At 41.8% G+C, this 250,149-nt stretch overlaps 7 protein-coding genes across 13 annotated transcripts; 5 read left to right on the forward strand and 2 right to left on the reverse strand.

Moving 5' to 3' along the window:
- The first annotated feature begins 14,211 nt into the window (after nucleotides 1-14,211).
- Nucleotides 14,212-101,666, forward strand: MCUB (mitochondrial calcium uniporter dominant negative subunit beta). 4 transcript variants are annotated; one of them, XM_074949993.1, is made up of 8 exons: nucleotides 14,212-14,363; nucleotides 88,907-88,982; nucleotides 89,456-89,626; nucleotides 96,159-96,263; nucleotides 96,747-96,907; nucleotides 98,815-99,018; nucleotides 100,317-100,433; nucleotides 101,455-101,666. In XM_074949993.1, exons 1-8 carry the CDS (start codon nucleotides 14,250-14,252, stop codon nucleotides 101,530-101,532), a joined length of 1,026 nt encoding a protein of 341 aa, XP_074806094.1. In that variant the 5' UTR covers nucleotides 14,212-14,249; the 3' UTR covers nucleotides 101,533-101,666. The 4 variants fall into 4 exon arrangements, with proteins under 4 accessions (XP_074806094.1, XP_074806096.1, XP_074806095.1 ...); XM_074949995.1 differs by lacking the exon at nucleotides 14,212-14,363 and adding an exon at nucleotides 17,825-17,845 and having other exon boundaries at nucleotides 101,455-101,662; XM_074949994.1 differs by lacking the exon at nucleotides 14,212-14,363 and adding an exon at nucleotides 61,167-61,190 and having other exon boundaries at nucleotides 101,455-101,662.
- On the forward strand, nucleotides 70,714-72,243 carry LOC141986050 (uncharacterized). Its single transcript, XM_074950217.1, has 2 exons — nucleotides 70,714-71,122; nucleotides 71,702-72,243. Exons 1-2 carry the CDS (start codon nucleotides 70,714-70,716, stop codon nucleotides 72,241-72,243), a joined length of 951 nt encoding a protein of 316 aa, XP_074806318.1.
- A 1,478-nt stretch (nucleotides 101,667-103,144) lies between the features above and the next one.
- Nucleotides 103,145-142,413, reverse strand: PLA2G12A (phospholipase A2 group XIIA). Of its 3 annotated transcripts, XM_074950740.1 has the most exons (10): nucleotides 142,130-142,413; nucleotides 139,832-139,908; nucleotides 137,763-137,928; nucleotides 118,000-118,041; nucleotides 116,941-116,983; nucleotides 111,296-111,442; nucleotides 108,955-109,031; nucleotides 108,289-108,464; nucleotides 105,665-105,824; nucleotides 103,145-104,322 (listed from the first exon to the last, which is right to left on the reverse strand). In XM_074950740.1, exons 1-10 carry the CDS (start codon nucleotides 142,317-142,319, stop codon nucleotides 104,084-104,086), a joined length of 1,317 nt encoding a protein of 438 aa, XP_074806841.1. In that variant the 5' UTR covers nucleotides 142,320-142,413; the 3' UTR covers nucleotides 103,145-104,083. The 3 variants fall into 3 exon arrangements, with proteins under 3 accessions (XP_074806841.1, XP_074806839.1, XP_074806840.1); XM_074950738.1 differs by lacking the exons at nucleotides 137,763-137,928; nucleotides 139,832-139,908; nucleotides 142,130-142,413 and adding an exon at nucleotides 125,302-125,441 and having other exon boundaries at nucleotides 103,156-104,322; XM_074950739.1 differs by lacking the exons at nucleotides 103,145-104,322; nucleotides 105,665-105,824; nucleotides 108,289-108,464; ... (2 more) ...; nucleotides 116,941-116,983; nucleotides 118,000-118,041 and adding an exon at nucleotides 131,346-132,369.
- Nucleotides 142,414-149,083: 6,670 nt separating this feature from the next.
- Nucleotides 149,084-178,860, reverse strand: CFI (complement factor I). 2 transcript variants are annotated; one of them, XM_074950736.1, is made up of 15 exons: nucleotides 178,698-178,860; nucleotides 176,931-177,219; nucleotides 176,089-176,242; nucleotides 170,296-170,471; nucleotides 169,084-169,191; nucleotides 166,950-167,066; nucleotides 165,102-165,125; nucleotides 164,885-164,914; nucleotides 163,469-163,504; nucleotides 160,194-160,232; nucleotides 158,057-158,160; nucleotides 155,525-155,631; nucleotides 152,973-153,250; nucleotides 151,120-151,221; nucleotides 149,084-149,530 (listed from the first exon to the last, which is right to left on the reverse strand). In XM_074950736.1, the coding sequence occupies exons 1-15, from the start codon at nucleotides 178,758-178,760 to the stop codon at nucleotides 149,313-149,315; spliced, it is 1,845 nt and encodes a 614-aa protein (XP_074806837.1). In that variant the 5' UTR covers nucleotides 178,761-178,860; the 3' UTR covers nucleotides 149,084-149,312. The 2 variants fall into 2 exon arrangements, with proteins under 2 accessions (XP_074806837.1, XP_074806838.1); XM_074950737.1 differs by lacking the exon at nucleotides 165,102-165,125 and having other exon boundaries at nucleotides 178,698-178,857.
- Nucleotides 178,861-185,034: 6,174 nt separating this feature from the next.
- Nucleotides 185,035-195,099, forward strand: GAR1 (GAR1 ribonucleoprotein). Its single transcript, XM_074949998.1, has 7 exons — nucleotides 185,035-185,255; nucleotides 187,888-188,079; nucleotides 188,164-188,318; nucleotides 191,660-191,719; nucleotides 192,408-192,531; nucleotides 193,506-193,580; nucleotides 193,948-195,099. Exons 2-7 carry the CDS (start codon nucleotides 187,899-187,901, stop codon nucleotides 193,959-193,961), a joined length of 609 nt encoding a protein of 202 aa, XP_074806099.1. The 5' UTR covers nucleotides 185,035-185,255; nucleotides 187,888-187,898; the 3' UTR covers nucleotides 193,962-195,099.
- A 4,978-nt stretch (nucleotides 195,100-200,077) lies between these two features.
- RRH (retinal pigment epithelium-derived rhodopsin homolog) lies at nucleotides 200,078-209,664 on the forward strand. Its single transcript, XM_074949999.1, has 7 exons — nucleotides 200,078-200,280; nucleotides 204,054-204,244; nucleotides 205,818-205,917; nucleotides 206,728-206,881; nucleotides 207,266-207,434; nucleotides 207,542-207,720; nucleotides 209,186-209,664. The coding sequence occupies exons 1-7, from the start codon at nucleotides 200,142-200,144 to the stop codon at nucleotides 209,286-209,288; spliced, it is 1,035 nt and encodes a 344-aa protein (XP_074806100.1). The 5' UTR covers nucleotides 200,078-200,141; the 3' UTR covers nucleotides 209,289-209,664.
- A 1,591-nt stretch (nucleotides 209,665-211,255) lies between these two features.
- Nucleotides 211,256-227,847, forward strand: LRIT3 (leucine rich repeat, Ig-like and transmembrane domains 3). Its single transcript, XM_074950000.1, has 4 exons — nucleotides 211,256-211,371; nucleotides 212,708-213,183; nucleotides 223,792-224,097; nucleotides 226,533-227,847. Exons 1-4 carry the CDS (start codon nucleotides 211,256-211,258, stop codon nucleotides 227,597-227,599), a joined length of 1,965 nt encoding a protein of 654 aa, XP_074806101.1. The 3' UTR covers nucleotides 227,600-227,847.
- The last annotated feature ends 22,302 nt before the right edge of the window (nucleotides 227,848-250,149 follow it).

A 250,149-nucleotide genomic window follows, 5' to 3' on the forward strand; every position in this document is an offset into this window, starting at 1 on the left:
GCCGCTCCATTGTAGTCCAGGAAGGAAAGTTCATATTTATCAATCAAACTTTGGCCTCATAGCAAAAGAACCATGATCCACTAAGGGAATATGTGAGCATAGCCTGCAAGAATGAATCATTGTTGACAGTGGTAGGACATTCATTATATGGTATGTCTGTTTCAACAAAATTATAAAGCAAGTGTCTATTGTAGTTCCATTTTCTCCATTCCTTTGTCTATTATGTGCTCAGTTAACTGAAATTTTCTTATTCTAGAATAAAAATGACTGTTTGAATACCTCTTTTTGAGGGCAGTGGCAAAAACAAAGACTTCTGGTTTTTTTGTAAAAATTGAAAAGGAAGGAAGGGCAGATTATCTCAAGTTCCAGTTTCTCCCTAAAGTGTTCGCCTAAGTTGCACTTTATTAATGATGCATCAAGTTTGAGTGCATCCAGGCTTATCTCACCACACACACACCTGCTTTTCCCTAGTTCTGTAATGCCCTTTAGTACTGCTATTAGAATAGCTGCATTGTACTCGTAGTATAGGCACTCACCTTCTGATAATACGGTAGCTCCACAAAGCATTGAGACATATTAGAATATATTTTAATGTTGCTGTAAATATTAAAACAATCTTTTTGTTGTATGCTTGCTGTTGACTGGCCAGAGTATAATAGAAATGGAGGCTACACATACTCTTTTTTTGTGATATATTTTCTGTGTATTCCTTTCATTTACACATTGTTTTAAGTGTATTTTGAAGCTGAAGTCGGAACGATTTTTAAAATACAGATTTGAATTCAATATTGCCTCCTTCCTCCAAAATGTAACTAATCCATGCACAAACAGCTTAAAAAATAGAGACATTTACTCCTGCAGGAGGATAGCACAACCATAATGTAATTATATGGTTGAAGTAAAGGAAACTAAAGTGAAGATGGAAAAGAGTGGGATGGGATAGGCAAAACAAAGGTAAAGTGTAGGTGGGAGAGAGAAGGAAGGATATGTTTTCAAAATTTTGACTTTCAGTATTTTAGAAAAAAATCATTGCTTTTATTAGATGTGTCCAAGAAAAGTCTCTTATAAGAAGTGCATTTTAGAGGGCCATGTCTATTCAGGTACAGTAATTTGTGATATATTTCCAGTGTCTATAGTATCTTCTTAGCAATGAATAAACCTGAGCATTTTAAATCTCCCTTTGAGCTGTGTGTGGGAGAGGCTCAATACACAAGCTAATATTTCCATGTTTACCTTTAAAAATGTGGTGTTTAAGCAAATATAGTTTCCCAATATGCTTTCACCTGAGCACAGTCCCAAAACGTGCATACGTTCCTGTAGATTTCAAGCACTGCCAGGAACAATTTGTGTCCAGAATTTTAAAATGTTAATTGAAGGTTGGCGTCCTTTACGGTTTTTCCAGTTGAACAGATAACACTGCAAACTGTTTCCTTTATAGCATAGTAGGTGGTATCTTATTCTTGCTCATAACAATATTGTATTATGAGGAGTTGTGTCAAGGTCTGATTATCAGGCTTCCGAGGTAAGATACTAAATGTGTTTTGGAAGGGTTATTTTTAAATCCAATTTGACATTGGATTCTTTGAGATGTTAGAAATGAGCTCACTAATCCTAGCAAACAGCTTTAATTGCAGCTGGTCCTCTCTTCTGCATCCAGATTGTTTTTATTTTGCAGCTGTAGAAAAAACAAAATTTGTTACAAGCATAAATCAAATGTTTAGTATCCTTTGCTCTTCCAATAGTTCTAGAACATTTTTCACTATTTTTCTTTTTGTAATTTCAGATGTTCACATGATCCACATAAAAGTTTACATTTTTGTGAAGCTTATTCCAAATTTTCAGAGTATGATATAGTACTGGATTTTGTGGAGCTGATGATTATCTCAAACTGGTGTAAATACATCGATTTAAGCAAAGTTGCTTCTTATTTACTGAAGCATAAGTGAGATCGGAATTAGTTCCTTCATTTTCAAGTCCATGTTAGAGTATATTTTATCTAAGTACCATTCACCTTTGCAGAATTGCTGCCAAATTGAATAAACACTTAAGTATGTGCTTAACTTCACTGGCCTGAGTAATTTCTGTTTGAAGTCAATAGGACTACTCATGCTAATAAAGTTAAGCATGTGTGTGTTGCAGGACAGGGGCTTTAACAGGTATTCCATCTACATCTAGGACACAAGAGCCTCACCTATTTGCCAGATTCTTCAACTCTGTACTAGATTAAATTATATCCTTTTTCAATATGTCTGTTAGCAATTTGAATCCCCTATTTTGTAAACAAAGGAGAGAAAGTAAGTTTCATGTAAAACAAGGTATAATTTGGGATACAGTAAACTTCTTAATTGTTCGATTTATGCAACATGGAGCAGGAAGTGAAGGGGTGGCATATTACTAATTTCAATATTATTTGCATATATCCCTAAAACTGAGATTAAGTAGATCCTAGTGGCAGAGTATCTCCCTTTATATCTTGTATGACTGTACCACAAATGTAATTAATCATAATTTTCAGAATTCAACTTGATCCATAAATATAATTTTTTAATTCAATTTGCTTTCCAGGTGTTAAAAAATGTAGGCTGTAGTTTGAAGTAGAAAGGAACAAGCGGCAGTCAAAAAGGCAAACGGGATGTTAGGAATCATTAAAAAAGGGATAGAGAATATCTTACTGCCCTTATATAAGTCCATGGTACGGCCATATCTTGAATACTGCGTACAGATGTCGTCCCCGCATCTCAAAAAAGATATACTGGCATTAGAAAAGGTTCAGAAAAGGGCAATTAAAATTACTAGGGGTTTGGAATGGGTCCCATATGAGGAGAGATTAAAGAGGCTAGGACTTTTCAGCTTGGAAAAGAGGAAACTAAGGGGGGATATGATAGAGGTATTTAAAATCATGAGTGGTGTGGAGGAAGTGAATAAGGAAAAGTTATTTACTTGTTCCCATAATATAAGAACTAGGGGCCACCAAATGAAATTAGTGGGTAACAGGTTTGAAACAAATAAAAGAAAGTTCTTCACTCAGCCCACAGTCAACCTGTGGAACTCCTTGCCTGAGGACGTTTTGAAGGCTAGGACTATAACAGGGTTTAAAAGAGAACTGGATAAATTCATGGAGGTTAAGTCCATTAATGGCTCTTAGCCAGGATGGGCAAGGAATGGTGTCCCTAGCCTCTGTTTGTCAGAGAGTGGAGATGTGTGGCAGGAGAGAAATTGCTTGATTGTTACCTGTTACGTTCACTCCCTCTGGGGCACCTGGCATTGGCCCCTGTCAGTAGACAGGATACTGGGCTGGATGGACCTTTGGTCTGACCCAGTATGGCCATTCTTATGTTCTTAAAATTTATCATAAATCCTAAGCACATATGAAGAAATACTTGAATGAAAAATGTATTGCTTTGTTCAATATATGAAGCAACCAGTTTTGCTGGTTTAAAAATGTATTTTCGAGCTTTCACATAGTATTTCCCCATCTACCACTAACTCCTCAAAGGAGGAACTCAGATTATTTACCTATATTTACCTGATTTTCGTAACTAAGGCAAAATGTAACCAATGTATATCTCAACTTCAGCATCACACTAGTGAAATCCTAAATAGACAGAGGTTATGTCACAACATATTTTAGCTCCAGTAGGTTAAATCTCAATTTATACATATGGCTTTTGCAGTAAAAGCATATAGAGATCAAACTGCTCAGAACAAAAATGTCCAGCCATAATTTTAGGTTATTAAATATCTACTTGCACCCATCTTTGGCAGTCTCTATAACTTTGAAGAATAGATAGATGGCTAGTGTCAATTTTTGCCTTTCTAATTGTACTTTCACTGTGTCGTTGGTGGAGAGGAATCTGGATAATGCGGTCAGGAATATTAGGATTAACTGAAAATTTAAATAAAGCTTTTGGACTGTTTGAGCATATTTTTGATACCTTTTTACAATGTATTGATGGTTTTCCATATACTGTATATAAAAAAAACCCCTCAAATTCACTGTGGCTAGTGAATTCTTACACATTAGTGATGTGTAAACTCCACAAGCAGCATGAACATCCAGATGATAAAGTTATAGGTGCTTCTCAAACTCAAATCTCCTTGAAAGGCTTTGGTTCCCTTTTTTACCTCCAGGTCCTTTTTTTTTTTTTTTTTTTTTTTTGCCCCTTTCTCCCCGGGCTTTAATCATTAATATCAAAGGCCAATACTTCTGGATGCCTCTCTTAGTTATGTCACTGAAGATTTGAGTAATCTGGGACCTTTAAGGATATGGATGTAGGAGTGGGAAGAACATCTCCAGACAGCTCCGAAACTGACTGTCTATTTTATTCTTCCTGTGATATTTCACCCCTTTAAAATATCTGTTGCACATTATATCTTGAGTTCACATTCGTTACTTTGCAGATTCATGTACTGCCCTAGTTTATCATATTGGGTGACCACTGTCATAGAGACACCAATGCATACAAAATTTGAATTGCATATTTAAGCTAGGTTTCAGAGTAGCAGCTGTGTTAGTCTCTATCCGCAGAAAGAAAAGGAGTACTTGTGGCACCTTTGAGACTAACAAATTTATTTGAGCATAAGCTTTCGTGAGCTACAGCTCACTTCATCGGATGCATGCATCCGATGAATTGAGCTGTAGTTCTTGAAAGCTTATGCTCAAATACATTTGTTAGTCTCTAAGGTGCCACAAGTACTCCTTTTCTTATATTTAAGCTAATCATTCTCCCATTCAAATAAACATGGCAGAAGAATTCAAGAGAGCAGGAAGTGGACTCAGTAACAGCAGGGGATTGAATGTCTCAATTCTATTTCTTCCTCTGGCATTGAGTTGATGTGTGAGAGTTGAGAAGTCCATCTAATAGCTCTAGTTTAACTATTTACAACAGTAGAATGTCTCCTTACCTAAGAGAGAGTCACCAAAACAGTATCAAAGGGGCTTCTGTAGTACCACACTGGTGAACAAGAACCCAAACACAGTCCCCTTTAGGCATTCCAGTCCTTGGCTCCTATCTAGGCAAAAAGGTCTAATATGGTGTTTGGTTTATTGAAAACTCAAATCACCACATGTGAGGTTCTTTTCCCCCATGTCACTGTGTGTGTCTCAGATCTTACCCAAATATCACGCTGTCAGCCAATCCTTAGTAAATTAACTAAAGGTTTATTAATAAAAGAAGAGTTATTGAATAGTTAAGATTATATACATTACAAATGCTTGCTATGGCCTTCTATCAATGGCAGTGATGGATGAGTCTGCTGGCTTGCAAAAATCTCTCTGAATCATCCCAAAAGGTTAGAATCTAAATGCAGCTTAGATATAAAGTCTGTTAGTCTTTCCATGCTTTTCCAAATAACTACTTGGAAGATCTCAGTCCCACAGCTTAAACTTTCCCTGTTTAAAGTTTACAGACTAGAGATGCAGGATCAGGCCCGACATTTCACTTTTATAGCTGAAGCAGGTTTCAGAGTAGCTGCTGTGTTTGTCTGTATCCGCAAAAAGAAAAGGAGTACTTGTGGCACCTTAGAGACTAATACATTTATTTGAGCATAAGCTTTCGTGAGCTACAGCATCTGATGAAGTGAGCTGTAGCTCACTAAAGCTTATGCTCAAATAAATTTGTTAGTCTCTAAGGTGCCACAAGTCCTCCTTTTCTTATAGCTGAAGCAGGCAGTTAAGTGTTTTGAGCACAGCATGTGACAGGATTCTTCTCTGAGCACACACAAACCCACCACTTTGAAGTTAACATTCAATTTCCTATCCATGCACAGGAAATCTAGTTACTTATTTGCATAAGGCAATTAGGCATTAAAACAGAGTTAAGCTGTAGATAATATCCACTGAATGCATCCGATGAAGTGAGCTGTAGCTCCCGAAAGCTTATGCTCAAATAAATTGGTTAGTCTCTGAGGTGCCACTAGTACTCCTTTTCTTTTTGCGAATACAGACTAACTCAGCTGCTACTCTGAAACCTGGAGATAATATTAGTTTCCTGCAGTATCTCACCTCTTTGATCTTAAGGTTAACTGAACACAATTAAGACATGGAATGGATTTAGCATCTAAAAGCTAATTTGGTTACACTGGTAAACTAACAGGATATAGGTAAACACAGACAAATACACTTAGCAACTATTGTTTATTCTTATTAATAAAAAGTGAATGAGTTGGGGATTGCTAGCTTAATTAACATTTCTTTGATACCCATACATAAGTGGATTGTTTTGATTACAATTGCAATACCTCTTGTTAAATTGTTCTGGTCATATACAAGTTAGCTGGTTTAGCAGCACCACAATAATATTTAGTGGAAGAGAGAGAAAGCTGGCCAGGGTGGAGAGGATCTGGCATGCACACGATTAACCCTTTTTATAGGGCAATAATTTACAGCATGGCAGATGGCAATTTCATTCTGCTCTACAGATGGTGGGAAAGCATAATAAAAATTCACTTGTCTTTTTGTCTCAAAATTTTGTTGAAAAACCTACTTGAAAAATCTAATTTTGAAAAATGTTGGTAGCTCTAATAACTTATTTCTAAATTAATTTTCTGCAGCCATGTTAAAGAACACTGAACCTCAGTGAGGACTATCTTCATGGCAAGTTGAAAACACACTTCCTTTTGGAGCCCTACAAGCTCTAATCTTCCACTAAAGAACATGGACTAAAAATAAATATTGTCAAACCAAGCAAAGCCGAATCTTCAAATATAGTGGAATAAAATGTGTATTAAACAGCTATTTTTGATACATTCTATTGCCTGTATACTTTGTTTATATCAGGGATCTCAAACTCAAATCACCACAAGGGCCACATGAGGACTAGTATGTTGGCCCGAGGGCCGCATCACTGAAACCTTTTCATACAATGATACAAAAGTATAGTAAAAAAATAAGAGTAATATAGTATGCTATTAAAAGTCAATGTATTAACTTTTTAAAAACTGTAATGCAAAGAGGGGGTTTAATAAAATATAAACACCTGTAACTATTCCTTATGCGGTCAGTAACACTGATAATGATCTACACTAACAGTCTATCAACATAGCTGTAATGGCAGGAACTTTTTAATGTAACTATGCATACAAAATACATTGCCACTTTTAACAAACATTCTTTCCAACTATTCACAGCAAAGAACCATACATGCTGAACTTCATACCTCAGGCTGCTCATCTAGTCCATGAGGCCCTGCCTCTTTCCACCCCTTCCTCACCCCCATTCCAACATCTTCCCCAAATCCCCTCCCCAGCCCCACCTCTTCTCCACCTCCTCCCTGAGCGTGCCGCGTCCCTGCTCCTCCCTCCTGGAAAGTCCTAAGCGTGCTGGGAGGTAGGTGGAGGAGCGGGGATGCGGTGCGCTCGGGAGGAGAGAGGGCTGGGGGTGAGGGGAGCTTGGCTGCTGGTGGAGTTGGTGCCTATGGTGGGCTGCACATCCCTGACCCGTGTTTGAGACCCCTGGTCTATATAGTGAGTATTTAGGGCGTGATCCTACCATCACTATCAAGTGTAGTGGTTACTACTGACTTCACAAAAGTAAGCACCGTATCCACTAGTACATTTGCCATATGACTTCAATAGGCCTATTTTCAATGCACAAAGTTAAGCATGTTCATAAAGGTAATTTTTTGGAAAGTTTAAGTGCTCTTAAATAAAGATTCAGAATGAAAGTCTGAACTGTCATAACTGGAGCATCTCCAACACACTGTGATGATAGATTGTGTGAGATCCAGAGCTGTTTTTTTTCTCAGTAAGTGGATTCCTCAGGTTCCATTCTCAGACCACACCCAGATCATATAGTATTGTAGGACCATATGAATTGCCATTCTGGATTTAAACTCTAGGTCCATCTAGTTCAGTGACCTGTCTCTGACAGTGGCCTGTACCAGATATTTCAGAGAAAGGTATAAGAATGCAGCTGTAAGCAGATGTGGGATAATCTGCCCTATATTAGGTCTCATCCTGGTTTCTAATAGTCAGAGTCTTAAACCCTGAAGCATGAACTTTCATAGCCCTTCCACAATTTTTGTTAATGACTCTGGATATTCTTGTTATCCAAATTAATGTCCAATCCCTTATTGAACCTTGCTAAATTCTTGATTTTAATGATTTCCTGGGGCAGTGAGTTCCACAGTATAATTGCATGCTGTGTGCAAAAGAATTTGGTTTTGTTGGTTTTCAATTTCATTAAATGCCCCCTTCTTCTTTTGTATGAGTCAGGAAAAACAGGAGTTCCCAATCTACCATCTCTAGACTATTTCTTATTTTATATACTTTTATCATGTCCCCTCTTTTCATCTCCTTTCTAAGATGATGATCCACATTTTTCAGTTTCTCTTCATACGTGTTTTTCAATACTTTTGATCATTTTCATCACCCTTCTCTGGGCCTCCTCTAGTTCTGCAATGTCCTTTTTCAGATGGGGTGACCAGTATTGCACGTGGAATTTCAGATGAGGCCACACCACTGATTTCTAAAAGACATTAACTCTGTATTATTTGCTATCTTCTTTGCTTTTGTTGACCACAGCTGGATATCTAGTAGTGGTCCTCCTTGAGCTGTCTACAGTGACACCCTAATGCCTTTGAGTATACCTTTGCAGGGAGAAAATGTTCCAACATGAGTGTTTTCCTGGTGGAGTTGGTAACTATCCTAGCTAAACAAAGTACTAAAAGCCTATTTTATAGAAGTTGTTCTTGTCCTTGTTGAGACAAATGGTTAAGAACCTCAGGACTTGCCATGAGAAATAATACAAAGTTAGATGTAGCTCTTGAACTGTTTGCCCCTAAAGGACAGAAAGGAGAAAAAAAAAAAAAAAGCAGAAGGGTGACTTGGTGTTATCAAACACACTTTGTGCCAGTTGCAAACAGTGCTGTCTGCCAAAGATAAACCTACTTTACTGGTGCCTCTCAACAACAGAAATTGGCCAAGATTTTCACCATGGCTTTCGTCCTTCCTTTCACAAATATTGTGCAAAATACAACATGCAGCTATAGTCTTAGGCCTGTTATTTTTCTTGCAGGTTACAACCTATTCCGAAAACATTCTACCGTTCTTTCAAACTGCTGGATGCAAACCTCTTCCCTCCCCCCCTCCCCCATTCTGCAACTCTTGAGGCTATAGTTAAACAGTAGCTCCTTTCTGTCCATGGGGCCTGTGAACAGCTTCATTAACCAGTTCTTTAGAGCAATCCTTTAGAAAATGCTGGTTTCCCGAGACCAGAAATGACACTGAATGGTGAAGTTGCTCCAGGAACAGCTCCTGTAGCAGCAGTTGCTCATTATCGTTATTCTGCTTCTTCTGCCATTGCTGAAGTTCCCGCTGCTGCCACTGCCACATCATCTGCTTGACTTTGAGATACAGCACAAGCAGCCTCTGGGTATTCACGGGTGCCAGCATAGCAGCATGAAGCACTGTTTGGGTCCATACTGGTTTAAACCCTCTGTACAGACAAGCCCTGGTAGTTTTGTTTGCCCATTGTGAAAATACACTAATTGCTTTTTGAAAATCTAGGCCTCTGACACTGAAGCTGCTTCTTCAAATTTTAGCCACAAGGATTATTTGGATCAAATTACAGCAGTAAGCAAAGCAGAGGCCTGTTTTAGGTGTGAGTGAAACAGTTCGTAATCAGTCGAGTAGTGTCCTACCTCTAAAATGCCATTGTGACACTTTGGGGGCTCACACAGATCAACAGGCGTTCTGTCACAGCCTGCCCCATAACCCTTGGTGCTTCTGCACTGTGTGGCTTCAGCTCACCAGCAGCATGCTCACAGCACAATGGCCTGATTCTGGCTTCCACCAGCCTGGCTACTCCTTGCAGGGTAACACCAACACCCTTCCAGTTCTGAGTCTCCCCCAAACCATCTGTCCTCCACTGTCCAGTCCCTCTCCATGGATACTCACAGAAGTTATTCAGTTTGCTGCCTCCAAAGAGACAGAGCACACATCAGCCTGTTAGTTTAGCTGGGGACTTCACCCTTCATTTTATTACACAGCTTTGAGAAGGTTTTGTAATAAAACAAGAATAAGTCTATTAACAAAGCACAGATATTTAAGTGACAAGTAAAAATAGAAGACAGAGATATGGTTACAAGTACACACAACAAAACAAAACATGCTTGCTAATGCCTAAAACTTAACTTTGGCAAGTTATCTTTATCTAAGGAGGTTTCTCCCCTATAGTCAGTTCCAGCTACTCTTTGTTTTCAAGCCAAGATGATCCACTCTGCATGAGCTCATAGGGTTCTGCTCCCTCTTTGTCCCCTAGGTGATAGATGCCAAAATGGCTTTCTGTTTCACCTTATATTTTCCAAAGTGTATCTGTTTCAAGAGCCACTAAGGCTTCCTGGGGGTGCAGGCTCCATCCTCATTTGTGATGGTTAAGTGGTCTTTCTTCCTCCTACTCCACTTGTTTATCTTGATGCCTTTGTTTACATTCCATGTAGATGTACTTTTCATTGTCGTCGGAGATATTACCTAATTCAGTTTACATTGGACACACAGGAAAACAGGCACAATAGCATTCCTTTGTCTAGGACTGGCTGGGATTATGCATTGTTTGCAAAACACCTTTTAAGAATGTATTTCCAGCAGACATCTATAGTTCTTTATACACTGCCTGTACATATATCACACAATATTAATGACCAGCATGTTACCAGTTTGCAGATGATAGCTTGAGAAGCACTGACGTAAGGTATCTGATGTGGGGGACCAGCAATTTTTTTCCCCAATGTGTGCGCAGACTGGCAGCCGATGGCTTGCGGACCACCACTTTGAGTAGCACTACCTTACATCACACCTTTTAGCTCTTAAATACAGATTATGACAACAGTGTGTTGGGGCAATGCGTGCATCAGGCCTGATGTGAGGGACTGTATGTTGTGGGGCGCCCTCTGCCCGTTGGCAGTCAGGGACTCCCTAGGTCATAATTGTACTACTGGGCATGATAATCACATTCTACAGCGGGGAAAGCGTGGGAAAGAAAGAAAGCAGCTCCCATCTCTGGGATGGAATCTTTGCCACTGACTCGGCAACACAATCTGGAATGGCATAGTGCCCAATTAAAAGATTTGGGGGACTGTTGATTTTAATATCCTGTCAATAGCTGCAAAAGAAGGGGGTGGGATGCCCCCACATGAGGTGGCGATGCTTTTCTACACAAGTGCTTCCAGGTGAACATCCACCCTAAGAAAACACTTGGCTGGGTGATAAGGACTTGTTTTCATTTTTAGTTTGGATGGAGCTGAATAGCTGCTCTTTTCAAGAGCCACTTCTTCCTTTCTGGTGACCTCTTCACTTACTGAAAATGTATTGTGGTGGATCCACCCAACTGGAGCCCACACCTTACATACATCTACCTTTTGTAAGGGGACTGTTGCCTCCTTACTAACATTCAGTGGGGGTGTTTTAGTTGCTAGCTCCCAGTACTAAAAGGGGGAAGGGTCGATGGGGAATCAGGACCCTGAGACTGACAGTCCCTAGGAACAATGGGGAGAGGCCAGTGCTCCAGGTCAGCCTGAACGACAGGGCGGGCAGACTAATCAAGGAGTCAGGAGGCCAGGGAGGTCCTGTCCTCCGTGTGGGCTAGAATTGCCTGGGTCAGACAGAGTGGGGCAGACCCAAGGAGAGAGCAGGGACCCAAGCTGAGCTGGGGAGCAGAGCTGTGCCAGATCCAGAGGGACCAGAAAAGCAGCCCAGAGAGAGCAGACCCTGTCCTGGGAGCAGAGCTGCAGCCCCAAAGCCAGAGGCACAGCCCAGAGAGAGCAGACTTGCCCTGGGAGGAGAGCTGCAGCAACCAGAGCTAGAGGGGCCAGAAAAGCAGCCCACGAAGCAGGTCAGTGCTGGGAGCAGAGTCACAGAAGCAGCCTGCAGAGCAGACCTGTCCTGGGAGCAGAGCTGTAGCAACCAGAGCCAGAGGGGCCAGAGAAGCAGCCCAGGGAGCTGGAGGCAGAGTGGAGCTGGAGCTGAGGCAGAGTGGAGCTGGAGCTGGAGCCAGGTGTTGTGAGCAGCTGGGTAGAGCGAGGGGGGACTCTGGGCAGTGGACCCAGCACAGGGAGATGCCTCAGCCAGGAGGCTCTGCAGGCCAGACTCGGAGGGGGATTGGTAACCCTGACAGGGCGGGGGCAATGCTGGGAAGAACGGCCCTGCCACCTAGAGCCTGAGAGCCTGTGGCCACCACCAGAGCGAGTGTCCAACCTGCAGCATCCCTGCAGCACAGCCAGGGCCTGAGAAGGCGGCCTGGGACTTACAAGGAACAGACTGTGAACTGCCCGGACATTCCAGAGACACTGTTTGTGATGTTCCCTGCCACAGAACGGGTTGATGTGTTTCCTTTAACCTTTCCCATTTTCCCTTATTCTTTTTAAAATTAATTGTTGATTAAAGAACTTGCATTTGCTTCAAATTGTATGTAATGATCAGTGGGTCAGAGACTAGAGTGCAGCGAGAGAACCCCGGAGTGGGGACACCCTAGCCCCTGTCCTAGGTGACCACAGTGGGGTTGAGCCCAAGAATCCTGGGCCCAGCCTTGTTGGGATTACGAGGACTCTGCCAGACAGGAGAGTGGAAGGGGAGTTCTCAAGGGCAGAGAGGCCACTGGGTAAAGGATGTGGGAGCGAAGCTAGCCCACTTCACCGGGGTAGTGCAGAAGCCAGGAAAGTTCCCCACAATAGCAGGACTATTCCCCCACTTACACTACACTAGATCCTCAAACAATTCCCAGCAGAAATTGCCATACTATTAATCTAACAATGCCATTCAGCCCCTCCTCCTTGCCAGCGCTCTCCTTTCTTTGCCCTCTAGCAAGGCGGACTGCACAGGGTGACAATAGCAGGGAGGGACGAAGGGCTCCAAAAGTCAGGGAGGGGTCTCCTGAGGCACGCACAGCTTGTGCCTCAATGAGGAGCCCGAGAAATGTGTAGACCCTGGCCCGTGAGCGCTGGGTGTGGGCGAGACAGGGCTGGCCCCTGCAGGTGGTCTGCGGAGCCTCTGCCCCAAGGGCTCCTGCAGCCTGTTCCCCCAGTTCTCAACGTTACTCAAATGCAGTCACCAGGAGGCCTTTTGTGCAGCCATAGACCTCCTATGTGGTGACTGGGGAGAGGGGAAAGCATCGGCCCCTCTCACTCACTTCCTCTTGCTCAGGGATGCGCCACCCTGCACCACCTCTGGAGACAGGTGGGGCACAGCGCTGAAGGAGCAAGGTGAGTTCTTGACCTATAGCGGGGGCACAATGGGGCTCAAGCTTCCACCCTGGAGTGGTTGGGTGCTGGGCTCAGGTGGCAGGACTCAGGGAGCCTGGCTGCGCAGACCAGGGCTTCAGCCATGGGGTTTGGGGCACCAACACCCAGCTCCAGCTGTGATGTTTCAGGTACTGACCCCCAGCTCTGGCCAGGCCCACGGGGCTTCAGGCTCCAACCTCCAGCCCTGGCTGCTGGACCCAGGGGCTAGACCCAGGTGCTGGCCCCCCAACCCCCAGCCTTGGGTGCTAACCTGGGCTCCAGCCGGTGCTGACCCTGGGCACTAAGCCACAGCCCCTGGCTGTGGCCACAGAACCTGACCCCCAGCCACACAGCTGCCGACCCTGGCTCGGGCCGCAGGACTCATCACCCACCCTCATTGCTCCTGGTCCCCGCTACCTCCCCTGGCTCTGCATCTGGCCCCCCATCACCCCTGGCCCTCGCTGATCCCCCCTCCAAGGCTTAATTTGCCCTGGGGCTTGTTGCAAAACATTAACCAATATGCAAATATCGCTTTCCACAGCATTATTTTTATTATTGACTCTGCCAACCACCACCACCACCACACCCTACAATAATAAGCGACCGGGATTTGGATGCGTACACGTACCTTTACAATTACTTTTCCTAAAGTCAATCAAGTATTTTAGGGGAAACGGTCGGTGCGGCCACCAGCCACCGCACTCGGAGGCCACCGAAAAATTGTGTTGCGAGACCCGCGCCCCCTTTAGGCTGCCTGTGCGGAGGGAGAGTTTTGCCCCGCGGCTCGGTGCCTGGGGGCCGCCCGCAGCCGCTTCCGTGGCCCCACCAGCGGCCGCCCGGGGACTGGCTTTTTGTCGGCCAAACCAAAACCTGGGATCCGGAGGCAGCGCCCTCGCCTTTAACTCGCCGGCCCTTCAGCAGCACGAGCCCGCGGAGCCGCCGAGTCTCGGGGCCGGGCTGCGGGACGCCGCCGGGTGCAGCCGCCGCGCCTCATGAGCCTGCCCTAGGGGCGCCCCAGGCGGCGGGCGAAGCGGGATGCTACCGCGGGCAGGGCAGCTGCTCCGGAGCGGCAGGGGGAGATGGCAGCAGCCCCTGGCCGCCGCGAGACGCGGCCGCTCCCTGCCGGCCGGGCCCCTGCCGGCTCCCCAGGTGAGGCGCGGCGGGCGGCGCGGGGAAAGTTTGCCTGGGGCAACTGCGGCGCTCGGGCCGCGCTCCCCTCCCCTGCCCGCCGCCGGGCTCCCGGGGCTACTCGTGCCCCTCGCCGCGCCGGTGGGCCGGGGCCGGGCGCCGTTGTCCCCGGGGAGCAGAGCGTACGTGGGGGGGGTCCTAGGTCTGCGACCCCCCGGCGCGGACCCCCGTCCCCGGCCACAGGGGGCGGCGGAAAGTTCCTCCGGGGCTGAACCGCGCGCTCCAGCCGCTGGAGGTGCAGCCCCGGAGGATGGGCCAGGCTGGGGGAGCGGGAGTTCAGCCCCGGATCTGGCCGCTCCGGTTTGTGTGCGGGGCTAACGGGGCTCCAGCTGGAGGGGAGGACAGTGAAACAAGCGAGGTTGTAAGGGACTCATTGAAACTCACACCCCGCCAAATCCTTCCCCGGGAGAGAGGCTACAAGCGCCTGCTTTGAACAGGACCCCGGGGTGGGGCGGCGCTCCTGGCGGCTCAGCCGCACCTGAGGCAAAGGCATTTGGCAGCAGCGTTCCGTGCTTTGCTACGGGGAAGTCTGCCTTGCTGGGAGCGCGCTGCTTTTTGTTGGAGCGGAACTTTAACAGGCTCAAGCGAAGTGGATAGCGCTCCAAGCCTGCCAGAGGAAGAACATCGGTCTTGTAAAAGCTCAAGTCAGGAAGCCGTCCATCAGCGCAGTCTTTATAATTTTTCTACTTCCTTCAGCGTTGTTGCCCTGCTCCCTGATAGGTTGATGATGAATCATCAGTGCAATCTGTAGGAATAACAGTTGATTTGGCACAACTGTGTTATTTGTCTGTTGATAAATATCCTTGGAGAGAGAGAGAGAGGTGTGGTGAGGAGCATGCTGAAGAAGGGGAAAGTCTGAACTTAAAAAAGAAATCCTGTAAATAATTCCAGTTTTATAAATAAAAGAAAAGGAGTACTTGTGGCACCTTTCACGAAAGCTTATGCTCAAATAAATTGGTTAGTCTCTCAGGTGCCACAAGTACTCCTTTTCTTTTTGCGAATACAGACTAACACGGCTGTTACTCTGAAACGAGTTTTATAAATCAGCAAAAGACAAGATGTCTAAGGTTAAAATGGCCTGACCATGGTTCTTAAAAGCATATTGGCAGGGTTTGCCTTAAGGCTTTTTTTGTTGCTGTAATTACTAGTACAAACCCAGTAGATTACTGAAACTGAAGTTTTTTTACCGTCATATTTAATTCTCCCCGTTTGTTTACTGTTTCAACCTAAAGCCAGAGTAGACCATAAAACTACACTATTTGTGGAAATTACAGTCACCTTGTTCAGTTTCTGTTCATAATCCTTACCAATTTCTGGCTCATAAACACTAAGATAGTACAGGTTTCAGAGTAGCAGCCGTGTTAGTCTGTATTCGCAAAAAGAAAAGGAGTACTTGTGGCACCTTAGAGACTAACAAATTTATTTGAGCATAAGCTTTCATGAGCTACAGCTCATTTCATTTGATGCATCCGATGAAGTGAGCTGTAGCTCACAAAAGCTTATGCTCAAATAAATTTGTTAGTCTCTAAGGTGCCACAAGTACTCCTTTTCTTTTTAAGATAGTGCAGTTGTTTCTGAATTTTCAGCACTTCAGGGGAGTGTTAATAATATTGTAAAATCTTGAAGATATTTCTCAATATTTCTCAAAATGATTTTTTTCCTTTTTTACACAAAAAATATACAAGTTAGCCATGCTGACAATGCAGCTTTAACTCAAATACTGTCTCTTGTATTTTCTATACTCAAATTAGGAAGGGTGCATTGACAGTGTTTCATTTTGATTAGGACCAGTTCAGATGGAATATTGTATTCAGCTTTTAAATATAATCATCTTTTAAAGGTGGACTGAGAACTGCTAAAAGATTGAGCAAAGAGTGACCTGGTAGTCTAGGTTTGATTGTTGCAGCCTGACCTATTTATAGATGCAAGGGTCCTGCTGTGAGGATCTGACTGCAGCATCTGGAATGTCAGAATTCCCTCCCTGCTTACTTTGTCTTGGGAAGCAGGCTATTTCTCTGTGACGGGCAGGTTGAAAGAACGGCTTTTTGGGTCAGTAGTGATGATGCGAGGAAACCTCTGTGTGTGTGTGTGTGTATATATATATATATATATATATATATATATATAGGGGAATAGTATTGGGGAAACTAATAAACAGAAGCATACAGCTTGCTAGTTATATACCTTATGTTTTGCTTTTGCGTTCTTTGTCTACTACTGTTTACATTGCCTGTTGAGGCTGTCGGTAGTTCTTTGGGGTAGGGGCCATCTTATGCTATGTGTTTATACAGTACCTAGCACAATGAGGCCTCTATCTTCACTTGGGCATCTAGGAGCTACTGTAATATAAACGGTAATGGGAGCAGTGCTATGTGGGAGATCAGGTTTGGGAATGCTGCTTTCTGGATGAGGACAGTTGCGAAGGTAGCACCCGCAGCCCCAGGTGACTGTTATGGATGTCTGAGTGCTGCTGACAGGCTTTGAAGGGAGTTCAGCTCTTCACCAGGGAACTTATGGCTGTAGTAGAATGAGGCTTTGAGATTAGGAAGTTTAATGGAGACCAGGGTGAGAGAGAAGGGAGCCTTTGAACCCTACGATGAACACTAAAGGCCATTGATGGTTCCAGATATATGAAGGTATCTGTATTGTGGATTTCATTTTTCTGGTAGTCTAGGTTTGATTGTTTGATTGTTGCAGCCTGACCTATTTATAGATGCAAGGGTCCTGCTGTGAGGATCTGACTGCAGCATCTGGAATGTCAGAATTCCCTCCCTGCTTACTTTGTCTTGGGAAGCAGGCTATTTCTCTGTGACGGGCAGGTTGAAAGAACGGCTTTTTGGGTCAGTAGTGATGATGCGAGGAAACCTCTGTGTGTGTGTGTGTATATATATATATATATATATATATATATATATATATATATATATATATATAGGGGAATAGTATTGGGGAAACTAATAAACAGAAGCATACAGCTTGCTAGTTATATACCTTATGTTTTGCTTTTGCGTTCTTTGTCTACTACTGTTTACATTGCCTGTTGAGGCTGTCGGTAGTTCTTTGGGGTAGGGGCCATCTTATGCTATGTGTTTATACAGTACCTAGCACAATGAGGCCTCTATCTTCACTTGGGCATCTAGGAGCTACTGTAATATAAACGGTAATGGGAGCAGTGCTATGTGGGAGATCAGGTTTGGGAATGCTGCTTTCTGGATGAGGACAGTTGCGAAGGTAGCACCCGCAGCCCCAGGTGACTGTTATGGATGTCTGAGTGCTGCTGACAGGCTTTGAAGGGAGTTCAGCTCTTCACCAGGGAACTTATGGCTGTAGTAGAATGAGGCTTTGAGATTAGGAAGTTTAATGGAGACCAGGGTGAGAGAGAAGGGAGCCTTTGAACCCTACGATGAACACTAAAGGCCATTGATGGTTCCAGATATATGAAGGTATCTGTATTGTGGATTTCATTTTTCTTCTATTTGAGGTGAACTAGTAGCTAGGAAGTGCCATGTCCAATTACATGATGTGACTTCTGCTCCTGATTTCCCTGCCCTAAGGTAGTAGCATTCTAGGTGTCCCCTCTTTTCTTTCTCTTCTAATCTTGAAGCTGTTGGGGAAATCCATTTGGGTCACCCTTTTGAGGGCTGTGGTGCCCCATTGCTTTATTCTCAAAGGGCATTAAACTTGTAAAAATTAGTCAATTAAATCACCTCCCAAAAAAGTATAGTTTTTAGGTACCACACCTATTCCAGAGTCCCCCTGTCAATTAAGTGCATTCAACTGGTTATTTTAAAATGGCTTTTCTTTGTCATGTGTGGGAAAATCCATAGAAAAAAAGTTGAAACTGACTGTCTCAACAGGGAAACAATTAAATGACTGTGCACAAAGTGCTGTTAAATGCACTAACTAAACAAACTGAAGGCTAGAAACTTGTAATTATTAATTACTTTCATTTGTAGTAACCTTAAATGTTACCTGTAAAATGAGAAAATTAAAAAAATCACTCTTCTGTCTCAGTATTTTAAGTTAGTATCCCTTTAAGAAATCTCTTTTAAAAACCCAAGCCACTGTCTGTGCAAAAAGGGTCAAAATGCTATTTTTAAAAGAAAGGTCTGTTGAAAAGTACAGTTCTGTAGACAACATAGCCCAAGGTAACTATGTGACTGTGTACTAATAATCTGGAAGAAAGGAGACAAATGTAGTTGACAAGTTCCACTGTCAGGATGTTTTTAAATTTTGGCTATTAAAGAGTCTATCAATTTCTTTTAAAAAGTTTGCTCTGATGAAGCTTGGCAAAATGTTGGCGCTCAACTCTCAACCTATTCAAGGACAAAATGTGTGACTGGGACACATGACAGACACAAATTCATAGAGGAAGTGTAAAAATTATGTTTGGTTTATTTAATTAACATATGCAAAGTTTCCCTTAACTGAATTTTCCTGATGCAGTGTTCATAAAGTCAGTTGAAAGCATTGAACAGAATGAACACTGGCTTTAAACTGGGACTAAAATGGATGACACTCTGTAATGAGGTACAGGAAAGCAGTATGGTCTCTGGCCATGTCTTCACTCGGAAGGAAGGTGTATTTGCTAATGTGTGCTGGTGGAGTTAAACCCTGGGAAGGAGCTTTTCCTTCCCAGGGTTTACCTTCACTAGCTAACACATATTAAAAGTACAACTTGCTTTGTCTGTGTTTTTGAAAGTCTAATGTTGTCAAAGCAATGTATACTCCAACACATACTAAAGTAGTGGAGTTAAAGACTAGGCTGCTTGCTATGCTTAAATTCTATTAGCTTAGCACATGTTAAAGGCAGTGTACCTTGCCTACATGTAACACGGTCTAACAACACAGCTTTTTATCCTAGTCTACACAAGGCCTGACTGCAACTTGTATTGCTTCCTTCTAGAAATACTGGAGGAGAGAAGTATAGAAATGACAGAAATATACAAAAATAATATAATGGTTGTTGCTCCCTTCCCCCATTCTTCCTCCCTCAGTCCCTGAAAGCTGTACCCTCCTCTTCCCCCACCCACCCAAAAATAACCCCAAACCTGGGATAAAACTCTGCCCTCACATGCCTGCCTTTCCTTTGAAATTCACTGGAAGCTGTACACATGTCGAGAACTTTGATCCTAATTTAGACCCTTATTCTGCAGTCTAACTTGTGTTCTGTGGAGTGCAGAGGCTAGCTGAAGTGCAGAGGCTAGCTCATGCAAATCAGATTACAGGGTTATGGTCTTAATTTAATTTTAATTTAATTTAACTTCTGCAGGCTGTTTAGTGGAATGTTCTGAAGTGAAACATTGTTAGAAGAACAGAGGGATCTTAGTTTTTATTGAGGCTGGTCTACACTTAAAATTTCGATCAATCTAGCTATGTCACTCACAGGTATGAAAAATTCACACCTTTGAGCATTCTAGTTAAACCCACTTAATCCCCAGTGTAGGTACACCTAGGTTGATGGGAGAGTTCTTCAATCAACCTAGCTACAATTCCTTGGGGAGGTGGTTAACCCACATTGACGGAAAAACCTTTTCCATTAACACGGCAAGTGTCTATGTTAAGGGACTTAACGGTAGCATAGCTGCAGCTGTGCTACTGTGGGGCCTGTAGTGTAGACATGCCCTTAAAAGTGCAGCTACTGTGTTTTCTTATAGAAATAAAATTTCATGCCTGGTCAAATTTTCTTCATGACTTGTATATTCAGAAGAGTTTAAATTCACCCCTCTTGCACAAAGCCTCTGATAGAATGAGCCCAGTTCACAGGTGCATAATCTGTTGCCTGTTCAGTTTGGGGCTTTACTGCAGCTCCTTCATACTGACTGTTCCTCCATGTGCCCATTTTGCAGGTGTTTCCCACCAGTGTTCTCACCTTACTCTGATATCTGTGACTCTGCCTACAATGGCATATTATTCAGAGGCACTTCTGAAGTTACTTCCCCAGTGCGTACTGCAAGACTGCAGTGGTGCAGATCCTTGCAGGTTCCTCTGTGATTGAGTGAATTTCATACTAAAAGGGAAGCTATATATTTGTAATGTTCCTTGTCTCCATTTTTAATGGGAAATTGTGTTCTGCCATGTAGTATTTTGTCGGGCTGTAGGTTCTGAACTGAGTGGGATCTTAGCCACAGGACTCCAGATGCTTCAGTGGGCGTTGTACAGCAAAAGCCCTGTGCTGTTCTTTGAAAATATGCTTTGATTATTTTGACTTTATTATGTCATAACTGCCAAACCGCCAAAAATGTGGTTTTAGAGAATGCAGTTGAACTGGTTTAGTAACTTGCACCTCTTGAAAATGTTCCCCTCTATTTAAATAAGGATTAAAGTAGAAGTGTTTGTAGAAGCATCAGGCAAAGAGTGTTAAGTTCCTTTTGAAAACTGACTACTAACTGGATTGCCTGGTGATAAAAATGCAGGTTTAATTTTCAGTAGTTGAGAAAGTTAGTTCCGATATAAAGTATGCACGCATGAGGATATATAATCATAATTTAGGAAACTGCATTGAAAGAAGGTAAAATTATAGTCATATATTTAGTATCTCTTCCTTAAATCTACTTACCTCTGCGTCCAAAAAAAAATGTTTAATCTCCTAATTCACAGCTCATACAATACGGGTTTTGAAATAATACAATTCAATAAAATGTGATATATGGCTTGATCTTGAAAGTTGCTCAACACATTTTGGGATTAGTCTTCTATTTTGTATAGCATCTTTCTTACAAACTTTATCCAAAATGCTTTGTGGAAAAAATATTTAATTCTCTAACTGTATGAAATAACTGCTCTCTCCCCAGCTAGTAAGAGAGAGGGGCAAGGGAGAGCTATTTTCAGCTAAGATATCAAATGAGATTGAGAGTTGATGAGTTAGGAAGCCATTCCAAAGGGCTGGAGGAGAAGAGGAAGTGGAGGCAGAAGACTCTTTCATGGTGAGGTTATAAGTGAGGACAGAGAGGAGACCAGTGCTCTAACTGGGTCTGATGGAAAATAGATGGAGATGAGGACCATGGGTGAAATTGTGGCTCCTTGCAGTCAATGGGGTTTTTGCCATTGACTTCAGTACAGCCAGGATTTTATCTCATGAGTTCAGTGACAGATGTTGTCATTGGGCTATAATTTAAAGGTGCTTTTGTTTTTGTTTTTGTTTGTTTGTTTTTTTAACAGACATTTCCATGCCTTGGTTGGAAGCCAAAATACTGTAGCACTAAGAACCTGAACGTGATAACAAAAGTGAAATTGACTTCCCTGACTGCATAATTATTGAAAAATAAACAGGGCATACATAGTAACAAGCCAACTGTCTTTTTTACAATTTTCCCTCTAAAAATCTAAAATATTATTAGCAAGATAGGTAAATGTGTTTACAGCATTTGTTTTGTAGTGTTTGTTTAATGTTAAATCACAAGTTGTAAGTCTGCAGCACATTTCATTCAGATGAAGCATTTGTTTCCATAAGAATCATATACACCTCTTGTAATAATTGACAGGGTACTTGCACTGAAAATTGTCCCAACAAATCAACCTGAGGAATTTTGATTGTCTAGTAAAGGTGACTGAAGGCTCATTCAATTTAACACTTTTTAATTATTAATTTTTAACTAACTTTTTCAGTTACCATTTCTCCATATGTGGTGTTATGTCCGTGGGATGCCATTGTTCTGTGTATTTTTAAAAAGAAGTATTTGGATCCTGGCTCTGGAGAGGAAGGATTATCCAGTGGTTATGGCACTTGCCCAGGGTTTAGGAGAACAGAGTTCAGTTCTCTGGTCTGTCACAAACTTTGTATTACCTTGGGCAAGTCTCTTAGTCTTCCTGTGCCTTAATTTCCCCATCTGTAAAATGAGTATGACAGTACTTCCACTTCACAGAAGGGTTGGGCAGATAAATATTTTATTTTGAGGCACTCAGATAGTATGGTGATGGGGCCATATAATTACCTAAGATAGCTTGACCTTGTAAATAAACTTTTTGGTTAACAAATCAGCCATTCTGGCACCAAGTGAACCATAGTATAATGCCTAAAAGGACAACTGGATATAGTTTGTTTGTAAAAGCAGGGAATCATGTCTGTTGTTGTGCTCTCAGAAGGCAGTGCCTCTGATTGTCAGCATTCCAGCTGAGTGGTTTTCAGACAAAATTAACTAATCTGCTGATGGTACTGTTCACAGGAATCCAGTTTGGAGTCATTACTAAGCCTTCTGACTAATCCTTATAGAAAAAGCTGCTTCGTTTTGTATTATTGAATCTTGTATGGCTCAAACCTCTCTCCCCGGGGAAAGCGTTTGCTTTGTAAGGAGGAGGTTTTGCAAACTATGAAGCATTTGTTTGATCATATTTCTGGCAGGCTATATAAAATAAAGTTTGTGACCCACAAACACTGTTGTCATAAAGTTTATGAAAGTCTTAGTGTTTTTTAAAATTATGATTATTTTACAGAGACAAGGTGAGTGAGGGTAATATATTTTTTTTTTTTTGACCAACTTCTGTCGGTGAGAGAGACAAGCTTTTGAGCCACAGAGAGCTCTTTTATTGTTTGTTTGGTTTATTTGTATTAGATTATTTTACAGATAGCCAATTCTTTCATTTCCCTATGATCATTATTAAATATTGTTCTTACTTCTCTGACACAAGTGCATTGGTTGCATTGGTCTCTTGAAATAAAAGGTTTCCCTTAGCAAAATCCCAGTGGAGAGAAGATCTCTAAACTCAGAAGTCAACCTAAAACACTATTATTGCTGTTCATACATAGCACTGAGCCAGAAAATATTCCCAGGGTTACCGACCTTCCAGGATTGGCCTGGAATCTCCAGGAATTAAAGATTAATCTTTAATTAAAGATTGTCATGTGATGAAATCTCCAGGAATACATCCAACCCTACGGTACTAACATAAGCCTGAGTTTGCAAATTATCCCAGTTAGCGTCTCTTTAACCATGAATGCTGAATCTCTGTAGGCCTGGGATTTGTTACTTCTTCCAGCCATTTGCAGACATAACTAAACTATGGGCCATCTGTACTGGGGATGTTCTTACTGTTGCAGATGCACAAGTGTGGATGTACTGCACCTGTACAAAATGGGGATTACATTCATGTGGCTTCCCTTGGTTTGAATCCAGCATAAGCTGTGCACATCCTGTTTCAAAACTCAGCTCAAAATCATCCACGCTGGTTTCAGATCAGAAGAAGCCACTTGAGTACAATCCCCATTTTGCACAGGTGCAATACATCCACCCTGAAAGTCTGCAGTCAGGAAGCTACATTGGTACAAATATTCCAAGTGTAGACAGGGCCTTATTTTTAATAGGAAACAGCAAGAATGTGGATAAGGAGGGAAGTACCATAATCTAGACTCTAAGTATCAATTTAGCTGTCAGTAGGACAAGAGTGTGCAAAAGTAGAAATTTTTCAAAATTTGAGTCTATTCATGTTTTGTTAGTTCAAAATGTTTCCTTTTTTGGTGAAGGTTTATTTAAAAATGGTCTTATGTTTGAGGAACAACTATTTACACTGTGAAAATGTGATTTCCTGTGAGCCTACAGTGAAATATACGGTCCCCAGGAAATTTCTGCAGTGTGAGAACAGGCGAAACGAAGTTGCAGACATTTTTGTGAAAGAATATTCCAGTTCTGCTTTATGTTCTAAGAGGCCTAGGCAGGTAACCCTGTTGCTGAGGGGAGAGTCTTTCTGATTGCAGATTGCAGCTGGTTAGAAAATCTTTGTTTTGTTTATCTGCAGGCAGCAGGAAAAGATGTTTTGCTTCTCAGTTGCCAATGATACTCGCATCCTGTTTATAAACATAGCTCAAAGTCACCCATGCTGTGATGCCTGCAGCTAGTAAGCTGTTGACCGGTTTCACAGAGTGAATTTTCCAATCCTTCCCTCTTCTTCTCGCCAGCTGTCCGCATTTACTCTCAAATTACTGTCATGCTTCCAGTGTTATGAATACCACATTTTAAAATTCAGTTGTGTATCAGATCCTGAGCAAACACCCAAAATGTGTAAAAATATCCAAAGGGCTATTTGAAATTTAATCAGTCTTGTTTTCTTTTCCCCTTCTCCCTGCACTTCACTGTCAAGTTTTATAGTGGATTCTGTCAAAGCAACATCCCCAGAACAGTGCATGCAGCAGCCTGAGAGTAATGAATCATCACTTAGCCTCTGCCTTGCAGTTGAATATTCTCAATAAATTGCAGTTTTGTACAGTTTAACCCTCTCTTATTCCTCTGTTTCTAAACATCAGGCCAAACCCTACCTGCTCAGGCCACTCTGAACCATGGGACTATGGGGAATTCCCTGACTGTGAGGGAGTCTGTATAATCACTCTATGTGGCCCATTGGCATAGGAAGTTTACTGGTGGTGGGAAGGGTCTGTGGGTAGAGTGCTGCAGTGAACTCTAGCCAGTTCAATGACCGGGGAGCTGTAGTAAGTATCATAGGTTAGAGCAGCCCTGAAGCTATTCTAATTTATGCCAGGGACTGAACTGGTCACCAGTGTGCTTGGAGGTCAGGGAATTCTTTATGGCTTAAAGCCCCACCCATTGAGGTTTGGAATGATTGTCTCTTTGTCAGACCCAACAATTAGGAAGAATAGATATTGGTATATAAAATTACTTCTCTACACAAAAACCTTGTTCTAGGTACGAGAGGCTAAAAAGCCAGTAAAACACACACAACCCCAATAAAGTATTTATTTATGGAGAATTTAGGCACTTGTCATGACTTTTTAGAAAATAAATGTTCACAGATGCTTTTAAAAAAAGCCATCGTGCATTCCTCACTCTTGTTTCAGGGAACATGCCTGCCTCAGCAGGTTCATTGTGTTGGCCTTCAATGTTGCATCCATGCCAATATATCATAAGGGAATTGGGACTGGATGTTCCTCATTGTTTCAGCTGGCAGTTGGGATATTGCTGCGTTCTTTGAGATAAACATTTGCTCACTGGAAAGACACCTGTTGTACAGGGCAATTAAAACTCTGTTTCCCTTCTTCAACATATATTTACATCCACAACTCCTCACTGTCTCCACTCTGAGTGTAGATTCTGGAATCAAAACCAGTGAGTTGCAAGGAAGTATTCTTGTGCGTATGCATGTAGTTATCTGCAAAATACCATATTTTATGTCTGGTCATGTTTTAAGAGTTTTGTAATAGGCAGCTTTATTCAACAGTTGAGGCTGACATCTGCTGTAGATCGTAACAGTATTGTTTAAAAGAAGCTAACATTTCTTATACCATAGAATTATAGAAGTGTAGGGGTGGAAGGGACCTAATTGCAGGAAAGCGATTAATTTGGGAATGTAAAACAATCTTCTCTGCTTCCAGAGAAGATTAGAATTCTTGTGATCACACATTGTGTCACTAAAAAAGAACAAATATTTAAAAACCTTTCTTTATCCATTAGTAGTAAGATCTTATATTTTTAAAACTTTAAAAAGCTCTCCTTACCACTTAGGCTGTTTAATTTTTGCATTTTGGTGGTTTATACTGAATGAGAAGTGAAACAACATTCCATTTGTGTAGTTAGTTTCTTCATCTTCTGTTCATGAAATGTGTAAACCAAACTAACTATTGATTTATACACACACACAAAAAAGCCCAAACACCTTATGGAAAATTTTTCACAAAACAAAGTTCCTCTTGGCTTCTAATTCCAAACCTGATTCCTTCTAGGACCTTGAACAAGGCACTTAACATTTCTCGCTCTCTCGCTCTCTGTAACCTGAGGATGATACTTTACAGGGCAGTGAGAATCAATCAGTAAAATGTCTTGAGTGCTTTGAAGGCTTACCACAAAGCACAGTATAATTGCTAAGTTTTAAGTGACTCATACAAAATAATTGCTTGTTTTACTAACTCTTCGGTCCACACCTTTTCTCCTTTTTGTGCACTTTCAGTTTTTCTTTAACCTTCAAACATTTGATCCAAAATGATGTTTTTCTATGAGTTTACTGATTCTCTTTGTGTTCAAGACTGTGTAATCAGATTTTCCAAGACAACAACCAGTCTGCTATGATAACTCTGCTGACATCATCCCAAGGAACAATAAACAGTGCATCTGCCCTCAATGATAAGCGGTGCACCTGCCCTCAACATCTAGTTACATTTTAAACCTTGATTCTCTTACCTTGAATAGAAATAGGCTAGTGAAATATAATTGTGTAGAGCATTAAGTGTAGTGGAATGTTGCTAATTCACCTTTTCTATAACAGCATGCCTGCGAATCCACAGTAAAGATGAGTTTTGCTCTTCATGGAAAGAGTGGTCACTAAATTCTGCTGTGGCCAGTGGTGGGGAATTGATTATGCTCCTTGAAATCCAATTGAGGACTGAAATTTTACTCCTTTGGGCCTGCCCCTGCTGCAACGTTGGCTAAGTTCTGAAGCAGGGCTCCTTATATTAATTCCTCCTCCTGACTAGTTTCTCTTCTCGGCCTTACGGTAAGGATGAGGGAACATGGCTCCCTGTTCACTAGGTGGCTATGCTTACTGTCTCAATATTGAACAAGAATCTGGTGATCACCTTGATGTGGGAGGGCAGGGAGACCTTTGATAAGGTTGCCATTGCCCATCTCCCTGGTCACTAACTTATTCCCTGCAGCCAAGCCTGTCTGGAAAGCGCAATGAGCATTAAACCTGGTCATTAGTTGTATGCTTGAGGTAGGAGATGGATAGACCTGGGAGCTCCCCCTCACCCCCACCCCAGTCATATAATAGTTCTTTTACTGAATTAATTAACAGTATTAATCAGCGATATACTTGTATCCACAAGGGGTCCTTTGGGATCTGGATCTCCTCAACTGAGACTTTATTTCTGTTATAGGATAATAACAGGAGCTTAAAAAATAATCCCTTATGTCAGGGGTCTCAAACTCCTCAAGTGCTCCCAACGGACCAATAATGTCACTCATGCCGCCCAGAACCCGTCCCCCAAAACTCTTCCCCCCACCTGCTTAAGGCTCTGGGAGGGAGTTTGGGTGGGAGAGGAGGTCTGGGGTAGGGGACTCCGGTGCAGGCTCTGGGAGGGAGTTTGAGTCAGAAGGGGTGAGAGATTGGGCTCTGGGAGGGAGTTTGGGTGGGGGAGGGGGTCTGGCTTGCAGGCTCTGGGATGGAGTTTGGGTGCAGGCTCTGGGCTGGGGGTGCAGGCTTGAGAAGGGGAGGGGTGCAGGCTCTGGGAGGGAGTTTCGGGGTGGGACGGGGTGTTTGGGAAGGGGGTGCAGGCTCTGGGAGGGAGTTTGGGGTCTGGGGGTGTGTGGGGAGGGGTGCAGGCTCTGGGAGGGAGTTTGGGGTTGGGAGGTGTGGTGCTTACGTGGGGCTCCAAGGTGGGGTGGGCCAGGGGGCCTCCGCGCACTGCTGCACCCAGGCACTGCCCCTGCAGCTTCCCATTGGCCGCAGGGGTGCTTGGGACAGGGGCAGCGTGCGGAGGCACAGTCCTGCCCTGCTGCAGGGAGGGGCTGACAGATACGTGGAGTGAGCAGGCAGGTGCTGCTCAGCTCCGCTGCGCTGCTGGGGCTCCGGGCCATTTTAAATTGCCGGGGGAGCGCCTGGGGGCGGCAGATAGGGCCAAGGGAGAGACCCGGTCCCAAAACTGTTGGAGCCCCGCGGGCCACATTGGGGAGCCACGTAGCAATTTATCAATGCACACCCCTTTGTGTTTTTATATTGTAGTGGGTTAGTGATATGTAATTTGTAGCTTCATCATTGTGAGGAGAGATGGCTTAAAATGGAACACTTGATCTGAGGTCCTGCTGAATTTTGGGAAAGTTCAGATCCAGGCTGCAGGTCAGGCCCATCTCTAGTGAACTAAATATCTCTTGTTAGGATGACTTTATTTGCCATAACTGTGTATGTAAAGAAGGGAGTGAAAGTTAAGACTGAAAATTAGTTGGCTGTCTGCCTTTGCAATCTACAAAGTAATTCTCTTTAATCCAGGAAGGACTGGCAGCAGAACTGTAGCATCTCATACCTAGTGAGCAAGGAACAAGAGTGCTCTGGTGGCCATGACGAATAAGTGGGTAAACACACAACCCCTGTGCTGTGTGTAATGATTAGGAGGTTCTGTCTGCCACTGTCGCTTCTGAGAGAGCATTTAACATTATTTTCTCTGTCAGATGGTTCTTTAACCTTATTACGCTACTCATTGAATTTCTCTGCTACTGTATAGGCTTGTTTAGGATGCTGAAACAAAAAGCCTCTAGACTGCAAACAAAATATATTTTAAAAGATGCATTTATCATGGATAAGCACAGAATATACATCTTTAAAAAGATAAAACCGATTTGTGTACCCTAGACAGTGGTAAGACTGTCAATTGCAATTTGTTTTTACTTAGAATAAACAATTCAAATGCAGTTATCCGTCCTTACATTCACTGTCAAGTTTTTTAAACCAGAATTATTTGACAAGCTTCACATTGTAATCTGGTGCTAAAGGAATGCAAATTGGTTCCCTGCAAGAAATATTTCTTACTTTACCTGCAAAACAGGTAGCAATTACATTCCATGAATATCTCCCCATTGCTGGAGGAAGATGTGATGGGGACCCATGAGGCTGCTTTATGATCAGCCTCATGAGGTGTCTTTAAATGGAAGTCCTGAATGTTTGTCACAACAGAGGGGAAATCTTATTGTTTCCTTCTTGAACATTAAATTAATTACATCACAGAAAAATCATTTTAGCCAGAGATACTCACTGCACCATGAAAGGATGATTACAGTTCCCTGTCTGTGTAATACAGGTATCCATTCTGACTAGAATGCCCAGGTACTGCTTACGGAGCAAAATGTATGGATAATTAGCTTTTCTTCCTCCAGGAAATTTTCATTTGTTCCTTCTTCATAGTTCATATGAAATATTCACAGTTTGATATGCTGTGTTTAATTTTTTTGAACCAGTCTCCTTCCTGCCCGAGGTAATGGATTGCAGTGTTGGAGCTACTGGAGAATCTGACCATGCTTCATTATGTTTAGTCACGGGGGAGAAGGGACATATTGTAGGAAACTTGGATCCAACATCTTTAAAATTATATTGAAAGAGCAGGGGTCCCATGCCTTCTGTAAATTAATTTGTATATTGTGGAAATGCATAGAGGCTAACCAGGTCAGGGCCCCATTGTGCTAGGTGCTGTACAAATATAGCAAGTGACAGTCCCTGCCCCAGAGACCAAAGTTAGAACTATAGTAATGTTTTGGTGATGATTAATGATGCCTCAAACTTACATTTTAAGTAGGCTTTATGGAAAGTATTTCTTAAAGTAATTTTGATGGATAATATTGTGTTTCTAAGCATTCTTTTCAATTTTTATCAGCTTAAATTTTCACAGTTGTGGAAAATTATAGAGGGCATCTGACAATTGTAAGAAAGTAGACATTGAAATTCAAAAAGGCTATATAACCATTTAAACACAAATTGTCAACATCACATGTCAAAATATACAAGGTAAATATCCTTAGATCAAACTCTAATAGGTTGTCAAGCAGCATTTTTCTTACTTTGCCTGTCTGTAAATTTCAGTTGTTGATAGAAATACTTTTGATCAGTTTGTGTGTATCCAGTGAAATTGAAGTTTACCGACATTTACCGATTTACAATTTAATCCCTCCAAGCCTAATTATAAGCTTCCCTCAAAGCTGTAATTAAGGGGTGGGGGATTCAGTCATACCCTTGTAATGAAACAGTGGGTGTTTGATGCTGAATGGGAATTCTGATGGCGCTGCGACTACAGTTAAAGGCTAAACTGGTTGCCTTTAGGGTAGTAATCTTGGAGCAGAATGTATTAGATCTTGCTCTGGGTTGGGGTTTACAACGGAAATTACTTACAACAAATGAGGATGGATTAAAACTGTCTAAAAGTCTTTGAAGAGATGGTAAACCAACAGCATAACTACAGGGAAGTGCAGTAACCTCCTAAGGTATAATCTAAGCACAAAGTAGTCCTCGTCTTGCATTGGCTGTAAAGAAAATCTGAAGTCAGCTTTTGCATAAATCCTAGCACAGTAATGTAAATGCCATTAAAAAAGAGACGTCATGAAAATGCTATTTCAGAATCAGTATATTATAGTCTCTTGCAGCAAGTAAAGTCCATTTATTTTTGTCTGAATACTGGAGACGACATAGCAGAATTTTCAGAAACCTTCTTGATCCGTTGCTAACTTTGAAAACTAAGCAGCTGACCTCCCATCACCATCCTTCCACTGGCATAGCTTTCTTGATCTTATTTCCATCTCTGTGCCTGGTGTGACCAAAGTATATAAGTTTGTGCCTTTTGATTTCCAAGAGGAGTGTCAGCTTCTCTCCAATAATATTTCTAATGTAAGCATCCATTGTCTTTTCTTTCCAGGAGATCCATAAAGTCTTTGCCAGCACCACATCTCAAAGACTTCAATTTTCTTACAATAGTTTCCCAGGATTTACATCTATAAGTCACTGTAGAAAAAAAAATTAAGCTTTTCACCAGTTGAACTGTTTGACATTTTGAGATGCCAGTTTTTCCACACTTCCATAAGGGAGGCCTTTGATGAGTGAGTCATCCCTAGTCATCTTTGGAGTTGTTCAGGCAGCCTCCATGGTTGGATACATATGATCCCAGATAATTAATCTACTGCCTCTGCAGTTTGACCGTTAATTATGATGTCTGCTTGCATCCTGTTGTTTATCATGTCAGTGTACGCACATTTCGTTTTTGCCACATTCAGGAATAGTCCCTATTCCTCATTAACTATTTTTACAGACTCCAACATTTGTTTCATTGCGTCAAAGACTGTTGTATCATCAGTATATCTGAGGTCAATTAAGAAGTGTCCAGCAATGGAAATCCCAGCTTCTTTTTTATCAGCACCTTCCAGGGCTTCTCTCATAATTGTGCGTCCATATTGAAAATGTTGGTGACAGAATGCATCCTTATCTCGCACCCTGCCCAATAGAAAACCACTCACTGTTACCAGCTGCTGTTTGCACTATGATCTGTTGTTGACAGTAGAGACTTGCAATGAGTTCAGTGAGATGCTTTGGAATCCCGATGTCTGCCAGTATCCTCCAGAGATGGTTGTCAGAAGATATCAAATGCTTTGGAGTAGTCAATGACCCACATAATCAGTGCGTGTTTATACTCCCTGCACTTCTCAACTTCATGCAGTCCTGAATTATGTAGAGCAGCACTTCACTTATGTGCAATATCAGGGAGATGGTACGATAGTTACTGCATTCAGTTTTATCCCCTAGAGCAGAAAGATTCCTTTCATCCAGTTGTCTGGCCAATTTCTAGTCATCCATACATTGTTGCACATTTTCCACATGAGATCAATACTGGAGTCACCAAATGCTCTTAGCAATTCTGCTGGTATGTTGTTTAGCCCTGGTGATTTCCCAGGCTTCATTTTCATAATAACACACACCACTTGCAGGATTGATGACTCTGGCTCCCTACTCTCTTCTGTCATCCTGTATTGCAACAATGATAGGATAAATATTCTATGAAACTTGAAAAATTAGAATTATTGGCTTCACTGTTGAAATACAGTCATGCACGAGGCTAGTGTTTCTGAATTGATGGAGCACTTGAAGTTTGGGTGACCGTCCAAGTAGATTTTTTTTGTTGTTACGCAGAGAAAATAATTGAAATTGTAAAGAGGACATTGTCTTCATCTATGGGATAAATGTCATGCTTCTGACTTCAGATGCTCTAATGGATTAGATATCTGTGAAATGTGGTGTAATCAGATTATCTTAATTTCATTGTGGATCAACTTTAATTGATTGCAGTTTTCCAGGGCTTCTTAAAACTGGGAGATTCTGATATATCACAAGTGAGAAATTCTCATTGCAATTAAAAATTATTAGTGTTTGGGTGCTGTCAAGGTTCCTCCCCCACTCTGAACTCTAGGGTACAGATGTGGGGACCTGCATGAAAAACCTCCTAAGCTTATCTTTACCAGTTTAGGTCAAAACTTCCCCAAGGTACAAAATATTCCACCTTTTGTCCTTGGATTGGCCGCTACCACCACCAAACAAATACTGGTTACTGGGGAAGAGCTGTTTGGACACGTCTTTCCCCCCAAAATACTTCCCAAAACCTTGCACCCCACTTTCTGGACAAGGTTTGGTAAAAAGCCTCACCAATTTGCCTAGGTGACTACAGACCCAGACCCTTGGATCCTAAGAACAATGAACAATCCTCCCAACACTTGCACCCCCCCTTTCCTGGGAAATGTTGGATAAAAAGCCTCACCAATTTGCATAGGTGACCACAGACCCAAACCCTTGGATCTGAGAACCATGAAAAAGCATTCAGTTTTCTTACAAGAAGACTTTTAATAAAAATAGAAGTAATTAGAAATAAGAAATCCCCCCCTGTAAAATCAGGATGGTAGATACTTTACAGGGTAATTAGATTCAAAACATAGAGAACCCCTCTAGGCAAAACCTTAAGTTACAAAAAAGATACACAGACAGAAATAGTTATTCTATTCAGCACAATTCTTTTCTCAGCCATTTAAAGAAATCATAATCTAACACGTACCTAGCTAGATTACTTACTAAAAGTTCTAAGACTCCATTCCTGGTCTATCCCCGGCAAAGACAGAATATAGACAGACCCACAGACCCTTTGTTTCTCTCCCTCCTCCCAGCTTTTGAAAGTATCTTGTCTCCTCATTGGTCAGGTGCCAGCGAGGTTACCTTTAGCTTCTTAACCCTTTACAGGTGAGAGGAGATTTCCTCTGGCCAGGAGGGATTTTAAAGGGGTTTACCCTTCCCTTTATATTTATGACAGGTGCTCACAGTGAGCTCAGAATTGAACAGAACAGAGAGGAGGCAAGGGCTCTATCTTCAAACAATGGTGGCTGCTGTTCATCCTAAAATTTCAAAGCTTTGTACAAAGGCAGTAAGTATTATCCCCATATTAAAAGTTGGGTAAACTGAGGCACCGACATGTGATCTTGAGTAAATCACTGTCATATGTCAGCATTGGGACTAGAATTCAAGTCTTCTGACTCACAATTCTGTGCTCTGACCACTAGCTCACACTGAAATTTGTGCTCTAATTACACTAGAACAGGGATTGGCAACCTTTGGCACGCAGCCCGCCAGGGTAATCCCCTGGCGGGCCGGGCCGGTTTGTTTACCTGCTGTGTCTGCAGGTTTGGCCAGGCTCCAGGCCAATGGGGGCTGTGGGAAGCAGCGGCCAGCACATCCCTTGGCCTGCGCCGCTTCCCGCAGCCCCCATTGGCCTGAAACGGTGAACTGCGGCCAGTGGGAGCCATGATTGGCTGAACCTGCGGACAGGACAGGTAAACAAAGCAGCTCAGCCGCTAGGGGGCTTACCCTGGCGGGCTGCGGGCCAAAGGTTGCTGATCCCTGCACTAGAAGAATGATAGCCCCAAGCAGCCATCTTCTGATTGTACTTTCTTGCTCAGGTAACCTGATCCCAGCCTATGCTTAGTGGTGGTTGTTTTTTTTTTTTTTGGTTTGTTTTTTTCCCCCAACTATTTCTTGAAACCATGTAGCTCTCTCCATTTGGTCTCACAAAAGCAGAGGACTTCTTGGGGATGCATTTTCATCAGGCTACAAAGTTCTGAAATGGATGAACTAGCAGTTTTGGATAGATTCCGCTTGTCTTTGGTTTCACTGGGTAAAGAATTACTGCAAAGCTGATTATAGTTCATTTAAACTGAGAAAAGAGAGCCCCAAATAAACAGCCTCAAATAAAGGATTTTTGCCAGATCACGTTCCAAGTCCCCTGGCATCACAGCGGTACTGTTGACCTGGGATCCTTATCTAATCAGAACCATTTCTCAGCCAGTACAGTAGCTTTCAAAGCTAAGGCAATTTCCTGTAATGCAGATAATGTTGCCTTGTAAACTTTGGGATAGTCCCTATTTTAATTCACAGCCAAGGCTTTTAATTCTGCTGAGAGATGTGAAGCAGTTTTCCTGTTGTTCAAGTGATGAAATTCTCTCCTATACATGTAGTTATATTATTTTTAACATTCCCATTTTGGGATTGACAGAATAATATCCAGCAGGATAAGAAACAGTACTTTGTTCAGCATTTAGATGTGCATTTTTTATGCAAAGACCTCTTTACTCTATTTGGGGTTTTACATTATGTACTACACTTGAATGTTCTATGGTCTGTAACATTGGCTTTAATAATACATGTCAAAGTAGGACAATGTCAAGATTCATCCAAATCATTCAGAAAAGAATTACAGATGCCTTTTTAAATTATCACATAATCTGAATATGTGAAATTTCAGGTTGTACCCTGAAGTGCACTTGCAAATAAATTTATAACGTAATCAAGCATTTAGCAGAGATGGAATACATTATTTAAAGCCCCTCTGCATAGTCCAGGCCACAAAATTGACATATCTTTTTCAGAGCCTGATCTTTCCTTAGAATGGTAACCCAGACTTCTCCTCATGCCAGTGGAATTTAATGCATGTTTCCTATCATAGATTAGGCCCTGGTATGATTTTAATCTGGGGAGACTTTCTCAGTCTTGCCTGTCCTCAGCATTCAAATATCATAAGTCGGCCCCAAAAATCATGTGTCTGAATCGTGAGATTTAAAAAAAAATGCATTGTGACTACCATTTATTTTCCTTCTGGGTTTTGAGCATTTAGGGTTCATATTTTCAAGCTTTTCTCTGCAACCACGAGGGCTGGAAACGTAACTTTTTTTTTTAATGGAAGCTCAGATTGTCATGTAGTCAGACGACTCCAGGAGTTGGGGCTTTAAGACAATATCTTGAGACTCATGATAAAATTATGAGAGTTGGCAACCTTGCAAATATCCTCAAAGTTCTGAGAGAAGCCAGCAGTGGCTGACTGGATCCTGGTCAGTATGCTCTGCTACCACACCAGGCCAGTCTACCTTGCAAATTTGTGACCAAATAGGAGGTTTTAATATTCCAAGGCAGAAATATCCCATAATAAAAATATTCTGAGAAATGCTGGGAATGAACAACCAGGGAAGGTTAAAACTGCAAATATCCTTAAACTTGCTTCCAGCTTTAATAAACTAGATTCGGGGGGGGGAAACGTTTTCTCTGCTTCTCATTGTTTCTCTTCTAGTCAGGCTCAGTCAGGACTGAATGGCAGTCACTATGTATCCGTTGCTGGGCCGGTGCAAGGATGTTTCGCACCCTAGGCGAAACTTCTACCTTGCACCCGCTCCACCCCCCTGCCCTGAGGCGCCCCCGCTGCGGCAGCTCCCTGCCGCCGCCCCCCCCTCCCCTCGGCCCGGGGAGCTGTGCTTCAGCTCCCCACCCCAGCTCACCTCTGCTCCTCCCCAAGCACGCCGCCGCCGCTGCTCCACTTCTCCCGCCTCCCAGGCCTGTGGCGCCAATCAGCTGTTTGGCGCCGCAAGCCTGGGAGGGAGCGAAGCAGAGCGGGGTGGCGTGCTCAGGGGAGGAGGCAGAGCAGAGGTGAGCTGGGGCGGGGAGCGGTTCCCCTGTGCGGCACTGGCCCCCCGGTTACTTGCTGCAGGAGGCCCTTCCCACGCCCCTCTGCCCCAGCTCACCTCTCCTCCACCGCCTCCCAGGAGCACGCTTTTGGCCGCCCCCAACCACTTGGTGCCCTAGGCGACCGCCTAGTTCGGCTAGTGGTTGCACCAGCCCTGATCAGTTGGCAGCTGGTTTCAGACAGGGTGGATTTGATTTAAATTGATTTAAATCATGATTTAAATCACTAGTCAGGAAGACTCGATTTAATCATGGGTTTCTACATAAAAGTGCATTCTTGTTGGGTGTTATAACCTTTAATACATATTCTTCACAGGTAGAGGAACTTCATTAAAATATTCCCAAACTGGGTCTCTCTTATGGCCTGCTGCCGTTATAGGTTTTCCCTTCTAGTGAGAGAATGGTATGATATATCTCAAATCAATGACGGCTACACTCAGAAAGACCTCAAGACTTCTGGAATATGCTGCTCAAACAGTTTCACTTTTGTTTCTACTGCCTGCCCCTCCCTTCTCACATTTGTCTCCGGACTTCTTCTTCTTATGCAGATCTATTCCGCCCCCAACAGTCTTCTATTCATTGAACTTTTTGAAACTTTGCACTTTTAGAGAGACATAAGGGATTGACTCTTTGTACACAAATTTGCAGAGACACAATAGGGTTGAAGTCTGTTATTTCTCACCTCTGTATATTTATCTATTTAAAACCATTTTTGCTGTTAACAAGCATGTTATCTTTGGAGACATAAATTCACAGTTTGAGAACTGCAAAACTAAGCATCTCTGATGGTATCTTCTAGACTACAAGGAGTCCGGTGGCACTTTAAAGACTAACAGATTTATTTGAGCATAAGCTTTCGTGGCTAAAAACCCCACTTCTTCAGATGTTTTTGTCGATACAGACGAACACAGCTACCCCCTGATACTTATCTTCTAGACTGAGCCCCATTGGGTAGATAGAAAGATTAACCTAAATAATCTATACAGAAGCCCCTGGAACACCATAAGATTGGGTCCCTAATTCATGAACTATTGGAACTCATTTACAAAACTTTTCTTAAACATTACATGAATATTTTGTCTCATACTATAGAATTAGAATTTATAATCCCTATTCCATGATGAGATATCTTTGAGCTATAATGTATCTTAATTAAAATGATCTTTAGATAGGTTTTTTCCCTCAAAAAGCATTTTATCAAAAAATCCAATTTTTTTATTTTATTTTATTTTTTTCTTAAACAATCATTGATTTTTATCCACCATGGAGGCAACACTTCTTCTGGCACGTTTAAAGAGTTGATGAAAAACAAAGTTGAAGGATATTAGGGATTCAAAGTTGGCTCAAAATTTTAGATTTTGTTGGTAAAAAGATTTTACAGACCTTAAATCCCTTGAATTGTCATTACATTCTAGCTATTTACCGAGCAATGCAGAGTGAGTCTTTGGGTATGTCAGGTGTGATTTCAGTTTGAATAGATATACTTGAGCTAGCTTTAATCCTGTTATTTTGGGTAACAGTGTCAGTATAGGCGAGGCAGCATAGACTTCAAAGTGTGCTACCTTCCTGAATAAGTATCCAGGGTTCAAGGCAGGCCTATACAGCTCACGCTGAATCCTGTGCTGCCACAGTTACACTGTTATTGTTACTTGCACTAGCTAGCTTAAAGCTGTTGTGCCTACGTGTGCTGCAGTCACTCCCAAGCTTGCAGTGTAGACATACCTTGTGTGTCAGCCCTGGTCTACACTAGGACTTTAGGTCGAATATAGCAGCGTTAAATCGATGTAAACCTGCACCTGTCTACACGATGAAGCCCTTTATTTCGACTTAAAGGGCTCTTAAAATTGATTTCCTTACTCCACCCCTGACAAGTGGATTAGCGCTTAAATCGGCCTTGCCGGGTCGAATTTGGGGTACTATGGACACAATTCGACGGTATTGGCCTCCAGGAGCTATCCCAGAGTGGTCCATTGTGACTGCTCTGGACAGCACTCTCAACTCAGATGCACTGGCCAGGTAGACAGGAAAAGAACCGCGAACTTTTGAATCTCATTTCCTGTTTGGCCAGCCTGGCAAGCTGCAGGTGACCATGCAGAGCTCATCAGCAGAGGTGACCATGATGGAGTCCCAGAATCACAAAAGAGCTCCAGCATGGACCGAACGGGAGGTACGGGATCTGATCGCTGTATGGGGAGAGGAATCCGTGCTATCAGAACTCCATTCCAGTTTTCGAAATGCCAAAACCTTTGTCAAAATCTCCCAGGGCATGAAGGACAGAGGCCATAACAGGGACCCGAAGCAGTGCCGCGTGAAACTTAAGGAGCTGAGGCAAGCCTACCAGAAAACCAGAGAGGCGAACGGCCGCTCCGGGTCAGAGCCCCGAACATGCTGCTTCTGTGATGAGCTGCATGCCATTTTAGAGGGTTCAGCCACCACTACCCCAGCCATGTTGTTTGACTCCTTCAATGGAGATGGAGGCAACACGGAAGCAGGTTTTGGGAACGAAGAAGAAGATGATGATGATGATGATGATGAGGTTGTAGATAGCTCACAGCAAGCAAGCGGAGAAACCGGTTTTCCCGACAGCCAGGAACTGTTTCTCACTCTGGACCTGGAGCCAGTACCCCCCAAACCCACCCAAGGCTGCCTCCTGGACCCGGCAGGTGGAGAAGGGACCTCCGGTGAGTGTATCTTTTAAAATACTGTACATGGGTTAAAAGCAAGCATGTGAAAGGATTAATTTGCCCTGGCATTCACAACTCTCCTGGATGTATTCCCAAAGCCTTTGCAAAAGGTTTCTGGGGAGGGCAGCCTTATTGCGTCCTCCATGGTAGGACACTTTACCACTCCAGGCCAGTAACACGTACTCGGGAATCATTGTACAACAAAGCATTGCAGTGTATGTTTGCTGGCGTTCAAACAACATCCGTTCTTTATCTCTCTGTGTTATCCTCAGGAGAGTGAGATATCATTCATGGTCACCTGGTTGAAATAGGGTGCTTTTCTTCAGGGGACACTCAGAGGAGCCCGTTCCTGCTGGGCTGTTTGCCTATGGCTGAACAGAAATGTTCCCCGCTGTTAGCCACGGGGGGGGGGGAGGGTTGAGGGGGTAGCCACGCGGTGGGGGGAGGCAAAATGCGACCTTGTAATGAAAGCACATGTGCTATGTACGTAATGTTAACAGCAAGGTTTACCCTGAAAGAGTGTAGCCACTGTTTTATAAAATGTGTCTTTTTAAATACCGCTGTCCCTTTTTTTTTTCTCCACCAGCTGCATGTGTTTCAATGAACACAGGATCTTCTCCTTCCCAGAGGCCAGTGAAGATTAGAAAGGGAAAAAAAACCGCACTCGTGATGAAATGTTCTCTGAGCTCATGCTGTCCTCCCACACTGACAGAGCACAGACGAATGCGTGGAGCAAATAATGTCAGAGTGCAGAGAGTAAGTGGCAGGCTGAAGACAGGGCTGAAGCTCAAATGTGGCGGCAGCGTGATGAGAGGAGGCAGGATTCAATGCTGAGGCTGCTGGAGGATCAAACCGGTATGCTCCAGTGTATGGTTGAGCTGCAGCAAAGGCAGCTGGAGCACAGACTGCCACTACAGCCCCTGTGTAACCAACCGCCCTCCTCCCCAAGTTCCATAGCCTCCACACCCAGACGCCCAAGAACGTGGTGGGGGGGCCTCCGGCCAACCAGCCACTCCACCACAGAGGATTGCCCAAAAAACAGAAGGTTGGCATTCCATAAATTTTAAAGTTGTAAACTTTTAAAGTGCTGTGTGGCATTTTCCTTCCCTCCTCCACCACCCCTCCTGGGCTACCTTGGTAGTCATCCCCCTATTTGTGTGATGAATGAATAAAGAATGTATGAATGTGAAGCAACAATGACTTTATTGCCTCTGCAAGCGGTGATCAAAGGGAGGTGGGGAGGGTGGTTAGCTTACAGGGAAGTAGAGTGAACCAAGGGGCAGGGGGTTTCATCAAGCAGAAACAAACAGAACTTTCACACTGTAGCCTGGCCAGTCATGAAACTGGTTTTCAAAGCTTCTCTGATGCGTACCATGCCCTCCTGTGCTCTCCTAACCGCCCTGGGGTCTGGCTGCACATAATCAGCAGCCAGGCGATTTGCCTCAACCTCCCACCCCGCCATAAACGTCTCCCCGTTACTCTCACAGATATTGTGGAGCGCACAGCAAGCAGTAATAACAGTGGGAATATTGGTTTCGCTGAGGTCTAAGTGAGTCAGTAAACTGTGCCAGCGCGCCTTTAAACGTCCAAATGCACATTCTACCACCATTCTGCACTTGCTCAGCCTGTAGTTGAACAGCTCCTGACTACCGTCCAGGCTGCCTGTGTACGGCTTCATGAGCCATGGCATTAAGGGGTAGGCTGGGTCCCCAAGGATAACTATAGGCATTTCAACATCCCCAACAGTTATTTTCTGGTCTGGGAATAAAGTCCCTTCCTGCAGCTTTTGAAACAGACCAGAGTTCCTGAAAATGCGAGCGTCATGTACCTTTCTGGGCCATCCAATGTTGGTGAAACGTCCCTTGTGATCCACCAGAGCTTGCAGCACTATTGAAAAGTACCCCTTGCGGTTTATGTACTCGCCGGCTTGGTGCTCCGGTGCCGAGATAGGGATATGGGTTCCGTCTATGGCCCCACCACAGTTAGGGAATCCCATTGCAGCAAAGCCATCCACTATGACCTGCACATTTCCCAGGGTCACTACCCTTGATATCAGCAGATCTTTGATTGCGTGGGCTACTTGCATCACAGCAGCCCCCACAGTAGATTTGCCCACTCCAAATTGATTCCCAACTGACAGGTAGCTATCTGGCGTTGCAAGCTTCCACAGGGCTATCGCCACTCGCTTCTCAACTGTGAGGGCTGCTCTCATCTTGGTATTCATGCGCTTCAGGGCAGGGGAAAGCAAGTCACAAAGTTCCATGAAAGTGCCCTTACGCATGCGAAAGTTTCGCAGCCACTGGGAATCGTCCCAGACCTGCAACACTATGCGGTCCCACCAGTCTGTGCTTGTTTCCCGAGCCCAGAATCGGCGTTCCACACCATGAACCTGCCCCATTAGCACCATGATGCATGCATTGGCAGGGCCCATGCTTTCAGAGAAATCTGTGTCCATGTCCTGATCACTCACGTGACCGCGCTGACGTCGCCTCCTCGCCCGGTATCGCTCTGCCAGGTTCTGGTGCTGCATATACTGTTGGATAATGCATGTGATGTTTAATGTGCTCCTAATTCCCAAAGTGAGCTGAGCGGCCTCCATGCTTGCCTTGGTATGGCGTCTGCACAGAAAAAAGGCGCGGAACGATTGTCTGCTGTTGCTCTGACGGAGGGAGGGGCGACTGACGACACGGCTTACAGGGTTGGCTTCAGGGAGCTAAAATCAACAAAGGGGGTGGCTTTACATCAAGGAGTATTTCAGGCAGGACTTCATGGAGGGTTCCAATAAGAAATGGTGCACCTAAGTTATTGTTCTTATTGGAACAAGGAGGTTAGTCTGGCCTCTGATTGACACATGGCTAGATTTACCTCGCTGCACCTTCTCTGTGAGTGACTGCAGTGTGACCTAGAGGAATGAGTCCCCTAGACGGGGGAGAGGGGGGAAGCAAATGAGTAGAAAACAAATCTGGTCTATTTCTTGTTTTGATCCACTCCATCTATCTTTTACATCTTTGGCTGGCAGCAGACGGTGCAGAAGGACTGCATGCCATCCACATCTCATGGCTGCTCGGCAGAAGATGGTACAATAGGACAGCTAGCCATCCTCATCTCTTGCCTGCCCGGCAGAAGATGATGCAGTAGGACTGCTAGCAATCCGTATCACCTGCCTGCTCACCATAAGATGGTTCAATAGGACTGACTGCAGGACTAAAGAGAGTGACTTGATCAAGTTACTCCAAATTTAGTCCCTGCGCCCATGTCTGCCCAGGCGCTCCTGGCCGACGTGGCCAGGAGCACCTCGGACATGACGATGACGGCTACCAGTCCTATTGCACCGTCTGCTGCCACAAGGCAATGGGTTGCTGCTACTGTGTAGCAAAGCAGTACAGCGTCTGCCAGCACCCAGGAGACATACGGTGACAGTGAGCTGAGCGGGCTCCATGCTTGCCGTTGTATGGCGTCTGCACAGGTAACTCAGGAAAAAGGGCGCAAAACGATTGTCTGCCCTTGCTTTCACGGAGGGAGGGAGGGAACAGGGGCCTGATGATATGTACCCGGAACCACCCGCGACAATGTTTTAGCCCCATCAGGCATTGGGATCTCAACCCAGAATTCCAATGGGCAGCGGAGACTGCGGGAACTGTGGGATAGCTACCCACAGTGCAACGCTCCGGAAGTCGACTCTAGCCTCGGTACTGTGGAAGCACTCCGCCGAGCTAATGCACTTAGAGCATTTTCTGTGGGGACACACACACTCGAATATATAAAACCGATTTCTAAAAAACCGACTTCTATAAATTCAACCTAATTTCGTAGTGTAGACATACCCTCAGTGCAGGTTCCAATATTGGAGGTTGTTTGTTTTAAATTAAGAATGCATCCTCATACTTTTGTGTTATTGAAATAAAGCCTTTCAGAACGTCACAGTATCTTGATTCAGCTGTCATACCCATGGGTGAATTAGGGGGCAGGAGGGGTGCTGCCCTGTACATTAATGGGAAAAGCTTACTTGAGAGACAGAACCCACCTCTCGCACCCCTCCCCAAGGAACTCTGACCCAACCTGTGATTCATCTGTGCACCAACCTGGCCTAATAGCTTATTTGATTTGTTGTTGGGTGGGGCTTTGATGTTGTGGAAAATGTTATTGACTAACCATCTATACAGTCTAATAATTAATGCTAAACCAGTGTTGAGTTATAAGAGCAACACAGAGGTACAGAAAATTGCATTTCTTTCTTCCCCATCACTGACACTGTTGAAACTAAATCTAATAAATATAACCATTGTACTTGAACTGAACCCTGACATTTATGGTGTTCAGAATTCTGCAGGGCTTGCTTAGTGCTTGATCTGCAGATTACTTTCAAACCAAATTGTATTTGTCTTCAATAATTATGGGAGTGGGGGAAAAGAAGATGTATGAACTTTTATGGACGGATTCTGTTCAGCTTTCTGAAGGGCATTCATCTGGCCATGTTGCAGAGAATCTTCTTCTGAAGCATCAAGTAATAGATAATCAGATTTGCTCCAATGTAGAGAGACGCATCTTTGCTTTGAAAAGTCTGAGATTTTCTTCCCTTCCCTGCTCTTCGAGAAGGATTATTAAAAATAAAAAGTAGCTCCTCCTCCACTATGAATATGAAAAGTCATCCGTTCAGTTCCATTTCCCAGCAAAGCACAAGATTTCCTAATTTGTGAAGTTCAGACTCATAAGCAGGGAGTATAGAACAAATGTGAGTGATTCCTTGTAAGAACAAACTACAGCTGTGACTGAAGTTCACTTTGGGTTAGTCCATTTGTCATAAACCATTAGTAGTGTTATCTAGTCATAGGAGTATAGGAGGAAAAAATAGTAATGCACAGAGTATTTGTCACCTATCTCACTGTGAGCTGAAAGGCTGAATGTAGTGGGAAACCGCGTCAGTGGAAGGTCAAAATATTATGATGAAAATCTATTAAATCAAGGAAGAAGATGGATCAAGCCATGAAATATGTAGGCATGATTCTAATTGCTAAATATTTTCCATACATAGCTCTTCAGGTGATATTTTTCTTTTTCTGTCAGTATTGCGGTAGTGCAGATAATAAGCTTTTCAGGGATGTAATGGAATACTTTGGGGAAATGACTAAAGTAGATCCCCAAGCTGCAAAAGAAATGCTGTGCCTTGAAAGACTGGAAAATGAACATTTTGTTCTCTTAAAAATTAGAATAATTTTTTGTGAACAGAGTGCTTGGGAAGGGTGCAGCATTGGCAGCTTTGGAGAATGAAGTTCTCTCTTTACCTACAGAACAGGGAACTGACAGAGCAAGCTCCCCTAACAGTACAACCAATGTGCTTCAAGCCTGACTTGTAAAGATGTTTGTGGGATGAGGAGGGGGCACAAAGTAGCTAACATGTTTACCTAACATCATCTCTCACTTTGCTTTTTTTTTTGTTGTTGTTGCTTGTCTCTTTTCCATCCAGTCCATTTTATATTGTACATGCTTTGCCCTAAAAAGATGGTCTTCCTTATGTGTTTGTGCAGTGCCTAGTGCAATGGGATCATGATCCTCTTGTGTGGAGCTACACACAACACAGAATGAAATGGTCATAAAATGGTGAAACATGGTTATTCCAGGTATGCGTATTGGCATTGGCAAAACATGCTGACATTGAACAAAGGAGAGTGATCTGGTCACTGACTACTCAATAAGGGTTAAGTTCTCCATTCCCTACTAAAATAATGAAACAGATATTGAGAGAAGAGAACTGTATAACACCTGAAAGATAACAGAACCACGAAAGAGACCAGTTTGGGTGTATATAATAGATCTTGTCTGATAAATTTAGTAGTAGTATTATTTGTCATTGGTATTACAGTACAGGAGCTCAGTTGGGGTCCCCTGGTGCTAGATGCAGTAATACAGGCATACTCGGTTGATTGCTTCTCCTCTCCCCCATAGAAATAGAAAATTAGTGGGTGAAAGGAAAGTGGTAGATATTGGGATTTTAGCAGGCTTTTTAATATAGCAAAATTCTATCCTCAGTGGGAGGTGACGCCTGGAAAGCAGTAATACTGAAAGGCTTAGTGATGAGAAAATTTTGCCATGAACGTACAATGTGATAGGGTTGCAGAAAAGACTGGTGTGATTCTTGTGTTGCATGAGCAAAGGCATTGCTTTGGGGGACAAGAAAGTAATCGACCCCCCGCTGGTGTGATAGTACCAGAAATATTGCATTTGGTTCTAGGAACCTTATTGCCATAAAGATATTGATAGGGGAGTTCAGAGAAGAACAGTATAGATGGTTAGAGGCTGGAGGTATTAATTTATTAGGAAAGATTTAATTCTTAAACATTCATAGCTTGACTAAGCAATGAGTAAGGGGGAGCATAAATTACAGATATTTGAAAAGTATAAACACCTGAGATGGAGAGGGACTATTAAAGGGTATATGATCAGGAATAATGGGATGAAATCAAGAGTTGGAAAGTTCAGATTGATTATCATGGGACTGAGTGTCTTCCTGAGACGTAATGAACTGTAAAATAGTCCCTTGACGGAAGGGAAGGGATCCCTGTCCATGTTTATCACATTAACTGGACAAAACATTAGTAAATATATAATAGGGAAAAATCCTGCACTGGCAGGAAGATGGAGTAGATATGTTATGTAATCCATTTACCGTTCTGTGATTGACAGCAATCTAGGTGACTCAGGACTGGTGTTAGGGGCAAGCAACACAAACAGCTGCCAGGAGCCTCATACTTTTTACAGTCATGTGCTGACTCAGCAGACACTCCCCCGCCCCCGCCACCAGTTGTCACGGAGTCCCGGGCGATGCTCTGGAACTGCTCCCCATGAAGCCAGTCAGGACTCTGGGGAAGTCTCCTTTCTGTGGGCAGCCTTCTTCGGGACACACAGCTCACATGGCTTCCACCTTCCTGGGTCTGACCTCGGAGCATTCAGCATCCTCTGCCCCTCTGCACGCTTCCCACAGCGAGTCCGCCCAGGCGGGGTCCTGGGGAAGCCAGAGGGTCCTGCACCCCAACTCCGCAGTCAGACGTGACTCTCAGCCAGCCAGTAAAACAGAGGTTTATTAGATGACAGGAACATGGTCTAAAACAGAGCTTGTAGGTACAGAGAACAGGGCCCCTCAGCTGGGTCCATTTTGGGGAGCAGTGAGCCAGACAATCACGTCTGCACTTCACTCCATGTCCCCAGACAGCCCCAAAGGGCCTTCTCTCACCTCCTTTCTGTTCTTCCATCATCAAATTAGAGGGAGAGGAGATTCTCCACCCAACTTCCCCTCTGTCAATTGGACTGCAGCTAAAGGAGAAAAGTCATCCCCAGATCCCTCCTTTAGCAGTGAGTGATCATTACATTTCTCCTTCCCCTTCAGCACCCTGGGACCCTACAAATCCTAGTACTGGCCCAGAAGTTACTTCTTCTTACCAATGTAATCAGCAAGCATTATGAAATCATGTATGTTAAAGGGCCTTGCCTGGCTGAGAGGCATCTACAGGCAGAGTTGGGATGCCTACAATTGGTATAAATGTTGTTCTCTAGCTGTTGCTTCCATTCTCTGAACCTAACAAAGGGGTTTCAGGTTATATACAAAGATTCTCTGCATTTGATCCTTTCACTCTTAATTTCATACAAAACAGAATCCAAGTGCGACAGAGAAATTTAAGCAGCATAGTTTATTAAACCCACACATTATATTGTTACCCCTTTTTGACTTGAGTGGTTTTTGGGGTCTAATCAGTTGCTTCATTAGGAGAAATTGATAATGGAATCATTTTTGATGCAATCCTGTTTATTTACAAAGAATGTACAAAATCTTCTTTCCCTGGACACAAGAGGAATCAAACAGGAGATTTGTTTCTTCACTCTCAGTTCCAAGCCTCTTTCAGCTAGCACACTGCCCAAAAGCACTCTCTTAGGCCACAGCTATGCTACAGGGCGGATGTAGGCAGGCTGTGCTTGCATAGCACCCTATTGTAGATGCAGCCTATGCCCATTGGAGGAGTAGTTCTACTTAAATAGTAACACCACCTCCCCATATGATGTTAGCTATGCTGACAGAAGCATTCTGCTCTCATTCTACACCTGGGATTTGTTGGCATAACTGTGTCAGCTAGGGGGAGTGTCACAGTCCTAGCTGACCTAGTTATGCTGGCAAAATTTTGTAGTGTAGTCTAAGCCTTAGCTTTTTTCTCAGGGTTATCGTACCAGGGCTTGTGCAGCTGTGTCTGGGGCTTCTTTGCTCCTTCTCTGTAATCTGCTGTGCATGTGTTGGCTGCTTCTCTTACGTACAGACATGCACAGCTCCACCAATCCATGCCCCAGCCTCTTTGTGCTATATCAGTCTCCAGACCCCTTAGGCCACACTGGGGATTCTACTCCAGCCTTGCCATCTACCTGTGTCTTGAGTGGTGGCTCCTAATGTTTCAGCAATGTGGCTCCATAAAGGTATTTGGTTGTTTCTTACATTTATCCTGAATGAAGGGTGGAGGTTATACCCACTAGCTTCAGTGAGGTTTTGCCGAACCCACCCCTCAAGCATAACAGTATTGTCTTCCTCAAATAACTCTGTTTCTTCTAAATAGCCATTGCATCTACTTCTTAACAGAGAGGTATAACTTCACTTCTGTGATTATTTAATGCTTAGAACTACTTCTGTGCCAGAGTTCATACAGATTGAGAAGAGATTTGCAATTAAAGATGTAAAGTGAACACTGTGTTTTGAGAGATGCACAGTGAACGGACTAGACTTTGGGCTAGTAAGAGAACTTGCCTCTAGATTTCTAACAGGAATGAAATAATTCATTAATTGCCACAAAATTGATTTTCCCAAGTCTGCTACCCAGCCACTCCCAACTCATCGGACAAGGCCAAAAATGTTCATTTAAGTAGCTCCAGCCTGTTCTGAATATGCTGCATGGTGAAAAGTGTAGGATTAAAACATTAAGGTTTTAAAATTTAAAAATAGGTGACTGACATTTTGTTAAATTAATTCAGTGGGTTGGAATGGAATATTTATCTCACTCACTGGGAGCAATTTTGTCTGCTAGGCTGAAACATAGGATGGTAAAATGAGGGAACACAAACTGCTGTTCAATTCATATGAGAGGAAGGTTTGTCCAAGGGTTGATAGTCTGGCTCTTGGGAGATGTGGGTCCAGTTTCCTGGTACTCCACAAGCTTCCTTTGTGACATTAGGCTAGTCACTTAATCTCTCCCTCAGTTCTCCATCTGTAAAATGGGGATAATAGTTCTTCCCTACCTCTCCAGGTGGTGTGGGGATTAAAGATTGTGAGATGCTCACATATCACAGTAATGGGGGCCATATAATTTCCTAAAATAGATTTGCTTTAAGAAGTCAAAGATCCCCCCACATTCTTACAAAGTCCACTAAAAATCTTTTGGAAGGTTCATTAATTACTTTGTTGATCAATGCTAAATTCAAAATATGTTATGTACTAGAATAAGATGCTGTTTTAATACAATACTTGTGAATCCAGCTATTGATGATAATACCGGAGAGAATTAAAATGTAAGTTCTAATACAGTTTTAATTTTTAGGAGCTTCAGAAGCTGAAGTCTTAGGTATAACTACCATGCGGGGTAAGGTTGTCACAGCACAGTTGAACTGCAAAGAACACAAGGCTGGGGTGCTGTGCAAATGTCTTAGAGCTCCCCATACTGCCACTCAATTCCAGTTTTGCTCTATGCAGGCCAAAGGGGGCTGAAAATGCAGTCCAGGGTTTGTGTCATTAGGGGTGGCAATATCCCCTTTTCTGTCTTCCGCTGCTCGCCCACTTCTGGTTTAAAAGAGCCCTTGTGGCAGCTCCACACCCCTCAGGGCTCACCCTGACATTAGGTAGTGCTCCTTCAGTTGGTTATTATGCCTGCAACATGGTACAAAGAGGCTGCACCACCATGTAGGTCATCAAAATCCAATCATTGCATAAAGGACTTCTGATGCCTTTGCCAGTTTAATTGTTCAGTTAGTTCTTACACCTTCCCAAACCCAAGGAGGCCCTATAAAAACATGTTTTGATTTAATATTTGTTTCCAATGGAGCTGACTCATGTAAAGGGTACGCTTTTAAAATGTCACATTTTAATGCGGTTTGTGAAGTAAGGACTTAAAGTCCACTGATTTACTTATTGCAATATAAATCTAGACTTTTTGAACCTTTACTTGTATAAAATGTGTGTGATCACATACTGCAGTCTGGTTACACTGTAACACATCCTTCACATCCCCTAAACTGGTAAATGCTGTCGGTAGCCGGTTTTTATTGTAAGTGGCAAATGTCACAAATTTTAAGTCCATTTCAGAGTGAAGCTATCCAAACAACCCCCTCTGACAATGAGAAAGGAATAAATATATAGACAATGGCATGCAGCTTCGGGGCTTAAACATTCCCCTACAGAAATTGCAGCACCCTTAGTATTTTGTGTCACTTCACATAAAAGCATAACTGGAATTTCTGTTTCTCATTTGTATGTGTGGGCATTTACAAATTGCAAAAGCTATCATTGGATGGTGGTTAGTAGTAGAATCTTGGCTCTCCCCACAAAAAAAAAAGATAGGAATAGGGAACAGATGAATGAAAAGCTATTTTAAAAAGTGGTTCCAAAAATTTATGGTGCTTTGCCTGATGACAGTATAGCACCAAAACCCCTTGCAAACCACATTCTCTCGGAGAGTGGCATAAACTTAGCATATGAAAGCTTTCAAATGAGACTGTGTTGTGCTCACAGTGTAAGCCATAAATAGAAACTCCACTGCTTTGGTCAGTTATTTCCTACTTGTGGTCTCCTTAATGGGTGGAGACTTCACGGAGCAGAGAACATAAAGGAAGGGGAGCTATCTTAATCCTCAGCTGCAGTTAAACATAGGGAACAGTATGAAAGAGAAAAGATGGGAAGAAGACATGAAATGGTCTCAGTTTCTGATCCAAATGTGTGAGAAACTTTAAATGTTATGAAGGAAAATGGTTATTATTTAAATGCGTATTGTTGTAGTAGTGTATTGTCCTTTCTCTTTTCCTGCAAAGGGACAGAGGGAGTGACCCCTGACCTGGCCTCCAGAGGCAGAGAGAGAGTGCTGCCTATGTTGCTGGGGCTGTTTACCAGCTGGGGGCTTTTCCCTTCGTATTGCAATGGTCCTAGCTAACTCCTGTGTGTGACCCTGCCATCCCTCACTTTCATTTTCTGTATGGTCCTGGGCTAAAACTGTTTTTTGTTTTTTTTTTTTGTTTTGTTTTGTTTTAAAGAAAGCAAAGCAAAGGAGAGAGAGGCCTCAGCATGGGTGTTGGGTGTTATAGGCTGGGGGAGGCTGAGCCTCCCCAAACAGCCAGGTGTGGCCTCGCCCATGCTCCGCCCTCAGTCCCCTTCCTGCTTCTTCCTCTGAGAGTCTGCGGCTCTTCCCATGTGCTGAGGCCCAAGCTCGGGCTGGTGCTGGGGCCACGCCTCCTGACATTCCAGGGCCAGGGCAGAGAGAGCAAAGCGCTGGGGCTGCCCTACCCATCCTCCCAGTGCTCCAGGGCTGGGGGTGCTCTGGGGCTGGGGACGCTAGCCTGGGGCAGGGACCCATGGCTGTGGTGGGGGGCCCTGGGCTCAGGCGGGAGACGAAAGGAGAAGGGCCTCGGTCAGAAGGGGAGGGGCTGGAGCCTAGCCTTCCCGAGCCAGCGGTTCACATGCTGGCCATGGGCCTCAGGGAGCTACATGCATCCATTTTCCTTCTGCTCTGCTACTGCAGAGTGTTTCTGATGTGAATGGAGCAGATTTGGAGTAAAGAGGTAGAGAAGGCATCAGAAACCCTGAGCTTTCTGCAATGAAGAAAACCTTCAAAACTGTAGTTTTTCTTCTTTATGCAGTCTGAGAAAAGCTTCCAGGCCCTTGAAAACTGTCTGTTTTCTTTTCTCAGTGAAGTGACAAGGCAGAGAAATGTAAGCGTATGGCACATTGGAACATTTAAAATTCTGCATCTAGTTTACTGTCTTTTCTTCCTGTCATTAACTTATGTTGTTGCTTATTTGTTACTACACTGACTAACTGTGGTGGGTTGCAGTGGGGCAGTGTTGTGATACATGCTAGGTCTTCCTTTTTACATAGCTGGTCAGTGTGCTGATGAGAGATCAAATAACTAAAAAAATCAAACAAACTGTGATTACAATATCACTGTTCTTTCGGCAGACGCTGAAGATTATCTGGGTGATGTTTTATAGCAGCTGAGGATACAATCAAAATGGTGCCATGCCAGTGTTCACCAGCTCAGAATCTGGCCCTATGTGCACAACAGTTATAATATGAGTTTACATAATAAATAATATATAGGTCAAAATTTACCCCACCCCCCACCAAAAAAAAAAAAAAAGGCTATATGGCTCAATACTTTTCAGAGATAGGATAACTGTGTAGGAAAAGAGATGACCCAGATACAGGGAAGGGAATTTCAGAACATCTTGCACGTTGGAGAAAAAAGCTACTCTTCACCACTAACAAAATACAAGCCTCTAGGTTCAGCTGGTCAAAAATGAGCCCCCAAGATGTGAACTCTTAGGTTGCTTGTGGGCTAAACCAAACAGCAGCTAGGATTACCACTGTGCAACAGACACAGTGCAATAGAAAACTATTTAAATTTAATAGGAAAGCAATCAAGGAATAAAAAACCGTCAAAGAGCTGGCCTGGTAGTGATACATGAGGGATTCAAGTTTGGGACTCAAGCTCTCTCCCTGACCAGCAAATACTGGAAGTACCATGTGGGCAGAGCACATTTGGAAGCTTGGAGAGAGGCAATCCATTGTGTTTCTTTTGACTGACCCTCACTTGCCAGCATAAGAGTCAGATTGGCCTGGAAGGAGTTGCATCTAGTCCAATCTGGCAAAGACTTACTTGAAGCTGAGCATCTGCATAAGTCTTTACAGGAGTGGGACTCTATTTAGCTATGAAGATGGGATGGCCTGGTATGGGAGGATGAGCTGGAGGGACTTGCATGATCATAGAAGTTTAGGGCTGGAAAGGACCTCAGTAGGTCATCTAGTCCAGTCCCCTGAACTCAAGCCCGGACTAAGTATTTTATTTCAGTTTAAGGAAAACAAGGAAGAAAGAACAAATATGAAGTCTCCATGAAAGAATGAACACCGTGGCTCACTCGTTCTGGTCTGCATCTACGCTCAGTCCAGGTGCTAGCTGCCTCACAGTTGCTTCTGCAGCTGCAGTCAGGGAGGTCATTCTACTTTATCACACTCTTTCTCCCTATACAACCCCCAAAAAGGAAAAAATAGGGAAGGAGTGTTTTTTCCCGCAAGGAGTTTAGGAAATCATATTGGAAGGGTGAGAAGATAGAAGAAATTACCCAAGTAACGCCTCGCAATAGGAGTGGTGGGAACTGGGTGACTCTCAATTTGCCCTAGGTTTTGTTCACTGGCTATATGCTGGTTATTCATTTCAGTTCCTCCCTTTTGCACTTTCACTGGGCTAAATGTAAAACTTGATGGCTAACAATATATCTTTTTACACCTTATTAATGAGACAACGTTTTGACATTGCTTGCCTTTACTAGTAGTACTGATTAGCTGAGTCCCCTGAAGACAGTAAATGGATTAATTTCTTTCAAATCTTTGACTCTTGCATTTACTGTTACTTTTATGACATTAATCACAGAACCGAGATGAGCAAGGACTTTGCTTTCAGCTGAATTCCTTTTGTTGCACGATGCTAGAGAGCTATTACTGGTTACTTGGAAATTGCCCATCTCTGCAGCCAGTAGACTTTCAAAAAAGGAATTCAGCTGCTCATCGGTTGACAAAGGCTGGAGTCTAGCTGAGATTTTTTTTTTTTAATTTATTTATTTATTTATTTTGGTGAGGAACTATGCAATCATATATAATGGAGAACAGTAGTGTGGAGTAGCAGGGGGAATATTTATCCTTTTCCCTCAATCCACTCTCTAAGCAAGCTGTTCTCTTTAAAAACACAAAAACAAAAACAAAAAAGCAAAAGAAAAAAAACAAAAATCTCACCTTTAAAACTTATTCTTCTCTCTTTAGTTTACATTTGACTGTCAGCAGAGTCTTAAAACTTGATGTACGAAAGATACTGCATAGAAACATACATATTAATCCATTTAAATTCAAAGTTTGAAAATCACAAGGTTGGAATTGAAGGAACCTGATCGAGCTGCCCAGGTATTAGTCTTCATCCTCTCTGAGTTTATTCATGTCCAGTCTATGGATTTAAAGACAGGTTAACTGGTAGATCACAAAAGGTAATTATAAATGGAGAATTGCATCCAGCTGGGGTGTTTCTAGTAAGGTCCTGCAGAGATCTGTTCTTGGCCAAATGCGATTCAATATTTTCATCAATGATCTTGAAGAAAATATAAAATGATTACCAGTAAAATTTGCAGAAGACTCAAAATTAGTAGAGTGGTAAGTAATGATTAGGCAGGTCAGTTATACAAACTGAGCTGGATCACTTGATACTGCTGCTAATAACAATATCCAGCTCTGATCTGTTTTTCATCAGTAAATCTCAAAGTTCTTTGCAAAGGAGGTCATTAGTGTTAGAGAGCTTATTGTTTCACTCTCCCACTTCCCTGGTCCTTCTCGCATGAACAGAGAGCAACAATACCCGAAGTCAAAAGCTGCAAACAATTTGATTTTTATTGGGGTGAACTTCCAGCAAGCTTAAATCCAAGTTCCATTTTCCTTATTTTTGAATCCCAATTTACTTCCTGTTTGCCCGTAATTTATATAGTCTATACCTTAACCAATCATTCTACTGAAATTTACCTAACCAATTATATCCCACCACCTTAATTAATTTACACACAGCAAAATTAATTATACAGCAGACAGAAACAATCACAGAACCAGACAGAGACCATTCAAATAAATAATAGTAAAGGGGGAACTATAATGACAAAACGATTCAGAAGTGAGGATTTCACAACTACATCTATAAAAGACATAGGGGTTTCCCAGCTGTGTCTATTGATAAGTGAGTTGTTACCAAACAGAAAACTATCAAACTAAATTTCCTTTTACATCTTCTAGGCTCTTCCCTTTCTCTGGAGGTGATAGATCGGATCACCTTTCTAACAGCCCCAGATTGCCTTATTTCAAGGTGAGGATGTTACCGTATACTTCCCAGCTTATGGCTGCCTCTGCTGCTTGGCCAAAGACATTAGCCTAAGAACAGGGCCTCAGACTGTCACAGTGAGAGAAGGCCCTTACACAGATCCTTTCTTTTATACTTCTATAACTAGCTAAATGATAAACCTATACCTAAATCCTTAAAGTATGGGCCTTTACAGACAGGCCTGAATATCTATATCCTAACACTACCCCCCCCCCCTTTTTTTTTTTCTTTTGGGATCCTCCTGCCCAGGTATCCCTGGAAAAGCAAAGGACATATGGTGACACACGTCCTGGTAGGACCAGGCATCAAGGTGGAAGGTGTTGATGCTCCATCTGTCCCACTGCCTCTTGTGTAGTACCGTGCCCTGCACCTTCTCTTGTACGGGCATACCACACCTATTCCAATTAGTGTTCCAGACTTCCCGTTATAGTGGGCCCGAGAAAGTTGGGTCTAGGTTGTCTAGCACACTGCAGGGTGGGGAGGGCTTACTACATTATTTATAGGTTATAATTAGTGGCTGTTCTCCAGGGGGTTGTGCCCCCCTTGATTGTTTTTATATGCAACGTAACACACAAATACAATTAACAATACACCAGCTGCTATGATAATCCACAGCAACACTGAGAGTCCTGACCACTGCAATGTGGTTTAACATCCGAGCCACCACCGAACACTGCCTTTCCTCCTTCGACAGGGTCAAGATCTTAATGTGTCCAGTTGCAACAAGCTGCCCCTACAGGTTTTGCATGCTTTTGTCCATATTATATCCATTGAATGTCCACAGAGAAATGGGTTATTGTCGAAACCAACTTAACCACTTGGTATGGAATCAGGCCGTATTCCCTGGTTCAATTATTGACAGCAATAAGATTTACAGATCCATTTGTGCACCAAAGTCCAGATAGCAGTGTTTAGATGTGTGCAGTTTGGTTATGGGCTGGTGTAATTGTGCCCACTAGTAATATGTACGTTCCCAGCAAAACACCGCATACACAGTACACCCAATTGTCCACCCGCTCGCCATAGGCCATTGGCTGTGCTCCTCTGTGGCCATCAGGGAGGGGAACATACAAACATCTTCTCTGGATTTACCCCATTTTATACACCCCTCTATTGAATCCCAATGAGCAAATCCCCTTCTCATTATTCCCAAAGGACTTGTGGGGACCACCTTTGTTGCCGTTCCATTCCATTTCCAGGTACCATGGTAGCTATTATACAGGTGCTGGCCTCCTAGTTGAGCATTTTGCATTCCCATACACATCTCCCCCCAAGGTCAGCCTTTTGAAGCCATCCCCCACCCATGTCATGAGGTTTTGTGTTTATTGAAACCCAAGAATGCTAGCAACAAGACAAACACCACAGACAAACAACACAAAACATAGATCCATGGTATTATAGCTTATTCTTCCGCTGGCGCCAGCTTGCTTGTAGAGTGTCTGAAAAAGAAAAGAAAAACAATTTTCACACACCCCCCAGTGGGGACAGATGATTGCTTAATAATAATAATACCACTTTCTTTTACAAATCATCTTGCTAATTACAGGAAAAACAGAAGAACTACCTCCAGGCTGTCCTTTTTTTGTTCTATAGTTAGGCTAGTGAATTACCCCACTCACTGGTTATTTATGAAATTTATGAGGTGGTGTACCTCTGTTTCCCCTCTTGTACAACAGACCAGGTTAGCTCTAGTTTACATGGATGGGAAAAATGAGGCACAAAGAGATGACCTGCCCAGAGTCACCCAGCGGGCTAGTAGCAGAGCTGAGAATAGAACCCAAGTCTTCTGCGTGCCAGTCCAGTACTCTGTCAAGATGGGCTTGCTTTAGCAAAATGCTTTTTAATACAGCCAAATGCAAGGATAGGAGCAAAAAAATGTAGGTCACACTTACAAGATAGGGACTGACTGCATCTTGGAATGCAGTGACACTGAAAAGGGTTTACAGGTCAGGATAGATTATCAGTTGAAAGTGAACTCACAGTATGATGCTGTAAACAGAAGAGGGAATGCAAACCTTGGATATCCAATCAGGGAAAAATCACACAGGGAATCTCAAGTAGGAGTAGTACCTCTCTATAGGAACTAGTGAGACTGTGGCTATGTCTACACTTGCAGAGTTTTTGCGCTGTCAGTTTCACTGGTGGTAGGGAACCGGTAAAAGAAAAGCGCTGGTTTGTGTTCTCACTTACTTCCACAGGCATCAGATCGTGTTTACATTTGCAGCACTTACATCGCAGATGAGAGCGGCGCATTGAGGGCAGCTATCCCACCGTGCAGCTCTCTCTATTTGAGGATAGGTCTTTTGGGAAGTGAGGTGTGATCACGGGGCATCCTGGGTCCACTGATCAGCTCCAGTAGCTCAGCATTGCTCCAAGCAGGAGACTGTTTTCTCCCTGGAGCAGCCATTGTCACCTGGCCAGATGATAAGTGAGCATTTGCCAAGAATACAGGAAGGGGGGTTTCAAAGTTCCCAGGGCTTTACAGGGGCAGGGGCAGATGTCTGTCTACCTGGCAGCAGAGCTGCTAGCCAGCATGGTCATCTAGGCACTGTGCGATATCCTCCGGAGGCTAAAAGCTGTGTAAACAGGAAGAACATGTCTTCACTTGGACATCACTGAAAAAGTATCACCGATAAGAACTGTACGCCTCTCATGGAGGTGGTTTTCTGTTTGCGGAAAAACTTCTGAGTTTCACTGCAAAAAGTCATTGGCAAGCGTAGACGCTCCCATGGCTTTTGCACAAAAAAAGGGTCTTTTTGCGCTTTAAATGGCAAGTGTAGACATGCCCTGTTACTGGAATAGTTTGTCAAGTTCTACTATGTTTACATTTAGAAGAGGATGCTAAAAAAATGGAAAGGGTTCAGAAAACAACTACAAGAATGAAACAAGGTCTGGAAAACCTACCCTTTAGTGATAAACATAAGATGTTCGATCTACTTAACTTTCTCTTGGATAAACTAAGAGGTGACTTGATCATGCTTTTTAAGTCCCTACATGGGGGAAGAGATTTCTGGTAGTAAATGGGTCTTTAATCTAGCAGACAAAGGCATAATGAGATCCAGTGGTTGCAAGCTGACGTTAGATAAAATCAGACGAGAAATAAGAAGATGCTCATTTTTAAGTGACAATGTAACAATTAGTGCCATTTACATAGGGATGTGGTAGATTCTCCAGCTTGAAGTCTTTAAATCAAGACTGGATGTCTTTCAAAACAAGATGTTTTAGCTCAAACTGAGGTTATGGACTTAATGGAGAAATTACTGGGTGAGTTCTTTGGCCTGTGCGATGCAGGAGGTCAGTCTAGATCAGTAGTTCTCAAACTGTAGGTTGAAAACCCAAAGTGGGTCATGACCCCCATTTTAATGGGGGTTGCCAGGGCTGGCGTTCGACTTGCTGACTGAAGCTGAAGCCTGAGGTGTGCAGTACCCTCCCCCCCGCACGCATTGGGCTGAAGCTCTGGGGCTTCAACTTTGCCTCCCCCCCACAACCCCCCCACCTGAGGTGGTGGGGCTTGGGTGGGCTCAGGCTTCGATTTCCCCCCTCCTGGGGTCGTGTAGTCATAATTTTTGTTGTCAGAAAGGGGTTTCGGTGCAATGAAGTTTGAGAACCCCTGATCTAGATGATCACAATGGTCCCTTCTGGTCTTAAAATCTAATCTATTTCTGATGTGATTTGTTGATCTGTATCTTGTTACGCAGTGATGTAGGACAGTGAAAAACTGAACTGACAGATTAGTAAATAAGCTTTAAGTAAATAAGCTTTTGGCAGAGTAAATCTTGTGATAAATAGCTGACTAGGTCTCATTCATGTGTACAACTCAAGCAATTGTATATTCCAATCTTCTCTGTATCCTACCTTTCACATTTAGTTTATCGCTGTGGTATATAAAAGAATTCTCTGTCAAAACATTTTTAGGTGTGAATAAAGTAAGAGCATTTAACTAGCAGTTTTATTTTAACATGATAATTAGCACTGACAAAACTTCCATGGGGAAATCAGATGTGTTAAACTCTGTTGAAAATACCATATTGTTTACTGGTATATAAAGCCTCACCCCAGAAATATTGGTCCCAATGTGTACCTCTGGAAATGTGCCATGTATTGATCATGTTTGCTTCCTAGTGCTAATTAGTGGGGAATTGTTCTGCAGATGAGCTGAAATTTAATAGGCCATCCTTTTTGTTTTTGTTAAGGGGTGGAGGAAATGGGGAAAAAAAACAACTCTTCCAACAACCCTTTTGTGACAGACAACAAAACAGTCTGTGCTTTCCTGAGTTTCAGCTCAGGTACCTCCAAGCAATCTTGTTCTAAAGCAGTTCAAGTATAGTGGTGCTCTTGGCTGTAAACATATAAACAAAAATAATATATTGTGACAGTTCTTGTACCATTCTTCTTGTGCAGTAAAATGGGGAAATAAACATGTCTACTGTAGAGGTAGGCATTTCATACCTACACTAACTTAAAAAAAAATCTACTTATTGTTTTCATGACTTCTGTATTTTTGCTTGTCTTCTGATCAAATCACTGTATTTTGAACACAATTTTTCTCACCACAGGCACTAGTTTAAATTTTTTTATTTTGTATGGATTATTGTTTTCAAGAAGTCTCTGTTCCATGCTGACATCATTAAAAAGTTTTTGCACCATTGTTCACATGAATTGTAATTTAAATTTACCCAGATTTCTTGTGATCACCTTTTGGAAATAACTGCATGTTATTAAATCCTAGTTTAATTGACCTATATTTGACTCCATGTGGGTGGACCCCTTCACTCACCCCCAGTCAGTTACAGGCTTGGGGCCTAAGTGTGTGGTGCAGTTCAATTGTTTACCTAAATTGCTTCTCGCCATGCTGGAAAACTTACTTCTGGGAAGGTCCATGCTATGGTTGTATGCAGTGTTGTTGTAGCCATGTCAGTCCCTGAAGAGCCCTATGTAAGCTTGTCTCTCTCACCAACAGAAGTTGGTGCAATAAAATATATTACCACCCCCAATTTTTCTCTCCTGCTATGATTGGCAGAACCTAAGTGTGACATCTTCCTTCACCCACCTCCCTGTTGTCCCTCATCCCCTCCCAAAAAAACATACACCAACATATGAATAAACCCTTGTATGACCTAGGAGTTCTCCATCTGCATCTTTTCTGACTGGAGTTGGATCAGATTGGGAAAAGATTTTCCATAAGGTTGCAGGATAACAAAAAGGTGATTATTTCATTCTGAATTCCTTCTAAGATGGAGAAGTAATGTTGCGTGCAGGGAGCATTTTATAAACCCAGATTTCATATTTTTATGAAAAATTGATGTACAATATTTACACTGAGAAACCTATGTTCTACATTTGTAATAACATCTTTGTTCTTATACTGTGGTTGGATTGTTCTTATGAAAAATGTTCAAAAAATGACAGATGAAAGAGTGTTCCAGAATGGGGACTGCAGTAGTCTTAAATCCCAGTATTTAGGCAACATGGCATGGCTACAGCCTGACCCAGAATCTGAAACTGGAGTGTTAGTAACACTGCAGCGTTCACTTTGATTTTAACTTGACTGTAGCCGGTATTTGAGAGGGCAGAATCTTTTTTCTGTATTATGGAAAGTGTGTGTGTGTGTGTGTGTGTGTGTGTGTGTGTGTGTGTGTACACGCATATTTGAGAGGAAGGAAGAGAACGACTGACGTGGGAGCTTGTCACTTGTGCATACTCTGCAATGTCTCCACACTGATTAGAGTTTAAGGTCACTGTTCTTCTGATATTCAGCTATCTCAATGTGATTGGCCCTAGGTTCCTGAGAGATCACCTCTCCTTCAGTAACCTCGGCCTCTCCCAGCAACGATCTTCTGTCACAATGAAACTGTCAACCAATAGGGAAGGCTTGTGAGCAGTGAAGACCGCTTTCACAGGGACTGGGCCTAAACTGTAGAACTCACACCATGAAGAGACAAGAATGAGCCTAGCTCTCACTGCATTCAGCACTAAATGCCAGTATTTCTTTTATGTGTTCTACACACTCAGATGCCCACTAGCTGGTGGAGGGGATAGCAAGAGAGATTACGTCTGTTGTGAATTTGAGGGGAGAATGATCCCAGAGGAAATTTTTGTGTTAAAATGTGGTCTATTCAATGTTTGTTTTTTTTAAACTTCTGGTTTGAACTGAATACACTTCAATGCATGGCCTGCTTTTGTTTTTAATGTATCACACAGCATCGTGCACACTGCCAGGTATAAACATATTTATTGTTTTTCACTCAATCACTGTAACTGGCAATTTTGGGTTAAAAGGGACTATAGTGGGAGTGGCTAGTCAGACTGAGATCTGTCCCTCAGTATCACACTGGTGTACAAATTCTAATAAAAGGAATCTGGGTTATTAAATACTTGAGCTTTTATTAATTATCCATGGCAACAAGGGGTTGTTAGCTGTGTAATTAAACACTTTTTAATCCTTTTAGCAAAAGCCCAACCTTGTTGTGGTTATAATCTGATATGAGATGATGGCAGTGATGAGCTGCTATTTCTCCCTAATAAGTGGAAAAGATGATATGGGAAAGGTTATCTTGACTACAGCAGTGCCTACACATGTAATCTTAATGTTATGGCTCATTCACTTCTTGGAGAATAACTGTGCTTGAAAATAGTTTTCCTGTGTTTTGGAAATGTGTGTTTAAATTGTGCCCATTATTTCTAATTACAGGGCATGTTGTAATTTCGAAGTGTGTGTCCGTAGGTATATTTAAAAGGACACTGTCAATTTCAGTCGCTTTCTTTTAAAGATGTTATCCATGTAAAACTAGCTTCCCAATACTTTTTTGTTTTGCATTTTGCTCAGCCTGGGCTGTAAGTTTACATTTGTCTGTTTTATCTCACTTCTGGTCAGGGTCAGACTCTGGTACTCAGACACAGCGTTCACTGGTTTGAGTTTCCAATGCTACAAGTGTCTCCCCACACCTAAAAAAAAAAAAAACTTATTGATATGAAATAGAAAAAATATTTTGTAAAAGACACCCTTTTCTTTCAAATAATTTTAGATGAAAATCTGAGGTTGCATTTTCTTTAAAGTTCCTTTAAATATTTGCATATGATAAAAATCTATTTTACATTTCAGTCTCAAATGTTTTTCGAACATAGGATTTTAAATTGATCTCACTGCAAATTCTGTCTTTGGTCTGCAGCCTTCTTGGGTTTATCTGTAGATTTAAGCTTTGGCCTCTTCTATGCAATGTATGTGGAAAAGAGCTTTTTTTTTTTTCAGTATAACCAGTTTAATCTGCATGCAGATACCTAGTTAACTAATAAAGGTAGTAAGGAGGAACAAAGCTCTGTGGTAATAATTTTTCTATTTTTATAATGTGACAGGCTTTTAAAGAATTGAGCTGCTGGTTGTTTGCCTGCTGATTTATGGGCCTCTCTAGTACAAAGCTGCTGAGAGAAGAGTTTTTGGACGTGTTTTTCAAGGCATCATTCATATTCAGCCAGCATCATTATCTTATTTTCCCTGTGAGATGTGCATTGTGGGTAATATGGAATGCTCTTACAATGAAGTTAATTACAATGATAGTTAATGCTCTTGGAAATCAAGGTGAAATAACCTTTGTATTTCCAAGATGTTTTTACAGTGGATTGAGTGCTTGTGAATAGAGTGACAAATCTAGAGATTTGAAGCCCTTTTAACAGCAGAGATGTAGTATGGCAACAGCCTTGCAGTCTCTTCCTCTCTCTGTAATGGAAGTTAGTGAGCAGAGTAACGAGTAGAAACAGCAACTGGGAAAGCACTTGGGAGGAGTGCGGGGGCTGGGAGGTGAGTTGTATATGAGCGGTTCAGTAAAGCAGTCCTTTGACTAGCCTTTGTCTAAACTTGTTATATTGTATAACATCTAGAGATAATGCACTCATACCATTCCATGAATGGTCCTAGTTCTGAGCTGGAGAGTTTCTGTTTCCTAGTTTCTGCCGGTGAGAGGGTAATTGATGTTTCATGCTTATTCCATCTTCTGGGCTTAGATACCAAGGTGAAAAGCACCTCAAATAACTAAGTGTGATTCTTTGTTGAGATTGCCAGCTGTGGTGGTGGTTTTAGTGAGATGGACTCCTGCATACTATGAACTAGATTCAGACTTTTGTGTGTGAGGGAGGTTTTTTTCTTATTATAGGAGCCTTAAAATGAAGGAGGCGGAGGCAGCTTAACTTTTATTTTACCATGAGAGCTTGGTTTCAGTGCACTAGCTATTACAAACTGTCTCTAATTCTAGTGTCTGTGGGCAGATAGCTAACAAATGAGCTGGTTTCCCATGTGGCTGATGCAGAGCATTGCATGTCTAGTTATGTATAAATTATGATTTAAAGGGAAACACCACATCCCCTAACAAAGGGTAATGTTTCCAGAAAGGGCCATTCTTTGAATATGTGCATTGCTTCTATTTATTATGTTTCTCCGTATCCTTTCTGGCTTTGTCATGATATAATCACCTGTTTATGGAAGAAAGGGAATCATCAACGTTCAAGTCAATAAATGTCTTGCAGAGTGTGCCTGCTATACTATAAAGGTCTCATCTCCAAGTACTGGCATATTGCACTCTGAATCCCAATTGGTTTCAAGTCCATTACAGGATGTTTCTATGGCAGAATGCTTCATGAACTAACACACACATACTTAGGCACTTAAAGGGTTCTCTCCCACCCCCGTCCCGGAGGTTATATTGTATATATTCACAATCTGTATTTATCAAGAAATTTGCCCTGCAAATCCTGCCAGCAACATGAAGCCTGGAGGAAGTGCCTGCTAGCAGGGCGGAACAGGCTTCTGAGTGAGGTAATCCTAACATGGACATTGAGTGAGATGCAGAAATGACCTAAGGTGTGGGCTGACTACGAATCCCAGTAGTAGTCAGGCTTGAGGAAGAAGGCTTTGATTTGACTTCATGATGTCTAATTGTTCAGTTTTTGTGGTTAATAAAGTCAGCGCCCGCAAAAGAGGTTGAGTTTTGACCCTACACAGGGAGAACCTACTAAGTTTTGGAGCATGCAAGGAAAGTCCCTCTATTAGCAGGAGGTGCTTCCGTGTATCATAATGTCGAGTAGAACCCATAGATTAAAAAAAAAAATACTCTAGGCGCCCACAAACGCAGGTGTGCACCTGCTTTATTGGGAGGTCTTCCACCTTTGGACAGGGTATGGGTCGGAGGGTTGTGGCCTTGCCCTCACTCCATCCCCCAACCCTCTTTGTGTAGCTAGTGTGGGCAGAGGTGCTAGCAGGGAGCACCGTATGAATTCTCCAGTGCCTTCAGTGTGTGGGGAATAAGTGGAGAGGCTCCATGCCCTGGTAATTTGGATCCCAAATAAGCAGCAGATTAAAAAACATGTAGGTGAGAGAGTATATATGGCGCGCGCGCGCTCTCTCTCTCTCTTTTTTTAGAAGTCAGTAATGGATTTTGCTGTCTTAAATTTGTGTGTGTGGTTCTCTTTTTGCAAAGATGATAATTTTATATTAAGCAACTTTATTTAGTAAGTGTCGCATCTTTTTAGCTACTGGCGAGCTGCTCAGATCGCTAACAATATCTATAATTTTCAACTGTGGTAAATCCTCAACTTGTATTTCCTTTTTTGTATTTTTTTTCACTTTACAAGGCCAAGTGACCTCGTGATTTGCTGCAAGAAAATCATTGTCTATGACAGGCACTCTGTTATTGACATGAAGTCACATTTCATCTGCCTGCTGGATGTTCTGAGCTTTGCCTACCCTTTCAACCTTCTCTGCTTGAAGCTCTCTATCTCCATTTCTTGTTAGTTCCATCTTTGACTTGTCTTTTTGCTCAGAGAGACTATCCTGGAAAGAATGTATTTAGCATTTGCGACACTGTCAGAACCAAATTCATTCCAAAACCTCTATGTGACACCTATTCTCAAATTCAGTCCTGCATCCAAAAGGTCACATAGGAATGTTTTCCCCAGAATTTCTCTTTAAGCCAGAAATTGTCTCTGCTGGATCTCTTAAGATGGATACGGAACATCGTGTTTGGGGGCAGAACAATTAGTGATGTTACCATTACTTCCATGGTGAGATAACGGAGTGGGTAGAAGAGCTGTCTAGAAACAGACTTTTTTGGCAATCCGAGCATATTAACGAAGAGTTTGGGGTTTTTATTTTTAACTTCTGCCATGCTGTAAAAAAGTGTTTTTGCCATCCATTAATTAGTACCATGGCCATACTTCACAAAAAAGGCATATATATGCACTCTCATTAATATTCCACATAAGGGAACGCCTTTGCTTCTGATTTGCATAAGCACGTGAGCAGATACTGCTTTAACTCTTTTGGAGGTCTTGTTAAGCTTTTGTGTTTCAGTGCTCCTATTCTGCTTTTCTTCTGCCAGTTGCAGTGTCTGCCTGGAAATTTTAATGTCCCTTGTAATATCAGGAAGATTTTACCCGTTCTCTAGCCTTTCGGTGTCCTTTTAATTACTTACCTGATCTATCCAGGGGATTGTCTTGACTTGGAGAAGTGGTTGAGGTTAGGTTGAGCTTAGCTTTTGTGCTACTTAAGATTAATCTCCACTCAACTTTTCCCCAGCATAGATGCCGGGTAACTCCTTTATCTGGTCAAGTTCTAGCCTATGCTCTCGTTAGGAAAAAGGCTGAGTTTATATCCGCTTTAGCTAGCACATTAGCTAAGTCCAAACTAAACGGATCCACTTTTCCTAGTCAAGTGTTTATACCAGGCTCATTGCCATGTCATCTGCATGCCTTTCAGTTATCAGTTTGCGTTCTGTTTATTTTTAAAAAAATAATATTGCATCTTTGCAGTCTACGCATTCTGCCTTCCTCTAATATCTGCAGTCTACATAAACTAGAAACGTGGAATAGCCACCAAGCACCATGTCTCCCAGGAATAAGCAAATTGTCCAGATACTTGAACATCTAGGATAGTGGTGTATGGGTAGCGAGACTGCGCTGTGGGTAGCGATGATGCGCTGTGGGTAGGATTTTGCATTAGGGGACATGATGTTAAGCGTAGTGTCATGGTATTTGTGAAGAAAGTGTCAGAGTGGTTCTAAGAACCCTGGTATTTCATCATCTGAATTGCATTCATAATGGTATAGTATCACCGGGTTTTTTATAGTTTAATTATCTGGGAGGAGGGAGTTGGGAGTTTTTTAGAGAAGACAAACTGTTAAAATGTAACTCGTTCAATGAATGAATATTTATTGAACCTAAACATGGTGGTGTCTATTGTCCTGTGTGCTTACTAGGCCAATTTGTGCTCTTCTATATTGCTTTCAGTGGAGCAAATCAGGATTTAAACTCCCTATCTGAGAGCAGAATTTGGTCCACTCTTTCTAGATCTGTGCAGCTGTGTGTGTTTTTAGTGATTACTTTGAAAATATCAGTGTGTAACTTTTGTTCCAAACAGTTTAACTTTTTTCCCAAGCCTTTTTGTTCAAACTTGACATGACACATGCAGTCCTCTTGAGGAACATATATCACTACTGTTTGAACTTTAAAAATACAGTTATCATTTCCAGATAGAATAATAAATAACCTTATTGGTTTAGCAACCAATAATGAAGATGTCAAGAAAAAAACAACCCAATAACTCTGGGGGGGAAATCACCTCATATAATCCTCAAATAACTCTGGGTCTTATATTAAAACAACATAGCGAGTACTCCTAAAAATTAATTTAAAAAATTACAGCATAGGGAAGCATCAGATACATTGATTTTAGTATCTAGCAAAATGCCACAGCATATTAAAACATTCTACAGTAAAAGAGGAAAGATAGATACTGTGTAAGATTATCTTCTAGAACCCCGTCACTCTGCCTTCCATTCACATGATTCAGATGTGGTCCAGAGGAAGCTTTAAATTAATCAAAATGAAAAAAGAAAGTTATTTTCCGCAGCCAGTCTAAGTTGTGCAGGAAACAGTGTGCATGTAGTTCAATCAATTCATTAAAAATTCAGACTTCAATTAAATCAGCAATTACTATCACTGAATCTGATTAGCTCTAGCTATATGAGGAAAATGTAAACTTCTTTTTACTTAAATAATGATAAATTTCCGTTATTTGTCCATATTTCAGGCACTAATGTATACTCTAGGCCCCTTTGAGATAACTTCAAAGAACAGTCCTATTAAAACAGCAGCTATTGCACCAGCAAAACAATTTCTCCCAACAATTCTCCCTTTTCCAAGTAAATAGATAGGCCTGGCAGTATGTCTGGAAGATCATTAGATTTGGGCTACTTCAGATCAAGGGGAGAGGGGATTAAATTGTCTAGAATATTTATAAACCCCTGAAAATAGAGGCTGAGAATGAAGCTGCCTTCTGAAGTGTAATGTTACTGTTGCTATTGTAATGTCTATAAACCTGACTTGTTGCACTGGTTTCCAAGGAGTGCAGTGAAGCAAGAGGCTCTTAAACCTGTTGATTATTATTGGGTTTGCTGTGGCTTCTGTGCCCTCATCTCTCAAAGCAGTTCTGTTCGTCTTCGAGTGATAGTCCCTATTGTATTCCACTGAGGCATATGTGCCATGCACCTGGAGCCAGTGCTTTTGAAAGTAGTACTGTTCAGCGGTCTGCATGTGTGCCCTGCGCCGCCTCGTGGTCTTGCCTGAGGTGAGATAGGGTGCGGCAGACCACTGGAGTCTCTAGTTTCTTATCACCGCCGCATGGCCCGAGTCGGAGCTTCTACTCCTATCATCGTGGTGATGCACTTTTCAAAACTATCCTTGTAGCTTAGATTTTTTTATTTGTTCTGCATTTTCTTTTTGTTCAATTCTTTCTTTCGTACCTAATTTAGGACTTGGGATGTTGCTTCGACGGTGTTTCCTGCTAAACTTCCCACCCATCCCCACGTGGTATCCAGGCCTGGGTAATGGATTATGCCAAAGATGCTGGGGTTCAAAACCTGTGCTTCCTGCCCTCACTTTTTCCATCAGCTACGAGCATCAGCGTTGTTTGTACTGCTTGGGGGAAGCCCACATTGCGGCCAGGTGCAGTATCTGCCTCTCCTTTCCTGCCTGTACTCAGGAGAACCAGACTTTCCATCTCAGGAAACACTTTATGGAGGCTGTCAGGGGTCCAGCATCAGATCCTGGCCAGGGAACCCGCCCTGTACATTGTCCTGCACAGGCAAAGAATGTCCTCTTGCTGTAGAACCTCCATCAGGCTCCGCCAGTACCAGTGCTAAGGACCCTGCGCTAGGGCCTAGCCATGAACCAAGGAAGCATGCACATAAGCATGGCGCTAAGTCTTTCTCCAAGTCTAAACACGACTCGGCACTCTCTACTACTTCTGACTATGAAGGAACCACACATTTCAAGTCTCACAAGACCAAGAAATGGCTGCACCGATTGCTGGATCCATTAGTACCAATTACGGACCGGCAACTCCACCAGCATCTTGGGAACCATTGGTGTCCAGACAGATGCAGTTCCCAATACCAACTCCTCCAGCAGAATGGATACCACTGACCCCTCGGACACTTAGAAGTGCCTTGGGTCCCCATGAGTTATTCTCACTCTAGGGACTATGGTCTCCACAACCCCTAATCTGATCACCAAGTCAAAGGCACCCTTCTCCAGCTGTTCCTGCCACCTCCCATTCCTGCAGTTCTGATGGCACTGCCATTTAGTGAGGTTTCTGGCTCCTGTGATTCTGACTATACAGATGTCCGGTGGTCCACTGCTCCCATTCCAGAAGCACAACTATCATAAGGTGCCAACAGCACAATGGCAGTTTGCCACCTTGCCTTTTTGGCAAAGTTGGTATCTGGCACCGCTGTCACAGGCTGTGCAACAGCAGGGTCAACAGGGCTGGCCATACTGGAATGGCCCCAATATTTACTCTCCAAACAAACCTGCTCAGTTCAGGAGGACTCCACCACTTCACCATCACAACCCTCGTCAGGTAGGCATTCCAATGTAGTGCTGGACGACGCAGCAATTAGCCAAATGGATCAGGAGAAGCATCCCTCATCTTGTCCAGATCCAGCTGCCTCTTCAATCCCCTCGTCCCATCAGATGACCAGTTTGAGGATTTGCTGTGGAGAATAGCCAATACCCTAGACCAGTAGTTCTCAACCTTTCCAGAGTACTGTACCCCTGCCAGGAGTCTGGAAAGGTTGAGAACCCCAAGTTTCACCTCACTTGAAAATGAGTTGCTTACAAAATCAGACCTAAAAATACAAAAGTGCCACAGCACACTATTACTGAAAAATTGCTTACTTCCTCATTTTTACCATATAATTATAAAATAAATCAATTGGAATATAAGTGCAATATAGTGCATGATTCTGCGATGCACCCTTCATTTGGAGCAGCAGTCTTCTGTTCCACAATCTCCTCACAACATCCTTCCACATAGGTACTGCTTGTTAATCACCCACAGTGGAATACAGTAGGGACCATCGCTCAAAGAAGAAAATGAGGTTACTTACCTGTAACTGAAAGTTCTTTGAGATGTGTGGTCCCAATATGCATTCCAGTCCCACCCTCCAGAAATTCCCCTCTGCTGCAGAGTCAACAGCCCTGTGGTAGAGAAGGAACTGGAGATGCCAGTAGCCCGCAGCACCCTTTATCGCCTTGGGTGAGACCACGAGGTGGCACAGGGCATATGTGCGGACTGCCAAACAGTACTACTTTCAAAAGCTCTGGCTCCAGGCGCATGATGCTTGCACATATAACCCCTCAGTGGAATACAGATAGGAACCACGCATCTCGAAGAACCTTCACTTACAGGAAAGTAATCTCGTTTTCTTCTTTCTCTAGTCTGGTTTGTTTTCTTGGCATTTTTGTTTGTCCCCATTCATCAGCTGCTAGGTTTTGATAAATTCCAGGCTTGTACTGAGGTTTTAAATAGGCTAATCTTGTTATGTTTTTATCCTCTGAGTCTAAATTTAAAATATAGCATGTCTTCACTCCCCCCCCCCCAATTTTGTTCCAAAGCATGTGCTCAGTTTGCATCTTACTTCCAATCAAGCTTTCCTTAAAATTTTCTACCCCTCTTTTTTTCTCTCTGTCAGCCAACAAACATTTGTTGCTTTGGCTCTTTGTGGTTTCCTTCCAGCCCTCTTTGGATCCTTTTTCTAATAAACAGCTAAGATCTGTATATTATCAGAGTTCAAAAAAGTATTAGACACTTCTGTGACCCACAAGAACATTCACAGTAACATTTAAAAGGATTTTAAATCTTGATGCTTCAGGGCATAAGCTAACCACTAACTTTCCCCACAGGTAGGTTATTCTGTAACTTTCCATTGTAAGAGTTGCTGAACCGTACCTCTGTATATTGGTACTGGCCACTGTCAGAGACTGAGTATTGGACTAGATTGATCATTGACCTGATCCAGTGTGGCAGGTCCTGTGTCCTACATCACTTGTTAAAGGGACAAAAAGAAAATTGTGTTTTCTCCTTTGGAAGGGCTTCTGCCTGCAGCTGGCCTAACGGCAGGCCTTATAAAAAACAAAGCAGTAGAGGAGTACTAGTCACTCAGGAAATGACAGTTGTGTGGTGTTCATTAAATTCCAGATTTAAAGTACTTCTGTGAGACAAGTGATGCCTGGAAATGCAGATACACTAGGAAAAAGGGAGAAGTGTCTTTAGAAGCCAGACATTCTGATGTCTTTTCTTCTGTAATTTACCTTTGGACCACATCAGATGGTGGTGATTTTTGGTGCTGTGTCCCTTGAAAGATGCATCACAGAATCTGTCCCTCATGTTTTACTTGTCAGCTCACCTTGTGTGAGTGGGTAGGTAGAATTTTACACTTTGTCTTATGTTTCCCACTGGGATTACTTACTTCCCTTCCTTACTGTAAGCTAAAGGTGGGATCTGAAGAGCAATGAAGCAGGAAGGGTTGGAGTCCACAGCTGCTGATGGTTTGGAAAGCTGGGCTTGATAGGAGTGAAATGGAAGCTTGCACAACGGAAGCTTGCACAGTTAACAATTCTGTGTGACTAAGAAGTATTCTATTTTTGGCGTGCATGGTACTGTTTGTACAATGCTAATGATAAAGCAGAAGTTCAACTGTTGTGAAGTGCATTTTATTAGATTACAATTAAAATTCATGGCCCTTTTTCTTTTAGTGTCATGGAGTTACAATAAATTAATTTTTGATGCCTTATTAAATGAGAGAGATAATGGGGAAGAGAAGATTATGGTCCTGATACATTAGGATGCTGGGATTACTTGTCCTTAATGTTAGGCATATGCCTATGTATCTTGTTGAATTATGTTTAAGTAAAGCTGACATGCAGTATGTATCTGATAGAAGATGAAGATGATTGTTTGCGCTGAGGGTGATGGGTGGATGTGGCTTTGTAGAAGAGAAAAATAAGTTGCTCGTAGTACACCTCACTAATGAATGACTATGCCATCATATGGTTTTGGTGGTCCCAAGGGGGTTATCTTCAGATGATCTGTGACTGCAGCAGGAGATGAAAAGCTGAATGATAACTGTCATTGAAGAGAGTAGCTCCACTGGTGATAACCACTGCCTTAGCCCTGGTCTACACTAGGACTTTAGGTCGAATTTAGCAGCATTAAATCGATGTAAACCTGCACCCGTCCACACGATGAAGCCCTTTATTTCGACTTAAAGGGCTCTTAAAATCGATTTCCTTACTCCACCCCTGACAAGCGGATTAGCGCTTAAATCGGCCTTGCCGGGTCGAATTTGGGGTACTGTGGACACAATTCGACGGTATTGGCCTCCGGGAGCTATCCCAGAGTGCTCCATTTTGACCGCTCTGGACAGCACTCTCAACTCAGATGCACTGGCCAGGTAGACAGGAAAAGAACCGCGAACTTTTGAATCTCATTTCCTGTTTGGCCAGCGTGGCAAGCTGCAGGTGACCATGCAGAGCTCATCAGCAGAGGTGACCATGATGGAGTCTCAGAATCGCAAAAGAGCTCCAGCATGGACCGAACGGGAGGTATGGGATCTGATCGCTGTATGGGGAGAGGAATCCGTGCTATCAGAACTCCGTTCCAGTTTTCGAAATGCCAAAACCTTTGTCAAGATCTCCCAGGGCATGAAGGACAGAGGCCATAACAGGGACCCGAAGCAGTGCCGCGTGAAACTGAAGGAGCTGAGGCAAGCCTACCAGAAAACCAGAGAGGCGAACGGCCGCTCCGGGTCAGAGCCCCAAACGTGCCGCTTCTATGATGAGCTGCATGCCATTTTAGGGGGTTCAGCCACCACTACCCCAGCCGTGTTGTTTGACTCCTTCAATGGAGATGGAGGCAATACGGAAGCAGGTTTTGGGGACGAAGAAGATGATGATGATGATGATGAGGTTGTAGATAGCTCACAGCAAGCAAGCGGAGAAACCGGTTTTCCCGACAGCCAGGAACTGTTTCTCACCCTGGACCTGGAGCCAGTACCCCCTGAACCCACCCAAGGCTGCCTCCTGGACCCAGCAGGCGGAGAAGGGACCTCCGGTGAGTGTACCTTTTAAAATACTATACATGGTTTAAAAGCAAGCATGTGAAAGGATTACTCTGCCCTGGCATTCGCGGCTCTCCTGGATATACTCCCAAAGCCTTTGCAAAAGGTTTCTGGGGAGGGCAGACTTATTGCGTCCTTCATGGTAGGACACTATACCACTCCAGGCCAGTAACACGTACTCGGGAATCATTGTACAACAAAGCATTGCAGTGTATGTTTGCTGGCGTTCAAGCAACATCCGTTCATGTGTTATCCTCAGGAGAGTGAGATATAATCCATGGTCACCTGGTTGAAATAGGGTGCTTTTCTTCAGGGGACACTCAGAGGAGCCCATTCCTGCTGGGCTGTTTGCCTGCGGCTGAACAGAAATGTTCCCCGCTGTTAGCCACAGGGAGGGGGGAGGGTTGAGGGGGTAGCCACGCGGTGGGGGGAGGCAAAATGCGACCTTGTAACGAAAGCACATGTGCTATGTATGTAATGTTAACAGCAAGGTTTACCCTGAAAGAGTGTAGCCAGTGTTTTATAAAATGTGTCTTTTTAAATACCGCTGTCCCTTTTCTTTTCTCCACCAGCTGCATGTGTTTCAATGATCACAGGATCTTCTCCTTCCCAGAGGCTAGTGAAGATTAGAAAGAAAAAAAAACGCACTCGAGATGAAATGTTCTCCGAGCTCATGCTGTCCTCCCACACTGACAGAGCACAGACGAATGCGTGGAGGCAAATAATGTCAGACTGCAGGAAAGCACAAAATGACCAGGAGGAGAGGTGGCGGGCTGAAGAGAGTAAGTGGCGGGCTGAAGAGAGTAAGTGGCGGGCTGAAGAGAGGGCTGAAGCTCGAATGTGGCGACAGCGTGATGAGAGGAGGCAGGATTCAATGCTGAGGCTGCTGGAGGACCAAACCAGTATGCTCCAGTGTATGGTTGAGCTGCAGCAAAGGCAGCTGGAGCACAGACTGCCACTACAGCCCCTGTGTAACCAACCGCCCTCCTCCCCAAGTTCCATAGCCTCCACACCCAGATGCCCAAGAACGCGGTGGGGGGGCCACCGGCCAACCAGCCACTCCACCACAGAGGATTGCCCCAAAAAAAGAAGGCTGTCATTCAATAAATTTTAAAGTTGTAAACTTTTAAAGTGCTGTGTGGCATTTTCCTTCCCTCCTCCACCACCCCTCCTGGGCTACCTTGGTAGTCATCCCCCTATTTGTGTGATGAATGAATAAAGAATGCATGAATGTGAAGCAACAATGACTTTATTGCCTCTGCAAGCGGTGATCAAAGGGAGGGGGGGAGGGTGGTTAGCTTACAAGGAAGTAGAGTGAACCAAGGGGCGGGGGGTTTCATCAAGGAGAAACAAACAGAACTTTCACACCGTAGCCTGGCCAGTCATGAAACTGGTTTTCAAAGCCTCTCTGATGCGTACCGCACCCTCCTGTGCTCTTCTAACCGCCCTGGTGTCTGGCTGCGCATAACCAGCAGCCAGGCGATTTGCCTCAACCTCCCACCCCGCCATAAACGTCTCCCCCTTACTCTCACAGATATTGTGGAGCACACAGCAAGCAGTAATAACAGTGGGAATATTGGTTTCGCTGAGGTCTAACCGAGTCAGTAAACTGCGCCAGCGCGCCTTTAAACGTCCAAATGCAAATTCTACCACCATTCTGCACTTGCTCAGCCTGTAGTTGAACAGCTCCTGACTGCTGTCCAGGCTGCCTGTGTACGGCTTCATGAGCCATGGCATTAAGGGGTAGGCTGGGTCCCCAAGGATACATATAGGCATTTCAACATCACCAACAGTTATTTTCTGGTCTGGGAATAAAGTCCCTTCTTGAAGCTTTTGAAACAGACCAGAGTTCCTGAAGATGCGAGCGTCATGTACCTTTCCCGGCCATCCCACGTTGATGTTGGTGAAACGTCCCTTGTGATCCACCAGAGCTTGCAGCACTATTGAAAAGTACCCCTTGCGGTTTATGTACTCGCCGGCTTGGTGCTCCGGTGCCAAGATAGGGATATGGGTTCCGTCTATGGCCCCACCACAGTTAGGGAATCCCATTGCAGCAAAGCCATCCACTATGACCTGCACATTTCCCAAGGTCACTACCCTTGATATCAGCAGACCTTTGATTGCGTGGGCTACTTGCATCACAGCAGCCCCCACAGTAGATTTGCCCACTCCAAATTGATTCCCAACTGACCGGTAGCTGTCTGGCGTTGCAAGCTTCCACAGGGCTATCGCCACTCGTTTCTCAACTGTGAGGGCTGCTCTCATCTTGGTATTCATGCGCTTCAGGGCAGGGGAAAGCAAGTCACAAAGTTCCATGAAAGTGCCCTTACGCATGCGAAAGTTTCGCAGCCACTGGGAATCGTCCCAGACCCGCAACACTATGCGGTCCCACCAGTCTGTGCTTGTTTCCCGAGCCCAGAATCGGCGTTCCACAGCATGAACCTGCCCCATTAGCACCATTATGCATGCATTGGCAGGGCCCAGGCTTTCAGAGAAATCTGTGTCCATGTCCTGATCACTCACGTGACCGCGCTGACGTCGCCTCCTCGCCCGGTAGCGCTTTGCCAGGTTCTGGTGCTGCATATACTGCTGGATAATGCGTGTGGTGTTTAATGTGCTCCTAATTGCCAAAGTGAGCTGAGCGGACTCCATGCTTGCCTTGGTATGGCGTCCGCACAGAAAAAAGGCGCGGAATGATTGTCTGCCGTTGCTCTGACGGAGGGAGGGGCGACTGACGACACGGCTTACAGGGTTGGCTTCAGGAGGCTAAAATCCACAAAGGGGGTGGCTTTACATCAAGGAGTAGTTCAGGCAGGACTTCACGGAGGGTTCCAATAAGAAATGGTGCACCTAAGTTATTGTTCTTATTGGAACAAGGAGGTTAGCCTGGCCTCTGATTGATACATGGCTAGATCTACCTCACTGCACCTTCTCTGTGAGTGACTGCAGTGTGACCTAGAGGAATGAGTCCCCTAGACAGGGCAGAAGGCAAATGAGTAGAAAACAAATCTGGTCTATTTCTTGTTTTGATCCACTCCATCTATCTTTTACATCTTTGGCTGGCAGCAGACGATGCAGAAGGACTGCAAGCCATCCACATCTCATGGCTGCTCGGCAGAAGATGGCACAGTACGACTGCTAGCCATCCTCATCTCTTGCCTGCCCGGCAGAAGATGGCACAGTACGATTGCTAGCCATCGTCATCTCTTGCCTGCCCGGCAGAAGATGGTACAATACGATTGCTAGCCATCGTCATCTCTTGCCTGCCCGGCAGAAGATGGTACAATACGACTGCTAGCCATCGTCATCTCTTGCCTGCCCGGCAGAAGATGGTACAATACGACTGCTAGCAATCCGTATTGCCTGCCTGCTCACCATTAGACGGTTCAATACGACTGACTGCAGGACTAAAGAGAATGACCTGGTCAAGTCACCAAAAATTTAGTCCCTGCGCCCATGTCTGCCCAGGCGTTCCTGATCACACAGGCGACCAGGAGTACCTCGGACATGACGAGGACGGCTACCAGTCGTATTGTACCGTCTGCTGCCACAAGGCAATGGGTTGCTGCTACTGTGTAGCAATGCCGTGCCACGTCTGCCAGCACCCAGGAGACATACGGTGACGGTTACCTGAGCGGGCTCCATGCTTGCGGTGGTATGGCGTCCGCACAGGTAACTCAGGAAAAAAGGCGCAAAACAATTGTCTGCCCTTGCTTTCACGGAGGGAGGGAGGGAAGGGGGGGACTGACGATATGTACCCAGAACCACCCGCGACAATGTTTCAGCCCCATCAGGCATTGGGATCTCAACCCAGAATTCCAATGGGCAGCGGAGACTGCGGGAACTGTGGGATAGCTACCCACAGTGCAACGCTCCGGAAGTCAACTCTAGCCTCGGTACTGTGGAAGCACTCCGCCGAGTTAATGCACTTAATGCACTTCTGTGGGGACACACACACTCAAATATATAAAACCGATTTCTAAAAAACCGACTTCTATAAATTCGACCTTATTCCGTAGTGTAGACATACCCATAGTTCCTGATGCTTCTGCACTTCCTAGTGCCTGGTCTGCTCTCTGTGGGTGGCAGTGCATGTTGTGTGTGACTGATTAAGACCCCTCCCCACCCCTCCTGGCAGGATGGGCTTTTGTCCATGTTTTTTCTCTTCTGGTACTTTTATTTCTTGATTGTCTCTTCTATCAGTTCTGTTGCCCTTCACTGTTTAACTCTTCTTCACTGTCTGTACATTACCTCTCCTTGTTCACCACTCCTTCTATTCTTTGTGTGCCTCCTACCACCAAAAACAAACCCAAAGCAAAACCCTAGAAGGGGCCTCAGACATCCACCTGTCCACTCTTCATCATGTGTCTGGAGTGTCAGTGATTCCTTTCATGCTGTCAGGAGTCAAGTGGAATCACTATTGTCCCGCTGTCCATGTGCAACAAATAAAAACACTCCAGGGCTGCTGCAGTTCCTTCTCCCACAACATGGATCAGACACACTGGGAGCATTGACCTTGCTGCCTGCCCCATTGACATGACGACCCTGAAGGAAGTGATTCTGAAGCAGAGTAAAAAAAGCGTTCAACCGAAACCTACATTTGTTTCCAAGATCCATGTTTCCATGGAGAAGGAGCCCTGCATCCGGGATACATGTTCTTATATCACATTCTAACTGGGCCAGCCCTTGAAGATAATGCACTGATATATTAGATTCTACACATCACTTATCAAAACTTGTCGTAAAATGTTCTGGAAATATGAAGTTTGAAAAAATATATAAGCGTAAATGATAGAGCTCTGCAAAGAACTTTTTTGGTTTGCTGGCCAGTCAAAAAAAATAAAAATTAAAACAACGTTGTGGGTGGCAGTCGGTCCAAAATGCAGATATTCTGAACAAATTTCAGTGAACCAAAAAGTGTAAAATTCATTTTGGGTTGAATAAAATTTGAACGTTTAGTTCCATTTTTATGGGTTTTTTTAAAAAACTTTTTGAATTTTTTTAATACAATTTAAATAACGAAACAAAATGTCACTTTTAATTGAAAAACCAGTTTGATTTGCTACTCAGAATTGTTTTACTATCTTCCTCAATACACTTCAGAGATCTGAGAAGCTCTTCAGAAGAAAAATGAGTGAGTTAGGTAGAACGTCAGTAAAGCAACAGACAACATTGGATGAACAGGTTAAGCTGATGGTTTGCACTCGTATTTTTCTTTTCTGTTAACTCATCTCTGCTGAAATACAAGCAAAGGCAAAAATGATAGCTTTACCTTATCAGACAGTCTTAAGAACTTTGCTATTGCTAGAGATGAGCTGAATTATTTTTTTAATAGGGATGGAGCCAATTAACATGTCTTATGCCAAGCTCTTTCCCAACCATTTGCAGAGGGAGGGGCAGCCGGGCTGATTATCTAATAGGACATACTCTAAACCTGTTTTTAAGAAGAAAGTCTCTTTTCATTAGTTTTAAAGTCAAAGATTGCAACAGCTTTTCTCTGGTCAGGGTCCTTGTCCATAGAAGCAGACCTCAAGAACAGAGCTCTGTTCTGTGGAACAACTTGAATACTTCCTGTCTGTTAAATTCATTTTTAGACTGTTCAAAGACAGTTGGTGCAGTTCTCAGATGTAGACTTTACCTCCTGATTAGAAGCAAGTATATTTTCTTGCTATAATCCTTTCCTGTCACTGTCTGACTCATCCTGATTTGAGCCTCCCTCTGGATCACAGAATAAAATAGATTGTAAAGATTGTATAGATTCTTTGTAGTTTGAGGACTGTAAACGTCTGACTGTAAGCTTTCTTGAAAGTGGATGACACTGCCAGCTCTCTGAAACCTTAAATCCTTCAGAAGCTACTTTCGTTGTTCCTTCCTCTCCCTATGGGAAAGAAGAGAGGGATGGGGAATCTAGCAGGAGGAAAAGAGTGATGGAAGGTTCAAAGTTGGACACTAGAGGTTTTGTCTTTGACTTAAATGGTGACAAGGTTTCACCCATGGGGAGGGAGGCGGTGGGGAGAGAAGGATCAAGGAGAGACGCATTGGAGCATGAAGAAGAGAGACAATAGAGAAGAAGTGCAATAGACAATGGAGAAAGGATAAGATTGAAAACCATTTTTAAATTCATGGTCATAAACTGTGATATGATGTAGTCCCCCAAAAAGATGGGAATAATATATCCATCAGCTGAACTGCATTGTGGCTTTACTGTGCAGGTTGGAAAGGAGAATATTTAACTTCATGCTTAAATATATTTTCTTAAATCAGTGTGAAGTACGGTATAGTTTCTTCCTTGACCTGTGCGAGTGTGACTTATGTGTACACATTCAGATGTACCCAACGTGTGTAACAATATTTATTCTGTTCGCCCCCCTTTTCGTACTTGCTTGACAGTCTTCTTGCTTTGAAAAGGAAAGCTGGGGGAGGGGTACCTGTAGTTTCTAAATAGTTTTATGCTTCCTGGAGGATCTTGTGCTTAGAAGCTCTCTTCTGCTGTTCAGTTTTTTTCTGTCTCCCACCAGTGCTTTCAGAGATGCTCATTTGCAGAGTAGAGGCACTGTTTCTGGAGTAGTGCTCTTGGAGAGGGGATGTTGCCTCACAATTTTCAGCCTACATTAGTGTTACTGTTTTCAGCATCTCTTGTTATGACACAGTGAATTGATATTGATGAGTACCGGTGCCTCCAAAATATCCCAAACTGAACATCTGAAGTTGTAACTGAAGCTGTAATATACGTAGACACACGTTAATAGTAGAAATGGAGAAATCAATTAAATTTGAGAAGAGGGGTTGGTGCGGGGATGAGAAACCAGCAAAAGAAAACTGATGAAGAGAAAATGAAGAGCAAGAAGGGGTATGTTAATCTTGCTTCAGGATAATGGACCAAACACATCAGTGGTGTAACAGCATTGCAGAGAGTGGATAAATTTGGCCCATTGTTTATTTCTGTGATTGCTTAAAATTTACTGAGCATTTTACTCTAACGGCTGTTTTGTGTAAACTATGTGGGAATTGTTAGAAAAACTGTGTGAACTCTGATTTATTTATATATTTATTTATAAATATTTATTTATTTGGTGGATTACAAAGCTCTGATTGATTAAGATACATGTGGCTCCCATTTGCAGAAAGGTTGCCTACTCCATTAATTTTGGAAGTCCGGTGGCACCTTAAAGACTAACAGATTTATTTGGGCATAAGCTTTTGTGGGTAAAATCCCACTTCTTCAGATGCATGAAGTGAAAATTACAGATACAGGCATCAATATATATTGGCACATGAAGAGAAGGGAGTTACCTTACAAGTGGAGAACCAACGTTGAAGGCCAATTTAGTCAGGGTGGATGTAGTCCACTCCCAATAATTCAAGAGGAGGTGCAATACCAAGAGAGGGAAAACTGCTTTTGTAGTGAGCCAGCCACTACCAGTCCCTATTCAAGCCTAAATTGATGGTGTTAAGTTTGCAAATGAATTGTAGCTCAGCAGTTTCTCTTTGAAGTCTGTTTTTGAAGCTTTTTTGTTGAAGGATGGCTACTTTTAAATCTGTTATTGAGTGTCCAGGGAGATTGAAGTGTTCTCCTACTGGCTTTTTTATGTTACCATTCCTGATGTCTGATTTGTGTCCATTTATCCTTTTACGTAGAGACTGTCCAGTTTGTCCAATGTACATGGCAGAGGGGCATTGCTGGCACATGATGGCATATATCACATTAGTAGATGTGCAAGTGAATGAGTCTCTGATGGTGTGTCTGGGTCCTATGATAGTGTCACTAGAGTAGAAGAAGTGGGGTTTTTACCCACAAAAGCTTATGCCCAGATAAATCTGTTAAGTATTTAAGGTGCACTGGACACCTCATTGTTTTTATGTTCAAGTTGTTTGGTTATGTTCACAGTTGTATGAGTCCCATTTAAAGGGATCACTACATGTTAAAAATCATACACAGTATTTTTAAGAGGCACATTCACTTACCTGTGAGTAACATCTTAAATGGTTAAAAAATAAAATAAAATAATTACTAATCTAATTTACTGTTCCCCATATATGCAGTTTTTCTTTTTTGCACTTCGCATAGTTTGGTGATTTAGACTAGTGAGTTTCACCGTTTTGCTCTTCCAGCCCCACAAGAGGCCCTCTACAGGACCGAGGATGGGAAGAGTGATGTTCTGGAGGTGGCTGATCCTCTTCACCTCTTTTCATGTAGGGAAGAGGGGTTCATTTGCAGAGATGTGTGGATCTGAGGGGCATAATCTGACCTTATCACAGTGTAAATCTGCTAAGGACATTCCTGTACTTCAGGAATGGAAACTGAATTCTGAAGCAAGTTTAGAAATGTTCTGTGCTCTTGAAAGGCTGTATTTGGCCTCTTGGTAAATTATCTGGGACTTTGACATCTTGATATGCTTGATTAATGCTGTTGTTTTAGCCACTGATTTTATTTATCTGGATACTTAAATTCAGTGTTTAACCATCTGCAGAAGGCTGTGCAGGAGGAGGATATTAAAGATTCTTAGTGATCATTAATTAACTGTTATGAAGAATTGAAGCCCCCTAAGAAAAACTATGAATCTCTTGTGTCATTCACTTCCAGAGATGTAAAGCATGAGGTGTTTTGCCCAAGGGCCAGAAGAGTACTATATTGCGGTGGGTACATCAAAATTGCTGCAGTGTCTACAGTAATAGTACCAGTTGGAATTGCTGATGGAAGTTCCAAGAGCCCTTTTGTTACTTTGTAACCTTCATTTACACCTGCAAAAAGAGGTTACAAAAATTGTAGCTCTTTGATAAATTGTGAGATTGAACCTTAGATATGTACAGTGCAGTTGAATCCTCCATAGTACTGTTCAGAACAGCACAATAAAGTATTCCATTTGGGAGAAGATACAGTAGAACCTCAGTGTTACAAACACCAGAGTTATAAACCACCAGTCAACCACACATCTAACTTGGAACTGGAAGTACACACTCAGGCAGCAGCACAGACCAAAAAAAAAAAGGCAAATACAGTTCAGTACTGTGCTTAACGTAAACTACAAAAAAAAAAAAGCAAGCAGCATATTTCTTCTGCATAGTAAAGTTTCAAAGCTGTAGTAAGTCTATGTTCAGCTGTAAACTTTTGAAAGAACCATAAAATTTTGTTGAGAGTTAATATTTCAGAGTTATGAACAACCTCCATTCCTGAGGCGTTCATAACACTGAGGTTCTACTGGATTTGCTTACTAATTCCTATTGTGATTCAGAAGATGTTGTTTAGAAAGGTAAGAGAATTTGTCAGCAATGACTTCCTTAGGAAAGAGAAAAGGGCTGTTTCTGATACTTGGAGCACTGGGCATTTATCTTCTCTGGGGTGAAATTGTAACTATATACAACAGTATTATTTCAGAGAGTGAATGATTTTTTTTTAAAAAAAAGAATGAATTGTCCTCTAGCTGATAGATTGCTCAAATTTACCAGCCTCCTGAACAAGAATTGTAATTTGTATAAAAAATGTCTTATTCCATGGTGATTTAAATCAATTCTAGGAACTGCAGAGAACAATGAAAATTCTGGTCAATAAAAGCAGGAAGAAATTATTGAAATGTTAATAAAAGGGTTGCCATGCAAAACAGGGAGGCATTTCCATAGCTCAAATGAACAGTTATATAAAATGATTGTTAGGGTGGTCATTAGGGCTCATCATATCTTGCTCCCTTATACATATGTTTTCTTACTAACAAAAAACTAACATTAGAAAAAATATAAAATAGGTCTAGTGAACAACTTTCAAATTGTAACTTCACTTGTACTTGTTATAAACTTTGTCTGAAAGACTGATTCATTTTGGGATAAGGTATCTAATGATTTTGGATGATTTTTATTTTTATTTTTTAAACCTTCATTTAATTTCTGGAGTACAGGCTCGGTCACAAATCATGGCTATTGGCTCTTCAATCTTGTCATTCCGCATGAATTGCTTTCCAGATTTGTTTCTCTTAGAGGAGAAAATTGCAATTAATATCACATGCACGCACACATCTCTCCAGTCCCTTACTCCCAATAACGTGTCGCTGTGTGTTGGGGATGCTAAAACATGTAAGTAAAATATTGAGAACTTTCTCATAAATAGCTGGCTATATTTATATTAATCTCATTTTATATTTTTACATATTAATATTTTAAACCTAGAAGAAGCATTGTTATACTTAGCTAATCCAATGTTAAGGAGTATAGAAACCCCTCACATAGTATGCCTGTTGTTGTTGTTTGCTGGGATAGATGAATGTCTAGGAAGGTCTGTAATCAGTTGACTTCTCAGTCCCAGTGAATTAACTTCACTGGGCTGTTTGCAATTGAGCACTGAGGCAATGTACCTTTATAGTGGAGGGAAACTGCAGAACTTTCTCCTGCACTTCATCCCATTGAGATGGGGATGGCTCCTCCTTCCATAGAACAGGCCATGGGCTGCCAATGAACCCCACAGACCCTCTGGAATCCAGGAGAATCCTGGGTTGATCTGGAAGAAGCCTGGGTCTTCCATGCAAAATCCATGTGGGACTGCACTGGCTTTGGGGCCCCAGCATTAACCTTCCCCACTCACCACCCCGATTGTGGCTGTTCTTAAAGGGGAGCTCTGCAACACCAAGGAGCCAGCAGAAAAGGTAATAACTCAGGCTGATGTTGCTGCTTCTTAGCAATCACTGTGGAGACAATATGGCGGGCAGGGAATGGGATGTGTGTGCACCCAATGAACATGGACTGATGCATGCCTGCTCTGGACACAACCCCTGACTCAGCAGACCAAATAGCATTACAGAGGCAGGTGACTCTTCTCCCCTCCCCTCTTCCTCCACAGGCTGGATGAGATCCATATACAGAGAGTCATGCTAGGGACGCGACTTGGCGCTGAGTGGTTACAGTTTGAAGGACAGGACACATAATTCACCTTTCGGCTGTCCAGTCCCTCGTTTCTCAAATGTTTTTTCTGGGTTTTCTTCCTCCTTGCTTCTCAAGCAGATGTTTTAAGAGAATTGCACTGATATTAAATGAGAACCATGGGTGACAATTGAGAACACCTGAGATATTGTAGTAATAGGGGCGCACCTGCTCATATGAAGAAGGAAGAGCTCTAACACTATATTACTGTTGAAAGGCTCACAGCAAGATCTATTTTAAATGGAGTGCTTTTTACTGCAGTGTAATTTAAATGGTTCTAAAATGCTTACGTTTAGCAATGCATTGTGTTGTACTGAAAGAGGAAAGTAGAATAATAAATTATCATTGCCTTTGGGAAGAAGAGAAATGTGAATATAGGCTGCCTAGCATGTACCATATAGACTATAGCCATGTGTTGGGGCAGTTAATTTCTCTAAAGGCTGCACATTTGACTCTCGGAATTATTGATAAAATCCCATATCCAAAGAATACAAATACATTAATAGGATTATGCTATTGATGCTCTGGATTAGGAAAATATATATTGAGTAAAGCTGGTTGAAAAATTTACGATGGAGCATTTTTCTATCAAAAATGCAGTTTCAAAGAAAAGAAACATTTATTTGGAATATATGGACTCCCACAACTTTTTCAGTGGGGAAAAAGTGCAAAGTGAATCATTTCAACTTTCTCATTCATTTTGATGTTTCATTTCATTTCATTTTGACTCTTACATTGAAATTAAATATCATATATAAACATTAAAATTAATGTTTTAATATATAAATTAAACAGAATGACTCTAAATGATAAAATTGAAATAAAGTTTGACTTTATTGAAATGATACATTTATCTAAATGAAACAATTTGAAACATTTTGTTTTGATCATGTGAGTAGTGGCAAATCAAAACTCTTTTTTTAAACAGGAAATTTCAAACTTCAGCTGTACATTAAGATTCAGATTTTTTTTTTTTTTAATTTCAGAATTTCCTGTGGAATGGAAATCCTGGTTCCTGGGCAGCTCTAATATTGAGTGTGTAGTGTTTTAGGGAGATAAAGCCTTAATGAGGCATGATTTCAGCTTACCTACATGTAAACTGGTCAAATGTAGATCTGGAGACCAGCTTTAGAGAAGCAATTTCTGAACAACTTAAATAGTTGATTCTTGGAACAACTAATTCTGGAGCACACAGGAGGACAGGCTCCTCTCACCATAGCATTAAGTAACACAAAGGAGCTGGCTCAAGAAAATAGTGGCTCAACTATAATTAAGTAATAGTGACCACGTTACAAGTAAACTCAACGTTCTCAGAGAAGGATTTGTACACAAAAGTATTGCTATAACATTAACATCAAATGGAGCTTTACAATAAATTAAATTAGAAAACTTATCAAAGATATTTTACAGTCAAGAACAAGGCAGTTAAAACCCAGGCGGGTGGCTGTTTAAGGACACCATCACTGAGTCACAGAAGGCGTTCAGACTCCTAAATGAAAAAGAAAGTAAGATGACAAGTCAAAACCGGTATTGTTAAACAGCCAGGCATCAAGTGGTAATTTTAGCCAATCAGGTATGTTTTAATAAATGGAAATTCAGCCCAAGTGAAGTAAACAATGTCAGCTAAAATGTAACATGAAACGGGGGAATTAATCTGAAGAACAATTAACCTAAAATGTTATTAACACACAAATTATTTAAGGATATTGGAAGTAGGAAGTCTATGGGAAATTCAGTGGGTCTGTTGGGCCACCAGGTAGGTAAAGGGGAATAATTGAGGAAGATGATACCAGAAAATGTAGAGAAGCTAAATGATTTCTTTGCATCAGTCTTCATTTAAGAGGATACTGGAGAGAGGCTTACCAAAGGCCACCCTTTTCAGGTAATAAAGATGGGAAACTGACAGATTGAGATGTGAAAAGAGGAGGTCTAGAACAAGTTGCTAATTAATATATCAACAAGTAAGCAGGTCCAAACCGCAAACACCTAAGAGTTCTGAAGGAACTTAATGAAGTGGCTGGACTGCTAACAAAAATGTGTTGTTTTTCATTAATATCAGCTTTTTGACTCTTAAATATTTTGAGTCTTTGCTTGTTTTTACTACAATGTGTGGTGATTTCTTGGCTCCTTAAAAACAGTGACAAATTAAATGCAATATAGTTTGAAAAGATGCTCTCTTTTATGTACCAATGTGACCTTTCAGAACTGCAATCACTACAGCCCAGTGCTTTATGCTGGGGGGATAGGTTAATGGCCATAGACTCATACTTGAAATCACATCTGGAACCCTAGATTTAAATCCTGAGCAAAGCAAGGATGTTAACTCAGCCCTTTGTTTTCCCTTACAGAGAAACTGGGCTTTGCACAGAAACAATCACTTGGCTTGATTTGAATTGTGTTCCTTTTTTGATGTACTTATGTCTTTCTGTACTGCAGCTATGTGCACTGTGCAGATGACTAATGATTAGTCTCCATTTACAAATAAAACTTTCTTGATTAATCTGCTCCATGACTGTCTTGTTGAGTAAGTATCATCACTGTCTACTGGTTGTTTCCCTCCCAGGCTTATCTATTATGTTTTTTGTACATTAAACAGCATTGTGCATAAATGGAGACAGTTGCTTAACCAATATTCCCAGTCCCTCTGAACTTGGTTGCATTGCTACATATTGTTTGTTAAAACATGGTTTTCAGCATCAGCAGCAAGCCTTTGTCATATGTTTATATTCTGATCAAATATGACTTATCCATAAGGGTAGTCACAAAACAAACCCTAGGGCAAATCTACTAGTGACCTCTTTCCATTGAGTAGATACCAGTTATAACCACTCACTGTTACTCCTTTTTCTGCTATTTTCTCATTTAACAAACCATTTTATCCCCTAAAGCATGACTTCACTCTTAGCCAGTAACCTCTCCTGCTATCTTACTGTCTAAAGCTAATAAAGCCTCTTGAGTTACCTCCATTTATTTTTCTCTTTGTGTGTAAGTATTATCATGTTTGATTATAAACAGGTTGTTTTTCAGGAAGGAAAGAAAAAGATATAATCAAGGGTTTTGTTTGTTTGCACTGGGGAGAAGCACAGGAATAAGTCTTTGCAGAAAGAGAAACCATATAAAATATGTACTGTGAGGCTATTCCTTTTGTTTCACTCAAACATTACTTCATTAATAGATGCAGATTATATCCATTTTATCTTACAGACAGAATTTCATTTCAATCTTTATAAATACAGTATACAAAGACTTTTTTCCAGTGGGTTACAAACAATATACACAATCTTCTAAAGAATACACCCATATGTTCTAAAAGAACTCATTCCAAGTAAGGCATCTATAAAGTGAATTAGTATTTTCCAACTGATAATTATTGAGTAGGTTGTCCACTGTCTAAACAAAATTGATGCCAAAAAATCTGCAACAAAAGAAATAAAGCTGCACCTTCATGCAGACAGTGTGGTACGATGTCCAGGACAGGGTGAACCGCAGGTAATTCGTTAATGAGCAGAAGCAGAAGTAATTGCTCATCATATATCATACAAAGAGGCATGTCTTAAGTAGCTCCCAGGGAGACAAGCCTGATACATTGTGATTATTATATACTAGATTACCGAGGACATATTAGTCTGTTTGTTTTGTCTTGCTTTGAAACGCTTTTCTGAAAAACTGGGATATGAATTGCTTAATTTTTTTTCTACTGTTGTGCCACATGCTGTATGTGTGGCATGCGGTGCATGTCTTCTACTAGGTGGAACCAGAACTGCTTAACTGTGTCACAGGTCCTAATTTGCTAATAGAGAGTCTCCTTTTGCTCAGATGGAAGGAGTTTGTGCTTTTGGAGCAGGGAGAGATGATTTCAGTTCATGCTACTGCTATGAAGGTCTGGATTGTTCTGCAGCAATCATGGACTGGCTAGCAGCCACAGATTTTCTTTTTTAAAACAATAATTTTAAGGTATTTTTGTATTTAATGTCAGGTTCCTGCCCACTGTCTAGACTCAGTGTCACAAGCAACTGAGAATTTCCCAACCTGAAAACCTCTCACTTTTTAAAACCCAGTTTGCAGGAGGGGCAGATATAAAAAACAAAACTCCTATCCAAACCCTGCAAACCACCACCCATAAATGAAACACACAACACATACTATGGAATCACTCTTTATAAACTTATTCTTTTTGCTACCCTACAGGGTGCTTATTATCCAAAAAGGAAAAGCTCACAATTCAGTTAAATACAAGAACATCATAATCAGGTCCCCAAGCTACTACCTGCAGGTGGGTCCCTCATACTTTTGTAATGCCCCCTTGATACATTTCATAAAGGGTTTAGCTTGCAGGCACTGAAAGCAGAAATATATCTGCCTCAGGCAAAGCGTGTTGCAAGCCTTCCAGGGGGTTACTCCTTTATCTGGTAAACTGACCCCAAACTGTGCAGTTTCCTCCTTCCCTGTCAAGTCTCAACTTTGCTTAGTCCATATCCACACTGTTTTTTGTAACTTTCAGTTAAGGGGGCCAGGGTTTGGTTTTTTTCTTTTCTAAACAGGCATAGTTATACTGGCCCAATCTTGAGTATAGTTGTAGTGGTACTGGCATAAAGGAGACTATAGTTTATTTCCCTTCCCATATGGCAGTGGTTCTCAACTCTGGTCAACCGCTTGTTCAGGGAAAGCCCCTGGCGCACCCTGCCAGTTTGTTTACCTGCTGCGTCTGCAGGTTCGGCCAGTCGTGGCTCCCACTGGCCGCGGTTGGCCACTCCTGGCCAATTGGGGCTGCAGAAAGCGGTGCGGGCTGAGGGGATATGCTGGCCGCCCTTCCCACAGCCCCCATTGGCCTGGAGCAGCCAACCATGGCCAGTGGGAGCCACGATTGGCCGAACCTGCAGACGCAGCACGTAAACAAACCAGCCCGGCGCACCAGGGGCTTTCACTGAACGAGCGGTGGACCAGAGTTGAGAACCACTGCCATATGGGAATAGCTATGCCAGTATTAAGAACCTTTATACCAATCTAACTGGATCCACCTGAGGGGAGGAGTTGTACTGCTTTGACTATACCGATATAGGTAAAGCACCTTTTGTGTGTAGACAAGCCTTGAGTGAGACATATTATCGTTATTTACCGGTATTTCAGGGGGTGGACATTTTTAGTGACCTTGTTCAGGTTAAAACACCTGCTGTGATTACTCTGTGTGTCCATTCCAAAAGGTAACTGTCATCAGGGTCCTAGTGGGGGCCAGCTGTGGTCACTCAGGGTGAACTGCAAAGAATGGGATAGACAATCCACAAAAAGCTGGTGGATATTTCAATACTTAGATTTACCAAACCAGTATAAAACAGCTTCTTTATTACCTTACTGGTTACTCAGAAGTTCAAACAACACAGTTCCCTTAAAGTGATCCAGCCTCAGGCCACCATCCAGGTTCCTAAGTCAAATAAGATTTCTGAAAATCTTATTTCATCATATAAAAGAAAAGGTTCTATCAATCCCAAAGGATCGGACACATTACCTCCCAGGTTAATGAATATTCCAGATCTTACCCAAATACATGGTACAGCCGATTCTTAGTAACTAAATTAAAATTTATTAAACAGAAGAGAGAGAGTATGGTTAAAAGATCAATATACATACAGACATGAGTTCAATTCACTGAGCTTCAGATTCATGGCAGAGATGATGAGCTTTGTAGCTGCAAAGAGTTCTTTCAGAAATAGTTCATAGGTTATACTCCAATGTCCAGATATCATATTCAGGGCCTACCAGCATAATTGGAACCTCAGTCTTGTGACACAAATGTCCCTGATGAAACTTAAGCAGATCTGAGATGACAGAATCAGGACCCAAAGATCTTTTATATAATTTCATGTCTTTTGACAAGTTGGAGTTCCTCAGGGAACAAAAAGTAATTTAGGATGACTTTGAAGGCGGTCCATCACCGGTACTTTAGCTATAGAATTAACATAAGGCAATTTGCTTGTTCCACCACCATTCACAGTACATTTCAAAGAGAGATGAATACAGAGATCTCCTGTGTTTACAATTCATTTAAATGCTAGGATGTTCTTTTGATCTCTGAATTATGAGAATAGCATAGACAGGGGCTGTTGATTACATTGTGGACCATACTCATACGTATGTAAATACATAAAAACACAACCATTACCTCCCCACATGTCTTTTGAGGGTTATTTATTTTGCAGGATTTAACCCTTTCTGGCCATGCATCACAGTAACACAGTGGGGCTTTTTACATATTTGTAGGTCTCTTTCAGTGGGGTATGTGGTGATGATGATTGATGATGATATCAAGTTGTTGCACTAGCAGTTGAATTGCACTGTAGTGCAAGCAGTAATCATTTTTGAAATCTGATGTAAAATGATGAAATACAGTGAGTAACCTTGGACCACAGCTGCTTGCATTTTTCCATTTAGTGATTTACTTATCTAGAATATAATCTTTTTTTTAAATGTACCTAGTAAGCTATTTTTCATTCAACACAGACAAATACTATTGTAAAAGATAGGTTGCATGACCTTCTCCAAGCAGTTGTGTGCATAGTGAGTGGTGATATTCTCTCCTACAAGCCATGACAGTGTAGAAACATTTCAAGTTATTTACAATATACTGCCTAACACTAAAGAAGTGCTGCTCTGCTTCTGAGCCGTGCTTTCATCTTAAGATATTAGTAGCATACTGGTTGAAATATTAGGACAAATAGGAATGGTCCTGCCCAGCAAGAGAGTCTCTAAAGCCTTTTGTATTTAGGGAGATGATTTTTCAGATTTTAAGTAGATTACCATATTGGGCTGGAGACTGCCTCTCACCAAGGAAACATTCAATCCCAACCCTTTCTTAAAGCCAAAATCTCTTGTTGCAGATGCTGTGTCTGAGGCAAACTGGAAATCTGAAGCACTATAAAGCAGTATGCTATAGCACACTGGTGCCATCTGATGGTAAGTTTTCTCTTTTCAAATCAACTGAACTTCCAGTTCCAGCCTTCTGAAAATGACATGTTTAGAAACACTGAATGTGCATGACTTCAGTTGCGTAGCAGCAAGTATCTCTCATTCAGCCATGGTGAGGGATTACTGCACAGAACTGGGAGTCGGAGATTGGGTATCTATTCTGAGCCCTGTCATTGACTTCTTGAGTGACTTTGAGCAGTTCACGTACCCTTTTGTTGCTTGGGTTGCCCCAGGATTAAAATGGGAAGGATACTTGCTTCACAGTCGTGTGGCGGGTCTTAATTATTATTGATAATGATTGAGTGTTCCAGAAGTTAAAGTATGAAGCATTATGTTGTAGTTAAGTACAGTACATTGAACAAATGCAGATTGTCAGTGTCTTTCTATATTAAACATCTCTGTTTTTAAAAGCAAGTGTGAATTTAAAACATTACAATATGGCTTTATTTCCTTTTTTTTAGAAGTAACTGTCAATTACAGATATGGCCTTCCTGTGTTAACCCTTATGTTACCTTCAAGAAAAGAGCGCTGTCAGTTTACCGTCAAGCCAATGTTAACAACGGTGGGGACCTTCCTGCAGGATATACAGAAAGAAGATAAAGGAATTCAGAGGGCAGAAGTCTTTACAACAGGTATTTACAAACTCTGCTGCCTGTTTAAAATAACCTGAACTTATCCTTTCTTAAATAGGTTGTAAAGAGTAATTGTCTTGGGCAGTATTCTTTTTCTCAGTCATTGATCAGATTCTATAGAACTAAAGAGGATGGGTGGTTCTTAATTGTTAGTACTCCCTTAAGAGCATCATAAATTAATGATGTTTCATGGGTTAATTTCAGTATCTCCCTAGAAAAGCCTGATTAAAAATACAGAATTTGGACCTGTCAATTTAACCTTTTTATGATCTGGTACTTTTCTTTGATACTGTCTTCAAAAAGCTCATCTTTTTTACAGTGATTTTTTAATGCTTCTGGCTTTCCCAATATTTCTCCTACCACTAGTCTTAAAGGCCCCTGCACTGGGTTGAGAGAGAGTCTCTCTCTCTCTCTATGTGACTAGTTGTGTCTGTCAGTGTTTCTGTGAGTATGATGTAGAGGTTGGGAGACAACTTGAGAATAACAATAGGTGAGGATTTATTTAGCTGAAGGCATAGATTTTCTTTTCTTGGTAAGAAATCTGTCTTCTGTTGTTCTGCAACCAAAACCAAGTGAGTTCCATTGTTCTGGAAACAAGACCCACTGTGGAACAGAGATCTCAATTTTTATCATTCCCTGAATGACAGAAATTCCTAAGGACTTGCTCAAAGATGGGTATATGGCCCTTAAATAAGCAATTTGAGATTATCCTAGAGGCTTGTTGTGAGAGACTTTTTGAGTGGGTTAGTGACTTTGTTTTACAAACTTAAAATCCCGTAATTAAGAAAATATTGCCATTGGCCTGCTGCTTTTATTTCCTTCCACCCCATACATACTTTCCCTTGGTGACCTCTCATTCTTCCGTTGTTTGTTACTCCAAAATCATCATCTTCACCACAATCTCTTCTACCCATCCGGTCTCCTTCTGTCTGTCAGCATCTCTTTCTGGATAGCCCAGCTCACAATGGGGAAAACTGAGGTTCTTGTATATCTTTCTCTGTTAACAATTTCACTACAATCCCTGTTTCCTAGGCTCACAGCCTCAGTGTTGTATTTGACCTTCTTTTCTCCTTCCCCCTATGTCCTGTTTGTTGCAAAATCCGATTTGTTCGTCCTGTATGTTTCTACTGCTGTGACTACCTTGATTCCCACCTCACACTCCTACAATCAATTCAAAATGTTGCTGCCAAAACTATCTTCCTTATCAGCCACTCTGACCAGGTCGTGTCGCTCTTTGAATTACTTCATTGCCTACTCTTGGCCTTTCCAGCAGGTTGAAACTTCTCATCTTCACCTTCAAGGCTTTGCCCAACACTGTGCTTTGTCACGACTCTGCTATCACCTCATGTTACGTATAGCTCTTTTTTCAGTCCAGGTGCTCCTGCCTTAAACCATTCCCTATTTTTGTGCCTTCTTCCATGCTGGCCCTCACACCAGGAAGTTCTACAACTCCCTCTCTTGCTGTGTGCCAAGCTGCTTCTTTCAGACACCTCTTTAAAACACACTTCTGCCATGAAGCCTGTCAACTGCAGTTCTCCAGTCTCAGAAACATAAAGTGTGGAGCGACCTCGACTCTCCCTCAGTTGTCTCTTACCGCCCATGGCAATGAGGCAAAACCTGGCAATTGTCCAACATGATGGTTCTTAGCTTTGACTAAACCGTCCCAAAAATCTTCTACAAACATTCAGAACTCTTCTGATTCTTCAACATACGACTGCCATGATCTATATTGACCTGTCTGGACTGAGTATTGATGGTTAGACTGTTTCCCACCCCACGGCAATGAGGCAAAACCTGGCAATTGTCCAACATGATGGTTCTTAGCTTTGACTAAAACGTCCCAAAAATCTTCTACAAACATTCAGAACTCTTCTGATTCTTCAACATACGACTGCCATGATCTATACTGACATGTCTGGACTGAGTATTGATGGTTAGACTGTTTCCCACCCCACCTCCTTCCTGGTACAGACCCTCTCTATAGGCTACTTAACATGGTGGACTCAACCTGTGGCTTCAAGCCCTGTCTGTCCTGTGATGGTCTCATTCCCCTGAAAGATAGACACAAATGTCTCTTCTGTTTAGGAGAGTCATGTATGCTGAGCGAGTATTTGGTGCACCTGTCATTCTCCACAAGAATATGTAAGTCACAGGACACAAGGTTGAAGCTCGATCTTCTGGAGCCACCTATGAAGGTCTCATGAGACCCTGAGGAGACAAGCTCTAGAGTCCTTTTAACAGGCACAGCAGCCTTACCTAGCGCCCTGTCTAATAAGCAAGCGATTCCAAAGACTGGCGCACTGAAGAGGGTGCTAATAAAGGACTGGGCATGGAAACTGACCCCAGCATCACTGGCACCGAGGCAGCCCTAAAAACTCAGTACTGATCGGGGGCACTCTAAGCAAAACTCATTGTCCTGAAGATAGACCACATACGTCCTTTAGAAACAAAACCACCAAGCCCCATAGAACATTGAGCTGCTGATAAAGAGTGACAGACTCTTCCAGGCACCTGACTCTGGTGTCGATGCCTACTCTGGATGATCCTCCCCTGGGAGAACCTGAACCATCACTTGGGCACTTTGAAAATGTTGCTATGTATCTTTATTTCTCTACCAATGTTTTAATTCAACAAAACATACATCATGGTAACAAAGACTGCTATTGACACAACACTCCCTTTAATGCAAAACCACTTGATAAATTATTAGAATGTGCATCTTCTGTAGTTTTTAACTGTGAATGAGCCATTTTATTTTTCACATCCGTATAATACAAAACCAGGCAGACTTAGGAAAATATACCTTTGGGCTGAAATTTTGTGCTTATGCGCCAGAGGTGATTTTTTTAGCAGGGAACTTTTTTTAAATAATCTGCTGAAAATAGAAATTAATGATGAGGGAGCCTTTTCAACCAGGACTACCCTGTCGTTACTGTGTGTGCTCATGCTATAAGAACACTGTTATCTCTGAAGTAGTATATTACCACTTACAAACTTTTACAGTCATAAGCAGAAACTTAGATTTTCTTCTTTCCAGAGTAGAAGAGCATATCATACTTGAACTACAAAATAGGCTCTTAATATCCTTTTTGTAATTGATTTTCATCTCTTAAAACATTTTTATCCTCTGAATTCATAAGGCATGTAGGTGATTTAATGAAGGCAATAGTCTGTCTATTTGAGCATGTGGATAAAATACAGGCATTGCAAAAGTTATATTCTGTAATACTTTCTTATATTCTCTGCAAGCAAGAAAACAAATTGCCCTCAGAACTGTCTGGACTAGGACTTATGTGAGTTTTCACAATAGATTATGCGGTAATATGGGGCTATCCCCAATCTTTGCAAACAACTAAGTCACGGCACGATCCTGCAGAAAGTGCATCTGTGAGCACAGGTACCCCAGTACAAAGTCTTATTGATGTTAGTGGAGTCTACATGGAGTATTTACACTTAAAAGTATAACTGTCTGCTGAATCCCATCCCTATGTACTAAGCTGAAAAAGTTTAACGTTAACCACGCATTCTTAGCTTCAGTTTAAGCTTCAGTTATTTTGTTGATATAGTACACAATGCTATTTCAATAAGAAATTGCATGGCCACATATTTTGCAGATGTCCCTACCAATTCTAGAGGAAATATGGCTAACTTCACCAAGGATGGAAACATCTCATCTGATAAAGTATCTGGCTTGAATTTATTTAACAGTTGTGACATAGTTAATCTTCGACACCACATACCTTCAAATGCCAAGTAATTGTAACAATGTAGAATAACTTTTATATTTACTTTATCAGGAAATGACTATTATACTGACAAGTGTTAGCCAAACACTATGGATTACTACATTTTAAAATGTGACACTCTCTATATTTTTTTTAAACAAGAAATGAATATCCCAGGAAGTTTTGATTTAAATGCAGATATTTCTCCTGTTTTTGCTAGTAGATAAAATGAAAGTAGAAAGATCTAACCTAACACTATATATTAGAAAAAGATAAGATAACCTGAACTGGCTTGTTTACTTTACTTTACTTTTTTTTCTATGGATATCATTCTAGCACTGTATAAATTTAGAGAAAGAAAAGCTTTTTGTTGACATCTCTGTACCTGCAGTATGATAAATGGGAAGGAAAATTGCCTTGTACAGAAAATTGTTATGTTTTTCAGGCTTCCAATGCTTTTCTGTTTTTCCTCCAGTTAACAAGCATTAGACAGGTTAATAAAGCTCAATATTGCATCAAATATGAAAAAGAAATCCTATCTGGAGCTTTCAAACAAGTGCTCCTTTTTGAAGTATTGTTGTCTTAAATGTCATTTTAATGAGACTGCTGAAGCTCATTTACATGTAAATTATTAAGGTGACATTTGTAAAATGTTGAAAAACTGAGCGGATGTGCACAATTTAAATTTTTTGGATGAAAGTGATAGTGCTCCCAGTTTGTCACCTGACCCACACAGAGTGGGTAGGGAGAACCAGCTGGTGTGTTAGCTTCTTGAGCTCATTAATAGAAATCTCAGCAGCTACTGCCAAATGGGTCCAGACAGCAGAGAAAGTGCAGGTGTGGAGTTATCTACAGTGTGCTTCTATAACAGGCACATGGAGACAGATGGAAAGTCTGGGACTGTAGCATGGCAGCATAAAACCTCCAGGATGCTCAGTCAGGAATCATACTTATATTTTCCCACTCGTATAGCACGTCTCAGCCAAGAGTCTCAAAATTATTAATAGGAAAATGGAGGTAAGATCAAACAGTTAGTCACTGGCAGAGATAGAAACAGAGCCCAGATTTCCTGTTTCTCAGACCTCTTCTACATCTCCTGGGCAGTCTGTCCATTTCAGGTGCTGAGTCTCCAGTTCAGCAAAGTACTTAAACGTTTCCTTAAAACCATTAGGAGTGGACTTAAGCTTCTGATTAAGTATTTTCCTAAATTGGGGTCATCAGTACAACAAGCAAACTTACGTCAACAGTTTGCACCATAGATTTATGGAAGCAAATGGGATTGAGGTGGGGAGGAACAACAAAACAGTCCTACACTCCAGTGATTATTATATATACCATTCATGTGTCAATATTTTCAGTGCTTCACTGTTTTAGAAAAGTCCTCTGTCTGCACCTGTCTTTCAGTCCTTCCTGTTTTGTTCCCTTGTCTGCAATCTTAAATAGTTGTTCAGATTCATGTGAACTATTAATCTTTTTTTTTTTTTTAACCCTTATTTTTCATTGTTGGTGGGCCAATAAGTACTTCCACAAGTCTATGGACAAAAGGATGAGAATGAGTTTGAACTCTCTTCGACAGAGGCCAGTGCACTGTCTCCTTTCTGCCTCCTTACCTCCCTTAATAAGACTATTCATTATACACACCCCTTGCTCCCAATCAAAGCTAAAGCCTGCTTTAAAAAATGTATTAAAAGTACAAGCACTAAATTTTCCCATCTGTACTGACTGATTAGGAAAATCTGGAGAACAAGAATGCCAAAATTCTCTACTCCCAGCTAGAAGAACTCATCCAGGGAAAGGAAATCTGTAACCGAGTGAGGTTTGTTTAGTTTCCAACAAATCTTATTCAGGGTTCAACCAAAATTGTGTGTGAGAATGAGGACTGAAAATATAGGACTTCTATAGCCATGCTGAAGAGGCTGTCAACTTTAATAGTAAAAAGTTGGCATGGAAAGGAGATACATCTTCACCTTTCTTCCTCCAGTGATTGATACTCTGTTTTCAAACAAAATAAATCCCAACTAAAGAGAAATGGAACCACAGTAGTGATACTATAATTAAGGTTGTAAATAACTTTGCATCATAATCCTTGAGTTCTTGTGTGGAATTTCTAAGGTCTTGTCTTATGTTGTAGTATCCTCCATCCAAAACATTGCAAACATTAATGTTAGCCTCTCAATGCTTCTGAGAGCTTAACAGAACCATCTCCGACTAAGAGAAAACAGAGAGACAGAAAGAGAAACTTTGACTTACCTGCGTCCCTCAATAAGTTTGGTGGAGCTAGATCTCCTGAGGCAGAGCCCTGTGTTGTAACCGCAAGACCAATTCTCTAGAAAGTGAATCTGATCTAACTAGTTTAATTTTCCAGACTAAGCCAAATGCAAAAAGAAATGGTTAAAAGTAACCAAGACTTAGTTTTAGGTAAAATGGAGAATTTTAAGGTCTTGACACAGGTAAAGAGAGTCTTTAAATAGAGCTTTCTCTTTACAGTGTCTCTCCTTGGAACTGAAATAAAAGGGAGGCTGCTAACAATAGTGAGTTATGCCAGACAGATCAAATGAAATGCGGGCACATGCTAAATATTTCAGATGATGCTTCTTGGCTTAATACTGTTAAGAAACGTATTTGTTAAAAGCACTTTGTTGTTGTACTTGCATACTGGCCACTTCCAAACTTAATGTAATGTTTATTAAAAGACACAGTTTTATCTGGTGTTACTTTTGGAAACCGCTGACATAGAGGTTTTTCTTTTTTTTTTAATAAAGTAAATTTTGTGTTAAGGATTTAAGCCTTCCTGTTTTCTCCTGCAGATGGTAGCAAGATCCCTGCTACAGCATTGATGGAAGTTTTGTTGATGAATGACTTCAAACTTGTAATCAACAACACCACTTATAGTGTACAAGTCCCTGTAAAAGGTAAGAACCACAGCTGTGTTGAAGTCTTAATAAATCTGATTATCCAGTTACATCTGTTCCAAGGCATATTTTTGTCTTTTTTTAAAAAAAAAAAATCATGGCAGTCCCCACAAAAAATAAGTCTGGCTTCATCTCCCCTTTGAGCCTCAGTTTGTGGCCTCATGTAAACACTCTCTGTAAACAGTGACAGTGTTTTCTTCAAAGAGCATTGCTTGATACATCTTACCAGTCATGACAGCCACGTTTGCAGCTGGTAACCGTGTTGGTCCCAGGATATTAGAAAGACAAGGTGGGAGAGGTAATATCTTTTACTGGACCAACTTCTGTTGGTGAGAGAGAAGCTTTCGAGGATACACAGAGGTCTTCTGGAGGTCACTGTGTAAGCTTGAAAACTTGTCTCTTTTACCAACAGAAGTTGGTCCCATAAAAGATATTACCTCACCCACCCTGTCTCTCTTGTGACAACCATAATCTTTTTTTCAGAGAAGTGGAGTAGAGAGCATGCTACTGAAGCAGAAGATATCAAATCCTTGGTTCATAGACTGTTCATCGCCCTTCATTTAGAAGACCACCAGTTAAGGAGAGAGAGAGAACTGCTTCAGAAACTGGACCACCTAAGGGAACAGCTAGTACCCCTTGAGCAGGTTGGGAAGGTGTTTTTTTTTTTTTTTATATATAATATATATATATATATAAAAATTCTCTTAACTAATTTCCATGACGTGACAACTCCAGCATGAATGAATGGGCCAAGCCCCCCTCATTTGTCAGACAGGTACGGTGATGGCCAGTTCATATGCAGGATTATTTTCAACCCAGTTCCTCTTCCTCCTCCTGTTTTTTGGCATAGCCTATTGAGAATTTCTAGAACTGGAGAAAAACTATGGTGAGCTGGCACTACCCTGGACTGCCTGGTTACTTTGTCTGAACCTGGTTGGGTGTCCGGAGTGATGTTGCCATATCACAGAAAAATAATTAGTTAATTAAAAAACAGTGTTGTTTTTCTGTGATGATGCTATCACCAGGTCAGCCAGTTGGATCTGACTAATGATGACCGTAACTTAGGAAAGGGGCAAACATGGTGAATCTAAGACAGGCCAAGCTAAAGTGACATGAAGGGATGAATAGGGAGGAGGAGACCAGTAAGAGCCTGATGGGGTGGGAACAGACCTCACACTGAAGGCAGCAATCTCAGAGCTGCTGTGAAAGCGCCTCTCTGAAAAATCAGGCAGCATCAGCTGATGTATGCAAATCCAATTGGTAGAGTCCCAAAGGTGTGGATGGAGGGCCAGATGGAGGCCTCGCAGATTCCCTTTGTATTCCATGCAGGGAGTGAACTCAAAGCCTTTCTGGGAAGGGAAGGCCTGCAAGTGATACTCCTGGGGGAATTTTGTGCATGCACAGAATACATGTGTCCCACAGAATTTTATTTTTTTCCGCAGAAAATACATTCTGCCCCAGAAGTGTTGCAGTTCCGCCTTTTGACCACAAGAGGCCACTATGGTGCCAGAAAAGCCAACAGCATGAACGCAGCGGGTTGTTCTGTGCCATAAAAGGCCTCTGGTGGGCAAAAGGCGGAACTGCAGCACTTCTGGGGCAGAATGTATTTTCTGTGGGGGGAAAAAAATTCTGCGTGCAAGCAGTGGCACAGCACCTGGCCTGTGGAGCCAGGTTAGGACAGAGGGGGCACATGGGGCTGCTGGGGGGGGTCACAGACTGGGGTTCAGAATGGCTAGTGGGGGGGGACAGACTGGGTTGTGGGCTCAGGAGCTAGTGGGGTGACAGCACTGAGCAGGGGTTGAATGGGAGTGGGGTGCATGGCCACATGGAAACAAGGGAGGGGGGCTGCAGGGACCCATTGGGATGGGGGTGGGTGGGAACAGGGGCAGATGTGCGTGACTGAATGGGAGAGGCTTGGGATCAGCCAGGGTCTGCATGAAGGAGGCCTACCCAACTCCCTAACAATCCTGCCCCTTCCCCCACCCCCCAAAAAACCCAACCCTGTTCCATATTACTTCTACCGACACCCAACAACTCTCCAGGTTCACTCCAGGCTCCTTCCCTCTCCCTCAGCTCCTCTATTACTCCTGACACTCACAAGCCTTTGCACTGCTTCTGATGGGTGCAGGAAATACAGTTCTGTATTGTAATTTAAATTAATTACTCAAAATTCTGTATTAATATGCCCCATAAGGAATCTATTTGTCAAAAAGAAAAAATTACCAGAATCTTTTTTTGGTCTGCATTGTTACAGACATACTTGCCAACAGATATTTTGAAATAAATTACCAAAATAATTTAAACTGGCATGATTATATTGTGTTGTGTTACTTTGACAGATAAAATATGCAGAATTTTAAAATATTGTGTGCAGAATTTTTTTTTTGACAGAATTTTTAATTTTTTGGCACAGGAGTAAAGTGAGTAGGAGTCTTGAAGGCAGGCTCTGATCCAGGAGGAAAGTACATACTGGGATGTGTTCTCTCCCTGGTGTCAGAGAAATGTATGAAATTAATATCCGCATGTTGAATGAATAACGTTTTTGTCCTAGATGAAAGCCAAAATTGCAACAAGTGCAGATGCAAAGACCAATAGGCTCCTGTGGACTGGCTTAGCACTACTGTCCACTCAAGGTGGAGCACTGGCCTGGCTCACGTGGTGGGTCTATTCGTGGGATATAATGGAGCCAGTGACGTATTTTATCACTTACGGGAGTGCCCTGGCATTCTACGCTTACTTTGTACTTACTAAACAGGTAAGTCCCATTATATAAACATGTCTGAAGTCATCTTACACTGATTTTCATAATAAATTAGCCTATGTATTTAAACATCAAAGTTTGTGTGCATGTGTGTTCTGTAGAACTGCACTTAGGCTGGAACTTTTGTTTTTAATGCAGCTCAGGGATAAACTGCTCATCTGAACTGCACTTAAAAATCCTGATTGCAATTAGTGACCAGGTGGATACCATCTGATTCTGAAAATGAAAACTATCCTCTTTCATTCAGTTCTTTGTATGTGGCCCGGATGGTAACTGTATCTCAATGTCTCCACATAGAGAGTGGAAGTACTAAAGCAGGGCTGGTCAAGGAATGCAACCTATTAGAGGGCCAGGAAGGCAAACCCATCAGTTTTCTTTCTGTGTTTGATGGAGTTCAGATGACACTTGATGCATGCATGGAAATTTTTCAGCTGTTTTTCCTGGACTACCTTTAGTTTATTTCCTTGAGTAAGATGCGGATTTTTCTTAAGTGGCCTAACTTCCTTTCTTGCTCTTGGATGTGCAAAGGAGAAGTCACAAGTTGGAGCGAGGCATGTTTAGAGGAGGGGGAAGAGTTCCTGAACACCAAAAACCCAGAACGTGGACAAAGTGCAGAATGTGGAAATGGCCATCAATTCCTGTACAATATAAAGGAACTTACATTTTTGCCCATTAAATGTTTGGGATCCTACAATGTACTATAAAGCACATAGTTGGATAGTTACTTGTATTCCTTTTCATGCTGAATATTCAATAATGCCCTCCTCCATTTTTATTTTGTTTGGTATGGACATAGTTGGTGAATATCCAATACTTGCACATATGGAACCTATAGTACATATGAAACATCAGGTGGGGAAGGATGCTGGGTTTTGGAGCTCAGCTAGTTTGTTGAGGGCTGGGTTTGTGAGTGAGTTCTGCTCCTCTTGCTTTCTGCTGACTTTCAGGAGGGTTGAGGTAATTCTGTTTGGATAAATTGATAAATACTAATGGCCTGATTTTCAGATGCTACCCTTGTCTGGGATTTTCAAAGGAGCCTAAAGGCGTCAAGAACCCAACTTCCTTAGTCTCCTCTGACAATCTCACCTATTGACTCCAATGGGAGCTGTGAGTGCTCTGCAATTCTGAAAATAAGGTCATTTATTTGTCATGGTTTAGATTTCTTCTAATTACTGTAAGGTTTTTTATGTATGTTAGTTTGATTTAACTCCATCTGTAGAAATGTCTTTGCACTCCTAACCCTCTGCCTGCCCAAAAAACCCAAACATTTGTGTCCTTTTTCTATCTGTCAGGATTATGTTTACCCAGATGTTAAAGACAGACAATTCCTCCACTACTTCTACCGGAAATCCAGAAGCCAACATTTTGATGTGGAACAGTATAACAAGCTAAAAGAGGCACTGGCAGAGGTATTTTCATAAGTCTCTTAGTGTACTGTAAGTGAATGATGCTGTGGTCTCACCATTTAAGTCTTTTCAGTAAATCATGAGGTAATTGGAAAGTGGCTTTTAGATTTTATTTATTTATTTATGCATTTTAATTTTGTATGCTAAAAATATGCATATGTAACAGATTACCTGGAGTTCCTTTAAAAGCTGGAAGGAAGGACTTAAGAATGGAAATTTGCAGCACTGCTCAGGCAGCCTGTGGAGGCTGGGGGAGAGTGTGAAAACAAGTCACTCACTTGTGTTGCTCAGTAGTGATAAACTGGTTTCTCTCTAGTCTCCATCTTCCATAGTGGCAGTGATATGGAACTGGGAAAAATCTTCACTGCTCTATGAGAAATACAGAGTCCTCCGGTCCACAATAAATAAAAAGGACCCTGATTTATAGCCTATTAAGTAAATGGAAATTCTCCCTTGACTTTATTGGGCTTTTGATCAAGAACCCTTAATGAATAGATGGAGTTAAATTTTTTAAAAAATAATTGGGTAGGATTCAAACTAGTTCCCTTTATCAAGGCTGGGGCTTTAAAATATTTTCACTATCTGACACTAGTCTGGAGTGTGAATTTTGCAATTTATGCTAGAGCATATAAAATAATTCAGTTCTGCTGTTGTATGAAATGGGCTTTATAAATTTTCCTAGGCTTTGGACTGAAGGTGATACATTCAGTTGCTTGGAAGGAGGATGTTTGTGCATCTGTAGGGCTGCAGTTCCCGTTGGTCGGTCTGTTGACTGACAGATTAACTCACTAATGGCAGGAATTGTTTTTGGATGGTAATCCTTAGAGTGATATGACCAGGAGTTTACACTTGTGATTATTGTGGGAAATCTGCGCCATAAGGTTAGTGTCTTCCCAGAAGTGAAAGACCTGGCTACAGGGAAAGAATATCAAGAGTATGAAAGGAAGGTACAAATTAGGGGTGACTGAAAGGGACAAATATGGACACAGAATGTCCTCCATTTAATTCTCTCTTGCGTTTACAGGTTGAAGAGTCCCTGAGACGCCTGCATCAGCCCCTACATCTGCAACTTCCAATACAGGAAATTAACGACAAAGACTAATTTTTTTTTCATAACTGAATTGTCATTTCCAAAACCGATTCCAATATTTAGTTTCTGTGTTGCAAACTGAATATTTTTGACCACTATAGTTCTGAACATTACTAGAAATGTTGATTAAAACTATTATATCATTAGATTTTTAAAAAATAATTCCTGAAATAAAGAAATCTTTCAAAATATGCATTCAGATCTTGGAATAAAATTGTCTCGCCATTTTAGTAAATTGATGTGGGCATAAGAGTCAGAGTGGTGTTCTAGTGTACTGAAGCATTTTACTATTTTTGGGGGGACTATTAATAACAGCAGAGAATAGCAACAAAAATTTGATATGTCATAGAAAGATTTCTGGTATTTATGGTCAAATGTATTTTTATACTTTAACAGGTCTCCTGTCTAATGTTCCAATTCAGGAAAGTCCATGTTTAAAATTAGGCATGTGTATAAGTGCTTTCCTGAACAGAGATGAACTTTAAATCATGTGGTTAAGTCATCCTGAATCAGAGCCAAAAAGATGGTTCTCTTTTTGTGATACTAACTCTATTTTTATACTTCTGCAGCATCTTCCATACAGAACCTCTTGCCACTTATGAAAGTGGATAAGTATTATCCACATTTTACAGATGGGGAAACTAAACCATATAAAGTTTAAATGAGTAGCTTAAGGCCCCAAGCTGAGGGACCCAGGATTATGGAAACAGTTTCTTGGATCTCTCTCCATGGCTCTAACTTCTGGCAGTTGTGCTGTCTTAACTGACAAAATCAGAGCACAAAAACTTTGAACCACACACTAAGATCCTCTGCACTATTTGATTTTAAGTTACACCGCAAGAATACATTTTTAGAAAGATAACTATTAGAATGAACATACAGGGTTAGTTTCCATCTAATATCAAATGGGGGGGGGGGCTGGCTCAGTTTCATTTTAGAGAAATACATTTGTTAGATGCTTTGATCATTTATCCTAATCAAGTTGTATGTGATTTATATACTGAATTAATAAAATCAATGATAAAACTAGTCCATCTTAGGTCAGTATATACTATACATTAAGTCTCAGGCGTCTATATAATATGGTACACCGGACCCTCGCTAGAATGCGGGATTTGGGATCCATGCACTGTACCGCGTTATAGCAGGGACCATGTTAAAATGAATTCCAATTAACGTAATTAAATTTGGGAACCATGGCTGTGACCACGTTATATGTGTTACCTCAAATCTAAAACAACAAACAATTTTGGACACCAAGTCAGTCACCTGTAGTTTTCTTAATTCAGGCTGTATTGTGTATTAATTTTTACAGCATGACATGTATGCTCATCTTCAGGGGGCTGAAGAACATATTTGTACATAGCTCTCCTGACTAGTATAAACTCAGGGTGCTAGTACAGTAATAGATTAAAGTTTGGCATGCAGTGTTCAGGGTACTATAAATTTAAATACACATTTTATTTAAAGATGTTGTTTTCCCATATTCAAAGATTGTGTGAAAATATTTGACCAAGCAATGAAGACTTCCAAATTTCTAAAAGGATATTTAAAATAATGCAGAATAAATTTATCGGGTAAAAGATTTGGCAACCTGAGTTTACTATTCTTGATGAAGTAAAAGGCAGAAAGATCAGTGGTTTTGGTTTGTTTGGTTTTTTGATTGATGGTAGGTCTCTTGGATTGTGAACTGACTATAGTTATTGTGTAAATTAGAGAGATAATAAATGGAACCCCATGCTGTCATTTTTCTAACTACAGCAGTTCTTTAAAGTTAAGTGAAGAGAAGGTATTGATCTAGTAAGGAAGAACCCAAATACAGCAGTGCTGCTTAGATGTTTGTTTCCTCCCCTAAAATTAAAGGCAAAATATCACACATGCTTGGAGCCTAGTGAAACACACACTGCACATTTTAATGTGTTGTAGGTGTTACATATTTTTTAAGATACAGAAAAATTACAAACATACCATAGCTGCACTCCCTATAAATTAATGTCAGTGCAGGAAAAAAACAGCTTTTATAGTCTAATGCAGTTTTAAAAGTTTTGTGAAAAAAGTGTCAAAATGCTATAATGCAGTTAGAAAGTAGACAAGGTATCATTCAAGTGCAAGTCAGAACATTTTAAAAAATTGGTTAAAAAGTGCTTTCTCTCTTAGGACTTATATGACCCTTATTACCACGGGATCTGAGCACCTTGCAATTTTTATTACATAGAAATCAATGTTACAATTATTTCTCCCAAAATTCCCTGAGACTGCTGTTGCTGCAGTGCTGATTTATTAGAACAAAGCAATAATTTCTAATATAGAAAGGTTTTTAAAAAGTATTTAAATTATGGTTCCTGAAATTTGATCCCAGCATTTTTGTAAATAGTCCTGTTGAGGAAAATGCATGATGTGAATAACTGTGTAGTTCTCTAGCTACACTGAAAATCATGTTATAAACTACTGAACAAGAGAACAACCCTTCACTCAGTGATCTAGACTACAAGATTAAGTGATGAAGATATTTTCCATTTTTTGGAGTGAATCTGAATAAGATGCCATTCTCAGATGGGCATATCTACTTTGATTTTTGATGGAAGTGCAATTTTTTAGTCAGCATTGAGGCAAAACAAGGAATCTGCTTCTTTCCTATTGCATTAATGTCTCTGCAGATATCCACTTTGCGATGAGATACTTTCCTGTTAACCAGAGTGAGAAGTTCTGTGAACTCCAAGGAAGAACCATACTTTCTTATCATCTCACACAAGTCTTGAATATACCAGGTGCCATTTAGAGTTTCACGATGAGAATAGTAACCTATTGGGAAATAAGAGCATAGGACTCCATTTAACCTTAAATGAAGACTAGAAGCCACAGTTAATAACTTACAATATCACAATTTTCTTCTTGCCAGTCATGTTCATGGACTGCAGATAAGTTTTAGATATACGTCTCTGCGCTATTTATGCTGTCTTGGGTACTCAGATGTTAGAGATAAAAACAGTTCTTTGGCAAGTTTGCATAATCAAATTTAACCTGGGATTAATAAGTACGGCCACACTGAGTCAGACCAATGGTCGATCTAGCCCAGTACCTTGTCTTCCAATAGTTGCCACTGCCAGATGCTTCACAGGGAATGAACAAAACATGGCAAGTGAGTGATCGATGCCATCATCCACTCCCAGGTTCTTGCAATTAAAGGCTTAGGACACCCAGAGCATGGGGTTGCATCCCTGATCATCTTGGCTAATAGCCATTGATGGATCTACTCTCCGTGAACTTATTTAATTCTTTTTTGAACATATTATAGTTTTGGCTTTCACACCACCCCCTGGCAACGAGTTCCACAGGTTGACTGTGTGTTGTGTGAAGTAGTACTTCCTTTTGTTTGTTTTAAACCTGCTGCCTCTTAATTTCATCAGGTGAGCCCCATGGTTCTTGTGTCATGTGAAGAGATAAATACTTTTTCTCCGTACCATTCTGATTTTATAGACCTCTATCATAGCCCCCCTCCTTATTGTCTCTTGTCCAAGTTGAAAAGTCCCAGTCTTTTAATCTCTCCTCATAACTTATAATGGGTGCAACTCCATTTCTGACAACGGAGTTGCATGTTCGTGATTAATTTTGCCATTTGACTTTATACAATATTTTGCAAAAAGATTTTGTATTAATATTTGTATAGCTTTCCAACATCAGGTAATGTTAAGTTGAATGCAATATTGATTCAGTAGCAGAAACAATTCTGTAAATTCACCCACTGGTGAATTACAGGAGAGTCTTCAGGATTGGGAATATGATGGTTTGGGAAGGGCACCCACCTGTGTGAGGAGGTTTAAGAAATCACATCCAAATGACATGAGACTAGAAGTGTAGAAGAATATTTCCTCCTGACAGGTAGCTCAGTGATAGGGATGTGATCAGTATGCTTCGAGGTGCAAAGTCATTTAAAAATTGCAAGTTAGATGGCATATTTTCATTTATTCTTAAGTCTTTACCCCATGTGCAGGAGACACCACTACTAATGCAGACACGCAAAGTGGCGAGTTTAAGGAACTTGAATTCTTGTTTTGATTGTGTGACGAAGAAACTCTGCAAGCCTACTATATTTAGTAAAACAGGAGTTAGATGCTAGAAACTTAAGTGCAAAATAACAACATACCTTCTGCAACCGAGTAGCACATCAGAAAGTCTGCACCAGCAGGTAAAGTATATATAGCCGCAGCATCCACTTCAGTTTCGTTGACCTTGGACTGGTCTACAATACTGTCCACTGCATCCGGAACAATGACTGGGTCATCGTGTTTATCCCCTCTACATGCCTAGCAGGAGAAAAAGCTGCTGAATCCTCTCATCTGCCAAGTACAGTTAGCCCTCACCGAACAAAATTCTAAAAGCAGAAGTGCTTCCTGTTTGTTTAGGTGGTCTTAATTTATGTAACTAAGTTCAGAAAGAACGACCTTTTGTCCTACTTGTACGTCCCCGAGGCTTTCATTGGTAAAGCAAGCTGTTTAATAGTGCCGGGCACCAACTTAGAAATATCAAAGCATAGCAAACCCCATACTGACCTATTCTCTACTTTTGGAAGGAGAAGAGGGAGTAGCTTTACAGATCAATTCAAGGAGGGTGTTCTGTGTGTAAGTAGCAGCTTGAAAAGAAGTGTGGGAATACCCTTGTGAGAGACGCAGGTGCATGAGGCTGGCATTGTCAGTGAAGCAGAGTGGGGGACTCAATAAGATGCAAGTTTCAAGGGGTTCAGTACTACTTTGACTAATGACTTGGTTTGCATTGTAAATTAAAGCAAGGGTGGAACTGATTTTAGGTTATGTCTCTAGTTTTTGTTTTATGCGTGAGTCTACATTAGTAGGAGCCCCTAAATAATTAATTTTCCAGTTGAGATACTGAACTTCTCCCCTGCTTGCTGCTCTTTACTTCTATACAATCCAAAGTGGATTTACTCTCAGTATAAGATGCTGGATTAACAGCAGGTTTAATTCTGCAGGGACTCTGTGTCTGAATGAGGTTTCACCCCTAGAGGAGAGGAGCTATAAAGTGGTTCATCCAGGGGATGGCAGCTTTAAATTGCAGCCAGGTCTGCACAGGATTGTTGCAAATGGAGGCCACTCGTTTCCTGAAGGTTCTGGCCACTGTCACTCATCTTGAGTTATGCGGCCAATTTGAGACCCCACTGGAGCAAGAAAGAATTCCTTTGCTAAAAGGCCAGGAGAGGCCAACATAGTGCAGGACTAATCAAGCTCCAAATATAGGGTTTTTTTTTCACAAAAATGTTAAGCACAGGTCATGCAGTACAAACTCCCCACAGCATCAGGCCAAGGGACCTCATCCTTGACTGGGAGGGAACCATCTGATGGGGCAAAGATGTAGTTCATGGAATTTGCCCATACAGTCTTTAGCCTTCCTAAGTCTGGCATCTAGGTTCCAGTTGTGGTCACCTAAAAATATGAGCTGAGGCCACTGACTCTCTTCCCCCCAAAAATGATGGCAATGGTGTGTCTGCTGCTGGACAATTGTTGGCCATCTATCCTACACGGTCTTGATTTGAGCTGGCTTTCATGTATCAGTATAATTTTACCATTGTGACTCATTGGCAGCTTCATTACACAATTATTTCCTGTTTTAGTTAGCATAGCAAAAAATCCAATTTAACTGATACTCAAATGCTTTTGTACATTGGCTAAGATTTTCCAACCCAGGCTACATAATTGTAACTCACAGACTACTTGATGCCAACTGGCAGAGGGCATAGAGAGACAGGGATCCCCTGGGTTCACTTTAAGATGTCACGTAGGGTCTCTGATTAAAGCTGTGTCACACTGGATGTCAGTCATTGCCAGATGTGTTTTTTATATATAAATATGTATATTATAATGCTGAAAAATATGTTTTTAGGCCTTATAGCTAAAAGCAGCATGTCTTGAAACAAGTGGCTCCTGTCTGGAGAAGTTTTTCTCCTTGGTGGACCATTGTGTGTTTTACAATAAAAGTCTATTAGTATATTGAGTTAAATGCTAATGAAGAGCTTGAAGAGAATTCAGAAGAGGTGAAGATCAAAGTTCTCATCTGATATATCTGGGAGTGCAGAGAGAGACCCTAGCATCCTTCAATACATGAAGACAAGCTGCAGTCTTGATCTTATGAAAGTGGGATTTCAGCCAGCTTGGTTGAAAAACGCTGGGAAAAGGCACTGGGGTAAGCTATCATGTAGAAGGCCGGGAAATGTCCCATGAGTTACGTTTAGGCTCGACAAAGTGTGTTATGACCGTTTCATATGTAACCATTTATTTTCAATAGTCTTAATTTCTATTATTTGAATCTCTGTTCTTTGATGATCTTATTCTTGTTTTCACTTTAAACATTTCTAACTGCTGTGTGTTAAGCAGAGTGGTGATCCTAGTTGACCTGAGTAAGCTGCTTTGGGAGTAGCGAATCTGAGTAGCATGCAGTGGAATGGGCTGAGCACTCCAGAGGGATGCTCAGAGGACTATGGAGTTGGAATGTGCCTATCATTAACCTGCAGAGAGAGAGAGAGAGAGAGTTATGACTTTGGAGGCCTGAGAGGTAGTGCGTGTGTTGCCAAAGGCTGATGGAGACAAGAAGCTGATCCACAGACAAAACTTCCTCTCACTAAGGGCAGGTAGTAGCAAGCTGCCTCTTGGAAGTGTCATAACCACCGCCTTTTCCACATGAAAAGAAGTTATCACAAAAAAAACTGTCCTCTGTACCACTGGGGAAAAAAGTACACAAATTCAAGAACAGAGATCTTACCTGAATTATAAATATTTTAGGCTTTCCTACTAGACTCGGGCAGTTGTCTCCTCTGAACATGTCTGTCACTGTCTGAACTTTTATTTTAGCATCATAGGCGTAAACGTGATTATCTTCACCATGGCTCAGGAACACACACACAAAGCAGTCAGCATCACTGTGGTTGTCCATTGACACTAAAATAGTGGAACTGTGTTTAGATGATTACGCAAGCTTACAGTATTTATTAAACACCCCACCATTAGTCCACTCAAGACCACATTTAGCCATTTAATCTCAAATCAGTCCTATTTGAGATATGCTGAGCCAGAGTCTCAGCTGCTGTAAATCAGCATAGCTCTGCTGAAGTCTGGAACTACACTGATCCATACAAGCTGAGGCTCCAGTCTACTGGAATTTAGAGAGATGCTTAGTAAACATTACTTCTGTTGGTCATAGATGCATCTTGGGAATTCCAACGCTTGCAATATAATACAACTGAAGATACCACTGGTATAAAATTACATATTTTCTGTTCCTTAGTCTTTTTATGTTATGGGACTTCATCACAGAAGGGAAACAATTCAGGTTACAGTGAACTTGTCTTAAGAATGTATTTCTCTATCACTGTTATCTAGAACTTCTCCTGCAAGCAGACTAAGACATACCCACTACATGGTCTCCTACCTTCATAAATGTTCCGCATAACCTCTTCTGCTTTAAGGTCATCAAAGCATCTGACTTCAAATCCAAGCTCTGTCAAACTATCATTAAACACACATGTTTTAATAAGTATCCTTTTTGAGTTATGCTAAAAATATCACCACTTTTGTTGCTCCCTTTAGAACTTTGTACCTTTTCCTTGAGAGAATAGATATTCATGTTAGTTTATGTAATGGTACCCAAACCTGATCCCCAGAGGTGTCTTAAAGATGCACAGGACAAAAAAAAAAGTCATTTATAAAGTGAAGGCATTCTCATGAAATAGGAATTCTGTTAAGAGCAACAGAAAACACAAATAATGGAGGTACTCCCTCAGGGACCTGTCTGAAAACCAACCAATATGCGAAATAAAGTAGAACTTCCATTTTTGCCAAAATGCTATTTCATTTTCAGGCAACTATGAGCCAAATTGGACAATTTTGGACTTTTTTTTGAAGGGTTATAATACTATCAAATCAGAAATTTAATATAAACAGAATATAAAAACTTAATCATGCCCTGAAATATGCTGATGCTGGGCTATGCCACCTCCCTGTATTAAGCTTTTGGTTCGGTTAATACGTGCAGCCACTTCCCTTGTGAGCTCTGTGCTAATCTACTACACTTGTAACTGGTTACTTTATAAACATCAGGTCAATGCTAGCCTAGCCTGGGTGCTTTACCCATTTTTACTCATTTCCTCAATCCATGATGTGCTGTTTTTGCATAGTTCCATAGGCTAAAACAAAATTCATTATGGAACTGCATTTCTTGTGAATGGAATAGTGGGTTTGCTATCACTTCTTTTGAGGGACATGTGTTTCTAATTACTATATCTAATATTGTATGCAGTGTAGCTAAAGTTGTGTCAGTCCCAGGATATTAGAGAGACGATGAGGTAATATTTTTTTATTGGACCAACTTCTATTTAGTGAGAGAGACAAGCTTTCAAGCCACACAGAGCTTTTCTTCAAGTCTGGGGATGACCTGAAGAAGCGCTCTGTGTGGCTTGAAAGCTTGTCTCTCTCACTAAATAGAAGTTGGTCCAATCAAAAACATCAACTACCATGTCTCTCTATATCTAATATTGTCAGTGACGGCAGAGTCTGAAATTTGTTGGTACTCCACAGCGGACGACAACTAGTGCTAGGAGACAAGGGTGTTTTCTATAAGTCACATATCCCTTCCTCTTTGCATATCTAAATTGTTGTAAAATAGCATGTGGCTAAGCTTAGACTATACTGGCTCCTTGAGTTAGCCACATAAACATACGGATGTACAGCACAATTGTGCCTGGAACAGAGCTGTCCTGCTTCCCTAAAGCTGCTTTTTTGGTAACTACCAGTTGCCTGTTTTGCATCTGCGAGCAGCTAGAACTACGTGCACTTGCTAGGTGAATAGGAATAAAGGCTTCTTAACTTCCTTAACTTTTCAGTCGGTTTCTGAAATTGTATCATACAGCACATCTGTTTACCCTACAAACCTGACCTTGAACTACTCTGCTATTGGACGGCATAAGTTATTAAACAGATTTGAACTTCACATCACTTACTCAAACTGGTTACTGGTTTAGTGAATCACAGGAAGTGCAAGATGTGAATCAACAAAAGTCAATTTATCTCCTACCGTAAGCAGCACAATTATAAGAATCTCATGTTTAGAACTTCTATCTCAACAGTAGACACTTGCGTCCAACCATCACTTGGCTTGAATGCATTAGAGATATTAGATGAACTAATGTTGCCAAACAATATTAAATGGGCACAATCAGCTTGAAATCTAGTCAATTACAAAAAATGAGTTGAAAGTAATTTCAGGTACTCTACCTTTCCCCCAGCACTTCCTACCGGTTTGTGACGTTACAATCAAGTTTATCTTTTTTCTGTATTAACCAATGAAAATATTTGTGTTCTATTTTCCCCCTCATGATATTGAGACAGAAAAATATATTGTTTGCTTAGTTACACAATACTAAAAAGCCTTTAAAAATTAAGTATCTTAAAAATTAAGATCACTACTTAGACTGCTGAGGTACAGGCAGCCATCAGGGTAAGGGTAAGGAAGACTATTTTCTCAGGGCCTGATCCTGTCCCCATTGACATCAATGGGAGTTCTGCCTATTATTTCAAAGGGAGCAGAAGCAAGCATTTAACTCTTTTTATCATGGGGTACTGTGCAAAATCTTTCAGTCACAATTATGTCAATGAAATCAGTTATTTTACAGCTGCTTATATAACCTTCATGAAAAATCACTTTGAATTGCATATTTTTATTTAACTTATCTAAAAATAGCATCCTGCTGTAAAGCAGCCAAATATCATCTTACCTGCGTTTCAGATTGTCTCTGTCTGCAAGTGTGCCACGTCTATCTGGCAGTGTTAAGTGCCAGAAAAACTGCTCATGATTGAAGATTAAAGCAATCCCTCTTCGCCTGTGGTTCATTTTGTATTGTGCTTCTGGATCAAATGGTTGGCTGTTACAAAGAGAGAACATGCCTTTCAATTAACAAATAAATAATTATTAGTTCACCTACGTATGTTCAGAGGCCAAGATTTTCAAGAGTGATGAGAGATGTTGGGTACCCAAAGCCCTAGTCACATTTGAAAACCTGGGGCACATTAAATGAGTCATTCAAAAATCTCATTAAAGAACTGGCTGCAGTAGATAAAGGCCAGTAAGTTCTGAGTTTAAAAAGCTGTTTCTGTAACTTTAATTGTTTGCTTGGATTATCTGTTGAATTCCAGGACAGATGACTGCCAGTGCAATAACTAGGCACATTATGATAAATTAAAGTGGAGTCTGGACTCAGTACTGATTCTCTATGTTTCACAGTTGAGCCAGACTTCTTATTTTAAAAGTTATAGAGCAGACACCTTTCGATAATGTAAGTGTGCACTAGTTGGAATTTTGTTTGAAGTTACTGTTTACTGAATCACATGCAACATGAACATGGCAATTTTAAATAGTCACATAACTTTCTGAAGACAACATTGCGATGTAAGTTTCTTATGCTGGTGGGACAGAGCGAGATTTTCGTCCATGCTCACCCGAGACAAATAACTCAAGCAAGATGAAATCAAAATGTCCTTAATACCAGTGACTAAGTTACAAGTCTGTAATATTCAACATTTCTGCTCTTAGAATCACCGTGCTCAGTAGTCAAAAATCAGGACGGGGAAAAAAGGTAGAGAAAGATGGGGCATTTTTCTTCCCCTTAATTATTCAACCTACACCAGTAGGAAAACTGTGTCGGGTATAACCAGCGATAGTCTCCAAATCACTTGAGCAGCAACGGTGTGGACTTCTAAAAGATAAATTTACACACTAGGCCACAGTTTAAAAAAAAATGAATATCAGCCATAAATATTTGGTGCATACAACTTATCTGAATCTACTGAAGAAAGAAATTATCTTATGGAATGAAACAGTGATTCCTGTCTAACTTGAGATACATACTAAAAAGCTATTTCCAAACACCCACTAGGAAGCATATGCAATGTTTTAAACAACTTCTCCCATGAAATCAGGACAAAAGTAAACATTCCACCTGAGAAGACCTGAAACCAAATACTTACCTGTCAAAAATAGCTAGCATGACTAGAGCCAGTTGTAGGGCAGTGTGACCCGACCTGGGCTATCACACTTGGCACCCTAGAACTGACCATGCGTGTTTTCAGTAAACAAAGACATAGCTGGAGGCTGCTTCTCAGCCGCTATTCCCTATATTGCTGCCTCTATGTGCCAGAAGGAGCAACTTTCTCTCACACTTTGTCCCCACCATTTGTAGTATATGTATTTGTAATATGTCAAATATTGTATGTGCATTTGTCTAACTAGCCCATAATCCATATATGTATAAATATATATATATATGCGCTAATTGTTCTGATAAGCAGAACAAACTTGCAATGAAATGCTGTGGACTGTTCTAAACATATAACCAGGGCCATTTGGGTCCTGGATCTTATCTAACAGGAAAAAAGATGATGAGGGGAAAAGTTAATTGATGGGTGGGCTAATGGTTGGAGAAGGGGTGTTGAATGAAGTCTGTGAAAATGGCTGGTATGAGGACATATGGAATTCTTGCATGTCATCTCAATAGCTGTAGAACTGGCTCTGGGCATAGTTTCCCCTGTATTTCTTCTTTATTAATCACTTACACACTGCCCCCATGAATGGTACGACCTTCCTGAGCTCATCTGCAAAGTCTCTACCCTGTCCACATTTAAGTCCCTCTGAAAGACCCACTTCTGCTGTAGTGTTTATAGTAAATCAAGTTGATTCATAAAAAAGCAACAACTTTGTTTATAGATTCAGGCTTTAAGGCCAGAAAGGACCATCATGATAATCTAGTCTGACCTCCTGCACATCGCAGACCCCAGAATCTCATCCACACACTCATGTAGTAAGCCCATAACCTCTGGCTGAGTTACTCAAATTTTGATTTAAAGACTTCAAGTTACAGCAAATCCACCATTTATTCTAGTTCAAACCAGACCCCAAATATGATGATCAGTTAGACCCTGACCATGTGGGCAAGACCCACCAGACACACACTTTGGAAAGAATTATCTGTAGTAACTCAGAGTTCTTCCCCTCTAATGTCCTATCTCTGGCCATTGGAGATATTGACTAATAGCAGTCATGGAAGGGCCACATGCCATTTGTGCGCAATCTTATCATACTATCAACTCTATAAACTTATTAAGCTGTCTTGAAACAAGTTACGTTTCTTGTCCCCCCACTACTCTCCTTGGAAGGCTGTTCCAGCACCGAATTTTTCTAATGGTTAGAAGTGGTCACTTCTATCTTTAGCTTGTAGTATCCTCAGAGCAGAGACCTGCCCCCCCCCTCCCAGCTGCGACATGTTTGGAAAGGGCTTAATATAGAGTGGACATTAATATAATATAAATTTTGTTCCTTTATTGTATATATTTTTCAGACAATTTGTTTCCCTGCATGTGCAATATGTGCCTGTTGTTCACATATTGTATTTCTTAGTTCCCTTTCCTCCTCCATAAAGTTATATCTGGAATGTACCTTTTACTTTAATCCTTTTAAAATACAAATACTCTATTTAAAAAAATTAATGCACTAACCTAATTTCAAATGACTGCTCAATTCCAAAAGAATTGTGTTGTGGTGACATCCACGCAGTTCCATACTGGTTGTGTCTCCTATCCCTGTTACACTTGACATGCATCACCTGTTTTTCATAGGCTGGGGGCAGAGCCACCTCTAGGAACAAAGAGACCTTCCAAAACAGGTAATGGGGGAAGTGGCAGCAGTGGGGTGGGTGGGTGGGTGTGTGTGTGTGTTCGCACACATGCATATTAAGAACTGGGTGTAATTTTTCAGCTGAAACTTTTTTCACTGAAAAAATGCAGCTTTGGATTGACCAAAATATTTTGGCAAATTAATGCTGACTTTGTGAACTGCTTCAGTTGAAAAAAAATGTGGAAATGTAGAAATGGTTCATTTTGACATTTACAAAATGTTTTGATTCTTCAGCTAGATTCAGAAGGGGAATTAGAGGCCTAACTCCAACATTTAGGCACCACTCACAGCACTGACGAGGAGCTAGTCCCTTTATGCCCAATAGCCAGGCAACTCACATGGGGTGTGGGAGACCAGGACTGAATGCCCCCTGCTTTGAACACAGGTCTCCCCATTCCCAAGAGAGTGCCCTAACCAGCTGGCTATTGGATATTCTGAAGTAGGCTCCCTCAGTCACTCTTGTTGAAGCTGTTCCACTTTGCATAAATAAATATTTATTGGGCTAGAGAGAGGTGGTGAATGCCCTACCAGACTAGAGAGTCATTATCATTCTCTCTGTCCCAGTGACTATACCTATTTATACAAAGCAGAAGGGCTTCAACAGGAGAGCTTGAGAGAGACCCCCACCAGAATATCCCATAGCTCAGTCGTAAGAGCACTCTCCAGAGAGGTGGGAGATTCCTGTTCAATTTTTTTCTCCTCCACCCTCTCAAGGCAGAGAGGGTGGAATTAAACCTGGGTCTCCCACATCCTGAGCGAGTGCTCTAACCAGTCACTGGGCTGAACATTGTAAGAGTAGCAGCACCACCTCCTCATCCTCCAGCTGGATTTTAAGTGGGGCCTGATCTGGTAGGCATGCTCTGAGTATTTCTACTACGTTGACCCCACCAGCAAGAGAGGTTGGGGAATGACTGTCTTCCCCTGGTTGGAGGATCATGCTGGTACTTTGGCATCTGGATGCCTGGAGTAAGGCAGCAGTGTGCACGCTCAGAGACAGAAACGTACTGCACCAACAGACCTTTACAGCAAAAGTTAGGCACCAAGTAAATTTAGGTGCCTACAAGGTTAGGCAGCAGCTGAGCAGGGGGTTTGTGGATCACAGCAGCACCTCAACCAGGAACTTGGGCACCTAAATCCCTTTGTGGATCTGGGCCCTAAACACACCCCTTTCCTCTGCATTTCACTCCTGGCTAGCTTAGGTAGCTCCTAAATCAGCTTGCTGGCTCCAGTGGATCCCATTCTTAGGAATCTAACTCTCCCCATGCATTGTGTGGGAAATCCGGGTACCTAACTTCGGACCATGAATTCTACTCGATAGCAGGTTGCCAAGGAGGTTAGTGTTGCAATGCCTACGTTCACTTCATGAATCTAGCCTAGGGGTCGGCAACCTTTGAGAAGTGGCATGCCAAGTCTTCATTAATTTAAGCTTTTGCGTGCCAGTAATTTTACATTTACAGGGGCTCCCCAATGGAACCCCAGACTGGCAGTGGGCTGAGCAGGGCTGGCAGCCAGGACCCCGGCTGGCAGGGGGCCGGTCACTGGAACCTCAGATCAGCAGTGAGGTGAGCGGGGGCGGTGGCTGGTATCCCAGGCTGGCAGCAGGCTGAGCGGGGCTGATGGCCGGGACCCTGGCTGGCAAGGGGCTGGTGGACGGAACCGCAGACCATCAGTGAGCTAAGTGGGGTGGTGGACAGAACCCCAGACCGGCAGCGGCTCACCCACTGCCGGTCTGGGGTTCCGCTGGCTCCTGCCAGCCGGGGTCCCGGCTGCTGGTCCCACTCAGCCTGCTGCCAGCTGGGGGTTCTGTTCACCCAGGCCGGCAGCGGGCTGAGTGGGGCCGGGGGCAGGGACCCTGGTTGGCAAGGGGCCAGAACTCCAGACCGTCAGCGGGCTGAGCAGGGTGGCGGACAGAACCCCAGACCAGCAGCGGCTCACCCGCTGCCGGTCTGGGGTTCCGCTGGCTCCTGCCAGCCGGGGTGCCGGCCACTAGCCCCACTCAGCCTGCTGCCAGCCGGGGGTTCTGTTCACCCAGGCCAGCAGCGGGCTGAGTGGGGCCTGGGGCCGGGACTCTGGCTGGCAGCAGCATGCCAGTAAAAATCAAGGGGCCGGAGGCCAGAACTCCAGACTGTCAGCGGGCTGAGCAAGGCCGCCGGCGGGCTGAGCGGCTCAGCCAGCCGCTGGTCTGGGGTTCTGTCCGGTGGCTCCTCCCAGCCGGGGTCCCGGTCACCGGCCCCGCTCAGCCCGCTGCTGGCCTGGGGTTCCGTTCACCCAGGCAAGCAGCGGGCTGAGTGGGGCTGGCGGCCGGGACTCCAGCTGGCAGCAGTGTGCCAGTAAAAATCGGCTCGCGTGCCGCCTTTGGCACGCATGCCGTAGGTTGCCAACCCCTGATCTAGCCCACGTCTCCTTCCTACTGTATGTATTTGTTCACTGTCAAGCACTGAGGAACTCCGATTCTTACTAGGGCCTCTGGATGGTGCCATAATAAAATAATAAGGAACACTACTACTTCAGTGATATGTAGGAGTTTGATACACATGTTCTGTAATGTTACGGGGCCTTCTTGGGTACTCAGCTTGGGCTCTTACCAAAGATTTAAAAAACTCCAAGTCATAAATGTTTTGAGTTTCACATTCACATCTCTCTCTCTCTTCCATTACCATCTTTAGTCGTTTTGATTAAAATATAGGCCTTTACCTTCTCTCAAGGGCATCTGTTTCTGTGACGTTTTGGTCTCCATCTATAATAAAAAGAGAGCCAAAGGGTATTTGAATTACTAACCCAGTTGTTAAAAGAAAATTTGATCTCTTAGGCAGTGGGAGATTTTCAAATTTAAACTTAAATCAGGGCTTGAGTCATGCTACAACACCCCAGAATGCCATTCCAGCACTTTATTTGGTGGGGTTCCGTTACTACCACGTCTGAGTGATAGTTCTGGAAATCCATTCCAGCATTTCTTTTTTAAGGACTCATATGTAGAGCATGTGCAACAATCTGTAAAGTACACTTGATAACATAAACAAGGAGTTCATGCACAGGCCAGATAATTAGGCATGAAATCATCTGATTTGCATTAACGCTTATTGGGGTGCACAATCATATGGGTTTACTTTTGGAGGCCATTCTTAAACATGTGACCCTCAAAGACCAGATTTTTAAAATTGCAAAAATGCAGATGCATAAATTGTATATCAGCAATCATGGACACTGCATATGCAAATGACAAGCTCTCCGTCTGGTTATTTTAACACACAGCCTCTGTAATTTCATGCAAAAACTGTGCATGCTTTTGTATACACTATTTAATTTCTAGCACATAGTGGCACTTCTTTTAAATACATGATGCAATCAGCCTGAAACTAAGCATTTTCTTTGAGGCTAGCTCAACAATTTAGTAAGTGATGTAGGTATTGGGACATCCAACTAGCAGAAAAATTCTAAAACATGCAAACAACTCACACCCTTTCTTCTGCTAAAATGCATAGAATACGTACATCAGCCGTGTTAGTACACCCAAAACTCCTACTGAAATTAACAACACTATTGAGTGTACAAGGAATACAGAGCTGGACCTACTGTTCTAAAGATGTTAAAGATAAAGCTGTCAACTATGTCCTGCTCCCATCTTCTCCCACCTATACGTTAGTGTCTCCATAGATCTGAAGATATCTTACAATCCATATTACCAAAAGTGTGACAGCCCACAATACTCTTTTTAACCTTGCCATTTTATGAAAATAATACACTTTACTGTACCTTTGGTATTTAAAGCAGGCCCACTATCCACCTGGATTTGCCCTGCAATTGAAAACACCACACCAATGTCACTGTCATAACATACAATGTATCAGCTGCAAAAAAGAAAATGTGAGCACATTTTTATACTACACAACTCACACCCTTTGTTTCTGTAATAAATCAAATGAATGGAGTCATAACATTGAGCTATGACGGACCACATTTGTTAATGTTGTGATTATTTTTTGCCCTTTGTAGCCCCATCAGTACCCTACCATTGAAATCAAGTCATGAAGGCCTTGTCTACATTAGCACTTCTCCTATTATTGGTCTCGCACAGGTATAGCTCCACTGGTGACAGCAATGGTGGAAATGCTAGTGTAGACCAGTTGCCAGTGTTTTTACCATCATGTTGTCTAACTGTCAAGGTTAGATGGAACAGTGTAGAAAACACCTGTAGCCTGTCTACACTAGCAAGTCCACTGCGGCTACCACCAGAAGAACTGCACCAAGGGTGCTAGACTAATGATGGGAGAAGTGCTGAAAAGTATTAGCATAGACACAGCTAAACTTAGCAGTAATGACATCGTTCAGAATCTTAAACAAAAGAACTATTACAGAGAGTGTGTGTGTATGAGACTCACAATAGTTTTTGCCTGCAAACCTGGAGTTAAGGCTGATAAAGTATCACTTCAGCCAAAGTACACCCAACCCTTGAAAATATGATTGTTTCCCCTAAAAACTGTCTTTCCTTAGCTTGGAAATTCCAAGTTAAGTTTCCACTTAATTGCCAACCTCTCCCAAAAAACATACCTAAGTATGCAAATACATAGTTAAGGTCTCTGTGATCGGGGTATTAGGTCTATCTCAGTGTTGACAAGGAAAAGTTAACCTTCCTCTTTAGGAAGGGCCACCGCTACATGTGCATAATGATGGGCTATGCAGAGTAGTGCAAGCTGTGGGGAATTAATGAATTCCAGAAAAGGGAAAGAAAGAATCAGGCAGGGGGCTTGACACAAATAAGCTTTAAGGGAGAATAGCTGAGCCAAAGGAATTGTCTTATGCTGAAGTAAGCCATGTTGTGTGTTGAGTTTTATCTGACTGAGGTAAGATACCCTTTGTTTGCTGGGTCTCAGGCTAAAGAAAAATAAAGAGGACTTCTTGCTTGCTCTTAATTTCATTTCTGTTTAATCAGTTTCTAGTCATTTTTACTTTGAGTTTCACTTGCTCAATTAGAAAAACTCTACAGTATTTGGATTGCAAACACTGCTGGGAACTGTTCATTTGGGTTGTTTTTTTTAAAGTTTCTAAATGTTTAATTAATGAAAATGTTCTGTTGGTCACAAGTCTTGTAAAGCTGGTATTTTTCAAAGGAACATCAGGGAGTTAGAGGGGTACGCAACTTCCATTGGATTCAGACGGATCTGGGAACCTAAATTTCTGTTGGCTCCTTTGAAAATCCCATACTAAAAGTTTCTTTTTTACAATATCTAAAATTTGCTCCAAATGAAGTGACAATATACCTTTCAAAACTCACTGATACTCAAATCTGTGTATTCCTTATTGGTTAACTCTAAGTGAATCCTTGGATTCACTCATCAATGACTGCAATCACACAGTAATGGTATATTTACTGAGGCCTAGATTGTTTTCTCCTATGGGAATTGCTGGTGCTACCAAGTTGCTTGAAGTCCTAGTCACACCTAAGACCTGGTGGCATTCTCAAACGATCTCTTAAAGGGAACCAAGCCAGTAGATATTCTCAGAGAATGCCTCCCAGTTAGGGCCCTGCACAAAAGACAGCCAGGGACAAGCAGTGGTGGGGTATTTCTAGCTCAGTCTATCCCATGTTCCGGTGGTTAGGGCACTCATCTGGGACGTGGGAAGATCTTGTTTGCAAAGCAAGCAGGGAATTGAAAGGAGGAACTCAGGCCTCCTATATCACCAGGCCACAGAAACAGAGTGACTCTACAGCCTAGTGCTTTGGCCATCACCTGGGAAGTGGGAGAATCAGGTTCAAGGCCCTGCTCCAAAAAATATTTAAGGTGTAACCGCTCCAAAGGAAAGACTGGGAGAGGAACACCCACCCCACAAATACCCAGGTGGCAAGATACTTACCTCGGATGTGCAGACCTCGATTCAAGTATTTGTGCCACATCAGACAGAGGATGGATTTGAACTTGGGTTTCCCACATCCTAGCTAAGTGCCCTAACTATGGGTCTACTGAGTAGATTAACAAGCATGTACTTTTGGATGTATTTTGTGCAGGGCCTGAACCAGTATGCATGCTCTGAGACCATCAACTGGATCAGTCCCCCCACTGGAAAGGTAGGGATAAGGGGGAATGGTTAGTTTGAGAATCTCACTGGGGCTTAAGAATGAGCTGGGGTGGCATCAAGCCTCAAGCAGCTTTGCACATGTCTATTGCTGGAAACTTAGGCATTTAGGGGACTTTAGACAGCAACTGCACAGTGGTTTAGAGAACATTGGTGGTGCCTAAATATTGGATTTAGACCCATAAGTCTTTGTGAATCTAACCCTCTGACTTGCCTAAGGTCTGTGGCAGAATAGGGAATTAAACCCAGCTCCCTCAAATCACAGGTTAGCACCCTAACAACTAGACCATCTGTCTTCATACCTGAAACTGAATCAATGATAGTACTCAGTCCTTGCGCAAATCAGACCCCAAAAGAACACAGTTAGTGACCACCTGTAAAAATATTAATTCTCTTCTACTGACCAAGTACATGGTCATTGGAAGAGCTAGAACTAAAACTTGTGATCTCCGAGTGCCCAACCCAATGCACCTTTCCTTAGGACAAAATACTGCTACAAAGTTTTGCATAGCTCCATGAATGACATTTCTTGCCAGTGAGAAATGGTAACTTATTTCGTGTTATGGGTGCCCTGTAGCAGCGGGTAGGGCATTATAGGAGTCTGTCCTTTTGCACCTCACAGAATCAGGAGATTGTGAGATGCAGGAGTGACTGGGAAACTTGGAGAAGCTAGTGATAACCAGCGGCAGACAGGGGGAATAGAACCCAGGGGGTTTTGGGGGTGAGGAGTGGAAGAGGCAGGAAAACCTGAGGCAGTTTCCTTCATTTTGTATCAGCTTCCCATTATCCTACCTTCTGCCTCTGACACACTTCATTCCTTTCCACTCACACACAAAAGGAAACTTCACAATAATGCGAAAACTGCAGAATATCGGTAGTTAAAATAATCACTATTAGATATTATGTGGATAGTCAAAATGTTGTTCGAAAATAGAACGTAACTTAGGAACTCTATACACTATGGCCTCAATCCTTCAAGGAGCTTGGCAAAGATGCACCTCTGTGGAGCTCCTTGCAGGGAAGAGGCTAAGTAGGAACGTGTACCTAATGAAAGTAGTTTCAGTTAGTGAAGAAAAACAGATGACTGGCTTGAAGGGAACAACCTGGGATGTTATAGTTAATGATTCTTAACATGTGGGTGGTGACTGCTCAAGGGTATGAGTTGAATGCCAGAGGTTGTCTACTGCAACACAAGCTAACTATTCATCTGAAGCAGACTCACTTACAACATGGCCCTCCTCTAACACCAGGAATGCCTTTTCCCTCTTTCCTATGGGCACGGGCACAAGCATAAATCAACGTGTCAGGAGCTGAGGAGATATCTGAGCCATTAGCAATTATCTCTGAAAAGTCATGGAAGATGGGAGACATTCCAGAAGACTGGAAAAGGGCAAATATAGTGCCCATCTATAAAAAGGGAAATAAGGGTAACCCAGGGAATTACAGACCAGTCAGCTTAATTTCTGTACCCGGAAAGATAATGGAGCAAATAATTAAGCACTCAATTTGCAAACACCTAGAAGATAATAAGGTGATAAATAACAGTCAGCATGGATTTGTCAACAACAAATTGTGTAAACCAACCTGATAGCTTTCTTTGACAGAGTAACAAGCCTTGTGGATGGGGGGGAAGCAGTAAATGTGGTATATCTTGACTTTAGAAAGGCTTTTGATACTGTCTCGCATGACCTTCTCATAAACAAACTAGGGAAATACAACCTAGTTGAAGCTACTATAAGGTGGGTGCATAACTGGTTGGAAAATCGTTCCCAGAGAGTAATCGGTGGTTCACGGTCATGCTGGAAGGGCATAATGCGTGGGGTCCCGCAGGGATTGGTTCTGGGTCCGGATCTGTTCAATATCTTCATCAATGATTTAGATAAAGGCATAGAGAGTACACTTATAAAGTTTGCGGACGATACCAAGCTGGGAGAGGTTGCAAGTGCATTGGAGGATAGGATTAAAATTCAAAATGATCTGGACAAACTGGAGAAATGGTCTGAAGTAAATAGGATGAAATTCAATAAAAATAAATGCAAGGTACTCAACTTAGGAAGAAACAATCAGTTGCACACATACAAAATGGGAAATGACTGCCTAGGAAGGAGGACTGCAGAAAGGGATCTGGGGGTCATAGTCGATCACAAGCTAAATATGAGTCAACAGTGTAATTCTGTTGCAAAAAAAGCAAACATCAGTCTGGGATGTATTAACAGGAGTATTTTAAGCAAGACATGAGAAGTAATTCTTCCGCTCTACTCCACGCTGATTAGGCCTCAACTGGAGTATTGTGTCCAGTTCTGGGTGCCACATTTCAGGAAAGATGTGGACAAATTGGAGAAAGTCCAGAGAAGAGCAACAAAAATTATTAAAGGTACAAACATGACCTATGAGGGAAGGTTGAAAAAATTGGGTTTGTTTAGTCTGGAGAAGAGAAGACTGAGAGAGGACATGATAACAGTTTTCAAGTACATAAAAGGTTGTTACAAGGAGGAAGGAGAAAAATTGTTCTTCTTAACCTCTGAGGATAGGACAAGAAGCAATGGACTTAAATTGCAGCAAGGGTGGTTTAAGTTGACCATTAGGGAAAACGTCCTAACTGGAATAAATTGCCTAGGGAGGTTATGGAATCTCCATCACTGTGGATTTTTAAGAGAAGGTTGGACAAACACCTGTCAGGATGGTCTAGATAATACTTAGTCCTGCCTTGACTGCTGGGGACTGGACTAGATGTCCTCTCGAGATCCCTTCCAGTTCTATGATTCTATGAAATATTTGTAGCCTTATGACAGGGTTTGGTTGCTAGAGCACACAGCCAGCTGTGTATCTGCAGTAAGTGTACCTGCAATGGCAATAAGCAGGTTGCGTAGGTAGAGGGCAATGTATCAGAAAGCATGGGAACAAATTTCAAAGTGCTAGCTACACCCTCTTTAATCTCATTCTGAACCAGCTGCAGTGCCAATGCTGCCCTTTAGCCTATGTTACCGTATGCCACAGGGTGCACGGAGGACTAGGCAACCACACCCCAATCCACCCAAACTTTGTTTTAAAAGGAGGGGTGCTCCTAAAATACATACAATGTTAAATAAAAAACCATCATTATTGTGTACCCACTCAGTTAGTTGCAAACTAAGGGCTTGTCTACATGGGAAAGTTATTCTGGAATAAGATAAGGTGTGAATTAAAACAGATATAGTTATACTGGTATCATTCCCCAAGTGAACACTCTTAGGGTATATCTACACTATGGACCTTACAGCAGCACATCTGTACCACTACAGCCGTGCCACTGTAAGGTCTCCCGTGTAGCCGCTCTTTGTTGGCAGGTGAGAGCTCTCCTGAGGGCATAATTAAACCACTCCCAACAAGCAGCGTTAACTATGTCGGCAGGAGAGACTCTCCTGCCAACACAGCGCTGTCCACATCAGCACTTTTGCCTGTGAAACTTATGTCGGTTGGGGGTGTGTGTTTTTTTTACACCCCTGATCAACAAAAGTTTTACCAGCAAAAGTGGTAGCATAAACAAAGCCTTACTCTGGTATAAGAGTGTCTTTTTTCAGTTTAGTCTTTTTTTCGCCTCTTGGCTCTTTGAGCTAAGATCATACGTTGCTCGGAAAGGTGGTTAAGCTAAACTGGAAAAGACACTCTTACACTGAAATAAGTTTGTCCACATGGGGTTATACAGCTGTAACAATGACATAACTGGTAAATATTTTGAAGTTTGAAGGGATTTTGTTTGATTGGGGTTTTTTGTTTGTTTGGGTGGGTGGCGGGGGTGGTTTGCAAACAATCTTTTTGTGCAGTCTACTACTAATACCAGTTCTCAAAAGATGGTTGGGGAAGAGGTCTGGGAGCATAGTCATTGCAGTGTTCTACTCCTTTTTAATTGATTTTTGGTTAATACTTATGCATGTGTTAAACACTGTTTTACATGCACAGGGTACTATAGGAGATGCTATAAATTTTAAAAATAACACTGTTCTTTAGAAGAGAAATAAAATAACTTTTAAAAGCACGGTTAAATCACCTTTATAAATAACTACAGGTGTCATACTTTGCAAACCTGCTTTATTTTAAGAAAACACTAGTTCAACGGAGAGTAAACTACTACCCATCCTATTAATTTAATGTGCAATGTATGCATGGGAAGAATTTACCTCTGGCTCCTTTGACCAATATCAATAAGTAGTGGATAGCGGGCATTTTATGCATCCTGTTCAAAACCCTGCCAACCAAAGGTGGCAGCTGTTTATGAATCACTGGTTTGCCTGGCACTGCAAGAATAGGTGCAGTGTAACCAGTGTTTAATTCGTGCCTGGGCTTGCCAGGGCTAAGCCCTGGCACCCCTAGGCTTGGCAGTTCATAGCCCCAGCACCTCTCCCTTGCGACATCAGTTATGAAAGTAAAACAAAATTGCTTGAGCCCAGGGCACCTCTTTCATTACAGATTAAGCACTGAGTGTAGCAAAGAACAGCAGATCCCTGCCCTGAGGGGCTGCCACCCCCAGGCACAATAACCCACAGCAGGGCAGCGGCCGCCTTGGGGACCCTGGGCAGCAGCTGTGTGTGTTGCTGGGGAGGCAGGAGCCCCAGGCTGAGAGCCGGAGACAAAGGGCAGGCCGGGCTCCCGCCGCTCTCGCCTTTCACTTTCCCTTCTCAAGGGCAAGGAGACGTGGCCGATGGTCGCACGCCCCCCCAGGCCAGACACCCCCAGCTCTGCAGAGAGAGGCAGTAAAGGGAGCCCCCTCCCCATGGGGGAACTATGGGGTTTAGGTTCCTTTTCCCCTGCCCGGGAGGGGGCAGACCCTCCCCGCAGCGCCCCCAGAGACGATGTCTCAGCCGCCCCCCAACCGCAGAGCCCAGGGGAAACAGCGCAGCCCTGGCCCTCCCGCCGCCCCCGCAGGGCGCCGGCTCCGGCGCCGCACGCTCGCCTCTGGGTGCCCCGCAGGGCTCGGAGCCCGCGGGCCGGGCTTGCCTGCCCTACCGGGGTTGCCGCCGATGCGCTGCTGCTTGGAGCTCGCCATGGCCCCAGAGAAAGGCTCCTTTCCCAGCCGAAGCTTAACAGACGCCGCAGCCTTGCCCGGCTCGTCGTCTTCCTCCGCCGCTTCCTGCACCACCCGCCCCCGGCCCGCCTCCCTCCTTCAGTGGCCGCCGCCCCTTCCCGCGCCAGGCAACCCCGGGCGGCTCCCGGCAGGCGGATGGGATCCCGGGGGGCGCGCCCCGGCCGGGCTCTCCCCAGCCCCGGTGTGGTCAGCGGGGTTGTACAGTCCACTCGGCTGTCGTCCTCCAGCTGGGTGGGGAGAAAACCAGCAATAATCCAACCACGTCCTCCCTGCAGTAACTGGGGTTTTGGTTTTATATCATTGGCCAGAACCAAACCCCAGATCCAAACCCCACCAGCAACTGGGGGATTTCAGGGGGCAGGAGCCAGCTGGAAATTTCAGACCTGGCCCCTATATTTTTAATTAGTGTACTGAACCGAGACCCCATGGATCAGCCCTCTGACCCCATGCTGATCTGAGTGTCCCTAAATTCTGGATCAACTTTCCCTTACGGTTCTTGTTAACTATCGGTCTCCTGCCAGTATTTAGCCTTAGATGGAGTTTACCACAGCTTTGGGCTGCATTCCCAAGCAACTGGACTCCAAGACCCAGTCCCAGCATGCTGGGGGCTGCTACCCGCCTCACACCGTCCATAGGCACCTCTTAAATTCAAGAGGGCATGAAACCATTAAGAGGTGCCCGTGGACAGTATGAGGCTTGTAGTGGCCCCTGCGTGCCGGGACCAGGTCTTCTTAGAGTCGGGTTGCATGGGAATGAAGCCCAACGCTGGTGGTAAACTCCATCTAAGCCTAAAGTCTGGCCCTTGCCTATGAAGCATTACACTTAGGGGTCTCGAACATATGGCTTGGCATGCAAAATTGAGTCAATGGCAGCTGGGTCATTAGAACTGTGTAGGGACAATTGCGTGCCTCACTGCTGCACAGTTTTAAAAATTAGGTCCTGAATAAGCCACCAAATAGTGCTGAGCGCAACAGCTGCCTTACTTAAAATCTGCACCTTAGGTCACTTGGAGGAAATCCCAGAGTAATGTGCACATCTAAGTATTTTGTCTTTTAAAATATCTTTTTTCATTTAAAAATATGGAACTTGCTGTTCTGACCAAGTTATTCCCCTTGTGAACCCTTTCACTGGATTCCTGTTTCTTACTGCATCAAATTCAAGCTTCTTGTCTTTATTGTGAAGTCTTTTCTGTTATTCCCCATTTTATTCTCTCCTTCTTGGTCTCTTCTTATTGCTCCTGCCTTACTCTATCCGCTGTGCTTGTCCTGGTTTCCCATTTCAGACAATTGTCAGCTTCCTCCTTCCTCCAATTCCTCCTTACCACTCACATCTTTCAGGAAACTTTCCTATCCTGTTCTAACCTGCAATAATCTCTCCACAATGTCTTTTTTTTTTCTTAACCTTAATTCCTGTCTTATGTCTGGTCTTTTTTCTTTATTTTCACTTACAGTGTAAATACTTTAGGGCAGGAAACATGTTTCAATCTGTTGGTAGGTTGTTGTGTAAATGTTTGACACTATAATAATTACTATTAATCTATACACCTATTCATTTTGTAAAGAAAAGCTCCATGTGAAACCAGTAGCATATATTTATCACAAGTGCTGTGGCTATAGTTTTTTACTCCCTACACTTGTATCACAACATGTTTGCCAAATCCCAAAGTACATATAAAAATGGATAGAACTAGGGCCTGAGGGTTGGAAAACAAGAGAGATTAAAAACTATAAATTAGGGAAATAGAGGAGGATTCCATAAAGAATAAAGAGCAGATTAAAGTTCTTTCCTTCACTCTAAAATAGTCCAGTTACACTAACCAAAATTACTACATTTAGAATAAATGGACCTAATAGCTAATAGTTCACCAAACCCCCCCCCCTCACCAAAAAGCCCATCTCTTTTGTTTTTGCACATTAAATCCTAATGGTAACTCAATAGTAATTTCAGTGATATGGTTAAAACTTCACACTTGAAGGATTAGGAGGAGCTACTTTGTCAGGAGTGAAATTAATCCAAGTGTAACCACATAGTTAGCTAGTGAGTGAGTTATTTTACTCTTCTGTTATACTGTAGACCCATAAATGTTGACAGATTGTAAACTGCTTAAGTTTCAGGAATCAGCTGCAGGCAAGTTCTTTGCTCTGTTCTGGTGTCTTTTAAGACAAATTGGAGGATTGGGCCAAAAGAAATCTGATGAGGTTCAATAAGGATAAGTGCAGGGTCCTGCACTTAGGATGGAAGAATCCAATGCACCGCTACAGACTAGGGACCGAATGGCTAGGCAGCAGTTCTGCGGAAAAGGACCTAGGGGTGACAGTGGACGAGAAGCTGGATATGAGTCAACAGTGTGCCCTTGTTGCCAAGAAGGCCAATGGCATTTTGGGATGTATAAGTAGGGGCATAGCGAGCAGATCGAGGGATGTGATCGTTCCCCTCTATTCGACACTGGTGAGGCCTCATCTGGAGTACTGTGTCCAGTTTTGGGCCCCACACTACAAGAAGGATGTGGATAAATTGGAGAGAGTCCAGCGAAGGGCAACAAAAATGATTAGGGGTCTAGAGCACATGACTTATGAAGAGAGGCTGAGGGAGCTGGGATTGTTTAGTCTGCAGAAGAGAAGAATGAGGGGGGATTTGATAGCTGCTTTCAACTACCTGAAAGGGGGTTCCAAAGAGGATGGCTCTAGACTGTTCTCAATGGTAGCAGATGACAGAACGAGGAGTAATGGTCTCAAGTTGCAATGGGGGAGGTTTAGATTGGATATTAGGAAAAACTTTTTCACTAAGAGGGTGGTGAAACACTGGAATGCGTTACCTAGGGAGGTGGTAGAATCTCCTTCCTTAGAGGTTTTTAAGGTCAGGCTTGACAAAGCCCTGGCTGGGATGATTTAACTGGGAATTGGTCCTGCTTCGAGCAGGGGGTTGGACTAGATGACCTTCTGGGGTCCCTTCCAACCCTGATATTCTATGATTCTATGATTCTAAGAGTGATACCTCTAATATATAATAGAAACGTTTCAGAAGTCAGTGGGTAGCTGAACAAAACTGTCTATATTAAAAGAAAACATTCTTTTGAGTTTGTCATGGGATGTGCATATGGCGTTGGACTGGTATCAATTACACTCTCCTATGCTAACATAACATGGCTAAAAATAGCAGTGTAGACACAGCAGCATGGCTACACTAGCACAGTGGTGACCCTGGGTATGTACTTGTGTTGCTAGCCTGCACTAACCCCCCGTCCCCACATCTATGCTGCTACTTTTAGCAGTTTGTGTGGTATGTCTTTGGGAACAGTGAATCTGAAAGTTCTGTGACTGTTCAAGGGAATGGGCTGAGAGCTCCAGAGGGATACTCAGAGAAAGGGAAACAATAGTATGCTGAAACCTACAGCTCCCCAAAGCAGCCTTTTGTTCACCAAGGTTTAAAGTCGTTTTAACAGCCATATTCATAGTTTTGAGATGCCTCAGGAAACTGGAGTTTGGCTTAATGTAAAATGAAAAACTATGTCTTACCAGAATCACTGAATGAAATAGGCATGAGCTTAAAATATGTCATATTATATAGACTTTTTTTGGATTTTGCTTTTCTTACTGTGTTTAATAGGCAGCATGTTTAAAACAAACAAAAGGAAGTACTTCTTCACATGACACAGTCATCCTGTGGAACTTGTTGCCCTGTGATGTTGTGAAGGCAAAAGCATAACTGGGTTCAAAAAAGAAGTAGATAAATTCATGAAGGACAGGTCGGTCCATCAGTGGCTATTAGTCAAGATGGCCAGAGATGCATCCCCATGCTCTGGGTGTCACCAAACCGCCAACTGCGAGAAGCTGAGACTGGACAACAGGGAAAAGCTTTGTTTGATCTAGGCAAGTATGTGTTGTGGAACAGTTTGCCCTGGTATGGTTTGTGGTTGGTTTGGTGTTTTTGTTTTTGTAGTCTTACTGCAAGTGTCTCAGAACTACAATTACATCTAGCAGATTAATATACCACTTGCTGCTTTTCTGATCTCCCAGAGGGGAGAATGGGCCTTCTTTTGTTCAAAGCATTCCAGCCCAATCTACAGAAAATGGTTTTCTGTGGATTGTGGAACATGTCCTAGCCAGTGTTGGTACAGAATTTGGACTAGATCCTTGGCTCTTAGGACATCTTGTGGGTATGTTTAAATAAATGTTGCAGCAGACTACACTGCTTAGGAGAGCACATTAATGAGTTAAATTCCATTAGGGAACAAGAGGGATTTTACAACTATGTTAAGTGATTAGATGTTGGTCTAACTGATGCAGGCACAAAGAGGTAACCTTTGTGTGCAGAAGGGGTTATTGTATAATGCATTTTTACCTATTTTCCTTTTGTGGTGTTGATGGATACTTGTCTGAGCAAAAAGAAAAGGAGGACTTGTGGCACCTTAGAGACTAACCAATTTATTTGAGCATAAGCTTTCGTGAGCTACAGCTCACTTCATCGGTGAAGCTCACGTAAAGCTCATGCTCAAATAAATTGGTTAGTCTCTAAGGTGCCACAAGTACTCCTTTTCTTTTTGCGAATACAGACTAACACGGCTGTTACTCTGAAACTTGTCTGAGCAAGAATTTCTGACAGCCAGCAGCTTTCTGCCATATAGAAACCTCATAAGAAATGCAAACACTCTATACTGTGGAAGAAATTAAACACTTCCTTTGTACTGCAAGTGAGACCATTTATGCCATTGCAACACTCACCTTCAACACTGCTGAATAATACAACACGTACCTCTCCTTTTAATATGTAGCTGGCCGTTTCCTGCAAGTTCTCTACAAGCTTGAGGAGAACAAGACACAGCTTGTTGCAGCAGTAGAAAGTTCCCTCATTCAGGTGTGTAGTGTAAAAACTCTTACCTACCCCAGTGAGATTTACAACTCAAGGGAGCATTTGTTGTTTTTAGATTTGTTCAGTCAAAATTTTAGATGTAGCAGCTTACATCACTTTTGATCACTACTTTGGCAATAATAATTTTAGAACAGCAGACAGGAAATCAAGACTAGCCCAGAGTACGATAGTCACAAAACACAATTAACTTTTCCCAAAACACTTCTATCTGCCTGCAATTGTGCAGTTTGAAAGGAATAAATACTTTGTGCACTTGTAGGTGGCTACACTGGAAAAACTAAGGCAGAGAATCCTAGCAAACTAAACATTTCCACAATCCAGTTTTATATACAAAACAGAGGTTTAATGTCATGATCTTTTAGCTTTTGCTGTGACACGCCAGACCTAGTGCTGTATACACAGGAACTTAGGTCGGCTTAACTACGCCGCTCATGGGTGTGGATTTCACACCCCTGACCAATGTAGTTAAATTGACCTAACTTTGTAGTTTAGACCAGGCCCTAATATAGGAACACAACGTCCCTAAATGACCATTAGCTATGTTGACAGAAGCACTCTACTGGTGTAGTTGCATCTATAGTGAGGTTTTTTTTTTTTGCTGACATAGCTATGTTGGCTCTGGCATGTGTGTGGTGGTGATATAGTTCCCACCCGCTCCTGATTGCCCTAGCTATCAGACCAAGCTTTGTAGTGTAGATCTGGCCTTAGAGATAAACAATCAAAATCCATGGTCTCTTGCTGAAATTTGCACTTGTTTTTTTTAAAGTTAGTACAGAAAATGAAGATAAAACACTGGACATAAAACTGAATAACTTTTGCTGACCCAAGTTAAAAGTCACATAGGGAAAAATGCACGGAGGGAAACTTAGGAATTGTATATTTGTTAGCTGCACATAGCAATATATTCACAGATGTTTTTGGATACTCTGACTCTTGCACAAGTAGCAGAAATACCAAGACACTTTAAAAAATCATTTTTCTTTATAATTTTTACAAAACTCCAAAGAACAGAGTAAAAGGAAGATAAGCCAAAAGATAAGTGAATACAGTAACACAGTCTACATTACAAGAGATAAATATAAATCATTCTCTTTAGACAATTAAGATCCATCCTTGCTAGACATATAAAGACACCTTTGTTAAATAGAATGCCTCTGTTGGGTGGTACATTTAATAAAAATAAATTTGATTTGAAAAATATAAACATCTATTAAAAATATTTCTTTAAGAAATAATTTGTAAGAATAACAGCAATGCTTCCCTAAGTTGTCACATCAGAAGTATCACCTCATATTTTGCTAGGTTCTACACTGTTCCATTTTGCAATTCAAGCCTTAAAAGTGCCAGTGTTTCCGATCTGACTAGTGCTTCAGAAGTGAGTTTGATATCTAAAACAGATAGGAAGATGCAATTTTTAGTTCTAGGTTTGGTATAGCCTTCAACATACTGTATATGAGAACATAGCAACATAGCTGAAGCAGAGAAACAGAAGTCATTTCATCACAGTGATATTTTCACCAAAAGCACAGAAGTGCAAGACATTTAAGATTACATACTGAATCCACAAAATATTTCAAACACAGAAAGTCTTCCTTTCCTGTTGAGATATACTAGAAACATTAAAGGTTGGTAAACCCAAAACTTGACCAACTTTAAAAAAAAGTTTGAAAAGTCTATCTGGTTCCCATGCTCCTTTCATTCCCCACCACCAATTTTTAAATTCTTTAAAGCAAAAGACACCAGTAGTTTTTGCAGTAGCATTCTATGAGCAACCCTACCTCAAGCCCCTGGGCACATGTTGAAGGAAACCACTTCCAGTTTCAAGCTCCAAGTGTATGTCAGAGAGTAGGAGGGCTAAGCAGTTTTTTAGTGTATGTTTGAACCATTTTTTGTTATGCTTTGTGAAAATGAAATTACACAGCTTTGTAACAAAACACTGGCTCTCCGTACACATTGTCTTTTTCTTAGTTCTGGCTCATCAGCTTTCATCAGTGTCTTCTTTTATAGGTCTGTCTTGTCCTCATATTGGCACATACATGCAGCTCTCTGGCTATCCAGGTATGGTTTACATCCTAAATGTATAACTGCATCAAACAACAACTGAACAGTTGATTCACAGGCTGCAAGATACAAGAGGAGATGAAATCAGTATAAGATCATTTTAGAAGTACTTTTTAATGGAATATTGTAATAACTAAACATTACTCTTTTTTTCTTAAAGATTGTTTTCAACTTGCCAAAGCACAAATAGTGAACATAGCCTGATGAATGAATGTATGTATGATCATTTTCAACTCTAATTTCCACAACATGTCGAATCTTTTTCATATTTCAACTTCTGACAAAATTAACATTTACAGAGTAGATGCATTTTTTGTGGAAAATGCAATACAAATGTAATTGAAGTAATACAGCTTAGTGTTGCCCTTATTTATGTGAAAAAGCATTGAGTGTTATGCCTCTGGCTTTAATGGCAGATCTCTCACTAGTTCTGACAAATACTTCACTGCAGTCAAACTACTTTGAGGGCCTCCTCCTGCAAACATATTGCTCCTGATCAGACTAGTCATGGTACCAAGCAATGTGGCCCTGATTTAGCACAGCACTTAACAATCTGGAGCTGTCAAATATTGCACATTTGCAGTACTGGATCCACGATCACAAAGTAGTATAGCATGCACTCCCACAGAAGTCAGATCAAAACATAGTAGTGTTCTTTAAAGATAATTCCACCCTCTACTGCTGTTGCACAAAGCATTACTTTCCTCCCCTACTTAGGCGTGGTCTACATTGGGGGTGTGGAGCTAAGTCGGTCTCAGTTACGCAACTTCAGCTATGAAAATAGCATAGCTGAAGTCGACGTACTTAGAGATACTTACTGCGGTGTCTTCACTGCAGTAGGTCGACTGCTGACGCTCCCCCGTCCACTCCGCCTACACTTCTTGCTCCAGTGGAGTACCAGAGTTGACAGGAGAGCGCTCAGCGGTTGATTTATCACGTCTTCACCAGGCGCAATAAATCGACCCCCGCTGGATCAATCACTCCGGAGGTAAGTGTAGACATGCCCTTAAATTAAGGCCCGAGCCTCCTCCTATTGAAGTCCCTGCCACAACTTCTGCTGCCTTCAATGGGAGTAAGATTGGTAACTAAGAGAATACTAAAAATAGCACCAATTCTAACATATAACATAATGCAAAATTTAAGAGGCTATTCTCTTGTCACAAGAGCAACAGCTATGCCACTGGATTTTGGAATGTGCGTTACTGGCAAATAACTTCATTAGGAGTCTAACTGACACCTCAATTATTTGGAAAGAGAACATGAGTCTCCTTGGATTTTTCAGTAACTGGAGCCCACCCTGTTAAGAGTAAAATTCAAAAACTTTAAAAGGAACATTTACGCAGCAAGATTAATGTTCACTACTTAAGAGATAACTGTATTTTATTTGTAAAAGGAAACAGTTCAGCATTTGCCTGCAATTTATTCTGTCACATGCAGCAGCAGGTTAAATCACATCCAATGCAACAAAAAATATTTTATTTGCAGTGCTGCAGCAATATATCGGATTATAGTAATTTTTATGAAGTTGTACTTCTGGTTCTCATGCACATTAAAAGGGATCATGAAGTAAAAAGATACAAGGTTCAATATTTAGGTCAGTTCTTTTCATAGTCTCTCACTTTTGACTTCAGTCTAACAAAGATACAGGTCAGGGTAGTATTTTAGGGGATCTCGGTGTAGGAGGTGAAGAATATTAAGTTTTAGTTCTTTGAAGAGAATTTTTTCCTTCCTCTACCTTTTTTACTAGCTCTACATATGTAAAAGCCAGAAAATACATCTCACAGATCTCTTCTCTTAAAAAAAAAATAGGGAGGGAAAGTGAAACAACAGTAGTTTATTACTACTTCCAGGTTCAGATTCAATTAGTTTAGACCGGTTGTTCCCAAACTTGTTCCGCCGCTTGTGCGGGGAAAGCCTCTGCCGGGCCGGGCCAGGCCAGGCCAGCTTACCTGCCGCGTCTGCAGGTTCGGCCGATCGTGGCTCCCAGTGGCTGCGGTTCGCGGCTCCAGGCCCACGGGAGCTGCTGGAAGTGGCGCAGGCCAAGGGACATACTGATCACTGCTTCCAGCAGCTCCCATTGGCCTGGAGCAGCGAACCGCAGCCCCTGGGAGCCGCAGTCGGCCGAACCTGCGGACGCGGCAGGTAAACAAAGCGGCCCGGCCCGGCAGGGGCTTTTCCCGCACAAGCAGCGGAACAAGTTTGGGAACCACCGGCTTAGACAATCCATGCAAATTTACTGGCTGCTGTGCCACTGCACAAACAAGGGAAAACATGAAACTGAGTGGAGGTCTGTTGGGAGAAGGAGAAGGGAGGCAAGCCAAGCCCCTGTTCCGACGAGTGAGTTCTTGAAAGTGTGTGTTTGTTTGCTGGTTTGTTTTCAGTTGGCAGAGTCTAACAGGTGGCAGTGTGTGGCGAGAGAAGCAGAGCTTTTGATCACACCTGAACCTTGACTGGGGGCAGAGCTTCCCTAATCAGCATGCCTATAAAGGCAGCCCGCCTACCCAACAGCAAATGGATGAGAACAGGGGAGGGTGTGTTGCACCCCGACAGGTGCTTAGGAGAGAAGGCTACAACCGCTACACAGGCAGCAGTGGTAGTGACCTGAAGAACAGAATAGAATAGAATAGAAAATGAAAATGACTGGATGTGAAAGATGTGGTTTGTGTTATTCTGGAGAAGCACCTTTCAGGTACCTTCATTTGTATGAAATGCCACCTGATAGCTCTGATGGAAGAGATGGTCTGATGTTGTTTGGAGATGCAACTAGAATCTATGGTTGAGTTATGAAAGAGATTTGAGCAGATGATGAAGGGAAGGAGAGAAGAGGCTGATGAGAAACATCAAGATTTTTCAGATGCATACTGGATCAGAGAACTGTGAGGGCAGACTGCTGGATGATGAAAGTACTCAGTAGAAGCATATGACTACAAGGCAGAGGAAAAGACTGGCTGGTGCAGGAGAAACAGAATGTAGGAACAGATTTGTGGAGTTAGAAAACGAAGGGGAGAGGCAGGCAGTAACAGGTACATTAGATCTACTGCATTTTAAGTCAAAGTTGCAGAAACTATCTGGAACCTGCCACCCATCGAAGGGGAAAAAATTCACAGAGAAGGGTTGCAGGCCAAACTGGATGTACAAATAGTTCGAACAAGGTATTAAAAGAAAGCAGAAAGCTTTCCTTGCTGATCCACCCCTTCTTCTGTTTCTTGTAGGCTCTCTCTTGAAGGTCAAAAAGCACAGGGGGAAAAAGGGAGAACTGCCAAAAGCCAAGCAGAATTGAACCTTGCAAAGGAAATTAAAACCAATAGCAATAGGTTATTTAGCCATACAAATAAAATGAAAACAAAGAAAGACGACATGGGACTGCTAAGCACTGAGAATGGGGTAGAGATCAGACAATCTAGGTACGGCCCAACACTTAAATGAATGTTTTGCCTTCATTTTTAAATGAGAGTAATGAGGAGTCTGGGAACAGTGGTAGGGTGGCTAATGGGAAGGAGGATGTGGAACTGGAAATACCCACATCTGAGGTGGAAGCCGAACTCCAGCATTTTAACGGGACCAAATCAGGGGAAGGGTGAATAATGTCCATTCATGAATGTTAAAGGAATGGACACATGAAATTGCGAATCCAATAACACAGAATTTTAACAAATATAAAAAATTAAGAGGGTCAGACCCTATGACTGGAGAACTACAAATATAATACCTATATTTAAGCAAAAGTGTGTGCATGGGGGGAATAATCCAGGAAACTATAGGCAAGGTCATAAAATAAATTCTGAAAGAGAGAGTAGTTAAGCACAGAGGTAAACTTGATTTTTTTTTTTTGAGAATAAAAGTGATTTTTCTAGACAAAGGAAATGCAGTAGATCTAATCTACCTGGATTTCAGTAAAGCATCTGATATAGTTCCACATGGGAAATTATCAGTTAAATTGAAGAAGATGGGGATTAATATTAGAATATTAATAAGAATCAAAAGATGGGTAAGGAACTGATTAAAGGGGAGGCTACAACTGGTCACACTGAAAGGTGAACTGTCAGGATGCAAGAAGGTTACTACTGGAGTTCCTCATTAATTGATCTTGGGACCAATCTTATTTAACATTTTTATTAATGACGTTGGCACAAAAAGTGGGGGTGGGCTGATAAAGTTCGCAGATGACCCAAAGTTGGGAGATACGGCCAATATGGAGGAAAACCAGATCATCATACAAGAAGATTTGGATATCTTTGAAAACTAGAGTAATAGAAATGGGATGAAATTTCATAGTCCAAAGTGCAAGGCCATGCATGCAGGGCCTAAGCAAGAATTCTTGTTATAAGCTGAGGACATATCAGTTGGAAGTGACAGAGGCAGAAAAAGCCCTAGGTGCATTAGTCGATCACAGGATGACAATGTGATGTGGCCGGAGGCTAATACAGTCCTAGGATGCATCAGGTGAGGTATTTCCAGTCAACACAGGGAAGTGTTATTACCATTATACATTGTTTACAAGACTGAACTTGATAAATTCATAGAGGGGGTGATATGATCAGATTGTCTACAATGGCTTATGGCCCACCCACAACTGCTATTAGCAAATATCTCCAACGACCAGAGATTGGACACTAGATGGGGAGGGCCCTGAGTTACTACAGAGAATTTTTCCAAGTATGTGTGTGTCTGGCTCTCACCACGCTGTTGTGGTCTAACTCCATTATACTCAGACTTCAGTGGTTCAGGAGCCAAATTAGCAATCAACATTATCCAAAAGACACACAGTAGTGTGAATTCATTGTTTCATTTACTAGATATATACACATAATAGTCCCTTCTGGCCCTAAAGTAATATTTGGTCAGTCATTTTGCTTTGAGAATTTTTTATATATCTATATCAGTTAGACCAGTGACACTCAGACTGAATTTATATAAAAAAATTCTCAGAGCAAAATGACTGACCAAATATTACTCATTACTCAATTGTAGTTGATAAAAAAACAAAAAACCACAGTAAAGCATCCTGATGGTTAATAATTAAATCAGTGTTTTAATATCATGTGCTGCAAAGCCGCAAGGGACACTGCTGCTTCAGTCTGAGTATGACTTGTCTAACCGATAGCTATATTTGGGATTGGGAAGGAATTTTCCCAGCCGTTCAGATTGGCAGAGATCCTAGGGGTATTTTGCCTTCCTCTGCAGCATGGGGCAGAAAGATGTCTTGCTGGTTTGAATTAGAGAAAATGGCAGATTCTTTGTAACTTGAAGTCTTTAAATCAAGACTTGAGTAACTCAGGCCAAGGTTATGGGCCTACTGCAGGAGTGGGTGGGTGAGGATCTGTGACCTGCAGTTGTAGGACATCAGACTAGATGATCATGATAGTCCCTTCTGGGCTATGAGTCTGAGTCTTTATACAACTTCAGTAAAACATCAACTCAGTATAACTTGCATGCTATTTTTCTGCCTTACCCTGTACGCTCTCTGATATTCCTAGTGTTTTCTGTACTTCTCTGCAGATCTTGGAGAGACAATACTGAAACTGTTCATCACAATCATTTTTTCTATTGCCACAGGTATCATAGCATCTGTCATGTTGATTACAGCACTTTGTCATCGAAGGGATACCAATGTCAAACTGAAAAGGAAAAAAATCAAGGTTAGTATTCCAGCCAACAAGATAATTTTATTGCATCGGGATTGGTAAAAATTGCCTGCCTTCTATGCACACTGTTGAATCAATCTGGTTGATGAAGTTATTTAAAAAAACAAAAACAACAAAAAAAATAATATTACCCGCTACTGCAAATACCAAACAAAATGTTACTGGCATGGACAGCGAGAGAGGACCTGAATCCAGGATTCTCCCATCATTAGGCCAACCCAATGTTATTGGTTTTAAAATCAGAAAATATTCTATTTCATCCACTGCAGGTCTTAGATCTTTTGCCAGGGGGAGGGAGGTGGATATCTTGTTGAATGATCATTCATTTAATATCATTCCTGTAATATTCTAGAGTACTGAAAAAAATGTTTATATTAGCAAACATCCAGTTACTAGTCTATTACTAGGGCCCTACCAAATTCACAGCAATGAAAAACGTGTCACAGAGCATGAAATCTGGTCTCCCCCCAGAAATCTGGTCTTGTGTGTACTTTTACCCTATACTATGCAGATGTCACCGGAATGTCTCAAACTGGGGGTCCTGACCCAAAAGAGGATTACAGGGGGTTGCAAAATTATTGTAGGGAGTTTGAGGTATTGCCACCCTTACTTCTGCGCTGCCTTCAGAGCTGGGTGGCTAGAGAGCAGCAGCTGCTGGCCAGGTGCCCAGCTCTGAAGACACCAGCCTGCCAGCAGCAGCACAGAATATCATAACATGCCATCCTTACTCCTGCGCAGTTGCTGAAGGCAGCGCCACCACCAACAGCAGCACAGAAGTAACGGGGGCAATACCATGACCCTGCTACAATAAGCCTGTGATTTCCCCCAGCACACACACAGCCCCCTTTTGGGTCAGGACCCCTACAGTTACAACACTGTGAAATTTCAGATTTAAACATCTGAAATCATGAAACTTGCCTTTAAAAAAAAAAATCTTATGACTATGAAATTGACCAAAATAGACTGTTAATTTGGTAGGGCCCTATCTATTACTAGTAGTGATTAATTTTTTCTCTCATGTAATATTGCAAAAATTCAGCCACAAACTAAGAAAAACATGAATATTTCGTTTAGGAAATCTAATCACACAATATACAACCATAAATATCTTCCCCATATAAGTACTTAGAGATCATGATCAAGTCACCTCTTAGCTTTCTCTGGATAAACTAAATAGATTGAGCTTCTTAATTATCTCAGGTTTCAGAGTAGCAGCCGTGTTAGTCTGTATTCACAAAAAGAAAAGGAGTTCTTGTGGCACCTTAGAGACTAACCAATTTATTTGGGCATAAGCTTTCATGAGCTACAGCTCCCTTCATCGGATGTAGCTCACGAAATCTTATGTTCAAATAAATTTGTTAGTCTCTAAGGTGCCACAAGAACTCCCTTTCTTTTTAACTATTTCACTGTCTCACTATAGAGCAAACTGTCCACACTTTGTATCATTCTTGTAGCTCTTTTCTGAATCTTTTCCAATATAGACCAGTTCAGACTAGAAAATAGGTGCACATTTTTAAGTGAGAATAATTCAGCAAACAGTGCGGCTTATGTACAGATATGATAGATTCTCCATCACTTGAAGTCTTTAAATCAAGACTGGATATTTTTCTGAAAGATCTGCTACAACTCAAATAAAAGTTATGGGCTTCCTACAGAAATTAATGGGTGAGATTCTTTGGCCTCTTTTAGTCTGACCACTTGCATAATGATCATAATGGTCCCTTCTGGCCTTATAAATATGATGCACATTTCTATGTCTAGAATGGAAGTGTAAAACTAGCACACTTCTTTTTGAAGTAGATTGCTCACAACCCATTTTTAAATATGAAAGTCCAAGTAAATATGAAAAAATAAAATGCATGAAGGAACGATTTACATGAACTCCAAATAGCGGGGATCCGCATCCATTTGGTGGTGAAAGCTTATACCCATAACGTGGAAGAGGCTTCGACCCTGTAAAAAAGGAATTTTAAAATCATTGAGTACAGATCTTTTGCTTCAAGCTACTGCACAGACCCCCTATTTTACTGCTTAAAATAATATAGGCCAAAGTTTTCAAAACTATATGCTTAACACTAGGCATTTAAATCCGTATTTAGGCACCTGAATATTCAAAGCTCCCACCACACTGCAAGTCAGGGGGAGCTACAGGTATTAAGTACTTCTTAATATTTTATTTGGTTTGATTTTAGCTATCTAAATTCAAAACATCGAGCCTACAAAGAATATACTAGGTAAGGCAGAAGTGTACTATATGCAGGGAGAACTAAAAAGCAGAAAAACAAGTTTAGTAAACTTACCAAGACTTCTGCATACTTTTCTTATCTATAATCCAAGACACTGCTCTGAATTTTCATTTTAGACATCAGAACTACTAACTGGAGTGAACATGATACAGAAGTATTGTTGCTTATTCCTGTACAACTACAACATTGATTGATTCTGTTTGAGCAGGGCTTCCTTGATATTTTAGAAAGCATGCAAAGGGGAAACGCCATGAAATTACTGTGATACCCTACACTAGAATAAGGAGAAATATGGAATTTTTAAAGAATAAGCTAAACTGCTTTTGGAATCTGAGACCAAACTGAAGGAAGCATTCTACGGAAGGGAGTGTATGGGAGAGGGTATGTGTAGAGATTGGAGGCTAGAAAGCAATGCATGATGTCACTGCTACTCCTAAAGCAGAGAGAGGCATCACAGAAAAACTGCATGTACATACAAATTGCTAGAATGCATTTAGTGTAAGGAAGAAATTTCAGATGGGACTTTATACTATCCCCATTGAAAAGGGCTTATTCAGTGAATCCTCCATTTTTAACATTTTCATATGTCTTGAGGTTATAAATAGTTTTGTGATTTTTTTTTTTAAAAAGTTCCTGACTGAAGTATCTTACATATGCTAAATAGATTCTAGCAATGAAAAATAAGAGGGGCAAAGAAAAGTAAAATCCCAATTAAATGTGCAGTGTCCTAGCTGGAGGAAAAGAATCCGTCTTGCCCCTTCCAGGCAAAAAATTTATGCCCAATGACATAAAATTAAATTAGTTTGTTTTACCAGTGCAAATAGCATGTGTTAAGTTAATAGATATTAAGCCAAAGCTCAAGTTTCACTGAAATCATGTTCTAAGTTTTTCATTAAATTTCTGGCAACTGTGTGTTTGTTAAATTGAGTAACTTCTCTACAGTAACTTAAATAGGTCCTCTTTTTACTACTGAATTTGGACTAGCAATTCTGATGGAAGTTTCAGGGAACATTATTTTTCATATACAAAAGTCTGAAAAACAACATATCCTAGTACAGCCAATAACCATTCTACGCTTAACTGTTTATTCCCTTAAGTGCCCAATACTTCTGTAATAAAGACCCTTGAAATGATGAAAGTACTAAATTACACCTGTGGCAACTAACTACAGTGAGAAGAGAGTGGTCACTTTGAAGAGTATTCAGAACAGTTCTTTACTACGAAGCTAGAGCAAGTTAGGGTTGCTAAAGACAAAAACATTAGACACTGTCATGAAAGTTAACAAAAAATCACTGACAACCAAAAATCCTGGGTCAGACTTATGAGTACAATGTAGACACTATACATTATCTCCAAGATAAGGAAACTAAACCCTGTAAAACAGAAGACTGGTGTGAAGACAGGGCTGTACTTAACCCTATTTTTACACATACAATTTTTTAAAAGTTCCAGACAAGATATTAATGATGTCAGGCTGCCACAGATATCAGTTATCAAAATAACTGTAGAAACTGAGAGTTTTTGTTCTCTTCTGGGTTTGATGGTGGCAGAGAGAGAAATCTTTATATGACGGTACATTAGGGCAAGAGAAATTCCTAAACCAAAAGCCTCAGATGACGTCATGGTTCAGAATGCATTAATCCTAACCAGATGGTCAACATTTTACCTGGAAACTGAACTGTTGCCCCTAGAAATGGACCCAAGCCAGGGCATGAGGGCATCTGGAACTGAACTCCCCCAGAGTTCAGTGAGAGTTTTTAGAGCCAGATCTAGTTTTCGTTGCCATCATTTAGTATGTTTTTGGAAAGTGATCCGCTGCAAAGTTTGGCTCCAACCCTCTCCAAAAATCCAGGCCCACCTCTGCTGGGAGCTCAGCGCCTCCCTCCCCCGAGCCGGGTGTTTGGTAGGAGGTTATGACTCGTTATTACCATCGCTGCATTTATACAGACACAGGCCGTCCTCTCCTCCCAGGAGATCCAGAGCCGCGTTCAGGTACATGTCTATCTTGTGCACCCCGTTCCGGATGGTCTTGAGGGTCATCCTCCAGTCCGGGGTCTGGGGCTCCTGCTGGCACTGACCCAGCAAGCCACAGGCCAGAAGCAGCAGGGCGCAGGCCATTACCTGCGCAGAAGGTCCCGCGGCTCGGGCTCTGGGACCGCCGCCGCCAGGGAGTCCGCGCTGGGCTGGCCGGGGCGCTCGCTACGGCCCCGCGGCCGGCTGCATACCGCGCGCACCTTGGGGACGACCCGCGCGCCTCACCTGCCCGCAGCCCGGGCCTCCCCCGCTTGCCCCGGCCGCGGAACTTCCACCATCCCGTGCAACCTCAGCACCGCTCCGCCGGGCCGGGCCGGGCCCCGCCTCCGCCAGCCTGGCCGGCCGGGCGCGGGCGGGGCGGGGCTCTCCCTGCCGGGAAGGGAGGCAGGCGCCGGGCAGAGGAGCCTGAGTTCGGAGCGCGGCTTTTCTTCGGCGCGTGCCCTGGCTCTGACACCCCACAGCTCGCCCGCCCTCGCAGGGGACGTGTGGGCTCTTCTGCCCCGGGCTGCGCGCGGCTGGCTCGGCTCCACAATTTCTACCGCCTGCCCTGCGTGCTGCCCTGCGTTCCGTGGGCACTGTATGCTACGGAAGGACTTTGCACTTTGCTGTCCTATCTTCCATTTAAAGCTTTCCAACTTTATGGAGTTATAAAGCCCCATTTCACGGATGCTAATGAATTAAACACAAACTATTTTAAATAATAAATGAAACACTTGTGCCCCTTGTCTCAAAGCACTTCACATATTGTGAGTTAGGTCAGACGAGTTGTGATGGGTTAGGCCTGGATCCTGAAAATACATGTGCTTAATTAACTACAGTTAACAGTGCGATTAACTTCAATGGGACTACTGGTAGTAAGGTATTAAGCACGTTTAAACCTGCGCAGGAGTTGGGATCTATTGCAAAGAATGTGTATCAGGCTTTTCAGCTCCTAGATAATTTGTTTGTAACTTGCTCTGCAGTTTTGAGATCTTTGTGAGGGTTTCTCCCCATTATATAAATACATCTTTGGGTTAAACTAAAGCCAAGCTAAAGCCTGAAATATTTGCCTTCTTCAAATATATTCTGCTATAGAAAACAACTTGTGGTTCAAAATAAGTTAACAAGCAGCTTAGGTCATAAGGGTTTTTGCAGCATTTATATAGTATTCCTGATTTGATTTGCTGTGCAAGAATTGTGGAACCATGAATAGTACAAGATATGCCCTGGAGGTAGATTCCCTCTCCAGTGAAATGTAGTCATTTAACAAAAAATCCTCATCTGCATTAATAATATGGGGAAGATATGGACTTCATATATTCCTTATATAGTACATTCTATTTTGTATGGAAAGGGGTTAAAAACTGTAGAGCTCCACAACAAGTAAGGCTTAATCTATTCCATATTATGTTTTAAGAAGTCATTTGGGGGCGGGGAGCAGCCTTTCTGCCTGAGTTTGTAATGTCTGTTTCAAGAACAGGTTATTTTGAAATGATATGACTGGATTCAAAATAAGATAGGTAAAGAACTGGGAGAGTTCCTTTTGTGAGCTGACCACATGAGAGACAGTGGCTTTGGGTGACATTAGTAGAAAGTGGTCATGTCAAATCTTTGGTGTTTTAGTGGGTTAGCAAAGACCATTTGTTAGAGCTGGCTGAATTTACAATCTTTTTGAAATGTTTTGATTGGATGGGGGAGGAAATGACAGTCACGTGTTTTGCAGGAAAATGGTCCAGTTTTCCAATCAGCTATATCACTTACACATTGAGTGCAGTGGGAGAAAGAACAAGCCCTGAGACCTGACAAATCAGTAAACCTTAGTATTTCATCAGTTGGACTCCTCTGAGCAAACACTACTTCCAAAACCAGAGGTACTATGTTTTGGGCAAATCATAATTACCTTATTCACTTGAAGTCAATGGGATTGCTTGTGCGCATATGCCTAGGAAGATTTGGCCGTTTATATCTTAAGTATACTGATTCAGAACATAGTGAATGAATTTATATATATTTAATTTCTGCAATACAATCCAGTATTTTATTTCATGGCATTGTTAAATGTGATTGGAGAGTAATCTTGCAACAATTACTCATGCGAGTGATCCTATTCCAGTGATAGAATCACTTGTGTGAGAAAGGGCTGTAGGACTGGGCTGTAATGAAAAGGCAGAATGATGGTAAAACTATTAAATATGAAGAGCCCACTCCTATTTTGCTGAGGAGAACATGTAGGCCCAGGTAAATTCACCTACAAAACACATTTTGGAGTTTCTGGAAATTAAGTTTGTAAACAAATAAAAATCCTAAGTACTACTTAGATGAGCTCAACTAGGATAGTGGTGGGAGTTTTTTCATTCTGGCAAAGAGACCTTCATTTTTGGATGTACCAACCCCCTCAAAATGTAGTGCTTTTGAAATTTCAGGACAGAATTAACAATTAATCAGAGCAGGAAGCTGGTTAATGACACTGCTGTCCTGCTCCCAGGTAAGGTCTTTTTGAAGCAGAGCAGGAAGATCTATCCAGGCAAGAGGCCCATGCACCAGGCATTTTATTGTTTCATTTCTCTACCCAAGGATATAAAATGATTACTTTCAAGTAAGTACCAACAGAAACACAGGAGCAAGTGACTGGCACTGGGTAAAGCAAGTTGAAAGAGAAGGGGGGAGCTCTTATCCCACCTGTCAAAGAGGAAGGAAGTACCCTCTTTGACCTTATTTTGCAGGGAGGGATATCTCAGTGGTTTGAGCATTGGCTTGCTAAACCCAGAGTTGTAAGTTCAATCCTTGAGGGGGCCATTTAGGGATCTGGGGCAAAAATTTGGGATTGGTCCTGCTTTGAGCAGGGGGTTGGACTAGATGACCTCCTGAGGTCCTTTCCAACCCTGATAGTCTAAGACTCTCCCGGTGTTCAGTGCACCAAGGCCCCCATTCAGGAAAGCACTTCAGCCTGGATCCACAAATGTCCCACTTTTAAGAACCACTGTGATCCATGAATCTCCTGCTCAGCTGATGCCTAACCCTGTAAGTTCCTGAATTCACTCGTCGCTTACATTTTCCCTGTACAAATTTCCTAGACAAGGGTTGTACCTCGTCACACTTGTGCTGTTGCCTCAGTGCTAATGCCTATTGTCCTGTCCTCCTCCCCCCCACCCCCAAGCTGGTCCTCAAACCAGGTGGAGATAGGCTTACCCTACTTATCTCACCTACTGGACTGGCCTGATAGGGTTTTCAGAGGGTGCCGAGCGCTACACAAAACAGTGGTGGGGAAAGAGATTTCCCCCCCAATCTTTGGCCCAATGGCTAGGTTACTCATCTCAGAGGTAGAAGATCCTGGTTTCATTCCCCTCATGTCCTGATGAGATGGGATTTAAACAGGGCTCCCCCACCTCTCAGGTGACTGCTCTAACCATTGGACTATGGGATATTCTGAGGTGGGTTTTTCTCAATCTTTCTTGTTTAAACGATTCTTTAATTGAATAATTAAATAATTGGAGCAGAGATAGAATGGCTTTGTAGCTCAGGGGTGAGGGCACTGGAGAGGTGGGACTCCCCTGTTCAAATCCTTTCTTGTCATGAGGTAGAGGGGAGAATTGAACAGGGGTACGCCCACATCCCAGGTGAGTGCTCTAACCACTAAGACTAAAGGTTATATGGGGTCCTGCTAGACATTTTGTGTGGAGCTAGGCAGGTGCCTAAGCCATTCTTTCAAGAAACAACTGAAGTACTTAAGCCACCTGACTCCAGGAGAGGTGTTCCTGGTTGTGGATCATAAGCAGAGATTGGTGGTGATGAGGGGGCTCCTCCCCCGAAACCCAGATTTAGGCACCAAACTCCTTGTGAAGAGCAGGGTTTAGGACACATACTCTTGTTGGCAGCTTCCTGCATGGTGTGTTGACTTTTGTGGAGCCCATTCTCAGGTGTTTACCTTTCCCCATGTATTGTATAGGGAGTGCTTAACTCAGGCTTTGTGATTTTTCAAGGCTCTTAAAAGTTAGATGTTGCAACCCTCATCACTGAAATGCCTATGTCTCTTTTTGGATCTGGGTCAAAGCCCCTTTATGGATCTGGGCCTTCCCATATAGGATTTAACCACATGCACCTCTTTAAATGCTTTGCTGAATTGAGATGCTTTCCTGAATTGGGAGCCAAATTAGGAAGAAGATAGGGAGCTGTACACCCCTTACTTTGACAATGTCCTTATGTGATGGAATGTACCCCTGTAGTCACACCCTAAACAGTGTTGTAGTAAGTATGTACAAAGTATGCCTTTTGAGGCATCATTTGAAAACTCACAACTTGCTGATCAGTGATATCATAGTAAAATGCATGTACCAACATTATGTGCAAAGTTATGAACATAAGCTGAAATCATGACTGAGTGTGGCGAGAGACTAAACCAGTTTCTTAAAGACAAAGGGAAAACTAATGACCCCATCCAGCTATCAACAAAGTGGCCATCCTTTGGCAAGAAAGGGGACAGGGACAAAGATCTGCATCTGAACAAAGGTCTCTTTCATTCATAGCAAGAGGTCTCCTTCATCCACCAGACACCCTGTCTCTTGGTTCTCAGTGGAAATTGTTTTTCAAGGAGGGACTGAAACTATAAAAAGGAGGGGCAAAAATCTCAAGAGGTGCCCTCCCCTCCCTGTCCATCTCACTGTCCACACCTGAGAAGACAAAGTAAACAGCCATTGGACTTTAAGGGAGGGATCCTGACCTGAAAGTTTGGACAGTAATACTGTTGGAAGCATGCAGTGAGAAACTTTCCTTTGGAGCTAGGCACTAAACATTTTTACCTTTATTTTCTTGTAACCATTTCTGACTTGGATGCCTCATTGCTTGTACTCACTTAAAATTTGTCTCTTTGGAGTTAATAAACCTGTTTCATTGTTTTATCTAATCCAGTGTGTTTAAATTAGTGTCTGGGTAACTCCATTTAAGGTGGTAAACTGGTGTATGTTGTTCACTTAAAGGAATAATGGACTTAATATTTTTGGATTATCCAGGAGAGGGCTGGGCAGTACAAGACATACATTTATGGGGGGAAATCTGGGACTGGGAGTATGTTAGTGTCACCATGCGATATAACCACGGCTGATGAGAGCCAGAGTGTAACCCAAGTGTGGTTGTCAGACTACAATTACACACAGACACTTAGAGTGTGACTTGCATAAGCGCCGAGTTTCTAATCTACCTGGGGGTGCTCCACCCCAGCTGTGCCTAGGTCCTGCCCACACTCTACCCCTGCCCTGCTTCTTTCCACCCCCCCGTCCTCCCTCGCCCAAGCATACTGCGCCCTCATTCCTCCCCCCCCCCCAGCGCCTCCTGATGCCATGCAACAGCTAATCCGTGGCAGGCAGTAGGCGCTGGGAGGGAGGGGAAGGCGCTGATTGGCAAAACCCGCCGGTGGGCAGGAGGCGCTGGGAGGAGGGGGAGGTTCTCGTAGGGGGGCTGCCGGTGGGTGCTGAGCACCCACCATTCTTTTCCCATGGGTGCTCCAGCCCCAGAGCACCCACTGAGTCAGCATCTATGGTGACTTGCACGCTGGAAGGCTGTTTGTGAGAGCAGCCCAGGTGGAAGCTACTACCAGGAAGGTATTGTAAGGGTAGGGGTTGCAGGGCAGGGTTGACAGAGCCCCTCACTGGTCTGGATTGCACTCTGATATGTCAGACCTCACAAAACAAATTCACTCATTTGTGATTCTATAAGATAGCGGAAGAGGGATGAAAATAAAAAGTACAGTTTAAATCAGATGGTTATGAATTCGCTCTAAAATGTCTACACCATTTTACCATAATATGAGAATTAAGTGAAAGGAGTAATGTCTCATTAGAAGTAGGTAATGCAAACATTTTCACTAATTTCCAAATAAATTCTAAACTGTTTTAGGGACTCTATAGTTCTCTTTGAAATAGTTCCAACAGTGGTTAGTAATTTAATGTTTAGAGCATACCCTCAGCCCTAGAGCCAAATTCTGGCTCTCTTGGTTTGGCCAGAACACAAATGCCCACTGTTGTTGGCCTGATTTCAGGTTTGCCCTGGATCTAGGCTTATCACTTTGTACAAATTATTATATGCCAGAGATAAGAATATCCAGCATGGAATGGAGTTGCCTCAGGCCAGGCCACAGTCAGGGGTGCTGCCCCAATTTTTTATAGTGGGGGTGCTGAGAGCCATTGAACCAAACTGTAAACCCTATATATAATGGAAACCATTTCAAGCCATGGGTTGCGGCAGCACGGCCAGCACCTCTAGTTCCAGCATCTATGGCCACAGTGCATATGTATTAAAAACATGAGGAGCATGGTCTGTCCTCTAGGTTCTGCTTGAGAACGCCCATCTGTATCATCACATGCATGTAGAGCACAAGAAGTCCTGTAGAGTGGCTTCATCATAAATTTAGGAGGAACCAGAATTGAGTTAGAACACTCCTGCTCTGTGCTCCCTTTTTGTTAATGGCCCCAAGCTGTAGTGTCTGATCCTGTACCCACTGAGGTCCATGACAAAGTTCTCACTGACTTCCTTTGTGTGGGATCAGACCCTTACTCTCCCTCTTGGCTGATGCATCCTTTGTTTACGTTAGTGTTTCATTCCTCTGTACCTGGTGCTGGTGGAACGTATTATTCTGAGTGTCTGTTTTAAGGCTTTAGGCATTTCCTCGAGGTTTGTAATCATACTCATGCTGGTGTGACTGACTGGATTTCTTCAGTGTTAAGGTTGCTATACTCGCTGCTAGGTTTGAACAGTCGTGTATTCATTTGATTATTTCTTGCTTTCAGCATAATTTTCCATTGTAACAGCCCATCCCAATGCACAAACATGAAATGTAATATCCCCCTTTCCCAAAGAATCGGATGTTTTAATTTCCTTATAGTATGCATGCATTTATTAGGGAATCTTGCAGTGAACTAATTTCAGTACAAAACACTTTCCACTAGAATCATTACATTTATCGAACACTAACAGCATTTTCAAAGATTTGTTTAAACATTTCTTCCAAAAATTGCAAGTATGTAATAAGATTGCTGATTCTAAGGTAGAACTAATCTTCTTTTTTGTGTGTAGGTGCTGTGAATGTAGTATTTAGTTCCCAAAGCTTCACACATTATATAAGGAAATAACGGACCTTCCCACATGACGGCTAATCCAATCAAAGTATCTGGCTACTTTTGTGTAAACTCCAGGATATCCTTGAACTCCACAGTTTTCACCCCAACTCACAATACCCCACACGTATGCCCTATTATTTGAATCCAGACAGACCAAGGGTCCTCCTGAGTCACCTTTACAGGAATCTATGGAACCATCAAAGGTACCTGAGGCAAAAGAGAGGAAAAACACCAAGGCAAATTTGTTATATGCATGTTTTTCCTATTGTGAAGACTGCAGAACTTATTTTCTAAAATAATAGATGGCCAAATTCTCCTCATTACACTAGCATAACCTTCACTCAGTTACTAGACAGTAATTGAAGTTTTATACCAGAGTATCAGAGCAGAATTCAGTCCATTGTATTTTATATTGTTTCAAAAGTAATCTATAGAAAGTGAACCAAAATAAGCACCAAACATCCTTTTTAAGTGAGTACGGTGGTTCTGAAAAATAGATCAATATGAAGAATGTGAAAATACAATAATGCAGCACCATTGCCACAGTACTAGAGCATTACCTAGGACTTTAGCTGTTCTCTTAATAAGAGGCCATCTCCATGCCTATCAAAATGTGGCCTCTCTTCTGAATTTTCCCAAAAAGTGTCAGCTGTTGCTGATGGTGGTGGTGTGTTTTGTGATGTGGACAGTGGAGTGTGATGGCCAGCCACACAGTGCTTGATTATGCAACCCTTACTCATGCTGGTGGGTACATACTCTCACAAGTAGCAGTCCTCCGTTCCAAAACCATATTGAAGGTTTGTGTTTGCTGTGGGGAGAGAAAGCTTCCCCTTTTCTTCTTGATGTCTAGGAAGTCGATAAGTTCTCTAAAAATTCACCTTCGATTAATATCTTAGGCTTTTAGCCTGCTGCCCATTGCTGCAACAGGTGATTGCCTTCCACATAAAAGTACAATCAGTTGAAAAGTATGGCAGACCTAGGAGATAACACGCGTCCCACAGGACCCAATAGTTTGCAGGCATCAGACTCAATTCTCTCACCTCTTAATTAGACCACTTTTCACTATTTTTTTTTAAGCATTGCCTTTGCTTACTTGAATTAAAGGAGGGACAGAACCATCTGTCATATTAATTGGCTACATATTAAGTTTAAGAAAGCTTGTGGCAATTCTTCTAGTAGCTTGAAGTTAAAATTTTGAATTCCAGGCTCTAAACTTCAGCTTTTGGAATGGTAGCCTAGAGTGCTAATGCTTTCTGACCAGGTTTGATCATTTCTTCTTTTAAAAAGTTGGTAACATCTTCCAGGGGACAAAGAATGCTGGATCAGGTCATTTCCACCCATCAAAGTGCTTAAGCATGCAAATAGTTAAATTAAATTCAATGGGAATACTCATGTGCTTTAAATTATACACTTAAATACCTTTCTGAATCCGGGCCAAAGACAGTAAAGGCCAGATTTTCAATTGACAGTAGCCCACTTGTGCACATAAAATCTCTCACAAAATTGCTGAAATTTGCATGCATAATCACAGTAATTGCATGTAGTCATGATAACTGCATTTACAAACATGGCTGTGTAGTTGTACATGCAAGTTGGTACTAAAAGTCTGCATCACTTTACAGCAGATCTAGTAAGAGCATTTTGGCTCCTTACCACTTTGCTAAGAGCTTCACTGTGGTATCTAGTTTACTGTACTTCAGGGTTATAAGAGAGCACTGTGTGGTAGGACTTCAGATATTCAGGGAGGTGGGCTTGATGAGGGCACCAGAAAGAAATAACAGTGATGAATTACTTGCCTGCACATTCCATTTCATTAAAAAAGCGCTCTTTATAGATATCTGAACAGTTTGGAAATAAATTAATGTTGCCCCATCGAAGAACAAATTGTTTGGTAAAACCTAAAAAAGAAAAGAATAGAACCTTTGAATTTGAAATACATTTTAGATACATTGTCATAAATCAAAAGTTTCATACTTGTTTTCCTGACTTAATATAACCTATTCTGTTATATACAATACATAATTTAAATGCATGCATACTTTCTCCATGTATGTAGTGCAAGCACATCAGCCAGATAAAAGCAGTTCTATTTAACTACAGAATCACACACAGCAGTTACATTTTCTAACACATTTTTAGCTAATCCCAGTTCTTGACCCCCTAGTTTGTTTCCTCATTTTCTGTCGGTGCTTACAATTTATAGACTACACAATATGACAAACAGTGGTGGAATGCCTTTTGTATTTTCTGTGAGGAGGAGAATGTTAATCTAGGCAATCTCATTTAAGGGAGGACATTATCTATATCTGGGAATATCAGAATCCTTAAAGAACTAAATCCAGGCCACACTCAAGACTTCCTTTTGTTCAATTTCAGTCTGACGCTTTAGGGGCCTCTAGATAAAAATGTCATGCTTCCCATTCTAGCTCTTCATCTTGGCTTCCTAAATGGACCAGCATCATAAATCCTCACGATCTTGTTCAGAGTAAACAACTCTTGTGATAGCTTGCAGTATTTTCACTGTTTCAATTATTTTTTCTTTCCTCCGCCCATCTTTCCTATCTTTATTTCCCCTCCCTCTTGATCTCTCTTACGTTGTCCTTTTTCTTTTCTTTCTTTTCACAAGAGGAGGGCTACCAGATGACTGAGTCACATCCTATCTTGTGGACAAACTATACTTTTTTGTCCCTCAACAACATTTGATAGAGCGTAGTCTCTTTTGTACCATTTTAATCACAGGCCACTTGCGATCAAAATGGAAAGTGGTTTTCTAAGTGTCACAAGAGGGTAATATAATTGTAGCCGTTGTAAATGTAGCTTCCATGCCAGCCTTTTAATTCACCATATGCTATTAATCCACTGCTGTAATTCGAGAGGGAAATGATCGCCTCTTTGGCAAAAGGAGAGCTCATTAAAAATGTCCAGTGTTTTTACACTCCTTGGAGGACTGGAGCACGGGGCTGCACCTTTGTGTGGCTGAGGTCCAAGAAGAGAAGAGTGATAAAGAAAAATAGGCGGATGCGAACTTTTCAGGTTCCTTCCCTGTGACACACGTCCAGGCCTTTACCCCATGCAGATTGGCAAATAAGTGATCAAAATACACCATTCATCTGTGCAAATCAGTCAGGATGAAGAGTTTTACTTACTATTTCCCTTAATCCTGCCCCTCTCCCATCACTGCAGTACCCTGGCTGCCCAGCCTGGCTCTCCTTACCACCATATTTTTTGCCCTCTTTCTCTTTCCCCTCTGTCCCATTCAGCTTTGCTCTCCCTTTATGTAATTCCCCCCTTCACACCAACAATAATATCCTCCTCTTCACTTCAACCTTGAGTGCCTTCCTCACTCCAGACCAATTGTAAAGTTATGTTTTTGTGTTATAAATAAAACAAATATACGACAAATAGACATTTAACTAACATGACTTAGTTGATCACTTTACATGTATGTTGTATTCCTTCCCCACCTCTCTCCATATGTTTTTGTTTTGTTTCTTTTTAAAATTTATTTAGATTGTAAACTCTTTGGGACAAGGACTGTGTCTTCCTACCATGTTGTACACTACTTAGCACAGTGAGGTTCTGAGCCAGACTTGAGCCTTTGGACACTACCATAATATAAATAATTCATTATAAACTAAAAATCAAATACCGTCTGCTAGTCCCCAGCCGGAAACCTTGCATTGATGTCCAGATCTAAACAGATATTCTGACCAAGGAACACAGGCAGGTGTGCTGTATGCCAGTGAGCATGGTTTTCCTTTCTCATTAGTTTTCATCTCCAACAAAGCAATGTCATTCAGATAGTTTGAGGCATTATAGTTTTCATGGATTATCACTTGGTTTAATCTAAAAGTATCTATCTCTTTATTATAGAGGATTGTATCTAATATTCCGGTCCATATCCGATACTGATGAACTCGACTTTTTCTGTAAAAGAAATGTCAGTTATATTTTGTTAATAAATACAAGCACAGATGTAAATTCTAGCTTGCAGTAAGTGTTATTCCATTTAGCAATTCATCAACATTTCTGTAGAACAATAATTAATACTACACATATTAAGTATTACTACTCCTCTGCTCAGGGCTTTCTGAACTGTATCAAATGTGGAGACAGATGCCACTTATTGTATAGTGATGTATCTGACATGGAAAAATAATTTAATAGGCCAAAATATATTGTTACCACTGCCTAAAGAGGAACACTAGGAGGATCATGCTTCTCTGGTTGTGCCCCAGTACATAGAAGTACTGTGGTATAGACTCCTCTCTCCTCACCCCACTCTGGTGCGGGTATGCCCAGACCACTCCCTGGGCCAGAGTGGAGAGGATGTTGGGACCATCACTTCCTTCTTCCCATTCATCTGTGCACCCTTTGGGGAAAAGTACACTCCCAAGGGGCACACACAGGGAATAGTTCCTGTTCCCCTCCCCCCCACAAGGACAGTGAAAGATTACAACCTGCCCTTTAATGCATGCTCTGCATTTGACACGGGCAACAGGGACTTTTTCAGTTACTACTCCAACCCCAAACATCCTGCCTTCTCTAATTCTTCTGCAGTAGGTTCTGTTTTCCTGCATCACCTATGCATTGTGTAACTTAAGATTTCATGTAAAATGTAGGAGACACACAAAAGTTGTCTTCATTCATTTATACATGTTATGGTCATTGAGTCCATGGGAGTTCTGCCATATGGTTTCAGTGAGAGCAGGGTCAGACCAATGACCCAAGAAACACCACCAATCACAACAAGCAACTGCATAGACCTCCTTATCTTTTCATCTTCTAGGTATAAATGTACATCAACAGTGACACTTCTTTATCAGTAAATAACATCTTAAACAAATAAAATATGTATCTAGGCTGAACAAATTAAATGAACAAGTGGATTAAAAATATATATGGATGAATTTTAGACTTGGTACTCATGCAGCACCACTAAAGCCTTCTTGCAAACTCTGATATTCTAATCCACAACCTGCCAGTTAAATTAAATGGTGACAAAATAAAGCTCACATTTGCTCTATGTTGTTTTTCCACATGTAGGGGAAAGGAAAGGGAGAGTTTTGACTCAAGGAATTTCCTGTTCATTTTTTCAATCAGGTGTATGTGCAGGCTTTTGTTTTCCCCTCCCCCAATTCTCCTCACACCTCTGTGGAACAGATAGAAAATTCAGCTCCCAAAAGAGCAGGTTGCCTGAGGAGGTGTCCCACAGTAGATCATAATCCCTGTCATACCTCCCCTACTGATTTCCCTCCCCTCCACTGGCTATGTACTAATGCTGCTTCAAGCAGTTGAGCTGCAGTAATCATATATTGGATTCCTGGGGTGAGAGTCTGTGCTGCGCTTCAGAGGTGCAGCATTGAACTTGTAGCCCAGGGAGAGTGGGGGATTATGGGGCTTTAAGACTAGAGGGAGCTGGAAACAAAGCCACTTGGGCTGCAGGCCCTTGACTATGCAGTTCCCTTCCTCAGGAACAGCAGACCTAACAAGACCACCTTCAGGACAAATTGCAAGATCCATCCTTTTGCCATAGCTTTTCCATAACACATAAAGAGAAAAAGCACTCAAATCCTCTCCACTGTCTGCCTTTGGAAGAGGGGAAAGAAGAGTAAATTTAGGAGAATCTGGAGGCTGCTCTACTTGCATGAGAACCATGCAGGAGCAGGCAGAATAGCCTTAAGATTTTCTCTAACTCACACGTGGCTCATCTTCCTCCTGAAAAGGAGAAGAGAATTCAGCTTTATAAGAAGACCCCTGATTATAGAATTATGTAATTTTGATACCATAGTGCTTTTCGCTGTCTAAATGCCTAGATAGACAGTATTAAAAAGCAGGAAAGGCTTTTCAGACATTAAGAAGGACCCCATCTGGAAATCCTTTATGGTAGAATCAGTGAACATGCTGAGGGGCTGAGAGAGCTAGAGGGAGTCTGATGTGATGATATTGACCGGGGCTGAATCTACCCAACAATGACACTAAGAATTGAGGAGCGGAGCACGGATATTGGTGTGCAAACTCTCTCCTGGGTTTTTGGTGTGTTTCATTATAATAATTTTTGGTTTGCTGACTTGTGCGATTCAATGTATTTTTTCCGCTATGCAATTGAGAGTCAGCAAAAAAGCCGATGAGAAGTACCAGAGCCTATAACATGTTTTCTGTACTTTGCAAGAAGCAAATTGTTTTCAGAATGGTTTTTACCTGACACAATGTGCAGCAGTCAGAATCCAACAGCCACCGATATAAATTCCTCCACAGTTCACTGTACCACTACCCTCCCTAATTGCCACTTGCCAAGGGAATTCACCCTATAAAACAAATCTGCATGGTTCATGTGATAGGATCTGACCCTATATGATCAAATATAATATGTGACTGTATCATTAGGCACTTTACTCAAGTTTTAATTCTGCTTTGACAGGATATCTTTCTAGCTACAGTATTTTGCTAAATTATTTGCTCCAGTTTTTGCTGGTGTACCTTCACTACACCACCCACTCTGCAGTGCTGCATTACGTAACTCCAATGTACAGTTTGCATCTCTTTAAAATGGTGCAGTAAAAAACACATGCAGTTGTTCAAAATACTACTAGTAGTTTTACAGCTAGTATCTTTATTCTCTTATCTTAAAAAAAGGGGAATTAAATGCAAAAATCTCGGTTAAGAGTGCATATTGGAGCCAATCCTGTGACACACACTCAACTTCCTTTGAAGAAATAAACTTTCTATTCAAGCCTTAACTATTGCTTTTCCTGACATCTTTGGGTAAGTCTACACTTCAAGCTGGGGGTGTGTTTCTCAGCTCAAGGAGACATACTCACACTAGCTCTGATCATGCTAGTGTGCTAAAAACAGCATGCATTTGCAGTGGCGCGATAGGCTAGCCACCCTGAGTACGTGCTTGTGTGAGACCACAGGAATGTACTTGAGTGGCTCGCGCTGGTAAGCTGCATTCTATTTTTAGTAGATCTGTCAAGCGATTAAAAAAATTAATCGTGATCTTAAACAACAATAGAATACCATTTATTTTAAATATTTTTGGATGTTTACTACATTTTCAAATATATTAATTTCAGTTACAACATAGAATACAAAGTGTACAGTGCTCACTTTATATTTATTTTTATTACAGATATTTGAACTGTACAAAACAAAATTATTTTTCAATTCACCTCATACAAGTACTGTAGTGCAATCTCTTTATCATGAAAGTTGAACTTACAAATGTAGAATTATGTACAAAAAAGCCTGCACTCAAAAATAAAACAATGTAAAATTTTAGAGCCTACAAGTCCACTCAGTCCTACTTCTTGGTCAGTCAATCACTCAGACAAACAAGGTTGGTTACAATTTGTAGGCGATAATGCTGCCTGCTTCTTGTTTACAATGTCACCTGAAAGTGAGAACAGACGTTGGCATGGCACTTCTGTAGCCGGTGTTTTTTGTTTGTTTGTTTGGTTGTTGTTTTTAAAAGGCATGATTCGCTTTTATTTCAAATCAACTGATCAGCGCCTCCTAGAAATCACTATTACAAGCATGCGCCCTGCTGCGGGTGGGGGGGAAGAGACGGGATGGTTTGTGTTACTGATTTCTTTTTATTTCTTTTTTCCCAAATTGCAGATGCGACGAGCTGATGAGGAACAAAACTGTTTAGCACCCAGGGAGCCCAGCGGAAAGAAACAGCCCAGACGATCAGCTCAGCTTGGGAAGGCCGGCAAGCTACAGACTCTCCTTGTGATCTCTGATTTCCTCCACGGTGGCTTTCTCCTTCCCCTCTGGCTTGGCCTCTCTTGCGTCCGGGACTCCAGTGGGGTCACTGTTCTTCTCTTTCTCCCCTTTGGGGGGGCCTGGGCTTCTGTTTCTCTCCCTCCTTGGGAGCTTCTTTGTTCTCTACTTTCTTCTCCCCTTCCTGGCCCTCCTCCTCTTTGGCACGTTTAAGGGAGTCCTCCAAGGCATCTTCCAGTGTTGCAAGGTATTTACAAGTGCCATGTGAATGCCTGTTCTCACTTTCAGGTGACATTGTAAATAAGAAGCAGGCAGCGGTATCTCCCGTCAATGTAAAGAAACTTGTTTGTCTTAGCAGTTGGCAGAATAAGACGTAGGACTGAGTGGACTTGTAGGCTCTAAAGTTTTGCACTGTTTTGGTTTTGAGTGCAGTTATGTAACCAAAAAAAAAAAATCTGCATTTGTAAGCTACACTTTCATGATAAAGAGATTGCACTTCAGTACTTTTATGAGGTGAACTGAAAAATACTATTTCTTTTGTTTATCATTTTTACAGTGCATATATTTGTAATAAAAAATAATATAAAGTGAGCACCGTGCACTTTGTATTCTATGTTGTAATTGAAATCAATATTGAAAATGTAGAAAAACATCCAAAAATATTTAACACATTTCAATTAGTATTCTATTGTTGTAAGTGCGATTAATCGCAATCAATTTTTTTAGTTAATCACGTGAGTTAACTGCAATTAATTAACAGCTCTAATTTTTAGCATACTAACTCAATCAGAATAGCAGGGCTATGTCTCCTTAAGCAGGGAATCACACCCCCAGCTTGAAGTGTAGACTTACCCCTTCTGTTCAAAATTGCAATCTTACACACTGATTAGGTTTCTGCATTTATTATGCTTTAAGACAATACTTCCATTGGTACATCAAGGTGGTGAAAAGCTAAAGACAACAATGCCCATATACAACTTTTATCAGACTAGGTCACTTTTGTTGTACCTTTCTAGCAGTGTTTCCTCCTATGATTCGCTTCCGTCGAGTTACTGGGTGGCTTGTAACACCACACTTTAACTGAGGCAACAAGGTCTTTAATGTTTTCCTTTCTTTAACAAGGAAAGAGCGTATCATTTAAGGAACACATTAATTTTCATCAAAATGAGATTTTTTTTTAAAATAATTTTATTTCTATGGCCATTCAGGGCAAGATTCACATAGGGACTTAGGCACCTGCCACCAAGTGGAATTCACAGCCTGCAGTTAGGTGCCTAGTATACAATGCACAGGGAGAATTAGGCACCCAAGAATGGAATCCACAAAAGCCAGCAAGCTGAGTGGGGGAGGTGGGGTTCGGGCTGCCTACACCAGCCATTAGGACAGTGGTGCCCAAACTTTTCCTGTCGCACCCCTGATTACCAGTAATGGAATCTGTCTGCATGCTCCCCCCACCATTACTGCACAGTTGGCTCAGCAGAGGAGCTTGGGCTAAAGGTGGAGCTGGGGGCTGAACTGGGGCTAGAGAGGGAATGAGGCCAGAACTGGCCTGGGGGTGGAGTGGAGCTGCGGCCCAGAGAGGTGCTGCGGCCCGGCCTAGAGCTGGGCAGCTCTCCCTCCCCGCCCCCATGGGGACTGACCCAGGCCCTGCCGTGAGCCCCCCTAAACATTCGTCCTTGCCCCCCTACAGGGGCGTTCCCCACAGTTTGTGGACCACTGCATTAGGAAGTTCCAGGAGAGGGGTGTGGACGGAGCTCCACCCCTCAAAGGGAGCTAGGGATCCAAATCCAGATCACAAGGAGGCACCAATCTGTGCTTGGGAATCACAGGTGTGAACACTCTCCTGAAGTTAGACACCAAAGCTGGTTCTTGCAGGAGGAGGTATTGGTGGCTGTGATCTGGTGCACAAGTTGCAATGATGCTCAAATTTGGACCAGCTTCCCTTCCGTCATGATGGAGGGGAGGCCAGGCCAAACTTGAGTGGTGGTGTGATGCAACCCTGTGTGACAGGTCACAACGCCACTCACTCAAGAGTGATTTTTTTTTCTTTTCAATTTGTGTGCAAATCTGCACTGGCAAAAAAACCAACCAAACAAAAAAATAAAACAACCCACAACAACAACTCCCCCCGACATCCCCACTAATTTGGGCCCTAGGAATGTTAGGTGGCAGCTGAGTTGGGGTTTTGTTAATCCCAATGAACGTTGGACCTAGGTGCCTAACTGCTAGTGAATCTGGCCCACAATTACCTCAGCAATTGTAGGAATTCAACACAGTAGAAACTGGAGACTGATTTAAATTCTTGTTGAAAATATGACATCTGTGAGATACTCTGCATGCTGGGTTCAGGACAAGAATAACAAAGAATCCAGGGCCACAATTTCTTATTGCTCTTTTTTGTTTTTAAAATCTTGTATAGCTTAGATCAGTGGTTTTCAAACTTTTTTTCTGGCAACCCAGTTGAAGAAAATTGTTGATGCCTGTGACCCAACGGAGCTGGGGCAGAGGGGTTTGGGATTTGGGAGGGGCTCAGGGCTGGGGAAGAGGGTTGGGGTGCAGGGGTGAGGGCTGCGGGGTGGGGCTGGGAATGAGGGGTTTGGGGTGCAGAACGGGGCTCCAGGTTGGGGGGGTTCTGGGCAGGGGATTGGGGCACGGGCTTACCTTGGTAGCCCGTGGTAGCCTCCTGGTAGTGGCACAGCAGGGGTGCTAAGACAGGCTTCCTGCCTGTCCTGGCACCGTGGACCGTGCTGCACCCTGGAAGCGGCCAGCAGCAAGTCTGGCTCCTAGGCAGAGGCGCACAAGCGGCTCCACGTGGCTCTTGCCTGCAGGCACTGTCCCGTCCCCCCAGCTCCCATTGGCCGGGAACTGGGGCGCAGCGCCGTGTCAGCTCAGGTAGGGACTAGCCTGCCTTAGCTGGGCAGCACCACTATCAGGGCTTTTAATGGCCCGGTTGGCAGTACTGACCAGAACTGCCGAGACCCAGTGCCTTACATTCCGCGATCCAGTACTGGGTCGCGACCCACAGTTTGAAAACCACTGGCTTAGATAAACAATGTAAATGCTCAGTTGAAAAATGCCTGATTGCTTTGGAAAGTTCACCCTGTGACATGGTATCCACCTAGGCTGGAGTTTTAATGAAACTTACCTTCATCCATATTAGAATTTGGGACGAAGTCATGTTGTTCTATAGTAAAATAATGAAATATTAGTACCCAAATATTTACAAACATTTCAAGTTACCCTAGCACTTAAACATATGTTTTTGTGTCAAAATAATGGTAGCATGTTATTTTCCTTAAAAAACAACAACACATATTTCATCCCAGTTCCCAGTGGATGTTGCTGTATATCACAAAATCACTACGTAACATGACGCTCTTTGGCCGTCTCTCCGTAAGTGATCCCCAAACAACAAGTGATCCAATTAATAAATATACACCCCATTATTCAAGATTAGAGGGGTATTTTGCATCTAAACTACTACATGCTGTCACTTTCCTCCCTTTCTTTCTTGTTTCACTTGAGTAATATCATCTGGTTCTCCTCCACTATGAGGCCCCCAAAAGTCTTCGTTCTCTGACACCCATCTCAGGAAGTTTTGTGGAGCTCAAAGGAAGGCATGCAGCAGGGTTATTTTATATTTCGATGGTGCGGTCGTGTGTGAAATGCTTCCTTTAGCCTGCTTAATGGAGGTAATTTGACACATATGAAGTTCCTTTACTGGACTTGATCCTCCAAGTTTTATTCAAACAAAACATCTACTGAAATCATTATTGATTTTGCCTAAATAAGGGCTGAAATGAAAGTGCTTTCATTGTTGGTCCTATACCATAATAGCAGAAATGCTGCAGGTCAAGATTAAATGGCTAGTTGATATGGAGATCTTTGCACAGTCTATAGTTAAATATATAAAAATAAAAAGACTTCAAAATATTTTGATCTTGCATTTTAACCTTTGCATATGAACACTCTGTGAATAAAATACAAAAACATCAATATACACCAAATTCTCTCTCTCTCTCACAGACACACATATGCAAATACTCCCCACGCTTGTACAGCATTGAGTAGGGAAATATTTATTATACTGCAGTGATTGAAATGACTATAAATATACATACAATAATAGAAGATAAAAATATTTGCCTGGAATGTCTGACTTTGTCTTTTGCTCATGTAAGGCTAAAACACAAAAACATCAGTACAGTTTGAACACGCTGGTTTGCTGTACATTGTTCCGGTGAGAGAGTTTCCAACTCTACCCTTTGCTGATTTTGCAGAAAGCAGTCATTAACTAGATGTTTGGACAGCATTGGAAAAGTCTACTTGCCTTGGCCAAATAATTTATTTATTTGATGGATGAATAAAATACTGTTAATTTCTTTATCATCCTCATAGATAGGTGAATATGTTTTATGCCTCCGCTACTACATTTTATTGGTGATTTTCCAAGGTTGTATTAGATATGATTGCTGGGAAAAATGCCCGGATTATATGAATCAAGAGTCTTTTTGTTTTTATTCAGAAGAAATATAGTCTTTTCAGAATATGCTATGCATAACCTGAATGTGAAGCTTCGGCCTGATTAGACTATTTCACTACAACAAAACCCACAGCCAAGCAAAAGACGGGTAAAGATGAGTCAGTGGACAAGACACTGTAGAACAGTTTATCAATCCAAAATGCAATTAAAGATAGGAACGTTTGGACAAATTCTACACAAATAAAATACATAAATGTAGGATTAATAGCTAGAAGGATGTGCTCCCCATTTTCTACTCCTTCAAGTTCAAGCTTCTTATCATCCAAGCACTTAGGTTCTGTCCTTTCCGCTTATTCTCTCTTATCTCTTATTTGTCATTTACCAATTGCACCATCTGCTCTGACTGCTAATCTGTCCTGTTCTCCTAAAACCTTATTTGTGCTGACCCTTACATTTGAAACACCCTCCCTCAACAAATCGGTAAAGACATAATCACCTCCTTTAAATCATTCCTAAAGGCCTACTTCTATTGCAGTTTACTAGAAATCAGCTAGCTAATAATGGCCAGATCACAGGCAAAACGCCCTTCCCCAAACCCCAATGCTTTAAACAATTTGGCACCATCAAGCTGTGCATACAGCTACTCTGTGTAACCACATAAACTTCTCCCTGTTACCCTCATCCTATATCCCTCTTCCTTGTTGTCTGTCACACTCACTCGTCTTAACAATGTGTCTGTAAACCAGTGGTCTCCAACCTTTTTATGCCCAAGATCACTTTTGGAATTTAAGGGCAACCCAGGATGTGCCCTGTCCCACTCACTCCATCCCCCTGCCTCTGCCCCCACCATCATCGGGCTGGGGTAGGGGATTGAGTTTCGGGAGGGGGTGCAGGCTCTGGGCTGGGGGGTCAGGGCTGGAGCTTGGAGTGTAGAAGGGGGTTTGCGTTGCAGGAGAGGGTATGGGGTGCTGGCTCTGGGAGGGAGCTCAGGGCTGGGGCTTGGGGTGTAGAAGGGGGCTTGGGGTGGAGGAGGGGGTTTGGAGTGCTGGCTCTGGGAGGGGGCTCAAGGCTGGGGCTTGGGGTGCAAGAGGGGGTTTGGAGTGCTGGCTCCGGGAGGGGGCTCAGGGCTGGGGGTTGGGGTGCGACCTCCCGCCAGGCAGCACTTACCTCTGGCGGCTCCCGGTCGGCGGTGTAGTGTGGCTGCCGCTAAGGCAAGCTCCCTGCCTACCCCGGCTCAATGCCGCTCCTGGAAGGGGCCAACACCCCCCTGCGGGGAGCAGGGGGCACGTGGCTCCACACACTGCCCCTCTCTGCAAGCACCACTCCTGCAGCTTCCATTGGCCACAGCTCTCCATTCCCAGCCAATGGGAGCTGCATGGGGCAGTGCTTGCAGGCAGGAGCAGTGAGAGGCAGGAGAGCCCGCCCCCAGGGCCGTGCTGGCTACTTCTGGGAGCGGCATGGAGCCAGGGCAGGCAGGGAGCCTGCCTTAGCAGCAGCCCTGCTCCACTGCCGGAGACTGCAATCGACTGGGAGATCCTCTAGGATCAATCGGGAGATCACGATCTACCACTTGGTGACCACTGCTGTAAACTCTTCAGATGTGTTTTCTTATGTGTTTGTACAGTACCTAGGACAATGGGATACCCATTCCTCTGTGGGAACCACAATAGTACCAGTAATAACTATGGCTCAGATTCTCAAAGGCATTCAGGCACCAAATTCCCATTGGTTTCCATGAAGACAGGTGCCCAAATACCTTTGTGGATCTAGCTTTCTGATATAAACTGAATTTGACTCTCTTTCACCACCTGTTAAACAAAACTAGCATAACTGGTCTGCAATTTCTCATGGATGATCCTCCATCAGAAGAGAATTTAGGGAAAGTTCATCCCATGACATGGCAAACAGGTAGGAAGTGGAACTTTAATCAATCTTACCTCCATCCATACTGGAAGTTGAGATGTCTTTTTGTTCTGTAATAAAATAATGTAATATTAGTTTAATGTTTATAAACATTTTAAATTACACTATCACTTAAACATGTTTGTGTTAAAAAGGTAGGTTTTTAAAAAATGAACATATATTGTTCCACACATTATTAGAAATACTCTTTCATCCCAGTTCTTTGTAGATATTTCTCTAAATTTTAAAATCTCTACATAATATGACACTCTTTGGCTTTCTCTGCTTAAAAGTAGCATGCAAATAACAAGTGGTCTAATTCATATGTATGTGCTAAATAGACAATTAATCAAGATTAGAGGGGTATTCTGCATCTAAACAATTGCATACTGATATTTTCCTCCCTTTCTTTTTGGTTTCCTTCAAGTAATATCCTCCTCCACTCTGAATCCCTCAAAATTTATCATTCCGTGACACCCATCTCAGGAAGCTTTGTGGCACTCAAAGGAGCAGTATGTGGCAAGGTTATTTTAAATTGTGTACATTGACGAGTTCATCTACCGAGGCTGCAATCAGAGTTCAAACAGTCAGAGCAAAATGGATGTTCTTCGATGAATAAGGCTTGCTGCCTCCTGTGTGACATTCATGTCTTGCTAATGGATGCAAAAATGTCTTTGCGCTAAGACAAAGTTCCGGATCTATCAAACTTGTACTGTGGTAGAGGTTTGATTGCTATACAGATCAAAAGCCCAGACTCTCATGCAGGCAGACTTGGAGTGGCTAGAGGCAATCTATATGTGCTGTCAGTGCTAAATCCTGAGCATAAAGTGGTTTGTCTTTGTGTGAAATGCCATAATCTCATAGCGATCTGGCCTTCCTTCAATTGCTCATTATATTTGAAAAGCTGCGTTGCATACACTTTGGCAATGTCTCCAGGATGGACAAAAAAACCCCCAGCATACCATGCTCTCAAACTCTCCATTGACACACAAAAGGGGTCGTGCTCCGACCTTACCTCATGCTGTCTGTGGGACCATCCCAGAGATTATTGGATTTGCGGGATTGAGCCTGATCTGGGAACTTCCCGATGCCTGGTGTGATGCCATCAATTGTGGTCTCTCTGGCTGGCATAACAGTCCTCAGTAGACTATGTGTGTTTGATGATGATTTGAGTTCTGTGCTAAATGCCTCCTTTAGCCTGGTTTTGGGGGTATTTGGATCATAATAAAGTAAATAAATGTTCCCTATTGGACCTTAACCTTCAGGCTTTATCCAAACAAAACACACATTGAAATAAATAGGAATTTTGATAATTCGGACCTCCATTTGCAGGTCTTGTACCACAGTAGCAGTAGTGTTGCAGGTCACGATTAAATGCTAATTGATGTGGAGAACTTTGCACAGTGGCGGTCTATAATTAGCATACAAAAAAAAGACTTCAAAATGTTTACCTTGAATGTTAGAATTTGAATGTGAACGACCTGGGAATAAAACACAAAAATATCAATATATATTAAATTCTTGCTCTCCTTCTGACAAACACACGCAAATGCTTCACACTTGTACTGCATAGCACTGAGAAATATTTATTATACTAGAGTGACTGAAATGCCTGTAAATACACATACACACACAAATCTATAAATAACAGAACACCAAAATATCTACCTGAAACTTTTGGCTTTTGATCACCTAGCAATAAAACACAAAAACAACAGCATAGTTTGAACACACTTCTTTGCTGTACGTTGTTCGTGCAACAAAGAGTTTTCAACTCCTGCACTTTGCTGAATTTGCAGAAAGCAGGCAATAATTGTTTGGACAACCTTGGAAAAGCTTAACCTTTTTTAATTATAACCTTTGCACCTGAATGCACTGAGAATAAAACACAAAAACATCAATATATATCAAATTCTTGCTCTCCGTCTGACATACACACGCAAATGCTCTCACATTTGTACTGCATTGCACTGAAAAATATTTATTATATTAGATGATGACTAACACGGCTGTTACTCTGAAACCTATTATATTAGAATGACCGAAATGTCTGTAAATACAAACACACACACACACACATGCACGCACACACACAAATCTATAAATAACAGAACACCAAAATATTTATCTGGAACTTCTGGCTTTGGCTTTCGATCACCTAGAAATAAAGCACAAAAACAACAGCATAGTTTGAACACACTTCTTTGCTGTACATTGTTCCTGAAATAAAATATGTCTTAAATTTACTTTGTAAACTCTTCAGGCATGTCTTCCTATATGTTTGTACAGTGCATAGAACAATGGGATGCCCAATTTGGAAACCACTACAGTACAAATAATAACTATGGCCCAGATCCTGAAAGTATTCAGGCACTTAACTCCTACTGATTTCCATGGAGATAGGTGCCCAAATACCTTTGAGGACTGATCATCTGTCCTCTTTTCCTCAACCATCTTTGTTCTTTCTTCCATGCTGCTCCTCTAACATCCTCCCTCAACGAATCTGTAAGGATACAACCTTAAATCCTTCCTAAAGCCCCACTTCTACTGCACAGTTTACTAGAAATCAGCCAGTTTATGATGGTTGGATCACAGGCAAAACACTCTTCTCAGTACCCCAATGTTTTAAAATAATTCAGAACCATCAAGTTGTGCATATAGCTACCCTGTGTAAACACATAAACTTCTCCCTGTTACCTTCATCGTTGTTGTCTGTCAAACTCACTTGTCTTAAATTTAGATTGTAAACTCTTCAGGACATCTCTTCCTTTATGTTTGCACAGTGCATAGAGCAACATACTGCCCAATTCCCTTTAGACACCACCATAGTACAAATAATAACACAGTGATTAGCTTTCTGATATAAACTATATTTTGCCTTTCTTCCTTCACCTCCTAGACAAATCAAACAAAATTTGTCTGAAGTTTCTCATGGATAGCCCTCCATCAGAAGAAAATTTGGGGAAATATTTGGAGGTAATCAGATACGGGAGATGACCGTGTAAGGACTAGAGCAAGAGAGAGTATATCAAGCTTAAAAGAAAAAAAAATATTTTTTGAAGAGTGGGCTGGTAGCACAGACAGGCTGCATTAATATTCGGTTGGATTCCTCATGGAGCTATTGGGGTGAAATACTTCCAGTACTACCCCCTCCCCGGCCATGGATCTTTGGCACAACCAGTGGCTCTTTGCAGAATCTAGAGAAAATGGGGGGAATAGTACAATACTCCAGACGCAAATGACATTCCCTTCCAATGAAGGTCCCCAAGGCATGTTCTGTTTCCCCAGCCCCTTAGTTGTCTTGCTTTTCCTCTTCCTCTAGAAGGAAGAGGAGAAACAGGCTGTAATGCAACAGAAACCATTAACATAACATTATTACAAATGTCTGCAAAACTTTTTGGAGAATGGTGCATTCTCTTTGTTTTGCAATCAGTTGCGTATTTTAAAACGTAGGAATTCTTTATTCTCTAGTTTAAACCGACTGGAACAAAGGAGATAAATCTATGAAAGTTTAACCTCCACAGAGAGCTTGAGATTCATCCTCTCCTGCAAGGCAGTCTGCTTCCCTGTTACAGAGGTACTTATTTGGAATACACACGTCGGAGTTACAATGGAAACTCTTGCCTTTGCATTCTGTAACAAAAAGAGAACTCAGTTTGTATGGGATGGAGTCAAATGATTCACAAACCTCACCACTGCAGGAGACCTAATTTAACTTAACTACAATGCAGCCACAATTATGACAAAAGTAAACTGTTCATAAATACGTAATGGAACCAGACACTGGATGCATAAAGCAAAACTGATGCTACCAATGCTGTAGACTCCCCATTTTCCAACTTTAAAGCAGAGTTTCAACTTTTCAGGCTTTCATCAGTGTAGTGCTGTAGTTCTCAAATGTTTTGAGCATGACCCATTACCAGTTTTTTCCAGAACTTCTGCCCACACACAAACCGAGCTAAACACCAACCCACCTTTCAGTCTTGTTAGTGTTCTGGATGATTTCAATGGGAATTTAGGGTGCTGTACATTTCCCAAGACTAGGGCCAACATTTTCAAAAGTAGGAGCCTAAATGTTAGCATTCTAAACCCATATTTAGGCACCTATATGATTTAGGAGCACAAGTTCTATTGACTGCAATGCTTTTGAAAATCCTACTGGGAAGTGCCTAAATATAGGATTAGGAACTGAACTTTAGGCTTGTACTGTGAAAATGTTGACCATGGCCCTTAATTACAGTCAGGCACTCCTCTATTGGGTGATACATTCCTATAAATTCAGGTAACTGACTTTCTGCTCTATTAGCACAAAAATGTGATACATTTTGAAGGGCAAAGCCAATGGTTTGCCAGGTTTTCTTGACTTACTTTATATTCTCCCATGTAAATCTATATTCAGGGATTTTTTATTTAATGGAAAAGTTGATGGCTCCTTAATGCCAGTATAAGGCCTGGGGAAGAGTGCATTTGATATCAGTAGGCTTTGGATCAGGGCCAGACTGATGAAAAACAGCACTAGTCACATGAACAAGCACTTCTTGGAGTAAATCCTTTCATGCACAAGCTTTGGGGTCAGGAGGTCTGTTCCTCAGGTGTCCCATAGTTTAGCATCATCTTTGAAATTTAGAAACTTGATTTCAGTATTGTGAATATAATTTAAATACCATGTGAAAAGGTGAGATTTTGTTTGACACTCAGAAAAATCTAATTTTTATCTACACTTTCCTCACAAATGTTATGTACATTGCAAGAATGTCAGGACAGGGACCTTACCTTCACACGTCTTACTATTAGTAAGCACAATTTGGGTGCTATGATAAAAATAAAAAGTAATAACTAAGACTGGCAAATACTTTTAAAAATCCATGTATATATGTTAGATTTTTATTAAAAAATTACCTTTTGACTGTGTTTGAACCTCTTTTTTGTTCACTTTCCGGGAATATTCATGCAAATGAATTTACTGGCAGGAACAATCACCAAAACAACAAAATCAACATTATTTGGGGAAAGATAATTTTGAATTTGTAATCATGAGTTCTGGCATCTGAAATCCAATTTCTAAAAGTATGTTCATTCAGTCAGATCACATGGCCTGTCTGTTTCCAGTCAAAACAGATGGAATTTTAAATATTTGAACATAGTGACTGCTCAGGAACAAGCTCCAGGCAAAGATATTATTCTGTGAGTAATTTTTTATAAGTAATAACTTTAAGAAAATATTAATTGGCTTTACGGACAATTTGCTCACAGAAAAAAGATGTAAACTTGTTGAATTATTTATTATTTGTCCATCTCTAATAATCCATTTTCAGTCCAACTAGCCACACTTTTTCCTTGGTCTGTGACTCTTTATATTAAATAGTAAACCTTTATATTAAAGTTTGCCTGCTTCCTAAAAATCTTTATTCTCTTTGTCCTAATACTGACAGATCATCCACATGATTCAAGAAGTTAACTGGTGCCTAACATTTCTTGCGTAACTATAAGGAAGCTGTAGTATTGTCACCTTAGAAAGTTGAAAGACCTTTTCCTCAACGGAATTGAAATGGACTGATAATGCCTTATAACTTTAAGGACTGTTTGAAAGTTTTCTATTGTATTACTGTCCATAACTATGAGACAGTTAAGAAGGGAGAATTACTATTACCTTTACAACACAATTCATCACTTAGGTCTCCGCAGTCATTGACTCCATTACATGTTTCAGTCAAAGGAATGCATTTCCCATTGACACAAGGGAATTCGTTTGAACATTCTGCAAAGCAGGAAGAAAAATAAAGTTCTTATTTAACTTTCTACATCATCAGAAACATACAAGGAAAAATTTTGTTTATTTTATTTTTGCAACACTTGGGTCACAGCCTTCTTAGGGCCTGATCCAAAGCCCAGGAATCTTTTCATTTATTTCAATGGACTTTGCATCAGACCCTCAACATAACCTTTTCTTTTCCCCATCCAACTTCCAGCAACTTGGCAAAGGGGATCTGCATTTCTCTTTGTTAAGGACTAAGATGGAGATGCCATTTCAGACCCACTGCTAGGTGGTGTACGTGAGTAATGTGGTGTACACTCTTCTTCTGGAAGGATATTCATCATATATTTTAGGTGCCTCTACACTCTTGCTTTTGCCATTGGGTCAAAGACAGAGAAGCTCTATCTGTATCCCTCTTTTGACCAGCTGCATCTCCCACTGATCATACTAGAGCAGCCAAAGAAAGCCCAATTATTGTCAATTTCATCACATAGAATACAAAACTATGAAATGTGTTAAGCAAACACCTGGTTTAGTTTACACCAGTGCAGGAATTAAATTGGGACCAATGCTGCAAGGTGCTGAGCACTTGGCAGAAGCACTAGCAATTCACATAATCAGGTTCTTGGCTGGTACCAGGCTACTGGATTCTTCAATGTTCTGAATTGCATGACACAGTCATCCTGTAAAGAGTGATGGCTAAAAGGATGCCACTGGCCACCCCTCCAGCTGATCAGGGAAAGACAGGACTTACTAGAGATGGCACAAGTTTCCCCAAGAGAAGGATTTTAAGAAACGTTTCTTCAGCTTCAGGGCCTTTGTTAGGCTTGGAGGGGGAAGGGAGTTGCAGGCACAACATTTTGCTATGTTTTCTTTTGTGAAATTTTACTCAGAATATTTTATGAAAGAAGATGAATTATTTTCCTTGTGGAACTAACTAAAGGCTGAAAATTATTTTAAAGACTATAAAATGTGACTACAGTTAGAAGCGGCGGTGCCTGTGGTACCATACTTGATAGGCTAAAATGCAACTTCCTAATTGGATGCAGTGATTAAACTGAAGAACCCTAAGTAGAGTGTTTAAAAAAAGACACATATTTTACCAACCTTTATCTTCTTTATGGCACACAACACTAGCAAAATCCTCATTACTATTTCGGCTCTCGATTAAAGTACATTCTGCCAGGCTAGTCTCTAGCCCTCTGCAAGTAGCATGAAGACATTGAGATGAAGTTAAGGCTGATTCTGGGACTTGGAAGGTCTTTTTGTGATATTCAGCTCCTCTATGAAGATACAAATAAAAAAATCAAAATATATTATCCTTGCACAGAGAATTATCCATATCAGTTACTGTGTAGCAGTGACTTGATTTCCCTCCTGTACCATGAAGGTAAAGGTGTTTAGGACATAGCTGAGAAAAATTAACACACATCAACTCCTGACAACACAAAAAGGAACTAGGTAGTCACACTGCATGAGTTTTTTGGAAACAAAATGAGGCCCTCATCCTGCAAATTTTTCCTCACAGTGTGCCTGTGTGCAGCTCCATCAAAGTCAGTAGGGCCAGATCCTGAAGAATATTTAGGTGTCTAACTCCCATTGATTTCAGTGGAAGTTAGGCACCTAAATATCTGGATCTCTGCAAGGCCACAGGGGTCTGCTCACGTGGAACAACGGGTACGATTAGACCTTTATTTGTGGGTGGATTCTAATGATGCAGAATTTTGGGACCATCCTGCATGATGCTAAGCACCCTCAATTCCCATTAAAGTCATTACAGGTTTATGGTGCTGAGGACATTGCTGGATCACGCCCTTAATAAGAATAAGTTGTAAATCTTATTAACTGCCAGAGTTCCTCCAAATTGTCTAATCTTCCTGACCATCAGAACTGCAACAACAAATATGTCTTTAAAAACATCCTGCAACTTTGTTCTTGTTCCAAATTAGACTACCCTAGTCATCTGATTTGTATCCTTATTTTTACTTTATTAGTGCCCTATCATCATGCAAGAAATCTGCATCAAGTAAATAAGGAAACAGAGAGTCTTGCCATGGCTACGTCAGGCATGTAAGCCCCATCTAGGACTGAGCGCTCTGTCTCTGCACAAGGCTCAGCCCGTGCTGTCTGAAGAGTTAAAGACCAGGACTGGGAATTAAACCCCAGTCTCATAGGGACGGCGTGGGGCACTCCAGCAAGATGTCCAGCCCTCACACGTTTAGATTGTCACTTGGCCCTACGTGACCATGTAAGGGAGTACAGGAGAGTAAGGCTGGCCCCTTACATGTCTCTGCCTGGATAACCCAGATCATGAGTCTGGGCACAGAGTGGAAAACAAGCTCTGTAGAGCTGCTCCTTTGCCCTGTGACAAAGTGGGCTGCGTGGTGGTGGAGGAGAGGGCAGAGAGTGGGTGGAGGCTTGGCTCCAGCCCCCAACATTTTGACCAGTGGAGCATAGCTGGTCATATAAGGGAGTGTTCAGCTGTTGTGACCTGGACTGGATGTGCCATGTTTGTCTTTCTTCCACAGGACAGAAGCGACTTTGTCTGTACAAAGTGCAAGCTGGTCTCCATATTGGAAGGGAAGGTTCAAGGTCTGGAGCAACAGGTATCAACCCTGCGCTGCATAAGAGAAACTGAAGATTTCCTGGACAGATGTCAGGATATGCTTCTACAGACATAACGTTCTGAAGATTCAGAGCAGGCTGCACTGTGGTGACAGGAGGACGGTGAAGAAATTTGGCAGCATGTGACCTCCAGAAGAAGAAAGGGGAGCGTCCATGTACCAGCAACGCAGATACAGGTAAGTAACCGTTTTCATGTTCTCTCCACAGGTACTAATGCGGAGAGTGGACTAGATGATACATCTGAGGGAAGGGAACAGAAGGAGACTCCGCTGATTGGAAGGCATGAGATGCACTGTCCTAGGGTTGGGGGTTCCACGACCACCGCTCCCAAGAGAAGGAGGTGGGTGGTGGTGGTCAGGGACTCTCTCCTCAGGGGGACTGAGTCATCTATCTGCTGCCCCGACCGGGAAAACCGAGAAGTCTGCTGCTTGCCAGGAGCTAGGATTCACGATGTGACGGAGAGACTGCTGAGACTCATCAAGCCCTCAGATCGCTACCCCTTCCTGCTTCTCCACGTGGGCACCAATGATACTGCTAAGAATGACCCTGAGCAGATCACTGCAGACTACATGGCTCTGGGAAAAAGGATAAAGGAGTTTGAGGTGCAAGTGGTGTTTTCGTCCATCCTCCCCATGGAAGGAAAAGGCCTGGGTAGAGACCATCGAATTGTGGAAGTCAACGAATGGCTATGCAGGTGGTGTCGGAGAGAAGGCTTTGGATTCTTTGACCATGGGATGGTGTTCCAAGAAGGAGGAGTGCTAGGCAGAGATGGGCTCCACCTAACGAAGAGAGGGAAGAGCATCTTTGCAAGCAGGCTGGCTAACCTAGTGAGGAGGGCTTTAAACTAGGTTCACCGGGGTAAGGAGACCAAAGTCCTGAGGTAAGTGGGGAAGTGGGATATCGGGAGGAAGCACGAGCAGGAGCGCGCGAGAGGGGAGGGCTCCTGCCTCATACCAAGAAAGAGGGACAATCAGCGAGTTATCTCAAGTGCCTATACACAAATGCAAGAAGCCTGGGAAACAAGCAGGGAGAACTGGAAGTCCTGGCACAGTCAAGGAATTATGATGTGATTGGAATAACAGAGACTTGGTGGGATAACTCACATGACTAGAGTACTGTCATGGATGGATATAAACTGTTCAGGAAGGACAGGCAGGGCAGAAAAGGTGGGGGAGTTGCATTGTATGTAAGGGAGTACTAGGACTGCTCAGAGCTCAAGTGTGAAATTGCAGAAAAACCTGAGAGTCTCTGGATTAAGTTTAGAAGTGTGAGCAACAAGGGTGATGTCGTGGTGGGAGTCTGCTATAGACCACCGGACCAGGGGGATGAGGTGGACGAGGCTTTCTTCCGGCAAGTTACGGAAGTTACTAGCTCGCAGGCCATGGTTCTCATGGGAGACTTCAATCACCCTGATTTCTGCTGGGAGAGCAATACAGCGGTGCACAGACAATCTAGGAAGTTTTTGGAAAGTGTAGGGGACAATTTCCTGGTGCAAGTGCTGGAGGAACCAACTAGGAGCAGAGCTCTTCTTCACCTGCTGCTCACAAACCGGGAAGAATTAGTAGGGGAAGCAAAAGGGGATGGGAACCTGGGAGGCAGTGACCATGAGATGGTTGAGTTCAGGATCCTGACACAGGGAAGAAAGAAGAGCAGCAGAATACGGACACTGGACTTCAGAAAAGCAGACTTTGACAACCTCAGGGAAGTGATGGGCAGGATCCCCTGGGAGAATAACATGAGGGGGAAAGGAGCCCAGGAGAGCTGGCTGTATTTTAAAGAATCCTTATTGAGGTTACAGAGACAAACCATCCCAATGTGTAGACAGAACAGTAAATATGGCAGGCAACGAGCTTGGCTTAACAGTGAAATCCTTGCTGATCTTAAACACAAAAAAGAAGCTTACAAGAAGTGGAAGATTGGACAGATGACCAGGGAAGAGGATAAAAATATTGCTCGGGCATGCAGGAGTGAAATCAGGAAGGCCAAATCACACCTGGAGTTGCAGCTAACAAGAGATGTTAAGAGTAACAAGAAGGGCTTCTTCAGGTATGTTAGCAACAAGAAGAAAGTCAAGGAAAGTGTGGGCCCCTTACTGAATGAGGGAGGCAACCTAGTGACAGAGGATGTGGAAAAAGCTAATGTACTCAATGCTTTTTTTGCCTCTGTCTTCACAAACAAGGTCAGCTCTCAGACTACTGCGCTGGGCAGCACAGCATGGGGAGGAGGTGACCAAGGAGGTTTCCTTTCTGTGGAGAAAGAAGTGGTTCGGGACTATTTAGAAAAGCTGGACGAGCACAAGTTCATGGGGCCGGATGCGCTGCATCCAAGAGTGCTAAAGGAGTTAGCGGATGTGATTGCAGAGCCATTGGCCATTATCTTTGAAAACTCATGACGATCGGGGGAAGTCCCGGACGACTGGAAAAAGGCTAATGTAGTGCCCATCTTTAAAAAAGGGAAGAAGGAGGATCCTGGGAACTACAGGCCAGTCAGCCTCACCTCAGTCCCTGGGAAAATCATGGAGCAGGTCCTCAAGGAATCAATTCTGAAGCACTTAGAGGAGAGGAAAGTGATCAGGAACAGTCAGCATGGATTCACCAAGGGCAAGTCATGCCTGACTAATCTAATTGCCTTCTATGATGAGATAACTGGCTCTGCGGATGAGGGGAAAGCAGTGGACGTGTTGTTCCTTGACTTTAGAAAAGCTTTTGACACGGTCTCCCACAGTATTCTTGCCAGCAAGTTAAAGAAGTATGGGCTGGATGAATGGACTATAAGGTGGATAGAAAGGTGGCTAGATTGTCGGGTTCAATGGGTAGTGATCAATGGCTCCATGTCTAGTTGGCAGCCGGTATCAAGCGGAGTGCCCCAACGGTCGGTCCTGGGGCCAGTTTTGTTCAATATCTTCATAAATGATCTGGAGGATGGTGTGGATTGCACTCTCAGCAAATTTGCGGATGACACTAAACTGGGAGGAGAGGTAGATACGCTGGAGGGTAGGGATAGGATACAGAGGGACCTAGACAAATTAGAGGATTGGGCCAAAAGAAATCTGATGAGGATCAACAAGGACAAGTGCAGAGTCCTGCACTTAGCACGGAAGAATCCCATGCACCACTACAGATTAGGGACCGAGTGGCTAGGCAGCAGTTCTGCAGAAAAGGACCTAGGGGGTTACAGTGGACGAGAAGCTGGATATGAGTCAACAGTGTGCCCTTGTTGCTAAGAAGGCCAATGGCATTTTGGGATGTATAAGTAGGGGGCACTGGCAGCAGATCAAGGGATGTGATCATTCCCCTCTATTTGACATTGGTGAGGCCTCATCTGGAGTACTGTGTCCAGTTTTGGGCCCCACACTACAAGAAGGATGTGGAAAAATTGGAAAACGCCCAGCGGAGGGCAACAAAAATGATGAGGGGACTGGAACACATGACTTATGAGGAGAGGCTGAGTGAACTGGGATTGTTTAGTCTGCGGAAGAGAAGAATGAGGGGGGATTTGATAGCTGCTTTCAACGACCTGAAAGGGGGTTCCAAAGAGGATGGCTCTAGACTGTTCTCAGTGGTAGCTGATGACAGAACAAGGAGTAATGGTCTCAAGTTGCAGTGGGGGAGGTTTAGGTTGGATATTAGGAAAAACTTTTTCACTAGGAGGGTGGTGAAACACTGGAATGCGTTACCTAGGGAGGTGGTGGAATCTCCTTCCTTAGAAGTTTTTAAGGTCAGGCTTGACAAAGCCTTGGCTGGGATGATTTAGTTGGGGATTGGTCCTGCTTTGCGCAGGGGGTTGGACTAGATGACCTCCTGAGGTCCCTTCCAACCCTGATATTCTATGATTCTATTATAGCTGGCAGGAGTGGGAGAAGTAAGCTGTGTCCTGTAAAGGGCTACAGTAAATTATTTCCTCTCTGAGTTACAATTATTTCCCAGAGCTCTTTCTGGGATGGCAGATCTGCAAATTGTCCCTAACATAGGGCTGAGAGAAAATTCCCAATCTCGCCTGCAGTTAATGGTATTTTAAATAAAAATGCTTATGATTTGAATATAAAGTGTGTAACAATTATTGATAATATACTAGATTATCAGGATAGAAATATCTTGGCTTTTACTCTCAAATGACGAATTACATAGTCTTTATGAGAAGATTACAGTAGATACACTCTCCATGGCTGCCCAATCACATAATTGTCCACAGGTGGGCCACAAGTAAGCAGGAGTGCATTTTCAGAAACATTGTGATTATCTAAATGAACACCCCCATCACACAAAAAAACCTTACATTTTAAAACCAAGATGTCTGCAGACAACATTTGCTTCATTCATACTCCACTCACTGTTACATATAAATAACTTCTCAGTATGATTCCCATGCTTTACTTGAATAAGACCCTCTGATTGTGAATCTGCATAGTCCAAAGAAACTTCAAATTTTTCTAAAAAAAAAATTGCAAAAGTGTATCAGATGAAGACAACCACAGCAATAAATATGTCATTATTTTAGAACTTGTAGATAAGTAACATTCATATGGACGGGAAATGCATCAGTGGATAGGGCACTAGATTGGGAATCAAGGGCCTGGGTACTATTTCTGACTCGTCTGCTGACTGACTTTGTGATCTTGGGCCAGTCACTTCATCTCAATATATCGCAGTTTCTCCTTTCAGTAAAATGGGGATAAAGTTTCCCACCTTTGTAAAGTGGTTTGAGATCTATGGAGAAAACTTTCCATAAAAATGCTGGCTCTTATTATTATCTATGAAATACCAAAATTATGGGACTTCTGATAACACAGCCCTGACACTTTGGGCCAAGGGCCAGATCCTGCTCCCACTAAATTAATAATAAAGCTCCAATTGTCTACAGTGGAAGCAGGACTGGGCTGCCAGGAACAGAAGTGCATGTAGGTAGGTGGGACTGTCAATTATTTGATTTTTTCATGAGTATCAATAAATACTGCCTCATTTCAATTACTTTTCTTTTGCTGCTTCACATTTTACAATTAAACATTTACAAATAAATGACCAGGCTCTCTGAGAATAAAGAGTTGAGCATTCACCATCCACCTAACAGTGACTGATACAGTTTTGGAAAAGGCCCACACTTTGGAAAAGGCCCAATACCTGAAGGCCCACACTTTGCTTTACTCAGAAACTTCTCTTGCGGGTGCTGGCATTCATAGGTCTTTAGCTGACAATAATTTTTGAATGTCTTTCCATTGGTAGAACAAACTGAAGTGGTATTCTTTGGGCATTGGTAGGGAAGCTTGCAAATACAACTTCCTCCAACACATCTCTGCCATGGGTGACAGAAAACTTTCTTACAAGAGTTATGTGTGTACTTATTATTTAAGCATTCTTTTATCAGGAACGTCTCTTGCTGAACTTGCTCTTCACCTTCAGAGGCTCTGTGCTGCAAGATGGGAAATAAAAAATCAAATAAGATTAAGTAGCAAATCAGCCGATATATAGGGCCCAGTCCAATGCCAACTGAAAACATTGGGAAGTCCCTTCATTGATTCCAATTGGGTGTTAGATCAGTCCCATCACTAGCTTATTCCTTGTATTTTTACTGTCTTCTCTGTGCAACAATGAGGTGTTTCACTTCAGGTTTTTGCAGTAGTATCCTTGGTCACTCCACCTTTCTTATTTCTTATTTTTCTAGGGTTTGATTATCCCTTTTCTCTTTCTTTTTGGATGTTTCACGCAGGATGAGCTCTGCGCTCTCTGATTTTCTTCAAACAGTCCTTGACTTTTCAGCACAACAGATTATAGAATTTTTAAACAAACTCAAATACTGGTGTTGTAGGCAGTGGGATTTACAGTAAATTGTAATTAAAAAGTCTGCAGCTGGATGCTTGGAAACAGATGTTTTTACTAGCCTAATCTTGTTTGATTTTAAAAGTAACTTGCAAATATTTTTAAAGAGCCACAGGTAACCAAACAATATAGAAAGAAACATGAATCTACACTTAACTTGTTGATTTGGTTTAGATCAACTGAAGTGACAATTATTTATAACATCCCCTTGGAAACTTGAAAATGCAAAACCCCTGATGTCATCGCAAACAAAGTGCTTTTATTGGCTTATTATTTAAGAAAAAAAGAACGTTGAAGCATAAAAGTTGCATGCATGGAGTTTGCATATAGAAAAAAAGATAAACCAAAGGGACTACCAACCTTGAATGTGTCCATTAAATCAATATAACTCAAGTCTAAAGCAGCTCATGAAAGCTTATGCTCAAATAAATTTGTTAGTCTCTAAGGTGCCACAAGTACTCCTTTTCTTTTTAGTACTAAGAGTGAAATCCTGGCCCCATTGAAGCTGATGAGTGTTTTGTTGTTGACTTCAGAGGGGTCAGGATTTCATCCAAAAACTTTACCCTGTTTTGTAATCCTATTACATACTTCCTGCTATTCTGAGGCCAGTAATTAATTCAGTTAAACTAATTATGCCTCTAAATGTACAGACCAAACTAAGAGCCAGATCCTGCAGTCCTTATTCTGGCATAACTCCCATTACTCCACTGTAAATTTTGCCTGAGTATAAATGGACTGCAGGATTTGATTCTCTAGGGTCCCAATTCTGCAACTGAATCAGGGTAGGCAGACCCCTGGGCCCCTTCAGAACTCCTTGCAGGACTGGGCCTGGGACTATAATTGCAGTAATTTTTCTCTAAACCCCCTTTTTCAGAAGCCTTCTGACATACATTCCCAATTACAGTAATTACATTAAATAAAAATGCATGTCACATTTCAAGTATTCAAGTTTGGATTAAAATAATTGCATCAGTACCATTACAGGAAAACATTTAAAAATAAAATATTTTCACCAGTTATTATTGAAGAAAAACTTGCAGAGGAATCACCTTATTTAAAATAAATTCTTACCTGAAATCCACAAATACAAAAGAAGGAGCATAAAAAAACCAAGAGAACTAGTAATACTTTCATAATGAAGACTTTTTCTCTGTCTAGCTAGAAGAACTTCTCTGTGTCTGATTCTTTTTAGCCTTAGGTATTTGTCTGTGATTAATTTTTAACCATTAGTAAAATATTTAAAAAGGCTGTTTAGAAATAAAGTGCAAGAACCTCCAGATTTACAGATAATTTTGAACTCTTCAGTAAGGATCCTGCCTCAATCTAACGTTTTTTACCGTAACTGTAATACAAGATAACAAAAGTAAAGTCTTTAAAGTAAATGATTAAAAAGAGGATCCCATTAGGAGTTTACTTTTCCATGCCCTAACTCACAATCATTGGTTCCACTGCTGACTTTTGCCAAAGAATACCATTGAAATGCTCAGGCTGCTTCCATTGCTTCTACACTAGTTGTTAGCTGTTTACGTATGTTCCTCCTTTGAGTTATCCTGGAGCAAAACGGACAAAAAGCAGGAACACCAGGATGTACTGAGTACTGTAATTTAATATTTCAAGATTATGCTCAGTACATGTTGCTCAACCGCTTGGCAAGTGAAAGGTCTGTGTTTATTGTGTGGTTTATTATGGGAGTGTCAGTTCCTAGGAACACTAGAATGAAAACAAAACCAAAGAAAGGCTATCCTCTAGCACAAGTTACCCCAATTCCAAAAAACTGCAAATAACAGAATTATACACACACACACTTATACTCTCTTTATTTAAATAACACCTTGGTAGTCAGACAAAAAGACAGGCTTGATCATCAGATAACAGGTTAAAGAGTATTTAGATAAGTCAGATGTATTCAAATCAGCAGGGCCTGACAAAATTCACTCTAGGGTACTTAAGGAGCTAGCTGAAACAATCTCAGAACCATTAGTGATCTTTGAGAACTCATGGAGATGGGTGAGGTCCCAGAGGTCTGGAGTAGGGCAAACATAGTACCTAGCTTTAAAAAGAGGTACAAAGAGAACCTGGGAAATTATAGGCCAGGGGATGCCTACTTGAGCTACAGTCATACCCTATGATTGCAGCATAAACATAGCCTGAGTGATCACTGAACCCCAGACAGCTATTTGCTCTAGCATCCTAGGCTGGAACAGCAGCACTCTGGGGAGCTCTGTGTTGACTGATTCCTCCCTGTACTTCAAGGAAGTGCTGCATTTCAGACTACTTTTGGAACCCTCTGGTCACTTGGCCCTGACAACTGCCTCCTGTACACAAGGGTTACTTTGTATTACTAAACGTCTAAAAGTTGGAGCTTTTGTTTTTCTGAGCAATTTGTGATGTAAATTCCAGCACTTGCATGTTTTATTGTGCATGAGGAAATGCTCAAGCCCCAGGAACTCTAATATATGAACCTAATGATTACAGCTGAAATGTGGTAGACTAGGTAACTAGCAATGGGATATGGATGCTTTCATCTCTAGATCACCTATTTGAATCCAGCCTAGGTCATTACCACTAGTGACTGTTTGGTTGCCTATGTGAAATGAATTGGAATCAGAACAGTTCTTAAAGGACAAGTGTCCATGTCCCAAAAATTTCCATCGCAGCTTGCACTCTTGTTGGCAGTCTCAGCAATGACCATTGCACGAAGGGGATGGAGACTTACCCTCACTAAGAGAGATCCAAGTCAAGGTCTAAGGCTTGCAACACTGCTGCCCATTCTGACACAGAGAACTTCACTGTCCTGGGGTGTAATTAGGTACTCCTCATGGATGTTAAATACATTTAAAATTATTTCCCCCTCCACTCCTCAAAAAACCTAAAGGGTATGAGAGGTCTTTTGGTGTTTTCTTCTCATGATTCCTTTAAAGTTGTGGGTTAGGAGGCTGCAGAGAATGCAGGAGCCTTCAGAGCCCAGGGAACCCTGAGAAACATTACTTCCACCCCCATGCATCCCAGAAGCACTACTGCACTGTTCCTCAGATGCTTCTTCAGCAGCCATGTGTCCAGCAGTTACCTTCCCTATACAGTTTGCAGTAGAAACCTTGAATGTGGACTCAGCATTTACTCCATCATAGATTTCTGCAAGAGTTTGGAGGGAAACATACTGAGGAAAGTGTCTGCTCCCCAGCTCCACTTCCTTTCTTCCCATACCCAAACCCCCCTCAGAAGCAATTTTGTGGGGCTGTAGGGAACTAGGGAGCATACTGTAGAGTTGGCATTCCTCCTCTTTCATGTCCTCATTCTCTCGGGTTTTAATTCCCTCTGCTAGTGGAAATGTTGGAGAGCACAAAACATGAGTCCTTAATTTATTTCTGTCACACCCTGCATTGCAGATTAAGGACAGAATATTAGGCTTAACTTTGATTTAGTGAGGTTTTTTTTACAGTTTGCCTCCAAAAATATTGTAATTTAAATGAAGTAATATTATATTAATATTAAATGACTTTATGTGTTGTAATACTCTCTGGTGAAAACATTAATCTAAAGGCATTTCAAAATGCAGATTATTTACTTGGTTGACCAGAATTTAGTGAAGGAATTGCTGTAATTCATTGCATAGATGCTATAGAAAATAATAATAAGAAATTAAACCCCCAAATCCTTCCATTATTTTGTCCAGCAGTATCATGAAATCAATATGCAATAAAAGTACTTTTACTTATAAAATGAGTTAGATAGGGTGTGCTTGTTTACTAACCAGTGAGTTAATACACAGAATTACTGCTACCGCATCAGTCTTCTTGTTAGTGCCAGCCATCACTCAATTGATAAACATTTAAAATATGAGGAACTAAAATAACATAGTTAACTCTGCTAATTTATCACTCACTTCTGTATTTCTCAATCATTCCAAATACTAGGGAAAGATTGCAAAATCAGCTGAAGCATTTAAAAAGAGCAGAGGGAGGGAAAGGGCCAAAATATGCTTACATACACCTAAAGATATTCATAAAGAGTTCTTTAATGTTTATAATGATCTGTACAAATTGGAAACAAACCTTTCCATATATGCTTTGGATCTGTTTTTCAAAAAATTTACATTACCACAAATTACACCTGACCAATGTGGAAGACTTAATGCTCCCCTAATGGAAGTCATGATTAATTGAGGAAATTAAGAAAATGAAAGTAGGGAAAGCCCCCAGCTGGATGGCTTCTCTGCCAAGTTCTACAGACACTTCTTTGAACTCCCACTGTCAAGATGCTTGAACTGTTTAATGAGTCACTTCTGGAGACCACCTTTCCCTACACACAAGGGAAGCTCTATTATCGGTTATTACTAAACCAAGAAGATATACCTGTGCTCCAGTGACAGGCCAATATCACTTATTAACAGTGATATCAAAATACTGGCAAAAGTTCTGGCAATGAAGGTTGTGGGCTGTGTCATACACATTTGTCAGGGGCTCTGATATAATTTTTTTCTTTAATCATACAAATGCAGCCCAAAGCTTATTCACGTTTAAAGCAGGAATAGACAAAATATTGTACAACAGCTGTTGACATTAGCTGTAGCCGAAAAAACCCAAGATCGTAGATGTCTCTAGAATTTCACAGTTCAAAGGGACTTCAGTGTGATACTGCTGGCATATATTGCAGGATCAGGGCCTTTATACAGATTCCCTTGCTACTTGTAAGGGTTTTTCAAACAGCAACAGGGGAACATGTTTTTAAAATCAGGAAAATGTGATTGTGCAATAACAAATATTAGGAGGCAGGGTCAGGGCAGAAATGTTGACCTCAAACTACTGGGTTAATATGACTGAGATTAATTAGATTTCTTTTTGAGGGTTCTAGAATTATAGAAATACAGGGTTGGATGGGACCTCAAAAGATAATTTCGTCCATCACCCAGGCTGAGGCAGGATTGAGTCCACCTAGACCAACTCTGTCAGGTGTCTGTCTGACCTGTTCTTAAAACCTACCCAGGTAACTTGTTCCACTGCTTAAGTTTTTCCTAATATCTACCTGAATCTCCCTTGCTGCAAACTACGCCAATTACTTTTTGTCCAACCCTTGGCAAACATGGAGAACAATTGATCACTGTTTTCTTTAAAACAACCTTTTACATATGTATGTTATGACATCCCCCTTCAGCCTTCTCTTATCTAGACTAAGAATACTCAGTTCTTTCAACCTTTTCTCATAGATCATGTTTTCTAAACCTCATATCATTTCTGTTGCTCTGGACTCTCTCTAGTGTTACCTTTCTAAAAGTCTGGTGCTCAAAACAGGTCACAGGAGTCCATTTGAGGCCTCATCACTGCCTGGTAATGGCGGGACAATTACCTCCAGTGTCTTACTAATGATACTTTTATTAATACACCCCAGAATGAAATTAGCCTCATTTGCAACAGCATCATAGGGTTGTCTCAAATTCAGGACTTGTCTATCTTTACTGCACTGCAGCTGCGCTGCTGTAGCACTTAGTGAAGATGTTATCTATACTGACAGGAAACCTCCTCCCATCGGTGTAAGCTCTCCACCTCCCCGAGAGTCAGTAGCTACGATGACGGGAGAAGCCCTCCCATCGACACAGCGCTATCTACACCAGGAGTTAGGTGGGTGTTATGTGTAGGGTTGCCAACTGTCTAATCGCACAAACCAAACACTCTTGCCCCACCCCCTGCCCCTTCGAGGCCCTGCCTCCTGCTCACTACAGCCCCCCTCCCTCCATCACTTGCTCTCCCCCACCCTCACTCACTTTCACTGCGCTGGGGCAGGGGCATGGGCTCTGGGCTGGGGCCAAGGGATTTGGAGTGAGTGAGGGGGCTCCAGGCTGAGCCTGGGGCAGGAAGTTGGGTGCAGGAGGGAATGCGAGAGGGGGCTCAGGGCTGGGGCAGGTGGTTGGGGTGCAGGATGGTGTTTGGGTTCTGGGAGGGAGTTTGGGTGCAGGAGGGGCTCAGGGCTGGGGTAGGTGGTTGGGGTGCAGGAGAGGGCTCTGGGGCAGGGGTTTGGGGTGCAGGAGGGGATTTGGGGTGCAGGCTCCGGTCAGGCGGTGATTACTTCGCGTGGCTCCTGGAAGCAGCAGCACGTCCGGCAGCAGCTTCTAGGCCCAGGGGCAGCCAGACCCCTGGCTGCAGGCACCGCCCCTACAGTTCCCATTGGCTGTTCCCATTACTGGCCAATGGGAGCTGTGGAGTCGACGCTCTGGACAAATACCCCCCTAGGTGCACTGCTGCTGGATATGCTGGCCGCTTCTGGGAGCAACGTGGAACCAGGGCAGGTAGGGAGCCTGCCTTAGCCCCACAGACTTTTAGCAGCCTAAAATCTTCCGGATTGGCTTCAGTAGCCTTCAGGAGATGGAGCCCTATTCCAGGAGGGTTGGCAACCCTAGTTATGTGTTGCTCAGGGGTATGGATTTTCCACACCCCTAAGCAATGTAGTTTTACTGACATAAATTTGTAGTGTAGACTAGTGCTTAGTTTGTGATTCACTATAATCCCCAGATCCTTTTCTGCACTACTGGTGGCTGGCAGTTATTCCCCATTTTGTAGCTGTGCATTCGTTTTGTTTTGTAGCACTTTAAACTTGCCTTTACTGAATTTCATCATATTGATTTCAGACCAATTCTCCAATTTATCAAGATCATTGGGAATTCTAACAGTGTCCTCCACACTCCTCCTCCCAGCTTGGTGTCATCCACAACTTTTATAAGCATGCTCTTCATGCCATCATCCAAGTCGCTAAGGAAACCGCCGAATATATCAGCCCCAGCCAGGACAGTCCCCCGAGGTACCCCAGTAGATGCAGCCACCCAGTCTGCAAATGAACCACTCAGTACAGTTCTGCACCCCCAACAGTGACTCCCTCTAGTCTCCCGAGTTTGCTCACGATACAGTCAAGTGGGACGGTGCCTAAAGCCTTGAAGTGTGGTTTGACGCGTGGTCACCCATCTGCTGGGCCGGGCCCGTCCATTCGATTCGTAGCGCATCTGGCAGGCTGGCCACGGCCCCCGCCTGCGCCCCCCATCAGTCTAGAGCAGGGCACAGCAGCTACACCTGGACGCCCCCCCGCCCCGTGCGCAGGTGGGCGAGCCCCAGCCCGCTCAGGGAGCCTGGCGCCCTGCTGGCAGCACGCGCTGAGCAGGGCAAGCAACAGCCCTGAGAGCGCGGGGGGGGCGTGCTAGGATTAGCGAGGGAAGAAGGAAACGCCGGCACCATCCTCCTGCGCATGCGCCTCCCTACTCTTCCCGCCACCGTGTCACCACTCAGGAAGAAATTCTTCCTCTGGGCGCCGCTCTCAGCCGAGGGGGCGGGGACGCGAAGGAGGGAGGCTTTCTTTCATTGGTCCCGCAGCAGCGCTCAGCCGGCCCCCGTTCCAGGAGTGCTGCGCCGGCTTGCCGCGGCCCCCAGACTATCGTAAACATGTTAACTGACGCAAAAGCAAATCCGCGGTGGTGAAAAACGGCCTTTGCTTTACGGCAAATTCCTCTGTCCGCCTCTGGGATTGGCTGAGGAAGAGGCGCGGGCGACCCGAGGCGCGCGCCCCTGCCCGGTCGCGGTTTGTTGACGACATCGGTAGTGGCCGGCTGGCCGGGCCTGTGTAGGGAGCCACGTGGGGCGCTTGTAGTGGGTGAGTGAGGGGTGCTCGCACTGGGGGCTGCCGCTACTTTCTCCTAGTTGGCTGCGTTATTCAGGGGAGTCGAAGCTTCCGGGTCTTTGAATAACCGGGTTAACGGTCTCTTCAGAACGAAATACTGACTCCCCCGGTCTCTGGGCTGGGTCCCATCGCACCTCAGAGCCGAGGCCCCCCCCCGATCCCCCGGTCTCTGGGCTGGGTCCCATCGCACCTCAGAGCCCCCCCGATCGCTGGGCTGGGTCCGATCGCACCTCAGAGCCCCCCCGATCCCCCGGTCGCTGGGCTGGGTCCGATCGCACCTCAGAGCCCCCCCGATCCCCCGGTCTCTGGGCTGGGTCCCATCGCACCTCAGAGCCCCCCCGATCCCCCGGTCTCTGGGCTGGGTCCGATCGCACCTCAGAGCCCCCCCGATCCCCCAGTCTCTGGGCTGGGTCCCATCGCACCTCAGAGCCCCCCCGATCCCCCGGTCTCTGGGCTGGGTCCCATCGCACCTCAGAGCCCCCCCGATCCCCCGGTCTCTGGGCTGGGTCCCATCGCACCTCAGAGCCCCCCCGGTCTCTGGGCTGGGTCTCATCGCACCTCAGAGCCTCCCCCCCCCCCTTCCCCCGGTCTCTGGGCTGGGTCTCATCGCACCTCAGAGCCTCCCCTTCCACCGGTGGGTTCCATTCAATGTCAGAGGTCCCCCCCCCCCCCGCCTGAGGCTGCTGCCTGCAATTAATCCTCTCTGAGACCATTCACCTTTGCCTGGTGCTGCTGTGGCGGGCCATCGCTGGGTTTATGCCCCAGCATTGAGGTGGGCAGCCGCATGCGAACTGCTCACCTTCTCTCTCCACCTGCTATGGGGTGTGGCTGCAGATTCCTGCCCCCTCATCACTGGCCTGGAGTTGGGGAGAGTCAGAGAGAGAACCCAGCAGTGCTGGGACCAGGCCCTGTGTGTGGCCAGCTGTGCCCCGTGCCTAAGCTGGCGCTGTAGGCTGGGTCCCGTGTGCGTCTGACAAAGGGATGTGCTGATCAGTAAACACAGAACCCACACTAAGCATAAGCAGACTAAGCAATTGCTTAGGGCCCCGAGCACCTCAAGGGGGCCCCTAATTCAACTTTTATTATAAGAACTTTTCTGTTTTAGTATTGAAGGGGGCACAAATATTCCTGCTGCAGGCCTCCAATGGGTTCTGAGTAAAACCCATCGTCTGTGTTACTAATAATGCCTCAGCCTGGCAGGTTTCAGGTTCACATGAGAAGCCTGCAGTGTGGAATATGCTGAAGTCATGTCGGGCTGTGTCTGTGCCAGGGAAAGGTGTCTCAACTCCACTCAGCTAACTTGTGTACAATCCTAGTATAGACAAGGCAGTTTGTAGTTTTCTCCTGAGTTAGCACATCAAGATAAAACCTAGGCTACCGCTGTCTCTAAGCCTTCTAAGGGTATGTCTGTACTGCAATTAAAAGCCCGTGACTGGTCCATGCCAACCGACGTTGGCTCATGGGGCTGTTTAAGTGCAGTGTAGACGTTCAGGTTTGGGCTGGAGCCTGGGCTCTAGGACGCTGTGAGGTGGGAGGGTCTCAGAGCTCCAAACACCTATACCACAGTTAAACAGCCCCTTAGCTTGAGTCCCATGATCCCGAGTCAGCTGGCATGAGCCAGCTGTGGGTGTCTGATTGCAGTGTAGACTTACCCGAAGGGTATGGCTACTCTGCAATAAAACCCCTGCAGCAATGGACTTCAGAGCCTGGGCTCCAGCCTGAGCTCAAATGTCTGTATTACAGTTTTATAGTCCCACAAGCCCGAAGCTGACATGGGCCAGCCGCAGGTGTTTTATTGTAGATGTACCCTAAAGGTAAGTCTTCACTGCAATGAAAGACCCGTGGCAGCAAGTTTCAGAGCCTGGGTCAACTGACCCGAGCTCATGGTGTGGGGCTAAAAATAGCAGCAGAGGTGCTTGGGTTCCTCAGACCCAAGCCCGAATGTTCACACTGCTCTTTTTTAGCCCTGCAGCCCAAGCCTGAGTCAGTGGACCCGGGTTCTGAAACTTGCTGCTGCATGTCTTTTATTGCAGTGTAGACATATCCTAATTCGTCCTGCCTACTCAGATGAAAACTACAAATTGCCTCATCTCCACTAGGATTTTGCCTAGATTGGCAAGGTGGATGAAATATTTGGTCTCTGTGTACCTTTACTTAGCCTGCAGCAATATTAGGAGTAAATAAGATTCATTTTGGAGACATTCAGGATAAAAAATTCAAATGTATGCTAAATCGTGCTTGTTTCGTGGCAATCGTTAATTTGTGTCATAGCTGAAATCTGTTGCAGTGTCCAGTCATAGAAAAAGAAGGGGGAGAAGTTTGTCATACAGCACTGTGTGTGTAAAAAGTACCAGTCTAAAATCCTTCCTTTCCCTTCTGCTTCTATGAATGGACTTTGTGGTAGCTTTAATTTTAGATGGAATCTTGAATTGATCAATGAACATATATTTCAGTTAAGAGCCAAATCAATAAGCGTTAAATCAGGAAACAAAGTTGTATGGTACTCTGGGGTCTCAGCTAACTTGGAAACTTAGTAAGTTATGAAGTGCCCTTGACCGTTGCTTTTTAATTGACTGACTTTTTCCCCCTTCCTCTCCCCATTTAGCAGGTAGAAAAATGTCTTTTAGAGGCAGAGGAGGAGGCGGAGGTGGCTTCAATCGTGGTGGCGGAGGTGGCTTCAATCGTGGTGGACGAGGTGGCTTCAATCGTGGTGGACGAGGTGGCTTTGGGCGTGGAAGGGGTGGACGTGGAGGCTTCAACAGAGGATATGACCAAGGACCTCCTGAAAGTGTAGTTAGTAAGTTATCTCAAGAGATTGTATTCATTTTCGTTTGGAATGAATGTTCCAGTTTTCAGTACATCTTTTTTTTCCTTACTGCAGTATTGGGAGAGTTCATGCATCCTTGTGAAGATGACATTGTTTGTAAATGCACAACAGAAGAAAACAGAGTGCCTTATTTCAATGCACCAGTTTACTTGGATAATAAAGAACAAATTGGCAAAGTGGATGAAATATTTGGTCAGCTAAGAGACTTTGTATCCTTCAAAAGTAGATTGTTCTGGATATTTGTGGTAAAGCCAATTACTGAAGAGAGTTGCTCTGCCATTTCAAAGTAGCATAGGACATGCGTACACGAGAATGTTTACTAGTCAAACTGATATGCCAGTATAGTATGGACACTTATTTTGGTACAATGACAGCTTTTTGGGTTTACCTTAAACTCCTTCCAAAGTGATGTAAGCTAAACTTTAAAAAAAAAAAGGGGGGGGGGGAGGGGGGATCTTATATTGGGGTAAGTGTTTCTACAAGAGGAATTTTACCACCATAATTATATCATTTTAAATTTAGACCTTAACTTGTATTGATATAACTTTCCTGTTAAAGAAGCCCTTAGCCTCTTTGTTTTAGACACTGGAAAACCTGAATTATTTTTTCTTGACTCGTGCCTAATATAAGTCCTATAAATAAATATTTAGTCCTGGGGGAATTGTGCGCCACTGGGGGAATTGTGTGCACAGAATTCATGTCCCCTGCAGATTGCTGTGCTTCCCTGCAGAAAAATTATTTCCTCACAGGGAAGAAAGGGAAGCTGCAAGAGTGGTCACACACCCCTCCGTAGCAGTGCAGGTACAGTGTTTCAGGCACACTGAGCAGTTGGCAGAGAGGTAAATCACCGTGGGGCTGGGGACACCCCAGCTAGTGGCTCCTACCCTGAGCTGGGATCAGCTGCTAGTCCTGGCTGGGCTGGAGGCAGGAGAGGATAAGACTTCCTCTTCCCCGCAAGGAGTGGCTGGGGCTGTGTCAGACCCACCCCCAGACACCACCTTCAGCTGCAGGAAGCTCAGCATCCTCCCCTGCTTCCTGCCCACATCACTCCTCAGCTGTGGGGGAGGGGTCACTATATGGGGAGCTGCTCCCCCATCCACTCAACCCCTGTGCCTCTGGACTTCCCATACCCAGACACCCTGCCAAGCCTTACCCAGTACAGCCAGAACCCCCCTAGCCCTCCATACCCGAACCCCACCCCACCGAGTCTCAACCCCTGCATCTGGAGCCCCCCTCCACCCAGACCTTCGGATCCTGTACTGAGATCACTCCCCACTGACCTCTCTGCACTCAAATCCCCACCCTGATGCCCCACCCCCACATCCAGACCCCCACACCACTGATCGCCAAACAGTTGCACCCAGACCCCCACCCCACCAAGGCCCACTCCCCCAGTATCTAGATCCCCCTGCTAAGACCCCCACACCCAGACCCTTCCGCTGAGTCCCAACAACGTTTACCTGGAAACCCCTGCAGAGTCCCATTGCCCCTGCACCTGGAACGCCCCCAACAAGCCTCTGTGCATCCAGATCCCCGCCACCCCTAGACCCCCGCACTGAGCTGCCTGCGCCCAGATTGTCCCACACAGAATATTCTCACCCCACACCTGGATCCCCCCCACACTGATTCCCTCCACACTTGGATCCTGCTTGGTTGAGCCTACTTGCCCCACACATGGTACACCTGGTGCAGAGGGGCAGTGCCCCAGGGTGTTTCTGGGGCAGGCCCAGGCTTTGTGCTGTGTCAGAGTCGGGTGCAGCCTCACCACTGAGTCTGTGTTGGGGGGAGTATGGGGAGCTGCAGGGTGATCTTCCACCTTTGTGCAGCCAGTGGCCTGTGCTCCCCACTGCCATGCTAGAGCCTCTGCATTTATTTATTGACAAATAAAACATGCAGAATTTTAAAATATGGTGCACAGAATTTTTAATCTTTTTGGCGCAGAATGCCCTCAGGAATAGATATTGTTTTTGGAGGGTCCTTACATTACTTAGTATTTTTCCTTTTACTATGAACCACAAGAATGGCATTTTCCATATATAAAACTTGGCTACTGTTTATAAGTCTGGGTCATCTCAACTTTCTGTGAAAACTTGTGTATGGCATGCTGCAGGAGGAGCAGAGATGGTGGATCCACATGGGCAGCAGAGAATCTATAATATCTTAAAACAGACTAACTTTATGACTGTAGTGATAGAACAAGACAGGCAGGCAGTGGGGTTTTTGCAAGTATAGTTTGGATAGTTCATTTCTTTAAGTGGAGTCCACTGTGCTGGGTATTGGTAATAGGATTGAATCATCTTAGTTATCAGCTCTTAAAAAAACTCAACCAATTCCATTTCCATCTCACCCCACAAAAAACTGCCACCAGCACTCAGTACTGGAATATCTGAACTTGAAACACGGGTGGTATTGAGGATTAAGTTTGGGTTTTGAAAGTCAGGATCTTTTTCCACCATATGTGACTTTGGGCAAGTTGGTTGACTTTCATTTCTCATTTTCCCCATATCGTTTTTTTATAAAGGTGGTATTTACTTACTTTATAGGTCAGTTGTAAAGGCTCACTGGATGTTTAATCTGCTTTAAAGATGTTTAATAATGCATTAATTTGTTCATTAATGCAAGTGTATTAAACAAATACTAACCTACGTATGGGTGAAAATACTGTGTTTAGTAAGTTACACCAGCATACATTTTAGACATTAATGTGGTATTCCAAATGGTGGTGACTCTGGATTGTGTGTGGGTTATGACTTTGTTTTGCTGCTTTTTTCACTTTACTGTTGATGGTATTCATAATGAATTTAAAGTGGGGTTGGTAGACAGAAGCAGAAACCTACAAAGCAAGTTTAATAGATTTGTCTCCTTTTTAGTTTTACTGCTAAATTTTCTCCCTCCTTTTTTCTCACTTACCATAGATGAGTGAAGTTAGGCTCCTAAGTCCATATTTAGGTACCTAACTGAGTGTCCTGGTTTTTCCAACATGCATACCTCCTAGCAGTTCTCACTCAGTGACTTTATTGGGAACTGGAGTGTTGAGTATATTTGAAAATCAGGATACTTAAGTTTATAGGTCCCTGTTTAGTGCCTAATTTTTGGCACTCTGTTTTGAGAATGTCGGCCTTAATGTATTAACTCATGAAACACTTAAAATCTGCAGCTCATTACTTTTTCATTGTCTCAGTCTTTGATTGTCAAGATGCCAGAGATAATTGAAGCCTAGTCACTTCCCCTGCCAAATGTGTGGTTATGCAGATTACTGTTACCATTTTGCCTTCCTCCCGTTGGTGTGTTTCTGAGTTTCTTCCTTCCATATTAAGGTTTAACCATGCCCACAAAATGCTGTCAAATGCACAAAGTAAACTGAAAAGAATAGAAATATGTCTCTGATCTTTCACTTGTAGTAATCATGAGTGTAACAGTAAAGAAAAAAATCAACTGGCTGTGATTTAAATTGATAACCTCATTTTTAGAATACCAACATCTGTCCGTTTATACTGAGAATTATAAATGCAGTTAAGTTACCTTTTATGTTCCTTAAACAAACTAACAGTATTTTTCAGTTAAACTGTCAGAGAACATGAAGGCTTCTTCCTTTAAAAAATTACAAAAGGTGGGTGTCTTAATTGCATAAAATTATTCTGGTATATTCAATGAGAGAAGAAAATATAACCTTACGAAGAATTTCCAAATAAACCTTTATATAATCTGAATTTCCTATCACCACATAATCTAAAAATACAGTCATAACTGAAGTGAAAAACACTAGAGTGCATGTTTAATTGGGACCTTATGAAATGCATATGCAGTAAACAACTATTTTTGTGTTGTGCATTGGTTTAATATACATTTAATCTCATTAGGAACTTACTCTCTTTTTTACGTGACACTCTAACCAAAAATCTTTAATCTGTTATTTCTGTAGTTATTAGTTCTCTGTTAACATTGATAGTTAAATGGCTTATCAGAATTTGTGTTCATTTACGTTTCCTGTCTGCTCTCACATACACTTTTTTTAACTATCTCTTTTTTTAAAAAATCGGTGCCTTTGCAAAATCTACTCTTTTAACCACAAATCTTAATCTGGTTACAGAAATAATTTTATGATGTTGACACAAACTACATTTTTAAAAGTTTTGGGCATTTGATGTCACTCTTTGCAAAGAAGACTTTAAAAATGTTGATGACATAAAGAAAAAATAAGCCAAAATTCTGCATGTATAGAAGAGAGGGAGGAAGGTGGTGAATATTGCACTCATGTTATGCTCTTCCTGAAGCCTAACAGCGGTTATCTCCTGCAGTTTTATATTGACCCAGCAAAGTTATTGCCGTTGCAAAGGTTTCTGCCTAGGCCTCCAGGTGAGAAAGGCGCTCCAAGAGGAGGTGGTAGAGGAGGACGTGGAAGAGGAGGAGGTAGAGGTGGTGGTAAGTGTCTATTTAAAAAAAAATAAAAAAAAAAAATTGTCAGATTTTTTTGTTAAAACCTACAGCCAAGCAAGCACTCATGTGAACTGTTGTATTTCATTAGTATATTTTTAAAGAAATACACGTTTTATACATACTTTTATTTGAGACCACAATGAAAGCTCGTGAAGTATGGCTTATTGGAGAAATAAAGGCACAAGATTACGAAAAAGAAAACTTGATGAATACCAGCGATAATTTTCCAGTGGTAAAATCTATTAGATGACGAAATATACTCCCAAAGTTAATGGCAAAAGCCCCATTTCACAACACATTTAAAATCTGTGTTGGACAAAATACTTCAATACAGTGTCTGGTAAACTGTTTTGGGGTGTGGGCTTGGATGACCTGCTAGATCTCTTCCATCTCTTATTACATTTAACTTCATTGTGGTAGCTGCTCCACAAATAAGGTCAAAGCTAGGCCTCTGCTTAAAAGACTGATTTTTCTCTTGACATGCATCTGTACACACAAACACCTAACTTCCCAAAAAGAAAAATTTGCTCTGAAACTTTATTTTGCATCTCCTCCAAGAGTAGATAGTTTCTGAGAAGTTTCATGTAAAACATCAGTTTCAAAGTTATGGTGTCTTGAAAACTTTACCGGTTTACTTTAAAAAAAAAAAAAAAAACAAAAAAAAACAGCATGTTTTGGCTCTCTATATGTCCAAAATGGCTTGGTTTAGAAACTCCAAATATGTTTTGTTTTTGATATGCCTTCTGGTATTTTGAAATGGCTTCTGGTATTTGGGACAGGAGTTGCGGTGGCTCATGGAGAAGGGGACTGGCGTGAACACTAAACCTTGCTTGTCTTAACAGTTATTTTTGTTTCATTTTCTCATACAGAGGATGTTTGTGCAGTAACTTGTTACATTCTTAGTACAGAACAGACTTGCGAACTAACTTCTGAAAACTTATTTCCTTGCCTTTTTGCAGGTGGCTTCAGAGGAGGAAGAGGTGGTGGAGGCTTCAGAGGAGGAAGAGGTGGAGGTGGTGGCCGTGGTTTCAGGGGTAAGAGTGCTGTTTAATTTCAGGGTGTTTTTAAAAGAGAATTTCAGGACACATAAAAGTTATTGAATACTTGATTCACTTTAATTTTTCTGCCATCAGTCTTGTAAAGAAGCACACATTTCTACTAGTTTTATGCAAAAAGTTACCTGTGTGGTAGTTTCTGCACTTCACAACAGATTCTCTAGTCCAAGTTCAGTTTTCTGTATTTCCGTGTAAGACCAAAACTAACTTGAGCAAAAATGGGGCATAAGAATGGATACTGCTCTAGCTGGCTTCTCAGTGTAGTAATTTGTGCAGTATTTGTGCATTTCAGACATTTGCTTCAGGGTATGAATTGTTTAATGTACACTTTTCTCTTTCAAAACAGGTAAAGGACGTTAAAAAGTGGAGATATTGGCATCTAACTGCTGAATTTTCTAGTGGACCTGAAAAGTAAAAAGTTGTTTTTAAAGCAATCAGAGTAACTAAATGTATTGCCAACCTTAATTGTTACAACTAATGGATACGTATCCACACATGAAGAGGACGTGTTCTCTGATGAAGAATTGGAGGCAGCTCTTTATTCCTCACTTGAAATATACTTGAATGTTTTTTAATTATCGAAGCAGACTTTAAATTTTATGGTTTTAGATTCTTCGTTTCTGACAGTCTATTTTAGTTAGTGCTTGACTTCATGTTGAAGTTGAAAGTATACGATCCACTGAAGAAGTAAAAAAGAAGCTGCAGATTCTCTAAGGGCACAGATATGAATCTGTGTTACACATGGCTGATGTCTTGTTCTCCCTGTCTTTTTATTGTTGCATTTGTTATGCTCTGTATCTTGCACATACCGTGCTTAATTTTTTCTCTTGTTTACTATTTTGGAATATTTTCAATGATTAACAGAGTCTAAAAGACAAATATTTCAACATTTGTCTTTTTAAAAAATTGAAAATTTGTATAAAATGCACCATGCAAGAAAAGGAGGATAGTAAAGAATGCTTAATACACTTTCCTGAATAAATCTTAATTAAAAGTAAAAATGGGCCTGTAACTTTTGGGAAAGTCCAGGTTGTTAATACCATGTACTTCTATAGGCCACCTCAGTCTTCATCCCAGATTACGTGGAATAGTGAAATGGTGTGGAGTGTTAGTCCCTTACAGGTGTGCTGTAAGACAAGTGTTGCAGAAAGGATTCCACAAACTGCTGGCATGTGTTTGTCCTATGGATCCGGGTTTTGGCAGGCTTATCCAATGAGGTGCATTGTGGGATGGGTGGAATGCTAATAACTACGGTGGCTCTTCAGAATTTGGGTGGGGGGACAATCTGTACTCTGCAGGCAAACGTGAAAGAAGATTTTTATAAAACCTTCTTATCAATCAGCAGGGGAAGCTGTTGGTAATATCATTTATACCATGTACTGGGACATTTTATTAGAGGTGTACAAAATAAAGTGGGAATATATGTTTTGTGTAGTGTTCTCAATATGGAAGAAAATAAACTTTGGAGTGGAACATACCTTTATATTCTCATTAATATTAAGCTCATTTTATTGTGAATATATTTTAACATGTTCACCCTTGGTAAAAATATTTATTTTTCAGTCCTTGCCATACTTGGTGAACTATTATTTGTATTACCATAGCCCCTTGCAGCTTTAGGCATGGACCTGGAATTCACTGTACTATGCACCGTACAAACACAGAACAAAAAAAACCAGTTTCTGCCCCAAGAAGCTTACAATCTAAGTATAATAGATGGGTACAGACAGATGGGAGAGTATAAAGTAAAATTCTGGTAGTTGTGTTTTATGGGAGGAAACTGTGTCGACTTGTTCAAGCACAGGAGCTCTTGGATTCAGGAGGTAGAAATTTTCTTCCTGGTTTTGCTACAGACTTGCTGTTAAACCTTAAACTAATCACTTAAACTGAGGTTTTAAATGTATTTAGGTAGTGTTCTGTTAAGAGTAAATTGAGTCTCCATGTCTAGTTCAGTTCTTTGCTTATCTGTTGTCATTAACAGTCATGATTTAGATATCTATATGCTGGATATAGGTGGAGATATTCTTACTGATGCCACTAATGATTCTTGGATAACAACAAAAACTTTCCATTGGTCTTAACCAAACTGGATCCAATGAAGTGAAAGGTTCCATCTCTTGTAGTCATAAAGCATGACCCCTATCTTGTGTTGCATTACTTATACAGTCCAACAGACAGGCTTGGTATTTTATGGACAAGAAAGATGTGCTATGGCAAAGGATGTTACAATTTTAAATTATATTTAACATACCAAAGACTGACAAAGTGAGAGGATGAAAATGAACATGGGACGATTACTGTTACATATGCATCCTCTTTGCTCCCCTGTCATTTTTTAACAAGGGGGACATTTGCAAAGGCACAAAGGGTGGTCAGGCACTCACCTCCTATTGATGCTCAAAGAGAGGTCGGGTGCTTAACTGCCCTTTTTGCCTTTGCAAATCTGCCCTTACTATAATTTGGGAATAGTGTCCCGAGTAAGGGCTGGAGTGGAGGACAGTGATGGAAGTGTAAATGTTTTGAGAAGGATTTGAAGACTAGTGCTCAGACTGGGAGGATGTTCTAGGAATGGAATGCAAGAGAGTGCGTAGTTGCTTGTAGAAAAGTCAAATTTGCATACATAGCACACACAAAGGAAGGGAGGCGACTAGATGTGAGGCAGAGCAATGTATAGCCTTGAAAGGTAGGATGGCATGTTGAACATGATACTGTGGGGAAAATAAAATCCATTCTAAACTTGAGGGTGGGGTGGTGCCTGGTGATAGAGCAGTGGTGAGAGAGGTGATCTTGGAGTTTAAGGGTGAATACAAGAGTCAGGATGCCAGAGAAGAGAGTTTGATGTTTCTGTTACAGTTGTGTTAAGTCTTTTTGTCCAGCTCAGATCTTCAGCTATCTAAAACCTACAAATAGTCTAGGATGGAAACAAGCACTATAGATATTGTATCCTTTTAAGCTGAATGAAGAGTCTGAGAATAACTCAGAGCAGAACTCACCAGCATCAAACAACTCATTTTTTAGTGGTTCCACATCCTAGTGAAACTATACCGAGTAATTCACAGACAAGCTGTAAAACTTTTTATAGGTTAAAGTTGTTACAAGCCAATTGTGAGTAGCAAAAAGCAGCCATTAAAAGGGCAGGAAATTTTAGAGTAAGCTTACAAGAAACCCAAACATTTGAAAATATGCAAATTCACAGTTAAGGTACCCACACTACCTTAATATTGATTCTGGACAATTTCAGTATCCCATCTTTTCTGAGACTCTTGCATTTTTTTTGTAAGATGCTGGTTTTGGATGTCAACTTTTTCTAAGACCTTTTGAGAAGGCTCCAGCCTATGGCTTAAACAGCCAATGAACTTGTAGGTTCACAAGTGGGATAAAAAATGTGTACCTGAGCACTGGCTTTTCCTCATTCATATCTCCATTGTTGGTTACATCTAATGCCACTGGGTCAGCATCAGAAGGCTCAATCCACTGCCTACCAGAGTACTGAGCACCCTCAGCAACCTTGCATGACTGGGCCCTTACAGAGTGGGGAATGATTGCCTTCAGTGAGCTATTTGTGTTCAGGAATTTTTTAAATAACATTTTCTGGGGAGTGGCTTTGACATTTAGTAAGGCTAGATGTGGCATAATCGCTATAAGACGAAATCATTCTAGTTCTTGTCACAGATAACACTATTTCTTATTGACGGATAAAAGTAGTCGTGCCAAGGGGCAAAGTGCTAAGTATTTATATATTTCAGGTAGTTTGGTAAATTAATTGTGCATTTCCATATGCACATCCAAATATTTGGGTTAATTATATGCTTTAATTCTGAATTTCTTGCTTTGGTTTTTTTATTTTGTTTTGCTAACTGCAGTGTTCTTATAAGAATTTTTATCCCTAAGTTAATGATAGATATTCTTAGTCTTAATTTAATTTTGACATTTTTTGGCTGAGAATTTCCTTACTTAAAAAAAAAATCCTAATTTGGGAATATAAGGTATCTAAAACAATATGATACCTCTGTGATATTTAGCTGGCTGCACAGATCAGAAAACTGCAATTTTTCTGATAACATGCAAACTTTTATACCTAGTCTTTATTAGCCATTACCTGAGTTTGAAATTCAGTTTAGAATGGAAATGGTTGTGGCCTGTTTTTCATAGGTGCTAACCTCTCTCGACTTACATGGAATTTACAGGAGCTATAGAACTTCTGAAAATTGTGCCAAAAAATGTAGGCAAAGAACAGATTTCAACCAGATATCCGTATTCATGGAGGAGAAACGTTTTATGGTTTGGTCTTGTAAAATAAAGCGTGGTGCTGAGAGAGTGGTTTCATTGCCAAGACAACATCATCTCTTCTCTCCTCACAGACTCTTCCACCCTGCCCCCATTCCAAAGACCGACTCAAGTGCTCTTGTGACAAAGAAGTACAAGTACTAGCTGCAATGTGAGAACTTACACAAGTGAATGCAGATCTCTAGTCATAATAGAAGAGATGGGACTAACTCACAGACTTACCCATGATCTTCTATAGTATGTGCTCAGCAGTCTAAAAGCAAAGCCAAAATGACTTTTATGAGGGGAAAGTGGTGGCACACCTCTTACTTTACAACTTGTAATCATTTTTTGTACTGAGAAAAATTGCAGTATGTAAGCTCTCTAGGGACGGAGTGTCATTCACTGTACAGCATCTAGCACAATGGGACCCCAAATTGGTTGGTCTCTCAGTGCTACTATAATGTAGACATCAAATGATAATGTTAAAACGTTTATAATGGTCAAGAGTTTCAAACGGAATTAGTGATTTTGGGCGCTGTCATGTACACATTAGGTTGTAGGGCTGCTACTAGCAGGTCTGGCTTCTGTACCAGGTTTGGACTTGATACAGAGCTTCCATCCTGGAGAGAGATACAAGAGATGTGTTCTCCTTAAGATACTGTAATCCACTGCCAAGTATGGCTGTTACCAACTGAGGTAAGATATGTTACGCATGAAGCCACCTAGTTTTAGCATTCCAGCACAGGCGCCTTAAGTTTTGGCTGTCCAACTTGAGCCACATCAAAAGGGCCTGCCTTTCAGAAAGTGCTGAGCACCCACCCTCAGAAAATCAGGCCCCTTCAAAGTGTGTCAAATTGGCTGCCAAAAATCGCTACTTTTGAAAATATTGGCTGTTGTTTTTTCTCATTTCAGCCATTCACTTGATTGTAGCGTGTTTGAATTTAATAACAGGGAGATGGCAAAATAACAGACTCAAATGGAATTATTTAATTTAAAATATTGAAGATTAATACAGTATTAAACTACGTGAAGGAAACCTTCATTACCTCCTCCTGTTAATGGTGAAAGGACGGCACCCTGGTCTCTTCCTTGGTAACTGATGGAATTCTGGCTGTGGTCATTCCCAAACTTTCCTTTTATAGAGTGTGAGGCAAAAATGACTTTTTGGTGGGAAAACTACCTTCCCAGTCTTAATTTCACTATGTGTTCTGTTTTTGATATCTCATTTTATGTATTTACTTACAGAATTTATTTTATGGAAACTTAGTTTACATAATTGATAAGCTAAAGGAATTTCTAATTCAGTTATTAAGAACACCTGTTGTAATAAGCACTTCCTTTGAGTTAAAAACATCTTTCAGTGGGTCATAATTTGTCATCACAGATGTTTTCTGCGATTTATGAAATGTCCCTGATAAATGACAGAACATAATTGAGATTATAAACACCCCCTTATCAATTACCCAGGCTTATTTATTTTAACATACTTCCATAGGGTCCCTTCCCTGGATGTCTTGGCTATCTTAGTAAGGTCAGGGTAAAAGGTTACATACATTCCATTACTGGGTTCACTTTCCCTTCATGTACTAGGTTCAACTGAAGGACAAAGAACTTTTCAGTTTCAGTAGGTATAGGGCACTAAACATATAAATATACAACATAAAAAGGATTGTGGTTAACATGTAAAAGAATTATGAGAGTTTAGCATACAGAAATCATGAAAGGTTAATATTTACTAGTAGGATTATTTAAGTCAAATCAACAAAGATTTCTGAGAAGTTATAGTAAGGAGTAAAAGTGGAGTTTAGATGAGGTGTATCCTACATTTTAGAGAAACTATTTTTTATTTTTAGTGTTCCTATCGTGTGCTCACTGTGATTATTAGAATTAATTCCAAAGAAGGCTGAAGTTCTATTGAATCTAGCCAACTCTTGTCTAGATCTTCTGAAATGTTGCACAAGAAGTTGAAGTAAAAAGTGTGGGGGCATGTGACAGCTAATCTCTTTAGCAATAAGACTCTGAAATGTAAGCATCTTGTTGGAAATGCACCTAGTTCTTTGCTGCTCTTTGTTTTGCTTAGAAGCTTTTCCTTGCACAAATTGGGCATGTAAACTCCTTTGCATAGTCCAGTTAAATCCTGTTGGTAGCTTGTCAGTGGAGGGTGGGGGGACGGGAGTTTTTTAAAATTGTTCAGTGAGTCTGTTTCATAATGAAAGTATTTGCCTGAAAGGATCTGGGAGTGTTTTGTGTATGTCCTCTTGAAGAACTCACATGGAGGGAATACCCCAGTTTCTTCAGTCTAAAATGTTTTGGAATGTTTCAACTAACTCCTCAGAAAGTGAAAATGAAGCTCAGTCAGCCTTTTCACAGACTGAGCACAATATAGTCGCAGCTTACTTAATAACAGCAGGTATGAAGGTTGGTGGGTTATTATTTTTTTTTTTTAATGGGAAGTTAGGCTTCAATATTCATTTTGGGTTATTGCCAATGAAATGTCTTTTATATACAAAAAGCAAAAGGTCTAGTGTCTCTCAACTTGAAGGTAGATGAGTAGATAAACAACAGGGTGACTGTAAAATGTATAGAAACTTCTAAAATGAGGGGTACAGTTTAAGACTGCATTATTTAAAAAAGTGTATTTTGCTTATACATGATTATAGCAAAAAATGCGGAATTCTGCCAGCGTGCAAAAGGAATAAGAATAGAAGTTGCAACATTTTGCATTTTTCACTGATACGCTTGAAGTTATCCTGATATGCCTCTGAGGGTCACATGTTCACAACAGTATGTGTGTAATCTGAGCGTGTGCATGGGTGTCTGTGTGGAGGTTGTAAGCGGAAGTGTTGGAATGTCACTGATAGGGAGGGGACTGCTCATTGATGGGAGATAAGGAGACTCTTGTTTCAGTAGTATGTTTGTTTCACTGATGACGCATTTTTAGGAAAAGTAGCGCACATGTTGGGGGCCTGATCCAAAGTCAGTTTACTCCCACTCATTGCAGTGGGCTTTGGGATAAGAGTTGGAGGAGCTGAGATCAAAATATGAAATAAATAAGATCAAATATGAAATAACTTTTCTTCAAAACTTGTTTATTTCAGTACGATAATTGAATGTTTCAAAAGTAAATTCTTTAATTCTACAATCTAGCACATTTAAAAATATGCCTGGGTTTATTTTATGCCTGTTCAATTGAAAAATTAAGCCATTTTAGGTATACATATTTTTGTTAGGAAATATTGTAAGTTTTGGGCATACTTTTTCCAGCTAATTTCAGCGTTATTAGCTTATGAAGAATTTTCAACTAATTATTCTGATTTTTATGGTTTATGTGCAGTAATTATGAAGGTCAAATTTTACTCAGTGAATCTTTTTTGTATAGTATCTGACAAATCGTTTTTCTGTTTAAGATGAACTCATTTAGTTTTTTTTGATACCAAGGCTGATATTTCAAACAGCTCTAATCTTTTTTAAGTTCTCCTTGTAGTTTTGCTAAGAATCTATTGTATTCAATAATAATCTGTTGAAACTCCAGATATGCTCTTTTACTCATTGGTGCCACCAGATCATCTGCAGATAAATGGATAATATTGGCACTCTCAGAAATGTAGGTCATTTGTCCAGACTTTGATTTAACTCAAATTGACAGGATTAGGGTTGTAACAATGTCTGGTTTATCAAATAATTTGACCATTTTATGAAGAGCAATATTAACAGGAGATACAGAGATTAGCAAAGGCAAAAACCTCTCCTCTTTCTCTCTCACCTGGGCAACTGACATGTGGGTCTGTTGTATGTATTTGCCAGTTGTGTAAACCTACAGTGCTGGGTTTTGAGTTAAAGGGACATAGTCTACCCAACATTCACACTTCTGTCTGAAAACATTTTACTAACTGTTACAAATACGGTCTGAAATATCTGTAGCTGAAACATCTTTTTCTTTTCTTTTTCCTTTTCTCTTTCTTGTTACTTTGTCTTAGTTGATTAGGGAAGCAGTGCTAGCAATGATTGCAGCTATAGTATGAACCAAGGTTAAGTGCAGGAACTTTTGCCAATAAGTTTGGTCCATTTCTGAACACCTCATTCTAACAAATTCACATCCTGAACATGTTGGTCAGTAATTGAGTTCCATTGCCATGGGAGAAAGAGCTCATCAGTGGAAGACTTTAATCTCATTGTATTAGTTAGCAGATGGAGAAGATGACAAAGGAAAGGAAATACAGATACAGTGGTCACCATTAAGTCAACATTTATCAACAGCTACCATGCTATAGTATCAGCAGATATTTCACCATGCTCTGAAAATGAAATAACTGCTGGAGCTTGGTTTAGAGTGTGGTTATTTTTTGTTTTAATGTTCACCACTGGTATGTTCAAACCATTTCTGTCTCTGTGGCTTGCTCACAATGGTGAAATGGAACCATCTTAAATCAAGTGTTTCATAGTCACAGAATAGCTTCATTACAAGTGAAGGATTACTAACTGAAGGTGCAAACTCCCTCTGTAGTTAAGACATTATAACTATTCAGGAGTTACATTCTACTTGATTATTTTGAAGTTCACATTAACAGGGTCCTGCTCTATTGCCTATTGAATAGAGACTGCCTTAATTTTCTTCCCGTCCGTTAGAAAGAAGAATAAGAGAGGGGAGCCCCCTTTTGCTGTTCTTGATCAAAAAATGTACAAGGCTCTGTGATATTTGCCACGATCAAGGTAACAAGGTTTAATTGAGGAAATCTGAGAATTTGTAATCCTTTCATGCCAAGACATCTCACAGAACAAAGTGGAGGCATCCCTATGCTATTTCTGAATCTGGATACGTTTTCCCTTCATTTTAATAGTTTGTGCTGTGCCGTTCCTGCCATTGGTAATCATCAAAACATATGTGGCCTTTAGGTACACTCAGCACCTTCTTGTCATTTAAAAGCATGCTGTACAGGAAACTTTTCCTGTCTGAACACATGCCCACTCTGATAGCTGCTAATGTTCTGAACAGCTTGTGATAATAAAAAGAATGCAATATAGCTGAAAAATCAATGAGACTTTGCTAAATTTGTGTTTAAAATATTTGATTTAAATATAATAGTTTCTGTAATAAGATTCAGAACTCAATTGGTGCTATTGTTTCAGTTTCTCTGGCTGTATATTCAATGAGACAACCATACACTGATGCTCATTGTGAAGCTGTCCCTACTGGTTGAGAATGTAGGAAAAATTAGGGTGCTTTGTTTTAAATGAAATCATTAACGGAGAGATGAGAAAATGGAGATTTCATTCGTATTGATCCTGTAGATAGCATGCTGAGCACATGGAAAATAGTGTCTCCAGCATAAGGGCTAGTGCTCAGCACAAAGCAGCTGTGCAGAATGACCCTCACTTTGGGTCCAACCATGCTACTCGTGAAGCCAATTGGAAAACTCAAAGGAAGCAGGACTGGACTTAAAGGAGTGGAATATATACAATGTGAGCAAACTCCTATGCCTGCAATGAACTGACCACCGATGAGCAGGGAGGAAGTGGGTGTGCCTAGGATGGAGATGGATGATCAAGGCACTCTAGCTTACTCATAATTTAGCACTTGCAAATTCTGTGCATAGTAGCCATTTTCATTATTTTAGAGTTCTGCCGCAGAGCTGTCCTTAGCAGAAAGCAAGTTACTGCAGTTGCTGGGAGGGTCTTCCACATAAAGGCTTCTATTGCATCTTGTGAAGCAGTATCACAGCCAGCAGCTCAATGCCAGAGTGTTTTTGCCAGCCCAACCAGCCTGCCGCACCCACTCCTTTCAGTGTACTTCATTCTGCTGGATCATGACAATGCAGTGTGTTCAGCAGTGCTACTGAGGGCTCAGCACTACTTCAGCAGGATGGAGCTTTTAAGATTCTAGTCTGAGAGATTCTGGATACTTGCCATACCCATTGAGCTCAGATAGTGAGGCCCTGATTCATCAAGATACTAAAGCATGTCCTTTTGTACTTAAAATTAATCATGTCCTTATAAACCTTAGTGAATCAGAGTTTGAGACTGTAAATTAGGAAAGCTCTCTCTGTTAAATATGATCTTTGCAGATTCAAATAAACCCATTCTATATTTAGATTTCATTATGAGTATGTATTTTGGTTTGTTACTACCAATACTGTATATTTATTTCTGCCACTTGTAAGCCTTCCTTTTTCTGTGTTTTCACAGGGGTGATAAGCCTTCTCAGTAACATAATTGTGTTAGGCATCTTTGTTAAGTACAAGGAACTTCGGACAGCAACAAATGCAATTATTATTAACCTGGCTTTTACTGACATTGGTGTTAGTGGCATTGGTTATCCTATGTCTGCTGCTTCAGACCTACATGGAAGCTGGAAATTTGGCTACACTGGATGCCAGGTATTTGGGATTTTTTTATATTAAATCAAGGACCAAACAAGTACTAAGCAATTAAACACAAACCTGAATATATGAAAAATACCTTCCTTTGATTTTTTTAATGTTCTTTAGCAATGGGTCCAGGTCTGGATCTGAACTTCCTTAAAACTCAGTGGTATTTGGATCTGGGGGGTTGCTTAGGACGCATTGCTAATTTTCATTATTTAAACTTTGGAAGATTATTGAAGCATAAACTTGTATTGATGTTAAATATACAATATTAAAATAACTATAATAAAGTAAATCCCATTACTTATTGTAGAATTCATGGATGCTTCTCATCACTCAGTAACCAAGATTTTCAAAGTAACTAGTGATTTTGGGTGCCTCAATCTTTGGGTGGTCAAACTGATACACTTTAAAGTATCTGATCTGCAGAGCGTGGGAGCTTAGCACTTTCAGAAATCAGGCCTCTTTAAGGCATGTCTATTAAGGTACCCATAAAATAGACTTCTGCATAACCAGTAGTCATCTTGAAAATCCTGGTAAATATTCAAAGAAATGGCCATCTTATTTTAGAATTTGCACAATTTTTCTCTTTTCATGTAAAATTGTCACTAAAACATTGTATCATTAGCAGAAATGTAATAATCTTTGCTTACTGTGCATGCAGTTACTTAAATATGATTTTAAATGAGTATTTAGCAGTCATATTAATTATACACCCTGCAAATATTTGTCTGGCAAAAATTAAACAGGACAGCAGAATGCTCCCAACAAGATCTGAAATCACACACAACTTGCCTGATTGCAGATTTAATTTCAAATTCAAAATTTAGCCAATGTTCACCAGCGATCCAGGGCACTCATTTAATTGCATCTAGGAAGACATATTTTGTGGATGAGATTTGAGAGTTTCCACTGTGCCTTGATTTGAGTTCTTAGGATCTTCAGAACTCTAAACTCAACTTGATCTAAACTGAAGAAATCCTGTAAACTGAAATCGTAGAATAGTGTGAATTTCTGTTTATAACTTCTGCAGTAAGAAAAATGTTGTTTGTGTTTCCCCAATATGCAACAAAAACATTAATTAAAAAATAAACAACTTTGCATCCCAGGATCATGAAATTCAGTATTTAACATGAGTTAAAATAAATGGTGACTTTTGGCAAGCTTCTTCAATGGGATTTATGAGGTCTTATGCAAGCACACTTATCTTAAAATGTTTAGTTTTACTTAAGCAACTCGAATTGTTAATAAAAAAAGGAGTACTAGTGGCACCTTGGAGACTAACCAATTTATTTGAGTGTAAGCTTTTGTGAGCTACAGCTCACTTCATCGGATGCATCAAATAAATTGGTTAGTCTCTAAGGTGCCACTAGTACTCCTTTTCTTATTGCGAATATAGACTAACACTGCTGCTACTCTGAAACCTGTCAAATTGTTAATAGTTTGTTAAACAAATTGGTCATTGATGAATGCATTGAATATAACCCATGATAACACTTAGCTTCAGGACACAGGAGGAGACTCAAACCTTTGGAAGCATTTGCAGTAGTAAGTGAAATGGACATGCTATCTTTTTAAATTTCAGATCTATGCTGCCTTAAATATCTTCTTTGGAATGGCAAGTATCGGGTTGCTTACAGTTGTTGCAATTGATCGTTACCTGACAATCTGCAGGCCTGATATAGGTACTGTTCTCTTGGATATAACTCTTGCACAAAAATGATCATTTTAATCATTTATTAGTTGACATCTATGAACCTTCATGCAAGTTCTTTTATTTCCTCTTGTGGAAACCTACTTCCAAAATTTGGGCATGGTTCTGCAGTAATTGGTTATGTGAGCTATCCCATATATAGCTAACAAAGTCATGTATATAGAAGGAAGCCATTGGCCCTTCTTTGTGGAATGTTTCCTGACAATAATTGAAGCTGGGAGGGGGGGAACGACAAAATGGGTTAGTTAATATATTTTATTGGATTCACTTCTGTTGGTGAGAGCGACAAGCTCTTGAGCCACGCAGAGCTCTTCTTCAGGTCTGTGAATAATTTAATAATACTCAGAAGACTAATTGAAGCTGACCTGTATTCTTAATATCATTCATTTTCTACATTGTATTTTTCCCTTGATCTTTATTATGGGTTTAAAAATTATAATGGTTAATTTTTTCACTTTCCCTACATCCCCCCACTCTTTTTCTTTCTCTCAATTTGATATGGCATCAGCAACATCTATTATTGCTAGCTTTGTGGGGGGAAGGTGTGATAATGCTGAGATGTATTCCAGCTCTGTTTCTGGGTGTATTTAAATGTCATTTATCTGTGATATAGGAGAGCTTAAGTAAAATGGGTGAGCTGCAGTGTGCCAGGTGTTTGTAAGGATCATTTATAATTACTATGCTAATTGTCTTGCTTGGAAACATTTTTGGTTCAAATAAAACCTTGGAGAGAAGTAAAAGAATCGAGTGATTTGATGTAAAAATATTTGCTTGGTTACAGGAAGAAGAATGACTACCTGTAACTATACTTCCCTGATCCTAGCTGCATGGATAAATGCAGTCTTTTGGGCCTTGCTCCCTATTGTAGGTTGGGCTAGCTATGCCCCAGATCCAACAGGAGCCACCTGCACAATAAACTGGCGGAAAAATGATGCGTAAGATTTTGAAAACTTTGTTTTACTTTTCAAATGTAGACCCATCACTTATTTTTATTCACCACTGTGGTCAATGTTTTCTCCTAAGAACATACCATGCAATTTCTAAAAGTCAATGGCAGTTCAGAAGTAGATACTGAAGTAGTCTATAATAAATCAAAAAAGGATGTTAGAATACTTGACATTGGAAAGCGTTAGGAATCCTAAGTGTAAGAGTCACTGAGCCTAATAAAACTTATCAAGTTGAAGAAATTGTACTTAGCTTTTGAAAATGTTTTTTCTGACTGTTTTATTAATAAAATAACATAAGGGAACAATGCATTTTTCAGTCATTTTTCAAAGCTGCACAGTTGTAATATCTTGTATTTATTTTTTGGCTTACAGGTCCTTTGTTTCTTATACAATGACTGTAATTGCTGTTAATTTTGTCGTGCCCTTAACAGTCATGTTTTACTGTTACTACAATATTTCCCGAACAATGAAACAGTACACTACCAGTAACTGCCTGGAGAGCATCAACATAGACTGGTCTGATCAAGTAGATGTAACAAAGGTGATGGAGGAGGGTCTTAATTCTTAAATAAATATAATGTTTGATTTTGATATTGGTAAGCATATATAAATGGTTTGGTCTATAAAACATTTTTTCTTGTTTTACAGATGTCTATTGTGATGATTGTGATGTTTTTGGTGGCTTGGTCTCCATATTCCATTGTATGCTTATGGTCTTCCTTTGGAGACCCAAAGAAGATTTCTCCTGCAATGGCCATCATAGCACCTCTATTTGCAAAATCTTCCACATTCTATAACCCCTGTATTTATGTCATTGCAAACAAAAAGTAAGTGTCCCATTTTTAAATTAACAGCCTCCATCTACTTTATGATTACTGGGCATCCTAGTTGTGTAGAAAGACCTTCTGTAAGATACAACAAAATATTTAACAAAGAGATGGAAAGGTTAAACCAGTGCTGAGTTATCTGTGATGGGTTGGATGATCTTTTGGACAGGTTTTAATAAAGGTAGGGGGTAGTATCTGTGCTATATATGTCTGAAGGTGTCTGACAACATTTCCATGATATCTTCAATTTTATCCTCATAAAAATATTTTGCAAAACAATTTCAGATACAGTCCTTTGCCAAGATGGGATCAGGGTGAAATTTGAATCCTATCTGAATCTGGGACTGTCTGCTTTTAATTAAACTGGCTAAAACGTATGGCTGCTTAGGCCCAAGAGATCCTCAAAGTATTTAGCCTCCTAGCTTCCATTAAAGTTAGGAGGCTAAGTTCCTTGGAGGATCTGGGCCTTAGTGACACGTAGCTCCCATGGATATAATTGCTTGCCTTGGGAAGTGTCCTAGTGGGGTGGTTTGAGACGTTTAAGAGCAAACCTACAAGTCTGCTGGCTCCTCTTCTGTCAAAATAAAACTATACCATATTTTGAGCATAGGTATCATATTGAATTGAGATAATAATTTTGGGACATATTCCTGGTCTCACAAAAACAGCCAAAATCAAAAGGGTTTTGCCTGTGGTTCAGAAGTATACAGGGGTTGGGGATGCTGGAATCCTTCCCTTCCCATTCCCCAACCTGCAAGCAGGGTCTGGGACATCCATACAGATAAGCTGAACTGTTACTGCTGAGTAGTTGATATGGTCTGACTCTTCTCTCCAACCCTGTTGGTTTAGATCTGCCCTTTACCTAGACCCTCATGTACTACACAGCCAGCATGCTTCCATTCACCCACTCATGTCCCTACATTTTATCACACAGCTGTGCTGGCGGGCAGTCCAACTTGTGCTGGCCTGACTCATGGTGTCCACCAAGCACCACAGGTAGTGGTGCTGCTGTGGGTGCTCTCCCTAGGGGCTAGGGCTGAGTTAAATCAAGTTCTAGAGTTTGCACCAGTATCTCCTGCTAGGGAAATGACCCGTGTTCCCTCTAATTTTTCCCACCCATGTGTGGAATGAATTTTGTTTTGTGCACCAATATGGAGGTGATGTGTGACAAAAAATGAAAAATGGGACTGTCCTGAAAAAAATGGATTGTAAAGGTCACTCGAACAAAATTCCACGCATGCTAGTTTCACACTGATGCAATTCCACAGACCTCCACAGAGTTCCTCTTGATTTACACTGGCAGAAGACGAGACTAGAGACTAATTGAATTCTAAAAGTTTTATTAAAATAAAAAGCCTTATTGTTATAGCACATTTGAGGAATTTGATCTTAATTTATCTCTGTTTTTGCTTCTTTATCTATGCCTCTAATCATCTGAATTTTTGCTTCCCTCCTCACATTGCAGGTTCCGGAGAGCAATCCTGGCAATGGTTCGATGTCAAACTCGGCAGGAGATAACTATTAATAACGCCTTACCAATGAGTGTCTCTCAAAGCACACTGACATGACGAGGCTGCTTGAAAGCACTGCCACTTTATTTACCCTATCGTATATGTTTTGTACACTACATGGAAATAAGTGGTCAAACCTGGGCCACAATTAAATTTGTATTACACTATAATAATAATCCACTCCAACATGCCAGTTTGTTTCTCTTTGTCTCAATAATATTTAATATAGTTTTTTTTTTAAAATGCCAAGATTTTAGTACTGAAGACTAGGCCAATTGGCATAATATGCTTATCCCTCTCAAAAGGCGATCGTGAATGCTCAGTGTGTTTTGTAACTTTTGGATAGTGGGATAAAATGGTGTGGGAGAGAGGAAGGGAGAGTAAAGCAGGATCTGCTTAATTGTGCTACAGTAACAGAAATAAATTTTGTGTATGCGTAATTCTTTTGGTATGTGTAATTTCCCTCTTTGAACTCTAAACCAGTTCCCAAGACTTCTGGCACAGTACTATTGTATCCTGCATTTCCTTCCGTGTCTTAAATGCACAGATTGATCTGACCTGAAAAGGTTGCTTCTGTGCGTACTGTAGTTTGCAGGCCTATTTAACTCCAGTATTGCCAACTCTCTTTATTATCAGTTTTGCGATATTTGGTGGTTTTCTGCCTTCTGGAGTCAAGTGATTATGTGAGAATCTCAGCTTTCATTTTAGAAATAGTAAGATTCTAACCTTCGTAACTGCAGAGAAAATCTTGAAAATGTGACCCAAGCACATGTTAGAAGTTCAAACCAGAAGGCAAGTAAAAAAACCCCCCCAAATTTATTATTTTAAGAAAATCTCATGATATTTGAGGCCTGACTCATGGTTTTTGAATGCCTAGGGTTGGCCATCTTGGGAGAATCAGTTTATTCAGGGCTGAAGGGATGAATATCTTTTCAAAGATTCAGTTATAGGTGGTAGTTAACTTGATATTGGTATTTCTGATGTTTGGAGAATAAATATCTTGTCTACCAGTAATATAAAATATGAACAACACTCAGGCAGATCTCAACTAAAACGGCTTCATCTAACTACAGCTACTTAACATATTGAGTTCACTTCCTGTTATCCAGTTGCTGTGCCTTTTTTAAAGAGACACAGACCCTTTTGGAATGCTGGATGTTGAACTTTTTACCTTTCATTGACAATAAAACAAAGAGAGAGAATATAGTTTGTTCTGACATCTGCTAATCTGTTCTAAAAAGCAAACATTCTAATGCTTCAAGGAAGAATGAAGAACACACATTTTAAAGCACTGTCTAAGGGGATTTCACTTCACATGATATTTTTGGTGCTATCAATTGATAATCAGTAGATGGCACCAACAATTAGTTTATTTCTTTGACTGTTCTATTAACGTTTAAGTTTTATATGAAGTCATCTACATTCTTTTTAGAATGCAACTATTATTTAAATATGTTTAAGCTTTTTGGTAAAGTCCAAAAAAATTGTTTTAAAAAAGTTGTAAAACCTAACTCGTGCTATTAATCTTGAATGTTTTTAATATTAAAATGCAGGTACATTCTGCATTGTACAGTTATTCAGTCTTAGAATATGCCCCTTTGAGCTTATTATTTCATACTGTCTTTGACATGTTACACCTATATAGTACATTTTCTTCCACAATCGGAGTGCTTTACAAATATTAGCTAACTAAACTGCACAACACCCCTGTGAAGTAAAGGGATATGTCAAAATATATCTAGTAAATCTATATTCAATATAGTTACCTATAAAGATAGTCCTGATATGTGATAGGTATAATTTTAACACAATATTTTCCTTTGGCATAATAAAGAACAAACTGGTTCAACTGATCCTTTTCAGGATACATTTGAAGGTTAAGTAGCTACAGATCTCAACTAATCCACTGTAATCTGCTATTACTAAATGGATGTCTACATTCACATTCATAGCACACAGCACACGAGTGCCTGGGAATAAAAGTTTTTAGATTTTGTTCATATCAATTTTGCTGGGAGGAAGTCATGTATCTGTTTGTTTGTTTATGCATCATGATTAGCTTTTTTGAAGAGATAAACAGTTTTTGTCCTTCACAATGCACTTGCATTTACCATGGCAGAAGTGATGGCACGGGAACAAGGTATGCCTTTCTTTATTGCCATTACACAACGTAATTATAGGAAAATAGGTTGATGGAAATTTAGAATAACATTCTCTGACACCACTGATGAGTACAGATTGTGTAGTTTTAGTTTTAGTTCATGTACTTTTTAGAAGTATAAAGGGGAAAGTTTATTCCATTTTTATGCCACTTTACATAGTAAGCAATGTGCATGGATGTTAACAGATAGCAATAATATCTTGTCTTATTGATTTTTACTTAGCAGCTGGATGCCTTTTAAATCTTCAATTTTTACAGAAAGAGACTTCTCTCTGCACTCTAACTTACTAAATGTCAATATTTCCTTGAAAATTCCATTTCTCAAACCAGTTATTCATGGTATGGTAATCCTGGTTTTAGATTAATGCAAACATTTCCTTTAATCTGTAGGAAAATCTCATTGTTCAACAATAGAAAAAGTATGATGACGAAGAAAAAGCTTAGCCACTTTGAAATATTTTATAGTAGATGCACTGGACATTGTATTATTGCTCATTTGGGGAATTACAATTTCAGCTAGTTTTATTCTTGTGCTATATCTAGTACAAAGTTCTGATGGGAAGAAAGGAAAATGGATGTTCTTCGTAAATCAGCATCTATATGGAGAGAAAGGAGAGACATTAACTTTGATCAAAATTCTCAAACCTGGATGCCTAGACTCCTAAAACCATATATAGGCACTTAAAATAAATTGAAATGGCCTAATTTTCAGAAGTTCTGAGAAAACCCAGCACCACTGAAGTCAATGGAAGTAGAAAGTCGGCAGAATCTCTGCAAACTAGGCCACTTCTATTTAGGTGACTACCTGTGGATTTAGAAGCTTAAATTTAAGCACCGAGTTTGAAAAGTTTGTAATCTTCAACCTACTTACAAAAGTAAAGTTCCACAAATATATTTACTCTAGTGCCTTAAATATCTGATATCTCCACACTTGAAGAGAAATTAGAAAAAGTGACACAAAGAATTATAGACTTTTTATTAAAATAGAGGTCATGAATCTCCTGTTTCAATGATAAAAATACAAATAAAATCCTTCTGTTCTTGAATTACATTTCTGGCCCTAAAATGACTGGATAAAAGATAGCATTTAAATTTATCTGGAATTAATGCAGCAGTATCATTAATATTTTATATTCACTTTCTCTTTAGAAAGGAAGTCCACCTCTTAATTGTCTCTGTCTTTTAAACATAGAAGACTGCACGTGATCTGATATTTTGGCAGTAGTGGTGGTGGAAATGGTATTAACACTTCAATATGTATTTGAGATGCAAGTCTCTGGTAATGAAATACAGATCTTTCTTTGTTTGGTGCTAGGTCTGTGCTGTGTAATGACCCTGATATGTTTGAGATCCCTGTTAATGTTCCTGTGGACACAGTAAAACTTCGTGTAGAAAAAACTGTCATACGAAGAATCCCCACTGAAGCCTTTTACTACTTGGTGGACCTTAAATACCTGTGGGTGACCTACAATTGTGTGGCTAACATTGATGCCAGCAGCTTTTATAATTTGAAGCAGCTGCATGAATTGCGTCTGGATGGGAATTTGCTGTCGAGTTTCCCTTGGGAGTCTCTTGTGGAGATGCCCAACTTACGAACCCTTGATTTACATAACAACAAATTGACCAGCATTCCATCTGAGGCCAGTAGATACCTGAGAAACCTCACCTACCTGGACCTATCCAGCAACAAACTAATCACCTTGCCATCAGACCTAATGGACATTTGGCCCCCCTTCTCAGAAGCTACACCATCCAGGAACACAGATCCGGCAGCACAGAGACTCATATTAGGTAAGCTCACGAGGCCACTGGATTCCTTATTAAAACATGTCTAAATATTCTCCTTAAAAGGGAAGCAGCTTAGTGTAGTGGATAGGACCCTGGACTGGGAGTCAGCAGATCTGGATTCTAATCTTGATTTTGCTGCTGGCTTGTTGTGTGATCACTTATCCTATCTTTGTCATCTGTAAAGTGGAGATAATGAGAGTTGCCCCTCTTCATAAAATAGGTTGGTATCTCCAGATTAAGAGAGCTAAGTAAATATTGCTGAAATCCTTCCCGTAAGTGTGCATGATGTATGGAATGTTCAACTGTCATAAAAACTTGTGTTTTTTATTGTTAAGGATTTTTAAAGAATATATGTATTTAAGATGAGATTTCCCTTGTCAATTTACTTGGTGTAGCATTACACCATCTATTACTGGAAACACAGCCATGCCATCTCAGGCAGTTATCTCAAAATGTGCCCAAACTAAGCAGGGGGCAGGTTTGATCAGCACTTCAATGGAATGCCCCAAATAAGTAGTGCAGGGTGGTGTTTGTGGCTCAGTAGAAGGGACTTTTCCCTCTACTATTGAACTACTGTGCCTGCATGGTGACAGGGGAGAGTGAGTTGTTAGAAGAGCTATGTTCCAGATGATATGCTCAAGTGAGGCCCTGAACTCCCATGGGGTCTAACTCTCCTCTCAAAGTGGCTGTATGTTGGTGTAACTCCACAGACTCCAGTGCAGTTATTCCTGATTCACACCGGGGTAACTTAGAGTAGAATCAGCCCTGTGGTTTCTAAAGATGCCCTGGCATTTATCACTACAGTAGTAGTGGTAAGGATGTGAGAACTGGCGCTCTGGTCAAACTCAATTTTGCATAATTATATCCTGCCTATTGCTGGGTTCCCTAAATTGCTATTAGTCTAGACCACATCATAGAGAGAGGGTCCTCTGGATCACCTACCCATCCCATTTGCAATCTCACAGACCACCTTGCACTTCCCCTCCCATTTCTAATCTTGTGTCCCACCTGCTGGCCCCACTTAGCAATTGCATAATATCACCAGGGTAGCTCTAGTTATTGCTTTCTTTCCTGATATTATTTTTCCATTTATTTATATACTGTTAGCCATCTTTTAATACAATGGGAGAGCTAGCACCATGTAACCAGCCAGCTGTCCATAGACAACCACCAGTGAGTCCATACATCACAGCTTGGGAACCTCTGTCCCATAGTTGTAATTAAATACCATTGTGTAATGTTGTGTTTAGCCATTGTGTTCCACTGCAGAGGCCTGAACCTGCAAACCTTTATTAAGGTAAGAATAATTATCGTGAGTAAGAACTAGTTTGCGCCCACCTTGTTAATACTCTTATATATGTAAGCAACTCTGTATGTGAGTGGTGCCAGTGGGTTACTTGTATGAATAAGTGTTTGCAGGATTGAGGCCATAGTTTGTAAAGGGCTTTGGGATCATTCAGGATAAAAGGTGATATAAACATGCAAAATATTGTTATATCAGTGCTAATATGTTAGTTTAAAATATAGTGTGAAACTGCTTATACTATGCTGATTGCTGCCTGCTATTTATTTTAAATATTTGTACCGCTAATGTTCTGGACAAATGCTGTGTAGGAAATACTAATGCATGTCTTAAACTGTTAATATAACACACTTAGCTTTTTGTAACTTGTGTGGCCCACAGGAATCACTCATCAGTTCTGTAAAAGTTTCTGCTAATACTTGCTTTTTAGAACATGTTGATCATTGGGTGCTCAGACAAAAAATCGTGTGTAGGACTAGGTATAATTAGAGGGATTCTCCACTGCACTCAGTTTCTGTGGATGCAGCGTGTACGGAGGGGATGGACTGCATGTGGGAGCAGGGGGGTGACTCCCTGATCCTGGGATGACCATCCTTCGAATAGGTGGGGGCTGCTCTAATCTACACAGCTGGTGATGGCTGGAGCACAGTGTGTTCTGTCCCTATCCCTGCATACTCCCTCTACACCAGGGGTTCTCAAACTGGGGGTCGGGACCCCTCAAGGGGTCCCAAGGTTATTACATGGGGGGGGGTCGTGAGCTGTCAGCCTCCACCCCAAACCCTGCTTTGCCTCCAGCATTTATAATGGTGTTAAATATATAAAAAAATGTTTTTAATTTATAAGGGGGGGGTCACACTCAGAGGCTTGCTTTGTGAAAGGGGTCACCAGTACAAAAGTTTGAGAACCACTGCTCTACCCTGATGGTTACAGGAGGGAGGAGAGTAGGAGCTGGCTATGGGTATGTCTGTACAGCAGCTGTGAGGTGCAGGTGCAGGTCGACATACGTGTGCTCACTCTGCATGAGCTAGTTTGCCTGTAGTAGCTTAGGCTAGCTGCCCTGACACACTCTCTTTTTTGACCCCCTGACTATGCACTTGGGTGGCTAATCTGAACTGCTGCCTGAACCACTGTGGCTACACTGCTATTTTTAAGTGCTAGCCTGAGCAGTGTGTCTATCTACCTGTGCTGGGGAATTAAACCTCCCTGCTGCTGTGTATGTCAGCTCTAAACCTGCTGATGATTTACCCCATGTCGAAATCCTCATCTCGGGAGTTCTAGCCAACTTCCAGTCTCTTTGTTCTGCCCTTGCTGTGCAAAGATAGTGGAATCTGGGTGAGTGCTCGCAGGCACTGTGTAAACTTTTTTCACCAGTCTTTGTCAACAGCCTTTAATCATGACAAGCCTTGCAGCCCTAGCACCTGTATTCTCTTGAGCACGTGTGACTGATTGTGCCATGTTATGTGATGATTTTATAATGTGCAAAAATGTCCTCAGGAGAATTAGCATGAGACCGTTAGCTCATTTTCATTTGTGAACCAAGTCTGGATTTCAACCTGTATCTCCAGAGATGAAAGGGCAGTAGATTCACTGGATTCAGGGGTCAATTTGCCTCTAGTTTTTGGATCCTATGTTCTGTGGAGATGGTATGCAATTGCCTATCTTCAGACTTACATACTAAAGTCAAATACCCTGAAAATAAAATGATGATTTCTTTGTAAAATTTGGAGCAACTATAAATTAGGCTAGCTGTGAATGATTGACTTCATTTCCAGTCATTAATAATAAATGGCTTTGGTAGAGTGCAATCAGACAATGATTGTTATACAATTAATCTGAACGTGAAGAAGAACATTTCCTCTGGAGATCTGAAGTGTCACACCGCTTGTGTTTTGGATTGTTCCATGACCAGCCCACAATCCCCTTCCCACTAAACCTTCTATATCTTCCTCTTTATTGATTGTATTACTGTGGTGCCCTGGTCATGCTTCTCACTCATGTGTGAGTGCATAAGCGGACACACACGCGTGCGTACACGCACACACCCACTCATTGCAGCAGTCTCACCTTCAGGTCTGTGCCACAGGGACAGGGCTGTTACTACCTGATAGATTTTAGGATCTGGTGACAAAATCAGAGAGAGGCCGTCCCTGTTGTACTTTTGTTGCTTAAAAATGTACCATGTTGAGTAGGATTTATATGGGCCTGACTATCTTCTTCACTTCTCCAAGCAGAAGGGATTCTGGGTAGAAATAATGAAAAAGGGAGACTGATGGCTCTGTGACATTGCCCTCTCTGATAACCCATGGAAGATCTGCTGGGGCTCATTGAGGCTTTCGGGGCTGGGAAAGGAACCAAAGAGCAATTGTTCTGTGTAGCACTCTCCCCCTTCCCAGAGGTGGTGAGTATTTGCTTGGATTCCATGCCTTAATTAATTCTGCTTGAATCCGTGTTAACTAAGGCTACATTTCTGCACCTCTCAGAGAGGCTGGCCTGCTAATGGTAGCATTTCTCCTGCAGGAACCACATTGCCAGTGGTAAGAAGGGGCCAAAGGAGCTGACCCTCCATTGGACTAAAGCTTCACTTCTTCGCAGATCTGCAGTTTTCTGCACCTTCTGCCTTCTCTGGATGAAAATTCTGCAAAGTGAACCTTCAGAGAGTCCTGGGTACTTTGTCCCCCTCCTGCGGGAGCATCCAGTTAGGTGCTCTATCTCTAGCTGGCTTGTTAGCTGAAAGCATAGTGTCACTGGAGGCTGAAACTCAGAGCTTCCTAGCAGTACTTACAGCAAAGTCAAGTTGTTGAAATGTTGCCAGTAAAATGGCAGTTGGGGTTCTGCTCAATGTGGGCAATGGTTGGCGGAACCAGGACAACCAAGATTATTCGCTGGTGTGTTGAAACAAAATCCAAACCAAGTGATTTTTAACATTTAGAAGGCTCTGCTAGCTGCAGTGTCATAAGTGAACCTGAGGAGGGGAGAGCGTAGGAGAAGGCTCCCTTTCCAAATCTTCAGGCGACGTGACTGCCTGTGCCCCTGGAAAACCAGGAGCTGCTTTTGTCTAGCTGACAAGAACCTGGCCTTTCCCTAGTCTTTGTTAGTAATCCCCAACTTTACTCTTGCTTGACCCATTTTGATTCCTTGTGTTTCTTCAGTCAATTTGGGCACCAAGGGCCCAATTCTGCTCCCACTGAAGTCTGTGGTGGCAGGGCTGGGCTGTAGGAGCATATTGTGCTTTGAAATCTGAGGCATGCACAATGGTAATATCATTCCCCTTGTGGTCTCCCTCCTAGAGAGCCATTGAGAGTACGACGGAAGACAGCATATGACAGAGCTGCAGTTTGCACTGTATGAAATCTATGTGAAGCCACTGACTAAACCCCAGAGGAGCAGCAGGGGCTGCAGATGGTATTGTAGTTACAGAGAGCCTTGGGTGGAAGAAACATCACAGCTGGGGTGGAGGAAACATCACCTGTTAATGACATCCAAGTTTTGATTTGAACCTTGACTATTTTATTTATTGCCACTTTACAACCCAGTGAAAGGGGAATAATGTGCATTTAATTACACTCCGAGGCTGGTTACTGATTTACAGACAAAATTTCCTACATAGCTCGCCTCTAAGCTAAAGTCCATATTGACACAGTGGCATGTACTGGTGCAGGGGAAACTGTTTACCAAGAAGAAGGGACTGCATAAATGTATTCTTCTGTGATACACATTGGAGTATATAATTCACAGCTGTAACTATGGGCTGCTATTAGGCATTGATGGGGATGAATAACCAAGTGAGTTACTGAGGAAGCAAATTACTTGAGTTTGTTGTGATCACTGCAGCATCCAGGCTTGTCTCCAAATGAATCAGATAAGGACGCTTTGTGGGATGTGGCCATTTTCTGTCCATTTGCACAAAAACTCCATTGTGGTTCATTAGGACGGAAGCTTTGTCTGTTGCTTATTGTACAGTGCTGTCTACTTGTACCATATCATATCCATGTATGGAAAATCAATGCTTATTGTGCAACAATTTAAAGTTGGTTTCATATTAGAAGAAAACCCTGGCTCATAACTGGCTGGAAATAGCCATCATGTGAACGAGGAAATTACCTCCTCAGAGGTCAATGTTGGACATATGGAACTGAAACAATGTTAATGAATCAACTGTAAATAACTGCATTTTGTTTGGCTGCAGTGAAAACAATTATTTATCTCAGAACCAATTAGATAACTTATGAAAATCTTTGCCTCCCTTCTGGAAGACGTTAAGAAAAGAGCCACCTGTCTCTACCTGCAGATTCAGGAGTATATTTATATGTTGGGAAAGAGGCCAAGTGAGTAGCTCTGGGGTTCTACAGTTTTCCCCATTCACAAAATCCAGTGCTTCCAAATGATCTGGAACCCTCAAGGCTAGCCTAAATAACCCTGTGACCGTATTACCTTGTTCTTTGCTTCCCTTTCTCTTCTGCTGTTTGTTACTCATTGCTCAGTTTATTTCTATTATACACTCTGTGGGTCAGGGACTGTCTCATATGTTTGTTTGTACAGTACCTCAGCCAGTGGAGTCTGGATCTGGACTGAATCTTTGGGCACTACTGCAATATGAGCAATAAATAACAAGTCATAACTTCCTATTGGAAAACCTGCAGGAGGGGAAAAGTCAGCCAAAGAGGTTTTGTCACAAGCTGTCCATGGGGAGAAGGACTCGGCCACCTTGTGAAGGGAGACAAGCTGCTCGCCCTACCAATCTTGAGGGTCCATGCGGAAAGCAAACTTCTAACTCTGGAAATCCTGGGGTCTCCTGATGCCTGAACTTCACTTCCCCACTGCATCGCATCCCCTCAGCTGTATGTTTCTACTCTCTTTGAACAGGAAAGAACAGAGGCCTTATAGGGTAGTTAATCTGGCTTTTAGCATAATTTACTGCTGTGGAAAGCTGACGGTGTTTAAGGGCTTGTTTCAGGAGCAGCCACTCTCCCTTCCAATATCTTAGCGGTACTCTTTTTCTCCAGTCCATAGGGAAGAGAACAGGTCATTTCATAAAATATCAAGAAGGAATAGATATTTCTCTGAATAAGAATAGCATCTGCCTCCAGAACAGTTAAAAAATAAAACTGGACAGATTTTAAAGGTAGGCACATGCAGTTGTGTACTTGAGTGAGTTGGACTTGTGAGCAAATATCTGTGCATATACACATGGACGGCAGGCACTCAATTTGTGCACCCTCAGCTGTTGTATCTGACATGTTCATGAACACCAGCTATTTTCAGGCATCAGTTAGTCATGTTCAAAGGTCAATGTGCAGTTGCACATGCCTGACTTTGAAACTCTGTCTCTGCAAATGTTAATAATTTCCAGTGGCAGAGAGTTCAACAGGTTATGAGGGTTAGTCGCCTTTTTGAGTAATACACATCTTTAAATGTTCACCTTATATACCATAAGAATTTTGCAATGACTATTAGAGGTTAATGCAGCACAAAACAAATCTCAAATAGTCCTGACATTAATACCTCAAATGAGACAACATATTCCACAAGAAGCTTCCCTAACGTGTTATTACAGCTCAAATTTTATCCTAGCATATATTTTATGTGCATTGAATGTTTTATTTGGGAAGAGAATTCCCTGTGTGCAACTGAAATAGTGGTACATTCCTCTAAGACAGTGGTGCCCAAACTTTTCCTGCCGCCCCACCTTGCCAGTAATGGAATCTGTCCGTGCCCCCTCCCGTAGGTCATTACTGCACAGTTGGCTCAGCAGAGGAGCTGTGGCTAAAGGCAGAGCCGGGGGCAGAACTGGGGATGGGGGAGGAGCTGGGGCAGGAGGCAGAGCTGGCCCGGGGGTGGAGAGGAATGAGGGCAGAGCTGGACGGGGGCAGAGCAGTGCGTGGAGTGGAGCTATTGCTGGGGTTGGAACGAGTCAGGGGCAGAGCAGGGGGCTGGGTGGCACTCCCTCTCTGCCACCCTGGGAGGAGGAGGGTTGGCCTGGGCCCTGTGGGCCCCCCCAACCCTCCTCCAGTTTGGGGACCACTGCTCTAGGAGAAACGTTGTTCCCTGTCAGTCTGGAATCTGTGTGTTTCTGACGGCAGTAGGAACAAATGCTGCAGTTAATCCTGCCATTCTCCTGGGCAAAACTTACACTGATTTCAGGGAGAGTGTTACCTAAGAAAAGGATTGTGGCATTAGGACCACTTTCAGTAGAATAAATGTGCTCCAGAGAGCATGCTGGAGGACACTGAGAAACTGTCTTACAATTAATTCTCTGCAGTGAGATTGGTGGCAGTACCCTGACTCACAAGCAGGATGATGTAAGCAGTGTTGTTCAAGCTGTGTTGGTCCCAGGTTATTAGAGAGTCAAGGCTACAACTGCATTGTACCCATCTTGCCTCTCTAAGTAGGATGTTGCTTTTTTACTATACGGCATTAATATGTCTCACAAACTTCATTAACCATGTATTGCCCTAATAAGAAGCATTTTGTGAAGCATGGACAGATTAGTGAGAAATTAATTTGAGTTAAGAAGCTCCTTTGCATATGAGGTGCCTGACTATTAAATTCTTAATCCTACAACCTTCACTTTCTTTTACCACAATTGATTTCAGTGGAATTATTTGTTGATATTTTTGTGTGCCTTTGTATGTTTTAAAAGTTTCACAGTAGACTTATATATTTCAATCACTTGGCCATATTGGTGAATAATTTACCTGTCTAAAGGATTAATCCTGCAAATCCCTATTATCATTATTACTCACATGAGTAAGACTTTGCAGGATCAGACCATTAAAAATGTGATTTAGGCTATTTAATCTTTTTAAGAGACATAATTGTCCCAACTCAGCAACATACAAATATTCCAAAATGTGAGAAATGTATATTTAAGAAATGTGGGTGAGTAACATTAAGTTACCCTGGCAGAGATGGTGTCCCTAGCCTCTGTTTGCCAGAAGCTGGGAATGGGTGACAGGGGATGGATCACTTGATGGTTACCTGTTCTGTTCATTCCCTCTGGGGCACCTGGCATTGGCCATTGTCGGTAGACAGGATACTGGGCTAGATGAACCTTTGGTCTGACCCAGCATGGCTGCTCTTATGTTCTTGGACACCTTTACTTTGCACAATGGGCTCAAGATCCTTACATGGCATGTACATTTACACATCCTGGGAATCGGGGGCCTTACATTGGATTTGTTTGCAATTAATGGCTTTTGGGACACCTGTACTGCATATATGAATTGGAAGGAAGTTTATCTTATGTACTAAGGGAGTAGGCTGGAAATTAAGAACATTGACCTTCTCCTTCCCCTGCTAGTTTTATCCACATCCCCACCTTAAGTATACAGTGCAAAGGGGCAGCTACAGATAGGATGGACTGATGTTAAAGGAAACCTGTTGAAATTCACCTCTGGTAAATATATATATATATATATATATATATATATATATATATATTTATATAAAATAATATGCCCAGTTCACCAGAGGTTGTCAGGTTGTATATGATATAACATCACCAAAGCTGTATATACTCTCCAAAGCATGTGCACTCTCTCTCTCTCTCTCTCTCTTTGGAGATTAGCTTTTAAAAATACAATAGTTGAACCAGTTTTCTTGGATTTGCCTATTCCTTTTCTTGTGGGTAATAATTAGTCAATAGATTTAAAATCATTCGTGTCTGGAAGGAGTACAATTGGATTGTGATGTCATAAACTTATAGTCAAGGAATCTCTTCAGGTCAAGTCTTGTTTTTAAGGGTGGGATTAGTCAGGGTTTATCACTGGTATAACCAATCACTGACTTTGTGCTTAGGATAAGCTAATCTTGGTCAGGTGATTAAAGGAAGCATATATTTCTACATCTACAGATTTTTTTCTAAAAATGCAAAGAGATTAGAAGCCAATGAAATATTAAGAAAGGGGAAAAAGAAAGGTGTTGGTAACATGGAATAATTCCAATTTTTTATTTAATTATTCCTAAAGTTAATGCATCTTTTCACATCATGAGCTGTGTACTGTGTCTCCTTATCTGGGTTTCATTCATGGCTGGTTTGCTAAACTGTTCAGAGTGTCCAGTAATTATAGGTTTTCACTGCAAAGTAGTAGCTTTTATTTTATATCTGCCTGCCCACTTTTAATGCACCCATCATCATAGCATTGGAGGCTGTCCTGTGTTACCTACAAAAATAGCTTGGATTGGGAATTAGTTCTATTTATTGTTAATATTCAGAGGAAATAGAGTGTTCCAGGGAGATTTGTACAAAGATCTAAAGTCAGATCAGAAACTATTTAAAGGCATGAATGAAATGCTGTGGACTAGGTCCTCAGCTGGTATAAATAGATATTTCTCTATTGAAGTCAACAGAGCTATGCTGTGTTACACCAATATAAGATCTGGACCTACATTACTATAAAATGGCCAGTGTAATTCACCTGAAATCAAATTCAACAAGAGAAGAAATGTCCCCTCACTCATGCTCTTCATAATCAAAGGGCAAATAGTCTGAAGTCAAATGGACGGGTCCGGGTCCTTGTGTGCCATCAAAAATGCGAATATCTTTTAATTCTTTCGACAGTTCCTCTGCCCTCCTCCCTCTCTCTCCGCATCCCCCCACAACTTTTAAATATTTTGTATGTAAGAGATTGGCCTGAATGAGATCTCTGAATCCAAACACCCCTGACCATTGGGAAAGTTCAGATCCAGATCTAAACTTTGTTGGCTTAAAGCCATCTCTGTTCTATGGCAGAAGAGTTGGTATAAGTCATAAACACTTTTATCATTGTTCTCTCCCCAGCCAAAATCCAAGCACTGAAAAAGGTGCCTGAAAAGAAAAGAGAAGCTTAGAAAACTCCATACTTAATGAAGGGGAAGGAGAGCAGTGGAAGTCAAAAGACAACCATAGTTGTCCATAGTTCGAAGATCTACTTGTATTTGAAGGGTCTGCCAAGAAGCCAAACGCTGGTGAAATACCTTACTTGGCAGCTAACCAAGGCTGCTCCTTCTGAGGTTGTTCAAAAGGAATTGAAAAATGGTACAATTTAGTGTAGAATTTGTCAACTCATGTACCATTTTCTATGCAGGTGGTTGTGGGGAAAAGATCTAGTTTATCAAATGTTAACAAAACAGCTTTAACCCTCCTTCCTGAACCTCCAAAAATAAATAAATAAAAAAAAGAGTATAGAAGGAACAAATTAAATATTTAATGAACTTAAGAGGCACATGACTCTCCCTATTAGCATTTAGACACAATGGTATGTCCCATTCTAATCATGAAATCCAAATAATGCTTGAAACTAACTGTATGCTTTTTTTTTCTGCTTAAGGTTTGCAGGACAATCCATGGTTTTGTGACTGTCGGATTTCAAAGCTAATTGAATTTTCCAAAATAGTGGATACCTCTGTTATACTTCTGGATCCTCTTGTGGCTTGTAGTGGACCTGAGAGCCTGGCAGGTATCTTGTTCCAGAGAGCAGAGCTGGAACAGTGTCTTAAACCATCAGTGATGACTTCAGCAACAAAAATCACATCACCTCTGGGAAGCAATGTACTGCTACGCTGTGATGCCACTGGATATCCAACCCCACAACTTACCTGGATCAGGTCAGACAATTTACCGGTGAACTATACAGGTATTTCATAATTTATTACTAAGAAATATGAGAACCTAGAAATATTGATCATTTGTGCTTTGAAATGATCTTTGAGATCATTATTGATGAATGGTGAAAAACGAACAAGACCAAATATTCTCACAATATTTCCACCATTTGGGGCCAGAATCTCTTCATCCCTGTTTGTGTTAAATTCATCCATATCTGAACATGAACAATGCAAACAGGTCTCTTCCAATTCTGAACATGACATGGAACCAAGACTGGATAGGAGGCTTAGATTCAGGTTCCCAAAATTGGAGGGGGTGCTTTGGACTTGAAATTTCAGTTTTGGCTTGTCTCCGGTACAAAGTGGAAGTTAAAAAAGACAGTGCAGCCATAACTGAGCTACTTAAACACAGCAATTTTTATTATAAGCATTGGCTTTGCAATAAATATTAGTTTTTTTGAATTTTGGTCATTTACCACCAATGTCCGTACCGAACGGCAAAGAGACAGTGAATATCTGATACTGTTTTTGAATATCAGCCAATTTTAGTAATTGCATCTAGCAATTCAGAAGTTTTCCTATTTCTAAGTAATGGGTTCATGAGAATGAAACTGTATGACATCTTATTGTAAACCCACAATCATAAATTGTTATATTTATTATGAAAAATTCTTTTAACTCAAAGCAGTAAGCTAATATCACTCATTTAAAACAAAATAAGCATATCCGTGGAAATGAATTGTTATAGTGCAATACTGGAGGCTGCCAGTAGATGGCATAGTTAGCATCTAAGGATTATCTGTAGGATTTAAGGAAGAACTGTGGAAGAGAAAAGACAGAAAAAGGAAGGGGCTGAGAGTAGGGGAAGCTAGCGAATGTATAAAATCTGCAGCTCCTAGAAAAGCCTGGAAATTAAACTGTTTGCCTCAGAACTCAATTATTTTAATAACTCAAAGTATTTTGATGATTACATATTCTGTAGAGGTGGGTTTGAAGTCTGAACTCAAAGCCAAACTTTTCCAAAATTTTGGTGGAGAGCTTTTGTAACTGGAATGCTATATATATATATATATAATTTTCTTTGCTTTTGCTGTTCATGTCACAACTGTCATTGTAGAGCACACAAATAGTGGAGACGCAGAAGTTTGTAAGATCGAGATGTCATGCATTACAATTGATTTATTATTTACAGTGCCTGTCTTTCACCCTGGGAGCTTACAATAATTAAAATATACAGGGTGAAGAGTAAAATCCACATAATAAAAATAGATATAAATCTATTAATTGTTACGGATCTAACTTAATCTCTTAATCTTGATTTAAAAAACTGTGTGGGGGGGGGGGGGGGGGGGCTGGGGGCTGGGGGACTCTTAAGGGTTCCAGATAGACAGCTCTGGGAAAGTTCAGTCCACAGGACAGGTTAAGCCTGGGTAGTGCAGGCTGCTGCTTTTTACTCCAGCCACAAGCTCCAGTCCTGAGCTGAGGGCTACCTTTGAGTGAAACAGGATAATTCAATTTCCAATACATGTTTAGACTTTAGCCTCCCTTGTGAGGTGGTGTATAAAGTTCCTGGATTAGATGATGATAATTGTCGAATGGGGTTGCATCAGTGCTCTATGTAGTCCAAAATAGTGCCTTGGACAGTTGCGTCAAGCTCCTTAATGGGTAATTATGCAATAACCTGCCCGTGGGGAATGTTTCTTGCTAACCTCAGGCAGTCAGCAGCAAGCTTTTACCCTTAAACATAAGAGCTGATGGGTGAAACCTTCAAGACCATTTAAGTGAATTAGGAGCCAAAGTACCATTTCCTAAAGTGACTTAGACACTTAGGGTTCGAAGTCTTGTTGACAGTCAGTTTAGCTTCTAAAGTCCATGGAATTCAGGCTGCCAAGTCACTTATGCACTTTTGAAACTTTACCCTATATCCCTTTAACCATTTTTGTTTTGTATAATGAAACGGCAAATATTTTTATTTCTCATATAAATGTCTAATTTTATTTTTGAACCGTACTCGGGGCGAGTCTACACTTAAAACACTGCGTCAGCACAGCTGCACCGATGCAGCGGTAGCACTTTAATGAAGACGCTCTCTGCTGACGGGTGGTGGTAGCTATGCCAAGAGGTGGTAGCTATGCCAACGGGAGAAGCTCTCCTTCTGACAGAGCTCTGTCTGCACAGGGGTTAAGTCGGTATAACTATGTTGCTCAGGGGTGTGGATTTTTCAGTGAGTGATGTAGTTTTACTGATGTAGGTCTGTAGTGCAGACCAGACCTCAACTCTTTTTTTCAATACTATCATATGGCAGGGAGTTTTGCAAGTTGTGTTTAAAAAACCAATATGTTCAGTTCAAATGGTTCTTTCTAACATAGCAAAAGCATGGAAGGGGTAATGTCATAGCCTTTTCTCTTTTTTTTTTTATGTTCCTGTTACACTGTTTTACTATATGCATTTCATTTTCCTTTAGTAATTCAAGAAACTCCAGGAGAGGGTGTCAGATGGTCCATAATAAGTCTGACAGGGATTTCATACAAGGATGCAGGGGACTACAGATGTAAGGCCAAAAATTTGGCGGGAATGTCAGAAGCTGCTGTTACTGTCACTGTGGTAGGTGTTGTCACTACGACTGTGTCACCACAAAAGTATGGGAAGAAGTTTGAAGCAGACCAACAAAATAACACACAGGAGGAAGCCAAGCAAGAATCTGAAAAGAGCACCACATCTCCTCCACCCTTAACATCGCTACCCACAACAATGGCTACCACTGAAAGACCAACAAGTGCCAAGATCACAGACAAAAAGCAATCCAAGTCCATTGCTGATGGGAAAAAAAGTTCAAAGGGAGTAACAAATGGAAACAACAAAAAGCCTGAAGAAACCAGCAAAAAAGATGAGGAGACTTCATTGAATGCAGCAGCACTAGCTGAACAGAATGTCACCATAAAGAACCTGAAAGTTATTAGTGAAACGGACGAAAGAGTTACCTTAACTTGGAAAACAATCAATGCCACAAGCAACTCTGCAGTGACTGTATTGTACTCAAAGTATGGTGAGAAAGATATGCTGCCTCTGAGTACAGATCCCAGCAAAAACAAAGTCACAATAGATGGTTTGCAGCCTAGTACACAATACATGGCATGTGTCTGTCCCAAAGGAGTCCCACCTACAAAAGATCAATGCATTATTTTCTCCACTGATGGAATACATGATGAGAGTGGTTCTCAAGTTTCCATTTTGGTCATGACTAGCAGTGTGGCATGTGTGATTGTTCTACCTTTGATATTTTTCTTACTCTATAAAGTTTTAAAACTTCACAGGAAACCAAAATCTGCTAGGGAAGCTGACCTTGCAAAAGAGACCTATGTCAAATTTGAAACACTTTCCTTGAAGCCCCGTTCAGTGGGCACAGGAGGAGAGCTCTGGACTCGAAGAGACACTGGTGAGTCAGAAAGACTTCTGCTTTGCTCTAGGTCAAGCATGGATTCTCAGATGACGTTCAAAAGTGAGGGCTCCAGGTCTGAGTACTTCTGTTGAGTGTTGTATACAGTGGACAATGTGAAATACACTAAGGGTAAAACTAATTCCAAACTGCAGTCTTGTATCTGAAAGCAGATCAGTGCCAGGTAGGAAATGCCACTATCAGATATAGCATCTGATACAACTCAGACTATTGTGGTAGGAGGGGGAAAGGGAAATTGACACCAGTATTTGTTGTTGTTTTTTTGTCTTTTTTACATCCTGTCATGCATCCTGTGACTTCTGATATGAGATAGTGAAGTTCCTAGGAGAGTAAATAGAGCATAAAGTAATTCTGCCTGATTTATGTTCTTATATTTTCTGTTTTTATTAAACATTCTGGTATTTATCTTGTCATCTGATTTCATGTGTACAACCTGCAAGTTGTATCCATCAAATATTCCCCACATTTCTTTTAAAAATGTTATGTACTGGAGAAAAGCTATAGGAGTAGAGCTTAAACTCTGGCTTTGCTTGGGTCGAAGATAGTCACTTATACTTAACATTTGAAAATACAGATTTTCTGATGACAGCTTGTGCTTCAAAATGTGATAGAGCACTACATTGTATAATCTCTGGGAGTGGGAGTGATTTGGGGTTAATCAAAACTCAAGTCTGTTATCCAGAGGTCATGTGCTTTGTTTCTTGAGATGCAACATAGACCATCTTCATCAAGCTACAAATACTTTTGGAAGGAGCTTCTCTTGGCTCGTGAATTTAAGGTAAGGTTTTGCTGTGAGTAGCTTTGTAAGAGACAATAAGTTGAAACTACTTAATATGGTCCTGTTGCAAAATCAGAGCCTTAGAACACTATACATACTGCAATTTAATTAACGTTGACAATTATTTACCTTTGACACCATATATCATACATACGTGTATGTATTAGACACATGGTAAGATGAGGTCTTGTCCTCCAATAGCTACAGACAAGATGCAACAGGAGATGTAACAAATAGCAGGAGGGAATGAGGCGAGAGGATGAGGGTAACATTTGGAATGTGTGATTGTGTCAGCGACTTATGAGCACAACTTGACATTTCCAAAATCATATTATATATTTTAAAAATAAACATCTAGGATTGCCTATCATGAGCCCAATCCTGCGTCCATTAAAGTCCATGACAAGACTCCTATTGACTTTGTTGCTGCAGGTTCCAACTCCATGAGTATCACTGTGTGTAAACAGGGAGCCACAATACATGCCAAAATGGATTAAAAAAAAAAAAGAGCAAGTATCTTTGATATCTTGGGCCTTTCCATGTGAGTGCTGTGGGAAGTTGGGAATCTTCCCTTCCCAATGGGATGATGATAATACCTGGATCTTATGTAGTGCTTTTCATCCACAGATCTCAAAGTGCTTTACAAAGCAGGTCAGTGTCTTTCTCCCCATTTTACGGATGGATAACTTGAGGCACAGAGTGGTTAAAGTGACTCTCCCAAGGTCACCCAGTAGATCAGTGGCAGAGCTGGGCATAGAACCCAGGTCTCTTGGATAAACAAGATAAAGCTCCTGTTTCTGCCCCTGCAATAACATGACATAATGGGTTTTCAAGGTGTAACATTTTTAGGTATTATTAGGCTGGGTTTAAATCTTTCTCATCTTGGGCAGGTTTAATCTGTGGGGAAAATTTGGATAAGGAGGAAGAAATATTTTTGTCATAAATTGACTTAGTGTAAACCCCTCACACCGAGGCATCTCTTTGAAGCTGCTCAGTGGGTTAGGATGATAAAAGGAGTGCTAGAGAAACATGGAGTAGTGGGCAGAGAGCAGGTAAGGTAGTCAAAGGTGCTTGATAAATTTATTTGCATAATAGCTCTGTAGTTTGTTAAATGAATAAGAAGTGTATTACTGGTCAGACCAATGGTACATTTAGCCCTGTATCCTGTCGCTGACAGAGCTTCAGGGGGAGTGTACAGAACAGCGCAGTTCTGGAGAGATCCATCCCTGTCTTTCCCTCCTGGTTTCGGTTAGTTAGAAGTTTAGAGTCACCCTTAGCAAGAGGTTAGGTCCCTGACCATCTTGGCTAATAGCCATTGATAGACCTATCCTCCATGAATATCCAGTTCTTCTGTGAACATAGTCATTCTTTTGTCCAAAACAACATCCCATGGCAGAGTTCCACACGGTGATTGTGTGTTGTGTGAAAAGGTATTTCCTCTTGTTCACATTAAACCTGCTGCCTATTAATTTCATCAGGTGACCCTTGGTTTTCATACTGTGGGAAGGGGTAAATAACATTTCTCTCTTCGCTTTTTCCACACCATTCATGATTTTGTAGCCCTCTATCACAATGGTTCTCAACCAGGGGTACACATATCCCTGGTGGTACACAGAGGTCTTCATAGAATCATAGAATATCAGGGTTGGAAGGGACCTCAGGAGGTCATCTAGTCCAACCCCCTGCTCAAAGCAGGACCAATCCCCAATTTTTGCCCCAAATGGCCCCCTCAAGGATTGAACTCAGAACCCTGGGTTTAGCAGGCCAATGCTCAAACCACTGAGCTATCCCTCCCCCCCTTCCCTCTTCCAGGAAGTACTTCAACTCATCTAGACATTTGCCGAGTTTTACAACAGGCTACATAAAAAGCACTAGTGAAGTTAGTACAAACTAAAATTTCATATAGACAATCACTTGTTTATGCTTCTCTATGCACTATACACTGAAAAATAAGTACAATATTTATATTCCAAATGATTTATTTTATAATGATATGGTAAAAATGAGAGAGTGAGCTATTTTTCAGTAATAGTGGGCTGTGACACTTTTGTATTTTTATATCTGATTTTGTAAGCAAGTCGTTTTTAAGTAAGATGAAACTTGGGGTACGCAAGACAAATCAGACTCCTGGAAGGGGTACAGTCGTCTGGGAAGGTTCAGAGCCACTGCTCTGTCATATCCTCCTTGTCTCTTTTCTAAGCTGAACAGCCCTAATATATTAGTTTCCCCTTATGGAACCCATACCATACCCTTGATCATCTTTGTTGCCAGTCTCTGAAACTTTTCCAGTTTCACTGTATCCTTTTTGAGATGGGGCAACCAGAACTGGGCATAGGATCAAGGTGTGGGCATACTTTGGATTTATATACTGGCATTATGATATTTTCTGTCTTATTTTCTATCCATTTCCTAGTAGTTCCAAACATCCTTTTAGCCTTTTTGACCACTGCTGCAAATTGAGCTGAAGTTTTCAGAGAACTTTCCACAATGACTCCAAGATCTCTTGAGTGGTAACAGCATATTTAGAACCCATCGTTACGTATGTATAGTTGGGAATATTTTTTCCAGTGTGCATTGCTTTGCGCTTAACAGTGAATTTCATTGGGAACCTTCACAACTTTCCCAGCGCAATGCAATCCACACACTATTCAACACAACCACCCATGCAACAACACAACCAGCACACACACAGCCATACACATTTCCAAGTTCAACGCAACCCACACATAAAACACAAATCTCCCAGCACAAAACTGTGCACACACAATTCCACACAACTCTACCAGCACAACACACACATTTGCACACCTTCACTCATAGTTACCATAAAATCATAAACTTGAGCATCAATGCTGCGAATTCATTGCTAGGAGAGAGATAATATGGGTAACACAATTCTCTAAATCAGCTCCAGGTAACCTTTTTTCATAGTCTCAGTCTCTTACTGCAAGCAGCTGAGAATCATGATAGAATCATTGTGAGACAGATTCAGCCACCCTTACTCAAGATGAATAATATCTTAATCTGGGAGATGTCCCACTGATTTCAGTGGGACTATTTGCAGATAACGAATCAACATGAATAAGGGTGGCAAAATCTGCTGTGCTATATAACAGTAAATGATCATGATGATTCAGAAGGGGTGCAGTATGACATGACAGTTCTGGTGCACCATACATCTGGTTTTGCAGATTTCTTCCATTGCCTACCGAGCTCTCTGTCCTGAGCCTTATACTTGGCTTACTATGGCTTAGTGAACAGTGAATCCCAGTTTGATTTTTGTATTCTTTATATTAGGAACACCATCAATCTCTTCAAAGGGCGAGGCTAGGAGACTGGCATTCTTGAGATTGGAATATCATCTGGGTACAATGCTAGAAAGACCATGAGTTCTATTGACACTTCTTCCAGCCACCTCAAAATGCCCCCGTCAATCATCTTAACTTCAGAACGGAACAGAAATTCACACAAAAATCACAAAACATGTTGGTCCTTTATTTACAGAGAAAGGGGATTGAAAAATATTGAATGAATCATTAACATAAACAATGGAAGTCCAAAACGTAAACCAGTTCTAATGGGAGTTTTTGGGGAAGAAGGGATTTGGCCAATGGATAGATGCAGTGATAAAAATGATGGCAAGATACATGTTGACTTGTGTTTCCTAAGGCTACAAAGGGGGCTACAAGGGCAGCCCTTCACTGGCCATATTGTCTTCTCCTGGCCCTTATATGCCTATATGTTTCTCGTCATGTATTTTCAATTTTTTTTAGCTGTTTGTTCTCTCTCTGTCCCAACGGAGGCTAGACCTGTTTTTTTTATTACATTGGTTGAAAAGAGATTTTCAAAGACACAGGTGGTTATGGTTAGGTTCCCAAGTAAGAGGCCTGACTTGCAAAAGTATTGAGCACCCAGCAGCTTCCGATGGCTTTCACAGTGCCTTGGCACTTTTGATAGACAAGCCACTTAACTAAGTGCCTAAATATGGATTTAGGAGCCTAACTGTAGGGATCCAATTTTAAAAACCTTGGCCATTATTCTCAGAGAAACTTTGTATTCTTTAAACTATCATAGCTAACTACTATATGATTTCTTCTTCCTCTTTTAAATTAAAAATATATTTGAGTCATTTTTTCAGTTAAAGGGAAACTCCTTACATATATATATATGGTGAAAATGTATACGGCTAGCAAAAGTAGAAACTGGGCTATGTTTAAGAGGCTAATGAACACAGATCATAAAAAGGCATTTAAATTCATTACCTTTTCCAAAAAGTTATTCAAATAGTATATTCATTTAAAAAATGTTTTAAGAGGTGAAAATAAAACGCTGCTTGTATACATAAATGCATGCCTGATCTTTGATATTTTCTTTTAGATTTAGCTTATTTCTTGAGATTACACAGTGAAGAGAAGTGTGTTGATCCAGAGGTGGAAGGCTTGGATGGGGATAGGAGACCCAAAAAGAATGTAAGGAGGTAGGAGACTGAGATTTATAGGGAAGGGGTTATGATGAGATGGCAGGGGACCACATGTTACCTGGACTTTTCCTAGGGGTCTAGGGTGAATGTGGCAGGGGATCTAGTAGGACAACAGACTGGCAAGATGTGGAAGGAGGGATGAAGTGTGTACTGGGGTATTTCCTATATACTGCAGTGATTGGAGCTCTGTACATTCCTAAGCTAGACATGTGGGTGGTCTTGAAATGGGATCATGGAACAAAGGTCACAGCGGGAGTGCAGAGGATAGGGGGAGGCTGGGTGGGGAGATAGAGAAATGCATGGAAGTTGGAGAATGGAAGGCAGTACAAAGTCCTGGGAGGAATAGAGGTGAGAGTGTGAAAAAGGGACGGGGGACATGGAGGTGGAAGTAGGAGACAGTAGGGCATGGAATGGGCTTGCAGGAGACTTGGGGGGCATGGGCAGGGATGTATAAGGCCTGGAGGGAGTGCAGGGCACCATGGGGAGGAGTAGAGAGGACTGAGAAAGGTCTATCTAAATTTTAAATCATTAAATGTTCTAGATATGGGGTAATTTTTTTTTTAAAGCACATAACTAACTTAGAAACCTACGTTCTACTTTTTCAGAAGTGACTTGGGCACATAGGAGAATCCGTCCCATTGAAAGTCATAAATGCTTTTGAAAATGGTACTCATCTTTAAGAGTAGGGTAGCCTGGCTTTTGTGGGCTGGATAAGATTTGATGGAGCATTGTTTATCTCCTTTTGGTACTCAGTAAATTCTAGGAAAATTCACAAACTCCTCCCCCCAGCCCCGATTTAAGGATACAGGTGTGATTCTATTGGTTCAGCTAACACCTTAAATTCCTTTCTTTAAAAAAATCTACAGTTTCAAAAACAAACAACCCTGTTAATGCTAAAGAGTCTTGAAATGAGCAGTTAAGAATCCCAGCCATTCCCCCTACTGCCATATAATCCTCCATCACTCACTGTCACTCCACTCATCTTGAACTCTGCAACCGAAAATTTACAAAAATATATGCAAAAATCAAAACAACAAATTAATGGATTATAAAATCTCATTTCCTCTTCAGGGTGTCCATTTCAGATATGCCATAAAACTAACACATACAACAATTTACTGATGACAAAATACTATATATATTGGTTAACAGAATTGAAAATACAAACTTTCAAGTTCTAGATACATGTGCATAAACCTGCAACAGCGTAGAATCAACACAATTCAGAACATCAAATCAGATCTGTCATTCTATTTCTATACACACAAATATTCTCCTCCTCCACCAGTTTCATCACAGTACAGGAAAACTGAACTTAACGTAACCTAGGACTGCATTTCCTGTCAACATCTACGCTCTACATAAAATATAAAATCAGATTTATACATTTTAAAACATTGTTCCACTACAGAACAAAACAAAGGGGAAAGTTCAACTTGGGTGAATGATATAAGCCAAGTGGGATGATATAAAAAGACTAGATCCCTTAACTGATCATTCCTAGACTTTTTAATATCTTGAGCTTTACAGTATTTTTGTTTTTTTCTTTTGAAGTTTTAGATTTTTTTTTTTTAAGTAAAGATTGCAATTTTGGGGGATGTCAGCTAAATTCCACAGAAAAATTCTTTCAGTTTTAACTCTTTGTTAATGCAGGTTTGCTGATCGTGGATATTTTATTATACAGTAGGCATCCATGCAAATAATTAACATATGCTGTGTGCAAGTGTAAAAATGTGTAGTAAAGATTTTGACAGGGATATAGTCCCACATATAATAATACTTGAACATAATGGGCTGCTGTCTACTACAACTTTCCTTTAACAGAGAGCCATTAATAATAGAAAATTCTATATAGTCGTTGTTGGGAGAGGAAAACAAATTGAATTTCTTGTTTGGGCAGATGGGAGAACCACAGTGACCTTGAACTATATTTTTTTTTTTTACAATCTACCTGGTTGTAGACTTAAACTCATCTTTACCCATATGTCACCTTATTGCACTTGTATTGTATATGCTTTGATCTGTGCTGCCCACTTCATATATTAGTGGTGAGTGAGCAGTTAAATGATAGTGCCAGCTGCCCTGATTGAATTTTAGCATTATTGCTCATTGCTGCTTGCTAGGGTTTTATATATAACAAGAGCTCTGTGGGACATCTCCAACTGAAGGTTTAGACTGGTCTGCAAAATTCAATAGATTCTCTTACATGGTACGGTTTCACTACAGAAACTCTGAGCTAACCCTTTTGATTTTCTCTGTAAAAAAGCAGTATGTGTGTGTGAAAGTGACTGAGGGTCAAATTCTGCTCCCTCTGAAATCAGTGACAAAGCTTTCCCATTGTCTTTAATTGGACCAGGATGCAAAGTATTCCTATGATTAATAAATACCATTTTCCACACTATAATGAGTATTGAAGCCCACAGGGTCTCTTTCCCAACAATGGCAAAAGTGCATCTTGAATTGCATTCCTAAGCAATGAATGCCAGTGATGAAAATTCTGTTTACACTGCCTGTACTGTACAGCATAGATCAATGCTTAGGACAGGAATCTTTACAGCTATCCTCACAGTAAAGAGACTTGAGCTAAAGGATGTCTGTCCCAAGACCCAAATAGTATTCAGAAAAGGGATGGAGTTTTTCTGAGTGAGTTTGACTATGAAGTGACTTCCCATCTTCGTTTCTAGAAAAGAATCAGGAATTACTCCAACTACTGCAGCCAATGTGAATTCCATTTTCAGGTACATTTTCATCTTTGGTATAATTCTAGGTATTACAAGCCCTGAAGTTGTTCAGTGTTGGAAGTTTATGAATAGAGACTATTGTACAGATGACTAGAATCTGAACCTTGGATGGTGATTGAAGTCGAGCACCAACTTCCCTACAAAACACAGGGTCACATCATGTTGCAGACCTGGAAGGGGCTCAGAGAAAGGTAGCAAGAATGATCAAGGCCCTAGAAAATCTCTCACGTGAATATAGATGGAAAAGATTAGGAATGTTAATGTAGAAGGGAGACTAATATTAAAGGGTCATGATAAAACTATATAAATAACACATAGTCTAGAGAAAAATCGATTGGGAACTTTTGTTCTCCCTGTCTTGTAACACAAAACAAGGGGACGTGGGTGGCAGATTATCCCACAGCTGCCTAATGCAGTGTTCTTGCACCTTCCTCTGAAGCTCCTGGTATTGTCCGCTGTTGGAGACAGGATACTGGATTAGATGCACTTTGGCTCTGATCCAGTATGGCAATACATTCATTTAGCACAAGTCCATTTTGAATGCCATTGGGCAGTTAAGTGCATGAAACAAATATTTTGTAATTAAGTTGTTAATATTTTCATTCAATAAGTAGAACACTTGTGGGATAGCATTATAGTTCTCAAACAGTTGCTTCTTTCTCCAAAACTCTGAAAAGTGAAAGTAAAAACTAATTGTCAAATCATGTTCTTGCTCCCCTCTCATATATTTCTCATAGTTTAAATTTTTTTTAAAACAAGGAATAAAACAACCTAGGGGGTTAGCCTTGTAGCAAGTTTTTCCAGTCTTTGAAACAATTACATCTTTGTTGATGAGAAAGTTAAATCCAATACCCATAAGTATTTATTTTCATGTGAAGCCGATTAACTAATGATGCTGAAGTCTAAATTTCTTAACACAGCTGATGCCATGGACTGATCAGGTTGACCTCTGAGTCATGTGTCTTGAATTTTCAAGCTGCTAGCATTGGGCCAAATATTCAGGCTTCCAAAAATAGCTCTTAGCAATTGTATTTTTTAAGTCTTCCTCAGCACAGTCCTTTGCATTTAAGATTAGTGGGAGTTTGAGCCACAGGGGAGGAAAATATGAGTGTACTGTAATAATGCACCTGTCCTTTTAAGTTCAGAATACATATAAGTTATGCTAGCTTCTGCATTTGCTGAAGAATTCAGTAACTGGTCTGTCTTTTGGTGGGAGCCTCTGTCTTTTGTTAAAGTAATCTTGCACTATGCTCCTGGTCTCAGATTATAACTGGAGGCAGCAGCATCTAAGGCTATTCTTCCAAAGCTTACTCTTATTGGTCGTGAGAGAACTTTCTTATCTTTCTCATGATGATTGCTTAACACAAAATAATATATTCCTCCTCCTCCCTAGCACAAGATGGCCTGGCTGTGTGACATTTTGTACCTGCCACTGCCAGGAGCCTAAGGGGGCTGTGTTACGCCCAGATTGCTGTGGGCTCTGTAAATCTAAGCACTGAGATTTACTTCGGCACCTTTCTATTATTGGCTTCATTGGTCGTATCTGCATTGCATAAATATCCACACAGTACTGAATACCCTTCCAAAGCTCTGTCCTGGCAAGCCTTATCCTGATTGAAAAACCTGGGAAGGATTTAATGGGGGCAGGTTGCTCAAAAGTCCTGTTGCTTCTACTTTGCATCTACGTTTGCATTATATACATTTTTTTAAAATAAATGCACAGAACCACAGCATTTGCTTGTTCTTAACTCTTTGATAGCTGAACTGACGTGATAGAAGAAAGTGACTTGTTCTGTGATTCTTTACCACTCTTACATGACACAAGTGTCAGAAGTTGACTGAATTTGAAACAGGGTTAATAAAAGATGATCCAAAAGTTCAACCCTCCACAAGCCTTTCAGTTTGATGAGGTGGAATTTTGAACCCAACAAATCTTAACACAGCAATGAAGAACAGATCAAGACATTAGTTCATGCAACAAGCAATTAAGCTGGAGCCTGGAGATATTTAAAAATCATTTGCCTTCATTGAGAAAGAAGAAGAATAACCATTACCATGAAATCATTCCTAGAGAGTTTGATCAGCATTTTGATGCTTAAAAGAATGTAATACTCAAACTGATGTTCTTTTATGAGTGTGCAGAGGCCCAGAGACTTCATGAAGCCTTAATAAAGGCATAATATGAACAAGCATAAGAACACATCAAGGATTGTCTAGTAGTTGGAATTTTAAACATGGGAATGTTAGAAAAATTAATTATGTCTGAGTTCACTCTGAAATAGGCCATGCAATTGATAGCCTGATCTAGGGAAAGTGCAAGTTAGTAACAAGAGTGTCATGGAAGCGTGCTACAAGAAGTAGCAAAGAAAAAATTCCCATAGGGAAGAGAGAAGTACAATAAAAAATACTGCTTAGGAGCACTGAGTCACTGAAAAGTAGGAGGTATAATGAAGAACACATTCAAATGAGGTGTACCCAACCAGCGGAGGCATGTGCAAGAAAGGTAAGAGAGAAGGACATTGGGACCATGTCAGTCGAAGCAGAGGGATGAGGATGATAGCCAAAGCAAAGATGAATGATGCTTGTTTCCTGGCATCAGCATCCAAACACACCATTCTTGAACAGGATTTGAACGCTAAATTTAAAATTGATTCAGGTGTTGAGGTCTGACACTGGTTTGTAAACAGACTTTTTAGGAGGTGTTTTCCAGTCATAAATTGGAGCAGCTCTGGGTAATGCTCAATTGACCCCATGCACAGATAAGATGTTTGGGTTAATTCAAAGTCCACACTATCTACAAAGGCAAGGAAGTATGTGTTTGACACTTTGGTTATTAAGGTGGCCACTGCAAGTTACTACAATCATTGAGGTGGGCCTCATAAAAAACTCAGGAGAAGCTGGAACCATGTTTGGTGAAAACTACCAGCTTAAAGGACAACTAGAGTGAATTGCACTAACAAAGGGCCTTTCCTTGTGTGTTGAATGCAGTCTGGAGGGTTCCAATCTGCCTTCTTTCCACAGTACAGGAGGAACTGGATAGGAGAGGAAGAAATAGTGTACTTAAAGCACTGACAGACTGATGTGCTCCTATGGGGTCTGTCAGTGTCATAGAAAAAAGGACTATACCATATCTTGAGTCCTGAAGGTGGCAGAAGCTGTTTGACACAAATAAATGTAGAAAAAATGTATGCTACAAGAAATCCCACCATAGTTCAAAGGGCATGTGATTGATAAAGAGGGCTGGGGGCCAGATCCAGAGGAAGTTACAGCTATAGCTGAAATACCATGATCTAAAAATATATCTGAAATGATGAAATTTATTCTTCCTCTGGTAAATTTTTGGAGCACATTCCACAAAAGCCCAGTCTCCTTATGAACTATTTCAAGCAGACTTTGTGTGGATTTCAGAGAAAGCACACGAAAATTTGGTGGATCTAAATAATCTATTGACCACATCACTGGAACAGGCATTTGATGATGTTTCCAATTCTACAGCCGTTTCAACAGATGCCAGCAGTCAGAGTTGTTGGCGTACTACTCCAGTTTCAGTGAGATGTTTAAAATCCTGTAGCGTGTTGTTCCAGACAGCTTTCTGACGCCGAGATCAAGTACACACAACTAGAGAGAATGATTGACAAGTCTATGAGCATGAGCGAGATTCACAAAATGTTTGCAAGGTTTTGATAGCTTCAAGATCGTGACAGACCAGAACTTACTTGTTCTATTAATAAACAATAAAGATTTCGATATGCTGTTCATTAGATATCTGATTGCTTATGCATTTTATGAATTTCAAGCCTCTTTCTGAATATGCTCCAGGGAGATCCTTATGGGTGGCTGACACGTTATTGAGGAGCCCTATTAATCACCCATATTCTCCGGAGGCTTGGGACGATTCAGTGGCATCTACCTGTGCTCCTGTATCTCCTGCTAGCCTCAACATATGAGTTAGGACTCATTAAAATATCCACTAATGCTGATACACAACAGCAAACTATCCATGATTTTAAGAGATAGTTGGCCCTGTTACTTAACAGGGGTCCATATCCAGCCTGTGATTTTTATGCAGAAATTCTAATTACCTATGGAAATCTCATTGTAGTCCTACATTCCTTGCAGAATAACATTATTAGAAGCACCAGGGGGCCTTAAAAAAAGCTGGGAGTAAGCCTGTGTAATAACTCAGCACAGAGCAGGACCTAAAATACAGGTTAGAATCCCACAAGTCTTGCCAAATGACCAGAGAGACAGCTCAAAGAACCTCTCATAACCACCGCTTTGCCAGATAGACCTTTGAAAAGGATAGCACTGGGCCTATAGGAAGAAGGAGGCATGGTTTTCTGGCATTGACTTTTTCTAGATTTGTGGAAATTCTGCTTCTTAGTAGACTCATAAGTCAACCGGGCATGAAAAAGTTATAAAAGATATTTTTTCTCATTTTGACATTCTGGAAGAAATAGTCCCTAACTCTGAGCCGTAATTTGCCGGCTCTGAATTCCACACTTTTGGGATGCAATATGGTTTCAGGCATATTATTTTCAGTCCTCACCACCTGTGTGGGAATTGGCTGAGCAGTTCAGTTTGCCAAGAGAATTCTAAAACAAAAGGACTCCACGTTATCTTGATTGGACCATAGGGCAACTCCCCCATCAGCCATAGGAGTAGCCCAGCTCATTTGTTTATGGGTTGAAAGTTGAATTCTGCCACCTTCAGAGATAAATCTTCATTATGCATGGCCCTGCATTAAGAATGTGAGGCTGATATGCCAAGACTAGGAACTCTATCTTCTTTAACCACCTGAACGTACCCCCAAAGCCTAAACCAGGGGATCCAATCCTGATCCCAGTCTGAGGAAGAAAAATATGGACACCACCAGCTGTGTAACTGCACGCTCAGAGCCTACTAACCACTCAGCATTGCTACACAAACAGCTCTCCCCACAATACTTCAGGTTGCTTTCTGGTTTTGAATTTTTCCTTGTTTAATGGAATTTTCCCTCTCCTTCATTTTATGGCTGAGGTACTGGTAACCGTGAGACTGTACTTGATCCAAAATAGCACTTGTCAATTTAAGATATTTTCACCAGCTCATGTTTCTGAAGAGTAATCTGCATGTTGAATTACAAGTGATTTTATTGGTAGCAGGGACTAGACATTTTGACCTCAATCGCTTGCTGCTGTGGTCACTGAACCCTCCCATACAAATGAAAGAGACATGCAGAAATGGCTACATGGTATGTCCCAATCCCTGACAGCCTCGAGTGGACTCCGGTATAAAATAATATACAGTAGAGGCCAAATCCTAAAGTCTTGATCTGGTTTTATTCAATTCTTACTCAGGCAAAGCATGTTTTGACTTCAGTAGGAGTTTTGACTCTAAGATGGAGTAAGGATTTCAGATTTAGGGTAAATACATTTTAAATTATTAAATTAATAATAATAATTAATAAAAAACAACAACTTGCAGAACATAAGACTAAAATATCCTGTTCTCAAAGGACCCATTGTCATCCTGACAGATTCACAATCCCATTGAAAAAACATTTACTTCAGTGGAGCCACACTGATTTACACTAGCTGAGAATCTGTCCCTTTCCTGTAGATAGACTTAGTTCTTCGCTTATTGAAATCCATGGGAGTTTTGCCATTGAACTGAGCATGATCAGTTCCTATATGCGGTATAGCTAGAGGGAAAGAGCTGTCACTCCAGATTCTTAATCCTAGAACATGAGGAAGGGCATGTGCTCCAGCAACATGATGAGAGCCCACGCCCAAGGTCCACATGTTTGTAGCATCAAGGGATTGTGAACACTGAGAATTCACACAGGAATCGGTTTGTGACTTTTATGCCAACATGCTTAAGGTAAGTCCTGAGATGTCTGTCTATGGATATTGAGATATTATTAGAATTTTACTATTTGATCCAGGTATTTTAGGTATTTAATCTTTTTTTTTTTTTTAACAACATGTTCTGCATTGCCTGGGAGCCAAGCTCCAAATAAGGCAGGCAAACTCCATACTCACAAATGGAGAGGTTTCAGTAGCATTTGGAAACACATGCAAACTCTCAGAATAGAATTCCCCCGCCCCTCTCCCCTTACTAGAGTCTTGTTTCATTTTGGAAAAGTGGACACAGAGGGTTAATTTTCAAAGCATTGCCCGAGAGGTAAACCTAACCCTTTCCCACTTTCCTGGCGGAGAAGGATTTGCGTGTGTAACTCCATTTTGAAACTATACCCCACTGAGCATGACTTGTAAATACCATCATATACTACAGAACAGCCGCAAACACTCTTGTTGTAACTACATTATTTGGAACACTCTTGAAAACTGTGGGCACAGTACTTTGGGGCTATTACAGTAAATAAAACACAGTCATTTTTAATGGCGGTATCTAAAAAAAATGACACAAGAGAATGAGGTAGCTATCTTTCTAGTGTACAAGCCAGTGATCACTGAGAAATGTTTCCAGATTATTTTCGACTACCTTAGTACTTTTCTAGAGATGTGGTCTGCTAGATTCAGTAAAATCACAGAGGCCTCCTTTGCATGTTGCCTTATCTCGGTGTGTATAGGGACTTTACATAGTTAACCCATTTTGCTCTTAGCTTCCTAGATACAGTGTAGTGATTTCAGTATGCAATAAAAATATTTACATATCTCAAATGAAAAATTAATATATTTTACCAGACTGTAGACATGTATATTCAAGATACTTACTGTTAAGGGACAGTAAATAATATTTAGTAGTTCTCAGTGACTTGCAGAAATGTTATGATAATACCATATCATACTCATGGTACAATTCATCAGTACTTTTTCCAAATGCAAATACAGTATAATCCTAACTGGATCTTTTTTTGGTTTGTTTCCCCCATATTTGTTTTCTCTATGTAGTATTCTGTTAGTAGTAATAAATTATAACAAGTGCTTTGCACTTTTGAATTGCACCTTCCATCTGAGCTCAGTGCACTTTATAAATGTTAATGAACTAAGCCTCAAGCAGTCTTTTGAGGGAGGGGAAGTATCATTATCCCCCTTGTATAGGTAAGGAAACTGAGGTGGGGAGAGATTGTGACCTACCCAAAATCACACAGGAAGTCTGTGGAAGAGAGGAAAACGGAACACAGGCCTCCTTGATGCTCAGCGTACATACAGAGACAGCAGGCTGAGAACTACATGTTGTAGACTTTTATTTTTTCCCTTTCATTTCTGTATATAATGGCTGAGCAATGCCTGATGCCACCTTTATCCTCCCAGGGCTGCCAGATGCTGGGTTAGACCCCTGTGTAAGTTAGAGGCTGCTCTAACTCACTGGCTGGATACAGCCCCTAAAGGGCTGCTTTGCCAGCTGGGGATTGCCAGAGTACAGCAGCACTCCAGCTATGCCTGCTCTCTCCTTGGCTTGCTCCTGACATATCTCCTACATTGTGGGAAGGGGACAGAGTGGTGCAGATCCAGCTCTATGTTAGCGGAGTATCACTCGCGCCGCCCCCAACCCCCACCGTCCCCCGACCAGGAGAAGCCTAGTTTGCCCAGAGAGGCACACAGGGACCATCATGTGAGCCAAGATCTGTCCGAATGTGGCCGATAAAACTGTGCATCCAAGCATAGCCTATGCAGCTAGTATAGATTGCCATATAACTGAGTAGACAGTTTGCAGGTACGCTGCTGATTGATTGTTAGTCCTGTACACCAATAAGAGAATCACTCCATTACTGGATTACAATGAAGCGATTTCCCAGAGCCCTTTAATGCTGAATCCTCTGCACCTTGCTCCCTTGAGTAGTCTCCAATGAAGTCAATGGACCTACGTGTGGGAAACTAAGCAGGATTTGGCCCCTAGGATATTTAGTTGCATGAAAAGCACTCTGGTAATACTCAGTGACTGAGCCAGGTGTTGCAATTGGGTGGGTGGTGGTCTGAAGAGTGAACCCCCCTACACTCACCTGTCAGCGTCAGCTCCTGTACCATGGGGCGTGGACTGGCTCCCCACTCTGGGCACTGAGACCTGGTACATGGGTTCACAGCGCCGTTCAGGTTTGATCCTGTGACAGAGGGGCAGCCAGGTCAAATTTGAGTGAGTGGCATTGCGTCCTGTTGCCTGGGGTCACAGTGCCGCATGACCCTGTGTGGCATGCTGCAATGCCCAGAGCGGGGATCTGGGCCAGGCCCTATAGGACAGGAGCTGCTGCTGCTGGGTGAGTGTGCAGTGGGCTTTCTCTCCAGCCCTTTGTGTCTCTTACACCTCCTTTTGTCAGTTGCACAATATGCTTGACAAGGTGCTTCACCTAGATCTAATGGCTGTGGGGGGAGGCAAAAAAGGGAAAGCGGCTGGCCCCCGTGCCCTCCATTTGCGCCGCCTCTGGGAATAGTCATGTTTCTGTCTGCTGCCTACTAAAAACACACTCATGATTACTGCATCACATAGATCCTGTCACGCAGTAGCAACAAACAGACTAGCGTTACTGCTTGTTTGTTCTCTTCTGAAAACCTGCACATTCTGACTCCAAGATGTGGCATCCACTGAAGCCTGAATTTGAGTCTCCATATGCAAAAAAACTCACTTCTTCCAAAAGTAAGACACCTGTCTGCAGATTTAAAATAAGCAGTGAGTTTATCTGATACACCATCAGTGCCCTTTAAAAATTAAGCATAAGTTGTGCCTGCATCGAATACTGCAGCCTGTCTTCCCCCCCGGCTCTCTTTTTCTTGCCTTTCCCCAAGAGGAGAATTGACAGCTGTGGCCTCAAACAGGGTGTGTCTTGGATGCCAAGTTCCGGGATATCGTTCTCACAGTGGCATTTGAGGTCCACGATAGGCTCTTTGGCATTGTCTCTTGGCAGCTGTGAGGCTGCTTCTGAAGTTGTCAGGTCAGACTGCTTTGTGTATGGCTGGGCCCCTTGCCGATGAGATGCCCCTTCCCCTACCAACTGTAATTACTTCCTAATATGGTACAGCAGATCCACATACAAGACTCTGATGATCAGTAGGGAAGGATCCAAATAACCATATATTTTTCACCTTAGATCTATGCAGTACCTTCAGATGAATAAATTGCATTGCAGCTAGCTTTGCTCACTTTTCAGTACAAGACTCTGCCTTAAGTGGATTCTTCAGGAGGTTCTACAACTTATTCATTACATTTTCTGCATCCCAAGATCACCTCACTGTTTACTCAATACACAATTAAAAATAGGTAAATAAATATTGCCAGCAATTGGCAACACATTTTATTAATTTTGCTCTTTGCCACCCCCAAAACCACCCCTCAAACCAATGCCTTCTGCCAAATTAAATTAATGGAAATTTCACTGTGCTCAAAGTCATCAACAAAGGCTCTGCTTAACTGTCGGAGGAAGAGAGTGCCAGAGTTTGGCACCCTTCACTAAGAATGTCTTGCCATCTGCCCCCAAGGAGTTCCACATCTCAGTCAGTCGCAGCCACAACAATGGAAAGAGGCGCTGTTTATTTTTTACTCTGAAAAACTGGCCTACGATGATGTTTGCGTCTACATCTGTTCATTTGTAATCTGCCATAGTATTATGGACAGTATCTGATTTAACTAGACATAAATTAGGAACCCTACAGGATCCTTTTGTAAATGTGTATACATACATGTGTATCTATGTGTGTCCTCATATGTGTTTTGATTCTCCTCTCACACCAGTTACACACAAACACACACATTTACCTGTGTCAAGCTGGTGTAAGTTAGCCGAGAATCAAGCTAGCTGGAGATATGGGGCCACACAAACTTGTCAGAGTAAAGGGAGCTAATTCATGAAACTAATCAAGTGATACCACTCCAAATTTCTCAGGAAGTGTTTGTAAAGAAAACCTTAGAATAGACTCAGACATTTATTTACTATAGAGGAACAAGCCTACAGATGAGGAGAGAGAGAAAGTGAGTCATCTGCAGAGGTTTGCAATCCACAGACTGAAATTGGCTTTAAATAATTATGTAGTTATAACATTCAAAAACCAGTCGGAGAACACTTCAATCTCTTTGGTCACTCGATTACAGACTTAAAAGTGGCAATTCTTCAACAAAAAAACTTCAAAAACAGACTCCAACGAGAGACTGCTGAATTGGAATTAATTTGCAAACTGGATACAATTAACTTAGGCTTGAATAAAGACTGGGAGTGGATGGTCATTACACAAAGTAAAACTATTTCCCCATGTTTATTCCCCCCCTCCCCGTTTCTCAGACGTTCTTGTCAACTGCTGGAAATGGCCCACCTTGATTATCACTACAAAAGGCTCCCCCCCCCGCTCTGCTGCTGGTAATAGCTCACCTTACCTGATCACTCTCCTTACAGTGTGTATGGTAACACCCATTGTTTCATGTTCTTTGTGTATATAAATCTCCCCACTGTATTTTCCACTGAATGCATCCGATGAAGTGAGCTGTAGATCATGAAAGCTTATGCTCAAATAAATTTGTTAGTCTCTAAGGTGTCACAAGTCCTCCTTTTCTTTTTGCAGATACAGACGAACACGGCTGCTACTCTGAAACCTGTAGTTATGTTAATTATCCATCTCTCCAGCCAGAACTCATGGGGAAAAATGGTGCACACACAGAGTAGCAATGCATCTGATAATTTGCCTACAGAGTACAAAGGTGTCCTGATAGTCCAAAATTCTAATCACTGCAGCTCCCATTGACTTCAATGGAAGTGTTGAGTGCTCAGCTGCTCTGAAAATCAGTGCCAGATTTCACCCCAAAGGATCTCGCAGCATGTCTGTGTTCAGATACACAGATTAGGAATCATTTTACTACTGGGGGGGGGGGGGGGGGCGGAATACATTTTTGACCAAGGACAGTGAAACGAGGAAGAGTACTGTCAGCCACACAAGCAGTCTTATACTCAGGTTTTAGGTCTCCTCCTAAATATCGTCACATGGTAAATGGTACTGGTATCTATAGCAACTCAAAATAATGAAGGTCTGCTTCAATTTGAGCCATTTGGTTCCAGGGAGTGTCGGTATTCCGAAACCTGATGCTTAGCAGACATAGTGTAGTCATCTAACAGAGAGGTCTAAGGCATCACCCGATAAGGTAACACAGTAGGCTCTACCTGTCATAAATAGGCAGATCACTAAATTGTTTCCCTAGAATATTAATAAGGTGTTCTATTATACTGTCTAGCTATTATATTACATTTAAAAAAATTATAACTTTCAGAAAATTACACCTCTTCGAATTACTTGTGAAGTCCTTTGAATATCTTCTATCTGGAGAAGTAACTAGGCATGATGATTGTTGTCAGGCATCATGTGAAAGCCTACAAGTCAAAATTTAAAAAGTGAAAGTGCCGAACGTTGATGATGCAAGTTGCAGCTAATGCTGTAATTGCTGTTAGTGTAGGAACTTTTCCATGGCTTTTTTGCCTTAAAAAAATCTTAACAGAAGATCCTATTAGAAAAAGGAAAAAATTGTATTTATAACAGAAAAAATATAGAATTTAAGTTGTGAAAACCAAATTAAGTGAGGTATTTGGCACATGAATTATTGTGAAATAAATAGTGAGGACAGGAAGCAAAATACTACTTAGTATTCCTAACACTTTTCATTATTAAAGTCCTTTATAAATATCAATTAAATAATCCTCATGACATCTCAGTATTATGACAGTAAGAATTATCCCCCATTTACAGATGAGGAAACTTAGGCAGAGAATTCTGCCTAAGGCCACAGAAAGATCCGTGTCATAGGCAGGCTTAGAATTCAGAAAGCCCTGGCTTTCAGTTGAATGCCCAGAGAACACTAGAATATGCCTCTCGCTCTGTGCCCTTCCTGCTTTGCCTGTGGCGTATGGAATAGCATGAAGATTTATATTCCTTGCATCTGTCCCATATTAAAGCTGTCTGACACACACTTTCAGCTTGTTGATCACATGACCAATAAGTGTGAGAAGGAAGTGAGCACTACTCAGTGATGTCTTCAGCACTGTTATGGTCATTGGAAGTATTTTCCCCAGGGATGGTAATTCCGGAGATCCACATAAGCTCTCGGTGGGTAGGAAATGGCACCTTACCAAATACATCATCCTTTTTTCCTGGAGGTTAGCAGAAAACCTCAGAGTTAGGTGCACTTGAATCACTCGGCTACTGTTGTGGAGTTGATTCCCTGGAAAAACCCTGACTGAGAGAAGTCAAATTCAATAGGCATGTACCTGGAGCTTCTACAACTCAGGGCCACTGGGGAGGAACCAGAAGCTGGCTTTTGGGCTTTTCTGTCCAGGACTGTTCCTCACTTCCCCAGTGACAGTCACACTATAAACAGCCACTACATGTTTAGCATCCTTGCCCATTTGGAAGTAATGGTCCTGATTACAACATCTCTGCTCCCTTGTTGCAGCATTTCTCTGCTAAGCACTAAATAATAATATTACCACCTCTCTCTTATATAGTGCTTTTCATCTGTATATCACAAAGAAGGTCAGTATCCCTATCTCTATTTTACAGATAAGGAAACTGAGGCATGGTGAGGCTAAGGCCCAGATTTCTAAAGGTATTTAGACAGTGCTGCACTCAACCTTGCAATGTCTAACTGATTTAGGAGCCTAAATCTCATTTTCAAAAGGGATGTAGGTGCCAAAATCCTATGGCTAGCTGATGGGATTTAGGCTCCTATGTGTCTAAATCCCTTTTGAAAGTGAGATTTAGGCTCCTAAATCAGTTAGGCATTGCAAGGTTGAGTGCAGCACTGTCTAAATACCTTTAGAAATTTGGGCCAGGCTGAATTGCTGAAAGTCACCCCGCCAGCCAGTGGAAGAGACAAGAATAGAATCCAGGGTCTCCTGTGACCCAGTCCAGTGCACTCCCTGTATTATGACAGACATTTTAAAAATAGGGTGCTGTAGCAGACAGCCCATGGCGCATTTGGACAGGTCACCTGACTCTTGTGGGGCAAGCCAGCGTGTTCAGTGTCCTCTCTTTCTTGGAGATTCCTACTTTGGATTAAGCAAACGAGGCATGATCTCTTTTATCCAGATTTCAATAACTTACATTAGATATTTGCTTCTGGTTTTGTCAAGTCTGAGGCAGCTCTAGCTTTTGGTGATGCCACCACTGATAGAGCGTCTCTCCGGTTTCTGGGGACCCCCTGTGTTTATAGGACAGTCCTGAAATTAATGGGTGATGGGGGTCTGCTGTTGTCTGACTGCACCCAAAGGGGCTCTGCCTAAGGTAAAGGTCGTTGTGGTGTTGGCTGTTCAAACTTTCTCCTTGCTCCCACCTGCGATCTGGGATCTGAGATGGAAGGGAAAACAAAAATCAGTGGGCCACCCTTCTGAGCATGTGTTTGGGTAGAGGGAAGACCGAGTAAAGAATCAGGATAAAAGATGGAGGAGAGGTTGAATAGAGCCATGGGTGGGAAAGGGAAGACTGAGAGAATGAGTCTCCCAGGAATAAAATTGGCCCTGGTCCTAAGGAAAAGGGAGAGATGATTTTATTTTTTTCCTCCTTTTTTGTGGGCTTGTTTGAGCCTGACCTGGAAGAGGTCAAAGCCCTTCAGGGGAGGCCCACCTCACAGTTTGGCAAACACTGCCTGGTGATTACTCACAGAGAAGTGATGCATTCCTTTGGTACTGCTCAGGCACTTTCACCCCCACCCCCAACTTGAACTTAGAAGAAAATATGGGGGAAGAGGGGAAGTAAAGCCATGACCCAAAGTCATTTGGTTAGTGAAAATGTACTATTGGGTGAATATCACAATTTACAGCAGATTCTGCAAACCCCAACCTTCAGTGAATACCTCTCATTCACACCAGTAGTCCCATTGAATTCCATAGGGCTTTTTGCATGGGTGAGTGCTATTCAGCAGGAGTCAGGGCTCCAGTTTCTGGCCCTCTATAATTGACATTACTGTTGGTTTATAGTGCACACAGTTGTGAATCCAGTCCTGAATGTCTTACAGGAAAACAAGGTTTGCATTTATCAGTACAGATTTAATTAGTGGCTTTCCCCTGTTCTTGCAAGGAAGGCAGTGGATTAAGCAAGCATGGATGTCATGCATGGATATCAACATCAAGAAACAGTTTCACACAGTTGTTCTTGGCAGAGAGTAACACAGCTTAGAATCAATGTTTCATGGTTATTATTTTCAATCAGTACAAGTCCACACGTTTCGTCAATTCAAGCAAATATAGAAAAAAATTCCCAGGGATGGACTAGCATACAGCTGTACGGGGTTCTGGTGCTGCCAGTGTTCCCAGCTGCTGTATTATCAGAGTATTTATTCCAAAATAATGCCGTTAAGAATAATATAAAAACCAAACACTGCACAATAGTTAGTGTAACAGGCTTGAGTCCAGCAAAGCACTTAAGCAGCTATTTAAATTTTAGCGCATTTAAGTCCATCCATATTCAGCAAATCACTTAGGGACGTGGTTAAATACTTTGCTGAATTGGGTCCATAACGCTTATATGTCGGGGATTTTTGAAGCGGCAGGAAGAAAGTGAGCCTGTTTCATCGCTACCTAGCATCTTGTAGTCATTTACTCCTGTGAAAAGTGGGTGTAAAAGGCCACTCTGTCAGAATGGTAGCCTTGTATAGCCTCTGTGCACAGATATCAATGACTACAGCAGGTGCAAAACAGAACAGAATCAGACCACA

This window comes from Natator depressus, chromosome 4 (genome assembly GCF_965152275.1).
Source record: "Natator depressus isolate rNatDep1 chromosome 4, rNatDep2.hap1, whole genome shotgun sequence".
In the NCBI taxonomy this organism is placed as follows: Eukaryota; Metazoa; Chordata; order Testudines; family Cheloniidae; genus Natator; species Natator depressus.

Excerpts from the sequence above, each read along its gene's own strand:
- MCUB (XM_074949993.1), top strand. The coding sequence starts at position 14,250 with ATGCTACCGCGGGCAGGGCAGCTGCTCCGGAGCGGCAGGGGGAGATGG. Across the intron at positions 89,627-96,158 it reads GGCAGAAGTCTTTACAACAG|ATGGTAGCAAGATCCCTGCT; the intron begins GTATTTACAAAC and ends TTTCTCCTGCAG. Across the intron at positions 99,019-100,316 it reads ACTTTGTACTTACTAAACAG|GATTATGTTTACCCAGATGT; the intron begins GTAAGTCCCATT and ends TCTATCTGTCAG.
- LOC141986050 (XM_074950217.1), top strand. The coding sequence starts at position 70,714 with ATGAAGGACAGAGGCCATAACAGGGACCCGAAGCAGTGCCGCGTGAAA. Across the intron at positions 71,123-71,701 it reads AGGCGGAGAAGGGACCTCCG|CTGCATGTGTTTCAATGATC; the intron begins GTGAGTGTACCT and ends TTTCTCCACCAG.
- PLA2G12A (XM_074950740.1), bottom strand. The coding sequence starts at position 142,319 with ATGGCCTGCGCCCTGCTGCTTCTGGCCTGTGGCTTGCTGGGTCAGTGC. Across the intron at positions 137,929-139,831 it reads CCCCGCTATTTGGAGTTCAT|TTTGACATTGGTATCCCTTC; the intron begins GTAAATCGTTCC and ends TTTCCTTTTCAG. Across the intron at positions 109,032-111,295 it reads AGAGACAATCTGAAACGCAG|TTTGACAGAGCTTGGATTTG; the intron begins GTAAGATGATAT and ends GTTTAATGATAG.
- CFI (XM_074950736.1), bottom strand. The coding sequence starts at position 178,760 with ATGAAAGTATTACTAGTTCTCTTGGTTTTTTTATGCTCCTTCTTTTGT. Across the intron at positions 169,192-170,295 it reads GTGCCATAAAGAAGATAAAG|AATGTTCAAACGAATTCCCT; the intron begins GTTGGTAAAATA and ends CCTGCTTTGCAG. Across the intron at positions 149,531-151,119 it reads TAATGAAATGGAATGTGCAG|GTACCTTTGATGGTTCCATA; the intron begins GCAAGTAATTCA and ends CTTTTGCCTCAG.
- GAR1 (XM_074949998.1), top strand. The coding sequence starts at position 187,899 with ATGTCTTTTAGAGGCAGAGGAGGAGGCGGAGGTGGCTTCAATCGTGGT. Across the intron at positions 188,319-191,659 it reads TTGGTCAGCTAAGAGACTTT|TATTTTTCAGTTAAACTGTC; the intron begins GTATCCTTCAAA and ends ACAAACTAACAG. Across the intron at positions 192,532-193,505 it reads AGGAGGAGGTAGAGGTGGTG|GTGGCTTCAGAGGAGGAAGA; the intron begins GTAAGTGTCTAT and ends GCCTTTTTGCAG.
- RRH (XM_074949999.1), top strand. The coding sequence starts at position 200,142 with ATGGAGGGAATACCCCAGTTTCTTCAGTCTAAAATGTTTTGGAATGTT. Across the intron at positions 204,245-205,817 it reads TTGGCTACACTGGATGCCAG|ATCTATGCTGCCTTAAATAT; the intron begins GTATTTGGGATT and ends TTTAAATTTCAG. Across the intron at positions 205,918-206,727 it reads AATCTGCAGGCCTGATATAG|GAAGAAGAATGACTACCTGT; the intron begins GTACTGTTCTCT and ends GCTTGGTTACAG.
- LRIT3 (XM_074950000.1), top strand. The coding sequence starts at position 211,256 with ATGTATCTGTTTGTTTGTTTATGCATCATGATTAGCTTTTTTGAAGAG. Across the intron at positions 211,372-212,707 it reads AGTGATGGCACGGGAACAAG|GTCTGTGCTGTGTAATGACC; the intron begins GTATGCCTTTCT and ends GTTTGGTGCTAG. Across the intron at positions 224,098-226,532 it reads TTTACCGGTGAACTATACAG|TAATTCAAGAAACTCCAGGA; the intron begins GTATTTCATAAT and ends ATTTTCCTTTAG.